At 39.7% G+C, this 217730-nt stretch overlaps 2 protein-coding genes across 4 annotated transcripts; one reads left to right on the top strand and one right to left on the bottom strand.

Moving 5' to 3' along the window:
- Positions 1–3693: 3693 nt before the first annotated feature.
- PDCD10 (programmed cell death 10) lies at positions 3694–40537 on the bottom strand. 3 transcript variants are annotated; one of them, XM_087725295.1, is made up of 9 exons: positions 40348–40537; positions 35341–35516; positions 19335–19546; positions 17929–17982; positions 15122–15239; positions 13108–13234; positions 10129–10207; positions 9626–9708; positions 3694–4198 (listed from the first exon to the last, which is right to left on the bottom strand). In XM_087725295.1, exons 3-9 carry the CDS (start codon positions 19428–19430, stop codon positions 4117–4119), a joined length of 639 nt encoding a protein of 212 aa, XP_087581421.1. In that variant the 5' UTR covers positions 19431–19546; positions 35341–35516; positions 40348–40537; the 3' UTR covers positions 3694–4116. The 3 variants fall into 3 exon arrangements, with proteins under 3 accessions (XP_087581421.1, XP_087581420.1, XP_087581422.1); XM_087725294.1 differs by lacking the exon at positions 35341–35516; XM_087725296.1 differs by lacking the exons at positions 35341–35516; positions 40348–40537 and adding an exon at positions 15430–15519 and having other exon boundaries at positions 19335–19419.
- A 293-nt stretch (positions 40538–40830) lies between these two features.
- On the top strand, positions 40831–185111 carry SERPINI1 (serpin family I member 1). Its single transcript, XM_087725293.1, has 9 exons — positions 40831–40967; positions 123910–124177; positions 129793–130023; positions 137043–137237; positions 141538–141742; positions 158444–158541; positions 177435–177521; positions 183621–183710; positions 184744–185111. Exons 2-9 carry the CDS (start codon positions 123928–123930, stop codon positions 184818–184820), a joined length of 1233 nt encoding a protein of 410 aa, XP_087581419.1. The 5' UTR covers positions 40831–40967; positions 123910–123927; the 3' UTR covers positions 184821–185111.
- Positions 185112–217730: the final 32619 nt, after the last annotated feature.

Genomic DNA, 217730 nt, shown 5'->3' with positions numbered 1-217730 from the left:
TCCATTGGGAATGTTCTATCTAACTCAAGAATCTTCTGTCTTCATTGTTACATAATCTGTTCGTGCTTGAAGAAAGCTCTAGTTCTCTGACAGGATACAGCACAGATCCCTTATTACTCCGGAATAAACATCAGTTGGAAAGTCAATGAAGCGTTGAATAAGCACAATTAGCTGATCCAAAATTTTGGCATTTGGAAAAATAAAGACACTCACACAAAGACCGAGCATGTACGAGGATCCAACTGCCTTTTGACAGCTACATTTCAAGTAAAACACAATGCTTTGATCTTTTCCTCTATTTTAGACATCTCACTTTCTATTAAGAATCATGGGGTCCCTTTGTAGCAGTCATTGTGCCTAGAAACTATTTTTGAGGATTAAGCTTTTTGTTTTGTTGTTTTTGCTCTGAAGTCAAGAGCTGTGGTCAATTGCTCCCCTGTTGCTAAGATTAATCCAAGGAGATACAGAAAAATGTCACGGCTTTACAATGAATGCCTGTGGGGCATCCCTGTGAAATAAAAAATTCCAATCAATTTTGGTAAAGAGCAATACAGAAGAAATTTGGAGTTTAGATAAAGCTTCCATCTGCTCCGTATCAAGGACCACCTGTAGTTACTATGTAGATGATAAGGCAGTCGGACACAGAGAGCTAGGTTTATACATACAAAGTGAACAACTATGGAATGGTTTAACATGATGAGGTTGAACCTAGTTAACATCAGGCAACTTCCCGTATTTATGACAGGAATTATATTGCAGTAATCCTCAACGTACAATCATTTGCTTAAGGACCATTTGAAGTTACAATGGCACTGAAAAAAGTGACAAGATAGTTTCTCATTGCAGCATCCCCATCGTCCCATGATCAAAATTCAGAAGCTTGGTAATGGACATGAATTTATGCCAGTTGCAGTGTCCCATATGATCACCCTTTGTGGCCTTTGATAAGCAAAGTCAATGGGGAAGCCAGATTCACTTAACCAGTTATCAACAACTGTAGTGACTCATTTAACTATTGTGGCAAGAAAGGTCATAAAATAGGGCAAAGCTCACTTAACTGGCTTGCTTAGCAATGGAAATTTGGGACTCAATTAAGTTGAGGCCTACCTGTTAATAGAATGCCTGAATAATATATACTGCCATGTCTGAATAATATATACTGCCATGCCTGAATAATTTAATGTACTTTTAGGCATTTTTTGCCAAATTATGTTCTATTGAACATCTACTCAGACATAACGTCTACGTAATACAAAGTTAAAACTACTGCAACTCTTTGAGCAAATTTGAATGTTATTATTAATGGACAGGTGTTTAAGGTAAGAAAAAAATGACAGATGACAGATGCTGAAGTTTAGTTACTCTTTCAGTCAGACTTTGTTACCCCTCATTTGGCAGGAACAAGGGCTTCTGAACATTTTCTGTAGTTGACTAACATTTGACTATCAGTGAAGAAATTGGAAGCCAAAAAGAGGCTAGATATTTTAGCAAGACAGAAGATAAATCTCCAAAACAACCATGGAGTCCTTGCAGGGGAAAAAAAAAGTTTTGGAGTAGCCTTCATACTCACCAGAGTTGAATATTACTGATCATCTGTGATTTTAAATATACAGGGCATGCATGAAGATCTCAGAATTTTTGAGCTGGAAAACTTCTAGGATAAAATATTCCACTGGCGGCAGTGAAATTGGAATAGAAACTATGGGGTGCCTTTAGAAGGTATTATTCATATTCAGCAGCCGAAATCGCGTTGCTGAATACTTGCCATTGTGCTGCTGAAATTTAACATCATAATTTCAGGAGCCCTGAACACTTTCTTCCTTATCATATACCTATTAACCAATACCCAGATAAGAGGAACTACCATTAGATTAGCAAGAATATGGTAATCAAGAACACATAATACTTACACAAGCCAAGACTAACAGGACACTTGTTACCCAGTCATTAAACTATACTTTGCATTACAATAACATGTCTGTGAAATGAAAACCAATCTGAGAGAGACAAGAGACTTGGCAAACTGAAGATGTCCCGGAAGAAGCAGGGATGACATTATGGCTAAAACTGCCAGCCAGATTTATTATTTATTAAAGCAATTTATATGAATGCCCAACCCACATTTGGGTGACTTACATTAAGAACCCACAACATAAAAACAACCATATAACACCACCTCCATGGCAACACAAATCAAATCCACACCTTGATCGGCTCTATTGCCACGCCCACTGACAAAACCAGGCCTTTGTGGCTTTTTGAAAAAGTAGCGGGGGGTGGGGGGTAGAATTGTATTTGGGAGGGAATTTATTCCACAGAGAAGGGGTCACCACCAAGAATGTCCCCTTTTGCAGGCAGAATCTCTCTGGCACACGATGTTTTTTGCTTTCAAAGAGGCTGGGTGAAAATGGACTCTTTTACTCAGCTTCTTTGAGAGCTGCCTGCCTCCTTTTTGGAAGTCAATTCTTTAGCTCCATTACAACATGCACAAACCCTTAACATTCCTGCCGGGGAAAGCCGCGATGTGGTCATAGTTAGGTCAAGTTGCATGTTTACTTCTTTTATCACTATCACTCTCACATTTTGGCCTCAATCACGGTCATAAGTTGAGAACTACCTATACATGATGCTGAAGATTTTTCTCTGTTACAAAAATATAACCCCCCCCTCCATAAAACCAATGTTTAACTAAGACATTGCAAAAAAACCCATTCTTATTGTTCTTGGAGAAGTAGTGGTGAAAGGAGAAAAAAAGTGACGCAATGCATGATGACAATATAGAAAAGCTGTTCAAAGACAGGTAAAAAGAAGATCCTAGCATAACAGCTCTACAACAAACAAATGAATTTCTGTTGGAGATCAGCTGTCCTGTCTTGACATCTTGCAGCAGCGAACATTCAGATTGTTATACTAATATTAAAAAACATAGATATTAAAACCATTTATTTAAACATACATATTAAATAGCACCATTGCACAAATGAGTAGACTTGATCTCTTGCATTGATATAACTGCAGTACTTTATTAAATATAATTTCTAGCACAGCGATATGGGTAACCTGCATGTTATCTTCGCCTCTCTTTCCTTCATTGGTTTTTGTTATCAAAATTAAATGCCAAACTCCTTTGTGCAAACTTCACTTTTGTTATACTGCCAAACGCTAGAGATATTCCCACCAGAATATTTACATCAGCAAAAGTAATTTCTTAATTTTCAGTGTAGCTAAATTAGTACACCAAGGTCATGTTAGCTAATGGAGGCTTTGCTGATTGTGAATAGTTCAGAAATACATCACATTCTTCCAATTCTGGTTGTATAGGCGAAACAAACATACCCCATACCCTGGCACTAGGTATCAAATTTACTAACAGTGATGCTGCGTATAATATATATATAAAATTGACAACTGCACACCTACTATCACTCCCCAAAGAGGTCCTGTCGTTCATGCCACCTCTAATGATGAGTTCTTTGGTAATATAATAATTTACTCTAAAAATAATTTGAAAAAAAAAATCAAGCTTTGAGGAAAAGACTCAGTAGTTAAGAGTGGATTTCTGTGCAGGAAACTTTGAAGAAGTTGTCTAAGATTCGATCTTCTTAAAAGGACATCATTCTTTGTATGAACTCTGAAGATGTATGTACATCTCCCCGCTGATTTTAGCTTCAAGGACATCATTATGGGATAAAATTATAGAGATAAACAGATGTAAACTATTTATTGAATATTTGCCACCAATATTGTTAAATACATAATTCTGTTGCAGTTTTTCGCTTTCAAGTTAAAATGTCAGAAACAGAACACCAAATATTTACAGTTCTTATAAGGAATGTTACATAATGACACATTAAGGCGTAAATTGTTTTGGCTTATAATTCTGAAAAGAATGATAATAGCAAAAAAGTGATGCAAAATCTTCATTGTGTGATTATGATTAAGCTATGTTTTTACAAAAATATGGTGTAAGATGGCAATAAATCCCATTCAAAATCCTGTATTAAGTCCCTTCAATTGGGATTGATAATTTACACAGTCAAAACTTTAAAGTTTACATATAAAGGTATCCTATCCGTCATTGAAAAGTACAGCTCTCAACATATACAGTTTTTTTTTTCAGGCCACAGTTTTGAAGGTCTGGAGTATCAAATTAGTTTGATGAATTAGTCGGTTGGCACTTATGAACACATTTATTGCCCTATTGGAAAGAAAAAGAGAAAGAAGATATATTTTAGCAACAAGATAAGCTTATACAAAATAGAAAGCCATCATATTGAATATAGTTAATTTTTACAATGAAATCCTATACACTCTTATTGGAGTGCAGTATTTAAATTTGCAACAGTAATTCACAAAGGAAGTTCAACAATATGAAATTCTGGTTGAAGGATATTTTAATACTCTAACTCTGAAAATAATTAGAGGTCTTTTCTTAAATGAGATAAAATACTGAATTCTTTATTAAACCCTAACAGCTAAATCACAATACAAAATTAAATGTTGTAGTTAAAGAACCAAATTACTGCATTGCAATCCTATACTTACTTACCCGGGTCAATGAATTCAATGGGCATTGTTTCTGAATACAAGTCTATCCTGTGGGATCCTTGGTGCTCTCTGAACTTGTTGCTTTCTTGCAGACATTTCATTACCCAGCTAGATAACATCATCCTTCTGAGCTCAGATTGCTCAAGGACCCCACAATTTAATCTTAAAACTAAAAAATTCTTTTCTATTGATAAATACCATTTACTTGTAAATTAATTGAGTTTCTGCTAAAGAGATTCTAGTTATGCAAAATAGCATATGGATTTAGATGTGAATTCCCCCTCGTTAATAAAAGCTAGTTATTCCAGAACCTTGCAATCTGGTAAAAACATCCATCCACATCACTGCTTTACAAACGTTCAGTGAGGAACGTAGACAAATCAGAAAAGGAATCCACACATACGTTTATCAGAAAATATTATTTCCAGATCATGAAAATAATAATAATAAAAAACCCAGAATCTTGTACCATAAGTTGGTGAAATTTGTGCAATATTGGCTGAAAATGCTCATGTTTTCTGGGCTGATGAGGAACATACACTTGAAAGAAATTTATCAGCTATAGTGAAGATGATTACTCCACCACTTTTTAATCATTTGCCTCATCTGTTACATTAAGGATTATAATGTTAGGACAGAGTTTGATAATTGTAACAAATCAGTAACAATTGTAGCAAGGTTTTGTAGGGGCTGGATAGGAGACATTTGAGGCATCAGCTTGATGTTTATATTACCTTTTCAGTCAAAAGAAGCATTATAGACAATTATAACATTTATACAAATCCAAATAAGTTAGATCCCAAAAGGTTTTTCATAACACATTTTGAATAAGATTACCTTCACTGGAAAAACTAATGGCAGAAATTAAAAGTTGATAAATAACATAGAAATAAAGTCTGATGGCCTAAAGGCAGAACTCTGAACAGTTATATTGATATTAGAATGAAATTAACACAAGGAAAAAGCCAGATTAGGGTATTGATTTTAAAATCTATCTGGAAAGAGATGTACATCATAAAAAAAGGAAAAGTACAATTGACTCAGAACTATACAGCGGGCACAGCTATAAACTACATACAGGAAATCAAAAACTCAGAATTAACTGAGATTAAGGTAAAAGGTACAAAGCTACTAAAAATAACACAAAAAATGGCTTCTTTAAATATGTTCAAAATAAAAGAAAAAAAATCAATAGAGCAGCTGCCCAGCGAAGGTAAAATGCTGTTAAGTAACAAAGAAAAGTTGTGTTTAGTTGTTTCCAAATAAATATCTAGGAAGAAATTAATTACATCCTGTTTTATTTAGGGACCTCTTTCTGAATTCAAGTATGATGTTTCAAAAATCCTATAGAAAAATAAAGCACCTTTTGATCCCTAATTACTCACTACTACTTTCAAAAAAGGTGAAAAGGAAAATCCAGCAAGATATAGAACCATTATTCTGATGTCAATAACTGTAGAAATCCTGAAACAAATCATAGGTATTCTTAAAAAAAACAACCCAATAATTGTTAGAAATTATTTCTCAACAATGAAACATTTTTTTGGTTAATTAGGTAAATTTCTTAACAGTTTGTTATAAACATAACATGACCAAAACATTTAATAAGAGCACCCCACAACATGTTACCTAAGTGTGGGTTAGACAGTATAATAATTAAGTAGATTAAGAAAATGATAATAAGAAATGCTCATCCTTGTTTTTGCAACAAATTGGACTGTGATATCAAGTGGTGTGTCATAAAGATCAAATGTGGCCCTTAATATTTTTATTAAGGATTTCAGTGAAGAAGTAGAAATGCCTATCAAATTTATATATGATACAAAACTGGGACAGCTAAAATACAGAACTAAAATTCAAAACAATATTGATAGGTGTAGAAATGCGTAGAATGCAATAGAATGGGATTTAACAGAGATAAATGCGAAGTTCTTAACTCAGAAAATATACACTGAATGGACAAATATAGGAGGGGAGATACTAGCTTGGTAACAGCACTTGTGAGAAAATATTTTGGTGCTGTAGTTGTAACTGCATCTGAATCAGCAATGCATGCTGTTATGAAGACAGCAAATGCTATTTTAGACAGCATCCATTTCCAAGTATTGGAGAATAATAGTCTACTCCATTCATCTGTGAGCAGATTCCTCTTTTAAGACTGGGCTAATAGTATAGTGGTAGTCATTGACTTATGACTGCAATTGGACTGGATTTCTGCTCATAAGTCATTACTTATGTCATAAGTCAAGATACCCAACATTTTTGCAATGGTTGTGAAGCAAATCACAGGGGTCCTTAAGTAAATCTGTGGTGGATAAGCAAATGCTGTAGCTGTTAAGGGCAAACCCATTATCCCAAATGAGTGGTCTTTGGCAAAAATAAAGTTCATAAATTGAGGATTATCTGTACTTGTAAACAGTTGAAACAATTGCAGAGACAACAACAACAACGATCAAAGGATTAGATCTTAACTCCATTGAAGAGAATTTGAAGAAGAATATTTTTAACATTTTAGCATTCATGAAAGATGAGTGTTAGTCTGTTAGTTCTTATTTAAGTCAGAAGAAGTTAAATTATATATTAAGACTAAGAATACTTTGACAGTGGACTCAGCTAACTAAAGAGAGATGACTCTGCCAAGTAGAGCAGGGGTGTCAAATACAAGGTCCGGGGGGTGGATCTGGCCCATGGGGTGCTTTGAGCTGGCCCATGGAGCTGCCTAGAAACTGCGAAGGACTGGCCAAGGTGCCTTGGCCAGTGAAAACGGAGCTCTGTTTCCACTGGCAGAGGGTTGCAGTAGGCCCTTGCAGCTGAAAATGGAGTTCAAGAGCCAGTTTTCTCTGACAGAGCGCTCAGGCCACCATAGGTGCCCCCAACACGAGTCACATCAAGCTGACTATGCTCACCATGGGCATGCCCACTCTGGCCCCGAGGTCAAACACAACCTGGATGCCGCCCTCAATGAAATCGAGTTTGATACCCCTGAAGTAGAGGTTAGATAGCCACTCATCTGGGATGTTTAATTTTGATTTCTGAACTGAAATTCATAACTAAATGAACTAAATACTCTCTCCCAACTCTATGATTCTATTTAAAACAAAAACAAAACAAACAAACAAACAGAAAACAAAACACCCCCCCCCAAACCTACTTCACTTTCTTTGTTTATATTTATCGATGAGTGAACAAAGTTAATTCCTTCGATACATATTAACAATTTAGAATAATGTCTTACTATAAATGCTAATATATGGAATAGTGGGGAAAAACCTGGAGACTTTTGGAATATTAGCATTGTTCGGCTAGCTACAATCACAAGCAAGGTCAAAGAACAGATGGGATTTTTCCTCCTCACTACACAGTATTAAAATTGTTCTTTAGTGGCTTCTAATATGGATTTTATTCTGTTGCTTTCAAAGCACTATTCATAGATTTTGTTATATATATACTTCCCCTTTCCATATTCACACAGAACTTGGGACCATACTGCTTGGAAGCAATTTACTACTGCCCTGTTCCCCTCCCCCACAATTCTAATTTGCCAACAGTCCTGGAATTCCAGGTGGTGTCATATTTATGTACAAACCAGACAAATATTCTGCTACTACATATACCATGTCAAGGGAGCCCAATATCCTGTAACCAATTATGGACAATCAGATGATTCTATGAAATCTGGAAAAAGAGACAAAATATAACAATCTTCCCCTCCAGATTTTTCCTCCAACAATTGTTATTCAGAAGCATGCAGTGACTCTGTATCTAAGCAACAGCTGTCGGATGCGAGTGGTGGTTCTCCCGTTTATCAGCCTTTGAAAATAAATTATTTTTCTGTTGTGGAAATCCCACTTAGCTTGTAGTCAGTAGGAGGCAGCAAGCATGTAGCCAACTTCCTCTATTCTCATAAAAATAACACAGGGTCAGAGTGCACTACTAGAGACCTCAGGGAACATAAGTCTAGGACTAGAGGTTAGACTGAGCCATTTTAAAAAAATCGCTAGGAGAAAACAATAGCAAACTCTACATTATTCTCAAGAAAATCACAGACTTGTCTAAAAATGTGAAGTGCTTTCAATTGGAAGGTAAAAAGGGGGGGAGGGGTAATGTCACACCTCTTGGTGACTCTTGAAAGCCCAGGAAAAGTAACAACTCCTTTAAGGATGTGCCAAGAGATGCATGCACATTCACTCTGAAACACTTTTTCTCCAGGTTTTGGATACAAAGAGTTGTATATTCCTTCACAAGAAATTTATATCAACTAGAGAATCTCGACTTTATAACCACAGAAATTTGTCATTCATTTTGATATGTAAAAATCTTGTTTCTAGAAAGGAAACAATTCCCATTATTTCCCCCCCCCCTTTTATTAGATTGCTAAAAATCTTTTGTCACAGCAATCATAAATATGAAATAATTGATAGCTGAGTCAGAGGCTTGATGCTTTTGTGACATTTCCCATTTTGAAAATTCCATAGATTTTATGTTATGACAGAATGAACAAGGTGTTATTCTATATATCGACATGGGGTCTTTTGTCTAATTTCATGAAATTTTAGTCTGCTTCCAAAGCCCTCTGTAAGAGGTTATTTCCAGCCTCTAGTATGTGATGTATGTTGTTTCCTTGCAGGAAAAGAGAATGAAAGGTATCAGAGAGATATGACAAAAACAGGGTGTTGAAAAGAACAAGAAACATCTTTAGACAATAGATATCCATGCCCACTTTAGTGCAAATCTCTTCTGACCACCCACTCCGCCCCATCTGTTAGGGGTCCCCATGGGAATATGTTCCCTGTTAAGTGTTTTTAGCAAGGATGAAAAGGAAGACATAATTACTATTAGAACAGTGATGCTGTAAGTTTCCCAAGGAGAATTAAAAATTAAGTAGACTCATTGATGACTAAGTTTAAAAAGCAAATGTTCCAATCTGGCCAATTTTTTTCATTCTTTGCTAAATTGGAACTGATGGGAGCAATTAAGATGTTAAGATTATTGCAAAGTATGTTCCTTGGACTACAAATTATTAACACAAAAAGAAAAAATAGTCATTAAGTCAATTAAAAAAGAAATATATACTTACTTTCCATCTTTAAAATAAGTTTTCAAAGTGTCACTGAAACTTTTGGAGTATTTTACAAATTCTTTCTTTTGGTGTTCAAGTGCCTGAAAAAGTTTATGTAAATAGTAATTAAAATTTTCATTTTTCTCAATCATTGTTTTAGCCAATGAACACAAAATAAGACGAGAACGGTATACAGTAAATGTTGGAAGTGACAAAATTCACTATTTCAATGATGAAAATGTTCTTCTACAAGCGACATTTGCTTAATGTTTGGAAAATATTAATTCTACAAACAATAAAAATTATATTAAACCTTAAAGCAGTCATTATTGATTAAAAATCCACATAGACTGAAAAATCTCTATTCATCATCCTGATTGTCTTTTTATTTGCCAGTTTGTATTAGTTGAAAAATTATGTTTACATTTCATATTATCTGAACATGAAGCTGTGTATATTTGTAATGCTTGTGCTTAATTATATTTCTGATGAGGCACTATAGTAGAAATTAATTTACATACCCTCCGGTTCTGATATTGGTATTTCTTGAAGACATTATTTACTGTATCGAGAAGTTCCTTTATTGCACTGGCAATGTCCCTGTTTGGTAATGAAAATATAATTGCAATTTTTAAAGTGAAGCTGCAGAATTTTAATCACTTTCAAAATTATGTTTGAAATTTATTTCTAAAAGATTTCCTGTCATATATAGTGAGTTTTAGATATGCACAGCAAGATGAAACAACAAGAGCTAATTAAATTATATGGCACTTCAAAATCTAAATTACATTTAATGCATTCTTTATACGTGGAAAACTAGCATCTGGAAATTACAGAACAATACTCTGAAGCAGCAGGAGCCTTGGCTTACCTTTACAATCAAAAGTCTTTCCCTGGAACAATTTTCAATATGTATAGTTATAAATTGTATAGATTTGACTTTTGATATTTTACACAGAATAAAGAAAGATTGCTCTGATCTATTTTGAACTATCTTGAAAGTACTGTTCTTATGAATTGAGGCTAAAATCTTGTCCCATCCATCTTTATTTAAATAAAAGTAAATGTTATTTAATTAAAGCTATACTAACTGGAAAAATAACCTGTCCATAGTATATATTCCTGAAATAATTAAATGGCAACTATCTTTGGTCCTAAGGTTAATGGATACAATCTTATCGAGATTTTAAGCTTACAATATAATGAAACCAAACCACTCTGTGTGGGAGTAAGAGAGAAAAATCATTTAAGAGAAAAAAATGCATTTTAATCTACAGAGAGGATAAAACTCAATTTATAATATTAACTTAAAAAAATATTTTGGAATCCAAGACCCACTGCTAAGTTGAAATCAGAGTTTGGAAAAAAATCACCACCATGATTTCTTGTATTTTGGGTCTCAGGGGTGTGTCAATTGTCAGCTGTCATCTGCCTAACCCTTTATTTGCTGATCATCCTCCAAAAGGGACTGGTGATCCTTTTGGGACATGTCTGTATTAATATCAGTATCTCTGTTTTATGTGTGAGGAAATTAAAACTAATATTTCCCCATGGATTTTTCAAACTGATCCAGGAAAGGAAAGCTCTGAGTCCCCAGCAATATATACATGAGCACTTTGCTCCAATCAGTAAACATTTGCATTTTGTTCCACAATTGGTAAGACAAATCTCTCAATGTATTATTATATGACAGAGAAGACTTTATGGAAGATATTTGTATCAAAATAACCTTATGAACAATTCAAATTTATATAGATTTGACTCTAATCTCAATAACTAGGCCAGTGTTTTTCAACCACTGTGCCGTGGCACACTAGTGTGCCGTGACATAGTGTAAGGTGTGCCGTGGGAAAAACACTTTATATATAGTCAATATAGGCACAGAGTTAAAAAATTTTAACATTTTCTAATGGTGGTGTGCCTCGTGATTTTTTTCATGAAAAAAGTGTGCCTTTGCACAAAAAAGGTTGAAAAACACTGAACTAGGCAAGGAGGTTAGGTAAACCCATATATTCAATTATTTGAATGAATAAGCTGTCTTTGGCCGATGCTTTAGGTTTTCAGTTGAAACAATTGTAGGTTTAATTTTTTTGCTGGTTCCTCTGAGTTGCATTGGTGAGTGGACAACCATATAACTAATCAAATAGACAATTAATTTTATAATTCTCTGTTAACTTGCATTGAACAGGATTGTTCTCATTACTGGACTGAAAAAATGACCTTTTAATTCCTATAGCAATGCATGTGGAATATGAAAATCTCACTAATGAGGTACCTGAGCTACTAATAACTGAAATCACTATAAAATTCTGTGTTTTACATTATAATTTTCCACACAGAGTTATAAAGAAGCAATGAACTCACACAGACATCTATCTCCCTTTTATTGAGTTGGATCCTAAAAAAATGAACTCCAAGAAAAGAAAATAGCCTTCCTGTTACAACTTTGGATAAACCCAGATGAGAGCATCATTTTTCTAGCATGTCTCTAATCTTCTGGCCATTATCATGGCTTGCTAAAATGTTATAGATAAGGAAAAAATGTATTCCTACTCTACGATAAAGTACATGCGTAATTTTATTTTCTAGTAGTCTTGCTGTCCACCAATCTTGAACAAAGGAATCAGAAATTTTCTATTAATTGACTCTACAAATGCAATTACGTTAAAATTAATCAGTCGGTTTTACATAATTATACACTATGAGCCCCTGCATTGAATAGCTATTTTAAGCATCAGCTTCATGGTTTTTGGTTTTGAAAACTCAATAAACTATGGACAGTGATACAATCCAAAATGTGAAAGAAGACCCACACAAATCTTTTTTGATGGCAATTCTGGATACATTCTGTGTACTAAAAGATCTATCTATTCAAATTATCAAGGAGCAACTGGACATATGAAAAACCTCCATAAGCAGTCATTAGAACAAGCAAAGTAGATAAGAAAAATATTTTAAGATAGATTATCTCAATTTCTTCCAAAAAGGAAGAAAACAGCTCCCAAATAAGCATAGGCAACTTAATATCCAGAGCATGTTAAATTTTTCTGAGCAATTCAGAAGATCCAAAAGCACTGCAATTTTAGGTAAGAGAAAACTGAAAAGTGCAACTTATAAAAGAGGGCCAATTCACCAGGATGACTTATAAGATTTCAGGTCTGATGCAATATTATTGCCACAGGATTATGTTGTTAGAAATAAAATGATTTAACTACAAAGGCACAGAATAGGGATCACTGACAGAATTGCTATAGCTATAATATCCACTGTTATTACTCCAGCAGCTAAAACCAACCCACAGCTTGGCCATTCAATAGCAAGCAAGCAAGATTCATTTTGAAGCAAAAATTCCATGAAACGAAAACAGCAATTTTATAAAATATCGGTAATGATCAGAATTATAGTGCAAGCCAAAAATGTATTTCTTCTATAAATATAGAGCCACAGCTGGTCGAAGAAGTCACATTTTACAATAGCTTTTTAGTTTGATTAGTATTTACTTGATTGTCTGAAGAAACCTCACTCTGTCATTGATCTCATCTGGAATCTTGCTGAGAATCTGTTTAAGTGCTCGTGCCTTTTCATTGAGGTCTTGGAATTCGGGCTCTGGCCTTTCAATCATGTACTCTGGGTGGAGGAGGCAGAAAATACAAATGAATTTCTCTTTCTAAGTTATAAATTAAACTTAAAAGGTTGGCAACATCCTCAACCATGTTAAAATTAAAACAAGCAACAAATAAGAAGACTAAATTAATCCCAACTCTTACTTTGTAAGGAAAAGACTATTGATTTCTAATGATGTAATTCAATATTATGTCAGCCAAAACTGAACTACTTAGAATAACCTTCTTAAAGCACAACTTATGACAAGTACTCCACAAATATGAGTGTCATTTCAGAGTCACGAAAGCTAATGCACGAGATTAAACTTTTTCTTTCTAAAGCTTCCTTGACATTCTGAAGGTTGGATCTTGTTTGAGTAAAGAAGACTGTAGTGGGAACTATAGGTAATTGGCTAAACATACATTTTGTTCCATTCCCATAAATTTCTTCCACCCATTTTTTTGTATTCAACCTCTTTAACTCTTACCCCAAGCTATTATCTACTTGATGGCCTTTAAAAAAAGTTAGAATGTCATGTCTTTTGCCCCCCCTCTCTCAAGTACGGTGTTTTCCCCAAAATACGACCTATGCCTATTTTTCGGAGTATGAGATACACCTTAGTTTTGGGGAGGAAAATAATAATAAGAAAAATTCTGCCTACCAGCATCCATGGTATTCAGCTGCCTAGCTTCCTCACTTGGAACACGTTAACAAGGTCAGCCAATGAATAGGCATAGCAACTAAGTCAGCCAATGAGGACTATTTGGACTCTGAAACAGTATTTGCCATATGAGCAACAAGGAGACAGGAAGGAGCCTTGCTTAGTTGAACTGAAAGTGAAACTGTTTGTGTTTTGCTTATATTTACTGCTACCTTGGAAAACCTGCTTTTGATATTGTATTGTATATTATTATTATTTTGAATCCTGCTAACTTGTGTGTGCTTTCTGAATGTGATTGCTGCTGCCAACTCTGACCAGCCCAGTCAGCTTCAGCACTTATTGAAGTCTGATTCAGCACAGCTGATTGGAGGGTGGATCCGACTGTCAACATACCCTCAATCAGCTGTCCCAGGCGGCAGGGATTGTCACAGACCATCGCTGCATCTATGCCTCAAGTTTTTGGCCTCTGGTGTGTGTGTTTGGGGGGGGGGAGTACATTTGGCATATAAGACAAAACCAAATTTTCACCCTCATTTTTTGGGGAAAAAGGTGCATCTTATACTCTGAAAAACATGGTACACAGAAAGTGAGTCCTAGCTTGATTTTTACACATGCACCCAATATAAGCCACACTCCCAAGATAAACCCTAATTAAGGTGCTGCCCACTCCTCGGTGCACAGGTAAAAATTAAACAAGGATAGGGATGGGTGGTGGTGGAGCTGCCCTACTACTTACCTTCAGATAGTTGTAGTCAGGTCTCTCACACTTCGGCCCGTTTCTTTTGCTGCAGCAGGCAAGGCATTCCTGATGGCCTCTGTAGCCGTTAACAGAGCTCCAGACGGAGCTCTGTTAGTGGCTGAAGAGGCCTTTCCTAAAGGCCTCCGATAGCGAAAAAGAGGCCGGGAGCAACATGCGCAAGTGAGGTGAGTCAGTGGATGACATCCCCTCCAAAAATAAGAACTGGTGCCTTTTTTGGTGGCAAAAAATATATAAGACAGGGTCTTATTTTTGGGGAAACACAGTAAGACTAGCACAGAACCACCAAGCTACAAGAATTATCAAAAGAAATATGAGCAAGGATATATAATTTACAATATATAACAATACATGTTATTTAAATTTATTTAAATGACTGAATTGACAATCTGGAAATTCAGCTGTGATTATGAACAAAACAGAAATAACATTTTTTTTAAAAAAAATAAACCCATCTAAACCGAATGAGGAAACAGCCATTGATAGGAAATACCTTCTACATCATCCGCTGCCATGCGCAAAAGAGATTCAGTAAAATTAACTTCAATGCTTTTCTTCTCCAAAATTTTTATGATAATATCTTGTGTGAGACCTGGGTTTTCCCTTTCTGCCTGTATTTCAAAGAAGAGATTTCAGATTTCTTCTGACATATTGAAAAGTAAAGAACAGCTTCCGAGAAAGTTACAATATGAATTTTTAAGACATCTGAGTAGAAATATATCATAAACATTGATTTTACACTGTCATTTTTTTTCTCCAAAGTAAAGACCATTTAGTCTTGAACTAAATCAATATTTTCACCTGTAATTTGGCCCAGTTAGTCTTTTCTTTAATTTCTTTGCAGTATTTATTTCTGTGAATCATTCCTTTTTCTTCTATCTTTCACATTAACTGAAATAGATAGTCCTCAGGTTACAACTCTAATATGTAGGGCCAGATATGCAGTTGCTAGGCAAAGTGGTTAAGAAAAATGTTACATGATCGCACTGCTAAGCAATGGGAGTTCTGGCAACCATTGAGGGCATTAAATGAGGACTGTGTGGCCATTAAGTGAGGTCCTCTTGCTTCTCCAGTCTCCTCCCTGATTCGGGCTAGCAAGTTCTCTTGGGCTCCACCCCCCTGCTTCGCTCACCATGCAGATCCTGAGACTGCAACCTCACCCAGCCCCTGGGTCAGCAATGGGAGAAAAATGATGATGAAGGTGAGCTGGTGGTAGCAGGAACGGGAATAGGGTTGTGGAATGCAGGGCAGTCAAAGGGGCACAAATGGGGGATGTATAGGCACATAGGAAGAGCTGAAGCAGAGGCAGTTTGAACAGGGCAGGAGAAATGACTATGGGACTATGGATCAGTTGTAAATGTGAGTCGGTTGTCAACCACCCAAATTTTGATCCTATGACTGTGGGGATGATACAATAGCTAGTATTCCAAGGGGTAGTCAGAAGCACTATCCATTCAGCAATATTGTAAATTTGAACAGTTGTGGGATGAATGCATATAATTCAAGGACTATCTGTAAAAAGTTTATATAACATTTTTCTTTGTTCCCTTATAACAAGGGTGTCAAAGTGGCAGCCTGCAGGCCGGATGCGTCATGCAAAGGCCATGCCCACCCCAGGTCCGCAAAGGGGAAAATGTCACGAAACATCATGTGACAGCAACATGACACTATGAGTAAGACAGCTGTGCCTAATGACATGAGCTAAATGAAATTAAGAAAGGCAGTAATCTTCACTGTTTTCACTTATTTTTCAAGCTACATCAGAATTTTAAAAAACTACCCACAAGTTAGATAGATAAATTGGATAAATAATAAATAGGCAAGATATCAGACATTGCATTGTCCCAAAATGCTGCAAAACCTCATTTTTCCAGAATTCCCTATTCTTTTTTAAAGAAACATCTCAGAATGTTTTTAGAGTACTCATTTTTCAGGCTTAAAAAGATTGTGAAATAGAGGCAATCCCCAGGTTAAGAACAAGTTGCATTCTTCAATCTCCCTTTAAATTGAATTTGTATCTAAGTTGGAACTCATACTTACAAACAAATTGGCAATTACTAAAAATGGTGGATGGCATTCTCTCCTTCCTTGAGCTGACAAACTTCTGAAGTCACAGTGTTTTTATAAACTACTAAAATCAGACTGTATATAAAAATGTGTATCAGAGGTTCATTCACAGACTCACTTATCGACTCGAGGGAGGAGAATATAGTCTAACATTTTTAGCGATAGGCAGCCTGTTTGTAAATCTGTAAATTGGACATTCTTAATTCGGGGACTGCCTGTACCAAAATTGAATCATACAATCGATGACAATGAACTATGGTCCAAGATTTTCTTAGGATAACTTTAGAAGACAAATTAAAATGATTTTAATTGTCTTAGTTATTAAATTAGAGAAACTCTATCTTCAACCAACATACTTCTGACTTGGTAAAGGATATCAAGATACTATCTAGCAATATGAGTTGGCTAATTGCAGGAAACTCAAGTCATCTAAGTAGTTGCTGTCTCTTGCATCACTGAAGCATAAGAGAAACATGAAGGTGAAAAGCCTTTAAATGTCCTTCTTTTAATACTGAGCTACAAAAACCACCAAATCATCCACAACATCAAGTTTTGGATAAGTATGTGCTTGAGAGCATCTGTGAAAAGAGCTTTGTGATCTCTTCAGCACTCTTTTGCTGCTGATGTATGTCCAAGGGAGGGGACTTTTTGCACTGTTTTTTTCCTAGACCTTTACTGCTAACAAGAGAAGTTCCATGAGAATACCAAGAGGACTTAGATGAAAAGGAGAATCTTTCTTATGTTTAAAAGGCTTCATAATACTTTACCGTATCTTTCTGTTACCTGATCTTAACTTAAAATAAACATGGATGCCAAGTGTAAGGTCTCTTAACGTTTAAGTTCAATGAAAATCTTTAGTGAAATGTAACATTAAAGTTGTTAGTATTGTTAGCTTACATATTTCCATGCATTATACCCATTGAAGTTTCATAAACATAAATGAATCATAATCAATGAGTTAATTATCTTAATTGCAGCTTACTCTTTAAATTTAATATTAAGCTATTATCCACTCTTAGTATATCTACTTCTGGAAAATAAGGTATATAAATAAACTGACTGACTACACAAGTTTTACTTAGAGCAGACAAACAGTTAATGTTATTTTAAGTTAGAATTAGTAAATTAGTAACTAAATCTACTTTGCAGAATTTTACAATATTTTAATTTGTATATCTTAATATAAAATATTCATATTTTGGTGTTGTATAAGTAAATATATATTATTCTCACCTTAATAAAAGCTGCTCTCAATGTTTGAGCTGCTGATAGATTTACTCGTTCTAGCTGAAAAAATTAGAAATACACAGTTATATCAAAATAAATAAGAGGTTAAAGTACATTATCATTACTGATAATATTTCTAAGGATTTTTGTTGAGCTGGGTAAGATTTTTGCAACTCAGGCACACTGGGCTGGTTCTTTCAGACAAGAATACTGCAAGCCTCTTATAAGCAGAAAATAATCATACCCAATAAAATGAATCTGTGAAATAGTCTTAAATCTGAAAAGGTTTTGTTGTCATGTTCTGCCATAACAACTCTTCACAACTTGTGACTCAGGATGTGTGGACTACAATTCCCAACCAGCATGACTATTCTTGAGAATTCTGGACAGATGAAATCCACACATTCAGAATATATAAATAGATACAACATTTAACAGATAAATGTTTGTATAACAGATGATGCTCTATGAAATCTGCCTATATACTACTGATATAGGTGTCAGGGAAAACAAACATGAATGGAGGGAGAAGATGACAAGCCAAAAATATAGTGTTTAAAAATTATTTTAGAGTGTCGGATCAAGATAATCCTTCAAAATAAATGAGTAACAATGACACCGTTTCTATGAATACAGAAAATATAATTATTTTCTTGATAAATTACCAAAGAAAGACCATCTTGTTTTCATTTGTTGAAAGTCTAAATACATTTATTGTTTTTCATCTAAACAAATAGACTCTGCGATGTTTAATATAAAACATTTATATAAAACTCAGTAGCTGCAAAAAGCACAAATCTTCCACCTTATAAAACATGTCTGCCTAATCTGAAATGTTAATTAAACAATGAAGTCTACATTCCAGTCTCTTGTATAATGCTGGAATGCATCTTGGGAGTTTATAAATGTAGAATATAATACTCAGAATTATGGAATTAAATGCCAACAAACCAAGCAGTCTGTCATGAAGCCAAGAAATATGGACAGAAAGGAAGCAAAACTCATAAGGAGAAAATGAGTACTAATATAACAGCAGTGGGATATGACCGGTACACCGCGGTAAGCCTGCTGGGAGCACCAGTACCATTCTGATACGGTGCTCCAGACTGTCCACCCGCCCGCCCGTCTCCGTACTACTATTTAAGTCGATCGGGGCATTTGCGCATGCGCACGGAGCGTATGGCATCTGCGTACCCACTGTCCGTGACGCTCCAGCTGCTGGGCGGAGCATCGTGGGTGGTGAGTATGCATGCGCACGCTGTGCACATACACATAGTGGGCACCCGGCCCTGTACCGGTTGCAATGGGATCCAGAACCCACCACTGTAATATAAGCAAGGTAGTAGCTGAGTTAAATAAAACTTTGCTTTCCAAGTACCTTAATGCAAAGAAAATAAAATTGAACCTATTACCTCATTAAAGACAGGATACATAACCGCATAAAGAGGCATGGAAACCATAGAAGTGGTCTCTGCTTCATTCCTCATCTCTTCCATTGTCATCCTCATTCAAAGACCCACTCTTGAAGAAAAAGGCTACTGAAGCAACAGATTCCTCATTCAACTTCTGCTATATTTTTCTCCTTATTGTAGCTAGATGTTTATAATATTTTAAATATGTTGCTCTGAAAAAAAGAAGATAGAGAGAAAAGTTCATTACTACATGTACCAATTTTGAAACAACCAGTACCAAAATATTTTTACCAGCAGTGTTGGCATACATTTAATTCTTCAGTAAAAACTATTAAATCTTTTTCATTTAGTTGGCAACTTGTAAGTGATTAACATAGTTGTTGCAGTAATTTCTCACTTGTGTTTCTTGAAAAGAGCAACAGAAATCTGAAATGTCTTTAAACTACTAAAGAACACAACTTCTATTTTTAACATTTCCGGCAATAATTGTTCACCAGTGTTAGTAAGCACAGTCATATGTCATAGCAACTTAGGTGGAAAGAGATATGAGAGACTTGAAAGAGCAAGTAATCTACCAGCATAAATGCCAAAGACTGGATATCCATGCTTATACAGTATTGGAAAAATATACTCAAACCGGTGGCTTTAAACCAAAGAGAAATTTGACATTCCATTTCTATCCAGGATATGCCAGCAATTAATGGCTCAATCATAGTAATGATTCATACGTAAAACATATCACACTGTTACCTAGCTCAGTGGTTCAAGAAATAGTTTGACACTCAGGTGGTTTGAGGTCTGGTAGCACTGCAGAAGAGAGTGAGCTCCTATCACTTACCTCTAGCTCCTGCCCTGCCCAATCAAGCCTTATTGAGAATAGATAAATGTGTACCACACAATATGGGTAAGGCTAGCTGCACGAGGAGAATGGGAGCTGGCACTGAACCTGCTTGGATGCTAAGTAAAATTGGCAAAAGAAGCCCAGAAGATGTCCTCAACCTGAACGCTGCTAGCTAGTTCCCTCCTGTGGCACACCATGGATAAGTGTGCAGGCGTGAAACCAAAGAAACTAGCAATTAGACTGTCAAGACTATTCTATAAAGTATAAATCTCCCTGACAAATGTATGCCATACAAAATAAATAAATACTGTTAGCTATTGAAGTAAGAAATGATATACAATATATATATGGAAGGAAGGAAGGAAGGAAGGAAGGAAGGAAGGAATTAAAAGATATTTGATTAAAATGGGTCAATCTGTATCAGAGGTGGGTTCCTACTAGTTCGCACCTATTCGGTAGAACCGGTTTGTCAAATCTACCGAACCGGTTAGAAGAGGTTCCACCAGTGGACCCGGAAAGCAGGCCACACCTATAGAAGAGGTTCCAAAAATTTTTGAAACCCACCACTGATCTGTATGTGCAATTATTTATTGGGGCTGTGGCCAGGTTAGTTTGCCCCAGAAAACTGATTTATCTATCTGGTTGGTTTCAAAAGGAAGCTTGGAATTTTCCCTGGGGATCTGGCAGACAATTTGGTTGAGGTCCTAAATGTTAATACTACTTTTATTGCAATGATATAGTAATGTAATTTTGCATTTTCCTCCTGCCTTTATCTTCATGAGAACTAAGGAGGGTCTTTTCTAAGGCCTATTCAGATTACAATTCTGGCCCAAACTCAGGTTTATTTTATCTGACCAGTCTTGGTTGCAACTCTTTTTCCTACTCTTCAAGGTAATCCCTTTTTCTCATTACGCTAAATCTTGTGCAAAGCGATTCTGCTAAAATCCTCTACAAGCCTAGATTGGAAGGCTGATTCAGGCTCAATTCTGACGAGACAGAATGGCTGAGAACATTTGGGCTCCCTAGGACTGAGGATTTTCCATCTTTGATTTTGGGTGACGTTGCAATTCCTTATTCAAGACAAGCGTGTAAACTAGTTGTATTCATAACTCCCGCTCAAACAGCAGGTGACAGCTGTGGCTAAAAGGGCCTCTGCACACATACACCTAATGACCAGCTGTGCCCATTCCTGAACTATGAGGTAATCCCTCATGTCTTATTCAATTCCTAAATTGAATTCCTAAAGAGCCAAGGTGGCGCAGTGGTTAAAATGCAGCACTGCAGGCTACTGCTAGATCAGCAGGTCAGCGGTTCAAATCTCACCGGCTCAGGGTTGACTCAGCCTTCCATCCTTCCGAGGTGGGTAAAATGAGGACCCAGATTGTTGGGGGCAATATGCTGACTCTCTGTAAACCGCTTAGAGAGGCCTGAAAGGCCTATGAAGCTGTATATAAGTCCACTGCTATTGCTATTGCTATTGCTATAAATGGTTTACTGTTCATACATACTACATGGACCTGTCCTTAATAACCACTCAGACGTTAGAGTAGGTCAGAGTGCAGCAGCAGGCATAACTTGTTATATCCATGTGACTCCACTGCTTCACAAGCTGCAAGGTTGGGGCCCCATGACATATGAAGCCCTTCATGATGTAGGGCAGGGCTGTCAAACTCCCAGCTGCAGGCTGGCTGTGTTACATGCTTGCCACGGCTATGCCTGGTTTAGTGTAGAAAAACAAAATCCCGATGTCACGTGATGCTGCGAGTTTGACACCACTGATATAGAGGTTTGATTTTTTTTGAGGGATTGCCTGTCTGGTTCTTTCTGAGCATCAGACTAGATCGGGCAGAGTGGCTGCAGTCCACGTCCCAATAATAATAAAGTAGTGTTATCTAGTGAAAGCAGAAACATGCCTTCTCAATTACAGGGCTTGCCCTCCAAGAGATCCAGGTGGCTCCCAACCTGATGACTTTCAAGAATCCATTGGCCTGGCTATTTTCCCAGGTTAATTAACAAGCCTCTATTGGATGTATTTTTTGTTTTGTTTTTACAGATCTCATTTAGCTACCACAATTGAGACCAGCAACTCGGTTAATATGTGAAGCAGTCACTAAATGAACCCAATTGTGCTTATGATCTTACTATCACTTTCCTTTGCTTTACAGATCTGCAAAGGTCATAAATATAAGAATTGGTTCTAAAGTTATTTTGCCATTATCAGAATAACTGGAAATGGTCATTAAACAAGATAGTCACTAAATGAGGATTGCCTGTATATTTGTCTTCAGACTTCTTAGGTTTTCTTTGCTCCCTCCCTCCCCCACCTTTTGTATTTTTCTTGTTTAATTGTAAGCCAGACAGTCAGGCAGCTTCTAAATTTGTATAAACAGGATACACATCAGAACCAATTTACTGAATCAAATGCACATTTCCCTACCTCTCTATTCTTGTAAACATTTTTGCTTCCACAATATGCACTTTAGAAATCCTTTTTTGTTCTTCTCTTTTTAAAGGTTTTCTCTTTAATTCCATCCATCTACAACTTTTTCAGTTCTCCTCTTAACTCATTCATTTTTCTTTCATATTTTTGATTTTCACTCATGACAAAATTAACTCATTTCTTCTGTCACAAGTCATTAGTTATGTATTCCACATTAATTCACCCTCCATTCATTCTTGATCCTATTACTTGTTTACAACACACACTTCTTATGTACTCCATTTCCACTGTTATTATAATTTTATGGTTCCCTTGGCATACCAAATAACTTCCATATAACAAGTCAGGAGGAAACACACTCTTATACAAAGCATTTTCTTTTTTAAATGAACTTTTACAATATATGTCATAATATAACACACACTACTTTTTTTCCAATATTTGCGCCTCTTAAAAGTTCTGCATCCTTTCTCCCTCTTCAGTAAATACTATACCAAGGAACATGAATTTATCTATACTTCTAGGCATATCTATCCATCTGACTATCTATCATTCCATTTTTTTTCTGTCAAACATCTTATTTTTGGATGCATTCATATTCATATCCGTTCCATATTTTTTAATCAATCTAAAATTTGCCAAAAGCACTCAGGTTCTCACCCAGCAATATAGTGGCATTTGCATTAAAAAAAATATTCATGTCCCTAACTGACATATCCCTGACCTCGCCTCAATCATCCATGTTTTGCTCCTTGCTCATCCCTACCATTTTACAGATAGTCCTCAGTTAACAATTACCCACTCAGTGACCATTGAACGTTACGTTGCTGTCAGGGTCTGGATGGGAGTGAACAAACTTGCACTCAATCCTGACAAGACCGAGTGGCTGTGGATGTTGCCCCCCCAAGGACAGTCCAGATATTCCATCCCTAAGCCTGGGGGATGAAACTTTACACCCCTCAGAGAGGGTCCGCAACTTGGGTGTCCTCCTGGACCTGCAGCTGACATTAGAACATCACTTGTCAGCTGTGACCAGGGGGGTCTTTGCCCAGGTCCGCCTGGTGCACCAGTTGCGGCCCTACCTGGATCGGGAGGCACTTCAAACGGTCACTCATGCCCTCATCACCTCAAGACTTGACTACTGTAACGCGCTCTACATGGGGCTGCCCCTGAAAAGTGTTCAGAGACTACAACTGGTCCAGAACGCAGCCGCGCGAGCAATATTGGGTATACCAAGATACACCCATGTTACACCTATCCTCCGCGAGCTGCACTGGCTTCCTATTGGTCTCCGAACGCGTTTCAAGGTGCTGGTTATTACCCTTAAAGCCCTACATGGCCTAGGACCCTGATATCTGTGAGACCGTCTTCTGCCGCATACCTCCCAACGGCCGATAAGATCACACAGGGTGGGCCTTCTCCGGGTGCCGTCGACCAGACAATGCCGTCTGGCGGCTCCCCGGGCGAGGGCCTTCTCTGTAGCCACTCCGACCCTATGGAATGATCTACCCCCAGAGATCCGGATCCTTCCCACTCTCACGGCCTTTCGAAAGGCTACCAAAGCCTGGCTATTCCAGCAGGCCTGGGGCTGTTGACCTCATGAATGAGGTCCAGCCCCGCCTAGATTGAGTGCATGAAGTGATCTTTTAATCTGTTTTAATCTGCTTTTTTCTGTATTTTTAATTCTTTATTTTTAAAAAAATGTATTTCTGTAAGCCGCCCGGAGTCCTTCGGGATTGGACGGCCTATAAATTTATTAAATACTTAAATACTTTTTTTTAATAAACATATTTTTATTTCCATTTTCATAACATACAATCACATGTATACTATACATTGCCAGTATCATATAGTATTAAATAATGATTACATCAGTTCCTCTTGTCCTCAACGCCCCCCCAAAATTAACACCTATTATTAGCTCTTCTACTCTCCATACACCTCTTTCTTCTACCTCTCTCTTACTTCCTATCTTCCCTCCATCTTCCTTTCCTACTCTAATACTTAAATACTTAAATACACTAAGTTACAGTGAACAAGGGTTCTTGTAGTTGCAGCTGTCAGAGTTTCCCTGCAGTCACATAATTGTGGTTGTGGAACTTGACAACCAGCTTGCAATTCTAATGCAGCATTTCTGCAATCACATGCTCACCATTTACAAGCTTCACTGATGGCTTCTGACAAGCAAAGTCAATGGGAAAGTCAGCAAAAGGTTGTAAATGACAATCATGTGATCCTGTGCCTAATGACTGTGGAGGACAGGGTGAATAAAAATTTATGAACTTTAAAAAATATGATTTAAATCAAGCCTTTTTACAGTGATTTAAATCACCTTGATTTAAACTAAATCCACCCTGGTGCATGATCCACTCAATTACAGGTACCAGGATTGCCACAACTATTTTTGTAAGCTACTTTTTGTAAGCTAGTGCGGGCAAGTCAACTTTCTGATTACAGAGTTGCTGATCCCAATTATAGACATTAAGCATTAAGGACTGTATTAAGCATTCAGTTTATTCTCATACATACTTTACATCCATCATATGCCAATCTCCTTTATTAGTACTCCATTTAGTAAATTTCACACCAAATATCGTATAATTCATTCTATATTACACAGTTTTCCTAAAGTACAATGATTTTTCTCATAATCATTAATGTTTAACTGATACCATATAATTGCACTGCAGTTCCAAAATTTTGCTCACCATCATTTATTCTGATTGTCACCTTCAATCAGAATTTTATCAAACATCTTCCCTGGCAAATTTAACAATTAATCCCCTGTATTTGCATTAATTTTCATACATAACTTGTAGTTTCTCTTCCTATAATCTTTCTACCTTCACGCTTAGCACATTTCACTTTCCTTCCACATCCACATTTTTTCCAGATATCTGCTCTTGATATAACCAACAAAATAGTCTGTCCCACATTCAAAATATTTTAGTTCCTTCATATCCTTCATTGATTATCTCAATATTTATCAAATCAATCATGCTTTAAAATATTCATTTCTTTACTGTGCATACATATAAATGGCTTAGACCACAGATTCAAAACTAAATAAATATTTTTAAACCAAATACTTTGCTATTCCCCCTTATTTCTCCAATGACTTCTTCTGTACCTTTTCATCTCATTCCCAACTATCCATTCATGTCACACAGCAAAATAATTTTTCTTTTGGATTGTACTCATTCTGAACGTTACCCATTTCTTCCCCAAAACTAATCTCTGATTATTGCATTCCCATCATTCACTTGAACATAAGATGCAAATATTATCAACCCATGCACTCCTACTTTCACACAAACCCACAACAATTTAATGACATCAGGTAATACTTTCTCATGTACAATTTAGCTTTCTGTTTATAATCAAACCCACAATATCCATTTCCATGATATATTTAATAATTTCATTTTACACTTTCATTCAGTTTTATTACACAATTCTTCTTTTCTTGGTTTAATAGAAGCACTTATTTATTTATTTATTAAATTATCTATTTTTTCCATTCTATTTATTAATTCATGCTCTTTATCATGCATTCTTTTTCTATTCCAAGTAGCAAAGTTTAATATGTAACCACAAATATTAACATCCACTATTCATCATGGTTTATTCACATCAAGTTTCCCCATAATGCTTTTTAGGAAGACAAAGATATAGATGAGAAATTATATTAGACCTTTGCCACGTGAAGCAGTTAAAAAGTATTAGAAATTACCAGATGAAGACTCACTGATGATAACTATGGATTCTTACAAAATGTTTAGGGTCAAGTTCAAAATGCTAATAGAATTTCAGTCACCTCTGTCTACAAGTCACCCAACACAAACCCACAATGTGAAACAAGGGTTTTATTAATCTACAGATAGCCACGTCTTGTGCATCCTGATTAGATGAAATTTCTTTCCATTATATAAATGTACTTTCAGAAAAAAAGTGCAGTGCTAGACAAAAAACATGATTCTCTTAAAAGGTTCTATCCATTTCAGCTATCAATCAAACCACCTCAAATCTCATTTCAAACAACCTATACAGGACCACAGGGACAGTTAGGAAAGAAAAAAAAGTGTTCCCTAGATCAGTGTTTTTCAACCTTTTTTGTGCAAAGGCACACTTTTTTCATGAAAAAAATCACGAGGCACACCACCATTAGAAAATGTTAAAAAAAATTAACTCTGTGCCTATATTGACTATATATAAAGTAATTCTCCCACGGCACACCTTACACTATGTCACGGCACACTAGTGTGCCGCGGCACAGTGGTTGAAAAACACTGCCCTAGATGAAAGCTTCAGCCAGATTTAAAATTCTGTCACAAAGAGCAAAAGTAAAAGAATAGAACTTAGTCTTGAACTTCCCTTCCCCCAAACTGCCTAAGTTTACTTACTTAGTAGCATTTGTATTCACAAATGTTCATAAATATCTGATACTGTAAGAAATGTTTTGGCTATAATAGTGCATGAACAGAAGATAGCAATAGCAATAGAAACAGCACTTAAGACTCAAATACCGCTCCACAGTGCTTTACATTATTCTCTGGACGATTTACAACGTCAGCATATTGCCTCAAACAATTTGAGACCTCATTTTATCAACCTTGGAAGGATGAAAGGTTGAGTTAACCTGGAGCCCCGTCAGGATCGAATCCCAGGCTATGGGCAGAGTTTTGCCTGCAATATTGCATTCTAACCACTGCACCATTAGGGCTCCTAAAGATAACTTAAAAATATATGAGCTCTCAACAAATGTTGATTGAGGTATAAGATACAGAGAGAGGAAGTATGGTTTTGAGAAGGTCACTGATGTCATGAAAAATAAACGTTTTGCTAAAAGAAAGTAACTTGAGCTACTCATAACAAATAAAATAGTTGCTAGACACTTCAGCTCCTATTTATTACTAGTTCCATTTCTAAAACTCAGTTACAAACATACCAGGCAATGATCTTTAAATGCTTAGGAAGAAGTTGCCAGTGGGAAAATCAGCAAGAAGTCTCCCGAACAACATCTTGACCATTCTTCCCTGGCCATATGTAACTATACAACAACAATAATTATATTTTTGCTAGATAACAAATTTCTACACAACGTAAAACATGCTTATTTTATTATTCCTCAGGAGAAACTTGGGCTGCAACCAGTCTAAAGGTATAAAAGAACACTACAATTAATCAGTAGCAATCAGTACCACCTCTGCCCCCTCCCAAGAGATTTTTGGTATGACCCTGGGGATCAGGGGTAAGGGTGGATAGGCATAGAGGAGCCCCCGGGGCCAAGGGCATTGGAGAGTGTCCACCCCCTCTGCCCCATGTCCGGTACCTGGAGTAAAACCTCGGGAGCTGGGCATTGAGAGGGGTGGCAAATAGGTCAACCTCTGGGCATCCGAAGCACTCTGCCAGCTCCTTGAAGATTGCTGTCTGCAGCTTCCACTCCGAATTGTCCACCTCGGTCCGGCTGAGGCAGTCGGCTCTGATGTTCTCCACCCCGCTATATGTTCTGCCCTCAGCGAATGCTGTCTAAGGTCATAGGCTATCTGAGGTGCTTCTGCAATTTCTCATAGTCAAATATCCAATTCTGAGTTTGTGGTGGGTTCTGGCACGGGGGACTGGCCTGTCTGACCCTTTTGCCATGGCTAGAAGGGTGCTATGGTTCTATGACTAGGATTAGCTCAAAAATTTTCTTGAATGTATTATGAATTCTTTGAGTTCAATTCACTTGTCGGCCTCTAGGGTTCGTTGCCAGACTTTGTAGATGTAGGCGCTGTTCACGTGTCAGCCACTAGAGTGCGTGTAAAGATGAAGTGAGGATGAAGAAAGGCTTGCCACAAAAGTAAAAAATAACAAAAAAGGCTTCTTTTAACATGTTAAAAACAAGAAAAAAGTTAAGGAAACAATTGGTCCATTGCTGGAAGAAAATGGCAAGAACAGGGAGAAAGCAGAACTATTTAACTAATGTTTTGCATCTGTCTTTACACAAAGGGATAAAACAGTCCAACCTATCAAAAACAGCTCCACAAAAATCAGATTAGGAACACAAGTTGAAATAGGGGAAAAAATGGTAAGTGAGCACCTGTCTACCCTAGACGAGTTCCAATCACCAGGACTGAAGAAACTGGCAGACGAGATCTCCGAACAACTGAACTATATCTTTCAGAGAACCTGGAGCACCGGGGAACTACCAGAGGATTGGAAAAGAGCTGATGTGGTTCCCATCTTCAAAAAAAAAAAACAGCAGCTCGCTGAGAGCCTTCTCGCCTCCTCTCCAGCTGCTTTCCTTTCTCTTCCTTAAAGGGGAAGTTTTTCCTTAAAGGGACAACCTTTAAAGAGAAGCTTCAGCAACGATCTGAGCCTCATTGCCCTGTTTGGGCTTCTCTGGCTAGGCACTCAGAAAAGGATTGTATAGGGCTTGCATAAATCGTGATAGCAAGGTTGCCGGATGACAAAGCCGAAGGGAATCCTCCCCTTCTGCAGCCCTGCCAGGTGAAGAGAAACCTGGTAATCTTTCCTCAGGATCCAGGCGGGGGGGGGGGCGCTCTTCCTGCTGCTGGCCTTGTGGCAATGCCTTTGCCTTTCATACTTGGAGCTAGGCTTGGGGGAAGGGATTGATCCACAGCCTGCCTCTTTAGTCCCCTTGATGGAGATATGCCTCCTTTTGGCCTTTGCTTGCCTTCCCCGCCCTTGGCTGATGCCTCTGAGATGGTCTCTAACCCTTTTAAGGGCTCCTCAGTGCTCCCGGTGGTTGCTGCTGCAGGTCTGAGAGCTCGGCTCCTGCAACCTCCTCTGAGCTGCTGGGGGCTGCCATCTTGGGCCACATGGTTTCAAAAATGGCCCCTGGCTCCAAATTTTAAAAGCTCCTCTTTGCTGGAGCACATGGAAACGGCTTGTGCCGTTGCACACTGCCACGTGGCTTCTGCTGCCGCTGGGGACTCTCTCTCACCTTCCCCTGCCTCCTGCAGCTCTTTCTGAGCTTCTCTGGCTCTCAGCTTGTTCTCTGGTGATTGCTGCCAGCGCAGGCACTCCGGGGCATTTTAAAATGCCGCGGTTCATCGCTCAACCCCTGAGGGGAGCGGGGGAACGCTCTGGTGCCCTTAGAGCCTCCTTGGGCGTTGCCCATGATGCAGGGGCCTCTGCGGAGCTCACTTGCCTGTCTTTGGTGAGAGTCCTCACTTAGCATCCTGGGTCTGCTCTGTGACCTGGGCTGTGTGCCGCCTTAGCGGTTGCTGCATGGGCTTTCTACCCCCACTGGGGGTTTCCTCAGCCTCTAGTGATTGATCAGGCAGTGTGGAGGCAATTTTGATCGCTTTTGCAGCAATTTAAAATTTTTCCTTTAAGTTTCTTCAGGATCTCAGGATGAACACAGCCATCCGTTGATAGACTGAGTCGATAACTGGGTGGAGCCTGGTGACCAAGGCGTGGCTAAAAGAGCTTATCAGTCCAATCAAGAGAGGACAAGGTCAACCCATCCTGGATACTCCTCTCACTATGAAGAATGACATTAACTAAATTGACAAGTGTTGCAGCCTGGCATATGGGATTTTTCTTATTGCTTTCTATACATAAATTTAAAGGAAGTACTAATATTAGTACATGACAGAGGATAAGGAAGACATGCTGCTAAACAAGTTTTCAAGTGATAACTTGAAAATACTGCTTGAAATAATCTATGTAAACTGCTGTACTTCTGTAGTGAAGTTATTCTGAAGAAAAAGAATTCAAGCCATACAACAATAAATTTAGTGTTCAGACAAAAACCTAAGGAAAGCTACAGCAAGGTAATTCACCTTGATGAATTTTCTATGCATTCTCAGCAGGAAAGCCAAAGAGAAAATCAAATAGAAACTGGCAGTTATATATTTGCCCAAGACATAAACAACTGCCAAGGCAAGTTGGCATGTAATAAGTTCTACACTTTATTTTGATAGGAATAATCATTTATAAGAAAGTTTTCAGTAGCTAGTTAGAATTTTTGGCAATAGCTAAACCTGGAACTCAAATATGTGTTTAAGTTTAAAATATATGTAAAAGAATTCTTAATAGTCATGACATTGGTATCAATAATAATAAAATAATAAATATTAATAAAATGCATTTTTCTATAGAATTGGCAAATTCTAATCAAATTGAACATATGACGTAAGCACTGTTAACAGCCATTGGCATTCAGACAAATCAGCCATCAATAAATACATAGAAATAAACTATATGTACTCACCATTCAAGAGACAACAAAAAGCTTAGAAGGAAACAAAAAGACCAGAACATATTCTCTCCAGCAGCCAACACCCAGATAAGCAGGGATTAAAACAGACAAACAATCAAGCTGAAAACAATATCCTAATCAAACAACCACCAAGGGGAGGAAACCACACCTCCACCAAAACTGGCAGGGCAAGCTACTGTATATAAACAGGGAGCAAATCTTATCCTTGTTGGCACTAATTATGTTACCTTATGGCTAATGAAACTTCTGCAAACTAACTAAACTCAGAAAACACCAAGGACTTCAACCATGAGCTACATATATATTTTTTTATTTTTTAATCCATTTATTTAGTAATGCAGATACTAAATATTTTCCAGACTGTGGATAAGATAGTTTAAGATACAGATGTAGAATTGTTTTAAGCCTGACCTGCAGGGTGACAAATGATAAAATTGTTTCAGACACAAGACAACATCACAACAAATTTCAAAGGTATCTGGATCTTTTCCAAAATTCCACTTCCAGATTATAGAATCAGCAACAAGTTTATAAGAATCAAATTCATTGATTCCAGCTTTTCATTCCTAATTCTCTAGATGCCAATATTCTTGGTACATAAACTGCTGTCCTTCACAACAAAGGAGAAACCACCGCCTATTCTGTGCTATCTTTCTTGTTCTTCAAGGATCATCAGGTGGCCTTAGTTTGCCTGCTCTTTTGAATTGTTCCTTCTCTAATACTTATGGAGTGCAAACCATCATACATGGCCACTCAAAAAACTCAAAACTCAAAAAATTAGAATATCATGCAAAAGTTCATTTATTTCAGTAATGCAACTTAAAAGGTGAAACTAATATATGAGATAGACTCATTACATCCAAAGCAAAATAGTTCAAGCCATGATTTGTCATAATTGTGATGATGGCTTACAGCTCATGAAAACCCCAAATCCACAATCTCAGAAAATTAGAATATTATATGCAATCAATAAAACAAGGATTATATATAGAATAATATCGGACCTCTGAAAAGTATAAGTATGCATATATACTCAGTACTTGGTTTGGGCCCCTTTTGCAGCAATTACTGCCTCAATGTGGCGTGGCATGGAAACTATCAGCCTGTGGCACTGCTGAGGTGTTATGGAAGACCAGGATGCTTCAATAGCAGCCTTCAGCTCTTCTGCATTGTTTGGTCTCATGTCTCTCATCTTTCTCTTGGCAATGCCCCATAGATTCTCTATGGGGTTCAGGTCAGGCAAGTTTGCTGGCTAAACAAGCACAGTAATCCCTCGGTCACTGAGCCAGGTTTTGGTGTTTTGGGCAGTGTGGGGAGGTGCCAAGTCCTGCTGGAAAATGAAGTCAGCATCCCAATAAAGCTTGTCTGTGGAAGGAAGCATGAAGTGCTCCAAAATTTCCTGGTAGACCACTGTGTTGACCCTGGATTTAATGAAGCACAGTGGACCAACACCAGCAGATGATATGGCTCCCCAAATCAACAGGTCTGTTTTTCTTTAGCCCAGGTAAGACGCTTCTGACGTTTATTGTTCAGGAGTGGCTTGACAAGAGGAATATGACATTTGAAGCCCATGTCCAGGATCCGTCTGTGTGGTGGCTCTTGATGCACTGACTCCAGCCTCACTTCACTCCTTGTGAAAGTCCCCAACACTTTTGAATGGCCTTTTCCTGACAAACCTCTCCAGGCTGTGGTCATCCCTGCTGCTTGTGCACCTTTTTCTTCCACACTTTTCCCTTCCACATAACTTTCTATTAATGTGCTTTGATTCAGCACTTTGGGAACATCCAACCTCTTTTGCAATTACCTTTTGAGGCTTTCTTTCCTTATAGAGGGTGTCAATGACGGTTTTCTGCACAACTGATAAGTCAGCAGTCTTTCCCATGATAGTGATTCCTACTGAACCAGACTGAGAGATAATTTAAAGGCTCAGGAACCCTTTGCATGTATTATGGCTCAATTAGCTGATTAGAGTGGGACACTTTGAGCCTAGAATATTGCACCTTTTCACAATATTCTAATTTTCTGAGATTGTGGATTTGGGGTTTTCATGAGCTGTAAGCCATAATCATCACAATTATGACAAATCACGTCTTGAACTATCTTGCTTTTCATGTAATGAGTCTATCTCATATTAGTTTCACCTTTTAAGTTGCATTACTGAAATAAATGAACTTTTGCATGTTATTCTAATTTTTTGAGTTTCACCTGTATTTGGTAGGTTTTTGAGGATGGTAGTTACTGGAGCAAATTTTATATTGAGGATGACAAAGTTCTCAAAAATATAACTATATTTATATAGCAATGTTATTGTCTCATGTATCTCTTTAGGATACATAAATATCAGCATTAAATTCCTAAGTATCCTCAGACTTGAAATTTGAAATAAAATGAATATAGTAATTTGTGAAAGAATACTGTACCATCTTATCCATAGTAAAAAACCATTTTTTAAACAATTGGAATCTCAAAAATAGGTATTAAGAATCACGTTATTCCATTATAGAAAAACCATGTGTACTGCATCACATCATTATTATCACTATGCCATGCAGAATGGGCACAACCTGTAGGCCTTAATTAAAGTTCTTGAAATTCCAGTTCAACAAAAAAAGATGGCAGATTTAAAGGAACCAACCTTCTGATTATTAGAAAAATATGAAATAATCATAACTATGGTGGAAATTAACTGTATTTCAAAATTAGCATAATCACTACCAGGCCAAATGAAAAATTACAAAGCAAACAATGTTGCTTAAACAATGGAATATCATTTAGTAATAGTTTAACATGGAAGATGAAAAGGAACTACAGGTTTTGCATCTATTATTAATTTATTAAAATTAATTATTCATCCTTAATTGGTTCTGGGAGGCGCAACAAGTACTAAAAAGGATGAATACCAAATGAACCATGTGACTAAGCATGTGAACCTTTGTTTCAGACAGGAAGGACTTCCTATTTGTCTCTTTTCCTATGTCAGCATCCTTCCCAGCATAGCCGACTTCCTGTCCCCTGCTTCCGTTTGCAATGTATCAAATACAAAACAAAGAATGTGTATTAGGACAACATTTTCATGTAAAAATGAGTCAAGTACCAAATTCGATGAGTTTTGAAGCAATCAAACATGGAGGTATCACTGTATCAATATTTCTTATTGTTCAAATTTGTATCTTACCACAATGATAAGATAGGAAAGTAAAACATATATAATAAAATACAGAAACAGGGATAAGATAAAGCCCAAGCACAGTTTATGGCCTCTTGTAGGAGGACTCTCCAAAAATACTCTCTTTAGATCTTCTGAAGGTGAACCATGTTGGAGACAGATAAATCTCCAATGGGTGACATTCCAGAAGGCTCACCTGTCCTTGAAAAACAACACTGCCGACCTCCGAAAGAACAGAGGCAATCTGCTGCTTCTCCTAACATCAAGGTTAAGCCTAATTCTAGTGGGGACGTGTGATTCTGCAAATAGCCAAGCATAAAATTATAAAAAGCTTTGTATATCTAAGTAACAGGTAACATTAAAAACAACTGTGAAGATTAGCAAACCATCCAAATATCCCTCAATGCTTTGAGCTGTGGGTTTTGATCTGCAGTCACCCAAGGCTCTGATTTGGATGTCATACATAAATTGTGATAAGGCAAATTAAATAATGAAAATAAAGGTTTTTTAAATTACTTTTTAAAAATAAAAATGATAAAATGCTCCATGATCTCAATAAAGCATAGGGTGCAAAATGTTGTATATTTAGGAAAGGAAATCCATCTGTACAAAAATGTCAGCTATTTCAAATGCAAGCATTACTTCATTTAAATTGCTATAACTGTATACATCATTATGATCAGGTCTATATGCAATTTTGAAATTTATTATAACTAATTTTATTTTTTCCAGATATTTCCTCTACGAGATAGAACTTTTTGTCAATAAGATACAAAACAAAATATAATTAGAACAGAGTTGAGAAGGGAATAATTATCCCAAATCAAAATTCATTTACAACTTTCCCAAAACATATAAAAACTTCAAATATTGTACAGAATGCTATTTATGCCAAAGCTAGAAAGCCTGGAACATCCAGATGGTTCATACTTCAATTCCCATTGGTATGGCTAATGGAACGCGACTGAAACCTACAATCCAAAACATCTGGAGGACATCACAAAGTGTTTAGGAGTAAACTAGCTTTTTTATGTACTATGCACGTATTATTTGTAGATAATAGTCTTATCTACAAATAATAAGGCTTAATAGCCTTAATATTAAAAAGTACTACATATTATTTAAAGCAGGGATCCCTAACCTCCGGTCCTTGGACCAGCACCGAGCTATGGCATGCCAGAAACCGGGCCGCGCAAACAAGCCCCATCCACAGGATGCAGGCAGTACGTAAAACCACATCCCCACCGGGCCGCAGAGAAACCTCTCTCCACAGAACCGGCCCCCAACCTTTTGAGAACCACTGATTTAAAGTATCTTTCTACTTACATTTTTTCGACTAGCTTAATTTGATGTGTTACAGTACAAAATGCCTCTACTGCTTTTATGCGAAGATTTTTCTAGAATAATCAGGTTCCACAGTCCTTTGTTATCAGAATTTCTTTTATTGGCTTGGAGTTATTTTTTGCCATGAGATGTCTTCTTGTATTTTAATACAAATCTTTCTTATTAGGAAAATGAATAAAGAACAACTTATCAGATTACAATAAATAAGGCAGTTACTTGAAAGCCAAATCAAATTATATGTAATATTTATCATTTTTAAAATTACATATGCTTAGAATGTAGATGTAGAAAAATTATAATGCATTGTATAAATTCGTTTATGTAAATAATTCTATTTGCCCTCAACTTACGACCACAAGAAGCTCAAAATTTCCATTGTAAGCAAGACAGCTATTAAGTGAATTGTGCCCCATTTTACTTTTTTGCCATTGTTGTTAAGCGGATCATGCAGCTATTAAGTGAATCATATGGTAAAGTAAATCTGGCTTTCCCCACTGATTTTGCTTGTCAGAAGCCTGCTGGAAAGGTTACAAATGATGATCGCCTAACACAGGGACACTACAACTGTCATAAATACATGACAGTTGTCAAACTCCTTAACCATGGGACCATGAGGATGCTGCAACATCCTAAATGCTAAAACCAGCCATAAGTCACTTTTTCCAATGCCATTATAACTTTGAAGGGTCACTAAATGAATGCTTGTAAGTCAAGGACTACCTGTACTTCACATTCCAATTCATTTAATAGTATCACCTTCTTTCAATCCTCTCTGTTTACCTATAAACAGAACAAAGGCCTTCTCGGAGCAGATTCTAAACCATGGATATTGATTTAGATTAATGATGATTATTATGTCAGAGATTGTAATATTAACACTACAATTATTCATAGATACTGTGCCCTTACCACACTGAGACCTATAGAATCAATAGAAAATATCAGCCTTTGCTTTTATCCATAATTCGCTAAGTATATCATCTCTGAAAAAGTATTAAGCAGGCAATGTATTAGCTATCAACTAATAATGTATTGTACTGTAGCAAGAAAAGCAAGGTTACAAAGCAAGATACGCTAGATCTGTGAAATATTTTCCAATAATAACATGTGACACAGTCTCCAAGCTATTTTTATTGAAAAATGGAATAAACATAGTTCAAGTAAATAACTGCATTCAATTTCTAAGTTTTCAGAGTCTAAAGTTGAAGAATTTTCACCAGTGTTTTAAATCATTTGGATTGCGTGGATGGCACTGAGTGAAGAGGAATAGTCTTGGGCCACATATAAAATATACAGTATAATATAGTTAATGTATATAAAAAACAAACTTCCTTTAAAAGTCTCGTGGGCTTCATTACTAAATGTCTAGGACCAAGTGTTGGACACACCTGTTTTGAACAGGTTTTAAATTTTCAGGCATTAAATAGTCTGAAAAATGCACGGCTGTATTTAAAATGGAACTAGCAATTTTATTCTTCTCAAAATATATTAAGCTACAGTTTATAAAAGGTTAAAATTCAGCATAAATTTTAAAGGAAAATAATTTAACAAACATTTGCTTAATATAATGCCCAAGGACACCTGCAAGTACATAATTTAGCAAGTATAATTTTAGAATGATGCACGTTTTTTACGTAAAATTGGATATCATTAAATTATTTTACTATAAAAATAATAAACATGCCTATGATTTTCATTACAGGAAAATTACAAGTGATATGTTTCCTGGAAAAATATACAGAAATATTTACTGCTGTCAAGTTTGTATGTCACAGACTTTCAAAATTATAAAGCAGACTAACTTACAACATTAAGTTTTTCCAAATACATTGAAATTTTAGCAATAATAATGTCAGTGATTCCCTCTTCCCATTTTAAGAGCTTCTTTAAAGCTATACTTGTTTAAAGTGTTGTAGAACAACTTTCTCCTCTTAATACAATGGAAAATTAAACATAATATTATTTGATTTATATAAACATTATTTAGCGAAGGGTAAGATACCATGTTTAGGGGTATTTGAACTGGATTAGCACAGTAATACTTTCAGAAAGTTATTTGTTTCACAAGAGAGACTATAGAATGACTGGTTATACCACACTGAGCCACAAACCAGATTACCACATTTATCCTAGTGAATTGTACCCACATGCATATCTTATTAGTTTGCCACACACCCCTTGTAATTAGACCATAGTCTGATTCTTATAACAGTCTAAAGTATTTCACTTTCTAGTTTTTAAATTTTTATTTACTTATATCCCACCCTTTATTATTAGAAATAACTCAAGGCAATGAACAAATCCAACACACCTTCCTCCTCCTGTTTTCCCCACAACCACCACTCTTGGAGTTTAGTTGGGCTGCAAGAGAATGACCGGTCCAAGGTCAGCCAGCTGGCTTTCATGGCTAAAGTGGAAATAGCACTCAAGGTTTCTAGCCTGATGCCTTAACTATGTGAGCTTTAAAGACACTACATTATTTTTTATCAAGACTTTACACCAACAAAATGTCACAATGAAGGCTCCAATGAAGGCTCCAACAATGTTCAGAAGGTATTTTTCAGCAATAAAGTGTTTTAAATTAATTTAGTTAAGATATGTACATTGCTTTTTAGATACAATATTATTATACACTTAATAGACTAGAGTAGTCATTCATTCATTCATTCATTCATTCATTCATTCATTCATTCATTCATTCATTCATTCATTCATTCATTCATTCAATGTATTGGTTGCTCAGCTTACCATAAGGTATTTCTGCATGGCTTACAATCATAAAAGTATACATATGCATATGTTGCCTATACATATACAATTTAAACATAAATTAAAATTTAAAAAAATAGTGAAGGGCAGCACAATGGGGGAAAGTGAGATCTGTTTTTACTATATCAACCACCTCCACTGTGCTATTCCCAACCAGCTGTCAGAAACATGTTTATACCTTTATGAAAGGATAGGAGGGTTGGGGCCAACCTCATATTGGGGAGGGAAGGAGATGTTCCAGAGGGCAGGAGCAACAGCAGTGGCAGTCTTCTTGCTGGACCCTGCTAGCTGGAAAAATCAGGCTGATAGGACCTGCAGCATGCTTCCTCTACTGGTATGTGTGATATGGGTAAAACCTAGTGGGGTGAGACAGTCCTTCAAGTAACCTGGACCATGAAGGGCTTTAAAGATGATCACCAACAATTTGAATTGCACCCAGAAGCAGACTGGCAACCAATGCAGCTTGCGGATCAGTGATATTACAGGGGCCATTCCTGGGGCCGTCAAAAGTTCCCATGTTACTGCACTCTGCACCAACTGTGGGCTTCTGAATGTTTCAGGGTAGCCCCGTGTAGAATGCAATGCAATAATCCAACCGCATACTGTAGTGTAAAAATAACTTTTATATGCACTGCAAAAAAAAATAATGCATGTGACTCAGTTTATTGCAATGTAGGAACTTCTGACCCAAATATTTATATCTTCTAACCAGCCACATTCACATTTTTATATTCATTATTCCCTTTAGTCTCCCAAGCGCAAAGATGACTGGATGCATTTGAAAGGATGAGAATACCAAAATGAAAATGTATACCAAAAACAAAGTCACATTTTCATGCTTTGGCCATCTATTACATTTGAATGCAGAATCTCCTAGGTTTTTTGAACAAGACAATGTCATTATGACAAGAAAAGTTCTCCCCCATGTTCGATTTTGATACTGTGTAAACATTGCATCAAAATATAATGGAATAGATATGACCAATGGTTGCAAACCCAAACACTTCTATATTTAAGATTATTAAAGTTTCACTCTGACCAACTGAAAACAACTGCAATACATCCAGGATACAGAACAAGGGTCTACGAATGAACATTATCAATGTTAATAGTACCAACATCAGCATTAGCCTGCATTTCAGGATGCAAGGAGGGGGGATACTATATTTAAACAAAAGCTATTTCAGTGTGTTTCCTTCAAACATATTTATTCCTGACCAAATGAGAGAAACCACATGAAACTGGACAGCAGGAATCACTCTTTTGAATTACATAATCCCCGACATCTGGTCATATGACAAGATACCTCACTATTACTAAGCAGAAACACCAAAGTTTTTCCTCCTGAGCATTTTTCCTCCCATTTTTCCCTTCCTCCAACAAGGAGGACATCCTTTCCAGGAATGGGCATGCATTTTGGGTGTGTGCAGAATGCCTCATAGAACATGCTCTGATTGAAGTACCTTTTTGTCTCCATGGAAGGCAGGTTGAAACAGTTTCTCAGGTGAAGGATATGCAACTATTTGCCCTTTACTAATAGCAGGGTTAATTCCATCACTTGAGGCCTGTCCAAAGGCATCCAGGAGAACCTCCACACACAATCAGGGTCCCAGAAAGACAAACTCCCCCACCCCTCAGCAAGATCAGAAGGGCTGAGTCTCCTTCCTGCAGATGCTCCCCGCTTTTATCCTCCTCCTTTCAACAAGACAGGTTGCTGTCGTTTCCCGCCCTCCATATAATGTATGTATGTATGTATGTATGTATGTATGTATGTATGTATGTATGTATGTATGTATGTATGTATGTATTCTCCTCACCGCTACGGAAGGGCAGACATCTTCATCCAAGCAACTCCCGACCCGTATTCACCTTTCGCCCTCCCCGTACCTAAATCCTCCTTACCAGAAGCTGCTTATTTCCCTTGCAAAGGTTTGGTCACCTGCAGGGAAAAAAAGGGTGTCCTTTCCCTCAGTCTATTGGGGGACAAGTCACTGTCCCCCTTTTTTTTCTCTCGCGGCGCCCATGAAAGGGCTAGGCCCGAATACACCGGGCCTTCCGATGCTGGAACCCCCCTTACGCACACAGGTCGACGTAACCCCTGTGGGGTGGGTCAGGCCTTACGCAAATCTACCAGTGGACCCACCCCCCCTCTCCGGGCATTGCCTTGGCGACACCCGAAGAGACAGAGATGAAGGGGGCCTTCTCCTTCCGCCACATTACCTCACTTCTCGCTTTCACCTGACCCGCGAAGCCTCTAGGACTCCCGAGCAGGTTCCCCGCGTCGCTCCTGCCGGAAGTACGTGCCGGAAAAAAACCGTCCTCCTATCTCTCTCTCTCTCTTTCTGACTCTCGCCGCTGCCGCTGCCACCGTTGTTACCACACACACCAGGCGTTGTCCGGAACTAGCCGGCGATCGCGTGAGCCCATGGGACCTGTAGTCCGCTTCTCAGAAAAACTACAGGTCCCGAAAAGCATTGCGAGGGCTCGGGCAAAAGGAAAACGGGGAGGAGAGGGGAAAAAAAGAGGCCTCGGCAAGGCGAGCGGGGAGGGGGGAGGAGCTGGCGAGAGAGAAGACCAATTAGAAGCCAGAGTCGGAATGATGGGCGAGGCTTTGACCGCATTAGGGAGAAAGGGGCGGGGCGAGAGGGGGGGAGGATGGGCGGGGGGAGAGTAAAACTCTTCGGGCTCCACAAAACGCGGCAGAAGCAATCCTGGAGGCGGCGGTCTTGCTTCTCTCATAGTTCCAACGCAGGGAGCGGGTTGAGAGGTTGGCGGGTTCGGCTGTTCCCCACCTGAAGCCCTTGGCGATTTCGTATCAGAGGGTTTTTTCTCTCGGACAGGTAAGCGCCGCCAGCCGCTCCTGCCACCAGCACAGCTCCTCTTGGGTGTCTTGGCTTGCGGTGAAGCAGCTCTGGTTGAGGAACGCCGGAGCGCCCACCTCGCGTTGTGCAGCCTTTAAAAAGGGGGATCCTTCAAAAAAAAAAAAATCCCATCGTTCGGTAAACGAAGTCCAACGTGTGTCCTTTAGGAGAGCTTTCCGCTTATTCACAAAAAACACTTACAATGCTTTTAATAAAAAATCTTAGTACCTTCTATTTCAGCAGAATAAACGGCTCCAAATATATTTAGGCAGAGAGAGAGAGAGAGAATAAATCAACATTGCAATATTTGGGGAATTCTCAAATCACTTGATCATGATAGTCTTTCGGGATTGATGCTTTTTTCTCCTTTGTTTCTGCCTTTCTGCTAGGTATCCAGGTCTTGCTAGATCTTTTCCCACCTATGTTGCATAAATTTCCCTGAGCTAGGCTTGATACTTTTTCCTGACATTTTTACCAATACCTGTTTTCACTTAGATGATGAGACACAATTTGGTTTTTAACTGAAGACCCTGTGAGTTTCATTCATTCTCTTTTTTTCCTCGCATGTGCCAGGGCATCCTAAACAATTGTAGCACCCGGAGCAGAACTTTAAAATGCATCCTTTTAGTACTGGGATTGGCCTTTGTGGGTTAATATAAAGATAAATGGTTGCTTATTGTATCCTGTAACATTAGCAGGAGTTGCAGTTAGTGCAATAAATCCCTTGAAAGTTTTATGTTGATTGTCTGACTGTTAACATGACCCTTTCTGAATTGTGTGTCTCCCTCTATGTTAGAACAAGCTCATTTTTATGTATTGAAGTCGTTGGAAATGTTGTCATTATTTTCATGTGTACTGAGATGTAAATTTTGTGTTTTAAAAAAGGGGGGGGGAATCACCTGTCAGTTATCAAAATGTGGATGAAGAAATAAATTTATGAGTTTTTCTGATTAGCACTGATTAGGTTAATCTTATGTGAATTGCATAGTACTGGTATCTCTGTAAATCTGTGCAACTACTCTGTACAATAAGATATTCCAGAAACATTTCTTGAGAAGATGATTCAGTCTCTTCACTTCAATTGACTATACTCACCTCAATGAGGAATGTAGAAATGCCCAATTGTCTTTTTAAACTGCAGGCTGAGATCTGTGTGAATAAGACTTCAGCGCTGTAAAGAACGAGGAAATTTATTTTCTTCTACCCATAGAGTGTTGTCAGATTGATCTGAATACCTGGTTCTTTTTTTTTTTTAACAAATGTTGTCTCCTTAACATGTTGCAATTCACATTTCCCTCTCCGCATTTAATAAAAATGCATCTTAATATTATGTTATGTAAATTTAATTTGTGGACTGTAATAGAAATATGTAAAAGGGGAAGGGGTTTTTCAGATTCTTAAATGTCGGTATGACATTTTATATCAGTTCATTTTAAATTCTTATCAGTTTTCTAGATGTTTAGAAAACCAGGTGCAGGAATGTTTGTATCCCTGATTATTTACTTCCAAATTGAAGTCCTGCCAAAATAAAATTACCATCTGGCTTATCTGTCTTTACATGACAATAAAAGCTTCAGTGGGATTTAGTTTCAGTGAGAATACCTATAACATAAACCATATAATCCTGAAAATATTTACTTATAAAGAAATATTTCTAAAGTCTATGATATGGCCACTTATGGGGTATATTTATTACTGCATAAAAAGAAAACACATTAAATTAATTATTTAGTGCAAATACAGAGTAATTTTAAAATAACTGATTTGTGAATTAAAACACATTCTAAGCATTTGGGCTTTCTGTGACTATATAATTGCTTATGTGATATGATGTGATCCATATTTCCATTCCAGGCTTTGCATATAATGTAAGTCTATAAATTTAATCTCATTCTTATATGTGGTTTGGATAATGCTTTTTATAGTTCATCTCATGGGTGTCATGCCATTGATCTTTCATTACCAAGAATTTGATGAAAAATATCTATGTAGGTGCTAAATAAATCACATTGTGGTTTGCCTGAAGAATGGACTGCTGATTTGATTTGGGAATCGTTAAACGATCACATCTGTTTTCAGGATCACATAGCTGTTTTAATAAGCCACAGGAAAATATTGTATTCACAATCCTAAGCATTCTGAAATAGTTTTTTTCTAAATAAATCTGAAGCTTTATACATTCATATTTTATCCAGATACATATTAAGCTAAATCTATCTCCTGAGTAAAACAATCTTTTTTTAGGTTTCTTTTAAATCTACCCTTTATTTCTTTATAAGTAACTTAAGATGAAGAACATACATCGTTCTCCTTCCTTCTCCTATTTTTCCTACAACAACAATGCTGTGAGGTGAGAGAGAGCGACTGGCCCCAAAATTATCCAGCTGGTTTTCATGCCTATCGTGGGACTAGAACTCACAGTCTCCTAATTTCTAGGCTGGTACTTTAACCTCTAGACCAAAGTGGCTCTTAGTTATATCTCAGCTAGGATATGTTTAGATATGCAACTATAATGAGAAGCATTCCTTTTCTTTTTATATTGTACATGGAGAAGCTTTGCTTGTGTATGTGACAAAAAGATTTGCAGCCTGAGTTTTAAGATCATCAGTTTTTCCTCTTTCTGTTATCTTTTCTTCCCTTGCTGAATGGAACGGGTAGGGAAAAGCAAGTACTTTACAAGAGATCTGAACAGATTATTTGTAGAGGTATTTTGAAATTAACCGGAGAGCCACATGCAACCTAAAACCATAGGTTGCTCTATATACCATTTTTAATGAAGTTCATGTGTTCTTTAGAAGTTGCAAAGGGGCAGTTTATCCTTCACAACAACAGGAAATGTTTTCTTTTAAATGGAAGCATCATTAATTTTATGGGGGGACGGGATGACCAAAGCCTTGTAACCATTCATTTAAAAAAACCCAACAAAGTTACTGTTATGAAAGTAAATTTTATAACAAACTTGTAAGCTAGACTTTGCAACTTCAGGTTAAACAATCTCTAGTTTCCCATAACTTATTTATTCTGTGTCTGCTTTCATGTAAGCTATTATTTAGTTATTACTATGGAATAGGCTGCAAGAGTTCACATATTATCCTGAACTTTGTACTTTTCACAATCCTAATTGTTTGGATTAATACGGAAAACTAAGACAAGCCACATTTTGGCTTTGTGACCAGTATGCGGGAAATTTAACCTCTCTGTCCTAGAATTTTCAAAATCATTTCTGGCTCAAGCTGATACCCATTTGAATCTTAGATTCATAGACTAACCAAATGCATTCAAATAGTGGCAGTCATTACACCTTATGATAATGAATTTCATAGGCTCTTTATGTGCTGTATTAAGGATATAATCCTTTTTCCCTGTTCTAAACCTTCAGCTTTATTGGAGGACCCATGCATTTAGCATTTTAAAAGTGAAGGGAAAAAACCCAAATAGTTCCAGTCCCCTAGTAATTCAAGTGGCACTTTGTCCAATTGTGATGTTGCTACCCATTACAGTTCTGTTTCCTATGTCCATCAAATTGTTTGTAGTTACATAGTATAGTAGTAGTAAAAGTAGTTTACATAGTAAAAGTAGTCACATAGAATAGAGAAAAGTTTCTGTGCACACTTTTGCAGCAGTGTGTTGCTTCACTAGATGGTTGATGTAGAAAGAAACATCTGGAAGTTGTGATGTACAATGAGATGTTCCTCAGACAGTTTTCTGCATTGCAGCTCCTATATAGTTTTACCTTTATCACAGGAAGAATCAAATTACAAGCATCATCTAAAGCATGTTACTCCACCCCCTTTTTTTGCAGATGTAAATATTTCTAGGTTAAATTAAAGCTTGTTCCATCCCAAAAGCTGAGAAGACTGTAGTCAAAAATGCAGAGATTGAAGATGATGTACTTACTGTAGATGGGCAAGCATGGAAACATAAGAAATTGGCATACGGTTTTATATTATTGTTGTGGTTTCTTGAATAAACCATAAATTAGACTGAGCTGGTTTAGTATAGATCACTCATAGCAGAGATTGCATGAGAAACTTTGCTTCTGAGATTTTAGCTCAGGATATTGTCTAACAAATCTCTTGGTCCAATTCAGTCAACAGGGGAGCTGGCCTAAATACAATGAGTTTTCCCAAGGTTTAAAATGTCTAATTTGTTCTCTGAATTTTCTCAGACTGAAAACTTGGTTTGAATGTTTGCCATACCAATGATACTACGAGGAGCAAATATAAGAGAATGAGGGGTATAGGCTACCCGTCTCTGATTCACTCCACTAAACCACTAAGCCAATAATTCCTTAATACTAAGAATACTTCTCCTTATATATATATTTTCCCTGCTGAAGAGTAGATTACAGTACCTAAACTCCTGAATTATTATCATTATTGGAACATACTTTAGATAATCCTGAATTTATCGTACTCTTTACAAACAGTTAATGGAGATCCATCTCAGTAATTACCATTATCTGCAAGGACTCTGGTGTAAAGAGTTAGTAAAACCTAGATTAGCAAATCAATGCCAAAAGGTCTTTAAATTATTGAGCACATTTCCTCTGCTCTTCAAACGAGTCTAATTTGACAATGATTATTTTTCATGTTTGCTAACTCCCCAGAAATTAGAAAGGGCTTGTTTTGTAGTGTGGTGTTCTGGTTTGATATCCATAAGATTGTTCATATGGGTGTCATGAAGATCATTATACTGTTAAAAATGCAAATGTAGTTTTGACTTATGTACTAAAACCTGGAATGTATCACTACATGCAGAATATTGGATTGCTTAAGCATGGAGGAGAGCAAAGATAGGCATTGTTCATCATTACAAGTATAGCACCACCCTAGATTAATAGTCTTGACTGATGTATATATATGATATTTGCTTTTGAGCTGCCTTTTTAGGGACATAACAGAAAGACTGATGAATATTACATTGCGTTATCAATTTTAATTGTTTTAAAATTGAGCTAAATGATTTGTTTATATATGATAAAATATGTTTTTGTGGGATTTTAATTGTCTTTAATTTCTTGCCTTCCTTCCATCATCTCTCCCTTCCTCCTGATTTTTTAAAAAAATCTTCTACAGAAAAATACAATGAACAAAGCTTAAGGAAACATGTCAAAGATCAAAATTTAATGGTACTCTGACCAATAGTGAATTGCCAGAATGTCAGATAACCTGCAGATTCAATGCAGAATACTGAATTTAGGACTTTTGGAATAGGATATTTTGTGGGGAGGGTTTCAAGGAAGAGCTGGTTATGGCCAACCCTGGTACTGTTTTTTTTTTTTGCGGGGGGGGGGGGCATAAATAGCAGCTAGAAAGCAACTTCAGTTGTATAGTTGTGGCAGCCAGATTATCTTTCTAGAATCCTCCCTTTCTTAGGTCCTCCATGGTCAAACTATATACCAGACTACACTAAAATGGGATTAATTCAGCATTCAGCATATTGGGAAGGCACAGCCCGAGATGAAAATATATAACATAATAGTGATAATATAATGCAGTATGGAAAGGGAGTTTGACAGCCATCAAAAATAAGTGGCTCTGAGCACATTTGAATTAGTTGCATATAAATATTTAAAGATGCATAATACCAATGACTTGGGTAAGAACAAAGCAACTGCATGGATTGGGGTCTATATTTTTTTTCAATGCCATAGGAGGGAATTTCAATGCAACATAGTATTAGAAAGCTAAAGTAGGTGTATAATCTGAGCAGCTGAAAGGTTCATCAATCAACAGAAACCGGAGAGTACAATTGCGTAGTCATGGATATAAAAAAGAGGGAGAGGAAACACCTACCTTGCTGGAGAGGAAAAGGATCAGAGGAGAATCAGTGATTATATGAAATGGACAGACAGGTTTTCTGGACAGCATTTCCCCTCCTGTTTTAAAACAATGTCAAACCTATTTTAGCACTTAACGTTAGGATTGCTGTGCCTTCCAACTCAAAAACGACAGGTGAACTATGGCACAAATTCCAATCATAGGGCAGAAAACAGGGACCCTGTAATTGATAAACCACATTCAGTCCTCACCACCCATTGTTTAACATCTCGTCCATCCCAAGAGTACATCTAGCTAACACTGGGGGATGTTTTTTGAATTTTTGGAGTGAATTGGATGCCCAATGTTTTACAGAGACTTCAGGTACCTTGTTCATCCCTGATAATCTCCCCTAAAAGTAATATGATTTTCCTAATTTTTGTTCTTTTTTTTTCATGCAACCTGCTCAGAGTTGCTTTGCTGCCAGGAAGGCAGCCTCTACTTTTCATAAAAAGCAATAGCACTTAGGTTTATATTCCGCTTCACAGTGATTTACAACCCTCTAAGTGGTTTACAGAGTCAACAATCTGGGTCCTCATTTTTCCAACCTTGGAAGGCTGGAAGGCTGAGTCAACCTTGAGCCTGGTGAGATTCGATCTGCCAAACTGCTGGCAGCCGGTGATCAGCAGAAGTAGCCTGCAGTACTGCACTCTAACCACTGCACCAGCGTGGCCCTAAATACCCAAAACATAGGGCTAAAAAAAAAAAAAACTCTGAAAAAAATCCCAATGTCAGGGTTCCAAATAGCATCCAAAAGTAAATCAGAGTCCAAGGCAAAGTATTGCTCAAAGTTCCAATTTATTAAGAGAGCCATGTTGGCACATCTGGGAAAATCTGAATCTGAAAATTTCCCGGTTTCCCCCACCCAGTTGAAAGTTCAAGAACTTGCCCCCCACCCACACGTCCATCACATGGTCCAATCTTCCACTGCCATGCTGCAGTTCCATCCATCCAGTTCCAGTCAGGTGCAGCGGTGCAAAGAAAAAGGATGACCTTGGCTTTCTAGAAAGAGTTTTGTTATGGCTACATAGCATCTAACTCCGTACAATCCTCCCTCCCATTTTCCCACAATAGAAAATGCATAGTAGAATAATAGAAAGTGTGGCAGGCCAAAGATAAAAAAAAAAAAGATGGCTTCAGCCCTGACACCAACTTTTTTTTTCTTTTGCTACTTGCAAGGATGTAATGCTGTTAGTGGTAATCTTGCTACTCTTTTCTTTTTTTAAAATGTGGTCCTTCTTCAGAAGAAAATTGTCCTCCTGGATGAATTTTTGGGGGAATATCTTCCTTTAGAAACAAATTATTTTGAATGAAGCGGGGCTTATACTTCTCAGTAAACTTTCTTGGGATTTGTGCTCTGGTGTTTACAGCAACCACTACCTCCCTTTGCAATATTCTCCACCTTTCCTTTCAGGATGTAAGAAAAAATATTAAGCCCACTGGCAGGTAATTTGGGAACCAAGTACCTATACTCATTTATCATCCTTGTCAGAATAAAAAAAACAAATTCAGAATTTGATTCAAGCCATTATTTCATCCAGATTGACTTCCAGACCTAACTTTATAATTTTCTGGTGGTCTCTTACCTGATTCTTTTAACTTTTTAAGTCACATGCTAGAATTAGATCTTTAGAAAACCGACATAATTAGATTTTCTCCTTGAGAAGTCACCTGCTGTAGGCAACATGGTTATCCCCACTGCATAAGATTTTGGAGAACAGCATTCTGTCTTCACTTTTCAACGCTGCCACCCCTCGAAAACTTTACGTAATTGTAGAAGGAATGCCATGCAGATTGACAAAAACACTGTCTTAAAATTAATCATAACTTGTCCTTAGTTGATATATCAATGTAGGCATCTATCTGTCTTTCTCATTGCCTGTTCAATCAGGTTTCTAGTAAGATGATTTCCTTCATATGTGGTAACAGTGAAAGTAACAGGTCATAAAATTTCATTCTTGCACAAAATCATTACCGAATCTTGTGGGATTTTTTCCAAAACCACTAAATTCACATATGATATCGATAATATGAGAGATACATTGCAGCAAAATGGCTGCCGAATAAATTTACTAAATAATAATAGTTTATTTAGCTCATTTTTTGAGCCAGCCACAGGTAAGAAACCAACATAAAAAACATGCTAGTGGCTTTAGTATGATATGTCAGCAACATACTGATTCTTGACATATAATTAAGTCTTGCAAATGCAACTGCATGTTTTCAAAAAATGTTGTAGTTTAGGAAGGGGTGAGTTGACACCAACAGAAATCAGGGTGCCAAATTTGTATTTGCAAAAATACTATATTATCTTAAGACTGGTTATTAAAGGAAGAAGCTAATGGTGTGAAAGAAGTTCATCAGTAACAGGGAAGAGGTAAGACTAAACTGGCACATTAAAAATCTAGCCCAGAGGAGTAAATTTAGGGTATAACCTGACTAATGTGCAGACTAGCAGATTACAGGTAGTCCTCATTTAATCACCACCTACTCAGCAATCTTTCAAAGTTATGATGTCCCTGTATGAGTTACAATTGATCCTTTGGTTTCTTAGCCTGCAGCAAAAGCCCCCAACTATAAAGTAACAGCAAACTGTGGTTAGTTGACCAGAATGTCCACAATGTTTCCTGCTGGCTTACCACAAGGAAAGTCAGTGGGGAAGCTGGCAAGAAGTCAGAGGTTGTAGTCAAATGAAGTCCTCGTATACCCTGCATGGTCCTTGCTTAAGGACAACAACCAGGACTTCCAGAACTGCCCTTGCTAAGTTGCAAGGGCAGTTACAAAGGCCTACCTTAGCAAGGGCTAAGTTGCACAGTCATGTGATGCTGTGCTTCATAAGTGCATCACTTAGCAATAGCTATTCCAAGGACGACCTGTATAATATAGTAGAGCTGAAACTAATGGGACACTGGGAACCAATAAACTCTCTGTTATATTTTATTAAGCCAGCAGGAATAACAGATGTTACTAAAAACTATAGGACAAAATTCGCAGAGCAGGCAAGTTGTTAGAAAGTGGACTCACAGATGTGTGCTGGATAGTTTTCCCCAAGCTGGACAGTCTTCAGAAGTATTGATTCAATCTCTAGAATGTTCAGTGATGGCTCTGCTGGCTGGAAATTTGTAGGAGATGATATTGACAGTCAGGGTTCCGAAGGATCAAGCTTCAAAAGAAATCCAGTTATTTATTAGGAGCAACATGTTGGTACGAACCCAAGTGAAGCCAACTCTGACCCCATGTAATTTACGGCCCAATTATGACCCTGTTTTTCCCCTCCCCCCAGGGTGTGTCATAAATCTCATTCTCCAAGGAGCACTTTCGCTGGCTGTAGTGATCACTCCCCTTCTGGCTGCTGTGGTTAACCTGGGAGACAGCCTTAAGAAAGATATGCCTGGAATGTGCTTCTGTGTGTGGCTGCTGTTCTGCTTCATCAGTTTCCCATCCCTCTTGCCTATGGCAACTCGAGAGCAGGCCAGGGATGCTTTGCGAGTTGACAGACACATCAGGAGGACATTCGGTTGGGAAAGCAGCTGTAAAGGCATTTTGAATAATGAGATGGGCAATGTATAAATTTAAATAAATAAATATTAGTTTGGGGTCAGTAAAGAAGTTAGAATAAAGTGAGATCATTAAAATACTGACCTGCTTTCAATGGAAGTTCTTTATGCCCCAGCCCGCAAATATCCGCTCACTTTTCCTAATGCTAATAGCGGGTCATATATTTCTTATATTCCTTATTCTAACAAATTCATCTTCAACTGTTCTCAAAAGCCTTAGCTGTAAGTTCTTGGAACACTGATTTTCATCTTTTTAGGAGGACCCTTTCCAAAGGACTTAAGAGAGCAGAGCAAATATTGTGGAAAAGATTTTTTGACACTGCATGATAATACATGCAAAGCACTTCCCCTTTCAGTTATTCAAGCGGCTGCATCTTTTTCCAAGCTGACATGCATTTTGTTTGAAAAAAAATAGTCAGAAATCATTTATGAAGTAGATATATAAGCCTGGAAAATAACATAGTTGTTCTAATGGTTCATAGTCTTTCAAAGGATATGAACAATTTACCTTGTTCTGCCTTTGCATTCTGCAAAGTCAGACATATGTGTAATTTGATCGCACCCACTTTGCAACCTTTAAACTCCTCAATAGTGACCATAGAATTGTCCAACTTTGCTAATGTGGGCATTATTCAAGTGTAACACAAAACCACGTTTCCTTTATTAGTTGATTAATTAAGTATAACACATAGGTGCACTATACTCATTTTCCCCCAACTACTCTTCCTAATTCTAGAGTTAAAGAATGATTTAACATATATTATTGACAATATTTCCTCTCTCTTTGAGTCAGTCAGATGAACTTAGGCTTTGATCCAGCTGGTGATCCTTTGACAAGTCATTGATCTTTCATCCATCTTCAATGTCTTCCATAATGAGAGGATTAGGCCCGATAAGAGTCTTCTTCCTCTTCAACACCGTTCTACCAGTAGTGTTCTACTTGAATGCTCTGTGGACTTCGTACCACTCACAAACGAACAAATATTCAGTAGTGCAAACACGTTCTAATCCATTTTAGAGTCACTTGCTCCCCTTTCTCTGGACTGAAATGAACAATTTATCTTCAGTAGGTACTAGAGCCTGTCTCACTCTGTTTTAGGCATTGTAGCTGCCAATCATTACCCCCAATTCCAAGTTTCTTCTTTCCAAAGAAAACTCTACCTCAGGGTTTCCTTTTAAAATTTATCCCTGTGCCAGCCCCATATCTCTTTCTCCTAAGAGAATTATTAGCTACCAGAATCCAAGCTATGCATACTTTTGCTTATTAGCAAAGTGATTGTTTTTATATCTTCATGGATCCATGGATACTTGAAAAGACACTGAGAAACTAGGGTTGAGAGCAGGCTCATCACACTATGATAAATAATATGACTGTCAAGCGCCAGGGAAATGAGGAGATCCAGACAGTTCAAATGGGTGTAAAGATTTATTGCAAGCTCAAACACTCTACAAGAATCTGAACTACTAACAGTCAAAGCAATTTGGCAGTAGATAAGAAATTCAAGGTGGGCTGAAGGTAGATCTCTTGTGGACATGAAGGGACTCATGACTGATGATGTATTTGACCCCTCCCTCAGGCTCACCCTGGTCATCTCTACACTGGCTTATCAATTGACACTGAAAGGCACTTCATGGCTTGAAGGTGAGGGAGAATTGTAAAATAAATGTCTGAATGATGCTGTGAGTTACATTTAATAGCATGCAGTCATGTAAGAAGATAGAGTTTAGAATGTCTAGAAGAGTACGTTAATCTTACCTTTCTGTGTGTCAAGTGAAAACTGTATGATGAAACCTCTTCTGCTTTAGAATTGTGAAATGCATCTTCCTTCATAGATAAAACATAAGCTATTAACTTCCCTATAAATCTAAATAATAAGGTTTACTATGCAGCTTGTATATCTATGCTATGGTTGACACATTCCAATGTTGCTTGGGTCAATACCTTGCAATGTTTTAAAGGTGAATTTTCTGTATCTTCAGGATAACCTTCCGCTTTCCATCCTAAAGATTTTTAAAAAATATTTTAGCACTCTGTGTTGCCCATAAAATTACAGTTTTCTGGATTGTAAATTTGGTGCAACAGATCAAGACCAAGGTCACAGCCTACACTATCCTGATATCAAGGCCATTGTGCAAAATTATACACTGTCATGGGAACCAAAAAAATGAAAATGAAATATTTCAAATTGCATCAAATTTCATATGATATCACCTGCTTTGGGTATACCAGCATCTGTCCCAAAAATCACCACATGACCAGGGAAAACAAGACTCACATGGAATGTTGTTAAATCAGGTTTATTGAAAATGACACGTTTAGTGTAAAAAAAAAAGATTACGTGGGGTGGGATAAAGATTCTTTGAAACTGAATGAACAAAACTTCAGCCCTTATTTGTTAGCGAATTCATTAAAGTGAGGTCTCTCTTAATTGCCTGAAATTATTCTTCTCAGATATCTTAGCTGAAGGGCTAATGGCTCTTTTTTAGCAGATAAGGTTGAACTATGAACTGCTCTTCATTTTTCATATTTTAAAGTATTCTCTTTTTGTTCTTAACCTCTGAAAGTTTTCTTGCAATCATGGGTTCATCTTAGGGGGTAAAAGGTGATCCTCTTACTTCCACAATCAGTGGTATCTCAGATCTAATCAAGGCAACTACCCTCATCAATGTTCCATTACCACCCAAGCCCATACTTGGCGCTCACCGGGAATAATCAAGAGCATAAAACATTTTACTCAGTGCCGATTGAATGGGATGGTCTGAGAAGACTAACATTAAAGGAGACTATTTGTAGCTCGGGATTGAAACAAGGGGGTCCTTGGTGCTCTCTGAGCTTGTTTGTTTTCTTGAAGCCGTTTTATTACCCTAACTAGGTAACATGATCTGTGCTAGTCAAGAGTGCTGTTTGCTGTCAGATGGCGTTACCTACTTAGGCTAACGAAACATCTGCAAGAAAACAAGCAAGCTCAGAAAGCACCACTAACAATGCTCTCACCTTCATTTCACTCATGAGGAAAATTCACCATTAAAAAGAATTTGGACATCCTTCATCCTTCAGTGTTCGTTTTTGATTTCTTACAGTTTCTGTTTTTTCTTTGTAAGCAATCAATGCCACAGTTTTCACTTTTAATGAAAAAATCTTTTAACCCAATATTTCTTCAAGAATTTGGAAGAAGATGAACTCCAACAGGTTCTTGTTCTTGAAAATCTCAGCCGGTCCTTTATAATGGTTTTCAATTCACCAATTAATATTTAAGATTGGGGTCTCCTATTTCCTCTTTATACTTTTCCCCCTTTGTTATGACCTTTAATATATTCATCTGTGGTTTATTATCATATTTTGAATCATCTGGCACAATGAAGGATCTTCGAGGAGAATCAAGACAGGGTATAGCTTCTCAGTTATTTTTTTCTGGAGTATCTTTTTTCCCCCTAAGGAATATGGTTGCTGAGCCTATATGTCCTTGTTTTTGCACAATATTCAAAAGTAATTTGATGACAGCAACAAAGTACACACAACAAGAGATCTCATTAGATCACTCTCAGATATTTTTCACGAGTTTATAATATGAACACTGTCAACACATTTATGGAAACTGTTTGGTTATAATTGCTTTTTGTCTCATATCCTGAAGAGACCATTATTTATGGCTTACTATAATACAAATGTCGTGTTGGGTGTATTTAATTAAAATAGAAGCATGTTTGCTCAGGATTATCCTGCCTCTTTGAAAAAAATGTAGCTTTCCAACCTGGGTGAATGGCATAGCGAGCCTAAAGAGAGCATACAAATTCATGTTAGGAATCTGAAACCAGCAAACCATTAGTATTGGGCTACATTTTAGTCATGCCTAGTCGAAAAGGGTTCAAGCAATTAACTTGCAAGAAAGCAGAAAAGGGACAGTGGTCATCCCATTATTTCTTCATCCATCTTGTTTGGGAGTCTGGTCCTGATTCTTCATACTGGTCATCAGGGCTTTGTGCTCGAGAACAAGCAATTGTCAAGCATGAAGATTCCGGATCACACATAAATTCCAGTTCAGAAGATTCATTGCTCAAGCCTATGCACAAGAATCTGGTCAACTAACAGTCAGCACTAAATTGGTGCTAGATAAGAGTTAATGAACTTGGAGCATTTGTGGTCACATAATGATTCTAGGCTGAATCATCTCTTGATTCTGTTCTCAAACTCTGCCTGCTCTTCTTCTACTGCAATAGGATTATTTTGGACTAATGGTATCACCATAGTTTTTCTGAGCCTATTTCCATCTCAGCTGGTCATTATCCTAACTTCAAAGCATTAATAACTCATGCCTGAGTTACCTTGTTTTTCTCCTCATCCTCTCTTCCTTTTATGTTGTGCCTTTAGACTTTAATCCAGGGGTGGTATTTACTTACCTTCCCTATCGGTTTGCAAATGTGCATGCACATGTACTAAGCCATTTGTGCATGCACTTTTGGCTAAAAGAGGGCCCAAATGGGATGCCATAGAGCCAAGGCGGTTGGACAGTTTCCATTACCGGTTCAGGCGAACAGGTCCGAATTGATAGAATACCACCTCTGCTTTAATCTGGGGAAAATGACACTTAAAATAATACTTAAAATACTTTGGCGCTCTAGCACTGATTCTTTTGGGTTTATGCAAGACCCTGAAGCTATGGATTTGCCAACAGACACGAACCAGGATTTTCTCCTTTATGTTTTATTCTATAAGCTTGTCCTTCGGCTGTTTTAATGGTGCACTCATTGCAATTGTAACTGAATTGATCCAGCTTGATACTGATTCTTCTCTTTTCTCTTCTCTTCTCTTCTCGTCTCTCTCCCTCTCCCTCTCTCTCTTCCTCTCCCTGCCAGAGAATTAGATTGTTTAGCTGTGGTGATTTTCTTTCAGAAGTTGCTGTATGAAGTCACTCTTGGCTATCCTTTTAATTAAGGATTAAAGCCTTTCTGGATTGTTGTTGTTGTTGATGATGATGATGATGATTTAAATTGGGAAGGGTGGAAATTCTTTAACTATTAAAGAAATGGAAATTGCTCCAGTCATTCAAAATTCTGGTTCTGTAATTCCTTTCCTAGATAACTGAGGGAGACCTGTTTCATGTTCCTGTAATGACAAAAACAATTCTGTGGATGTCAGCATATTCATGAGTCTCATGTCTAGCCAATTGTTCTGACAAGGAGAGTAAAATTGGCTTTCTGCCACCGAGCCAAGTCTATGTCATTTGTAAATATTTGCGGTCATTAATCTTTACACTTTTCATTTATGGATATCTTTGTCTAAAAAGGTTGCTCTGTGCGTAGTGGAGCTGTTTTTTATTTTGTTTTGTTATGTGTGCCTTCGACTGTCAAGGTCTACTCCAGCAAATATTTAAAATAATAGTGAAGTCATTCCTTCTGGCAGCCTCATTTTTATGAGCGAGGAACTGATGCTGCCTATTCTCTTTATTGCCATTTTCCCACCGACTCAACATGGTGCCTAACTATAGTTAATATATTAGAATGCTTAATTTAATTGGCTCTGTAAATCTTTTTTGGAATGATTTCCTCCTGCCTTTATTAAAGCAGTTTCAGAGCATTTAGTTAATGTGACCTTCACATAAGCATTTAGGATGCAGGCTAGCTTACATTTGAAGATGCTGGGGAGGAAGAAGGAGGAAATATCTATAACAGGAAAGTGTCAGAATTTTTTTAATGAGAAACCTTGAGTAACCTTACTTATTGTTTCTAAAAGATTGTCTACTGTATGCTATTTAGATAGTTCTCAACTTACAACAGCGTTGGCGAACCTTTTTTGGCTCACGTGCCATAAGTGGGAGTCACACATTGCATTATGGTTGCAGCACACCCATGCACGACCCCCCCAGTGTGCATGCGCACACTACAGGTGCTCCCCCCATTTTTTGCACGCTCTTTTCACCCTCCCCAGGCTCCAGAGGCTTTATAGGAGCCTGGGGAGAGCGAAAACAGCCTTCCCCGTCCCCCCGGAGGACCTCCTGAGGGCTTCCGGGGGGAGGGCAAAAACAGCCTCCCCCCCGGAAGCCCTCAGGAGGCTTCAGCGAGCGTAATTTTGAGCGCTCTGGAGGCTTCAGGGAAGCCTCCTGAAGGTCACTGAAGCCTCCGGAGCGCTAAAAATGATGCCCCGAGCAAACCGGAAGTCTTACAACAATAGCGGGTACCAGAATTTTGGTCACTAAACAGTGCAATTGTTAAGCAAGTCATCATGTGATCTGATGATTTTACAATCATTTTATCGTGGTTAAGTGAATTGCAGTGGAGGTTAAGTGAATGTCATGAATCATTAAGTGAATCTAGCATTTCCAATTGACTTGGCTTGTTGGAAACCAGCTGGGAAGGTAACACATTGTGATCACATAACTGCAAGATGTTGCCAACTGCATAAATGCAAACTATTTGCCAAATACCCAAATCATGTGATTGTGGGTCAGTGTAATGGGCATAACTTCGAGGATGTCCTCACTTTTTGTGAGGCTATTATAACTTTAAAAATGTTAAGCAGTCATAAGTTGAGGACTGCTTGTAAGGGAAAAGTTTTGCAAATATCCCCAGTAGGAATACTCACAATTCAGATATTTGAAATCTTTACCAATATTGTACATGTTCACTCATAAACCAATTGCATCCCATTTGTGCATTAATCTCCTTTTTTATTTGCTGAAATAAAATGCTTCATTGGATTTTGTAAGACTTTGATGCATTTTGTGATAACTTTGCACTTTTTAATGTACATTTGAATGTGTTCCTTTTTAACACTGAAAACTTTTTTTTTTTAAAAAAAGGATGAGTTGGGAAGAATGATCTGCGCAATAGTTTTGAAGTTGAAAATAGGAACAATTTGCTTGCCAAGGCAGAACTGATGAGTTGAAGTTCCCAAACTTTTCAAGCTGGTAGGCACATTTGGTCTTTCAAAGGCCCATTATGCACATTCTCAAAATAAATTAGTGAAAGCTCCCATGCGCAGGGGTTTGCAGATTCACAAAATGATTGTGATAGAGGATAAGCAATCGCTCAACACAGATTTGGCTGCCACAAAAGAAGAGGGGGGCGGGTGTCAGCTTATTTTCCAAAGCACCAGAAGGCAAGAAACAATGGATGGAAACTGATCAAAGAAAGAAGCAACTTGGAATTAAGGAGGAACCTCCTAACAGTCAGGGTAATTAACCAGTGGAACAGTTTGCCTTCACAAGTTGTATGTTGCTTCATCACTGGAGGTTTTGAAGAAGAGACTAGACAGTCACTTGTCTGAAATTGCATAGGGTCTCCTGCTTGAATGTAGAGTTAACTAAAAGACCTTCAAGGTCCCTTCCAGCTCTATTCTGATTGATTTAGTAAAATTCTGCTCACCCACCATTTTTTCCCTGGAATTTCTGACAGTGGCAATTTCTGCTTACCTTTGGTATTTCATCTAGTTAGTTATGCACAGTTCCAAACAAAGTACAGACTATCAAGATCTACTTTTTATTGTCTGAGAAAGTTATAGAATTCCTAATAAAACTGAGGCAGGGAGACCTGCACTTAAGGATGTTTTCGTAATTAAATCAGGTTGGTCAGAGACTGCTATCCACAGAAACTATTAATAGGTTTCTTCAGTTCCAAAATTGCTATGTTGAACAGAAATGATAAAAGAATCTTCTGGTACTTGAAAGAAAACCAAATTAAACTAAAATCTGGTTATGCTGTAAAAACTTGTGAACTTCATCACAGATTTAATCTTGAATTAGTTAATGTACATACATACATACATACATACATACATACATACATACATCATACATACATACATACATACATACAATATAGATATAGATATAGATGTAGAGAAGCAATAGCAATAGCAGTTAGACTTATATACCACTTCATAGGGCTTTCAGCCCTCTCTAAGCGGTTTACAGAGTCAGCATATCGCCCCCACAGTCTGGGTCCTCATTTTACCCACCTCGGAAGGATGGAAAGCTGAGTCAACCCTGAGCCGGTGAGATTTGAACAGCTGAACTGCAGATAACAGTCAGCTGAAGTGGCTGCAGTACAGCACTCTAACCACTCAGGTGACTGTTATCTGCACCACCTCAGCTCTTCAGGGAGAGGGAGGTATACAGAATAAAATGTAAGACACAAAGTCCAAACTGTATGTAAATATGACAATGACAATTCATAAAATAGTTTTCAAAAAAAGTCCTGGGACAGATAAATATTTACGTTAAGATTTGCAGAAGGATTTAAATCCCACACATTCTGTTGAAAAAATGGTTCCTTCACTCTATACTTACTAATTGGTACTTGATATATAATTTGATATATCTGTGAATATTCTTAAAGGTCACTGAGTTTTTAAAATCATAAGTGACTTAGATAAGAGAATAAAAGGGGAACTCTTCAAATTTGCAGATGACACTAAGCTGGCAGGAAGATGGATCACAAGAGACTTGAACATTGGGCTCTATCTAACAAAATGAAATTCAACATAGAGAAGTCAAGTCTTACACAGGCAAGAAAAACCAAAAGCACGTGTACCAATTAGGTGGAACCTGGCTTAATAGCACTAACTGTGAGAGTGATTTTAGCGTCCTAGTAGACAGTCAATTAGATATGAGCTAGCAGTGTGTGGCAACAGCCAAAAATGCAATCCTAAATTGCATTAACAGACGGATTGAATCAGGATCAGGTGAGGTACTAGCATTGCTCTCCAAAGCCTTATTAAGGCCACACCTAGAATACTGCATCCAGTTTTGATCAGCTTAAAATAAAATAAAAAAGCTGTTAAGACTCTAGAAAGTTTACAGAGAAGATCAACAAAGATGATTAGGGGCCTGGAAGCTAAAACATACAGTATGAAGGATGGTTACAAGAACTAGGCATGGCTAGTCTAGTGAAGGGAGAAGTGACACAGTGTTCCAATATTTGAGAGACTGTCACAAAGAAGAGAGAGATAACCTATTTTCCAAAGCACTCAAAGGCCAGACAAGGAACAGTGGATGGAAACTGATCAAGGAGAAATTTAACCTAGAAATGAGGAGAAATTTTCTGACAGTGAGAACAACCAATGACACAGCTGTGTCTTCAGCTGTGGGTGCTTCATCACTGGAGGCTTTCGAGAAGAAATTGGACAGCTACTTGTAAGAAATGGTATCGGATCTCTTGCTTGAGCAGGGGGTTGCACTAGATCAGTGTTTCTCAACCTTGGCAACTTTAAGTCCTATGGACTTCAACTCCCAGGGAGTTGAAGTCCACAGGACTTAAAGTTGCCAAGGTTGAGAAACACTGCACTAGATGATCCACAAGCCCTCTTCCAACTCTGTTATTCTAAGTCTAAATTTCCACCCATAATTATGGCCTTTTTTCTGTACCCAAAGTCAGTTGGATAAGTCAAACATATTTTCCTAGATGTTAATAAATTCTTTTGAAAATTTGAAATTTGCAAGAACTGGCAAAGGGAGACTATCCATTATATAGTAGATACGAAGCAGCATACATAGTACCTACTTAGAGATGAGAAATATAATCTGACAAGCCATTCAGCCATTACCAATGGCAATGTCTTTGTCCCAATGCGAGGTGTAGTATTTTATGTTGTATCTCAAAGAGATGTAATCTGTCCCTCAACAGCTTTGCCCATGCTTACTGTAGGTTTCACTGTCTATTTGAGAGAATTAAACATCACATTAAAAAAGCAGCACACACACACACACACACACACACAAACACATTAACCTAGTGCCTGCTTAGATTTAGTTCAGTTTCATTTCACGTTGATCTTCTGCCTATTAAATAGAAGAGATGAGATATGATGAAGCAAAGGAAATCAGAAGAGAAGAATATCATGTGTCATGCCTATCTATGAAAAAATCAATCAACATTTCATTTTTCTCATAGGAGAATAAGCAGCAATTTCATGAGTACATGGCTTCAATCTTGTCCATTGGAGAAAGTTACTAGGAGGTTATTGTATAAGCTTTTGCAAAGGATACCTACTTATCTTATGTATTTATTTTAGAAGCTTGTCTTCTATTTTTAGTCCCCTACCCCTGAAAAACAATGTAATTAATGGGATAAGGAGAAGATAAATCACATTATTTTCGCCAATCTGGACTTTGTCCTCCAGTGGACTTCAGTTCCATGCTGATTAGGAATTCTGAAATTATGAAACTCAGTTAGAGAGAAATGTGGGCTGTAAAAGACATCCCTCCTACTGAAATCTTTGAAACCAACTGTGACAATAAAACAGTTCACATGCTGCACTAAAGATCCAGTTATTTAACCATGGTTAATTGAATTAATCACAGTTGGAAAAGTTCATTTATAACAAACCCTGGTTTATTTACCATAACAGTTGAGACCAGATGGCACTGTATGCCAGAAGCAAACAAATCTTATTGAACTCATTAAAAAGACAAGTACAGAAGGAAAATATCCAAAGAAAGCTTCCTGAAATTTAATTTTGTTTGGAAGCTCTGAACTCATCTCAACTTAAGGTGGAAAGTATATTGGGAAGCATTTGCACTGAATGCTAAAATTCCATTTGTTCTCACAATTTGAAAAGATTGTATAGTTAAAAAGATCCCAAAGGCTATGTAAATACATTAGTTTTTTACTACTTTTGTAAAAAAAAAAGTAGTAAAAATTGTTTGATTTGTGATTTCCCTTATTTAGAGCTTAACCCGTTCATATCTTCATACTCAATTTATCCTTTTATGAAGGAAAATGTTTCTTAATTTTCTTTTTGTGTATGCTTGCACTGGATGTAAACAAAGTAACTTACATTTCTCAATGCCTCCAGATGTTGTAATCCAATATATTGATCCAAAATACATTTGTTCAAAACAAACCAGATTGAATTCAGGATTGTTTTCAGACCAAATATGAATTTGATAGGATTGATGTCTAAAGCATTTTTTCTAAGCATATTTAGAATTGGTCCATAGAATAATTGGAAATAAGAAATGTTAGATTTGGATCTAAAAACCATTTGCAGCATGATTTCAGCTGGTGGTTTTATTGTTTAATTTGCCTTTAACCCCCAACTATACAATTATAACTTAGCTCTTTCGAGGATTTAATACAATATACATGCTATCTAAAACTGCTTATTGTAAAATAAATGGGGCTTCATTCTTCAGTTTTACTTAGCTAATTTGCAGGAGACTGAAATTCGCTGTCACTCAAGGAAAAACTCATTATTTTGAATGCAGTCAGAGCAATGCTAAGGGAATTAGCATCTTGTAGCTTAGAAGTCAGCAATTGCAGTCTTGTAATGTAGCAGAAATGATATGAGACAAAACTGGATAACATTTGAATTGCTTCATCAAGCTTTAATAGACAGAGCTGAAGTTGCTTTGCCAAGTAAAAATATATTTAAAGAAAGAGTAATCTGAACAGCTTTTCTTAAGTAATCTATAGCAGCTATCCTTAAGGCTGCAATGTTCTCAAAACAAAAGACTGATTCATAATTGGGCAGTGTGATCACCATGGGTGGGAAGAAGGGGAGACTAATGTTTTAAACTATGTAGCATTGCGCAGGAAAACCTTAATTCTTCAGTGCCAAAATGGTGCCAAAATGGTTATAATTTGTGATTTTAAAATGCTCGAGACTGCCTACTTTTCTTGGGTTCGCTAGACAGACAGTTGACACTAGGCTATCGGGACTGCATTGGATCTAGAACAGTGGTTCTCAACCTGTGGGTTGGGACCCCTTTGGGGGTCGAACGACCCTTTCACGGGGGTCGCCAAAGAGCATTGGAAAACACATATTTTCGGTGGTCTTAGGAACTGAGACACCAATTTTATGGTTGGAGGTCACCACAACATGAGGAACTGGGTTAAAGGGTCGCAGCATTGGGAAGGTTGAGAACCATTGGTCTAGAACAGTGTTTCTCAACCTTGGCGACTTTAAGTCCTGGGGACTTCAACTCCCAGAATTCCCCAGCCAGCTGTGCTGGCTGGGGGATTCTGGGAGTTGAAGTCCCCAGGACTTAAAGTCGCCAAGGTTGAGAAACACTGGTCTAGAACATACAGATTTCCCTGACATTATATGTCATACACTCAATAATCCATTTAAACATTAGTATTTAAAAACTAAACACTAATACTAGAATAGAACAGAATAGAATAGCATAGAATAACAAGAGTTGAAAGGGATCTTAGGGATCTTGTAGTCCAACCCCCTGCTTAGGCAGGAAACCCTATACCATTTCAGACAAATGATTATCCAATCTCTTCTTAAAAACTTCAAGTTTTGGAGCATTTACAATTTCTGGAAGCAAGTTGTTCCACCGATTAATTGTCCTAACTGTCAGGAAATTTCACCTTAGTTCCAGGTTGCTTCTTGATTAGTTTCCATCCATTGCTTCTTGCCCTCAGGTGCTTTGGAGAATAGCTTGACTTCCTCTTCTTCTAAGCTAAACTAACTAAACCAGTGGTAGTCAACCTGGTCCCTACCGCCCACTAGTGGGTGTTCCAGCTTTCATGGTGGGCGGTAGGGGTTTGCTGTAACTCTGCTTTATAAATTTTATAAACTTCCCTAATTTATAAATCACTGTTACTGTGGAACCGGTGGGCGGTTAGAAAATTTTACTACTAACAGAGATACAAAAGTGGGCAGTAGGTATAAAAAGTTTGACTACCCCTGAACTAAACTAAACTACTACATGGCCTTAAAACCTGCTTACTTTGCTTACAAGCAACATAGTGAGTGGTTCAGGAGTTGGCTTTGAATTTTGGCAGGTTCAGATTTATGTTTTTATGGGATCCTGGAGTTCCCTGGGTTATTTTGAGTAAAGTCCAATCTATATTAAAAGGTTGTTTTTATGGACATTGAACCAAAAAAGATATCCCACCATAATCCTTCAAGATGTTAGGAAAAAGCTGGCATAGAAAATGCAAAAAAGCTATTTCATATACAGTAGGTAGTCTTTACCTTATGACCACAATTGATTTCTGTTGCTAAGTGAGACATTTGTTGAGTAAATTTTGGGTTCCACCACAAAACCGCGGTAGACTAAAGCGCGCTCGATGAAAGCACGTACCTGACGTCATCACAGCGCGACGAAAACATCACGCTGTGAGCGGTAAAGTTAAAATTAACGCAAAAACCTTACCCTAACCCCCCCAAACCTAACCCTAAACCTAACCCTAAACCTAACCCTTAACCTAACCCTTAACCTAACCCTAACCCTAACCCTAAACCTAACCCTTACCTTTACGTGAATCGGCTTGCTTTAAAAGCGCTTTTTAAAGCGCCCTTTTTTCTCCGTGGTCGTATTTGTCGCGCTGCTGATGACGTCAGGTACGCGCTTTAATCGGGCGTGCTTTAGTGGACCGCGGTTTTGTCGTGCCACGAAATTTTGCCCCCATTTTACAACAGTTGTTACCACATTTGTTAAGTGAATCACTATATTTATCAAGTTAATAACACAATTATGAAGTGAATCTGGCTTCCCTGTTGACTTTGCTTGTCAGAAGATGGCAAAGGGGAATCATGACATGAGGACATTGCAACTGTCACAGATATGAGTCATTTGCTGAGCATTTTAATTTTGATCACGTGATCATGGGGATTCTGCAAATCATACATGTGAGAAACGTTCATTTGTCACTTTTTTCAGTGCTGTTGCAAGCAGTCACTAAATGAACCATTGTAGTTCTGACAGATCCCCTAATTAAATCATGAGCCTCGAGCAAAGCTTAAAAAAAAAAAAATCCAGTTATTTATTAGGACCTTCAAGTCAGCACATTCCCAAGTAAAACCAGCTCTGACCCCATGTAATTTATAGCCCCAATCATGACCCTGTTTCCCCCCTCCCCCTAGGTTGTGTCATCAATCATATTCGCCAATGGGACAATTTCCCGGTGGTAGAGATTCCTCCCCTCCAGCCGCTGTAAGAAACCCTGGGATATAGCCTTGAGAGAAATAAGTATGGAATGTGCATCTGTCTTTTGCTGCAGTGCAAATTTATCGGTTTCCCATCCCCCCTTTCCTATGACAACTCAAGAGCAGGCTAGGGATGCTTTGCGAGTTGACAATAAGTCAAGGACTAACTATACTTGAGAGAAAATATTAGAATCAAGTACATTATTTTATTGCTTATTTATTTTATTTAAAAAAAAATCTCCATAAATATGCTTGGAAAGCCTAGCATCAATTTTGATCCTAGGTTGGTTCACTCATCATTTCTGCTGAGAAAGCATTCCATTAGAGGTTTCTTCTCTGAGGAAATCTAACCCAAACTGTTGCTGAGGGAAAATTCATAATCATCTTATGAATGATGTTTACATGTATAAACCTATATTCCCAGAATTCCCTTGACATCTCTAGTTGGCACCAAATTAAGAAAGACTGACTTTAGAAGAAAGAGCTAGTGTTTGAGCTTCATTTTTTCCTCTTTCTTCCACATTTGCTTCCCTTTCACACAATTTCTCATTACATTTGGCCCCTATATACTCCAGGTTTCATCTGGAAACCAAGTAGAGGCAAGTTGACAGGGCATGTTTCAGTCTTTCCCATTTCCAGAGATAAGGGAAACTAAGGCTCATATGCTGGCATTCTTGGTCTTCTCTCTGTGCCAGTCAGGGACGTGCTGTCAGGGGAGGCAGAGCCTCACCACTATCATCATGAAAAGAAAAAAAATGTAAAAGGAAAAAGGCAAGAGCTGAGGTCAGGCTGAGCTAGTTGCTTCCAGAGTCACTATGGATGACTCTGCTTAGTGCTTAACTGTTTAAAAAAGCCTCTAAAAAGCGCCCTCTACAGGAGGCAGCAGGAGAACGACGTGCCTCATCTAGTCTGACTTTTTATGATCACTCGAGCAGAGTTAAGCAAGGGTTAGAAGTAGAAAAATTCATGACGTAGATGAGGCACGTCATTCTCCTGCCTCCTCCTGTAGAGGGTGCTTTCTTAGAGGCTTTTTTAAACAGTTAAGCAGAGACATCCACGGTAATTCTGGCAGCAACTAGCCCAGCCTGACCTCAGCAGCTCTTGCCTTTTTCCTTTTACATTTTTCTTTTCTTTTCATGATGACAGGCAAGAGCAGAGTTGAAATCCTCTCTGAAACAGCTGGAAAAGGTACGTGTTGGTCGGAGGAAGGGGGAGGAATTCAAACTTCATCCTCCTGGTGCAACTTTGTGTCTGTGTGTTTGAGAGAGGGAGGAGAGAGGGAGGAAGGAGGGGAAGGGAGAAGAAAAAGAAAGAAGGAAACTTGTTTAGCAAAAGAGAAAAACAAATGCTGTCGCTTTAAATTGGAACTGAGCATGCCTGGCTGTGGAATTCTGGGAGTTGAAGTCCACAAGTCTAAAAAAAAATTGCTGCCTCACCAGCCACAAATCTCACCGCACGTCACTGGTGCCAATTTACTCTTCAATGTCAAGGTGGCCTCTTCCCTATTGTCATTTAGGAAGAAAATGCCCTTCCACACATTGTATTGATTTTATTTAAAAGATTTGTATGACCACTTACCTTAGATCACAACTGTTAAGATCAGATATTGTTTGGAGAAGATTCATAACATCTGCAGGAAACTGCTGATAGATAGGCCAATGTGATGAGAACAGTGTTTTATTACCAGGGTTTCATGTGTCTCTTAATCTAGTATGATTGCAGGTTTATAATCTATGGAGGTGGCTGTATACAAATATCTACAAATAAATAGATCTTTTTTTTAAATGTATATTTGAGAAGGGGATAATCTGACTTATTACTGCCTTTTCAGCTCTGGGTGCATTTTCCGAAAGAATAGTGGCAAATCATAAGCAACTATTCAAATTTTAGACACTGCTTTAATCACACAAACCTGTGGATTTGTACTTTTAATCTTGGAATTTAAGAAGTTGCCATCTCTTGTTCATCTCTTGTAATCGGCCTAGCTCATACTTGGCAATACTAATTGGCGACAGTCATCCAGGATTTTGATATAGTTTTTCCATCCCTACTTTGAGACTATCAAAAACTTTCGTATTTTCAAGCAAACGAGCTTAATTGGCTGATGTTGGAGATAAACAGGAAACAGCTTTTGCTCTCCTACCTTGAAATTCTTCTTCAAAAATGTCTATGTGCGTGGCTAGTGTTCAGGAATATAACTCAAATTCTGATCCACTTGGATTTGACCTGTAGTGTTAATAAAGGGACTCCTCGATTTACAACCATAACCGAGCCCAGAATTTCTGTTACTAAGTGAGACATTTTAAAGTGAGTTTTGCCCCATTTTACAATCTTTCTTGCCACCTTGGTTAAGTGAATCACTGTAGTTGTTAAGTTAGTATCATGGTTGTTAAATGAATCTGACTTCGCCATTGGCTATGTTTGTCCGAAGGGTAATCACCTGACCCTGGGACATGGCAACTGTGACAAAATGAGTCAGTTGCTAAGAGTCTGAATTTTGATTACATGACCATGGGAATGCGGTAGTGGTCGTAAATGTGAAACTGTCATAAATCATTTTTAATGCCATTGTAACTTTAAATGGTCACTAGTGAACTATTGTAAGCCAACTGCTACCTGTACATATTTAGAAAGCCAGTTTGGGCGAACTCTCCTTAAATACTTTAAGTGGATTGGGGTTCAAAGTTAGCCTTAAAAATGGGAAGCAAGCCCCCTATCCGAAATTGTTTAGTTGATGAAGTTTTGATACGAGTCTCCAGATTTGCACGAAGCATAATGAATGGAGGGAGTTCATACTTTTCCCCTTTCAGAGTCAAAGTAGAATGTTCATTTGGCCGACTTGCATGAATAATCCATCACTGTGAATCATTAACTTACAAGACAAGTTATAGTAATTGATGTCTTTATCCAAGCTATAGAAGCATTAGGGGAAATAATTTATTTTCCGATGCTGGCCAATGTTTTAATGCATTTGTTTGTTTTATCATGCTCCACACGCTGAAAAGAATCGTGCTGTAATCTTAATCAAACTCGCTTCAGGGTCAATGCTTTCGAAAAATGAAAAACGCTTGTTCCCGTCTAAACGTATTAACCTCAGATTTCCTTAGAATAAAGAAGAAGGAAAAAAGAAACAATTCAGGGCACTTTAATTTTATTTTTTTGCACTGCCCTTCTGTTTGAGTAAATTTTGCATGCACAAAAGTTTAATACTTTTCATATATCTGTAAACTGTTATGAGCCTCACTTTGAGCAGAAGAGCTAGGATACAAATCAGAGGTGGTATTCACCTGAACCGGTAGTGGAAATCAGGGGTGGGCCTGCCCACCCGCCCCGCCTCTATGCCGTCCTATTTAGGCATGTTTTCAAGCTGCGCACATCCATGCAAACTACGCATGTGAGCAAAGCACATGTGCAGAAGGCTGAGAACATGTGTGGACGGGGCATGTGTGAGTGAAGCAACTGTGCGTGCCCATTCACATTTGCGAACTGGTAGGGAGAGTAAGTGCATACCACACTTGATATAAATATTATACACAAATGTTTTAATTCTTCATATGCCATTAGTAAAACACCACCTGTGAGTGTTGTGACTTTTGTAGTACAGCTTCGAATTATATTTTACATGTGAACGCTTCACAACCTACAATACGGTAGCGTAGTGGTGGTTCTTCTCTGGCACATGAGCTGGGTGTTGGAAGTTGACCCAAATGCCTTTGGAAGCTGCCATTATGCTAACAATTAGCTCAGTATGGAAGGACAATCTGTGATGTGGATAAAGAAATAAATGCAATTTTGCTCTGTATTTTGACTGAGATGGAAACACAGGTGATCATGGGCAAGACCTGGAGGAGAAATATATTGATCTGGAAGAGAGAGAAAGATTGTAGATCCAGTTTGGTGGTATTGATGTTGGCTTAGAAACCAAGAGAATGTGAGCTCTAGTTCCTCTATATCCATGGAAGCCAACTGGATGGGCCAATCACCAGAAGATCATGAGTTTACCTCTTTAAGCATGAAAGTTTACCAAGTGACTTTTGGAAAGTTACTCTTATCCCATTCTATCTGACAAGGTTCTTGTTGTGGGGAAAATGGGAGGTGGAAGGAGTATTAGGTATGTTCACCATATTAAGTTACTTATAAAGTACTAAAGGCAGTCTTAAAAAAAATCTAAAAAATAGAATAATTTGCCCATGTTAGCTGGGAATCCAATATACTCTGGAGGTTCTTAAACATTCTTATTTTAGTAAGAAATTGAAAAAATATTTCTATCCACAGATTTATATTGAGCTGGTATATGTATGTCTAGTTTATACTTGGGGAAAACCTGTGACTTAACAACGGCAGCATCAGAAGAATTATTATTCTTTTGCTTGTTAATTAGTAAATTAAAATGGAATAATTGGAAGATCCTGGCTGTATTTCTGTCCATTGAGCTGGCTGATTGTGTTATGGCTTAAACTTTTATATTTATTAATGAAACCAATTGTTATGATTTATAGAATTTTTTTTGTTCCTTGTTGGATCCTGTTGCTTAGGGTGTATTTTTATTACTGTTATTTATATATTTTCTTGGAAGAAGTTTTGCATTTTTCATTTCAGAAGATTTCATTCCTATTCTTCGCTACAGAATTTCATAATAGCTTGGTTCAGTATTACATTAAGTTATAATGAGTTTAACCATAATTACCCCAGTCCTAGCCAACATGCTAAGCCATGTCCTTTTATTTGCAAACCACAGAAGGCAGCGGTCATGTATCATGTGAAACCAATTAAACCACACTGCAACTTAATGTGGTGTGTGAACTAAGCCCAAATGTCTGTTATGGAAACAATGAACTGAGGTTTTTTTGCGGTGTGGCTACATTTATTTGCAATATTTATTGAAGCGAAACAGAATATGCTTGTGACTGAATAGCTACTGCATGTTTTTTTAGGAGGAGAAAAATGTGTAGACTCTTTGGATTTTGGGAGAGGGGGGTAGGGTTAGGATTGGGGAGAGGGAGTAAAGTTCATTTGAAGATCCTTAAATCAGTACTGTTCCATGGACAGTGACAAAAGCTTGACTTACTGTAGGTTTCAACGTACAACCACAATTGGGACCAGAAGTTTTTTTTTGGCTAAACAAGATGGTTAAATAAAAGCCCTTCAGGTATTGGAATACTGATATCATATCTCCCCTTTACCTTCTCTTCTTCAGGCTAAATATGCCTAGCTCTTTTAACAGTTCTTTCCAAAAAGTTTATCAACATCCTCCTTGTGTTTGGTGATCAAAACTGGACATGGTATTCCAGGGGCGGTCTCAACATTATATTTACGTTGATGCATCCCAAGATTGCATTGGCTTTTTTTGAGAATCGCAACACACTCTTGGCTCATATTTAATCAGGGTACCCCGTCCCTTCTCACAAGGTACTGCAGTTTAGACAGGTACCACTTGTCTATTTATGTATTTGGTTATCATATCATATTTATATAAACTCATAGAACATGACTCTGGGCAGCATACAATAAAACCATTGAAATATGATTCTACCAATGTTACTATTTTAAAAGGCTAAGCAAGAGTATCACATATTACGAACAGTGGAGCCACTTCAAGAGATCATTATTCCCTTGAGATCCTTAAGCCTGTTGACACATTCAGGTTTTGAAAGACTTCCAGAAGGATGCAAAGGAGCCAATGTCACATTGCAAAAGAGATGAAGTTTCCAGATGTTCTTCAAAGGCAGCCCCACATAGAGTACATTATGGAAGTCTACCTGGGAGATGACCAGGGCGTAAGTGACCATGAGCAGAGTCTCCTGATTCAGGAATGGATGCAAACGGTGTAGAAAATGAACTTGTGTAAAAAGCCCTCCTAGTCCTGACTACCACCTGCTCTCCCAACAAGAAGGAACCCCAAGAAGCATGCAGGGTCTGTTTGGGTCAGTACCAAAGATGGTATAGCCTCAAAGCAGCAGGCCCAAAGACATGTAGCTTCTTAGTCTTTCTAGAATTCCAGTGAGGATATTGTTCCTCATCCAAATCATCTCAGCCTCCAGGCGCTTGGATAAGATATCAGTGGCATCAACTGTCTGATATTTTTTTCCCAATCCAAATGCAGACACCGCCCTGTTTCACAAGTGATTGGCATTTTGTGGGAAATGGCCCAACGTTTGAGTCTGTAAGATCCTTTAAAATCTTGAGTCAGCCTTCTGGAATCTTTGAAACCTCCTTTGTGTTATCTGCAAACAGATAACACAACATCCTCCAATCCCCTTATCTAAGTCAGTTATCAAAAATGCTGAACAGCACTGGATCTAGAAGACAACCTTAAGGCATCCCATTGTATACTTCTCTCCATGTAGACATAGGATAACAATGTGTATCACTGAGGACCAGATGTTGAGTACGGTTGTTCAACCAAATGCGAATTCCTCTGGAAATGTACCCTCTAACCCACAATGTTCCATTTAATCAAGTAGGAGACTATTATCAGCTTTATGGAGCACTTTGGTGAACTCTAGGATATAGTACATTCAAGGCATTCCCTTGGTCTACTAATTTAGTCCTTTTGTCAAAAAAAATCTATATCATTTGTCTGGACAATTTATTTTTAAATACCAAGTTATTACTATCCAAGTTATTACTATCTAGCTGACTTGTCTATATTTTGACTTGTCCACTTTTTCCCATTGTAAAGACTGAAACAATATTTTTAGTATTTAGTATTTAGTATTTTATTAGGATTTATAGGCCGCCCTTTTCCCTGAGGGGACTCAGGGCGGCTTACAATCCTTAGGGAGGGGGTGCAATTCAAAATAAACAATATGTGAGCAAAATAAAACAATAAAAACACAACTTGCATTCAACATTCAACACTCGGGTGGGGCAAATTAGAGGCTTATCCCCAGGCCTGTTGGGATAGCCATGTCTTGAGGGCTGCGCGGAAGGCCTGGACGGTGGTGAGGGTGCGTATCTCGACGGGGAGATCGTTCCACAGGGTCGGAGCTGCAACAGAAAAGGCTCTCCTCCGTGTAGTCGCCAGTCGACATTGACTGGCGGATGGAATTCGGAGGAGGCCCAGTCTGTGCGATCTTATCGGTCGGAGGGAGGTAATCGGCAGAAGGCGGTCTCTCAAGTACTCAGATCCACTACCATGAAGGGCTTTAAAGATGGTCAACAGCACCCTGAAGCGCACCCGGAGATCAACAGGTAGCCAGTGCAGCTCGCGGAGGATGGGTGTTATGTGGGCGAACCGAGGTGCACCCACTATCACTCGCGCGGCCGCATTCTGAACTAACTGCAGTCGCCGGATGCACTTCAGGGGCAGCCCCATGTAGAGCACATTGCAGTATTCCAGCCTAGAGATCACAAGGGCTCGAGTGACTGTTGTGAGAGCCTCCCGATTCAGGTAGGGTCGTAACTGGCGGACCAGGCGAACCTGGGCAAATGCCCCCCTGGTCACAGCCGACAGATGATGGTCGAGAGTCAGCTGTGGATCCAGGAGGACTCCTAAGTTACGAACCCTATCTGAGGGGTATAAAATTTGACCCCCCAGCCTGATAGATGGAACATTAGCCAAATTGTTGGGAGGGAAACACAACAGCCACTCGGTCTTGATATTAGCTCTTCTCCAATCTCCTCCTCTTTCCCCTGTACTCAAAGTTCTCAAAGAATATAGGTAATGATTCTGAGATTGCATCTTTCAGTTCTTTTAGCACCTTGGGATGTAATCCATCTGCCCTTTGAATTTGAACTCATCCAAAGCAGCTAAGTGTTCTCTCACATTTCCTTGCCTATTTGACCCGCGTTTCTCTTCTGCTCCCTATGGTGCACCTTCTGACAGGTTGCACCACATTTACCTTTTGTGTAACGACAGATGCAAAAATAAGACTTAATCAGTTCAGCTTTCTCCCTGTGGTCTCTCGCCATCTTGCCACTTTCTCGCCCAGCAGATTTCCCATCTTCTTGAAGTTTCTCTCGTTCTGCAATACACAAAGAAGTGTTTTGTTTTTGCTTTTGCATTCATTACAAGCCTCGGCTCATTCTGCATCTTAGACCTTCTGACCCCATCCTTACAGAGTCAGGCTGTGAGGAGGACCAAGGCTCAGTGTGAAGTTTTTAAACAAAATGTACTGATGGAGCACATCGGTTTGATTTATTTGCAAACTTGAATGAGCTGATTCACAAGGCATTATACTTTAAGATTTAAGATACATTTTTTAAAAAGTGTTCCTTTGCAAGGTGTAAGCTTTAATTTATGAAATCCATGCTATAAAATATCCTGATAGCCATATAGCTTTAAAAAGGGGTTAGGAAAGCAATGGAAGTGCAGCTTCATCAAAAGGTATTAAATATTAAACCTAGGGGGAACCTTAAGGACAATGTGTTATTGATGCTTTAGAATGTTCTGGGAAACAAGATTAGAAAATAAAGTTTTCCTGCATATTCTTTTATGGAATTCTGGCTTCAGTGAGCAAATTAACAAATAATTTATGCACTTCATGAAAATTTGTAGTTGGAATCTGTGGGAACACGCTGAACTGGAAAGAATTTTGATCTGCTTCAACCTGCATCTCTCTAGTTCAATCTTTTCTGCTCTTGTATGAGATTTTAATTCCTTGATTCCCTGGAATTTCTGATGTTAGCTGTCTTTCAAATCACCTCTCCATTCTTCTCCCACACAGACATACACCTGAAAATAGATTGCTAAGGAGCTGTCAGTCAGAAGTCAGAAACCTCTTGATAAGCAGACATGGTCTAATTTTAAACCAGACACTGATACCAAGAAAAACATGAATGGCATGGAATGGAGATTTAAAAGGAAGAGCCAAGGGTGAAATATAAAATGACTTGAACATCTATAGATTATTATCACTACAAAAGATATAGTGATGGAGAATATTACTACTTCAAGTAGTGTGTACACGTATTTTGTGGCTTGAGGGCAGCTGGTGTACAGGTGGGTACAGTGACATGGTATGAGTGCAGCTATGCATGCGGGTGGATGTTGTGGCACAAATACAGGTGTGTGGAGGGTGAGTACTCTGGTGTGAATATGACCTAGTGCATCATTGCGTGCCACAGCACAAATGTGGAAAGGGATGGGTGTGCTATGGTACAGCACTTGGGGTTCACACACACCCTACTGCAAGGGAAAAAGCAGCAGGAGCAACTTACTAGACTAATTTAGGACCTCCTTCCAACTTGCCCATTAACTTTGCTTATGGGAAGTCAGATGTGAAGGTTGCAAATGGTGATCATATGACTGCAGAACAATTCATAAGTGTAAGCTGTTTGCCAAACACCTATATTGCAATTATGACTGTGAGGACACTACTCCAGTCATAACTTTAAGGAACGGTTTTAAGTCTCCATTGTTCAGTGTTGTTGTAACTTTGAATAGTTGCTGAATGAGAGATCTACTAAGGGCTACTCATATGTTTATGGGTATTGGGGTAGGGATTGTATTTTATATGTCTGTGCTTGAATTACACTGTGACAATTGGGTTAACCCAGTATACTATGACATGCAGTATCATGTTATGGGAACATAACATAGATCTTAATATACCAGCAGCATGAAGGAGATGATGATGAAGTTGATGAATGATGATGAGATGATGATTTGGATTCTAATAAATCTGAAGTACATGTTGTGCCTATGTTATGTTATGGTTTACAGCAGGGGTGTCTAACTTTTGTCATCACATCATCATGTGACACATCGTGACTTACCTCCCCTTCACTAAAATGGGAGTGGGCGTGGCCAGATTGTGACGCATGCAGCCCTCAGTCCACGAGTTTGAGAACCCTGATTTACAGTGTCCTGAACTGTGCAACTCCAACCAGTTATAGTTTCTTCAACAAACCTTTAAAACTGAAATTAAAAAAACAAAAAATCACAACCAGTATTCATTCCTTGCATAGAGGAATTCCTGTTCTTTCTTGTTCTTCTTTTTTTTTCTGAGGTAAATTTAGTTTGTTCTATCACATTACTTTTGGTACTATTAAAGGGATACCCTCATTGGTATGGAGCAGATGAGACAGAATCAGTGAACTTTGCCCTGTTATATTCCCAGCTTTATTTAGCAACTCTACACCTCTACTTCTGTAATTCCCTTATTATCTCTAATGGCAAATGTGGTGGTGGAAACATGTTTATGTACTATTAAACCATCAAGATGTGGCTACTGAATAGATGGCCAAGTTCTAAACAACCACCATCCGTCTGTCAACAGTTATTTAGTGCATGTTCCCAATATTTTTATGTGTTTCAATTACATGATTCTGAGGCAGTGAAATTTTTATTTCAGCTGGTCATAGATTATAATAATGAGGATATTTATTTAGAAGTATGGCACCACTCTGAGCATCCTTTTGCATAGCCATTACTATGCATGTCAGTACACACCAGATTTTTTTTTTTTTGCTCAGCACGGCTGTTTCTGACTCATTAAAACAAATCCAAATCTGCTTAAGGCAATAAATATAAATAAAAGCAGGAGATTTAAGTGGAAGACAAAGTACCTATTCTTGCACAGCCCATTGAAAGCCAAGGTTCGTAAGCTTATTGCAAAAAAAAACAAAAAACTATTAATCCTCTTACCTGACTTAGTCTAAGGATGGATCCTGAAAGCCTCTTACTATTCGCTCACCTTTCAATAGTCCTGAATCTCCAAAAAGTATCAAAACAATTCCGATGATGACTGACAACGAAAATTATATACATTGTTGAGAAGATATCTATCACATTGATAAATGGTTGCTGACATCTTTCAGGACACCATTTACCATTCGTACTGCCAAATAAATGTGTCATAAATCCCTTTGGAATCTGGAATATTTATTGATGCCTGTTTATTAGTATGCCACGGTAACAAAGCCGAATGGGAGTTAAAGAAAAATTTCTCCCTCTTACCAAACAATACATATGTCCATTTGTTTTTTTAGTGGAACAAACAGATTGAGGTAGCGGTTATGGCACCAGGCTAGAAACTGGGAGACCATGAATTCTAGTCCCACCTTAAGTGTCAGCCTCTGTTTTGCTTGCTACGCTTGCTTGCTATCGGCTGCCATAGGAACGGGGGGGGGCATAGTATTAGGGTAGTGAATTATATTGGACTGGAGGAGTCTTGTTTTCACCATCTTCTGCGCATGCAAGAGCCGAGGTGGCGCAGTGGTTAGGGTGCAGTACTGTGGGCCACTTCAGCTGGCTGTAATCTGCAGTTCAGCGGTTCTAATCTCACCGGCTCAAGGTTGACTCAGCCTTCCATCCTTCCGAGGTGGGTGAAATGAGGACCCAGACTGTGGGGGCGATATGCTGACTCTGTAACCTGCTTAGAGAGGGCTGAAAGCCCTATGAAGCGGTATATAAGTCTAACTGCTATTGCTATTGCTATGCTGGTGACTGATATTTGGACTTGGTCAAGGCCAAACGTTCCGCATATCAACCTGATGAGGCTGTTTGAAGATACACCCCACATGACACCTTAGGGAGTTGCAGATTGGACAATAGGTTGGGGAATTGGGGGGAGGGTGCTTGCTTTCTTTTAGTTGTTTTCACTTCATATCTAGTAAAAGTACTTTATCTCTATTAAAATGGAGTTGAGGTTTTCCTTTCTTGGATATTGAAGAAGGCATGCTTGACATTAAGCATGAAGCCAACTGGTTGACCTTGGGCCAGTTGCTCTCTCTTAGTCCTAGGAAGAAGAGGAAGTGGCAGACCAGTTTGGAAAATATTGACTCAGGAACACACATCCCTAGAATCAGAACTGTCTTTTGCATCAGTTGTCACTGCTTTTGTAATTTAGTGAGTTTCATTATTTTCAGAAAGAAACTCAGACACTTCACCTTTCCCCTTTTTAATCTCATTAACTAAAGACCCATGGTGCTGGAGTGGTTAGAATCGGGGCGGGCTGCTCTGGGTTCACCCAGGTTCGGGTGATCCCCTAGTGAACATTCTGCATGGTTTGGCAAAGGAACATGGAGGAAGAATGGAAGGTCCCTCCCGCCCGTGACGACGGCTCCAGCCATGGATGAGCAGGCTGGCCCCAACAACAAAAATGCGCTGCTCTTGCCACCACCTCTGGTTGGGAAGCAACCACGCCTGTGTGGTACCTGTGCTGCGGTGGGAAGCGAGTCCGCGAGGCGTGGTTGCTTCCCACCCGGAGGTGGCGGCAAGAGCAGCACGTTGTTGTTGTTGTTGTTGTTGAAGAAGACGCCGGGGTCAGCCTGCTCGTCCATGGCTGGAGCCGTCGTCGCGGACGGGAGGGACCTTCCGTTCTTCCTCTGCACCTCGCCCGAGCGGTCGTTACAGTCACTGCCGACGTCCGACGTCTGCCACCGCCGCTTCCCTCGTCCGTCTCGATCCCTGGAAGCAGTAACAAACTCCGCCGTCAGCACCCTGACAGCCACCCCCACCGGCGGCTACAGGGCCTCGCTGGAGTCAATTGCAAAACCGCGTTCAGCGCTTTGAGGACCTGAGCATCTTGGGAAATGCAGTTACCTATCGGAAAGAATGGAGTAGCTGCGAATTTGTAACAACAACAGGAGATAATAACTTGGTGCTTCGCAGGTTACGAAAATCTCAAGTTTGATTTGCACACTGTTTTTTAAAAGTTAGATAAAGAAATTATGCTGTGAAAGCGACTAGAAAGCCGCCCCCCCTCCCCTTCCTATGTGCGAGAAAGGGAAGGAGAGGAAGGAAGGAGGGAGGGGGGAAGGAAAAGAAGAAGGGAGGGGGGAGAAGATGGAAGGAGAAAAGATGGATGGAAGGAGAAAGTATGGAAGGAGAAGGAGGAAGATGGAAGAAGAAAGGAAGAAAAAGAAGAAGGGAGGGAGAAAAGAGGGAAGGAGGTAGGAAGAAAAGGGGTAGAGAGGGAAGAGAGGGAAAGAGCAGAAAGACAAAGAGGATGAAGTTGATAGGCAAGAGGAAGGAGGAAGGAAGGAAGAAAGAAAAAGGGAGGGAGAGAGGAAAAAAGAAAAGATGGAACTAGAAAGGAAAGAAGGGAGGGAGGGAGGAAAGGGGAAGACAGGGAAAGAGCAGAAAGACAGAGAAGGTGAAGGTAGATAGGCAGAAGGAAGGAGGAAGGAAGAAATAGGAAAGGATGGAAGGAGGAAGGAACAGAAGCGAAGAGGAAGAGAGAAATGGAAAGAGCAGAAAGACAGAGAAGGTAGATAGGCAAAAGAAATGAAGCTGAAAGAATGGAAGGAGGAAGGAAGAGAAAAGGAGAAAGGGAATGAGTGAGGAAAGAAGAGAGGATGGAAGGAGAAAGGAAGGAAGAGAGGGAAAGAGCAGAAGATGGATAAGGTGAAGGTAGATAAGCAAGAGGAATGAAGGAAGAAGTGAGGTGTCTCGAGGAGGGGGAAAACATTTAGTGACCAAAGTTACAATGACATTGAAAAAAGTGACTGATGACCATTTTTCACACTTAGCGACCGTTGCGACCATTTTTCACACTTAGCGACCGTTGCAGCATCCTCATGGTCACGTGATCAAAATTTTGTTTGGCAACAGATTCGTATTTATGCTGGTTTCAGTGTCCTGGGGTGACCTTTTGGCAAAATATAAAATTTTTAATCAAGCCCCCCCCCCCCTCCCGGTCAATGGTGTCCTCTTTACCAATCTGAAAATCTGGTCACCTTAGCCAAAAAGGAAAAAAAAAAAAGTATCTATCCTACATACATCTTAAAGTGTAATCAGTGTGGTTCCCTCCTAGGCCCATAACTGAAACCTGCCTGATAGAGGCACAAATCATCTTCATCCAGAATCCTTTAAAACTGCTGTGAAGTCGTCATCTCCACAATCTTGCCTAGAGGGAAATTTGTCCAGGATGGTGAGATTCTGAACAGTAGTACCCCAGTAAATAAGAAGAACCATCACTAACATTAGCATTCCTTGGAGGAAATAAGAATGCCTTTTTTCTCCAATTGATTTGTCTATAATTATAAACACTTTTGTTTCTTTCTTCTTTAAGTAGCTTGCTTGAGACCACTCTGCGTTTTTATTTCATCATGCAATCAATTCCTGCCAACTTCGCTGTATGAAAACGTTACATTCATTCTGAATGTTTGTTTCATAATTTCTGTTATTATTTTTAAAAATAAATAAATGGAGAACTAGGATCCATGTGTATAATTCATTTATTCACAGAGAAGATAACTTTAATTTTGATTTAGTTCCAAAATGCTTTTAAAAAAAGAACACAGAATGCCTCTCTATTTCTTTTTCTTTTGGAATAATGATGGATTCCTTCGGAAATTGACCATCTCATTATATTGATAATTCTTAGCTTTTCAAGAAACCGAAACGTGGCTTTGAATTCAGTTTCCCTAATTTGGTTGCTAGTAGAGTAGATGGTTTTAGAACTCCCAGTAGAAGATCTTCATTAGCTGAATGGGTTTATGGTCAGAGCCCACTGCCAGCATAATTCCCTTACCGTGATTCAGAACCTTTGCCAATGTATAGAGACTGCCAAGAATTGCTGGGTCTTTGTTGGCCTTGCGAGGATTCATTTTGGAATGAACGTTGATGCAGCATTATTGGTAGGCTGTCAATGCTTTGGCTGATGGGACTGTTAATTCATAATTACTTCCAAGAGTAATTACAGGCTGACTGGGAGATCACCAGTGATGGCTGCTCTTATTTTTTTTGTCTTGCAATCTATAATTAATTGGCCATAAAGCTGAAAAACATTGGAGAAGCAACAGCTGTGGATTTAAAATAAATACTTGGTCATGATAAATTGGCATTTCTAACCCACAGAACTGTATCATCTACTACTACCCCTAAAGGCTTATTCTATAATGCTATTTCCTCATGGTGGCATCTTTATGTGACTAGCAGAGATTTATGTTCCTAGGATGCGGAGGTCTGCTTCTAAATTTAATCTTTGTCGTATATTAAATATAAGTTTATTGAATAAATATAGGAAATGCTTTGGATATAGACAGGTCCTTGGAAACAAAATAGCCGTCCTCATTTAGGAACAGGTAAATTTATAGTTGTACTTTCCCAACTAGTATCTTTTGGCACTTACATAGGTCAATATATTTTGGCATTTACATAAGTGAAAATTGTATGGAAGTTTTAATTAACATTTTATTAAACATGAGAAATCTACACTCAGCTAATAAAAGCAATACATTATTGCCTGCCAAATTATTGTTCATGTTTGCTTTCTGCCAACAGAGTAATATTCAAAACGTCCCTTTGCTCGAATAAGGTAAACTTTCTCCAAATTGTAGAAATGAAACGATCAGTTCTACTCATTAATATGGATATTCATAAATCTGAGTTAATGAGCAGGACCCTGAATCTATTTCCCAGTGACCCGAACATCTGCCACATAGTCAGGCCACCAAAATTCCCATTTCTGTATATATTAAACAATTGGATGAGTTCAATCAAAGAGAAAGTTGCAAGAAGCCACTGCAGATGAAGGGTTCTTACTAGGCACAGCCTGGTTTCCCTGAAAATAAGACCTCCCCAAATAAAAAACTCTCCTTGAAAATATTGCAACACAGCAGCAGCCATGATGTGACCATGATCACCGCCTCCTGCGCCTGAAAAATAATAAGACCTTCCTGAAAATAGGGCCAAGTGCTTATTTTGGGGTCAAAAGAAAATAAGACCCTGTCTTATTTTCGGGGAAACACAGTAGCAGAGGAACAACAGAACATAAGGACAGATTAAACTTTTCATAAGTCTTACTTGCATTGTAAGATGTTAAACAAGAATTTGGGGAATAATCTCACACAACATAAAACTGACTCACTTGAGCAGTCACCAGCTGGAGTGTCAATCAGATATCATCTGAGATGCTTCGATGAAGGTAGAGCGGTGATGAATTAAGTTCATATTAGCACCCATCTTATTCATTAGTTTTCTTTTTTAAAAAATGCTCTTAATGTACATATAAATTTAATTATTGTTTCTTCCAGGTATTTTTTTTTCCGATTTTATTTTGTTTTGTTTTTTAAATTATTTGTACATATGAAGCGTGACCCGACAAAAGGGCGAACGTCAAAACCGCGCCCGACTAAACTGCGTCGCTGATATCATCAACGCGGCGACAACAGCCAGCGCGGAGAAAAAAGGGCGCTTTACAATAGCGCGTCGAAAGAAAGCCAATTTAACTTAAGGTAAGGGTTAGGTTTAGGGTTAGGTTTAGGGTTAGGGTTAGGGTTTAAGTTTAGATTTAGGGTTACTTTTACAGCACGCTTCTGTCTCTGCGCTGTGGTTGCCCTGTTGATGATGTCAGCGACGTGGTTTAGTCGGGCGCGGTTTTGTCGGTGAACCCATATGAAGCCTCTCATAATTGTTTGGGTTTGGCAGCATAGAAATTGAACATATATTTATAATTCAAATTTCTAGGCCACATAACTCCAGGGACTCTGGTTGCTTCACATATACAACCAATTTTTAAAAAATCTAAGCAAATCACAAAAGAGAATGTCATAATAATATATAATAACAATGGAAGACATATTTATTACAGTTATTGGTGTCACTGGCAAAGCGGTATGTAATATTTCATATTTTTATCTTCTTTTGTTTCTTATATTTAATAAAATGAATTCGTATTAAAAGCCTTAGCCTCCCATTAACATGACCATTTCTAGACACATTGTGAGTATATGAACAAGCAAAAGCAAATAGGCCTGTAGATTCAAGAAAAACATATCTCCCCTTTTTTCAGCCAGTTTCAAACAGGGTTGATTTTTTTTTTCCTGGATGCAAACTGCAAAAAAAAATGTTTCAAAGAAAAAGCATTAGTAGAAACCATACATTTCTGCTAGTCCCAGTACCCTTATATGGTGCCTCAGAATCAGTCCGAACTGGCTGAATACCACCTCTGGGTGGATGATAAGTATATTTTCCTTGCCAACACCCGGTTGCAAAGAGATTTCTAGTCCTAGCATTTTGACAGATTTGAGTTCTCTGGTTTCCCTCATTCTCCGTATTAAGCACTAGTGATTCATTCTGCTTCCAAAGGTCATAACAACTATTTCAAAGTTAACAGGGGTTTCATTCTACCAGTAGAATGAGGCTGGTGGTAATTAAAGTGCTTTTTGCCTGCTCTTGTGAGAGCATTCTGAACAACTTCTCTCTAACACAACAGCAGGAGTTAGTATTAAATGGTATGGTGCACACCCTATAAAGAGTCCTAACAGGATTTAGTCACTCTGGGGAAGAGTAATAAATGCTGCACAGTAATTATTTAATGATTCAGTCATTTGAATAAGATCCAAATCAGACTGAAAATTCTGTGGAAGCCAAAAGGCTGGATTAAATCTGAGACAACCCATTTGATGTAGGTGGTCATGAATTTCAAGCATCTATGATGAATTTCTATATTCCAATATCCAAACAATGAATGAAAATCAGAAGTTTGTTATAGTGAACATGTAACTCACAGAGATATTACATACACCAGAGTAACATCAATGAGAGATTATTTTTCTTTGATAATTTCTTTGATATCAATTACTTGGGTTCCCCCAAATAGTTTTGGATCTGCTGGCAAATTTTAGCACCAACTATGAGTGTTAGAACTATCTTTATTGTAAGGCTACAGAAGCAGAATCTTGGAATTTCTCCTTAGTTCTAAGTTCTTTCTTTGATTACTTTCCATCCATTGTTTCTTTAAAAAAATCATTTAAAGTTTTTAAAATTTTTATAACATATACAAATTTCATTTTCAGTTAAACAGTGTGTTATCTGGGTACAAATAGTTTTACGAAATAATAATCAAAATATTTACAACAGAATTAATTACAATAGTATTGATTATAATAATATTAATAATAAAAATGATGTTTACTTACCCGTTTTAACATACTTCCCTTATATCATTGATCCTTTCCGTATATTTCGCTGTTTCTAACTCTTGTTTTTGTCAACTGTCAGGGTTCCAAAAAAGCATCCTCAAATAAATAACACTCCAAGGCTAGAAATTCCTCGAAGTTCCAATTTATTAAATGAGCCATGTTGGCACCTGGGAATCTGAAAGCTTCCAAGTTTTCCCACCCAGTTGAAAGTTCAAGACCCTGCCCCAACACCCACAAGTCTGTCACATGGTTGAATCATTCATTGCCACAAAGAAAGATTCCTCCCATCCACATCCACCCAGGTGCAGGGACAAAAGCAACCTTGACTTTCTGAGAAAGAACGTTATTATGGCTACACATCTCCCAGGGTCCATATAATCTCACTTCTTATAGTATACTATGTTTGAATATGTGGCAGGCTTGAGGCCCTATACAAAGATAGCTTCCAAGCCTGACACTAACTTGATAAAATAAGTCCCAAGTCAATAAGTATTCAGTTTCTTTCTCCTTAATTGTAAATGTTAGCCTATCCATTTCTGCACATTCTAGTATTTTTTTAATCACATTTTTATCTGTTGGGATTTCTTCGCTTTTCCATTGTTGTGCAAATACAATTCTAGTTGTAGTCAGTACATGTAAAATCAGATACGTATTCCCTTTATAGTACTTATCCGGTAACTTGCCCAACAAGAATATTTCTGGTTTCAAATAAATGTTGTTTTACCATTTTTTCCAACCATGTATGTATGCTTGTTCCACATGTTTTTGCTTTTGGGCATGTCCACCACATATGATAATACGAACCAGGTGTCTGATGACATTTCCAACATTTTGCAGACATATCCTTAAACATCTTTGCTAAACTTGAGGCTGGGAAATGCCATCTATAAAACATTTTGTAAAGATTTTCTGTATATGCAGTTGACATTGTTAATTTATAATTTCTCTCCCATAGTTTCTGCCATTTATTTAACTCAATCAGATAACGAAAAATTTTAGGCCATACTATCGTTGCCTCTTTTACTTCTTCATCTTCCACCTTAATACTTAACAAATAGCTATATATTTTCTTTATTCGTTTTTCATCTGTTCCTATTAATATCTTTAATTACTATCCATTGCTTCTTGTCTTGCCTTCTGGTGCTTTGGAAAATAGGTTGACTCCCTCTTCTTTGTGCAGCCCCTCAAATATTGGAAGACTGCTATCACGTCACCCCTATCATTCCTACATACCATTATACTCTGCCCCTTTAAGACATGAAGTCAGTACAATGCATATAGAAAACTGCGGAATTTGCAGCCTATTGGTGGAATATTGATTTCTTCAGTTTAGTTCATGGAGGCTGCTGGTTCACACATACTGGGCCATTGAAGAAAGCACAATGGCTGGCCTTTCACACAATACTAAGCCCTAAAACATAGTGCGCTATGCGTTATATTTAGCCACCATATTTAGTCCCAAACAAACAAGCTAAACAGTTCATTGTGTTTTGTGGACCAGGCCTGTGTACGAGCGTATTTCAGCATGTGAAAGCCTTGTTAAACTGCAGCTTCATTCATTTGAATGCCAGTGATATGTTTCCCCTTGAAAATGGTTGTGTGTAAGAGAGAAGACAACCCTCGTTCTGGTCTCAGGAGCGCCACAAACTTGTGAAGGCAGATCAACTGGCAACACGGTATTGATACTGGTTTTTATGCAAGAAAATGACAGCACCAGTTAAATCGGATATAGGGCCCACCCAACCAGCCGGCTTGGCTTTGTCTGCTTTGACTATTTCAAACTTTCCTCCCTCTTCTCTCACCCTCTATCATATCTGTAGTATTTTAGTCTCCTTTTAATCAAATGCTCTTAAATCATGTTTAGGATCAAAGGACTATAATGTGCAGATTAGAACATTGGCTCTTTCATGAAGAGTTCAATGTATTATCAATCCAACTGTGATTTTAGACTAGAAGGGGAGAATCATCACAGGTCAGCGTTTCAAGCCATATTCCCTCGGGCTTTTGATTTGCTGTTCAAAATGCAGATTGTAGTCTGTGTTTCCATAGACTATGTTGAGTTGAAATTTCTGCTCTGCTGGTGCATAATTCAGAACAGAACCAAGGGTGGGATTCTATTTTATTGCAAGACTTTGTAGATATTTCAAAGATCTTTAATTGTTTTTTTTTCTTACTCTGTGGTTTAAGTATTTAAACTTTTACCCCTGTTTTAAATACACTAGTATAAAAAAGCCATGACAGATTTTATAGCCCAGTCATACCCTACTATCATGAGATATAATAGCAATTTCCACACCACAGGTGACAGCTTTCATCACTTGTAAAAGTATGCTTCAAAACATGTGCTAATGTCACCCTTAGACTTAAAACTGCAGTTATTGCAGATGGAGTCACATATGGTGAATTTCAGATACTGCCCTTTTAATTAAATTACAACTGAGAAATAGCTTCTGGGAATAAACAGCAAAATCCTGGATTTCATAGTCAACTACAAAAGAAGCAATTCTCGGTGTTTTTAAAGTGAGGATAATTTAGATACAAAGAGAGCAGTTACAACAAGCATCATAAACAAACCATATTCACAGCCATATTCACCATATAAATCGTATGCGTCTTTACTGAAGTATAAACCCCATGGAGTTAATGTGCCTTATTTCCACAAAGGTAGTTACTATCTTGCAGCCTCAAGGTACTAGAATACACTTTGGATCATCGTCTTTCCAAAATGATTAGATGTAAAGGTGCAATCTGCATGACTCAGTGAGTGCAACATATAGCTGTTACTACTACTATTTCTTAAAACTATCTAAACAAGTTCCATATGTCCATCTTTTCTTGGATCATGTCCCAAGTTTACAACTCTTAAACAAGAGACACAACTCTTAAAATCCCAACCCTTAACCATTTCTTCTCAAACAGAAAGAACCTGCTACTTGTTGATGGGAAGACGGACATATGGAGACGGACATCTGGTTCAGTTTTAGAGATTATGTAAAAAAAAAACATCTTTAAAGTTTGTCTTTCTGTACCTTATGTTTAAAATGCGTTCAGTAGATCATTGCTCCTCAATGTTGTATTCACAACGTAGTAGGCTGTCACTCCAGAATTCCCAGCAAGCATGCGCCAACAAAACCTAAAGCTATATAGTAGGTTTTTTAAAAGATAATTTTATTAAGCAATGCAATTAAAAAGATAAAACTAATACACCCTAAGAAAATTAGAAGAATCTTAAAAAGTGCAGAAAAGAAAAACAGAAAAGAAAAATTAATCTAGTAAAGAGAGAGAGAGAGAGTGTGTGTGTATATATATATAGGGATGTGTGTCAGTGTGTAATTTCCCCCTTCATCATGTATAAATAAGTTTATCACCTCTTAAAATGTAAGAAATGGTCTCTTCTACCTGTATCCTACACCTAGAGCAGTGATGGTGAACCTTTTTGGCACCAAGTGCCTAAACCAGAACGCATGTGCATGTGTGTGTGTGCGCACGCCGGAGTGCCAAAAACCCAAAGACCAGCTGTCTGGCGCGCACATGCCTGTTTTCTGACCGTTTTTGGGCCCGGACAGTTTTTGCCCCAAAAATGGCCTGAAAATGACCCAAATACAGACTTTAAAAAGGCCTGAAAATGGCCCCAAAAAACTGTTTTTCAGGCTACTTTCTGAGCTATTTTTAGGCTGTTTGGGGCCTGGAAAATGGCCTGGAAACAGCCTCCCAAATGGCCATTTTCAGGCACTCCAGCGCCCGTGAAGACCAACTGGTCAGTGCACATGTGCGCACCGGAAACCAGAAGAGCAGCTGGTGACAGCACGTGTGCCCACAGAGAGGACTCTTGCGTGCCACCTCAGCAATGCATGCCATAGGTTCGCCCTCACAGACCTAGAAAGTTCTAACTTGGGAAAAAAGGGTAAAACCTGGAAATAGCTATATTAACAGTAAAGATTAAAAATACACATTTGCTTATCAGTGTTAACTGTTACCTGTGTGTTATGATAATCCCTCATTATCTGTGACATAAAAGGGAAAGGGGGGGTGCTTTGAAAGTAAATTGTTAGACACTGTTCAGAGCCACTTCTTGTGAGATAAATCGTCATATGTATATGTGACTAATAAATAATTTACAGGGGGCTTTTAAAGGCGAGTATGCTTTACAAATGGGCTTCAAAGTATCTGAGAAATCTCCGAGTGCCTTCTGTATAACTTATTCATATATGTGCATTCTTGTGAGCTTTCTACAAGGTCAACTGCTTTTTTTGCATTGCTGTGCTGGCCAGAGGAAGAAGGGCTGGCTTCTAAGATGACCTGACGATGCTGGCTTCCAGTCTTTACAGCATGAAAGCAGAGAGAAAGCTATCCAAGTAGCTGAAGTAAGCATGGGACAAACCATCCCTTTCTTTCTCTACCCAACAATCTCTTGCATTATTATCTTGGATATATGTATTGCTATCATTGAAGCTATACATACGTACGTACATACATACATACATGCATGCATGCATACATACATACATACATACATACATACATACATACATACAGGGACTCAGTGGCTAAGACACTGAGCTTGTCGATCAGAAAGGTCGGCAGTTTGAATCCCTAGCACCGCGTAACGGAGTGAGCTCCCGTTACTTCTCCCAGATTCTGCCAACCTAGCAGTTCGACAGCACATAAAAATGCAAGTAGAAAAATATGGACCCCTTTGGTGGGAAGGTAACAGCATTCTGTGTGCCTTCGGCATTTAGTCATGCTGGCCACATGACCATGGAGACATTTTCAGACAGCTCTGACTCTTTGGCTTTGTAATGAAGAAAAGCACCACCCCCTAGAGTCGGGAACGAGTAGCACATGTGCAAGGGGAAACTTTACCTATCACCGAAACTAAATGAAATCTACAGATAGTATTGGAGGATCTACTTCTCCATCCTATTCCTCCTTCACCAGACATCTTCTTCATAGCAATCCTTGGACAATCAAATACTTTCTTTAGATTTCATTTAGTTTCGGTGATAGATAAAGGTAAAGGTTCCCCTCGCACATATGTGCTACTTGTTCCCGACTCTAAGGGGTGGCTAGCTTAAACTCAGAAGTCTAGCCATCTGTTAGACTCCAGTGCAAATCACTTACTGGTTGGTGATCATAAAATAGACGGAGGACAGCTAAGCCAGAGGGTTTAACCAGTGGCTTTTCTTTAGATACCCTACAGCAGTGTTTTTCAACCTTTTTTGTGCAAAGGCACACTTTTTTCATGAAAAAAATCACAAGGCACACCCTAAATCACACCACTATCTGGACATCAAGCCAAAATAGAAACTAGAGGCAGAGAAGAGATCAACAGTTGGAAGGTGGAGAACGCTTCTAATTAGAGTTATGTGAAAGGTTTAGTAAGATCATATGTTTGGTAGATAATTTGAGTATCCTATGTTGCTTATGTCAGGCCTGGAAACCATCTTTTGCATTGGATCTCCCGGCCCACCACATTTACTGTTGTGGGAAAATGGAAGGGGGGATTATACAGAGTATGGGAGATATATAGTCATAATAACATTCATTTCTCAAAGAGTCTCAGAGAGTCAAGGGCATCTTGCCCTGCATCTGGAAGGGGCTGACTAGAAGACATATCCAGTTGGGACGGTTCCTGGTTGGGCCATGGGATGGACATGTGGGTGCTGGGCAGGGATTTGGACTTTCATTTGAGTGGGGAAAACCTGGAAGCTTTCAGATTCGGCTTTTCCCAGATGTGCCAATATGACATCTCTAATAAAATGGAACTTTGAGGAACATCAAGCCTCGGAGTCTTTTTTCGTTGGGGGTGTTACTTGGAACCCTGACACCTTATGTGAAATCTATACAACTGTTAGCCCACCAAATTGAATTCCTTTTATCAAGTAATGTGCTCCAGCATCTATGGTTTACTTGATTTATATTCAAAGGGTCAAGGGAGTGTACAAGGGAGTCTCTCCTTTATCTTTACAACAAAAATATATGGTGACTGACTGAAAGTTGTTTTAGCCTCTGCTGCCTTGCTGTAACACTCACCTGCACCATTACATATTGAGGCCACAGATATGCTAGACTAAGCCTCAGTCCTACTGAATAGTAATTACAATTCTCAAGTTAGATTACTTTTCATAGTTTTGCCTTCTGTAATATGTACTGTAGGTCTCAGAGGTAGATACTTCAATTAATCAAGCATATCCTCCTGTGATTTTGTTCACAAATATAATACTTCTCCAGAACATCTCATGAGCCCTGGGCATACTACAAAGTAGAATTATAGATCACCAGTTTATCCTAGATTGTCCTTAACAAAAATGTTTCATTTCAAACAATATTTAATTTAAAGCATTAAAGCAAAAGAAAAAATATGTAAATTTAAAAATGGATGAAGAAACATTAATAGTCTGCAATATTCTGATTACAGAAAATGTAAATGATCTGCAAGATTGAGTAATAAACGTCCAGGAGCACAATGAAAAAGTGGGACTAAAAGTGACTATAAAGAAGACCAAACTAGTGACAATTGGTTCAGTAAGCAGCTTCAACATTAAAAATGAAAGCTTTGGAGTAGCAAATAACGTCTGCCTGATAGGATTGACTATCAAGAGAAAAGGAATCAGTAGTCAGAAAAGACACCGCAAACTAGCACTTGCAACAAAGACTTTGAGAAAGATATTTGGATGCTGTGATGTGTTTATACCTATAAAGAAGAATTGTGCAACTAATGTTTTCCTATAACATTCTTTGGAACTGAAGGTTGGACTTTGAAGAAGTGTGATCAAAAGAGTAATAATGTTATTGAATGTTGATGTTGGAGACAATTCCTAAGAATACTTAGACAGCCAAGAAAACAAATGAATGTTTCATAGAACAAATCAATTTAAGAGTTTTTATTCGAGTCACAGATGACTAGGCTATGATGCCTCAGACACATTATGCAAAAATCTAGCTCCCTTGAAAAGTCGATAACGCTGGGAAAGGAGAAAGAAAACAGCCAGTAGCAAGACGGATGAACTTGATTGCAACAGTGACGAATGCACCATTGAGAGACCTAAAATGCTAGACTGAAGACAGATCATCTTGGAAAGTGTTTGTCTAGGTGGTTGCTAAGATTCAAGAACAACTTGATGGCACTTAACCAATCAGAGACATGCTGTTTCTTCCCAGCTAAAATCAACAAGCCAAGTTATTTTATTTCTCCTTAGAAATTGAAAGACATGCAGAAAACAAGTAACTAGGTGTGTCAACAGCAGGTGTCAAAAATGCAGTTTTATTGCTAGCATTCATGTATGAAGAAATATGACTGTATTAACCACACATCACCAAGGGAAAGAGAACAAATGTAAAAATATCTGACCTTGTGGATGGAGTTTCAAACCTGTCAGTTGAGCTAATGTTGCTAGCTTCTCCTAAGTACACCAAACCCAAAAATTCTTGCAGGGTGTCATCACAAAGAACAACAATCTACATTACTATGCCTTTCACTTAATTGTAAAATCATGTATCCATTGATCTATCCAAGCCACAGTCAGTATATCATTTCCATCTTAGCTGGACATTATCATAACCACCATATGTATTCAACAAGAAAATAACTTTAAATGTGATATAATATAATACAATACAATAGCAGAGTTGGAAGGGACCTTGGAGGTCTTCTAGTCCAACCCCCTGCCTAGGCAGGAAACCCTATACCGTTTCAGACAGATGGCTATCCTACATCTTTTTAAAGACTTCCAGTGTTTTGGGCATTCACAACTTCTGGAGGCAACTTCTGTTCCACTGATTAATTGTTCTAACTGTCAGGAAATTTCTCCTCTAAGTTGCTTCTCTCCTTGATTAGTTTCCACCCATTGCTTCTTGTTCTACCCTCAGGTGCCTTGGAGAATAGTTTGACTCCCTCTTCTTTGTGGCAACCCCAAAATATTACAACACTGCTATCATGTCCTTCTTTCTATTAAACTAGACATGCACCAGTTCCTGCAACCGCTCTTCATATATTTTAGTCTCCAGTCTCCTAATCATCTTTGTAGTTCCTCTCCCTGAAGGAAGATCACATAGAAAGAAAAATTATTTAAAACACATCAGTTATTTTAACTACCTGAGTTTCTTGCCTACAGGTTGAAAAGTATTTGGTTTAAGAGACCTGGTTCTCTTTTTTTTTTTTCAGATTAATGGCTATTACACATTTCAGGAATATATAACAAGGAAGGTTCGACATCTAGCTTCCCCTTGCAAAGGTGTCAGTGGTGATGCCAAAGTTCCTCAAATTATCACACTTCTGGATCAAATTATGTGTATGTGTGGACCTTAGAGTCAGTGTTGAATCCTGATGGACCCTGGATTAAATGAAACAAATGAAATGTTTAAAAATTAGGATATTTTTGTAGTTACTTACCAAACACATCTAAATTATATTAAAGTAACCAAAATATCTTTACAATTTCCAAGGCATGCCACCACTTTTTAGCACCCCCAAGGTTTGGAAGTGCTATGGTTTTCCCAGTTGCAATGTATGGCTGTGAAAGTTGGACCATAAGAAAGGCTGAGCACCAAAGAATTGAGGCCTTTGAACTATGGTGCTAGAGAAGACTCCTGCGAGTCCCTTGGATGGCAAGGTATCAATCCGGTCAGTCCTAGAGGAGATCAACCCTGACTGCTCTTTAGAAGGCCAGATCCTGAAGATGAAACTTAAATACTTTTGGCACCTAATGAGAGGGAAGGACTCACTGGAGAAGAGCCTAATGCTGGGAAAGATTGAGGGCAAAAGAAGAAGGGGACGACGGAGAATGTGGTGGCTGAATGGAGTTACTGGAGCAGTAGGCGTGAGCTTAAATGGACTCTGGAAGATGGTAGATGACAGGAAGGCCTGGAGGAATGTCGGCCATGGGTTGGGATCAGACATGACTTCCCAATTAACAACAACAAAGGTTTGGAAATTGAAGGTTGAAAAATTTGACACATCCTACAAGTGGGCTGATTGGCAAATTCAGAAGTTTGCCATTTCCTCCTTCCCGGAGCTGAAAGAGAGTGTCTCTAGTCGAAGGTCACCCAGAGGGCTTCACACCTATGATGGGAATCTAAGTCACAATCTCTGGTTTTCAAGCTTGATGCCTTAAACCACAACACAATTTGATAGAGCAAATAGACCCAACAGACCAAATAATATATACCTGAGGTCACTTGGATGTACATTTAACTTACTCTTTAAATTTTGATTTGAAATCACATTAAGGAAGAAAACGCTCCGAGATTTATCTTATATTTTTAAACTGGTATAGTAGAATTCCAGGAACAAAAGACTTAGAATTATCCGCACAACGTAATATTTTCTGTACATATTTTGCAGCATTAACTATAGGCATTTGAATAGGTAAAGGTAAAGGTTCCCCTCGCACATATGTGCTAGTTGTTCCTGACTCTAGGGGGTGGTGCTCATCTCCATTTCAAAGCTAAAGAGCCAGCGTTGTCCATAGACGTCTCCGTGGTCATGTGACCGGCATGACTAAAGGCTGAAGACGCACAGAACATTATTACTTTCCCACCAAAGGTGGTCCCTATTTTTCTACTTGCACTTTTACATCCTTGCGAACTGCTAGGTTGGCAAAAGCTGGGACAAGTAACGGAAGCTCACTTCGTTACGCGGTGCTAGGGATTCGAACTGTTGAACTGCTCTTTCTGATTGACAAACTCAGCGTCTTAGCCACTGAGCCATGGCATCCCTAAAGATTTAAATAGATCTACCCACAAATAGAGATTCCAGTATTTCCAGTCAGATATAATACTAGCTCTTAACTTAAATTAAAAGAGTTTTCTGGAGTTCCTTATTATAGTGTGTAAACAGAGGTGGGTTGCTCCCGGTTCGGCCAAACAGGTAGTGGCAGCGGTGGGAAGCTCCGCCCACCTGCCCAGATGCTTCTGCGCACGAGCATGCAAGCACGAGCAAACCAGTAGTAAACCAGTAAGCAACCCACCACTGTGCGTAAACAATATAAAAGAAATGCCCAGCAATGAACAATGTTTTCTAACATGTAATTGCAATTTCTGCCGTGAAAATCTCATAAGATACTCCTACGAAAAATGTATTACTATCCTGGAAACTGCTTTAAAATAGCATGATGAAATAAATATTGAAAGACCTTTTCAATTGTAAAACAACAACAAATTCATCTCAATTACCTTTATCTTACTCCAGTTACCAAGCTACGTATCTCTAAATGTTATTTGCATTTGTCTCAAAACAGAAGATATGCTAACATTTCCCTGTTGAGATAAATAAAGGTCAAAGCACAATCCTTGTGATAATTATTGATATACCATGAAATCTAATTTATTCCAATGTATGGATGAAGGAGGCAGGATAATACACTCAGATATTTATGAAGTCAGAATAGGAACAAACATTTGGGTTTTTTATAAATTCATCATAGAACATATAGCCAGTATTTGCACTGGTTGCTTCCAAGCATACAAAAGTCCCTTTTTCTAAAGTTGGTTTCAAAATTTCAGAGCTACAGCAATAGCTATTATATTCAAAACATGCCTACCCCAACTTTTTTCCTCCAGAACTGTTTATGTATATAATCTTGCTGGTGACAGATATCAGCAGTGGCTGCAAGAATAATGAGAACATCGTTTTGATGGTTGGTTTTTTTGTTGTTCAAAAGTTAAGACAAATCTCATGCGCCTTGCAAAAAATCTGAGCATTATAGAAGTGATTTGCTTCATCTGCATTGTAAGAGGAAAGGGATAGGGAGGGGAATAATCTTTTCAAGTTGTGCTCGCTGGAAACGTTTTCATCTTTTGAAAAAGTTGATGGTTTTGATGGCATGGAATAATTCTGGCAGTTTTGCATTGCTTGTCAGGCTTTTACTTGCTCAGCTCCAAATATGAAAAGATTTGAGTATTTTGTCTCTGTTTGAGAGCTCCTATATTTCATATTCTGTATGTGTACACCATAGGTATATAACAAATAGGAAGTGGGGAAAAGCTTTTCTGCCTGACACGTAAAAAATGTAGCTAGCAGGGGTTTGACCTTTCTAGCCCTCTGGCATGTCCTGAACACTGGTCTTAATTTTGAAATTATGACAATTTCCAGATTGCAAAGCAGGGATGGGTTTCAACCAGTTCGCGGCGGTCCCTGCGAACCGGTTGGTCACCGAACCCGGAAGTAAGTAACTTCCGGGAACGGCGAAGGGCGCGCCTGCCCGCCCACAGTCCTTACCCGGTTTTGACGAGTTCTGCGCTTCCACGTATGCGCAGGACGCATACAGCGCCTGCGCGATCATCCAGGAGCAGCTGGAGCGTCGCGCAGATGCTAGTACGCATGCATGCACCGTACACGTGCATGAGAACGCCGCCGGCCCCGTTCCAACCGAACCGGTTGGAACGAGGCGAGAAACCCATCCCTGTTGCAAAGTATGGATTCTAAATCAGTGGTGGATTTCTATTTCTTTTTTACTACCAGTTCGTTTGTGCATACACAGGCAGAAGCGTCAGGGCGGGTGGGCGGAGCCTCCCATCATCGCTACTACCGGTTTTCCTGATCCGGGTTGAACCAAGAGCAACCCACTTCTGTTCTAAGAGATACCTTTTATACTTTCTTGTCCACCCAAACGTCATGTTAGCTGCTTTATGTATTTAAGAAAAAAAATTGCAATTCTCTGCACAAGAAACTGGGAGAAGGTGGGTTTTGCTAATTGTGAGGATTCTTTGCTTTTCAAGGACTGGACACATTATAGCATAGCAAAACTGTACTCCCCATTTTATTGCAGCACACACACAAATTAATGGCTATTACACATTTCAGAAATATATAATAAGGAGGATTTCAACATCTAGTTTCCCATTGCAAGGGTGTCAGTGCCCAACACTAGGCTCTTGTTCTAGGACTTGGAAAATGATGTTGCCACGTAAATATGTCTTTAATGTTCAGTTCTTTATGGTCAGTCTTTTAATACACAGTTTAAGCAAAAGTCTCCAGGCCTATAAACTAGTGTACAATGCAGAGGAATTTGTGGAACACTTGACGGACAAAGTTCCTGGATCTGTTTCATGCTGGATTCCATGTGTGATGCAGGTGTGATAGACATGCCTGGGGAAAGGTTTTATCTGGGAACAGTTTGATCCTGTTGGACCAGATGAAGTGGGCAAGGTCCTCGATGCTGCCTAACCTGTCAATTAGATCTGTGTCCCTCCTGGCTGGTGAAATCCTTCAGGATGGTGACTGCGAGGTGGGTTCAGACAATAATAACTTTCCACTGGAGGAGGAGGTGTTTTCAGGATCTTTCAATAAAACCCTGATCCATACCAGCAGGAAGGGCATGCTGCGGATCGTGTCAGTCAAGGAATTCCAGCCAGTCAAGAAAATCCAGGAGAAGAGCCTTTTCTGCCATGCCTCCTATCTTCTGGAACATTGTGCCCCCAAGGTGAAATCCGAACCCAATCTTTTGGCCTTCCATTCCTGCTATGTCAAGTGGTATAGGGCCCCCATGGGAGCGTGTCTGAAAGTAGTTAATGGACTAAGATAAGACCCCACTTCCTTCCCATCTGCATCTTCTTCCTTTCCTTCCCATCTTGTCAATGTTAAATCAATTAACATTTCATGTTTTATCTTATTTTCATGATTGTAAGCTGCCTAGAGTTGCCATATAAGTTTAATAAATAAATAAGTGCATAAAATGTTGAAAAATTATCTTCCAGCAAATAAACAAAGGAGAAGATAATTTGGAAGCGCAGGCCTAGCCTTCTATGCATTCGATGGATTATGAGTACCGAATCTTCATTTTCTACATCCAAAATGCATAAAACGTTGTAGGAGCAGCAAAGAGATAATCAGCAAGTCTAATGGATATGCTAATTACAACACCCCACATTTTAAGTTGGGTAGCAGCAATGCTGGGTTAGTCTATAGCTCTTATCATTTGAAGCAACTTGCCTACTGGCTACACTAAATGGGGATAATGGGAGTTCAATAGTGTTTTTGAGTATCCAACTGTGAACTAACAGGAGTCAGTCTAGGGTTAATTCCCCAGAAACAAATAGTATGTGATCAGTTGACCTAAATGCCAACTTCAATTTGTGTTTCTAAATTTATGCTGTAAGCTCTTAGAGAATACTCATATATTGAAATAATAAATAGCAATACACCAATAAAATTAGTGTGAGATATTTTTGTTCTTCTCTTGGTTGAGATGGAGACCTGCGGCATCAACAACTAAATTACAGCAAAATGCCATTCAAAATAAATGGTTTTCTATAGCTTAATAGATAGTTGACTTGAGTGGCAGAATAAATTGAGGCATTTCTTTTAATTGAATGCACTTGTGAAAGAATTCTAACTGCATTACAAGAAGAACTATCATTCTGGAAAAACCATATTTAATGCCAAGAAAGATAAAATAGAAAGTTATTTCTCTAATTAAAGCAATCAAACCTCTTCAAACCAAGGAGTGGATGGGATCTAAGACAAAGTCAAAATGTTTGGCCATTAACTCGTGTGTGACTGTAAAAGAAAACTAAATACATTTAGGGAAATTATGATTAAAGTCATTATTGGGTATTATGAGGTTCTAATGTGCAGAAGCAAAACTTTAATGAAGGTCAGTTACTGCAAATCAAAAACTACTATGTTCAATTCAGGTTTTGGAGATTGCTGGAAACAACTTGTTGGTGCCTTCTGCTTCCATCAAAGAGTTCGCCAGAAGATAGGCTAAAGATACAGAAGGATCTTGACAAACGTGAACATTGGGCACTATCTAATAAAATGAAATTCAATGGTGAAAAAAGTAAAGTTCTATATTTAGGCAAAAAAAACAAAATGCATAGGTACAGTATATGTGGTACCTTGCTCAATAGTAGTAACTGTGAAAGGGATCTTGGAGTCCGAGTGGACAACCATTTAAATATGAGCCAGCAGTGTGCAGCAGCTGCCAAAAAAGCCAACACAGTTCTAAGCTACATAAACAGAGGGATCGAATCAAGATCATGTGAAGTGTTAATACCACTTTATAATGTCTTGGTAAGGCCACACTTGGAATACTGCATTCAGTTTTGATCACCACGATGTAGAAAAGATGTGGAGACTCTAGAAAGAGTGCAGAGAAGAGCAACAAAGAGGACTAGGGGACTGGAGACTAAAACATATGAAGAACGGTTGTAGAAACTGGGTATGTCTAGTTTAATAGAAAGAAGGACTAGGGGAGACATGATAGCAGTGTTCTGATATCTCAGGGGTTGCCATAAAGAAGAGGGAGTTAAACTATTTTCCAAGACATCTGAGTGTAGAACAAGAAGCAATGGGTGGAAACTAACCAAGGAGAGAAGCAACCTAGAACTGAGGAGAAATTTCCTGACAGTTAGAACAACTAATCAGTGGAACAGCTTGCCTCCAGACCTTGTGAATGCCCCAACACTGGAAGTCCTTAAGAAGATATTGGATAGCCATTTGTCTGAAACGGTATAGTGTTTCCTGCCTAGTCAGGGGGTTAGACTAGAAGACCTCCAATGTCCCTTCCAACTTTGCTATTGTATTGCATTGTTAAAGGCTTTAATTCATATATTTCTTGCTTTCTGATCCAAAACAGGTTCATTGTGCATAATGATCTATCAAAGCAGAGGGGTAGGAATCTCTGATTCTCTTAAATGTTGCTCAACTATAATTGTCAGCATTGTGTGCCATTGGCTGTTGTCTGGGTCTTCTAGGATTTATAGTGCAAAATATCCTTGCGGGCTACTTCATTAATCATTCAATGAATGCAATTAATGCATTAAGATCTCTCATCTGAGTTCTAAGATGAACTTTTGGACTGCTACTTTTTTATTTTGGAGGGTGTTTTAACGGACAAAATTTACAGAGCTTTAAGTCACTCACAGAACCCATTTCAACATTCTTAAACTCCCCTTCCCTGTACTTGTTGCTCTTCTCTGCACTCTTTCTAGAGTCTCAACATCTTTTTTACATCTTGGTGACCAAAACTGGAATACTGCATCCAGTTTTGGTCACCACAATGTAAAATAGATGTTGAGATTCTAGAAAGAGTGCAAAGAAGAGGAACAAAGATTATTAGGGGACTGGAGACTAAAACATATGAAGAACGGTTGCAGGAACTGGGAATGTCTAGTTTAATGAAAAGAAGGACTAGGGGAGACATGATAGCAGTGTTCCAATATCTCAGGGGCTTCCACAAAGAAGAGGGAGTCAAACTATTCTCCAAGGCACCTGAGGATAGAACAAGAAGCAATGGGTGGAAACTTTGCTATTCCGTTCTATTCCCCCAAAATGTCAGACTTACTCATTTTTCATGTTATTAAATGCCAAATTGGATATCTAAGCTGGTGCAAGCTTTATAGTAACAATTATGCTCCTTCAGACATACGTATGTTCCCGCCCCCCCCCCCCAACAACAACAAAAACAATCCAAAAATGTTGTCTCCACCAATTCTGGAAACATCAAAACACTCCCAAGAGTGGGTCATGTGAGGAGAAGGGAAGTGCAGTCTCCAGACCAAAAAGATTGTCTGTCTTCCCTTCCCTAGACTAGAACTAATCTAATTTAATTTAATTTTGCAAAGCTTGTTCTCCAGTAACATTGTACTGCTAACTAAGGCATACAAAACCTTTGCTGGATCAATTCTCGAATACAACTCCTCTACCTGGAATCAACACTGTATATGGGACATTAATATAATGGAGCGGGTCTAGAAGTATTTCACGAGAAAAGTACTCCACTCCTCTGCTCACAATAGAATCCCTTATGCCATCAGGTTCAAAGTTTTGGGCTTGGACAACCTGGAACTACACTGCCTATGGTCTGACCTAAGTGTAGTACATAAAATTGTCTGCTGCCACATCCTACCTGTCAACGACTACTTCAGCTTCAACCACAATAATGCATGAGCAATCAATGCAAATTGAAGGTAAACGACTCCAAAGTCGATTGCAGAAAATACGACTTCAGCAACAGAGTGGTCAGTGCCTGGAATGCTCTAGCTGACTCCATTGTTACATCCTCAAACCCCCACAGGTTCAACCTTAAATTGTCTACCGCGGACCTCACCCGTTTTCTAAGAGATCCGTAAAGGGGGCATGCCTAAACACATCAGCCTGTCTTCCATCCCTGTCCTACTGTCTACATTTCTTTGTACTCATTTTCCTTGTTCATGTCCATGTTTAGACTCATACCTGTTATCTTGTGTATGTTTTATAAACTATAACTAACTAACTAACTAACTAACTAACTAACTAACTAACTAACTAACTAACTAAATAAATAAATAAATAAATAAATAAATAAATAAATAAATGTGTTGTATGTTAGGTTATTCCATAGATGTGTTCATGAAGTTTCCCAACAATTTGGCAGTGACTCATTTTTACTTTCTTCCAGGGTGCATAAATCTTGTTTATCTTGCAGACCTCAGATTCCCTGGTAGATTCTTATCCAAAGGCTAAGCAGGCCAAAATTGAATTATTAGCAATTAGCTGCTTTTAGATACTTATCTCTGCTGTCTGAAGTGGCTGTCTCACTCTGCCTAATTGTAGGTTTGCCCTTGCAAATTAATCCTATTCATTGCCTTCAAAACCTCATTCATCTCTGGCTTTTTTTTAAAAATTATTATTATTTCTCATGGCTTGAACTGTGTTAACTTAAACAAACAGGAGGATTAAAAACAGGAAACCTGACAAAATATAAAGCATTTAAGAAAGTAATCTTTTTTTTTTCCCCTCTAAAAAGCTAACAAGAAGGAATAGAAGATTTGCCTTATCGGAAAAGAATAATGGAGATTCTCCCAGGAATTGTATCATAAGGATTAGATTATGAAAAGTGAAGACTGTGAAATTAAAAGATTATGGATAGACTTTGGCCAAACGAAAATGTCTTGGTTTTTTCCCCCCCTGACTTTTAAATACCCTGTTTGAAGACATGTTGAATAAGGCTGGGCTTGTCCATCCCAAATTGTTGTCAGCCCCTTCTTTTTTAAACTTTATCTTAAAATGTTATAATCTTGGAAGCTTGCCAGAATGGCACTAAGCAGGAACATGAGCAGTCAAAAATTATATCCTTCATTCCAAACAAAACCAAGGTGGGGTTATTTTGAGCCTTTCTCGTATTCTCTATACTCTCAGGATCACTGAGTAGTCATTTTGTCTCCTCTCTGCCATTTTTGTAACAACATTTGCATTCCTTTGTCAACATTATCCACACTAAGAGTCGAGGTGGCTCAGTGGTTAGGGTGCAGTACTGCAGGCCACTTCAGCTGACTGTTATCTGCAGTTCAGCGGTTCAAATCTCACCGGCTCAAAGGTTGACTCAGCCTTCCATCCTTCCGAGGTGGGTGAAATGAGGACCCAGACTGTGGGGGCAATATGCTGACTCTGTAAACTGCTTAGAGAGGTCTGAAAGCCCTATGAAGCGGCATATAAGTCTAACTGCTATTGCTATTGCTATTATCTCTATTGTTCTCTACACCATGGACATTCAGTGATTGGCTTTCATTCGATTATCTTTTCTCAGCCCATCTATCTTACAGGGAAGAATTGCATAGCACCCATGTCAGAAGCACTTCTGGGTTGACAGGATTAGCCAGTGACAGGGGTGGGTTCCTGCCAGTTCTAACCTCTTCTATAGAAGAGGTTCCACAAATCTACAGTGCCATTTAGAACCGGTTCTAGCTCCCTCCCCCCACCCATCTGCACATCATCAAGATGAAGAACGAGAAGAGGAATTCTGGGAATTGAAGTCCACAAGTCTTAAAACTGTCAAGTTTGAACACCCCTGAGGTTTTTTTTTCTAAAGGGTTAGGGATGCAAGGATCTTGTAACTTGACAGCTTTAAGACTTGCGTGCTTCAAATGCCAGAGTTTCTGAGCCAACATTTTGGTTGCTAAGCAAGAGCATTTTTAAGTGAGTTTCACCACATTTTACAAGTTGGCCATGCCCACCCAGTCACATTGCTGGCAAGCCACTTCCACTCGGTCACATGGCCAGCAAGCCACTCCCACAAAGCAGGCCACACCTACAGAAGAGGTTCTAAAAAAAATTGAAACCCACCACTAACCAGTGATATCACCATTGTCCCAAGGTATGCCCAGTTGGGGGCTCCTTTCATGTCCCTAGTATGGGAGCCCAACCCTGCCCCATGGCAGTACTTGGGTCTCGAACGCGGGCTTGCTAACCTCCAAGCCAGCATCCTAACCCCACGAGTCTCCATGCTCCTCACCTTACAGGATGATTGTGAAGTTGAAATGAAATGAATGTCCCATTTAGGATACCTTAACCTCTTGAAGGAAAGGCAAATGATAAATCTAAGAAACAATATGAGTTTTAATAGCTCAAAACTTTGCAACTATTATAACATTTTGGCTAATCTAAATATATAACCTAATGTATTTATAACCTAAATATATTGGGATATTTTTCTTATCAGGGCGAACTCCTTCTCTACCTTTTCAAGTTGCTTGGGGAGAAGTGATTCATATTTAAACATCTGGAATGACAAACATATACATCACACATTATCCAGGGGAAGCAGGAGAGCGGGATTTGGGGACGGGAGAGAAGAAGCAACAAAAAACGGGATAATAGATTTCTGTAAGGGCTTACAATGAAGGTAGAGATTGAAGAAATTGTAATTGTATATTTGAAGGATAGATTTGCATAAATTTACATTAGCTCAGGAACAGTCTCTTCTGAATCAGACTAAAGGTCAAATCTAATTATTTTTAATTTTAATCACAGAGCAGCAGCATAGTAATATCAGCAATCTGTAGAGACATCTAACAAAGCTTTCTGCTCCAGTCAACAAAAGAGGAGGGCTTGCAGCGTACTTGAATTACATTTTTTATCCTTTTTAGAAGAAGAAGAAGGAAAAGGCAAAAGGATTAAAATGAAAGGCACTAAGCAGAAAGCAAAACTGATGTCCTTTACAAGGGAAATTATGGGGTTCAAAGAATTGCATTTTGGTGTAAAAGCAGCTTGAGAAGCAGAAGTACAAATGGGCTATTAACCTATCGACAGTAAAAAAAAAAGAAATTTGTTTATTTTAATCCCACTTTTATAATTTTTATTTATTCATTTCTTCACATTTTTTGAAATACCAGATTCTTCCAAAAAAAGGTTTCTGGATGGTCTACAGTAAAAATGTATAAATAAGTCACAATAGTAAACATACTTAATGCTCCTTTCTCCTCCAGAAGTGTAACCCTTAGAGGGGAGTTGGGCTAAGAGAGAGAGAGTTTACTGACCCAAAGTCACCCAGCTGTCTTTCTTGACTAAAGTGGGACTAGAACTCTCAGTCTTCTGATTTCTACCCTGATGCCTTAGCTGGGGGATTGGATCAATGTGTGACCTGACAAAAGGGCGAACGACAAATCCGCTCCCGACTAAACCGCGTCGCTAAAACCACGACGTCATCAACGCGGCGACAACAGTGCGGTGACAACAGCGCGGAGACAGAAAGCCGATTTAACTTAAGGTAAGGGTTAGGGTTAGGGTTGGTGTTACATTTAGGGTTAGGGTTAGTGTTACGTTTAGGGTTAGGGTTGGCGTTACATTTAGAGTTAGGTTTAGGGTTAGGTTTAGTTTTACAGCGTGCTTCTGTTGCCACGCTGTTGTCGGCGCGATTCAGCACTCATTCGTCAGAGCGCTTTAGAACATGCGGTTTTGTCACCACGGTTTAGTCAGGCGTGGTTTTGTCGTTCGCCCTTTTGTCAGTGAACCGGATCAGTGGTGGGGTTCCTACCAGTTCGCACCTATTTGGTAGAATCAGTTCATCAAATCTACCGAACCAATTAGAAGAGGTTCCACCAGTGGACTCGGAAAGCAGGCCACACCTACAGAAGAGGTTCCAAAAATTTTTGAAACCCACCACTGGCAAGGATCTTGTAACTTGACAGCTTTAAGACTTGCATGCTTCAGTGCTAGAGTTTCTGAATAGCTACTTGGACTGACCTAACTACTAATTCATAATTTCATATCCGGTCACATGGGCGGCAAGCCACTCCCATCTAGTCACATGGGTGGCAAGCCACTCCCACAAAGGAGGCCACACCCACAGAGTAGGTTCCAACAATTTTTGAAACCCACCACTGGATTGGATAGTTTTCCCAAGGAGCCACATGAGTATCTGGGGCTGTGGAGGCCTGCCACCTCACCACCCCTGATGTTACCCCTTTCCTACTAATAGTGATCCTCTGAACCCACCAATGCCATCCCACCTACCAAACACCACTACCCTACAGGCTGGATAGGGATGGCCAAAGGGATTTGGATGTGGCCCTCAGAGCCACTTATATCTTCCTTTTTTTTTTTTTTGCAAAAGGACTTTGGTTAACAGTCTACTTCTCCTTTCCTCAATAATCTCCATATTTATATGCCCTACTCAGAGTAGCACTACTTCATATTGGAAAGCATTTCGTCTCCATAGAACCTGCTTCCCAGGTTACTGGATCTCATCTGAAGTGAGATAAATGGACAGGGCCTTTCTGGTGTTGATAAGCGATTTTTGAACTTCCTGTCAAGCAGAGTCTTGCTTAGCATTCACTTCTTGCTTTAAGCCTGGTAACATTTCTGAATTATTTAAACTCCATTTTACTTTCTAATTTTTGTACGCTGCATTCTTCTGTTTCGCTGAAATGTTGTGAGACAGTTATGAGACAGTTCTTCTTCATTGCCCTGGGAACTATTATGTTGAAATAAACTCTTATTTAAATAAATAAGTAAGCCTAGTTTGGTTTTTTAATTATGGGTTAAAGCCCTCTCACTGCTTTCACTTTGTTCTTTTTTAAATGCGACTGATCTCCCTTCTCTCCAATTTATTTTGAGCTTAGAAGCTTCAGCACAAATTTAATAATTTTAAACAGTTGTATGCATGATATAAGGGATGTGGTAGCTCAGTGTTTTAGCTCGTTGATCAGAGAGATCGGCAGTTGAGCAGTTCAAATCCCTAGCCACACGTAAAGGCGTGAGCTCCAGTTACTTGTCCCAGCTTCTGCCAACCTAGCAGTTCGAAAGCATGTAAAAATACAAGTAGAAAAATAGCAACCACCTTTGGTGGGAAGGTAACAGTGTTCCGTGCTCCTTCGGTATTTAATCTTGCCAGCCACATGACCACGGGACGTCTTCAGATAGTGCTGGCTCTTCAGCTTTGAAACGGAGATGAGCACCGCTCCCTAGAGTCGGGAATGACTAGCACATATGTGCAAGGGGAACCTTTACCATTACCTTATGCATGATATGTGTTGCCTTTAATATATGATGGACAAAGAGCAAGGAACTAATCCTTCCTGCATGTATCTTGATTCCTCAAAGGGAATCAAGGAATACATAAGATTGTGAGCTTTTATTTATTTATTTATTACATTGTTGCTGCCATGTTGTCTGTGAGTTTCTTGTTCTCTTCTCACCTTCCTGACTTGGTGATGCTTTGGGGGCAATTCTAGGAGTTGGTTCTCAATCCAGACAATGATGGCTGGGATGAATATCAGTTTTCAGCCACCATTCCTAACATCAGAAGTATCTAAGCTACCATATCTGGATTGCAGAAGTTCAGATGACTATCAGGCTATAGTGGTAAATTAGTATACTGTAGATGCTTCTATCTAGTGATCACCCGGATTGTTGCAGTCCAGATAAAATCGTCTGAACGGTATTTCTGTCATAAAAATGCATTTCTGGCATGGGCCCAGACAATAGCAAAGGTGTAGTATAGTTACTCCCCTTATATGTCATTCTACAATAGTTCCTAGTACAAAACCAAAGAATTCCACCTTTCAGTTCAAAAAATAATATGCTTCTGTTATATGACAGCATCTCATAAAGGTTTAAGATAACGATATGCATGCACACTAGAAGAATATAATTCAGTTTTAGGAGAATATAATTCAGTTTGTGGGCTGTACTTGTGAGTTAATTTGCAAAAGAGCTGCTGGTCTACACCGTAGAAATCTCTCCCTCTCATTAACCTTTCATAAGGATTAACTTGTGAAAATTATTGACAGCTTTAAAACAAAAAAAAAGACTATTAGATGCTCCAAAATGTCTGTAAACTTTCAATAGGTCATTCAGTATTAACAGGGACGGTATTCACTTTACCTTCCCTACCGATTCATAAATGTGAGTGTGTGCCACCTCCACGCATGCGCTCAGCCTTCCACGCATGCACTTTTGGCAAAAAGGGGCCTAAATGGGATGCCATAGAGCCAGGGCAGGTGGGCGGGACCACCTGCAATTTTTGATACCAGTTCGGGCGAACCAGTCCAAACCGGTAGAATACCACCTCTGAGTATTACTGCCACAGAGTTTTGCTAAGTTCACCTTATGAGAGAACTCTTTGGAGTGATATGCGAAGGGAGTACTTCTGTACGTAGGGCTAACCATGCACCCCATTTGGAAAAGTGGTGACTTTCATTTCTTTTTTTGGGGTTGTAAAGAACAAAAGAACACATCCAATATGGGGGAAAACTAAATATCTCCTTAACATCCTTGTTTCCACCAGAGGCGCCCATAAAATCAAAGGCTTGTTCAGGATGAAGAAATGTGTGTTCTGATGCCAGGATGCAAACTCTCCTTGTTATATATGTGTGTGTGCAGCAGAGGGGGTTTCTCGCCCCATTCCAACCGGTTCGGTTGGAACGGGGCCGGCGGCGTCCTCGTGCACGCACGCGGTGCACGCATGCGTACTAGCGTCTGCACGATGCTCCAGCTGCTCCTGGACGATCGCGCAGGCGCTGTATGCATCCTGTGCATGCGTGGAAGCGCAGAACTCTTTAAAACCGGGTAAGGACCGCGGGCGGGCGGGCGCGCCCTTCGCCGTTCCCGGAAATTGCTTACTTCCGGGTTCGGCGACCAACCGGTTCGCAGGGACTGCCACGAACCGGTTGAAACCCACCCCTGGTGTGCAGTCTTCTAATACTCATGCAAAATGATGCACTGCAATCTTTCAACACACGTTTTGCCATTTTCCCAAAGATACTCATTGGACAGGAAGAAACCAAAATAAGGATAGTGTTGTTGTTGTTGCTGCTGCTGCTGTGGTTGTTGTTATTTCTTAAAACAGTCTCCCCAGATTAATAATGCAAATGCTCCATTTCTAGAAAATTAAAACCACTCCCCCCATTTTTTTCATTAAACAAGTGGGCTGCCAGCTCAAATTATTTGAAGTTTTGTTCAAGAATAATTGATGCAGTCCTGCCAAACAAAGATAAGACTGGAACACAAGTAGCCACAGGAGAGAAACTTGGATGGTGAACTACTAGTCTGCCAGCCATCTGTGTAGAGCTGGAGTGTTAAAAGTACTGCGGGGAAGAAGCCATTTTGCTGCAATGCAATAATTTTCTATCTCACTCTTAAAGGAATTCTGCCTTTGGGAGACTCCCAGGATGGGGCTTGGGAGATGAGGCAGATGGGGACAAGGGTCAACATTCACTTTTATGTATAACCATTGGGAGTGACTTGGGGCTCTTTGGGGAAGGAATTGGTTCCATTTGTTTGGTTTTATTCATTGTGGCTTGGTATTATAGGTTATCAAAGAGGAGGAAAGACTAGGAAACAAAGCATTGTCTGGGAGTAAATCGTTATGTCATAATTGGGAGGGGAGGAGATATATTGGTGCCTCCAACCTACATGTTGGAGAGAAGGCAGTTATGTAGCAAAAGTGGGTCTTTCAAATTGTAAGTTTTATTTCATATTGTCAGATCAGTGTCTGGTAAAAAAAAAAAAGTTCTTTTTAAAATCCATCTGAAATTCTAATCAATGAATCAAAGAGAACCTACTTCTCCGCTCTCATTGCACAAATCAACAATACCTTTCTATGCTGTATGGTTTACCCTGTGGATATATTGCGGCTGAGCACTTTTCATTATTTTTTTCCAAGCAGTCAAATTGCCTTTGATCTGTGGAGCATTGAGGCAGTTCATAGGGAGATAATATTAGCAATTGTTTGTGCTGTTCTAATGGATTATTTTTGTTGTTGATCACAGAATCCAGAGGATCAAAAGGATTGTTGATTGTCACTCCTCTGCCTACCATACTTAGCTTATCAAATTGACCAAAATGTTGTCCCCATGGAAAATGGAGATGATCAATGCTTCAAAAGTATATTGGATATCTTTGCACTTATTTCAAAGAGGCATATATAAGACTTTACTGAGGGGGAAATCTGGACTCTGTAAATATGGTCCTGTCTCAAATATTTTATTCTTGGACAAGACAATCAAGAAAAGGGTGTCTTCACAATTCCAAATGCAACTGATTATCTTGACCTATTTCAACCAAAGTTTGATGGCTTTGGTAATCACCAAGGTCAAACATTACATGGTGACAGTTGCAATTCTGTTAATTTTTCTGGACCTCTTGGCCATGTTCAATACAATCAACCAGAGTACTCTTCTTGGCCATTTAATGATCTTGGTAGAAATGTTTTGCAAAGGTTCCAGTCCTTCCAAATGGATTGCCTATGGAAAATGGTGCTGGAGAAATGCCATTTTCATATAGCCCCTATGTGTCACAGGGGAAGGGGTGGGCTTCAAAATTTTTTGCAAGGGGTTATCTGCCCGGTTGCTCAGTAGATGTGGCCATGGTGGGCGTGGCCTAGTTGGCCTCCTGCACCATGGCAGGGGAGGGAAATTTTTGCCCTCCCAGAGCTCTGGAGGCTTTCCCCGAGCCTCTGGGAGTGCGTAAATAGCTTCTCCAGGCTCCGGCTGGAAACAGATGCTTACCTACCCCCCCCCCCAGGTGGGGACTCAAGGGAGGGGAGGGGCAGGGTGGGCAGGGCCAGGCAGGAGTGGGATTTGGGGATTCTCCAAAAAGTACAGAATCTTATCTAGAGGTTTTCCCGAAACCCTGTGAACACCAAGTAGCCAATCCCTCCATAGGAGTATTGTCCCACCTTATCCCCTATGCTACCCAGATTATCTGCCATTGATGCTCTGCCATGTTACATAAACATGAAATTATGGAGGAGATTATTTGGAGCTTTGGAAAGGGGTGTCCTTAATGACGCCCTAGTCGTCACTTATAAAGCCCTACATGGTATTGGACCTGGGTACTTGAGAGACCGCCTTCTGCCAATCACCTCCCATAGACCCATTAGATCCCACAGATTAGGCCTTCTCCGAATTCCATCTGCCGGCCAATGCCGGCTGTCGACCACTCAGAGGAGGGTCTTCTCTGTGGCTGCTCCGGCTCTCTGGAATGATCTCCCCATGGAGATTCGGACCCTTGCCACCCTTCAGGCTTTCCGTAAAGCCGTTAAGATCTGGCTGTCCCAGCAGGCCTGGGGCTGTTGAATTCCACCCCTACTCAAATTGGTTGTGCTTGTTGTGACTTTTAAATTGTTTTGTATTGTTGTTCTGTTTTTGTTTTACTTTTTGTATTTGTTCCCCTCCCTTCTGGTTTGTCAGCCGCCCTGAGTCCCTTTGGGAATAGGGCGGCATACAAGTCGAATAAGCCACTAATGTATTGATAGCACTTTTATCAGCTCTATGGCAGGAAGATTTCATGGCACTCTTTATTTGCAGACACTTTACCCTTGTTAATCCAGAGAAATAGAGTTTCGCTCAGGTCCTCATACAATGCCCTTTCTATAATGCCCCAATAATTTACCAAATTTCCAAAAGCAAGGTCTGCACAGATAAATTATATGTTTATTATTTTTAAGGGATACTAAGTTAACCCCACACTCATACCAAATATCTTCATTGTTATGCAACTGCGGAAAACTTTTAATTAGATATATTGTTTTATTGCTGTAATATTTTTCTTCCCCCAATAACTAATTGCTGTGATCTCTCTTTTCATTGCACTATTTATATTGTAAAAGCTGCTGAAAGACAGTAAGAAAGATATTTGATTTGAATATATTGATAGCATCCAACAATACTGCTCCCTGCTAAACCAGCAGTCGGTACCCCTGGACATTGCCTAACATCTTTGGAAGATATTGCCATTGCCTAGGGTTGGCTATATGACAGTGATGGTGAACGTTTTTCTGCTGGGGTGTCAAAAGAGAACACATGCGTGAGGTAGCACACATGTGCATGCCCACACCCATAATGCAATGCCCTCCCCCCATGCATGTGTGCACGGTTCCACCACAAAACTGCGCTCGACTAAACCGCGTCTGACTAAACCGTGTAGCTGACGTCATCAACAGGGTGACAACAGCGTGGAGACAGAAACACGCTGTAAACCCTAAACCTAAAATTAACCCCTAAACCTAAACCTAACCCCCCTAAACCTAATCCTAAACCTAACCCTAAACCTAACCCTTAACCTAACCTTAAACCTAACCCTAACCCTAATCCTAACCCTTAACCTAAGCCTAAACCTAACCCTAACCCTTAACCTAACCCTTAACCTAACCCTAAACCTAACCCTTACCTCAAGTTGAATCGGCTTGCTTTCAAAGCGCTATTTAAAATGCCCTTCTTTCTCCGCGCTGGCTGTTGTCGCCCTGTTGATGACGTCAGCGATGCGGTTTAATCGGGCGCGGCTTAGTCGAGCGCGGTTTTGACGGGTCACGTGTGTGCACAACACCCCACGCTCCCTCCGAATGCATGCACATAGGACTCACTGAAGCTCCAGATTTCCGGTAGGCTCCATTTTTTGCCCTCCCAGGCTTCAGGAAAGCCTCTGGAACCTGGGGAGGGTGAAAAACGGCCCAACGAGCAAACCAGAGGTTCCTTTCCGAACTTCCCATAGGCCTGTTGGACCTGTTTTTCATCCTCCATAGGCTACGGAGGCTTTTCTGAAGCCTGGGGAGGGTGAAAATGGGCTCCCCCTGCCCTCCGGAAGGCCAAAAATCAGTTGGCCAGCATGCGCATGTGCGCTGGAGCTGACTTAGGGCAACACCTCTTATGCCCTCAGATATGGCTACGCGTGCCACAGGTTCTCCATCACAGCTATATAATGTATAAGAGAAGGCTATTCTTGTGTCCTTCTGGAAATGGCATATATTCCCCAGGGTGGAATTTTTTGACACCTGTCCAATGTTCCTGGCACAATTCAGGAAAGCAGCCAAATCAAATCTTTACCCTCTTTTCACTGTTAATTGATTTTAATGACTTGAATTGCATTGATTGTACTGTCATCTTAAATAATTTGTATTCTCTTTTATGATTGCAAACCATCTAAGGTTTATATAAGCAGATAAGGCAAGATATAGACTAAATAAAGAAATGAAAGCATTTTAGAGATCTGTAACCATGAATTCTTGGTGATACACTACAGAGTGAGCAGGTCTTTTGCCTTGTCAAAATTAAGCAATTTTTATTGTGGTTTATTTTTATTTTATGGACATTTGTGTATGGTTTTTTTTTTACTCAGTTAATATAAGCTATTTAAAGAAACATGAGCACATATTCATACTGTTATGCTAATATATGGCCTATTATTTTATTTTAGTTCTTACGCATGTATTGAAGCAAAATGCTTGTAATTGTGGTTAATATGACAGGACATACAGTATGTGTTGAGATAAGTGAGGCATTTTATATTTTATTCATTTATTTTCTAAACAGTATTAAAATAACACAAGCTTCATTTGAGTCGAGACTCATTACTAAGAATTATTTGATATGGAAGATAGTTCACTCTTATTCTTTCGTTATACAGCCTGAAAAGAATAGCTTTCCAATGGCTACTGAATGATCTGACAAGATCATTCAATAGCCGCAGTGGCGCAGTGGCTAGAGTGCAGTACTGCAGGCTACTTCTGCTGATCACCGGCTGCCAGCAGCTTGGCAGATCGAATTTCACCAGGCTCAAGGTTGACTCAGCCTTCCATCCTTCTGAGATGGGTAAAATGAGGAGCCTGATTGTTGGGGAAAATATGCTGACTGTGTAAGTGGGCATTTGTGTATAGTTTTACACATGTTTTATAGCTTAGAGAGGGCTGTAAAGCACTATGAAGCGGTATATACCATATTTTTCAGACCATAAGATGCACCTTTTTTCCTCAAAAAAGAGGCTGAAAATCTGGGTGTGTCTTATACACTGAATACAGCATTTTTTGCCTTCTGAAGCCCCACCCCCTTCACCAAAATGGCCATGCATACCCTTATGGAGGCTTTCAGAGAGCTCCTGGGGGCTGGGGAGGGCAGAAATGAGCTATTAATGGATGTTTTTTGCCCCCCCCCCAAACTCTCAGCAGCACTCTATAAGCCTCCATAAGGCTATGCATGCAATCTTCTTGACAAAATCAGGCTCATTCGTGAACAACGGGCCATTTTTTGCTTGTTTTCCCCACCCCCACCCCACCCCCCAGGAGCAACACCCCCCCCAAGGCTATTCATGATTTTTTTAAAAAAAAAACGGGCCTGTTTTTGCAAAAAATGGGCCGTTTTGGGAGGTTTGCAGAGTACAAAAACGTTTTTTTCCATTTTGGAAAGCTCTTTAACTGATTGATGAGAATTACATTGATCAAGTGCTGTGCCAACAGAAACAAAGTCTTAGGTGCTGCAGATTGTGGGCGATTTCCTTCTCCAGCACATGGATAAATACACCTGGAAACATCTACCTACCTATCTACTCTCTCTCTCTCCCTACCTACCTATTTCTCTCTCTCTCTCTGTCTTTCTCTCTCTATCTACCTACGTACCTCCCTACTCTCTCTCTCTCCCTATCTACTGTATCTCTCTCTCTCTCTCTCTCTCCCTCTACATACCAACATATCTACACTCACTCACTCTCCCCCTACCTACCTACTGTATTTCTCTATCTCTCTATTTCTCTCTCTCTCTATCCCTTTATCTACCTACCTAACTAGTCTCTCTCTCTCTCTCTCTCTCTCTCTCTCTCTCTCTCTCTCTCTCTCTCTCTCTCTCTCTCTCTCTCTCTCTCTCTCTCTCTCTCTCTCTCTCTCTCTGTCTCTCTCTCTCTCCCTCCCTACCTACCTACCTACCTACCTACTGTACTTCTCTTTCTATCTCTCTCTATTCCTCTATCTAACCTATCTACTTTTTAAAAATTTGCTCTTCAAAACCTTGGTGCGTCTTATACTCCGAAAAATATGGTAAGTCTAAGTGTTATTGCTATTGCTATCTGATTGCACAACTAGAATGGGATTCAGATGTTCTGGTCAGAGTTATTTTATTTTCTTCAAATTATAACCGGCACAATTTATTTTATTTATTTTTATTTTACTTATTAGATTTGTTTGCTGCCCATCTCTCTTCAAGGTGATAATCATGAATGAATGAATGTGGATATCTATTTAAATTTCAATGATTTACTCTTATAAGCCTTGAAAAAAGTAATGATGGTTGGACCTCAGTTGTTTCTCTACATCTTCCCAAGAAAAATCTGAAATGACTTTTATGGCTATTCTACATAACAGAATAACAAAGTTGAAAGGGACCTTGGAGTTCTTCTAGCCCAACCCCCTCCTTAGGCAGGAAACCCTACACCATTTCAGACAAATGGTTCTCCAATTTCTTCATTAAAACTTGCAGTGTTGGAGCATTCACAACTTCTGGAGGCAATTCGTTCCATTGATTAATGGTTCTAATTATCAGGAAATGTCTCCTTAGTTCTAGGTTGGTTCTCTCCTTGATTCCAAAGGTGCTTTTTCAAACGGCAACTTGACTTTCTTTGTTTTTCTTTGAAAACATTTCTCTTCTCATCTAAAACCTTCTTCAGTTCTTCAGCAGAGCAAAATGTCTTGAAGGAAAAACGAAGAAGTCCAGTTGCCTTTTGAAACAGCACCTTTTGGAAAACCATGACCTGATTGATGGGTAATCTCCATAGACATTCTTTCCCTGATTAGTTTCCATCCATTGCTTCTTGTCCTGCCCTCAGGTGTTTCGGAGAATAGGTAATTAAGCCTTGAGCATCTTTCAATGTGAGGGAGGACATTTTTGTTTTCATCCAGATGTAGCAAATAGCAAGCAAAAAACCATATTTGGCAGTACAGTTACTTGGACATCCTTAGCTGTTGTAAGAAATCATGCATCCTCTAGAAAGGATGGGATATATTAGGGGGTTAATAGGTTAGGAATTCTGAAGTTTTACAGAGAAAGTAACTGGATCAGTTCCCCAGGTTGTGACCAAGTCAAGAAAGCATAGAGAAGACTCCCTTATTTATTGCCACGATAGGAGGGTTGAAGGAAAAGTAATACCTCTAATGTTATAAGTCATCAAACTATGGAAATTTGCAATTTAATACACCACTTTCATGCAAAAGGTGCTCTGATGAGTTTTTTGATACCTGTTTAGTTGGTAAAAAGTGGTTGTGAGAAACAGTTCTCTTGCTATAATTCATGAAATGAAACCCTGTGATATGTATCAAGGCACTTTAAGCAACATGCCATGATTGAATATTTGACTACTGAAGGAACTCTTCCAATTGAAATTCACCACTGAATGCAGGGCATTTGTAGTGTTGATTGGCTTGGGATGAGTACTGGGTATTGCTGGGCCAAGTAAATAAATAAATAATGAATAAATAAATAAATAAATAAGGGTAGTGAATGGGGCAGAGCTGATTTGCGTGATCAAGAACAAAGTGGATGGCTTGTGACAGCAACTGATTAATTTCACACGAGAAAAGTTGATGAAGTGATTAAGGACAATCAGTGGATCACTCAAAGGGAAATTGCTGTCAAGCTTGGCATCTCGCAGGAATGTGTGGGTCACATAATTGATGTTCTTCAATACTAAAAAGTTTGTTCAAGATGAGTTCCTTTCATGCAGAAGAGATGAAAGCTTCAAGAGTTGAAACTTGCCAGCAACTGTCATGCTAGGAAAATGAAGGGGAGGAATTTCTTCACAACATTGTGACAGACAACAAAATATGGACTCATTGTTATGACCAGTGGTGGGTTACCAATATTGTTACTACTGGTCCGGGCGCACTCTCCCATGCACAAGCGTCCAGGTGGGTGGGCGGAGCCTCTTGCCACCACTACTACCAGTTCAGCTGATCTGGGCCAAACCAGAAGCAACCCACCTCTGATTACGACCCAGAAATGAAATGAAATGCCAGTCCATGGAATGTTTCGATACTTGGATGAGTGACAAAAGGTCTCAGTTTTAATAAAATAGCAATAGCAATAGCAGTAGACTTATATACCGCTTCATAGGCCTTTCAGGCCTCTCTAAGCGGTTTACAGAGAGTCAGCATATTGCCCCCAACAATCTGGGTCCTCATTTTACCCACCTCGGAAGGATGGAAGGCTGAGTCAACCCTGAGCCGGTGAGATTTGAACCGCTGACCTGCTGATCTAGCAGTAGCCTGCAGTGCTGCATTTTAACCACTGCGCCACCTTGGCTCTTAGAACTTGATCCAGTTGCCATGATTTAACCGTTTTAGATGCAGTCCATAGAATATTATCACACAGCTTTGCCTGTAAGGCGGCGGGGAGGGATCAAAATACAAAATTCCATGGTTGCATTCTTTGGGATGCAACTGATATTATTCACATGGATTTCCTTGAAACTGGCAGTGTTATCAATTCAGAGTGCTAGAGAGCATGTCTCAGAACACTGAAACAAAGATTCGTCAGATATTTTGAAGCAAAAGAGGGGAAATGCTGCAACATGACAATGCTTAGATGTCATCTGACAAACCACTCAGGAAGCAATTGAGCAGTTGGCTTTCACTGCCTTACCCAATTGTACCATACAATCCAGATCTGGTTTTGTGTGACTTCCATGTTTTCCCAAAATTAAAGGGAAACAGTAGGCATCTGCTTGACTTAAATAAACAGACAGCAAGGTGAATCAGATCTGGTTGAACAGACAGTGTGGTGGGTTCTTTTGCTTAGGTTTTTGCTGTTGTTTTTCTGACAGCTTTAAAAAACTTGTCCATTATAGCAGAAATATGTACGGAATAGTGGTAATGTCAGATCCCTAAAAGTGATACTGCCATTCAATTGGGAGGAGGGGAGCCTCGGAGTTAAATTATTAGTTACATCTGAAACAACTGAGTTTTACAACTTTACAACTGGTTTCCTGTCACCGGGAGACTGAAGGTTCCAACATCTCTGGTGGGATGTTTATGATAGCCATGTGGGATATATAGCTTTGATGTCTAACTAGAGATAGCCATGGGAACGTGTGCTTTATTGACTCCCAGGGCAGAAGAGTTAAGGAAGCATCTTCACACTTGTGTATTGGTCAGAATCTGCATTCGGACAAAGGGGAGGGGTCATTATCAGCTTAATCCCATTTGCATAGCCTAAAGGTTTTCAGATGCTGCTTTGCTTCTAATGGTTTCCATCCTGCTTGATTAAAGGTTCTTTTTGAAATAATCCGTTTCTCAAGTTAGGAGAGGAGCCATTACAGGTAATTGAGAACCAAATATAGGTAGCAGAAGAGCCCCTTTCAAGGATTGTTTTCCCGTTAAATTCCCCCATTTAAATGAAAATTAAGGAGCTGACAGTATTTTTCATTCAGACTTCATGCCATATGGCTTGGAAGTAATATATTGATTTATTAAATAACAAGTAGGTAGTCCTTGATAATATTTGACATAGTAATTGAAGATGCAACCTTGGTAATTCAACACAATTTTGAAAAACAGCTTTGGTTGTCCTGCAGAGATTACATTTTTAGTTGATGTGAGTATAACAACATTACTCGATTTAATGACTTCTACATGCCAACTCTATAATGTAAACCTCTTGAGTAAAAGGGAAACACATTTTCTGTACAATATTGAAAGGAATGTTTAAGAGCTCATGCATTTTTCTGACTCGGTTGCAATGTAAATTTTATCAGATAGTAGATATCATTGAGATTAAATGAGTACTTTTACATTCTGCATTTCCAGGTATCATTTTCTAAATGAACCCTAATTCTTATAAATCAAGGGTGAGAAGAAGCTGGCATCTCCCCACCCAACCCCAAAGTATGGCCTATTGGATTGCAAATTGTTTTACCACCCATCTTAAATACATCTCTGTTTGCAATCTCTTTTCCTGACTGCCTCTTTTCAGTGGGACTTGAACTCAGAGGTTCTAGTTCAGAGCCCATCTCACTGAACAATGGCGTATGGTCTTTGATGGCATTCTGTGCCAGGTGCCATAAATAATGTAGCTATCAGTACCTTAAAAAGTAAAGATTTGACTCTAGGCTATAGTGCTTATATTTGTTTCTTGACTGAGGGAGCCAAAGTTGTCTGAATTTCCTTAGTCACTTGGCCAGCATGCCTATATGCCAAAGGGACAAGCTGTTACCTTCCCACTGAAGTGGTACCTATTGATCTACTTGCATTTTCATGCTTTCAAACTGCTATGCGAGCAGGAGCTGGGGCAAATATCAGGAATCACCCTGGTGTGCAGAGCTTGGGTTTCAAACCCAGGTAGTCAGCTCTCCAGCTGACATGCTCCGTCTTTAACCGCTAACCATTATGCCCAAAAAAAGAACTCTAGCAACCAATAAAGTTTGACAATTACCTTAAAGCCTAAAACTGTGAACATTTTAATGTATCTAGATGTCCACAGGCCATTTTTCCCACAAAGAAAACTTGGTTGAAAACAAGAATATTTGGGAAGCATCTAAAAATGGGTTAATTGTGGTATCTTTCAGATATGGAAACAGAACATTTTAAAGGTAGGTGTCTTCCAAAAGAAAAGCAATGTCTGTTGCTGGTATATATGGTGGTCTACAATGTAGGTATTTCAAACAAATGTGGAAGAACAATGTTCCTTTTGATGATCGCACCATGGCTAGGAAATGCTGCTCCTGGCTCAAGGGACATAGTTTTAGGCATTTGGGTATTGTTGTTAGTTGAGAAGTTTTGTTCCCATGGACAACGTTCCTCCAGGCCTTCCTGTCCTCTACTATCCCCCGGTGACCATTTAAGGTCATGTCTACTGCTTCTGTGACTCCCATCAGCCACCTCATTCTCTGTCGTCCCCTTCTTCTTTTGCCCTCAATCTTTCCCACCATTAGGCTCTTCTCAAGGGAGTCCTTCCTTCTCATTAGGTCGCCAAAGTATTTGAGTTTCATCTTCAGGATCTGGCCTTCTAAAGAGCAGTCAAAGCAGTTGATCTCCTCTAGGACTGCCTAGTTTGATCGCCTTGCAGTCCAAGGGACTCGCAGGAGTCTTCTCCAGCACCACAGTTCAAGGGCCTCAATTCTTTGGCGCTCAGCCTTTCTTATGGTCCAACCTTCACAGCCATACATTGCAACTGGGGAAACCATAGCCTTGACTATACACACTTTTATTGGCAGGTGATGCCTCTGCTTTTTAGTATGCTGTCTAGATTTGCGATAGGTTTCCTCCCCAGGAGCAAGTGTCTTTTAATTTCTTGGCTGAAATCCCCATTTGTGGTGATTTTGGAGCTCAGGAAAATAAAATCTATCACTACCTCCATTTCTTCCCCATCTATTTGCCAGGAATTGAGAGGACCGGATGCCGTGAGTTTTCTTAATGTTGAGTTTCAAGCCAACATTTGCACTCTCCTCCTTCACCCACATCAAGAGGCTCTGTAGTGTCATATAAAGTATCATATAAAGTTTTTTTTTTATTATTATTCTCTCTGAGGTTTTAAAATAGCAGTGTTTTTAGCCACTAAATACTTTGTCTATTTGTTTGGTGCTTGCTTTTATTTTCTCTGCTGGGAATATCTATTGTACAAACTGTTGCATGGCATTGGCTGGGTGACATTAAGCCCTACAAGTAGTCCTTGACTTACAAGTTCATTTAGTGACCGTTCGAAGTTACAACGGCACTTTAAAAAGTTACTTATTACCGTTTTTCACAGTTATGATCTTTGCAGCATTCCCATGTCGTGTGCTCAGATGCTTGGCCACTGGTTAATATTTATGACGGCTGTAGCATCCCGGCGTCCTGTGATCCTCTTTTGTGACCTTCTGACAAGTAAAGATAATGGGGAACCCGGATTCACTTAACAACCAGGTTACTAACTTATCAACTACGGTGATTCACTTAACAACTTTGGCAAGAAATGTCACAAACCAGGGCAAAACCCGCTTAACAAAGGTCTCGCTTAATAACAGAAATGTTGGTTGTAAGTCAAGGACTACCTGTACATAGGTTAACTATGGCTTATTGGATGAAACAGAAATGTCTGGCTTTCTGCAGCCTGCTAAATTAGAAACCATGATCTCCAAACTAGAAAAAAACAGATTCATGCATATGATGCTAACAACAAAATCCACTTCATTATTTATTGCAGCCAAAGTGCTTTTTTATTATATTATATTATTATTTTCCATTGTAAACCATCAGCGGAATGGTATTGCTGAATGACATCTACGTATTATATATGAATAATGAAGGTTTTGTTAAGCCTAATTCACAAAGATTGGTACCGCTGAGGTAAAACCGTTCTCTCGACTGTGCAGCTCTAACAGGAAAATTTATTTTCAAATTGGCAAAGAAAAGCTCCCCACGAAGGTAAATCAGCTGTTAGGGGAGATGAGTCTTAGTATAGTTTCCATAATATGGTAGTTTCAACCATCCATTTATCCTGTCTGCAGCTTGAACTCGGATATGATTTAGGAATAGAATTCTGTTCTATTGTTTTTTTTTCTTTTTACTTCTTTTTTTTTTAAAAAGAAAACCTTTGGAAAAAGTGTTTAGTGTTATTGCTAAAATACACAGAACAGCCTATTTACTTGATGCTTCTTCACCTATAAAATGGGTTTAATAGCATTTAATTATACACTGCTCTGAGCTGCCACAATATTTAATTAGGTGATGTTTGTGGAACAGCCAGCTAATAAGATACACCATATAAATGTTAAGTATCATGATTGCAATAGGTCACTGGAGAGAAGAATACACATGTCCTGGTAAATAGGCATAAATGAACCATACCCCAAATTGAAGATACAGCAATCTCGGCACTTTCAGAACTACAATTTGGCCCAGATGTTTGGGGTATTGGAAACCTGTTGTGGCCCAGCAGGAGCCATTGGAGCTGCTGACAGACTCTGATAGTGAGGGGCTCTATGAGTTGGCTTTGGAAGATGTGGAGGACCCTGGGCAGGGTGCAGACTCCGAGCAGGGACCAGAGAGGCTGGTTGGCCACCAGGGGGCGCCTGAGGCATGGAGCACCAGTGAAAGCCAAAGGGAGTTTGTCCCTGATGTCAGGCCCTGGAGCAGTGGGGAGGAGCAAAGGGAGTTGGTCCTGGACGCCAGGCAGAGAAGGGCGGAGAAGCGCAGGCAGCAATTACGGAGACATAGAAGATAATCAGACCCAGGTGGTTGTGATTTGGCTCCTCCCAAAAGAGTATATAAGAAGAGACTTTGGGAGGAGACTTTTTGCAGGACACAACCATTATACTAAGCTGGAGAAGCTCTTATGTGTATCTCTTATCTGTGGGAGTCTGGGTTGCTGCCAAAGTCTTGTCTGTGAGTAATTACTGTGAATAAAGCATGGCTAACAGTAACCTTGTGTCGGTGTGACTCACCATATGGAGGGGGGTCAGAACAGAAACCTATCCATGAATTCTCCCCGTCCTCATTCTGCTATAGAGGAAAGAATGTGACTTTTAAGAACTTTTTGTGATGGGTAAGTATATCTTTGCAAAGAAATAAAATCCATTTGGTAGTGTCATGGAATAAATATCTTTCTAATATGTTTTGGTGCAGCCCCATCTTTCCATCTTTTCTGCTTTCTATTAGGATACATGCCCACAAAGATAGGCTAAAACTGGCAGAGATGCAAGTTTCGAGCTGCTACTGCCTGAATACCACATTAACTTAATAATTTATATATTTGTTATATTTCTGTTCTGCCTTTTGTTCAAGAGTTTAATGCAGTGTATATATGGCTCCTTCTTATTGGGTTCCCCCAAAAAACCCTACGTCAGTGATGGTGAACCTTTTCGGCAGTGAGTACCCAAATCAGAACGTCTGTACATGCATGCTGGTCTTCATGGATTCCTGAGCACCAGAAAACAGCTTTACAAATGGTAAAAATAATGGACTGTTATGGGGCCAAAAACGGCTGAAAAACAACCTGAAAATGGTCTGGAAAACAGTCTGAAAATTGTCTGAAAAACAGTCTGAAAATGGCCAAAAAAATGGCCAAAAAACAGGATGTTTTTCTGGCACCCACAAAGACAAGCTGGCAGGCGTGCATGTGCCAGAAGAGCAGCTGGCAAAGGCGCACTTGCCCACAGAGAGGGCTCTGCATTCCACCTCTGACATATTTGCCATAGATTTGCCATCACAGCCTTACCTGGTAGATTCCCCATAACAGCAATTTTGTGAGAGATACTGTCTGGTCCAACACTATCAAATGAACTTCCAGAATTGTGAGTGGACAAGACTCTGTATCTCCTTGCTTCTAGTACTGTGCCTTAGCCACCACACCACAATGTGGGAAGTCCTTGACCTACGACCGTTTGCTTAGTGACCACTTGAAGTTATGACTGACCCAATTTATGATCTGAATCTGAAGTTCATCTGAATCCAGCCAGTCACGTAGCAACTCAGCAACGTGTCTGCATTTACGATTGTTTGCAGCACCTGTGATCATGGGACCATGTTTTACAAGAGTTGTGCCGGAAATAGGCATCTCCAGTTTGGTTCATTTTATGACTGCAGCATTCACTTTTTTGACCATGGCATTTGGTTTACGACCGCCACAGAAAAGGTTGCAAAGTTCAGATCAGTCATGTGACTGTAGCTCTCTTATTCAGCTAGACCAGAGGTGTGAGACTCGCAGCCCGCGGGCCAGATATGACACACTCTGACCACGCCCACCTCCGTTTTAGCAAAGAGAAAAAAGTTGCAATACGTCACATTAACGACAACGCGACACCACGAGTTTGGCACCCCGATATAGACCTAGTTTGTATTTTATTCACTTAGACCCAATTTTGGGGGGCTCTTTCCATTAATTATCCTTCTTTCAGTCGGTTCTAATATCCCATTTTATTTTATGTATTATTATTATATCCCACTAAACTAACCAAGGACGTTGATACCATAGGCTTTTCTTTTAAATTTGATGGACGAACAGACAGAAAAAAATTGAACTTTTTTCCTTCTTATACAATATCTCTGTCAAGGTTTCAAATGCCACCCAAAGGTAAATCAAAGTCCAAGGCAAAGTATTGCTCAAAGTTCCAATTTAAGAGAGACATGTTGGCACATCTGGGAAAACCCGAATCTGAAAGCTTCCCGGTTTTCCCCACCCAGTTGAAATTTCAAGATCTTGCCCCCACACCCATAAGTCCATCACATGGTCCAATCTTCCACTACCATGCTGGCAGTTCTACCTCTCCAGTTCTGGTCAGGTGCAGAAGTGCAGAGACAAAGGATGACTTTGGCTTTCTAGAAAGAATTTTGTTATGGCTACATAGCATCTAACTCTCCCCCCCCCTCCCATTTTCCCACAATAGAAAATGCATAGTAGAATAATAGAAAGTTGGCAGGCCAAAGATCCAAAAGAAAAGATAGTTTCAAGCCTTACAATGTCAACAGCAGTAAATCTTCTTTAGGTGCACAAATGGAAGAATAGCTGCTGAGATTAATGGAGTTGGCAGAGAATTGAATGCTTTGATTAAAGAAAAGATTTTCTCTAACTTTGTTTCTATTTGGAAACCACTTATGGGTTTTTTGCTTGAAACTGAGAGAAATGCAACTTTAACCTTGGCATTTGATGATTAGATTTATTTATGATTATAGCAGTACTGTGTGTTATGACTTATTCTAATTCAAAAGATCATTGCATTTTATGCTTGTATCTGTACCGAAGCAATTCAAAAGTTATTCTTTTCTGTATAGCTTTTATTTCCTCCTTGTTTTCATCCCGTTTTCCTTTTTTTTCATGGTCCCTCCCCCCGTTTCCCTCTATCTTTTTTTTCTTTGCTATTTTGTATTTTACGAGGTTTTGGGAGGGAAATTTAATAAAGTTGCATATAAAAATAGTACAAGAGATACCTATTTCTATAAAATGAAAAGTCCTGGAATAGAATGATTTTAAAATGTCAGTAATAAAAAGTGCATATGACATAAGGACTATTCACAGAGGCTCTCTCTAGCATTCTTCCAACCATTTTATGAGACTATTCATTTCTTTTGGAAAAAATAATGCAGAAAATAGTTGTCTTGTATTTTGAAGACCTAAGGTGTGTGGTGTTTTTTTTTTAAGAACTACAAATTTAGTGGCTTGGAATCAACTCTGTTGATTTTCAAATGCTGCCCTGTGTGATGAGGAGCAGAAGTTAGAATTCCTACAAAATGTCATTCTGATCACCAAAGATGGACTTGATAGAGAAGAATGTCATTTCTTGCCGGAAGGCATTGCACAGAATTCTTTCCCGTCCAGTGAAGAAAATCTTTTTTTCAATCATATATGGAATATGATTCCCTGGGTGAACTTGTGAGACTAAGAGAATGAACTTTTCTCTCTTTCTGCTTATTCTGAAATAGTCTCTGTTCCCCATAGGCTGCTTTGGTATAGCCTATAACTCAACCAAGGAGAATTACCTTGCTGAAGGGGAATTCCATATTTTACTGTGCATGGTGGACCTGAGAAGCCCTGAGTGTTGTGGCCCACCAGTGGAGCTAGCAGAGAGATTCGGACAGTGAGGAGGTTGGGGAGGAACATGGGCCAGTCCTGGAGTCTGGGGAAGGCTCTGATGAGGAAATAAAAGAGGAGCAAAAGGGGAGTGGAGTTTGCAGGAGACAATTAGTTCACTAATTGGTTAGTGACTCCTTGCCAAATTCTGTAGATATCAGCCTGTCAGCTCTCCAAGCCAGATAAGGTCTGTGACCATAAATCCTCCTTTGAAAGACTTTGCTGGCTGTGAATGAGCAGAATTCGCTGTAAATTAATAAAAGGTTTTTTTGCCAGGACACGGAGTTTATTTTATACTCTTGGGAATCCTCAGTCAGAACACTGAGTCACCAATGAATTTTGTTCTCCTTGGGGTCCTGGGCCATCATGGTAGACCTTATTAGAATAACCCATATTATTCCTCTCCTCCCATCCTTTTCCCAGTGTACCATAACATCCATTCAGTGTTCCAGCTGCCATTGTAATGATGAAAAAAAGGGGAAATCTTATAACTATGTTCTCATCAAGCCCGGAGGACTTGAGTGCTGCCTTCTTAGCCCAGAAAAAGCAGGACAATCCCAGAAATTAGAGGAATTGCACTGCTGGTGCAACCTCGTCCTGGGCCCCACACTTGGAATCATCCAGTGCATGTGCAGTCAGCTGGGAGAGAGCGAGCAATCCAAGGTGGTACCACCCAGTGTCTAACCCTTTGGAAGTTTGATGGATGCCCACTGCTTCTGGAAGCTCCTCTGGCTAATGGGTTGGCTTTCACCTGGAATGTTTTCTCTGATTCAGGTCTCTCAAGATTTGATTTTGATTTTGTGCCCCTAAGGTACAGGTTATCTTTGCTGTGTTGATCAGCCAAGTTTTTTATTTGCAGCATTTGCCTCTATCCTGGCACTAGAATAGAATAGAATAGAATAGAATAGAATAGAATAGAATAGAATAGAATAGAATAGAATAGAATAACAGAGTCTGGAGGTCTTCTAGTCCAACCCCATGCCTAGACAGGAAACTCTATACCATTTCAGATTAATGGTTATCCAACATTTTCTTAAAAACTTCAAATGTTGGGGCATTCACAACTTCTGGAGGCAAGCTGTTCCACTGATTAATTGTTCTAGCTGTCAGGAAATTTCTCCTCAGTTCTAGGTTGCTTCTCTCCTTGATTAGTTTCAACCCATTGCTTCTTGTTCTACCTTCAGGTGCCTTGGAAAATAGTTTGACTCCCTCTTCTTTGTGGAAACCCCTGAGATATTGGAAGACTGCTATCATGTCTCCCCTAGTCCTTCCTTTCATTAAACTAAACATACCCAGTTCCTGCAACCGTTCTTTATATGTTTTAGCCTCCAGTCCCCTAAATATCTTTGTTGCTCTTCTCTGCACTCTTTCTAAAGTCCCCACATCGTTTTTTTACATCATGGCGACCAAAACTGAAAACAGTATTCCAAGTGTGGCCTTACCAAGGCATTATAAAGTGACATTAACACTTCACGTGATCTTGATTCTATCCCTTTGTTTATGCAGCCTAGAACCATGTAGGCTTTTTTGACAGCTGCTGCACCCTGCTGGCTCATATTTAAATGGTTGTCCACTAGGATTCCACGATCCCAACATATGCAGCTCTCATTGCCTCTTACTTTTATTATGTTGTGTATTATATTATTCCATGTTCTTTGGTTCTAACTCCTCCCCAAAAAGTTGGGGGGGAAGTCACCATGTTTCCCCCTGAAGACAAGCAGAAAGCTAAAAACAAAGACAAGTGGGACAGCAAAAGTCTTAAGTCTTGCTTTGTAGCTAGAAGAGATGATGCTAATCTTTTCTTTAAGCTCTGTGGGTGATGGAAAAGTATTGTCCACTTTGGGGCAATATCCATTTTTTTATGACAAAATGGTAAGGAGAAACCAGGAGAGAAGCAACTTAGAACGAAGGAGAAATTTCCTGACAGTTAGAACAATTAATCAGTGGAACAGCTTGCCTCCAGAAGTTGTGAATGCTCCAACACTGGAAGTCTTTAAGAAGATGTTGGATAGCCATCTGTCTGAAACAGTATAGGGTTTCCTGCCTAGGCAGCGGGTTGGACTAGAAGTCCCTTCCAGCTCTGTTATTCTATTCTATTCCATTCTATTCTATTTTATTCTATTCTATTCTAACCTTTTTGGAGCCACTAGTTTGAACACAGTTTCTTTTTTTCTGAGTTCCATTTTTTGAGTGACTTTTTTTCCCTCAGTGGGGAGCTTTTTTTAAAATCCAGAAAAACATCCTTCCTTCACACTAGGCACATATTGATTTAATGATCCCACCAATCCATCATGTGTGCACAATGTAAGATTCATTTTCTTTCCTCCTTCTTTGCCTTGCAGATCTGAAACTCTTCGACCATGTTTGTTCTTGGACTCCTGTTGCTTCTTGTTTTGCACAGCGAAGCCTTCAGCACCAGTTTTCCTGATGAAACCATTGCAGATTTTTCTGTGAATGTTTACAATCAGCTGCGAGCTACAGGAGAAGATGAAAATATTATTTTCTCCCCGCTGGGAATAGCAATAACGATGGGGATGGTGGAGCTCGGTGCTCACGGTTCCACACTGAAAGAAATTCAGCACTCCATGGGCTATGAAGATTTGAAAAATGGTAACGTGCTTCAATAATACTTTTCAAGTCAATTAAAAAATAAGTCTAGGTACTTAATGTTTATGATGCATCTAATAGAAAGACAATATTTAGCTCAGGGTTGAACTATGGAATTCTTGGTGTTTTTTGAATTTGCTGAGGTTTCATTATCCAACTAGTAATACCATCAGTTCACTACTCTCTTTTCATGATTCTTTAATCCCTAAATTCCGACTGGATGGAGCTGAGCATTTACTGGCCAGATGCCCTTCCTGACGCCGCAGAAAGTTCACAGCAATTTTTTTTTCTTTGTGCCCTAGGAGAGAAACATCTGTCACTACCTAGGATTAAACACTCAACTTTCCGAATATCAGATGAACATCTTCACCACTACACTGCTCTATACCCCACACTGCTCTTTTGATGATATATATATCTATATCTATATCTATATCTATATCTATATCTATATCTATATCTATATCTATATCTATATCTATATCTATATCTATATCTATATCTATATATATATATATATATATATATATATATATATATATATATATATATATATATATAGATGATATTACCTACTAGGGTAATGAAATATCTGCAAGTACCGTATTTTTCTAAGACACACCTTTTCCCTCCAAAAAGAGACTGAAAATCTGGGTGTGTCAGATTTTACCAGCTGTGTATCTTATAACTGGTATTGCCCAGGTATTTATGGCCTTGATTGTATTTCCACCATTCAATTTAGATTTCAAAATTTTCCTAACTCTGTTGGTGTACTCTCCCCTGACAATAGTTTTTACTTCTCCATGCTTGATGTTATCCAACTGCAGAATGCCTAAATATTTCTAGGCTTCATTTTCCTTGCATTTAATTAGTTGGCCATTGGGCATTTCAATTATTATTGTTATTGTTATTATTAACAACAGAATTGTATCACAGCGGCCAGTTGTTTCGCTGCATTGATTACTAGTCGGGCCCCACCCAGTGGCCTAGGATGTCGTAATGTATTTTCGTAATATGCATGCAGATCCAAGCAGTGCGGCCTTTTGCATTTGACTGATGGTGATTTTGTCAATTTTTAACTGTTTTAAATGTAATTCCATTGCTTTTGGAATAGCACCCAGTGTGCCAATTACCACTGGAATTACCACTGCTGGTTTGTGCCATAATTGTTGAATTTCGATTTTTAAGTCCTGGTATTTTGCTATTTTTTCATATTCCTTCTGGTCGACCCTGCTATCACCTGGTATTGCGATGTCTATGATTGTAACCTTTTTTTTCTTTTCTTTTCTTCTTCTTCTTATTATTATTATTATTCTGAACAGGAGTGATGATCTGTTTAGGTGAATCTTCATATTGCTAGAAATGTGATCTTTTGCATAGGAAGATGTGACCCTAATATTAAAAGAGAAAATGATATTTAGTTTAATGTATGTTCTGTGACAATCTTTTGTTTGTCTATGTTGCATCTGTTGACATAAGCTGTTAGCTTGGACACAGAGCACATCTGACCCAGCAAATTACAGACATCCTAAATTCATATTCATAAACAGGTCTTGTTCACATACTTAGGAGGTCAGACACAATTTCTCTTTTTCCATTGAAAATAGAGAAGAAGTTTACTCATATGATGTCCTGAGGCAAAGCCAAGAAAAAAACACGGGGAGAAAAATAGAGGTACTAGATCTTAAAAAAGGAAAAGAACTGACATAATTCTCTTGAGTATCTGATTGATGGTTGGAATCGACAACTGGAAAATTCCAGGGAATCAAGAAAGGACTTTTCTTCTGAAAAGGAAATGCAAACAAATTTAATAAGAAAACTGTGCTATTATTTTGATCATCATTTGTCCTACATTCATGTTCAGAAAATAGCCTTCAGTGGAGAGGGAAATAATAATTGACAGTGCCATATAAAATTGTAAGTTTTATTTTAAACACACACACACACACACACACACCTTTATGCAAAAAAAAACGTAGCTCAGGTATATCTGTGTCACACACCAGGAATAGAGGTAGTTAATATTATAAAAATCCAGTGTTTACAGCTAGAGTAAACATCATTAGTATAACTTTTCAAGAAAACCTTAAAGGAGCAAAGTAGAAATTTATAGAATAATATAGCAAATTTTAAACAGCTGGAAGATCTGAATAAATATTTATCATAAGTAGTTGGAGAGTTCCAATTAAAAGCAGGAAACCTAAAGGCAGATAAGTATGTTTATAAAAACTGATGATTGTCAGATCAAGCATGTTGCTTCTATTAGCTAGTCATGTTTTCCCTTGTAGACAGATACTTTGCCTATATATTTCTGTTTTAAAAAAAAGGAGACAAGAAGAAAGCAAATACAGAAATAGGTATCACAATGAGAAAATGTGATACCCGACTTGTAATAATATAAAAGCATCCCAAATTACAACTATTATTTCTACTAAATTCATTTTGTATTATTTTTTGAAAGTATTGCTTTACTTAAATAGATTTAAGATTAGGGATGGGAGGAAATTAGCAATCATGAACATTTTTAAAAGCAAAAGCCAACACAGTTCTAGGCTGCATAAACAGAGGGATAGAATCAAGATCACATGAAGTGTTAATACCACTTTATAATGCCTTGGTAAGGCCACACTTGGAATACTGCATCCAGTTTTGGTTGCCACGAAGTAGAAAAGATGTGGAGACTCTAGAAAGAGTGCAGAGAAAAGCAACAAAGATGATTAGGGGACTGGAGGCTAAAACATAAGGAACGGTTGCAGGAACTGGGTATGTCTAGTTTAATAGAAAGAAGGACTAGGGGAGACATGATAGCAGTGTTCCAATATCTCAGGGGTTGCCACAAAGAAGAGGGAGTCAAACTATTCTCCAAGGCACCTGAGGGTAGAACAAGAAGCAATGGGTGGAAACTAATCAAGGAGAGAAGCAACTTAGAACTAAGGAGAAATTTCCTGACAGTTAGAACAATTAATCAGTGAAACAGCTTGCCTCCAGAAGTTGTGAATGCCCCAACACTGGAAGTCCTTAAGAAGATGTTGGATAGCCATTTGTCTGAAACGGTATAGGGTTTCCTGCTTAGGCAGGGGGTTGAATTAGAAGACCTCCAAGGTCCCTTCCAACTCTCCTATTGTATTGTATTGTATTGTATTGTATATAAATAAAAGGCATCTAGAGAGGGGTTTTTTTCCAAGTCATATTACCCAGTAAAAAAAAAAAAAGACTAACAATTGAAACAGTTAACAATTAAAAAAAATTAAGAAAAAAATGTGGCTATATGTTGTTGTTTTTAAAAAGGACAAGACATCTCTTAAGTAAGATGGCTATCAGTTGTTAACATCTCAGTAGCAGTTGCATCCTATTGTATTCCAGGCCTCTGTGAATGACCAATGGGTAAAAGCTTATTCCTTCTAATTTAATATACACCAAATGAAAAGGATATAGATATTGAACCAGGGATGAAATGCTACCGGTTCAAACCGGTAGTAAAAAAAAAAATGCTACCGGTTCGGGCGAACTAGTATTTCCGATTATCAGCAGCTGTGACATGCAGTTTATATTATCTAGAATCATCGGATTTCCTGATTTCTAGCTAATTTACAGCTGATCATCGGAAATCGAAGGTCCTACGCATGCGCGGAGGTGGCACAGGCACTCTCACATCACCCGAACCAGTAGCAAAGATAAGTTGACTTCACCCCCTGCATTGAACTAACCAACATGAGAACATAATGGTGGCCTAGATAAAGTTTGGGGTCTGGTACGCTAACATTTCAGTGACTGAGTAATGACACATTAAACTCAATGGTTTGTAGTGAGATCCTAGCTGTATTTACAACAGACTAAGTCGGTATTTTCTAAACATAACTTGAGACCTGTATGTGTACAGAAGGTCACATTTAGAGAGAAACATTCTGCAGGGATAACTCACTTCTGTGAGAAAAAGTAAGCACCTCCGTCCTTTTATTTCTACTCAGGTGAATGCCTTTACTTCTTTAATGCGTCTTAACTTTGAATGACCAACTCTTAAGAGCTGAAGGAATTCATTGAAAGTCAAGAAGTATTTCTTTCATCTTTCCTGACAAGAAAATAATTTGATTCAGGCTGGGAGGAATTGTGTGATAACAATTTGCCCAATTTTAGGAAGACATGAGTTCAGTTTTAGGAAGTCAGAATTCAGTTTGATTCCCTCAAATTTTGGTGCACGTACACTTTGGGCTGATTAAAGATACACCAGGAGTGGGTCACAGACAACCATGAAACTCTTTTTTGCATCTCTAAAATGTGCAGCTTCTGGCCATTTTAAGATAGAAAGCAGATGAAAACAGGTTCGTATCACATATGTGTTATGTGGGCCCAATAACTTCTTGACTGTCAGCTTCCCTAAGATGTTATCTGCTATCCTTGTTCCATGGTGACCCTTACCATAGCGCATTTCAAACTAAATAGCCAATATCCAGGATCCAAATCTTGGCTTCGAAGAAGGAAGGAGTTGAGAGTGGAGAACACTGATTGCATGAAAAATAAACTGAACCAAACCCAGTCTAATAACATTCAGTTTGCCTGCTGAGAATTACCGTATTTTTCAGAGTATAAGACGCTCCGAAGTATAAGACACACTTGCTTTTGGGGAGGAAAACAAGGGAAAAAAATCTGCTTCTGCCTCCCAGCGATTTGTCTCCTTGCAACAAACAGCAAACAGTACAGATGATATACACTGTTTGTGGTGTTACATTTCACTTTCAGTTTAAGCGCGCCTCCCGATCATCATCTGTTTCAGGTTGCAGGGATTGCTATAGCCTATTGCAGCCTCCCCAAGCCCCATTTTCCCTGTTTGCTGCAAGGAGGTAAATTGCTGGGAGGCAGAGGCCAAAGGGTTGGGGGCGGTGGGTGGGTGGGTCTACATTCAGTGTATAAGACACACTCAAATTTTCACCCTCTTTTAGGGGGGAATAAGGTGCATTTTATACTCCGAAAAATACGGTACATAGATCTCTGTAGTGGTTTATATCACCTGGAATTTGTATTGGAGGAAAGGGTAAATGAGACAAATGAAAAAAACTCTGACAAAGGGATGATGACATGGCCAGTTGATGCCACCATCATGTCTTCTTGAATGCAAAGAATATTAATAATCAGGATGTTGACGCAAGAGCTGTAATCTGGAGTGCTATTTCCAGATTAGGCAGGCTCCAGAATGTACCCTGTGTGGAATTACATATTGTAAGCCTTAGAAAATTTAAGCTGACTTATTGGTGGAGAATTTGAATCTTTGGTCTATCCAACAACCAAGTGGTAGAAAACTGCTTTTAGTTTTAAAGGTCTTGGAAAGGAAGGAGGAAAATCATGGTGCACTTAATGATCACTTCCTGGCAATCCGATCAAAGAAGTCCATACTGAAGTGGAGTTTTGCCCGTAAAGCTCTTTGGAGTTTTTGTCTTCCTTGTTTCATCTCATTTTTCTCAAAGAAAGGTTAATTATATGAAGTATTTCTTAGTACCGGACTTCACTGAAATATCAGTGCTCATTAATCCTTTTTCCCTAGGAAGGCAGTGAGATGTGTTAAGCTCTCAATATATTTGCCAGTTCTGTCAGACCAATTTTAATCTCTTTTTCTTATTTTTCAGGTGAAGAATTTGCCTTCCTGAAAGATCTTTCTGACATGGCTGTTACTGAGGATAGCCATTACGTGATGAAGCTTGCCAGTTCCCTTTATGTGCAGAATGGATATCACGTTAGTGATAAATTTTTGCAGCTGCTGAAAAAGTACTTTAAAGCAGAAGTCGAAGTTGTGGATTTTAGTCAAAATATAGCTGTTGCGAGCTACATCAATAAATGGGTGGAGAACCGTACCAACAGTAGGTTCCTAATTATTTTCCAATTCTCAATGTCATGGGTTGTCATTGTATGCCATTTATTCCCAGACAGTGTTTACGCGCGCGCACACACACACACACACTCACACACACACTGAATTAAGAAAGTATTCAGACCCCCATCACTTGTGTCAATTTTGTTATGCTTCAGCCTGATACATACACACACACATCTTTACTGTATGTGTATATTTGTGTGTGTGTGTGTGTGTGTGTGTGTGTGTGTGTGTGTGTGTATCAGGCTGAAGCATAACAAAATCAACACAAGCGATGGGGACGAATACTTTCCTAAGTGGTGTGTGTGTGTGTAAATGGGTGGGTTGCTGCCGATTTTACTACCGGTTCACAACCCACGGACAATGCATGCATGTGCTGTTCAATGTAAATTGTTCTGCTCACGCACAGTCGCTAAAATCCAATATGGCAGCAACATCAGTGTCAGCGAAGGAACTGGTTTTGTGGCGTAGCAGGCCTAGATCACTGCCGTTTCTGTGACCCAGGCCTGAATTCCACTAACGGTTCTGCACTGTATTGTATGTATTCATCATCCTCATTTTAACCATTATCTGTCCACTACAGAATGAAGGCCTCTTCTGCATGTTTCTAAGCAATACGGTCCTGAACGTTCTTTTGCTAGTTGGGCCCACAATACTTGCTGATGTCGTCGATCCATTTTGTTTTCGGTCTCTTTTGTGGAAGCATGTGTCTTTTTGCGCCACTCTTAGCTTTTGTATCAATTGTGAGATTGATATATATGTATGTATGTATGTGTGTGTGTGTGTGTGTGTGTGTGTGTGTGTGTGTGTATATATATATATATATATTTAGTGTCACAACCCCTGGTAAGCCCCAGGGGTTCCGTCATCTGTCAATCGGCTCGTCACAAGAGTCCATCACGACAGAAACCCAATATTTTTACTGTTGCCTTTGTTATATTTGTGTTTTTTTATTTGTGCTGATAAATTTATTTATCAGCACAAATAAAAAACATATGTATGTATGTATGTATGTATGTATGTATGTAGTATTTGTGCTGATAAATAAATAAAGGGAGACTAGTATAGATCTATTTCAAGCTATTTAGCTCTCATCAGCTAGCCATACCCTAACTGTAACTGTAATGTATATGTATATGTATACATACACACACACACACACACACACACACACACACAGGGTTACTCCAAACATTTTAATTTTGTAAAATCCAGGGTTTGGGGCTCATTAATGAAAGAACATTGGAAGATGAGCACAATCTCCAGGACACCAGTGGCTTCTCTTCCTGTAATGAAAGAAGCAGCACTATGCTTGAAATGTACATCTGCCCATATGCACAATATGGATCCCGTGAAATCTGATATAGTTATTTAATTCATTGCTGTCAGTGCAGAATTCCAAACTCAGAATTATTATACTAAAAAGCATGCAAGCCATTCCCCTTGGAAACCCCGGGTCACAGACAATGCATTCTGATTGGAAGGATTTATTTCCAAATGTGTGCACAGCACCTGCTATGTTAGGTTAACAAGCCTCTCAAGGCTCTAACAGATGCAAGATGTCTCTTTCTCTTCCTTGAACAAATGTTGGCAGATTGAGTGCTAAAAGGCATGCTTTCTTTATTAGTACTTTACCAACCTTAAAGCCTAGAAAACGATGCCAAGCTATTGATAAAACTTTAAAACAATATTACTGAAAGATGGTTCAGTGGAACAATGCCATTAAGAGGAGATAGCAGTAGGTCTGTGGAAAAACACATGGTTTATATGCACAAGATTTCACATTCAGTTCCCAGCATTACAAAGGTTCCTGAATTCTTGGGAAATGATTACCTCTATATCTTAAATAGACCCTACATATCCATTGTTTATAAACCTTGGAATGTATTGTACTGCCTATAATCAATATTATAGCCAATGATGCGCTACCAGAAAGAGTGGAAACGTGGGTTTTAGAAACCACACAATTAGTGCAAACAGTGTTCAGCCAAGTAAATGAACTGTAGAATAGTTTGTGTAAGCAGAATCAGGCCTTAGCTGTGACATCCCCTGAAAAATAATCAAATTCAAGTTTCTGCAAGGGAAAGAATTTTGCATTTTTTAAAATAAGTCCCTTATACTGTATAGCTCAGTGGCCTGTTCAGAAATAGTAGCATTGGTAACTCTTCAAAAACAAAAGATGGACTGATGTTTAAAATATAAACAGCTGCAAAGTTGTCATTTTATCTTTAGATTGTAGGCTTTTTTATTTTTTTAAAGAAGCTATTTGTTTACTTGTTTTGCTGCAATTGTTTTTGTTTTTTTTAACAATCTGCAATGGAGCTTGGGAGCTCATAACTCCCATTCATGTTGTCAGTAACATAATCTGTTTAGGTGCATACTTATTTAAAAACCTATCCTCTGATTCCGTGCAGATGAGTTCTCAGCAGGTGTACATGCTGTTTACACCTCACCTTTCATCTGAGTCATTGACTCTCAGTCTAAGTACTTCCACCTTGCCGTATTAAAGTTTGCTAAGATTAGGGGACGTGAGGTGATTCTGAACACTTTTTAAATTAGGTTTTATCATAGTTATTAGTTCCTGGGATACAAAGCAATTGCTATCTCACTGGCAGCAAACTATATGATTATTTTGTTTAGCCATATATAAAATGTGATACAGTGACAAAAGAATAACTGTATCAGCACCCAGATTAGAATAGATAGTCTGTGCAGTCAGTCAAAGTTAGAACAGACCCATCCCTCTCCCCCCTCCCCCAAAAAGGCCACTTAATGATCCAGTTTTGATTGGGACCCCCCATGGCCTTGTTACCACTTTTAGGGCTTTGGGTAATTAGCCCACACTTGTGGCAATTGTAGTGTGCCCCCCACCCCAGTCAAGGGACCGCGATTTACAATATTTTTTCTAGAAACTGGCATTTCCTTCCCGCAAAACCCAACTCATAACAATAACAATAGCAATTAGACTTATATACTACTTCACGGTGCTTTACAGCCCTCTCTAAGTGGTTTACAGAGTCAGCCTCCTCTCCCCAACAATCTGGGTCCTCATTTTACCCACCTCAGAAGTATGGAAGGCTGAGTCAACCTTGAGCCTGGTGGGATTTGAACTGCCAAATTGCAAGCAGCCGGCAGGCAGCAGAAGTAGCCTGCGATACTGCACTCTAACCACTCATAGATTCACCTAACCAAGGTGCATAGCAAACAATGGGTTTGCTTAACAACTCTTGCTTTTGTTTAATGACCGCTATGAAAAAGGTCATAAAGTCAGGTCTGGTCACATGGTGTCCTCGTTTTATGGACCATCACAACTTAATGATCGTAACTCCTAGGCTCAATCACAATCATAACATGATGCCTGCCTGTATGATGTAACTTCAGGCCATGTAGTCAGTATATTCGTTCTGCTAAGGAAATTTCATAGTAAACTACTACTGTGAGGTTTTGAAGGGTCCTTGGTGATCTCTGAGCTATATTGTTTTCTTGCAGACATTTCATTACCTAAACTAGGTAACATCATCAGTGCTAGATTCCACATTTCAACTGAGCTACAGATATTCTCCTCTATTGGAATGAGGTTTTCATATGCAGGTGTTTATTCTTTTCCTGCAGTTATAGGCTGACGATATAGGAAATTTCTCTTAGTGGTGGGAGTGGATTTGAAGCTTCGAACCCACATACCTCATCTCCTTCGATACAAGGACCGGCGATACAAGGACAGGGGACCTATGATCAGGAAATTCAGGAGTTTCCAATATTTCACTGTTCAGGTATAGGAGAGCTGGCAGGTTCGACCTGCAAAAATCTTGACAACTATTAGAAAGTCAAAAAAAATACAAAAAAAACCCCTATCTTTTTGCAAACCCTACCTATGGAGTTGTAAATAACACTACAATTCTTAAATCTGTGCTTCGGTACAACTACAGATGTGCTCATGAGAATTGGAAGGAATAACTGGAAAGTAACTCCAGATTCAGCTTTTCTTCTTGTTGTGAAGAGACCCTAGAGAAAAAAACAACACATGACTTTCAAAAGCCATCTCTTTCTCTTTCAAATATAGAACTGCCTCTTGTTATTCTGCACACTGCATTCGTTAATCTTTCCCCACTGAACAGCAACTTCACATGAGGAAAAAATACAACTGTGTCTTAAGAGCGAAAGGGACTTCGAGATCCATCCTACTGTCACAGCTTGATGGAGGTCAAGTGCAAAAGAAAAATGACCAAACAAGCTAACAATCAAGTTCTGGACTGATGGACAAAGCTCCAAAAGGAGATCTCAAAGGCTCTTGACAGCTTCCTCCATTGAATTTCTAAACAAACCTTTTCTCCTATAAGCAATGCTCAGAATGAGAAGCGTCACCATTGGCATTCATTTGTTAAGGCCAGCAAGAGCCTTTCAGATTCTCCTGTGTCACCTGATTCCTTCTGGGCTCATGGTTGATCATTGGAAAGGGAATACAGGAAGGTTACAAAGTCCGTCCCATGTTCCATCTTTCAGTTAGCCTAGCAGTTAATCCACTTTGTATTCACTGACACTTTGCTTCTCCAGAGCTGCAATTAGATTTAGTTGATTAAGTTAGTACAACTTTCATGCCAGTGTTTTGGGACGGAAAGCCAGTGTACTGTAGTGATTGATTGAGTACTCAATCATTATTGAATCCATATGGGTACTGAGTAGTCAGTCAAGAATAAACAAGTTCCTATCTATATTTAGGCAGCTAGGTAGCAACAGTGGTATTCTATTGTTGTTGTTGTTTGTTTGTTGGATTTATATCCCGCCCTTCTCCCAAAGGACTCAGGGCGGCGTACAACATAAAAAAAACACATATTACAAAAGTTAAAAAGGAAATTAAATAAAGTATCCAAAAACAAACCCAATTAATATTAACAATAAAATTTAAAAAATTAGATTAAAATTATCAATTAAATTAATCATTTATTTTATTCTGTTCAGGCCAGGCTGACTTGCTGGGAAAGCCAACTTTTTAGGGCGTGTTGGAAGGACTGGAGGTTGGGAATTATGCGAAGATCCGGGGGGCAGCTCATTCCAGAGGGAAGGCGCTCCCACAGAGAAGGCTCTCCCCCTGGAGGTCGCTAGCTGACACTGGCACCCTGAGGAGGCCAACTCTGTGGGATCGCACTGAACAGTGGGAGGCTACTGGTGGCAGTAGGTAATCTCGCAGGTCCCCTGGGCCTCTATAATCTTCACGACCAGTTTGGTAGTGGGAGCACGCACAGAAGGTCTGTGATTAGGGTGGGTGGGCGGAGCCTTGCACCACCACCACTACCGGTTTGCCAGAACCAGTGTGAACTGGCAGCATACCACCTCTAGTAGATAGGTATGTGGGTAGATAGGGGAGGGAGGGAGAAGGAAGGAAGGAAGGAAGGAAGGAAGGAAGGAAGGAAGGAAGGAAGGAAGGAAGGAAATTGGTTTGCAAATTATAATATATAAGGAAAGAAGGATTGATAATGGCCAATCACTACCTCCGCTCAACCAATTTCACAAAGATATGGCTGAATAATTAAAACTGGAATATGGATGCATGTCATTTGAGCTCTGGAGGAAAAGTGTGATAGAAATTTAGAATTAAATGGTGTAGGTTAGTTGTGCGCAAAACCTGTTGACTTCCTTGTCCAAGTAGTAGTTTAAAATGGCCATAATATTTTTTTTAATCTAGAAATTATTTTAATTATTTGCATGCTTAAAAGTCGGTAGAGATTCTCAGTCATCAAGGTCACGGTTGCACCTTTGGGACCACCGTGATCTGGATGATTGAGAATCTCTACAGACTTTTAACTACACAATTTTGAATGAACACCCTTTGAATGGTGTGGGAGTAGGAAGGGATTTCCAGAGGGGAACAAATTGCAACTACAGGAGCACCACTCAGGTGATCCTGAGGACACAGATTAACCTCCAAGCGGGTTCAATGACCTTCTAAAACAGGAGTGTCAAATTCCATTTCATTGAGAAACACATCAGGGTTGTGTTTGACCTTCGGAGGGCAGGTGGAGGCATGGCCAGCTCCATGGCACAACAAAACCGCGCTCGACTAAAGCGCGCCCGATTAAACCGTGTTGCTGACGTCATCAGCAGGGCGACAACAGCGACCGCGGAGAAAGAATGGCGCTTTAAATAGCGCTTTGAAAGCAAGCCGATTCAAGTTAAGGTAAGGGTTAGGTTTAGGGTTAGCTTTAGGGTTAGGTTTAGGGTTAGGTTAAGGGTTAGGGTTAGGTTAAGGGTTAGGGTTAGGTTAAGGGTTAGGTTAAGGGTTAGGATTAGGTTTAGGGTTAGGTTAAGGGTTAGGGTTAGGGTTAGGATTAGGTTTAGGGGGGTTAGGTTTAGGTTTAGGGGTTAATTTTAGGTTTAGCGTTTACAGCGTGCTTCTGTCTCCGCGCTGTTGTCGCCCTGTGATGACGTCAGCTATGCGGTTTCGTCGAGCGCGCTTTAGTCGAACGCGGTTTTGTGGTGGAACCGGCCAGCTCGACATCACTCATGTCGGGGACGCCTGTGGTGGCCCGAGCACTCTGCCAGCAAAAATGGGTTCCCGAGCTGTGTTTTTGACTGTGACATCCTTCTTCAATCTTCTGCCATTGAAAACGGAGTTCGGGAGGGTCGCATGCAGCTCTCCCGAGCTCTGTTTTCGCTGGCAGAGGCACTGCAGGCCAGTCTGTCCAGGATGGCCACATAGGCCAGATTCAGCCCCCGGACCTTATGTTTGACACCCCTGGTCTAAAAGGATGCAAATGACCAACTGCCTGCAGGGAATATAAATCCTTCCATTCCCCACTATCCCGTCAGTGCTGAAGAAGCTTCTTGGATGAGAAGTGAAATGTCTTCAAAAGGGAAAAAACAAGAAAGTCCAGTTGCCTCCTGAAAAAGCACCTTTGGGATATTTGATTGTTTGGTTTACTTTCATTGAGCAAGTTGGTGAACTTTTTGTTCTAAATGCTCATTTGGATCTGCTGATTGATGTGCTTCTTCTCCCTTTTTATCTGACAGATATGATCAAAGATTTTGTCTCGGCAAGGGATTTCAGTACTCTCACTCAGTTGGCTATTGTCAATGCAATCTACTTTAAGGGAAATTGGAAGTCTCAGTTCAGACCAGAGAACACAAGAACCTTCTCCTTTACGAAGGATGATGAAAGCGAAGTACAAATTCCCATGATGTATCAGCAAGGAGAATTTTATTACGGTAAGGAACAAAAATGCTCATTTTCTTTCTAGCCTTATTGCAAACAAGATCTTTTTTTATAAATTCTATACAGCATCTTTTGTTTCTTCAGCCCTGGTGCCAAATAATACTCTGTCAACAATATCTCTTATCATGCCCCAAATAAACTTCCATGAAGTTCAGTAATTGCTGACTCTGATATCTGTTTTTATCTATGGACTAGCCAGTAACTCAGCATTGCACAGTTTTTATTTATAGGGGGAAAATGTCCAGACCAAATGTAATTTTTAGTGTTGGATTTTCCCCCTTACCAGAAGGAGCCCCCTGGTGGAGTACTGTGAAGCCGTTACCATAGCAACTCACTGTGCTGTATAATAGATGCCATCTTATGGCAGTACAGTAGAAGCCATTTTAAGGCAAAACAGGTTGTATCTTAACACAGCACACACACCTCAAGGGCTGTTAGAGGTGTCTTACCCCACAGTATTTGTTTCCAGAGGGTAAGTCATCTGTGTACCAAGTTTGGTTAAAATTGCTCAAGGCATTCCATGTTCCAGTATGCTGGAACATACACATACACAGCTGTTTTTATAGGGAATGGAATGGAATGGAATGGAATGGAATGGAATGGAATGGAATGGAATGGAATGGAATGGAAGGAAGGAAGGAAGGAAGGAAGGAAGGAAGGAAGGAAGGAAGGAAGGAAGGAAGGAAGGAAGGAAGGAAGGAAAGTAGACAATAGCTAGATAGATAGATAGATAGATAGATAGATAGATAGATAGATAGATAGATAGATAGATAGATAGATAGATAGATAGATAGATATTGATAGATTGATAGATTGATAGATTGATAGATTGATAGATTGATAGATTGATAGATTGATTATAGTATGGGTAGTTCTCAATTTATGACTCAAATTGAGCCCAGAAATATGATTGTCACAGTGGTTGTTAAACAGGACATCTTGTTACTATGTCCAATTTTACCATCTTTTTGCAGTGGTTATTAAATGAACACTGTGGTCATTAAGTGTCATTAGTCATTTTCCCCAGTGGGTGATTTTTTTCCAGAAACCAGAAACAAATGCTGAAAACAACCCTAAAATTCTCAAAATCAAAGTCACATAACCACAGGACTCAGCAAATGGATGGAAATCCAGGTCAGTTGACAATCACCCAAATTACGACCACACAAGATGGGTGCAGCCATTGAAACTTCTAAATCAGATCATAAGTAGTTCTGGGAAGGGTAATCATAATTAACAGCCACTAAGCAATCAGTCATTAAACGAGGACTACCTGTAATTTGATTCTCACTTTTCCTACAAGACAAATAGTAGCTTTCTATTTTAATTATTCACTTATAATAGGCTAGAACAGTGCTATCTTGGTACTCATCATTAATTGGTTCCGGGAGATGCGATGAGCACCAAACAGACTTTTCCCATAAGGAATAATATAGTGAGTCATAAGGTAATGGACACTGACAAATTCTAGTCTTGCTTTGAGCACGAAACAAATGATGGGTACCAGCACAAAATGTTCACATCAAAAAGGCATTAAGTACTAAATTGATGAGTTTCAAAGCAGTTGAGTCCTAATAGCATCAAATTTTTCATGTTTATGAAGACTTAAAACCCTACAAAAATATTGCTTACTGCAAGTAAACTCTGTGACATTCAATGTCTGTTGGAGCTGAAATCCTTGTAGTGAATAAGAATTCCCTATTCCCTGCACCCTCTTGCATCAATTATATCATACCCCTTTTCACTCTAAAATTCTAGTGCTTTGGGCTATTACTCCTTGTTACAAGACAGGAGGAAAAACAACTTAAAGCGGTGTTGAATATTTCACAGCTGCAAAAGGCTTGACAGTTGAAAGGTAGCTCCAAACTCACTTTTGATGATATACCATATGGATCCCATATATACAACCCTAAATTAATAGCTGGTAATAAGGAGGCTCTTGACTGTCCAGTGGCTCCTTTCCAATTCAACCTTGCAGATTATTCACATTATTTTGGATGTCTGTTTATAATCCCGCCAATGTATAGTAATAATTCTAAGCAATCTCTCATCCTGGACTAGCGATAACCAAATTCGTTTGGTTCCAAAAATGGACTTCTATTTTTCATCTATATATCATTTTTAAAATTCAAATGCTTTGAGGCACAAAAGGAAACATTTTAGCTGGATTTAGACACGAGATGCTTCTCCATTGTGGTGGAGAGAGAATCCAGGATGGGTTGACCTCATCTGCTACCTGATTGGACTGAGTATGTTAGAGCTGTGAGGACACGCCTAATGCCCCCTCCCCCCCCCAGCTTCTGACTCAGTCCCTCAGCTAGGACAGACATGTCAAAAATTCCTCTATTATTGACAGAGTGTTTCTGGATTCTTTTACATTGACCAGGACATTCTTAAACTCCATACAGTGAGTTATTCCAACCAGCTGACTCCCGGTCTCACTGGGCTTCTTTCAGTGGTAAGAGCTTTGGCTCGAGCCATTGAAGTCCAATTTTGGCATACTGAGCACCTTTGTGGTCGAGGGGTAGCATCAGGGGTGGGTTTCAACCAGTTTGCGGCAGTCCCCGCAAACCAGTTGGTCGGCGAACCCGGAAGTAAGTAACTTCCGGGAACGGCAAAGGGCCCATCCACCCGCCCGCGCTCCTTACCGGTCTTTGAAGGCTTCTGCGCTTCCACGCAGGCGCATGGCATATACAGCGCCTGTGCGAGTCTCCGCGAGCAGCTGGAGCATCGCGCAGGCACTGACGCATGCGTGAACTGCGCGCGTGCACGAGGATGCTGCCGGCCCCGTTCCAACCGAACCAGTTGGAACGGAATTAGCAACCCACCCCTGGGTAGCATGAATGAGCCTGACTCCACGCAGCTAACCCCAGGAACTTTAAACTGTGATAGGAGCTTTTGCGCTCATTAATTTGACAGCCAACCCAGCAGAGCTTTAAGCGATCATAGGAGATTTTGCTTCATGATCTGTAGCCAAACTTGTTATAAACTGGTTGACTTGTTATGATTTGAAACAGCCGTTTGAAGGCACGTAGCAAAACGTTGTTTGCAAAAAGTGTTATTTTATTAATGTCTGAATGTTTAGATTATGGGGATCAATTCACCAAAGTTATACAGTTCAGTTTATAAAGAAACAAAAATTGGCCAAACCCACCCACCCCCATGCTTTCTCTCCTGTGCATTTGAAACTTCAAACCACTGTGCACATTCATGATTTTGCATTCAGTTTAGATCCAATTGTCATGTTTAAAGAGATATCAGGCTCGAAACCAAGAATGATATAGGGCAATTCTTCCAAACTGAGTTCTTGATTGTTTAACACCTATAGACAAATGTTGTCAGGGAGTAGTGCACTGTCTGCATCTACAATACACTTGGTAAACTGTTAGTGAGGGCCATCTTCAACCCCTTTCTCCCACACAAAATATCTGGACTCAGTTGCTTCTTACTCCTCTGGAGATGCTGGGAATCATTGCACAGACACAAGCAGCATAGGATTGACCTCCTCTAAGGTACACAAAGCCTTATCTAATTGTTCTCAGGAGAAGGCAAGCAGCCTGTGGAGAGTCTTGCAATATAGATAGATAATTTGCTTACGCTAGCTGTTTACAAGCTGTTTACAACTTGTAATACACCTTCTCCTTCCTAAGAATCACCTTCTTACTGCATTCCATGACATCTATAATGGCAAACTGTCTATTACAGTGGTGTCAAACTCTATTTCACTGAGGGCGCATCAGGGTTGTGTTTGATCTCATGGGGCTAGGGTGGGCATGGCCAGGTTGGGCATGGCCAATTTCAGGTCACTCGTATCGGAGGCGCCTATGGTGTCCGAGCACTCTGCCAGCAAAAACAGGCTCTGTTTTCAGCCATGACGGCGCCAGATCTGGCTCGCAGGATGCTTAGATCTGATCTATGGGGCTCCCCTGGACAACAAAGGAACAGCCCATGATGCCTCTGCCAGCAAAACTGGAGCTCAGGTCGGCCACGTGCAACCTCCCCCTGTGCCCCATGACAGCCTCCTGCAACCCTCCCTGAGCTCCATTTTCACTGGTAGAGGCACCATGGGCTGTTCCTTTCCTGTCCAAGGCAGCCCCACAGGTCAGATCTAAGCACCCTGTGGGCCAGATCTGGCCTGCAGGCCTTGAGTTTGACACCCCAGGTCTATTAGGTACATCCCCAAAGCAAAACTAACTAAAATTATGACAATATTCTATTTATCTTTTTTATTTTCCACAAAAATATGGGATGAAAAAGTCCAACTAACTCTTTTGGGTTGTTGTTCTTTTTTAGGGGAATTCAGTGATGGATCCAATGAAGCAGGAGGCATCTATCAAGTCTTGGAAATACCCTACGAGGGAGATGAGTTCAGCATGATGATCGTTCTCTCCAGGCAGGAAGTACCACTAGCCACCCTGGAGCCTTTGGTCAAAGCCCAGCTGATCGAGGAATGGGCAACCTCTGTGAAGAAACAAAAGGTTGAGGTGTATCTGCCAAGGTGGGAATCCCCTTCTTCTTATGGTAGAAAGAGGAGAATCAGTTAATTCAGGCTATTAGAGAGGGAGTAACAGAGAGTAAAGAAAAAGAAAATGAGATAGAAATGTTTGATCCATTAAGGGAACAATCTTTTGAAAGCTAGGGCTGTAGGAGATATTTGGTAAGAATCACATTGAGTGAGGTGATGGCTTTTATTGTAGATGTATCTGAGGACAAGATTTCCTAGGTTTCTTGGAATTCAGTGATGGATTCAGTGAATTAGATGAACTGGAGAAGGGTGTGAGAGAATCTTTTGCTAAACTTTCAAGACATATAATACAGTTTGATTATTTTTTTTCTGCCATTAAAAGGAATGAACATACTGTTCCAGTGTGGTCAGTATTTACAGTTCTGAATTATTGTGGCTCTTCAGCCTTCATAAGATAGATTTAACCCAGTTCCTCATGTGTAAAATGGAAATGTTATTCAGTGGAGAGCAGATGTGAGTATATATGAGAACATTGTCGTGAGAAACATTTGGGTGATATTTATTTGATTTAAGAAATGTTTATATCGTTCTTTTCTACTAAAAAGTACTTGAAGGAGCTAATAAAAATAATGAATGCATGAGTAAAGAAACTTAACCGTTTGCATGTAATAACTCACTGGACAAGAAACACATTAATGAAATGTGTTCACAGAATGGAAGGCATTCTGTACTTAAAGATTGATTAATTTCCCCCCCATCTCCTCCTCTGAGTTCCCCAACTGTTTTCCATAGTTGAGACAGAATCTGACAGGGATCTGCAATACTGCTCAGTGGAAGCTTTCAAGTTCTCTGTCCACATTCTTTGATTTGATAGGGTGGAAACAATAGAGTTAAAAAAATAAGAGGCTTAACAGAACAGTCCAACATAATCTGTTTTCAAAAGTGCATGGTTTGGGGAAGCCCTAAACAATTCAACAAGAACGATCCAAAGACAGGATAAGACTTCCATTGGTTTAAATGTGGTTGGTGGGATGGATCAACTTAAGACTCACATCTCTACCATACATCAGGCTGAATGGCTCCTTTAAAGGCATTTTGAGGGTTGTATAAAGAAAAGAAGGAGCTTTGTTTAGGGCGGGGCTGTCTGACTCGCGGACCACGGGTAGGAAGTATCACACGCTGGCCACTCCCATGCCCGGTTTGGCGAAGAAGAAAAAAGTCCCGATATGTCATATGATGCTGCCATGACGACATGAGTTTGACACCCCTGCATTAAGGGTAGGAAACACTCTGCTTCCCTGTTTCCCTGAAAATAAGACCTCCCCGGATAATAAGCCCAATCGGGCTTTTGAGTGCATGTGCTAAAATAAGCCCTCCCCCCAAAATAAGCCCTCCTTGAAAATATTGCAACACAGCAGCAGCCATGAGGTGACTATGCTTGCCGTCTCTTGCACCTCAAAAATAATAAGATCTCCCCCCAAAATAAGGCCAACCACTTATTTCCAGGATAAAAAGAAAATAAGACCGTGTCTTATTTATAGGGAAACATGGTATAGAGAACTGATGACTGCCTATGCTTTTTTTAAATTATAGACAATGTGTAAAGGAGTAAGTGGTGTCCTACACCAATTTTATTTTTCTGTATACCTGCTAAGTTGCTTCGTTTCATTTAAGGCTTAATGCCAATTTGGGGAAACCTTCATTCTGCAAATGACAAATAGGTCCTACAAGAGAATACCATAGTTGAAAAGAACCTTTAAGGTCTTCTAATTCAACCCCCTGCTCAAACAGGAGAACAAATGGTTGTCCAATCACTTCTTAACAACCTCCAATGATGGAGCACCTACAACCTATGAAGGCAAGTCGTTCCACTAACATATTCTACTATCGCTTGTATGTATATTCCACTATCTTTGGAATATGCAAAGTATGATATCAGATGAGTTTAATTTTCTTCATTATGAGCTATTCTAATGAAACCTTGCTTGAAAAAGCATTGCATTTTGAAGGTTATTGAATGCTAACATATTTCATTTAAATTCAAATTAGAATGCCTTCTTGCTTCTAATTTATTAAGTTTTTGAAACAATGCCTATCTCTTCGAAATAAACACCCTCATGTTTTAGAATCCATGGTTACATAGTATGATTGAGTTAATGGTGCTTAAGATACAAATACAATAGCAGAGTTGGAAGGGACCTTGGAGGTCTTCTAGTCCAACCCCCTGCCTAGGCAGGAAACCCTATACCATTTCAGACAAATGGCTATCCAACCTCTTCTTAAAGACTTCCAATGTTGGGGCATTCATAACTTCTGGAGGCCAGCTGTTCCACTGATTAATTGTTCTAACTGTCAGGAAATTTCTCCTCAGTTCAAAGTTGCTTCTTTCCTTGATTAGTTTCCATCCATTGCTTCGTGTCCTGCCCTCGGGTGCCTTGGAGAATAGTTTGACTCCCTCTTCTTTGTAGCAACTCCTGAGATATTGGAACACTGCTATCACGTCTCCTCTAGTCCTTCTTTTCATTAAACTAGGCCTACCCCGTTCCTGCAACCCTTCCTCATATGCTTTAGCCTCCAGTCCCCTAATCATCTTTGTTGCTCTTCTCTGCACTCTTTCTAGAGTCTCCACATCTTTTCTAGATCGTGATGACCAAAACTGAATGCAGTATTCTAAATGTAGCCTTACCAAGGCATTATAAAGTGGCATTAACACTTCACGTGATCTTGATTCTATCACTCTGTTTATGTAGAGGCAAGGATATTTTTATGAACATTCACCAGATAGTTGTTTCACTTGGTTGCCAACTTGGTATGCCTTTATTCTGTTTTTCTGGGCTACAAACCCTTTAGATTCAATGAAAGTAATCTGATTTGGAGCATGCTTAGGCCCAGATGTAGCTCCAACTGTAGAAGTCTTTTAAAGCAGCTGCTGCTTTCTTCCTAGGCTCACATCTGCCTTTTGTCCCTGCGCTTCAAATCTGATTTCTCCCTTCTAATCCAAAATGGTGCAGAGCCTTAGCTGAACCAATCTGACCTGGTTTTTTTTTATTATTATTATTATCACTGCATTAAAGGAGAATGACAAGATTTCCAAATGATGATTTTGTTTAGTATTCATCATTTAGGGTAGGAGCAAGTAAGTTTTGTACTATTGCAGTGATGGGTAACCTTTTTATCATTGCATGCCGAAAGCATGTACGTGCACACCAGTGGTGGGTTCAGGATCCTGGGGAAACCGGTATGGTGCAACGGGGATAGGCATCCACTACATGAATGTGCGCAGCGCGTGTGCACACACATGCGTACTTACCGTCCATGATTATCCACGACACTCCAGTTGCTCGGTGGAGCATCGCGCAGGCGCCGTATGCTCCGCGCGTGGAAGCCCTGAAAACTTCAAATACCGGTAGGGGATGCGGGCGGGGTGCTGGGCCCTCTGGAGCACCGTACCGGAACGGTATCTGGTGCTCCCGGCAGGCCGTACCGGGGCGTACCGGTCATAACACACCACTGGTGCACACCCATAATACAATGTGCGTGCGACACCTATCCACCCTGCGTGCCCCACCCCTGCGTATGCACATATGACCCCCTCACATGCACCCGCATTCACATGTGACCCACGCACATGAGCCCCACCCCCTCACCTCCGTGCACATTTTCCACATGCGCCCTACCCTCCATCCATGCATGGCAGAAACCTGGAAACCAGCTGGCTGGTGGGAGGCGTGCGCACATGCCATGTGGAGCTGAGCTGGGGTGATGGCTCGCGTGCCCACAGAGAGGGCTCTGTGTGCCCCTGTGGTGGCACATATGCCTTAGGTTCTCCATCACGGTACTGTTGCATGACAAATAGCCCTCTTTTCCTCCATTGTGATTCTTCTGAGAGATTCAAATATATTTGGACAGCTGACAAATATTTTCTACTTAACTGAGTCTACTATTTGTACAATAGCACGCAAACCTTACAATATGCTCCTTTTATTTAGGGTGCTTCATTATATTCCCTCTTTATTGGCATTTTTCTATAACCCACCTGGGAAGATGTGAACAGTGAGCATTCTTATTAGGCTATTTTCCATTAACAGCTTCCCTTGGGCTTATTCTCTAAATATTTTTGAACTTCTACAAACATTTGTCAGTGCTGTGCTATGCCCTTATGCTGTGCTTTCCATAGTGGTTGCTACTGTGGCATAAATGATGACCTTTTGGAATTGTTTCAGTAATCCATTTAATTCAGAAATATAATCTAGTTTTAACCTCTGAAGGCTTCAAATCAGATTGCTTGGCTATAGTTAGCACCACAGAAAACAGTTTTTTGGGGGAGTAGATTTTACCCATCTTCTCTTTGTTTTATTTAATATTTCATTTCCCCCTCACCCATTTCCTGTGCCAACCACAAAGATGAAATGTTAAGAAAATCCCACATTTATAGGATTTTAGGACTTTGTCTCATCTTGGGAAAAGTAAAAGGTGATTAAACACATAGTTAGCAGGAATATAGATTTCAAAATCAACGTATCATAATGTATGTCTAGTTTAATGAAAAGAAGGACTAGGGGAGACATGATACCAGTGTTCTGATATCTCAGGGGCTGCCACAAAGAAGAGAGAGTCAAACTATTCTCCAAGGCACCTGAGGGTAGAACAAGAAGCAATGGGTGGAAACTAATCAAGGAGAGAAGAAACTTAGAACTGAGGAGGAATTTCCTGACAGTTAGAACAATTAATCAGTGGAACAGTTTACCTCCAGAAGTTATGAATGCCCCAATACTGGAAGTTTTTAAGATGTTGGATAGCCATTTGTCTGAAATGGTGTAGGGTTTCCTGCCTAGGCAGGGGGTTGGACCCTTCCAACTCTACTATTGTATTGTATTGTATTGTATTGTATTGTACTGTACTGTACTGTACTGTATTGTATTGTATTGTAGTATAAATTAAATTAATGTATCATAAACTAAGACAATCCACTCAATTTGGACTTTAATATCTTCCGAATTCGTCAAATGTACTTGGCTGAAGTTAATTCCTTGACTTTATTATGCATTAAGTCAGAGGCCTCTAAAATCCCCAAGTACTTGTAGTCTTCTTCTGGTTTTACTGCCTTTATTATTTCTTCATTCTCGAGTTCTATTCCATCATCTTCTATGACCTTGCCTGCTTTGGTTGCCATTGTTGCACATTTGTCAATTCCAAACTGCATACCAATGTCTTGGCTAAATTCTTTTGTGCTTTCAATTAATAAATTCAGTTCAGCTTTTGTTTTACCAAATAGCTTCAAATCATTCATGTACACCAAGTGTGAAATTTTCAGTCCTTTCTTTGCAAGTTCGTATCCATAGTTCGTCTTCTTCAAAATGATTGTCAGTGGTAGCATTGAGAGTATAAAAAGTAGGGGTGAAAGGGAATCGCCCTGGAAAATGCCTCATTTAATTTCAACTTCACCCAGTACTTCTTCATTAGATATAAGCTTCATTTTTCCAGAGGTTCATTGAAGTTTCCATGAATTTTTGTATGTTGCTGCTGATTCCAAAGATTTTCAGGCATTTCTTAATCCAGGTATGAGGAATTGAATCAAACGCTTTCTTATAGTCTATCCAAGCCATGAACAGGTTAGTTCGTCTTTTCTTTGAATTCTTTAGGATTAATTTGTCAATCAGCAGTTGGTCCTTTGTTCCTCTTGAATTTTTGCAGCATCCTTTCTGTTCTACAGGAAGCAAGTTATTCCTTTCCAAGTATCCATAAATTTGGTTTGCAATGATACCAGTAAGGAGCTTGTATGTTGTTGGCAAACAGGTGATTGGCCTATAGTTTCCAGGATCCTTTCCTTTCCCTTTATCTTTTTGGATCAGAAATGTCCTTCCAATTGTCATCCATTCATCATTTTCAGGTTTTTTTAAGATCTGGTTCATTTGGGCTGCCAATATTTTGTGCACACTTGTAAGTGCCTTTAACCAGAAGCCATGTAACTCATCTGGTCCAGGTGCACTCCAGTTCTTCACTTTTCTTGACTGTCTTTGCACCATTTCTTTTGTTATTTTCACATCTTCCATTTTATGCACTTTAATAGAATCCTTAATCTGTTTGATCCATTTTGCATTTCTGTTGTGCTTCTTGTTGTTTTCCCTCAAATTTTTCCAGAATTTCAGAGCTTTCTCTTCATCAGGCTTTTCATTTGTTGTTACTCCATCTCCACTTTCTAAGCTCTTATAAAACTGGTGCTGATTTGCTCTGAACTGTGAGTTTTCCTTGAATTGAGTTACTTGGTTTTCATATCTTTTAATCTTTTCGGCAACTGCAACAACCCTCTGCTTCAGCTCTTCAATTAATATCCCAATCTCTTTATTCTCCAAATCGTATCTTGCTTCCAGGCTGCTTTTGACCTGCTTGTTCTTTAGCTGACCTTGCCTTAGGTTCTTCAAGTTGCTCAAGTCTCCACGAAATGTTTTGATCTTCAATTCCAACCAAATTTTCCATTTAGGCTTCCTCTTCTTGCCTCTTTGGTTCTTTTATATTTTCAAACCCAATTCTTTGGTGGTTATGAAGGCTGCTGCATACATCAGCTGGTTTATTTCAGCTAATGTAGTGGTTTGAATGGTTTGCATATTATTATTATTATTATTATTATTATTATTATTATTATTATTATTATTATTGTTGTTGTTGTTGTTGTTGTTGTTGTACAATTGTATCACAGCAGCCAGTTGTTTCGCCGGATTTGGCATTGGTTACTAGTCGGGCCCCACCCAGGGGCCTAGGACGTCGTAACGTATTTTCGTAATATGCATGCAGATCCAAGCAGTGCGGCTTTTTGCATTTGACTGATGGTGATTTTGTCAATTTTTAACTGTTTTAAATGTAATTCCAGTGCTTTTGGAATAGCACCCAGTGTGCCAATTACCACTGGAATTACCACTGCTGGTTTGTGCCATAGTCGTTGAATTTCGATTTTATTATTATTATTATTATTATTATTATTATTATTATTATTATTATTATTATTATTATTATTATTATTATTATTATTATTATTATTATACAATTGTATCACAGCGGCCAGTTGTTTCGCCGGATTTGGCATTGGTTACTAGTCGGGCCCCACCCAGGGGCCTAGGACGTCGTAACGTATTTTCGTAATATGCGTGCAGATCCAAGCAGTGCGGCTTTTTGCATTTGACTGATGGTGATTTTGTCAATTTTTAACTGTTTTAAATGTAATTCCAGTGCTTTTGGAATAGCACCCAGTGTGCCAATTACCACTGGAATTACCACTGCTGGTTTGTGCCATAGTCGTTGAATTTCGATTTTTAAGTCCTGGTATCTTGCGATTTTTTCATGTTCCTTCTCGGCGACCCTGCTATCACCTGGTATTGCGATGTCTATGATTGTGACCTTATTTTTCTCAACCAGTGTGATGTCTGGTGTATTATGCGCCAGTATTTTGTCAGTTTGTATACGGAAATCCCACAAGATCTTGACCATCTGATTTTCGGTGACTTTTTCAGGCTGATGTTCCCACCAGTTTGTTGCTGTTTTAATATTATAATTTTTGCACAAATTCCAATGGATCATTTGTGCTACTGAATTGTGCCGCAATTTATAATCAGTCTGCGCGATTTTTTTACAGCAGCTGAGTATGTGATCAACAGTTTCATCAGCTTCTTTGCAAAGTCTGCATTTGGCATCATCAGAGGATTTTTCAATTTTGGCCTTAATGGCATTTGTGCGGATAGCTTGTTCTTGCGCAGCCAGGATTAGTGACTCTGTTTCTTTCTTTAATGTACCTGTTTTTAACCATAACCAAGTTTGTTCAATGTCCACTTTATCTTTTATTTTTTCAGAAATTGACCATGCAGTGCTTTGTTCTGCCAACTCTCCATTCTTGATTTTATCACATCTTTTCTGTATTCTTGTTTTGTCTGTTGGGCCTTCAGTAGATTTTTGTTCTTTACTTCGATTAATAGATGTTCTTGAGTGTCTTTTAAATAATCAGCCAGTGCATGTTTTTCTTCTTCAACTGTTTGCTTCACTTGTAATAATCCTCTGCCACCTGATTTTCGGGGCAGATACAGTCTATCAGTATCACCACGTGGATGTAAACTGTAGTGCATTGTCATTAGTTTCCTGGTTTTTCGGTCCAAAAGGTCCAAATCAGCTTGTGTCCAGTTAACTATGCCAGCTGTGTATCTTATAACTGGTATTGCCCAGGTATTTATGGCCTTGATTGTATTTCCACCATTCAATTTAGATTTCAAAATTTTCCTAACTCTGTTGGTGTACTCTCGCCTGACAATAGTTTTTACTTCTCCATGCTTGATGTTATCCAACTGCAGAATGCCTAAGTATTTGTAGGCTTCATTTTCTTTGCATTTAATTAGTTGGCCATTGGGCATTTCAATTCCCTCAGATGCAGTGATTTTGCCCCTTTTTATGGATACAGTGGCGCATTTTTCCATGCCAAACTGCATTGAAATATCGGTGCTGAATACTCGGACTGTATTTGTCAATGATTGGATTTCTATTTCTGACTTTCCATAGAGTTTCAAATCATCCATATATAGTAAATGCGAAATTTTTTCAGCTTTTTTGGCTGTTTGGTAGCCTAATTTCATTTTTTTTAAGATTACTGATAGTGGGATCATTGCGATGATGAAGAGAAGAGGTGAAAGTGAATCACCCTGGAAAATTCCTCGCTTGATATTAACCATTCCGTAGCTCTCATTCCCTACTGCCATTATTATTATTATTATTATTATTATTATTATTATTATTATTATTATTATTATTATTTCTCACTTCTTTTCTCCATTATGCAAATTCATTTATTTACATAATATTGCTTGTCCTAAAAAGGAATAACCTAATTGTTGCCTGCATTTCAGTGAAGTAGGTAGGAGGATAAAATTGTGTTTGAAATACCTAGAAAATGCAGTGACTTTTAAGTATTTGCTTGAGGGAAAGATTAGCAGCTCTTGTTACCACTAACAAGGAAACAACGGCATGTCTCTATTTGTAAGATGCCAAAACAGCAGTAGAGGGAAAGGGTTCATGGAGAAATTTGGTTACTGTTATTAGTTGGCATGCCTTTTATATTCTTCTGCTGAAACTGTGTTTGGAAGACATTTTTGCAAATTAGTTTCATGGTCTGTTTCCTTGCTATGCCAAAATAGATTTAAAATGTTGATTGCTTTGGCATAGAAATAATGATTCAAGAACAAAACCAAGTATAATTTAGCAATTCTGTGGTCTTTTACTGTTTTCTCACTTTGCTATTAAGACAAGCAAACTGCAGTTTCGGTTGGACACATAGTGTAGACGGAAAATTGGAAATGCTGTGATTAACTCAGTTTGGCTTAGCCATTCCAAGCCCTTTTACAAATGTAGAAGTTCTAAAAACACTTATTCTATAATTGAATGGTGTTTTTCAGGGAATGAAAGTTTTAACCTTTTTTCCCCTATGTTGGACCTGCAAGCCACAAATGCAATTTTCCTAATTTGTCTCCCTCACACTTACAGTACACACACACACTTTTTAACAATATACACAGAGATCTTAAAATATTTACAAAGTATTTTATGCAACCCGTTGATAACATTCAGCAGATCTGCTTTGCAGTCCCCAGAGAAATTCAAGGTTACAGGCCTGTAATTAATCTCTGGAATTTAATAAGGGAGCGACCATATTGGAGGACTGCTCTCCAAGCTTATTACATTAGCTGCCTCTTTTGTCCCTATTATGAAAGTAACATTGGTGAGAAATGGCATCAGGTTTATCTGTTCTCAGCTCTGCTTTGCTCATTAATATTTATCGAAGGCTTTAACAAAGTCTGGTAGGGAAAACGAATTGTCTGGGCATAAAAGGCAGCTCCCAATCTTATATCCTGCTGTAGCATCGCAGTCGACTCTGACCGATAGACAAATCCTTGAATGAGGCAAAGCACATATAAAAAGAACCAATTCCCCAGTGAGGGCAGACACTGAGGTTGGGATGAAACAACAAGTATATGAAGACTCCAGGTTCTCTTTGTAGGCGATGGGGTCTTTTCCATCCAGAATAGCTGCCAATCCCTGTTAGATTTTCCTGTGATTTTGAGGCAAGTGACCCCAAAACTTCAGGGTAGCCTTCCAGCTAGTTAGTTTAATTAACTATCTTTAGTTTTTTCTAACTAAACTAAAGTTAAAAAGAAAAAAAACACCTCCTCACCGCCCCCACACAAGGAGGGATGTGATGGCTCAGTGGCTAAGACACTGAGCTTGATCAGAAAGGTCAGCAGTTCGGCGGTTCGAATCCCTAGCGCTGCATAACGGAGTGAGCTCCTGTTACTTTCACTTTACAGTTTTTGCCAGTCTAGCAGTTCAAAAGCATGTAAAAATGCAAGTAGAAAAATAGGGACCACTGTTGGTGGGAAGGTAATAGCGTTCCATGTGCCTTCAGCGTTTAGTCATGCCGGCCACATGACCATGGAGATGTTTTCGGACAGCGCTTCGGCTTTGAAACGGAGATGAGCACCACCCCCTAGAATCTGGAACGACTAGCACATATGTGCAAGGGGAACCTTTACCTTTACCTTAACCACAAACTTCAGGCTAGCTTCCCAGCTAGTTAGTTGAATTAACTATCTTTAGTTCTTTTTAAGTAAGAAACTAGTTTTTTTCTTTAACTGGTTAAGGAAAAAACAACACACCCCCACACCCATTCTAGGAAAATGCAGCTCATCCTTGTAGAGTGCTGTACTGCAGCCACTTCAGCTGACTGTTATCTGCAGTTCGGCTGTTCAAATCTCACCAGCTCAGAGTTGACTCAGCCTTCCATCCTTCCGAGGTGGGTAAAATGAGGACCCAGACTGTGGGGGCGATATGCTGACTCTGTAAACCGCTTAGAGAGGGCTGAAAGCCCTATGAAGCGCTATATAAGTCTAACTGCTATTGCTATTGTATTTTCTTTGACTTACAACAATCGGGAACAGAATTTCATTTGCTAAGCAAGCAGTTACTAAAGGAGTCTTGTCTGATTTTTTTTTGCCATGGTTGTTAAGTGAATCACTGCAGTTGTTAAGTGAAAGCAGTTAGTAAGCGAATCTAGCTTTCCCCATGGATTTCACTTGTTGAAAGCTGGCTGGATAGGTTATATGACTCCAGGATGCTGAAACTGTCTTAGATACATGCCGGTTGCCAGGCAGCCAAATTTTGATCACATGACTGTGGGAATGCTATGACTGTTGTGTGAGGACCAATCACAAGTCCTTTTCTTCAGGGTCGTTGTAATGTCAAATGATCGTTATGGTTTTAAGTAAAAGACTAGTTATGCAAACAATTCTGGGGCCACTTACGTGTGTGAAATAACTATATCCATACATGCCAAAGATAGAAGCCATCTTTGTATAGGGTCTCAAGCCTGCCACATATTCAAACATATTCTACTCTGAGAAACTGGGAGGGAGGATTGTGTGGAGCATGGAAGATATGTAGCCAAAATAACATTCCTTCTCAGAAAGTCAAGGTCATCCTGTCCGTGCACCTGGATGGATGTAGATAGGAGGAATCTTCCTTTGTGGCAATGACTTATTGGACCATGTGATGGACTTCTGGGTGTTGGGGCAGGGTCTTGAACTTTCAACTGGGTGGGGAAAACCTGGAAGCTTTCAGATTCGGCTTTTCCCAGATGTGCCAACATGGCTCTTCTAATAAATTGGAACTTTGAGGAATCCCTCGCCTATTGGATTGAGGATGCTATTTGAAACCCTGCCACACCACTGGTTACAGCTCTTTGCTTCTCCAAAAAATTGTAGTATGTCCCACCTCCTGGCTACTCAAATGCCCCCCGGTTTAAAATAGGGGATTTTTACAGGTCTTCATACTATAGAACCAGAGACCCTGGTTTAGAGGCAGACCTCTAGTAATACAAAATTTGCTCACTTTGTTCAGAATTTTTGCATCAGAATATTATTATAGCTACTGATCTGTAAAGTCGCTATTGTGTAATATTTTCTTTTTTAAAAAATTTCTGACAAAAGTTCACTGACACATTCCTGGGAGATTTTTTTTTCCTCCCTCAAGTTAAGTGGCAGAATCAACTTTTCAACCAGAAAATTGGAGGTGACAATAAGAAGGATTTCTATTTGGATCAAATAAATCTCCTGTATATTGTCTTTTCCTCGATGCTGTAACTGGCAGGCTCCAAGGACATGCCAGCCAGTGCCAAAAGTTATTATCTCTCTCCTGGGCACACAACAAAATCACAAGCTGTCATAGAAATCTAAAATGCTTTGTTTTACTGTCATAGCAATTTAGCATGTGTCACAGTTTCACTTGTGCCTTGCAAAGCAATAGAAGGGGAAATGAGATGGGACAATACTGAACTTTGTTCAATGTGAGTAGAAAATGGTTGATTTCTCAGGAGGCACCACTCAGTTCTGGAGATGAAGTGTTGCCAAACTGTAGTGCAAGAATGTGGGCAACTAGAAAAATGTGTGTGTAGGTAGTCCCAGGGATGGGATTGAAAATTTTTAGCAACCGGTTCTCTGCCCAGTTGCTGGGTGGGTGTGGCCATGGCTGTGACCTACTCTACCTCCTCAGGGCAGGAGGGGGGAATTTTCATCCTCCCCAGGCTCCATAGGCTTTCCCCGAGCCTCCGGAAAGATGGAAACAGCCTCCCCCGGGGCCTGGAGGCCCTCCGGAAGCCAGAAATGGTTCTGTAGACTTCCAGTAGGCCCGTTTTTCACCCTCCCAGAACCTCTATGCGGGTCCTGTATTTACCTAGCATGATGAACGAGACAGGAGGGGTGGGGCGGGATGGCCAGGACCAGCGGGTCTTTGCAACAACCGGTTCAGCGAACCAGATGCAAAATTAGCATCCAGTTCGCTCAAACCGGTGCAAACCAGCTGAGTCCCACCCTTGGGTAGCCTCAACTTACAACCACAATTGGTATTCAAATTTCCATTGCTAAGCAAGGCAGTTGTTACGTAAGTCGCACCTGATTTTACCACAATTTTTTTTGCCTCCGTTGTTAAGCAAATCACTGCAGTTACACTATATTGCCAAAAGTATTTGCTCACAACTGAGTCTGATTATGTGGATGGGTGAGCGAATACTTTTGCCAATATAGTGTATGTGAAACGTGCAATCATTAAGTGAATCTGGCTTCCTCCATTTATTTGATTGTCAGAAGCCAGCTGGGGAAGTCACAAATGGTGATCACGTGATTCCAGGACACGGCAACTGCGTAAATACATGCCAGTTGCTATAAGCAGCTAAATTTTGATCAGATGACAGTGAGGATGGTCATAAATACAGGAACAGATTGTAGGTCACATTTTTCAGTGTTGTCGTAACTTCAAATGGCCAATAAGCAAATGGTTGTAGGTCAAGGATGCAATTTCCACTCCCTGTTATGTTGCTCACAGAGGTCTGCTTCACAATTGCACTCCCAAAATTGGGCAGCATGAGGGGTTTTTATCCATGTTGCTTGTTGGGGTAACAAGCAAGATAAGCATGTAAGCTTTTAATGTATTTGCTCAAATCATGTAACATACATGCACAGAACACCGAAGAAAAGGCCATAATGACCGCCTTGTTGTCGATGATGTTGTCACTATATACACCTTTGATTCTTAAAAACCAGGTCTCTTGTCCCAAGAAGTTTGTTCCAAGGGAAACTTGAAATTTTCTGTCCCGCTTAGTTCTTTCCTATCAAGGGTCCTTTAGTTAGTTGATGTAGAGAGTAAGGAAGATGATTTCAATGGAGATATGCAAACTGCGTTGTCAAGACAAAAAAAGGGGCAAAATAAATTATCAGTTGAGAACATTGAAATAATGGTCTGAAGTAGCTTAGACATTTTTCCAGTTCACTGAACTTTATTATAAGAAGGGGAGGAGACACAACACAGTCATTTATATGGAGTAGAATGGAATGGAATAGAATAGCAGAGTTGGAAGGGACCTTGGAGGTCTTCTAGTTCAACCCATGCTTAGGCAGGAAACCCTATACAATTTCAGACAAATGGTTGTCCAACAACCAATGTTCTTAAAAACTTCCAGTGTTGGGGCATTCACAATTTCTGGAGGCAAGTGGTTCCACTGGTTAATTGTTCTAACTGTCAGGAAATTTCTCCTTAGTCCTCAGTTGCTTCTCCTAGGCTTTCAATATTCTGTCCTAGCCAATTTCAATAAAATTGTTGTTAACCTTCCTGTGGAGTTGATTTCTTAATCTGGTCTCCCTAGTGAGAGTTACCTAGTTTCCATACATTTATTTGTGCATGTAATCCCTTTAGTCTATCCAAGGGCACCAACTAAGGCGAACATATATTAGAATAACATGTCAGCTAGTAATGACATTAAAATTATAGGAATGGGATGCATGCCTCAAATGTAGTTGTTACCAGTGTGCTGTTATGAGCAAATTTAGAATGGGGAAAGCAGACTAGCTGAAATCAGGATTCCTAAAGCAGAAATAAGCCTGTAATTCCACAAATCCTGTTGAAATGCTAAATTCATCCCTTTTAAATATTTTGTACTGCTGGGAGACTTGAATGAAGTGTTGTCCTCTACCATGTGTTTAGGATTGAGACACGTTCTGTCCTAGCTAGCTTCTTTTGAAAGACTATACAACAGAGGTGGTATTCAGTAGGTTCTGACCAGTTCTGGAGCGAACATTTTGGGTAGTTCGGAGAACCGGTAAACACCACTTTTGACCAGCTCCGCCCCCATCTATTCTCTGCCTCCCGAGTCCCAGCTGATCAGGAGGGAATGGGGATTTTGCAGTAACCTTCCCCTGGAGTGAGGAGGGAATGGAGATTTTACAGTATCCTCCCTCTGCCACACCCATCAAGCCACGCCCACAGAACCTGTAGTGAAAAATTTTGAATCCCACCACTGCTACACAAGATAATTTGGAGGGTGGAATACCAAGGAACAGGAGAAGCAAATTTTCTGAATTCAACTCTGCTATTAATAAGAACCTGGGAGGGCTAAGAGTAATGTCAGAAGCCTACAAGTCGACTTCTGCTAAGGAGCTGATGAATTTCTCTTTGACTGCCTGAAATGAAAGAGTTGGTTTGCTATGGTTGGTTTGCTGAGCATTAGCATACAAGTACTAAGTGAATGAGCTTTTGTTTGTATGTAGATGGGGAGCTTCAGAGACCATGTAAAATATTATGTACGCTTTCATAGAGAAAAAAAAATGAAACATCTCCTTTGCCAATCTTTCTGCAAAGTTGGCTGGTACCAGAGGTGGTATATCAGAGGTGGTATTCAGCCAGTTCTGATAGGTTCTGGACAGGGGTGGGTTTCTCGCCCCGTTCCAACCGGTTCGGTTGGAACGAGGCCGTCGGCGTCCTCGCGCACGTGCACGCGCGCGGTGCACGCATGCGTACTAGCGTCTGTGCGATGCTCCAGCTGCTCCTGGAGGATCGCGCAGACGCTGTATGCGTCCTGCGCATGCGTGGAAGCGCAGAATTTGTCAAAACCGGGTAAGGGGCGGGCGCGGGGGGGGGGGCCTTCGCCGTTCCCGGAAGTTACTTACTTCCGGGTTCGGCGACCAATCGGATCGCAGGGACCGCCGCGAACCGGTTGAAACCCACCCCTGGTTCTGGAGAACCAGTAGCAGAAACTTTGAGTAGTTCAGAGAACCGGCAAATCTGTGGCCCCTGCCCCCACTGCCTCCCATCCTCCCAGCTAATCTTCTGTTGTTGCCCTGAACAGAGCTGGAAAGCAGGTTAGTGGGGTGACGAGGGAATGGGGATTTTTCAGTATTCTTCTGCCACACCCACCAAGCCACACCCACAGAACCAGTAGTAAAAAAAAAATTGAGCCACTGGCTGGTTCGTACTGGTTAGCATGGATTGCCACGCCATTTACTCTTGCTGAATCTGATATGAAAAACAAGAGAACGAGGAGCACATAAAGAATTGCCATTAATAGAACATTTAAAATGTGTTTTTTTTTTTTTGTTGCAACAGAACATTTTTGCTGTTTTGAATTCTGTGAGATTCTGTGAGAGCAACCAAGGTTCAGTTTTGAGACCATATTCTGAGTGATGGACATTGTTCCAAATTTACAGTTAGTTGGCAATCAGTTTCAGAAAGCTTGGTATATTAACCTTAAAATTTGCAAACCAATCGTCTTCCTTCCTTCCTTCCTTCCTTCTTTCCTTCCCTCCCTTCCTCCAGGTTAGGGAGTTGAAAACAGTAAGAGATTGTGCCAAGTGTGGCTATTTGCTGCATGCAATAGTAATGCAGTTTTTAAAAACAAAGCTCTTGTTTATTTATCTTTTCTGTTTCATTGTTCTGCTTGTAACTGCTTTGTTGTATTTTTCCCCATGTTCTGTTATAGTGCAGGTTCGTGATGCTATTTAAAACTGACTGCATTTCGTTTTGCTTTGTATACACAGGCTCCCTTGCCCACATTTCTATTGACTCAAAGTCCTTTGCAAGGGTGATGTTGTATGACTGCAAAACAATTAGTCTCAGGGTATTACTGCAAACAAGACAATAAACCAGGAATAAGCTAGTGATGAATGTCAGTTCAATGCATTGTCTCTCTGAGTTTCTCTCTCGCGCTCTTTGTAATGTGTTTTCTCCTGCTGAGCTACCTGAATGCCTTGTAGGCAGTTATTATATTATATTCTTTCCTTTCCCCCTGTTTTTCCAGCAACAATTTGCATCTTCACTTCTTTCCTAGAGCAAAGGGAGTTAAGACTTTCATTCTTTTCTCTCTCTCTCTCTCCCCCCGTCTAGGTTCACAATAGAACAGGAAATTGATCTGAAGGATGCTTTGAAAGGGGTTGGAATTACAGAAGTATTCAGCCAAAGTGCTGATCTCACTGCAATGTCTGGTAAGCGGCTTTTTTGTGATTTAGGTTATTATTGCAGCACTGCATTCATTTTCTTCTGCAATAATTTGAAAACTTGGCCCAGAAAATCCCGGCCCCACAAATGTGTTAATTCATTAATTAAATTTCTAAACCAGTATTCTCAAATAGACACAAAGTGGGGGGGGAAGGCAATTTTTGGTCTGACCTAGGCTCTTCCTGCAAGATGTCTACCAGCTTTTCCTACTCAGGTGGTCCCTAGACTGTTGGATGCTAACTTCCAGAACTTGGAAATTGATGGGAATTTGTAAGTGGAGGTGGGAGCATCTGGAATGCAGCAATCATCTAGTCCCAATTTAACAAACCATTTGGAGGTGGCCAATTTTTTGGAAATGTCCGTTAAACTGTTGATATCGTTCAGGGAGTCTACCTTATTTTGTTGGATTAGAAGACCTCCATGGTCCCTTCCAACTCTTATTATTCTGTTATTCAGTTGTTTCGCCCTTTTTCTCTAGTCCTTTTATGTCACAATTCAGGTTTGGTACAGGTTTTAAACAAGATGTGTATTTTCTTGGAATAGGTTTTATTATTTAAAAATGTTATTTTTCATTACAAAAACAGAAAGGCTGCTCTCTAATTTGCAACCATGGTCTCTACCTGACATTTTTTTTTTTAATTTATGAAAGCTACTTTAATCTTCCAAGCTCTATTCTGTTTTCTTGATCTCCAGTCTAACTTCTATTTGACTTGTCTTCATAAGCCCTACCTGCCTTCTTTACTAGCTTCAGGCTGTCTTTCTGTTTGTCCGTCCATGCATGCATGCATCCATCCATCCATCCTAGTCCCAATCCTATATACAACCAACTACTTCTCCTTTGGCACCTTATTTATTAAGAAAATTTGTATGGCTGCCCAACTCACTCATGGTGACCCCAGGCTTCGTGCAGAAGTAAATGCTGTAGAAGTCTCCATGGTCATCACCTGCTTCAGCTGAACTTGACCATTGGAACTGCTCTGGTGCTGCTTGAGGTCACCATGAAAGTGTAGTGTTGACTCTTGCTTCATCTCTAGCTGTTACTCTCTGACTGTGGCTTTATGTGAACTGTTTTGACCTCTGGGGAAATTGGCCAATCTAATCCCCTCTGGATTGACCTGGCTTGGTTTGGCACTTTCCTGTAATACAACAATTTCTCTTTAAATTCCCATTGCTACTGTAAGACAGCTTCTTCAGGCCTTGCATGTCTTGGTGTTGCTGCTTCCCTTTCCCGGTTGTCTGTTTTTCATCTACTTTTCTTGAGTTGTACTGTCTCGTTCTCTCTTTAGCTGGGTTAGCTGCTGATTGGATGGGTTTCATCTAGTACCGTGATGGCGAACCTCTGGCACGTGTGCCAGAGGTGGCAGCAGCGCCTTCTCTGTGGGCACACGAGCCATCACCCCAGCTCAGTTCCATGGTGCATGCGTGCACATCTCCCACAGGCCAGCTGGTTTACGTGTTTCTGCTGTGCATGTGCAGGGGGCGATGCGCGCATGCACGGGGGCGGGGTGATGCAGGGGCGCATGTGCATTGCATTTTGGGGGTTTGGCACACATGCATTTGCACCTGCACACACGCACTTTGGGCACTCGGTCCAGAAAAGGTTAGATATTACTGATCTAGTATGACTGGCTGTAGGCTCTGATTGACTTTGATTCCAATGCCATCAGCCCAGACTTCAGACACTTCTTGAGAATACAGTTACTGTATTTTTTTTAATAAAATTTTTATTTTCAAACAAACACAAACACACAAAACATATAACATAAAAACCTCTTCAACTGCATACAGTGTGTCGATTGGTTACAAGGTCTTTCTGCGTGCTTTCCATAGCCATCACTTGAGCTTTATCAAAAATCACATATTGTCAATCAAATATCTTTATATACGTTATTATTAGACTTAGTTTGTTTGATTATCACTATTGTTTCTCCATTTTAAACAAGGTATTCTAAATATGTATCCATTTATATTATGATTCATTATATCATCATCAATATATCCAATAATAAATAATTTTTTATATCCTATTCTAAGTCATTCTATTATTTTAGCATTAATAACATTCTCTAATGATTTTCAGTTCCATGTTTTTTCCATTATTAGTATCATGAATCTAATATACATGTATACAAATTGTTATAATTGTTAAACATTCATTAAGCATCGCTATTATTACATCCGTTTTATATGAAACATATTAAATTTGAAATAAATTTATATTATGGCATTTCATTACATCATCCTGAAATCATCCAATGATATTGCAAGAGCCGAGATGGCGCAGTGGTTAGGGTGCAGTACTGCAGGCCACTTCAGCTGACTGTTATCTGCAGTTCGGCGGTTCTAATCTCACCGGCTCAAGGTTGACTCAGCCTTCCATCCTACCAAGGTGGGTGAAATGAGGACCCAGACTGTGGGGATGATATGCTAACTCTGTAAAGCGCTTAGAGAGGGCTGAAAGCCCTATGAAGCGGTATATAAGTCTAACTGCTATTGCTATTGCTATATTACATCTTTATATTCTATTTTATATAGAATTATTTATCTTTTATAAAAAGGTTTTTCCACATCATCTCCATCATCCTCACTTACAGTTTGTATAAAATTTCATATTATCAATCTAGTATATATAAATGCTTTATTATCATTATTGATCATTTATTTGACTACAGCTATTATTACTTTGTCTTATACATAGTACTCAAAATTTAACTACATTTAAATAAATTTTGTGACATTTCATTTCATCATCCTGTATCCTTCCAGAAATAGTGCAGTCCAATATCTCTTACCATTTGTAGAATCTGTATTCTAAGTGTTTTCTTGATAAGTCTTATGTGGACTTCTCTTGACAACTTGTTATTCATTGCATATCTTATAAAGATTCGAAACCCTCTATCTGTTCCTTTCATCAGCTTGACTTTTGTTATAGCTGGTGCTTCTGCCGAAATTACTCTCATTGTTTCTGAAAAAAAATTTCCCCTTTCTTCATCTATATTTTGACATCTGAGATAGAGTTCCAGTTCATCAATCTCTCCTTTCCGTATTTCACACTTATCATTTCCCTCCACTCTCAATTTGCTGTCAGTGTCAACAATTTTCTTATCACTTTCATATGTCTCTGGTTTTTTGAGGTCTGTCCTCAAATTTCATCGTTGTTTTATAAGTATTCTCAACTCTTTCCTCCGTACTTTCTGTATTTTGATCTATAATTTCAAGTCTCTTTTCAATTCTCTCTGTGATTATTAAGACTTTTTGAATTTCTAGCATAATTATTTGCAATGTTAGTCCCTTTCTTCTTCATATTGGGCCATTTTTCCAGGTTATAAACACTGCCACTAAAACATCCAAGGCTTTTGCTAGGTTTCAAACAAATTCAGTAAAGTTTTTCAGGTCAAAGCTTTCTCTTTCCTTCAAAGAAACACCTGTATAAACAAGACGTTTTCCACTGATCCTTTCAGTAAACAAAGCCAGTAGCTTTGTATTATCAGATGTTGCCAAGCCTCTAGCCTCTAGATGGCAGTGTTACATCCTTTCCCTGTTTTTGCCTCTCTTTCTAAGCTCCGAACTCCGGAAGTGAAGAAAAAAATGTTTAAAGATTACGATCCTGCCGAGCCTTGCAAGGAAAGAAATTTTTAATCCACAAATACAAAAAATGGAAAAAGTATAGAGGAAGAAGGGAAAAAAGAGACCAGTCCAGTTTAAAAGTAAGAGGCATTTGTAAAAAGCCATCCATAGAAAACAAACAAAATTATAGTGAAAAAGATAACACAATAGTTTTAAACCAGGGTTAATTCATCGCTTACTTCCCTCAGTCTTCAATTTTATTTTAACTAAGTCTTTTGAGTTTTCTCTTCTCTAATAATAAGGATTTTTCTCATCATTTTGACAAAATGTCTCTCCTGTTCTGCTTCCATTTCAGGGGACTGTCCCAACCTTCTGCAGCCATTTTGACTGCTTCTCTTGTAGCCGGCAAAAAGAGCTTTCTCCTGGATCGATCAGGGACTTTGCGATGTCCCTGAGATCAGCAGGACATGCTCTTCTTTATCACCGTTCCTTCAGAATGGTTTAGATCCAAAAAGGACCGTCCAGCACAGAGATATCAACAGCAATCCTGGAGCTCCAAGATTGCATGTCGTGTTGTTGCAACATCAAGCCCCGCCTCCACAGTTACTGTATTCTTTAAATACAGTAATTCTTTAAATACTGTATTCTTTAGATACAGTAACTACCTTCCTGTGAAAGAGAACAACTTAAGCTTTCAGGGGAACAGAAGGGAGTGGAAACTGTGGCATGTTGTTTTGTTTTCCCCTTTTGCCCATACCCTCTCACAGTCAGAACTCTTGCTATACCTAAGAGTCCCAGTGGCACAGTGGTTAGGGTGCAGTACTGCAGGCTACTTCTGCTGACTGCAAGCTGCCTACAATTTGGCAGTTCGAATCTCATCCGGCTCAAGGTTTACTCAGCCTTCCATCCTTCCGACGTGGGTAAAATGAGGACCCAGATTGTTGGGGGCAATATGCTGATTCTGTAAACTGCTTAGAGAGGCCTGTAAAGCAGTATATAAATCTAAGTGCTATTGCTAAAGTATATGAATATTTGCTGATTATCATACTGAGGGAGTCAGCTCAGGGCTAATGGATTGGTTCTTCTTGCTATCTGTAGAACTCTTACTAAATATCTCCAGATCCATAATTCAGTAACGTCTGTCTCTTTTCTCTACTTTTTTTTCTCAATGTGCAGATTTACCAATGGAGAAAAAATGATTTAAGAATTCTGACCTTTGTTTTTGATTTTGTCTTAAGTGCAAAGTCTTTTCTTCCTTTCTAGGATTAGTCTTCTTATTCTTCCTGCAGCACACAGTCCATTTTTAACTGCAGATGAGCCCAAGAAAATTAAAACTATCTGCACTTTAACTTTTTCTCTTTAGATTGTGAATTCAATAAGCATGCTGATTGATACTTCCTTGCCTTCTTAATATTTAACCTTAACCCAGATTTTTCATTTTCCATTTTTACTTTCATAATGAGCTTTTCTAAGTCTTCATTATTTGAGCTAATGAAATGGAAGTGTCTGCATAACTTAAAGTATTAGTGTTAATTTTGTAAGTGCTTTTAATTCTTAGTATTAATTTTGATTCCAGCTGTCATCCCTTCAAATCCTACCACACTTTTAATATATTTCATGCAGAAGTTAAATAGTTATGAGGAGACAGAATGCATTTTTATCTCATTCTTTTTCCAGTTCTGAACAATTCTTTCTCCAGATTTTACAGTAACAATTGATATCTGCTGTGTTAAAACTATTTGCAACCATGACACATGCCTATTTATTATATGGGGTTCAGTTAAGCCTTCACAATCACATGGCTGCATTAGAAAGGTATCATAGAGTCCAAATTCCTACAAAATGTCCTTGAACGGCTGGGTGGATTAGACATTTATGAGTCCATGTATTTGCCATACACTAAATAAATAAATCCTACCAAAATATATTTCAAGGTAATTGCTTTGTTTCAGGAAATAAATGTCACCAAAATTGAGCAAGCTCTGGCTAAGCATCTTTCCATAATGGCTAAGGATATTCTTTGACCAAGTTGAATTGGCGTCCTTAATGCTAACTCATCCTTTTAATTCTAGCTGGAAAAAAATAAATTGCATTTTGATGGCTTTCCAGTGAAACAATATTAATTCTGGGATATGAGAAGACCAAACACACATTTAGACAACTAGTACTATATGTAGAAGCCCAAAACATAGAGTCCTCCCTTCCTAGAGAACGACTTGCAAATACTTGTTTTATAAAATTAAACACCACATCAAACTACAGTTCCAATATTCAGACGAGTGTAATCCTTAACTCATTTGAATGTCCTTCACAGAAAGGAAAGTCTGTCATAGAAGGGGAAATCAAGAAAAATTATATGTTTTATTTTGTTTCCCTTCAACTTATTTTTATATCCCGCCTTTATTATTTTTATAACCAACTTAAGGTGGCAATTATATCCAACATACTTTCCTCCTCTTTTCCCCACAATAACAACCCTATGAGGTAAGTTGGCCTGAGAGAGAGTGACAGGCCTAAAGTCACCCAGCTGGCTTTCACAGTTAAGGCAGGACAAGAATTTATAGTCTCCTGATGATTGGCCCAAAGTCACCCAGTCAGCTTTCATGGCAGGTTCCAGTGTTTTACTCCACTCTATGACCATAACAAACTTAACAATATTGCTTCATTTGTTAATGTTCTTATTGAAATACCTTCCCTTGCCCTTTCTGGTTTGATGTTGAAAGTCTGTTTTTAATTATCGTACACTCTTATTATTTCCCCAAATGTTTCTTCTCCATTATGATTTCTTGTCTTGGATCTTTTCTTCTTCAAAAATTTGGACATAATCTTTTCCTGATGATTTTTGTGATAGCTCTTTCCTGAGATTCTGTGTTTATAATTTGCATACCCAGTCTGTTCAGAAAACCAATCTTACATTCTGATGGCATGTCGTACAGATCAAATGTTTCTGGCACATCTACTTTTCTTAATTTTCTCATTCTAACCAATATAATTTATGCTAATAATTCATACCTGCTTCCATACTTGTGCCTAGAAATGTACCAGCTTATTAGTTTTCAGTTGTCTGTCTTTTGTATCCATTATATAAAAGCCATTATTATATGTGATCTATGTCTCTGAAGATTTGATGAAAGTCTATGTTTAGACTGGTGGGAGAAAGGGGGTGGAAGTAGAACAGAACAGTTCACTCCTGTGAGAAACAAGGGGAAGGCGTCTGAGAGATTTTCCTCTTGCCTCCTGTATGAGAAAGGGACAATTGGAAGGGTGAAGGTATAGAAGAAGATGGTGTGCTGGATGCTATAGCTATTCCATTATATTGTTTTATTATGTGATAGAGCTCTTTGAGGGGGTGTGGAGGGAGGACGACAGATTCTGTAAGAGGAGGCAAGAACATCATGGCGATGATGGAGATAGAAGATATGGTAGGGGGCAGGGACTGGCTCTTCTTGGGGAAGGTTGCCCTGGTATTTAGCATCAGTATCACATTCCATACTCTTGGTTCTCCATCAAGGGCTTAGTCATCAAAACATCACCATCCCTGAGTTTTGGTTGTACTTCTAAATGCCAGATCAGTCTGTAATACGACATTCCTCATCCACATTTTTTAGCTGAGAGTGTCAGCCCTGGAAGCCATCTTTACCATTAGCGCTTCAGGGCTGCCACATTTAGCACATAGGGAAATTGGGGGTGGGGGGTGTTGCATGAAGTGGTGGAGGATTAGCCTTAACAACATTCCTCTCTCTGGGACTCAAGAATATTCGGCCTGCACCTGGATAGGAGTGACTGGGGATTGTCTCCAGTTGGGACGGTGAATTGATTGGACCATGTTATGGACTTGTGGGTGCAGGGGATGGATCTTTGACTTTCTTTTGGGTGTGGAAAACCTGGGACTCTCAGATTTTCCCAGATGCAATATGACATCTTGAATAAAATGGAACTTTGAGGAACTTCAAGCCTTGGAGTGGTTTAGTGGTTTATTAGCATTTGTAGGCCGCCCTTTTCCCTGAGGGGACTCAGGGCGGCTCACACAAAACCGGGAAGGGGGGGAATACAAACATTAAGATAACAACATATAGTAAAATAATAACCAACATACATTCATCATTCGGGCGGGGTAACTATCCTATCCCCAGGCCTGACGGGCGAGCCAGTTCTTCAAGGCTATGCGGAAGGCTTGGACGGTGGAGAGGGTACGAATCTCCACGGGGAGCTCGTTCCAAAGGGTCGGGGCTACTGCTGAGAAGGCCCTCCTCCTTGTAGTTGCCAGCCGACACTGGCTGGCCGATGGAATGCGGAGGAGGCCTAGTCTATGGGATCTTATAGGTCGCAGGGAGGTAATTGGCAGAAGGCGGTCTCTCAGGTATCCAGATCCACTGCCATGTAGGGCTTTATGGGTGATTAATAGCACCTTGAAGCGCATCCGGAGACCGACAGGTAGCCAGCGCAGCTCGCGGAGGATAGGTGTTATGCGGGTGAATCGAGGTGCACCCGCAATCACTCGCGCGGCCGCGTTCTGCACTAGCTGAAGTCGCCGGATGCTCCTCAAGGGCAGCCTTCTTTCGTTGGGGTGTTACTTGTAACGCTGACAGAGAGTTCTTCTCTAGGGAATGTGGTTGACTGTAGAGACAGAGATAGGCAAGATCCATCACCAAAGTACAAGAGAAAAACTGAAATTTTAAGTCCATAACAAGCAGAAAATATGCAGAAGCAGCTCAGGCACACACCTACTTAATTTACATAAATATAAGAGGGAGAGAAGAGACAGTGTAATGAGACGTGCAAGATGGGTTTTAGCTCCACCATGTAGGCCAGACAGGAACTAATTGGCTAAAATTACTTTTTATTCAGAGCGGCTATAATCACAAAATCTTGGTGTGATTCCAAAGGGAACTTAGGATAATTCCTGAAATTCTTATGCATGTTTTGGCTGAGAAAGAGAAAAAGCAACTCCAACTGAGTACATTTAAGAGCCTCCCTGCTGTTATTTAACATCAGGGATGAGATTCTACCAGTTTGGACTGGTTCAGGTGAACCAGTAGCTCCGACTATCAGCTGGGAGCAAAACAGTTCCCTCCGACTTTCAGCTGGGCCTGCCGACTCGCCCTTGCGCTATACTCACTTATATTCCCTTTTCTGAAGCCCAGCTGATAGGCGCAGCAGAGAGGATTATCATGCCTCATCTGTTTTCCTCCCCACTTTTCCTTCCGTAATGCGGAAGGTGATTTCTCTGTAAACTGTGCACATACCTGCAGTGCATGTCAGGCATGTGCGTGAGTGAAGCGAGCGCTCAGTGAACTGGTTGTTAAACTGGTAAGATCCCACCCAGTGGTGGGATTCAAATAATTTCAACAACTGGTTCTCTGCCCTAATGACCATCTGGGTAGGTGGGGCTCGGTGGTCATGTGACTGGGTGGGCGTGGCCAACTCAAGGTCACTCAGGTCAATGGGCACGTCTCCTTAGCTGTTACAATGTAATAAGGATTAACCTGAGAGGAAGTTTCTATAAGCAGGTCAATAAAGATTAGGCTAGAAACAATACTAGAATGTTTCTTTCCTGCCTTCCTTACAGGATTAGCCCTGTAAAGTGGGAAAAAACAAAAGGAGATTTCTTCCAATAATCGGTTCTCTGAACTACTTAGAAAGTTACCAACCGGTTCTCCCGAATAGGTGCGAACTGGCTGAATCCCACCACTGATCCCACCCCTATTTAACGTCTATATGAAGTTATTGGATGAGATTATCTGCCAACATGGGATTAAATTGTACCAATATACCAATGACACTTAGTTGAATATCTGTGCCCGGGGACATTATTCTGTCAATCTGCTTTCTCAGCATCTGGAGGCAATGTGGTTCTGAATGGGGAAGGACAGTTTCAGCTCAACCCTGAGAAGATTGACTGACTATGGGTTTTATAGCTTCTAAATTTGATAACCAAACAAAGAAATGAATATGATTCTAGTATTGTTTGGCAGGTGATATCCAGGTGTCAAAACAGCACATATTTCACTTGAAGGAGTGGTTGGCATTGAAAAAGAATTATTTTCACTTGATTAACCTGCCTCCTGAATTATTATACACTGCACAGCACCTACAGTCTCATTATTTTTAGTTTCTTCATTTCTCTACCATGACATTTCAATCTGTTACCAGTCAGTGTACTATTTTCTTTTTGATCTTGCTCTCCTTTGCCTTTGAATTCGTCAGTATATTCCCCCTCTGTGATTGTAGTAGTCAGTACATGACCTTGTCTTCTGATTCTGATGGAAGTGATACTGCCATGAATTGGGTTACAGCCAAACATATACTTAACAATGACCTTTGTGAATATCATCAGCACATCATTGCTTCGTACAATTTAATACCTTAAATAGTGCATCTGATTTTAAATGCTGGTCCACCTAAGTTCACATTCCTAAAATATTTTATTTAATGCATTCTATTTTCACTTTGACAATGTCAACATTCTGTCTAGGTCATCTTTAGAACTTACAGATCTTCTCCAATAGATAGAGGGATGGCTTCCAATCTGGGCAAGTTAAGGGCAGGAATCTTATCATCTGGCATCCAACCTTTTCTGTATGTTTGAGGTCTGTCCACACAGTTGTCTTGAAAACAATGCAGAAATAGAACATAGAATAACAGGTCAGAAGGGACCTTGGAGGTCTTCTAGTCCAACCCACAGCTTTAGCAGGAGACCTTATACCATTTCAGATGAATAGTGATCCAGTTTCTTTTTGAATCCTCCAGTGATGGAGCAACCGCAACATCTGAAGCTGTTTCCTTGGTTGATTGCTCTCACCGTTAGGAAATTTCTCCTTGATTCTAGGTTGCTTGGTTCAACATGACCTTCTTTGAGACTTATCATTGATGGTTGATTATGCTTTCATTTATGATGGCTCTTCTGAACTAGCATGAGTGCTGTTATTAACGTAAAACCTAATGTAAGTAGTTGTCCTCCATAAGTAGGCCTAACATTTGAAGAAATAGATGGGGGAGGGGGAAATCAAACCTTCAGAAGTATCACTGTCCTAGTGACATTGACTGTAATGCCCACAAAATGGGATAATCTGACATTCATTAAGAACAATGGGGTCACACCCTCTTCTAAGAGCTTTTAGTAAGAGCCCTTGGGATTAATGGGTATCTGCCCACATGGTCTGGGTTTTTAACAAGGCATTAGTCATGCTTGCCACTTTGAACCTTTCAATTTCCCATCTCAAATGAAGCCTGGCCGAAATCTTATGGCTCTGTTATACATTTTCTCTTTTTTCCCCCTATTCTCACCTGAGGTCTGTGCCATATGAATTTGTAGTAGAGCCAGTCTCTGCAGCTTGGATTGTAATAATGGGCTTCCTCCTCATAGGGAAGCACAATGTCAACTAGAGGGATCTACTGGAGAAGCCAAAAAAAAGGCCAGATTTTCATCTATTCTCTCAAAGTCTTTGCCCTATACAGATTTAAGTCAATCTTACATTGCCTATTTCCACAGTATTTTCTAAAAATGATGTATTAAAAATAGGAAATTGTGTAATGAGGAACACAAGCCATTCTACACTGAGTGGAGTTTCAACTGGATTAATTGATATTATGGTAGGATCGGTTTGGTATCAGTCAATCAGTCCCTAAACCCTGTTTAACCAACACTCTTTGACCTCACTACTTTCCAGAGCTATTAGGTTTTTCCATTCCCAGAATTGCCGTTTAATAATGAGAGTCTTCTGTACCTACAGGACATAGAAATAGGACAAAGGATGGAGGAGATGTAGTCTTTTTGTAGAAAATGTTATCTGCATTCCCATTCAGCTTAATGAAAACAAATTTTAAAGGATGTGTGATGCTGTTACAACTGATTACTTGTAAAGTACTCCGGGAACCTATGGGACTGTTGAATGAAAAATAGAGCAATCCATCTTACTTTTTGCATCTGCACAGAACCCTGTTTGAAACTTTCTAAAGCTTGCAGAATTGATCAGCAGAAGCCCATCCATCACATGTGCTATACAGCTAGGCATGCTCCTGCCTAAACTTTCTTAGCACAATAATAGAATAATGGAGTTGGAAGGAATCTTGGAGGTCTTCTAGTTCAAACCCCAGCTCAACTAGGAGACCCTATACCATTTCAGACAAATAGTTGTCCCATATCTTCTTAAAAAGAAGTGATGTAACACTCACAACTTCTGAAGGCAAGCCGTCCTACTGATTAATTGCTCTCCCTGTCAGGAAATTTCTCCTTATTTCTAGGTTCTAGTAATAGTAACTTAATTCTAGATTAGTTTCCACCCATTACTTATTGTCCTGCTTTCAGGTGTTTGTGAGAATAGGTTAACCCCTTCCTTTTGTGGCAGCTCCTCAAATATCAGACATTTATTCAGGTGTTTGTGAGAATAGGTTAACCCCTTCCTTTTGTGGCAGCTCCTCAAATATCAGACATTTATTCGCACCCCTTCAAATATTCTTAATTTGTTTTTAAATATCACAGTTCAAAGAGCAAAAGCAGAATGTCATACTGTGCGCATAGTTCTTAAATCTGATTGGGCAGTTTCAAAGTCTGTTTCTCCTGCAGAACAATAAACAATGTCTAACCTTCTCGATATGAGGGCGATCTGGCTGCGACATCTGTCACCTCATTGATCGCCAGGATTGATTCGGCTGATCTGGCTGGCTAGGCAGGTGTCTCCTTCATCCCTCACCGCTCCATGGGTGTCCCTTCCAAAGCAGTGTGCGCGTTGGAAGAGGACGATCATCCCAGATAGAAGGAGTGTACCCATCTTTGGTCAAGGGTATACAATAGCTACGCAACCCCTGCTAGAACCTCCAAACAAGCTCTAACCTTTTATAGTAGTATAGTATAGTCCTCCAGTCCCTCAGTGATTTTCTTAGGCTTTTTTGATCCTTTCCCCATTAACCAGTGGTGGGATTCAAAAATTTTTTACTATTGGTTGTGTGGGTGTGGCTTTGTGGGCGTGGCAGGGAAGGATACTGCAAAAATCCCATTCCCTCCCCACTCCTGGGGGAAGGTTACTGCAAAATCCCCATTTCCTCCCCACCCCACTAACCTGCTTTCCAGCTCCGTTCTCCTGTTCAGGGCAATGAAAGAAGATCAGCTGGGAGGCTGGGAGGCAGCGGGAGTAAGGCCCTATTTGCCAGTTCTCCGAACTAGTCAAAATTTCCGCTACCGGTTCTCCAGAACCTGTCAGAACTGGCTGTATACCACCTCTGCCATTGACCAAGGGCCTGTCATAGATCAATAGAGATTTAAATAACTGAATTCACATCAAACCTTTTGATATTAGCAACTATGCTTTGCCCTGTTGGTTAATTTCTCCCATTGTCAATATCTCTGTTTTCCAAATTATCTTGATCTCCTTTCCATCCATCATGGAGATCTTCTATTCAGATCTTGGTTCTCTTTACCGTTGAGTTTTTTGAGAATTTGATTCCACAACCCCTCCAGGACAAATATAACAGGATATATACTGGCAACGTTGGAAGCTTTCCATAAGGACTTTTTCAGGCAGCTAAATGGAAATCCTTTGAGAACTTCACACAGAAACCGTAATTGAATCCTGTGCAATATCAGATCCATTTTTATTCAGGTGAAGAAGACTTGGCTCTCTCTCCAGTTGCATTAAAAAGCGCGGCTGGTATCCATGGATAGTGGCATTTACCTGGGCAGAATTAATAAGAGAGTCGGAGCCGCCTGCAATTTTGGCTGCTGTTATGAAGCAAATTGCAGGCTAGCATCACACTTTAGTAATGATCAATGCTGAAGTGTGGCCTTAAGATCAGAACTCCTGTTCCATTATAGAAATGGGTAATTGGTGAATCGGGTTATTGATCGCTACACTTCCACCAGCCGCAGTCATCATGGCCAATAGTAAAGGGATGCTGGAAGTCACAGTTTAGCTCCTGTTTGTACTAGTTTAAGAAGCAGCAATTGTAGAGAATCCAGGAAGGATGTCTGCTTGTCAGCTTTCTAACAATGTTGGACTGGTGGCTATTGTCAGAAAAGATTAAACTTTGCCTCGATTCAGCTGAGCAGTTCTTAGGTTTTACTTCATAGCCTTTTTGATTTAGCTCTTGGGAAGTTGGTGCACCCAGGCAGGGGAGTGGGTTATAAAGCACGCAAACCAGTCTTGGTATTGGACTTGCACTTCCTTCCAGAGAGGATTATTTTCCCAAAGATTTATATCACCTAACTCCCTTACCTCACAAAAAGCAAGGGAAAACAACTCGTTTTAGTCAAACAAATTAACTCCTCTGCAGTTTAAAGATCAAATTATTTATGCAGGAATGTGGAGCATTAAGCACAGAAAAAGATTAATGGGCTCTAGGGTGGCACTGTTAATTTTTCTTCATGAGCAAAACAGACAAATCCGGGTATGGAAAAGGTTACTTATATTTTGCTTGATGAGACAAAACGTCGAGCAACGCTTTGGAAGACACATTGTTAAAATTCCTGTAGCTCTGGTTTAATGCAGTACACCCGCTTCCTTTATTTTCATTTTTTCATAAAAGCATCTTTCCTTGTTTAATTACTAGAGGAGAAAGGAGACAAATAGAAAAGTAACAGTGTTACGCTTTCCCTGCCCTGTTTTTTAATTGGATTGGTCTAATCAAGAAAGCCAGTCTCCCTCTCTCTCCCCCCTCTGTCTGTCTCACTCCCCCTCTTCATCTCTCTCCCCATCTTCCTCTCCCTCCCTTTGTCCTTCTCCATCTCTTTCTCCCTCTTGCTCTCCCTCTTCCTCTCGCTCTCCCTCTTCATCTCTCTCCCCATCTTCCTCTCCCTCCCTTTGTCTTTCTCCCTCTCGCTCTCCCTCTTCATCTCTCTCCCCATCTTCCTCTCCCTCCCTTTGTCCTCCATCTCTTTCTCCCTCTCGCTCCCGCTCTTCCTCTCTCTCCCCCTCTTCCTTTTCCTCCCTTTGTCATTCTCTCTCTCTGTCTCTCTCTCTCCCTCTTCCTCTCTCTCCCTTTGTCTTTCTCCCTCTCTGTCTCCCTCTCTCTCCCTCACTCTCTCTCCCTCTTATTCTCTCTCCCCTCTTACTCTCCCTCCCTTTGTCCGTCTCTCTCTTTCTTTCTCTCTCTTTCTTGTTCACCCTCTTCCTCTCTCTCCCCTCTTCCTCTCCTTCCCTTTGTTCTTCTGTCTCTCTGTCTCCCTCCCTCTCTCTCGCTCTCCCTCTTCTTCTCTCTCCCCTCTTCCTCTCCCTCCCCTCTTCCTCCCCTCCCTTTGTCCTTCTCTCTCTTTCTCCCTCTCACCCTCTCGCTCTCCCTCTTCCTCTCTCTCCCCTCTTCCTCTCCTTCCCTTTGTTCTTCTGTCTCTCCCTCCCTCTCTCTCGCTCTCCCTCTTCCTCTCCCTCCCTTTGTCATTCTCTCTCTGTCTCCATCTCTCTCCCTCTTTCTCTCTCACTTTCCCTCTTCCTCTCCCCCACTTCCTCTCCCTCCCTTTGTTCTTCTGTCTCTGTGTCTCTCTCCCTCTCTCTTGCTCTTCCTCTTCCTCTTCCTCTCCCTCCCTTTGTCCTTCTGTCTCTCTGTCTCCCTCTCTCTCTGTTGCTCCCTCTATTCCTCTCCCTCCCTTTGTCCTTCTCCCTCTCTCTCTCCCCTCTCTATCTCCTTCTTTCTCTCTCTTTCCCTCTTCCTCTCCCTCCCTTTGTCCTTCTCCCTCTCTCTCTCTCCCCTCTCTATCTCCTTCTTTCTCTCTCTTCCCCTCTTCCTCCCCCTCTCTATGTGCTTCTCGCTCTGTCTCCCTCTCTCCCCCTCTCTCTCTTTCTCTATCTCTCACCCCTTCTACCCTCTCCCCTTCCCTTTCTCTCTTCCTCCCCCCCCCCTTTGCGTGTGTATAAAAATAAACAGGTATCCTCAACTTATGACTGGTCACTTAAGGTGTTCAGAGTTACAATGGATTCCCCCCAAAGTCTTTACAACCTAGTCCAAAAGTTCCAACAACCATTTACCCTGTGGTTCATGACTACATTTCAAGCACTCTGCAACTGGTCTGTATTAAGGGCCATTTTGAGCATCTCACAGTTACATGTCTGCAATTTACAACGTTTTTGCCAAAAGCTGACATTTGCTTCCAGCTTTCAGCAAAAATTCCCTATATCAAACAATGGTTTCACTTAACAACTGTGGCATTCACTTCACTACCACCACAAAAAGCGTCATAAATTTGTGTTGGTCACACCATTTTTGTTATTATGATTCAATCACAATAACCCCCAAAGAGTCACCATTTTTATTATACTGAAGATTATTATGTTTTTTGTATTTTGGGGGGGGGGGTCTTTTCATTGTGCACTACTCAGAATCCTAGTAAATAGTGCAATATACAAAAATAAATTACTGTTCTTGGATTCAATCATCTGTTCTCCTGAGGTACATCCAGACTTCAGCCTTTCAATGATGATAAATTTTTGTCTTCTTACATCTCTTATTAGATATGGAGGGACCACAGTCTATGCCCAGCTATGTGGCAGTACCAAAATGCCTTTGGCTTATCTTGAAAAATTAAACAATGTTAGACCTAATTAATACGTACTTGGGAGATTATAAAGAAATCCTTTAAGGCTAGACGGGAAAGTTGAAAAATGTCCCGGAAAAAGAAATAATCAATTATTTTCATATCGTTGCCACAGATAGGTTTATGTTGTCCCCAGTAGTTGAATGGTGTGTGTGTGTGCTTCTTGGTGCTTTCTGATCGTGGTTCTTCTCTTGGAGACATTTTTCTTTCACTGATGATGTTACCTAGTTACCTATTCAACAACCAAGCTCAGAGATCGCCAAGGATCTCACAGTTCAACACTGAGCTGCAAATATTCTCTTCTATGAATTCAGCGTGAAAGAGACTCAGACTTTACTATATCTAGTTGAATAAAATAAATTTTCAGCCACAGGGCTCCAAATAGCATCCAAAAATAAATCAGAGTCCAAGGCAAAGTATTGCTGAAAGTTCCAATTTTTTTTATGTTATAAATTTTTATTTTAAACATATAAGCACGTCAACAAAAACAAACACATAACTTAAAAACAACATAGGAACAATAAGTTCCATCGTATATCATACCGCAGTTCCGAATCGGTTTCTTTGCAGTTAGTGTTTTCCCTACTATACATTTCTATCTTTCGTTCATAATCTCCTTATTCGTTATCCATTTTTATGTACATTTCTTTATTTATTTAAACTTAGCTACTTATGACCAAATATTATTTACCTATATTATGCTTTATATTTTTACTGTCATTTATTCTCTTACATACAGTTATAAATATACATTCACATAATTATTCTTTTTCTTTGCCATTCTTATATTATTATTATTCCATTTGAAAGGTTATAAGGTATAGTTTAAAATGCTTTGTTTACCATCCTTCGCACCTGCTAAGACACCACCTTGTTTTCTCTTTCTTTTCTCCCTCCCTTCCTTCTCTACTTCCTTCCTTCCTCTTCTCCATCCTCTTCTTCCTTCCCTTACCTCTTCCCTACTCCTACCCTTTTTCTTCTCCTTCCTACCTTCCCTCCTACTCTTTCTTTCCCTTCCTCCCTCCTCTTCTTCTTTTTCTCTCCCTTCCACCCACCTTCCCTTACCTCTTTCTTCTTCCCTTACCTCTCCTCCACACTTCTTCTTCCTCTCCTACTATTTCTCCTTCTCTTCCTCTCTCTTCTACCCTCCACTCCTTTCCTTTCCTTCATCCCTCCATTCTCTATTTCCTTCCTCCCCTCCTTTTCTTCCTTCTTCCCTTCCTTTCTTTTTCTATTGTTATAGGTGTCTCTTTCAGATCCCAGTTCATGTTTTCTTGGGGGTGGTATTTCCACACACCCATTTTTGTTTCATATCCTTTCCTTTTTTCTTTAGGATTCTACAGTCTATCTTCCAGCTATCGTCCAATTTATTAATAGAGCCATGTTGGCACATCTGGGGAAACCCGAATCTGAAAGCTTCCCGGTTTTCCACACCTAGTTGAAAGTTCAAGATCTTGCCCCCACACCCACAAGTCCATCACATGGTCCAATCTCCCACTGCCATGTTGGCAGTTCCACTCATCCAATTTCGGTCAGGTGCAGAGGTGCAAAGACAAAGGATGACCTTGGCTTTCTAGAAAGAATTTTATTGTGGTACATAGCATGTGACTCCTTACAATCCCCCCCTCCCATTTTCCCACAATAGAAAATGTATAGCAGAACAATAGAATTGTGGCAGGCCAAAGACCCAAAAGAAAGCATGGCTGCAGGCCTGACAGTTACCTATTCAAACATTTGCAAAAAAAACAACCAAGCTCAGAGAGACCAAGGACCTCACAGTTCAACACTGCAAATATTCTGTTCTATGAATTCAGTGTGAAGGAGACTCAGACTTTATTATATCCAGTTGAATATAATAGACTTTCAGCCATAGGAAGCACAGCTTGAGATGCTACAGAGTTGGAGTAGTCCAATGATGGACAGAAGAGATTGCTGAGTGTTTTTTAGCACATCACCATGAGTTTCATTATTTACTCCAGTTGACTAACAAGGCGAAGAACTGACTATGTTTGGTTTGCCAAAAAAAATGCATGGGGGGAAAAAGAAAAAACAAAGAGGGATTTTCACAAAAAAGGTTTTACGACCTTGTTTCTGATTCTGAAAGTGACAAATTCCTGGGCTGTTCATTTGCTCAGGGCATCTGTTCTTTCATTCTTCCCCTCTGCCTGATTAATGGAGACTAGTAGGTCTCTTAGGGTTCTAGGGAAAATAGTAAAAAGTCAATAAGCCTGAAATCTCTGCATTCATGGGCAACATTGAGCTTAGAGCTGGGGTTGATAAGCTTTTGATTTATTAATATTATGGATTGCCCTTTGCTTTTATTTGGGGTGGGGGGCGGGCTTGGTTAGAGCTTCTACTAGACGTTTGATCCTTAATTTATATTTTGACTCAGTATGGTATAAAATTGCACCATCCATTTTTTGGCAGTTGAATCACTGAATTACTTGACAGTTTGCTGTTTCAAGAATGGAAAAAAAATGGGGAGAGATTCCAAGAACAATAGGTTATCTACATCTGGCTCAGATAGACCAGTACTTTGATAGCTTCACATTTATGTATACTTATATAAGGTCTCTTAACAGAAGAATATATTGGGACTTGCAAAACAGAGAAGAGAAAAGAAATGAAGTATCTATAGTTTAGATTACAGAGGGTGTCATCTGTATTTTTGAATGGTAATCATTCGACGTTCCAGTAAACTACCCTCAAAGCTTATTTTTCTCTGATGTTGGAAGACATTTATAGGTCTTTTCTGAAAATGCTGAATTGCTAATGCTCTGTTTTTTCCTCCAGACAACAAAGAGCTTTACCTGTCAAAAGCTGTTCACAAATCTATCCTTGAAGTTAATGAAGAAGGTTCGGAAGCTGCTGCTGCTTCAGGTAAACTTCCTAGAAGTGTGGACTAAATGTCATGCTCAGCTTTTTAGCAAAAAGGATGTATTCCAGAGGTGGGTTCCTACCAGTTCGCACCTATTCGGTAGAACCGGTTCATCAAATCTACCGAACCGGTTAGAAGAGGTTCCACCAGTGGACCCGGAAAGCAGACCACACCTACAGAAGAGGTTCCAAAAAATTTTGAAACCCACCACTGATGTATTCCCACAGAATAAACTGGGTGGGGATGAAGCAAGCAGTAGGTGGGACCTCCTCCTGCTCTTGTCAAAGATTGGCAACAATGCCAAGATTTGGAATTTTGCTAGGACAACTTGTAGTATAGTTAACAGCCTTCTAGAGCAGGGGTGTCAAACGCAAGGCCCGGGGGCCGGATCCGGCCCATGGGGTACTTAGATCTAGTCCACGGGGCCATCCTGGAAACAGTGAAGGACCAGGCCACAGTGCTTCTGCCAGTAAAAATGGGCTCCTGAGCTCCATTTTTGGCTGCCACGACCTCCTGCAACCCTCTGCCAGTGAAATTGGAGTTCGGGAGCCCATTTTCGTTGGCAGAGTGCCACAGGTGCCCCCAATAGTTGTGATGTCAAGCTGGCCACACCCACGCTGGCCACACCAGTTTTGATGAGTTTTGAAGTCCAAACAGTCGTCAATGGACAGCCAGTGGTAAGCTTCACAGCTGAATTTTCCTCTCTTTAGTTCAAATCCAACAATCCTAACAAGATGCATTTTGTGTGTGTCTTGTACGAGGAGGTGGAGGAGAGGCACACTCCTAGTGGAGTAACCCCAGCCATGGAAGATTGTTAACCTGGTAAGCATATGAAGCAGGACCGTGACATTTATCCTCTCATTTTCATCAGCCAAAATAATTAATGGCTTAGCTCCCAAGACAGCTGTGCAGATAAATACTTCATAGTACAGTGCAACACACCTTGAAAGGGCAATTTCAGAAGAGCTGTTTTGGAGGACATTTCCCCACGTTTTCTAGCCATTTGTTTACCTTTTTGGTAAGGTCAATGAGTGGGCAGAAGTCTCATTTAAAACTTGTCTTCAAGGCTTGAAAAGTTGGGAGGGAGGCTTTGTCTGCATTTAATTACAGTCTTAGCATTATCATGAGGAGGAGGAAGTTATCCAGTGGTATCAGGTCAAGTCCAGTGGTGGGATTCAGCCAGTTTGCACCACTTCAGGAGAACCAGTTGTTAACTTTGTGAGAAGTTTTGTGAACTGATTGTTGGAAGAAATCATTAGGGCAGAGAACCAGTTGTTAAATTATTTCAATTCCACCACTGGTCAAGTCCAGTACAATGGTACCGGGGGTGGGGTAGGGGAGGAAGCAAGCCCTAGTTTTCAACTTACTCTAGTCTCTGTCTTTAGATGAAACAGAAGTAGACAGAAAGTAGACAGGTACTGTATATGTCAAAAGAATTGGAGATTATTTAGATGGTGCCTTTTAAAAAGGCAATAGAAACTTGGCGATTTGGAATTGCAGTATGCGGGCATAATATATTTGAATTCTGAGCCGAGGAAATTCTGCAGCCGATTCTTTTCCATGATTTATTCTTCTCCTGCCGCAGCCTTTGATTAAATGTCTTTGTAATACCAGAAGGAGGGAGGCTGGACTGCAGCCCCAGTGTGAAGAGATAAAAAATACCCCTCTGCTCTTATCAGAAGCATCAAGTTGCAGCTATATAACATTACCTCAGTTTGCAAGATGTTTCTGTTTGCAAATGAGCGGGTGATCAGGCAGAAATAAGAAAAAGCCGTAGACAGGAATGGGCAATCTGCAGCTCTAAGCCTTTGTTTTGTGACTACCGCGGCTGAATATTGAGAAGCTAATTTCTCATCATTTGAGCTAGGAAACACTTGAAGTGGAAGCCTCAACTTTATCATTGAAAGTATTTTTTAAAAGGGTTAAAAACATTCCCAAATTTCATCTCCCCAATCCCCCCCCCGCCCCCCAGTCCTGATAAGGCAATGTTTCTCAACCATGGCAACTTTAAGATATGTGGACTTCAATTCCCAGAATTCAGTATGCCGCATGGTGGCATGGCTGGCTAGGGAATTCTGGGAGTTGAAGTCCACACCAGAGGTGGGTTCCTACCAGTTCGCACCTATTCGGTTAGAACCGGTTCGTCAAATCTACTGAACCGGTTAGAAGAGGTTCCACCAGTGGACCCGGAAAGCAGGCCACACCTACAGAAGAGGTTCCCAAAAATTTTGGAACCCACCACTGGTCCTTGGATATGATTATTCTACACTATCATGCTCATATTTATAAAACTCAGTGCCTCTGTGAAAGGTAAGGATGACTACTGCGTTTGTGATGCAGTCAGAACATTGCGTGTGTTGAAGTTGTTTTAACGCAAACCAAAGATGCCTTTTAAAAAACAAGTTTACATCATATTCTTATGCATGCCAGTGCTGTGTGTGAGGTAATTTAAGGTGGTTCTGACAAGTGTCGTCGGCATCTTCATATCCGGTCACATGGGCGGCAAGCCACTCCCATCCGGTCACATGGGCAGCAAGCCACTCCCACAAAGGAGGCCACACCCACAGAGTAGGTTCGAACAATTTTTGAAACCCACCACTGGTCCACACACCTTAAAGTTCCTAAGGTTGAGAAAGACTGTGCTAAGATATGAGATGTGGTCCCACCCATATTGCATCATTGTCCTGCCTATTTCACAGCTCAGTTCCTTCCCCCAACAAAGTGATCCATATAAATATATTTGAATAACACAGATCAGATGGCAAAACTATTTGCTTATCACATACAAATATTTAATTTCCCTTCCCCCCTCTGATTTTTAAATAATTTTAAACATTCTCTTATTAGTTTCAAATCATATATCAATTTCCTTTTTTAAAAATAAGTAGAAAAGCACAATATTTGGAGAAGGCCCCATTTCTATTGCGCGTAGATTCCTCAAAACTATACAGGGATTCATTTCATGACTGGGAATGTGTGAAAGTTTTATTTATTTATTCCATGACTATCTCTTTTTATGTGTCAGTATAATAAAGATAAAAGTTAATAAAATGCTTGCAAACTGTAAAGCTCTAGAGGAGAGTCATTAAAGACTTACAAATTTAATTACCGTAAGACTAAATTTTGCCGTAACACTAATGTATTTGAACTACAGTATTTCCTATTTGTACTGATACTGCAAATTAAATCTGCATATTTTGGATGTCTCGGCTTCAATGTCAGAAAAACGCAAAGCTTCCTGGATGCTAATTCAATTAGATAGCCAAACCTGTAAGAGATGACCAAGTTGAGCCTGAGGGTGGAGTTAAATACATCATTAATCTGGAGTTCCTACATCCCATGAAAGAGAGCCCCACTGGGAATCCATTGATTCTTATCTGCTGTCAATGTGCCTTGACGGTCAGTTGATCAGATTCTTGTATAGGTTTTTACGGAATAAACTCAAAGTGCTTTTGAACTCTACCTGACTCCTGGTTTCTTGACCCTGAAAATCCCTCCCAAACAGTATAGCTATAGGAAATTCTGGGTTTGGGATAATCATCATTATAGTCCCATGTATCTCGTGCTCATCAAGTTGGAGAACTCCTTACAAGAGTTAATGACTGGTCCCCTGCTGTTGGCAGTTGTGATTGGAAACAAGTGTCCTATACTGACTGTATTCTCACAACAAGCCAAACTCGGTATTTTTGGCTTGCTATAATGTCAAAACCCATTAAATTATGGGTTAGAAGGAGTATTTTAAGTCAAGTTCTTTTGTCATTGTTTGATTGAGCCACAGTGGTGCAGAGGTTAGAGAGCAGTACTGCAGGCGACTTCTGCTGACTGCAGTTTGGCAGTTCAAATCTCACCTGGCTCAAGGTTGACTCAGCTTTCCATCCTTCTGAGGTGGATCAAATGAGGACCCAAAATTGTTGTGGGCAATATGCTGACTCTGTAAACTGCTTAGAGAGGGCTGTAAAGCGGTATATAAGTCTTAATTGCTACTGCTATTTACATTTGTTTGTATTTACTATGTTAATCATGATTCAGGATGTACTCTGTCATTTGTATTTCAGCTAAGGGTTAATGTAGAGTTAAGCAACATTAGTCTTTCAGCCAGAAAATGTAAGAAAAATGGCCTTGTAGCAGTTTGACTGTCTTCTCACCCCTGCTGACTATGAGCTCTTTTACAATGGCCGAGGATGACAGGAAGAATAAGCTTTCCTTCATTCTGCAGATGGTGACTTAGTCAGGGGCTTGATCTAAGTTAGGCTGTCATGTAAGAAAATAAATTCCAGAACGCCAGATCAAGAGGCAAAGCTCTAGCATAATCTTGGCAACTTTGAGATGGGTGGATTTCAACTGTTAGAATACTCCAGCCACGAGATTCTGACTCGGGATGTGGAGAGCTGAAATCCATTCATATTAAATATGCCAAGGTTGGGAAACATTGCTCTAGCAATAATAAATTGAATGTGTTTTGGGTGAATTTTTTTTACCCTTAATTTCACACATTTAGTATCTCTCATAAGTCTAGGTCCCATGGAAAACCTTGACACAGATGTTCATTGGCGACCATAGACTTTTTTTTCATTGTTGTAATTAGGAAAATAACAACAGGGCAACAGACTACTAACCAATCAGGAAGTATTGCTGAGATAATAAGCAAGACAGAGTGAGACTAATGTACTGTGGCTTGCTGTGTCATTTTGAGATAATTTATTAGATTAATGTAATGAACCATGATAATGACTGAGCCACTGTCCCACTAAATCCATCCTTACCGGAGCAAAATTCTTCCCTTCTCGAAATCTCATTTCTGTCTTGCTCTTAAGTGGGGCCTTCCATCATTCCTGTCATTAAGGCAAACCAAGTTTCCTTTAAACAGCCTCTCAAGGTAGAATTTGAAAGAGATCTCAAATCTCGGAATAAAGGAAATTCTGATTTTCCCAAACCAAAGTAAACGATTAAGGGAGGATCTGGTTATAAGGATCACAGGAGATTTATCTAATTGGAAACCAGATCAATTCACAGTGAATAAGTCAATATAAACATGAATTTAAGAGTGCTGAACCGTATCCTCTATATAAGACAGGGAGTCAGTTAGGGGTGGGCTTCAAAAATTTCAGCAATGGAGTCTCTTCCCAGCTGCTGGGTGGGCGTGGCCTTGGTGGGTGTGGCCTAGTCGGCCTCCTGCACCACAGGGGGGCAGTTTTTGCCTTCCCCAGATTCCAGAGGCTTTCCTTGAATCTCTGGGAAGGAGAAAACTGCCTCCCCTGGGCTCTGGAGGGCATCTGGGAAGCCCATTTTTCTCCCTCCCCAAGCCTCCACATGGGCTCTGCACTTACCTTGCATCCAAAACTGGCTGTGTGGAAACTCCTGGGGGGGAGGGGGGGCAGCCAGGGGTGGGATTTGGAGGTTCTCCAAACCGCCATAATGTTAGCTACGGGTTCCATCGAACCAGGGCAAACCTATAGCAGCCAACCGCCCGAGTCAGTGCTATCATCTCAAAAAGGAATATTATCTCTGGTTGAAAATACTCTAGCAGTGTCCCTGTTGTGAAAGCGAAGGTGATCAAAAAATATCATTTGAAAGTTTTGCCAGCATTAAATCGGAATTTGCATCCATTTGCAGTGGAAATTCTGAGGATCAGAATAAAGATTTCAAAGTAAGAGTGCCAATTATTGTGGCCAATTAGGATTAAGCTAGCATATGTTTTGTTGAATGCATCTGTTCTGTATTTAGCAATAACCCAAGTGGGTGGTGGGGTTATCCAACTGTAATGACTTTCCCTCAGAAGGGAATGGATGTAATAAGTCTCCCAAGTCAGCTTGTTTGTAAGTTATAAACTGTTCCCAAAGCGGTGAAAATAAATTGTGCCGCTACCAGTTGTTAATCATTCACAGAACATCTCTAGACTTATCCATTTCTTTCCAAATCTTTCTTGGTTTTAGATTAGGTCTGGACTTCCTGACAATTAGGATGATGGGTTTTTAATCCTTGTTTGTGCATTTTAGGTGTGCTACAAATGGACAGGCAGAAAAAAAAGCAGAAATTGTGGGGCACAAATATATCCAAAAATGTTAGACTTTCTTCTTCTCTCTTTTTCTCCCATTCCCCAGGAATGATTGCAATTAGTAGAATGGCTGTGCTGTACCCCCAAATTATAGTGGACCATCCATTCTTATTTCTGGTCCGGAACAGAATAAAAGGTGAGTGCATCACAATATTTATAAAACAAAGGATTGAAAATATATATAAATGAAATACATACTCAAATATTTATACCATAAGACAGTATCAGAAAACATTCTTTGTCACTCATTTGATTCCTTCCCTCATTTAGGACTCTCATTAATTATGAAAATAAACTACTAAGGATCACCAGATATTCTAAACGCTACACTGAGTTTGCTTCTTTGTTCTTTCACCCGTAGCTCTTTTATGGACGGATAATCCAAACTGAGAACCAATATGGACTTGGTTCACGAGAGGCATCACATCAGTCTCTTAATATCTTTTTCATTCATTGCAAGTTGCCTCAAGTACTTCTAGAGAGTAGGGCTGGTTTTAACTATTGTTCCATAGACAATATTGGAACCAGTAAATGATGTTTTCAGGGAAATTGCTTAACAATGAGACCTGTCCAGCAGGAGAGACACAGTCTTTAAAGAATTGAATTGAATTGAATATTTTTATTGGCCAAGTGTGATTGGACACATAAGAAATTTGTTTTTGATGCATATGCTCTCAGCGTACATAAAAGATAAATTCGTCACGACTCATAAGGTACAACACTTAATGATAGTCATAGGGTACAAATAAGCAATCAAATCATACTAGGAAATAATCAATATAAATTGTAAGGATACAAGCAACAAAGTTATTGTCATACAGTCATAAGTGGGAGGAGATGGGTGATAGGAACGATGAGAAGACAAATAGTAATAGTAATGCAGACTTAGTGAATAGTTGACAGTGGTGAGGGAATTATTTGTTTAGCAGAGTGATGGTGTTTGGGTGGAAAACTTTTTCTTGTGTCTAGTTGTTCTGGTGTGCAGTGCTCTAAAGTGTCTTTTGGAGGGTAGGAGATGAAGATGTTTTAACCCCTCCTTTCTTCAACCTACCCAGTAAACAGAAGCCATTTCCTTTATAGATAATTGTTCCACTGTTGAACTTCTTTTAAGGAATTAGAATTGTTGTTTGGAATCTGCATTCCTTTAGCTCTTCTTTTCTTTCTTTAAGGTACCATCATTTTCATGGGGAGAGTAATGCACCCAGAAGCGATGAATCCAAGTGTGCATGATTTCGAAGAACTTTAATATCTTCACAGGTTTAACCACATTCTCACAAAAGAAAACAAGCACACTGAGTTTGCAATTGATGTATTTAAGGTTTTCCATGTGGTGGTTTACTTTTTTTTTTTTTTAGTTCTCTCTTTTTGGCAATGTTACCTTTGAGATACTATTTAAAAAGACAAACCGTTTCCAGGTCTAACTTCAGCTATGAAATTGCAGACCACAGTTGTGGAAGGGAAGCTTTCGGTATTAAAATATATGTTGTTGTCTCTGTGATTTATTGTGTTGGTCCTTTAAAATAAAAATTTAAAAATATCCATGCTAGTGACCATCTTCTTGTCTTGGGAATTAATACCTAATTGCCTCTCACATGAAGCCAGTCCAAATTTCTATAGTAGAACATACTTATGTGCCATTGGGAATTAATTAGTTAATTAATTGTTAAGGCTCTTTGAAGCCTAGATAATAACCCCAAGGTGCTCAGATTTTTGAAGATACAAGGTATTGAGAACACATTCCAGAAGTGGGAAGAGCTTAGATCAGTGTTTTTCAATCTCAGCAACTTTAAGATGGATGGATTTCAATTCCTAGAACTCTTCAGGAACCATACAAACTGAGGAATTCTGGGAGTTGAAGTCCACGCAGCATAAAGTTGCTAGGGTTGAGAAACAATGGCCTGGATAAACATTAGAGCGGCTGAGACCATAACTAATTTGGATATGTTTTAATTTAAATGTAAAAAAATTGAATTAACTCAATATGACCATTCCCCATATATTGTGTGCATTTCCCAAAATGTCACAATAAAATGTACAATTCAGCATTGTACATTGCAGAGCATTTAGCTAAAATTCTAGACTTCTGTTACCTAAAGCCACTATTTTCCAACTTGGACAACCTTCAGGAACATGGACTCTGATTTCCAGAATTTCTCAGCAATTGCTGAGAACTCTGGAAATTGAATGCCATACAACTATAAGATGCCCAGGTTGGTAAATGCTAATTAATCTAACTCATGGTGGAAATAATCCATTACATCTCTGTATGGTCCACCACTCTGTTTTATCTTCTTCTATAATGTGTCATCTACCACTGACTCAGTGGTGGGATCCTACCACTTTTAACAACCCATTTGGTGATCACGCGCTTTGCTGCGTGTGCGCAGTTTTGAGAAAACTTGCCTTCTGCATTACTGCTGGGGAGCAAAATAGCTGAGACTCAGCAGTCCACTCTGCCTTGTGACTAATCTGTGATATAGGTCAGTATAACGCAGGGGCGGGTGGACAGGCCAACTTGATTGTGGGAGCAAACCGGTTCACTCCCAGCTGATTGTTGGAGCTACCAGCTTGCCCGAACCGGTCGGAACCAGTAGAATCTCACCCCTGCACTGACTCCTATGCAAATGCCAGGGAAGTGAGGAAGACTCCTTCAGGAAAAACAGGCAAGGTTCCCAGGATTAAGCATGGAAAATACAGCACTGGAGGGTTTTCAGAAAGAATTATTCCAGAACCAAACTCTGTCTTGCGTCAGAAAAGGCAAGAGTTTCAGAATATGTCGAAAACCTACAGTGATGTCTGATCCTAATGCATTTATAGAAGATCAGTGACAGAGGTCATATGATCTCTTGAAAGTAGGGAAGTGTCACAGTACTGAGTGCATGAAGACATACTGCAGCTTTAAGTAACATAATGCATATGAAGCATTCTAGCTTTGTGTTTCCTAAAAGTTGTCCCACTGCACCCCCTTTTTAAAATCAGCAGTTGAGATGTTGGGCTTGTCAACCAAACGTTTGGCAGTTTGAGACCCAAGAACCACATGATGGGATGAGTTCCTGTGTCTGTTCCAGGTCCTGCCCACCTATCATGCAAATGCATGCAGACAAATAGGTACCACTTTTGTGGGAAGGTAACAGCGTTCCACATACTCATTGTATTGTTATGCCAGCCTCATGACCCTAGAAGCATTTTGGGGACTACGTTGGCTCCCTTGACTATGAAACAGATGAGCACTATCCCAAAGTTAATTCCACATTTTTGCCAAGAAGACAATATGGGCCATTATGCAATCGCAAAGCCAATTTTCCAGTGAATAAGATTGATATGTGCCAATATAAAAAAAAATTGCACTACTTTAAAAAAAGGCCGGTTTTAAATGTGTTTCTGTAAATTGCTGCTGTAATGTAAAAGAAAAAAAAGTAATGTCCATTTGAAACTGAGTAGCTGTCACTCACTGTAAATCGCTGTACTTTATAGTCAGTGGGGATTGGGGAGTTAATAATTTATCAAGATTTCTTCCAGCAGGAAGATTAACAGGAAATCATGCAATTCTCTGTGCAGCTCCTTGAATTGTTCGTGAAAAACAGCAAATGTTTTTGTGGCTATCTCCTGTAGATAAGAACCATATCATCTGAGTCCAGTTAAAGAGAATAATGGTGAAATCCCATTCAAAGCACTGAGGCACCAATAAAGGCTTTCTTGTTCCTTTGATTTCCATGTGGGTTTGATTGTAGTCCCTGTCAAATCTTTTTTGGCAAGATGTCCAACACAAAATCTGCATGTCCTTCCACCCTGGTAGCTTTCCCCTATGTACCTCCCATCCCTCCCTGCCTCAAAAAAAAAAAGCTTTATACTCATAAAAATGCAATTGTATTGATGCTTCTACATATTAAAAGCACTTTATTAATAAAGCATGGGGAAAAAACAGCATAGATGGCAATCCTGTGCGTGCTTCATTAAGGAACATTGTCAAGATGTGACTCTGTAATTGAATTCCTTTCTCATCCACTAATAATTAATTCACTAATTCTATTGCTTTGACCCCATTAAGGAAAAAGCAAAAGCTACTCCCAGGCATTAAGTTGGTGCTTAGCTAAAGTGGAATCAATAATTTTAAAAAATAAAGTGTGCTATCTTTACTTTTTTTCTCCCATTTAATGTTTTACCTTTGGCAATATCCAGGTCTGTATAGATGGCTTGTTGGAATGATGGCGCCAATTGCTATTCATAGTAAGTTCCCGCTTGAGTCCTGATAAAATGGTTATTGTTTTCAGATGATAATGTATACATCTGCAACGCTATCAGCTCAAAACAAAAACAAGAAAGTGAACAAGAACAGTGTGAGAAATTACCTGAATGTATTTATTTAATTCCTCCTTCCCATCTATATTCATGGTGGAGATGAGAAATTATGGCAGATTGAGAGAGCTAAATGGTCTTCAGTTTCTACTGCTAGTTTATTAGATTTATATTCTGCTTTTCCTCCAAGAACAAAATACGGCCTTCAACCCTTCAGTTTATACCCCAAACAGTAAAGCTATATGGTTTGGCTGGGTTGAGGGAGAAAGAGAACAGTTCACAGCCTTCAATAGGATTCCATGGCTAAGGGGGGTCTTGAACGTGAGCCTCCCCTGACCTATTGCAACACTAAAACATGCCGGCAACAGTTTTCATCTTCACCATCAAGTCTTTCTGCATTTGGTTGCAGGAATTGGGTATAGTTAATGGAAAAGAAGGACCAGGGATGACATGATAGCAGTGTTCCAATATCTAAGGGCCTGACACAAAGAGGAGTGACAACCTATTCTTCAAAGCACCTGAAGGCAGTACAGGTAGCAATAGATCAGTGGGAGTCAACCTGGTCCCTACCGCCCACTTGTGGGCGTTCCAGCTTTCATGGTGGGCGGTAGGGGTTTTGTCCGATACTGAAGCACTTTCCTTTTTTTAATTTAATTGACTTCCCTACTTTATAAATCACCATTACTGTGGAACCGATGGGCGGTTAGAAAATTTTACTACTAACAGAGATACAAAAGTGGGCTGTAGGTATAAAAAGGTTGACTACCCCTGCAATAGATGGAAACTAATCAAGGAGAGCTCCAACCTAGAACTAAGGAAAAATTTCCTAACAGTGAGAACAATTGCTGCTTGAGTGGAACAACTTGCCTCCAGAAGCTGTGGATGCACCAACACTGAAGGTTTTAAAGAAGAGTTGGGCAAGCATTTGTCTGAAATGATACTGTATATGATTTCCTGCTTGAGCAAGGGGATGGACTAGCGGTTCTCAACCTGTGGGTCAGGACCCTTTTGGGGGTCGAACAACTCTTTCACAGGAGTCGCGTAAGACCATCAGAAAACATATATTTTCAAAAAAATACGAAAAACAAAGTAATTTTATGGTTGGGAGTCACCACAACATGAAGAACTGTATTAAAGGGTTGCGGCATTAGGAAGAGACCCACTGGACTAGAAGACCTTCAAAGTCCCTTCCAACCCCTGTTATTATGTTGTCTGATAGGTAAAGTCAAGGGAGACTCCAATAACCATGAGGAAATAATTGCAACCTCAAAGGATTCATGCCTGAATTATGAGATATATTACTGCTACAACTACAGACCTAAATTGTCGCTGCTTCTGCCTTGTCTATCCACTCACTTTTGTTTGGAGAAAGTGGCATGTCCTTGCAGAAGGAGATGAATAGACTCATTTTAGTCTGGTGCTCGGAGCTGGTTGATGGGATGAAACACGAAGTGGAGACTAAGAATTATTGTTCATGTAGAACCATTATTATTATTTATTTATTATTTATTAGTATTTATAGGCCGCCCTTTTCCCTGAGGGGACTCAGGGCGGCTTACATAAAATAAGGAAGGGAGGGTACAGACAATAGACACAAACAATACATAGAAGTAAAATAGTAAGCAACATTTTCCATAAGATACTTAAGTCTAGCAAGGAAGCAAGAATACTTAAGTCTAGCAAGGAAGCTGCTTTAAATCTTGTAAAAACTGAGATTACAAATGTTGAATTTTTCTGAAATACTAATAATGAACTAAGTTTATATATATAACTATTTTAAATATATGTTCTTCTTTTACATTTTGATATCAATATTTGATATCAATATTAAATATAATAATGCATGGTGCTTTTAAATTAAACATCTAAAATAATAAGGCACATAGCATTCAACCATTCTTGGTCAGCTTGATGGAGGTGCACACCCCTAAAAGAATAGATTTGTACTGGGGTGTTACTCAATTTCTGGCTCTGTCTAGTGAGATCTGCATCCAGCTTTTTTGGGGGGAGGGGGGTACATCAGTTGTGACCGTACTGAAGCAGGAGATCTTATCCACAATGGTTCATGTTCTGATCCACCCTTCTCTTGGATTAATGCAATCAGCTTTACGAGGGGCTGAGGTTGAAGACTGAAAAATAAAATTGGGCAAAATGCAACATCTTGCATAAAGTTGTATTGAAGGCACCAGAGTCACATAAACCCTGTTCACAGTCACTGTATTGGTTACCTGTAAGTTTCAAGGCGCAGTTCAAAATGCTGTTTTTGATGTATAAAAAAACCCTTTATGGCATTGCAACTAGGACTGCCTTCTTGTCTAGTATCTATATCTCATTTCTCCAGCCCTGAAGGAGAAAGGACAACATGGGTTATATTTAAATTAGTATGGCCTTCCTGTGATGGAATACTTTCCTTTGGAAGTTATGCTAGCACCCTAACTATTAATCTTCCGGACGACTTAAGCTGCTCTGGAGTGCACAAGACAATTGAAATGTCACGGTTGCACTTATTTGCCTAGTATTTGGTTATTAATTAATAATTAATTCAACTTGCCTGACTGAACCAAATGCCCAATGTTATTTTAATTATCCATTAATTATGTAGCTTAGAAGTAACTTGAAAGCACTGCCTTTATTCAGGGGATTTTTCTCTCTCATTTTACAGCAGACTTTAGCCTCAGATGTAATGAAACTGACTTTACTGATTTCTCCGTTACAAAATAATGACTATAGTTGTCCATAATGATGAAGTATTTCCTGCCTACAATTGAAACTCCCAAGTTTACATCCTCTGGACTGTCTGCAGAAGGGAAGATGGGGTCAAGGATGGACTTCAAAAATTTTGGCAACAGGTTCTCTGCCTGCTTGCTGGGTGGGCATGGCCATGGTGGGCATGGCCTGGTCAGCCTCCTGCACCACAGTTGAGGGGCGGCATTTTCGCCTTCCCCAAGCTCCGGAGGCTTTCCTCGAGCCTCAGGGAGGGCAAAAACTTGCCCAAGCTCCAGAGGCCTTCTGAGATTCCTGTTTTTCCCTCTCTCCAAGCCTCCACACAGACCCTGCACTTATCTTGCATCCAAAATGGGCCACGTGGAGACTCCTTGGGGGGGGGGGCAGGGGACCCCAGCTGAGTGGGGGATTTGGAGGTTCTCCGAACTGGCCATAATGCTAGCTACAGGTTCTCCCGAACCTGGGCAAACCCATAGCAGCCCACCCCTGGATGGGGCCAATGGCATGCCTGGTATCCTGACTATACCAGTGCAAATTCTAGAACAATAGAAGCATCTGTGCTAGTCTGCTTGTATTTGCAGATACATTTTTTGCACACAAAGAATCCTTTCAGGTATGGAAGAATCTATTGTAATCAGAAGTAGCATCCCCTCCCCCCCCCAAAAAAGGATATGAGAACCCTTAATGTAATCAGATAAGCATGCACAGGAGTTCATTGCTCTATTCATGGATCCAGATTACCTGGCATTCTATTATTGGCTGCTTCTGCTAACAAGTTAAAATCCACATTGTGCTGTTATTGTTGTTTGTAAACGCATTGACATAACAAGTTCAAAAGCCCCTATCTTCTTCATTTATAGATTTGCCTTTCTAACAAGCACACAGATCTCAGTGGATGAAGGAAGTTTAATTTAAACCAGGTGAACTTCAAAGGCTTAGTTAGAAAATATTCAGGGACTCGTATTTCATTATTCCTTCTCTACAGCTACATTCTACAACATACGTAACTGGGTCAGTTCCAAAGCCTTCTCAAACCATAAAGCATGGAGGCTGCAAACAGGCAATACCAAAAAGCGAGGGGACTCCAAAAACAACAAGCCTAAATCCAGATGTTTCTGCCTTGTGGGCAGTATTAGGGCAACATACCAGCAGCTTGTTTGCCCCTGTAGCCCATCTTGGCAAAGAGGCACTAGTAGCAGTTCGGACGGGTTTGGCCGAACCAGTAGTGGTTTGGGGCCTGGGTCACTGGAACTGGCAGCAACCCAGTTATGAGCCGAGGTGGCGCAGTGGTTAGGGTGCAGTACTGCAGGCCACTTCAGCTGACTGTGATCTGCAGTTCAGTGGTTCAAATCTCACCGGCTCAAGGTCGACTCAGCCTTCCATCCTTCCGAGGTGGGTGAAATGAGGACCCAGACTGTGGGGGCAAGTTGCTGACTCAATTTGCTAAAAAATCTGTAAAACCGCTTAGAGAGGGCTGAAAGCCCTATGAAGCGGTATATAAGTCTAATTAATAAATAAATAAACCCAGGCCTGCCATGCTCCCGAACCGGTTCTCCGAGCTGCTCCATAAACACCGCCATCTTGCTTTTTGCTTCTGCGCTTGCGCAGAACAATTTTTATTGCACTGTGCATGTGGTCCAGCGCGCACACAAACAAACCAGCAGTAGTGTCTGCCGGAACATATCCCTGGCTAGTACCCAGTATGCTCAATAGCGAAAACCTTGCCCAGTAGTACAATATCTTTGTAGATTACTCCTTCGGAACCTCTGGCCTTGTGGATGATGGAGAACTTGAAACCCAGGTAAGCAAATCTCTGAGATATGTTAAAGAAGAAAACCACCTATGCTACACACTTGGAGATTTATTTATTTTTAAAAACAACAGCCATCTACACATTTGGAATAATAGCTTGGATCTTCTACCTATATCAACAAAAGCAGAGCAGAGCACTTTATGCATGCATGAAGTTCCACCGGTCATTGTCAAGAACAGGATATATTCTTGATACATATGCAGCACACTTTTCAGGTTTTTTAATAGATTTCCTGTTCCAAATTGTGGAACAAATTACTTGTGACTCAAAATGCTTACAATTTCTGAACCACCTAGTTTGATTGGTGGGCTAATATCAAAACTAAATCAGATTGGATTGGCATGCTGGATATTTAATTACTTTTGGTGTAGCCTATTGGATAAACCCAACTGCAAATAATGGCTTATGGATGAATATATTATGTGAATCTAGCCAATAGAGTTATATTCAACAAACCATAGTTAAATAACTTGTGGCAGGTTGAACCTTTCAGCTCCTAAATATTGTACTGATCTAAATTTTCAATAGTGCAGTTGGTCAGCCAGTTATGAATCAAACTAGTGGTGATGCTGTCTAACCCACATTTTTCTATTTTATCTAAGAGTAGATTATGGTCTACTTTATCAAATGCCTTACTGAAGTCCAAGTAGATTATATTGACAGTATTCCTCTGGTCTTCTAATTTTGTCACAAATGTTCTCTCATATACATATGGTTGGCAGCTACATATATTCAGTTTTTTCTGAAATGAAAAAAAACCTTCCTCAAGAGTTTTATCTTTGCATTGAACCATGTACGGATCTTGGAAAAACAGTGCCTCCGATTTGGAGTCATGGCAAGAATTTATAACCACCTTCAAGGCACTTTAAGAACTGTGATGATGCTTATGCTCTCTGCATTTTGGCTGGTCTTTAAAATCAGTAAATCCCGTAGTACGAACTACTATTGGGAAATGACTGAAACAGGCAACTTTCATCCCATGCCACTTTGAAAATGAACAATAGAGAAACTGCAAAAGGCAATTAAGAACAAGGGTTGACAAACATGGCAGAATTTGCACTGGTTCTAGAAAATAAATGTTTGCCTTGGTGGGGAAAAATGCTTGTAAGACCAAGAGTCATAAACTGACAGAAATGATTAAGTGATCATTTAGTTCAAACATGTTGCGCTCATATTTCTCCAGATGTTCCCCTGCCAGTATTTATCATGGTGACATATTTGGCATGTTATGCTAACTCTGCTGAAACTGGATCAAAAGGATGGTTATTCTTTGTTAGAATACTGGTAGCAAAATCAAATGTGTAGAATCCATTTCAGCCACAACAGAACCCATAATTCTATAGGTTTACAAGGTTGAACCTGGAGGATCAGCCAGCTAAGTACAGTTAGTTTTCACTTCAGACTGGATTTCTGTCACTAAGCAACATGGTGGTAAAACATGATGTCATAGGACCACATTGTTTAGTGACAGCAATTCTAGCACTCTTTGTTCCCTTTCTTATGCTGATTCTCTGACATTTGTAAACACAATGTCACATGTTCGCCATTTCTGCCCTCCTGCTGGCTTCCTCACTGACCTTGTCTCAAGTCAGCGGTATGAAGATTGCAAATGACAATTATTGCAGGATGCTGAAATGTTGTGATAACCCGGGACAAGGCACAAAGATCACACAGCCATCTGAGTTCAAACTTCCTTTTAATGCTCCAAATTTTCCTCAAACGCTCCCATGTTCTTGGTAAGTCCCAGAGCAAAGCATGTTCACACACACAAACCAGAGGTGGGTTCCTACCAGTTCACACCTATTCGGTAGAACCAGTTCATCAAATCTAATGAACCAGTTAGAAGAGGTTCCACCAGTGGACCCGGAAAGCAGGCCACACCTACAGAAGAGGTTCCAAAAATTTTTGAAACCCACCACTGGTCCTTGGATATGATTATTCTACACTACCATGCTCATATTTATAAAACTCAGTGCCTCTGTGAAAGGTAAGGATGACTACTGCGTTTGTGGTGCAATCAGAACATTGTGTGTGTTGAAGTTGTTTTAACGCAAACCAAAGATGCCTTTTAAAAAACAAGTTTGCATCATATTCTTATGCGTGCCAGTGCTGTGTGTGAGGTAATTTAAGGTGATTCTGACAAGTGTCGTCGGCATCTTCATATCCGGTCACATGGGCGGCAAGCCACTCCCATCCAGTCACATGGGTGGCAAGCCACTCCCACAAAGGAGGCCACACCCACAGAGTAGGTTCGAACAATTTTTGAAACCCACCACTGACACACACACATCGCAGCCGCAGACTGTGCCCAGTCCAGCAAAACAAGGGGACAAGGGAATGAAACCAGGAACCAACAATGAGTCCACAAAGTAGGGAACAAGCTACTGAGTCCATGTAGTCAGGAAGAAGGTGCTGAGTCCACAAAACCAGGAAGAAGCAAGCAGTTGTGCAAACTCCACTTGTCTGTACTGGCACACCATACTCTACCAATTCAGTGTTTGTTCCTGACAAACGGCCCTCTACACAGCATCTCCTTAAATCTCAGTCCCCAAGAGTGCCTTACGAAGAGGGGTGGGGTGCTCTCCTTCTCAGTCATCAGATCAGCCTCCGCTCTTCCTGCTGTCTCTCCGCTCTCCATGGTTCAATAAACCTCCAATAACATTACACCTTTATAACATATTCTGAATAAAAATAAATTAATAAGACATCTAAGCATTTCCCCTCCTTTCCCCACCCCCCCAACCCACTATTTAAAGCTTGTATCCAATTTGCTTTTACCAATACAACACATCTATATATCATTAAACATTATCCATTAGCATTTCCTTGTTATTGATGGAGTTAGCTAAACATTATTTACTATTTATATCACATCTCCTCTCATCAGACCCAAAAGAAATTACACCTTTATAACAAGATCTAAACAAAAATTTATTAATAAAATTTATAGGTCTTTTCCCCAAGTCCCAATTTACAATTTATATCCAAGTTACTTTTACTAGTTAAGGTTATCATTTCATTATTGTTATCGTAGTTAATTATATGTTAACAAATAAACATTTAATAACAATCTAAAACAATCTACAAAATACTAAAATTCCTACTTATTAATCACCCGAAATTAACTAACTTTTTCTCATCAACTTTATCATCCGCTCTCCATGTTTGAGGATCTAGAGGGGGCTGTCCTTGCTCATCACCTGAGCTCCGTTGCTCCTCAAGTCCACTGCTTGCCCTCTCTGAATTATCCTGCCCCTGTTCCTCCCTGCTAACAACCCGTCCCAATCATGAGGGGCCCTGGGCTGCTTCAGCCTGCTCCTGCCCACATTCCTCCAAAGCCAATGAATAGCAATAGCAATAGCAGTTAGACTTATATACCACTTCATAGGGCTTTCAGCCCTCTCTAAGCGGTTTACAGAGTCAGCATATCGCCCCACAGTCTGGGTCCTCATTTCACCCACCTCGGAAGGATGGAAGGCTGAGTCAACCTTGAGCCGGTGAGATTAGAACTGCTGAACTATAGTTAACAGTCAGCTGAAGTGGCCTGCAGTACTGCACCCTAACCACTGCACCACCTCCCTCAATTTTCATCGGCTCCAGATCAGAGGTGGGTTCGTACCAGTTCAGCCCAGTTCGGGCAAACCGGTAGAGGCATGGCGGCGTGGGTCACTGGAACTAGTAGCGATCCAGGTTTGCCACGCCCCCAAACTGGTTCTTCGGTCAGTGCCATTGGCGCCCCCATCTTATTTTTAAGTTGTGTGCATGCGCAGAACAATTTGCAGATGCGCGTGCAGCATGCATCCATCACGCATGCACGAACCGGCAGTAAATCAGGCTGGGACCCATCCCTGCTCCAGATCCTCCACAGATTCGGGCTTCAATGGAGGCATGACAAATGTCCTAACCTGTGACCTGATCCTTGAGCACCTGGAGCATGATCCCATGAAACTGGTGACGCTGCAACCATCATAAATATGAGGAGTGGTCATCATTCAGCACCATCGTAAGTTCTAACCATTGTTGATCTAGTGATTGTTAACCAAGAGCCACCTCTAAGCACATTGGAACCCTTTTCCTTTTGCTAGGCTGGTATAAACAAATAAGATGTGTTGTCTGATTTTAAGGCTCGGTGGCCAAACACATGATTTGCATGAAGAATGTTCCTGTTCTGGTTGGAGAAATAAGTAGCAGGTGATGAAAAAGGCCACTGCTTGAGGTGCTACTGTGTTTGCCAAAAGCAGATGTTTAATTGGTTGTGGAATATAAGTTCAAACACCTGAGCAGAAGGCAACTGCATCCTTCAGCAACTGCAGCTTTCTAAGTTAACGTTGAGGGCATCTCTCCCCTGCCTGCGTTCCAGTAATTAATTTCCTATATTACCAGGACATGACTGACTATTGCAAAGCTCAAGTAAGGCATACATGTGGGGATATCAACTGATAGCACAGGAACTACGGTTTACAGCTGCCCATTTAGCATCCAACAGCAACAACAAATTGAGAACACTCTCAAACTCCCAAGCAATTAACGGGGCTGGGAAAGAGCCACTATTGGAAGTCCTGAGGAATATAGAAACTATTGTCCATCTGTAATTGCAGTATTAAGGCATGGCAGAGGGCTGTATACATAGCTGTGTTCAAAGGTATTTAAATTATTGTACATCAGTTGCAGAAGAGTTACAGCAGGACAAAGCTCCCTTGTAGATTGTTTCAAAGTACAACTGGAATCAGAGTATTCTTTGAGAACACCTGGGATACATAATTGGCCTACCAGAAGCATTACTTCAACTCCCATAGTAGTTGAATAGTTGAACCATATGGTATGAGAGTTGTAGTACAAACATCTGGACCAGTGGTGGGTTTCAAAAATTGTTTGAACCTACTCTGTGGGTGTGGCCTCCTTTGTGGGAGTGGCTTGCTGCCCAAGTGACCAGATGGGAGTGGCTTGCCGCCCATGTGACTGGATATGAAGATGCCGACGACACTTGTCAGAACCACCTTAAATTACCTCACACACAGCACTGGCATGCATAAGAATAGGATGTCAACTTGTTTTTTAAAAGGCATCTTTGGTTTGCGTTAAAACAACTTCAACACACGCAATGTTCTGATTGCACCACAAACACAGTAGTCATCCTTACCTTTCACAGAGGCACTGAGTTTTATAAATATGAGCATGATAGTGTAGAATAATCATATCCAAGGACCAGTGGTGGGTTTCAAAAATTTTTGGAACCTCTTCTGTAGGTGTGGCCTGCTTTCCGGGTCCACTGGTGGAACCTCTTCTAACTGGTTAGGTAGATTTGACGAACCGGTTCTACCGAATAGGTGCGAACTGGTAGGAACCCAGCTCTGATCTGGACTCAACATGGAAACTGAAATCCTCTCTTCTCCGCTACTTGGTTACAACAACAAAGGGAGTCCTTGATTTAAAACAGTTTATTTAATGACCATACAAAGTTACAACGGCACTGAAAAAAAAGTGACTTATGATCGTTTTTTACAGTTACAACTTTTGAAGCCTCCCCAGGATCATGTGATCAAAATTCAAACGCTCAGCAACTGGTTCATACTTATGGCCATTGCTCTGTCCCAAGGCCATGTGATTCCCTTTTTTCAACCTTCTGACAAGCAAAGTCAATGGGGAAGCCAGATTCACTTAACAACCAGGTTCCTAACTTATTAACTGGAGTGATTCACTCAACAGTGGCAAGGAAGGTCGTAAAATGGGGGCAAACTCAACAAATGTCTCACGTAACCACATAAATTTTGGGCTCAATTGTGGTCGTAAGTCGAGGACTACCTGTAGTCTCACTTTCCAGGAATATCTATAGGGAGTTGTCCAAAAAAAATCAATATGACATGCAAAAAAGAAGTTGGAACTTTTTACAGTCACGGCTGTGATCTTGACTTTTTTTTTCTTTTTTGAGATCTTTTTCTCCCCTTTCAAGTGATTAAAGGAAAAGATTAATTGAAATATTTGTTTACTAGCTATATAGAAAGAAATCCTACATCTCTTATAGCAATTGTCAGTGGAAATATAAACAGATACGTCCACTGGTGCTAAGAAAGAGGGGTGATTTTTTTCCATCTCCTTTAAAAAAAATCATTGCTATGGGAATTGGGGAAAAAATGATCCTATAAATTTCAATTAGTAGTATGAAGTTTGCTTTTACTAATTTCAGGAAAAGAACAAAAAGGCAGCTATGTATAACCTATCACAGTGATGGCGAACCTTTTGTGGCTCGTGTGCCAAAAGCGGGGGGAGCGCAGGGGGGGTCGTGCATGGGCGTGTCACACCCATAATGCTATGCGCACCACCCCGGCACATATGCGTGCACAACCAGCGCTCCCCCCATTTTTGGTGTGCTTTTTCCACCCTCCCCAGGTTTTAGCCCTCCGGAGCCTTCGGGGGCCTTCAGGAGTCTTCCCTGGAGGCTCCAGAGGGCAAAAAATGACTCTACGAGCAAACTGGAAGTCCGGTTTGTCTGTATGGCTGTTTTTCATCCTCCAGAGCCTTCAGGGGCCTTCCAGAGGCTTCCCTGAACGCTCCGGAGGGCTGAAGCTGGCCATATGAGCAACCCGGAACTTCCGAGTTTGCCATAGGGCCGGTTTTTCGAGCTCCGGAAGCTTCAGGGAAGTTCCTGAAGCATCTGGGGGGTGAAAAATGGCCTCAAAAGAAGGCCAAAGTCAGCTAGCCAGAGCACGCATGCGTGCTGGCCAGCTGACAGGGCAACGCCTTGTGTGCCTGGACAAATGGCTCCATGTGCCACCTGTGGCATGCATGCTATAGTTTCGCCATCATGGGCCTATCATTTGAGCTGTGTTCATATATCATGCTTAACTTGGTTACTGAAATAACTCATCTTCTGGATTTGCACAATACAGCTCAGATTCATACAACAAAGTCTGAATCATAAATCTACCAACCAAGATCTGCACACTGTACAAATGTAGATGTGAGATTTTTAAATGACCCATTCATTCTTTTTGCATGAACATATCTTTTGTGTGAAAGGGACGCTGAGTGGCTAAGACGATGACCTTGTCTATCAGAAAGGTCGGCAGTTTGGTGGTTTGAATCCCTAGCACTGCATAACAGAGCGAGCTCCCATTACTTGTCCCAGCTTCTGCCAACCTAGCAATTCAAAAGCATGTGAAAATGCAAGTAGAAAAATAGCAAGCACCTTTGGTGGGAAGGTAACAGCATACCGTGCGCCTTCAGCATTTAGTCCTGCTGGCCATATGAGCATGGAGACATCTTTGGACAGCGCTGGCTCTTCAGCTTTGAAACGGAGATGACGTCCTGACTCTAACGTCCCTTAGAGTCAGGAATGACTAGCACATATGTGTGAGGGGAACCTTTACCTTTACTTTTTGTGTAGCTTTAAATCTTATAGCACGTGGGTGTCAAATTCGTGATGACAAACTGAAGGGATGTTTGTAGGATGAAAATCATCCCATTGCTTGCCCCAATATTCCTTCTCTGAAGAAAATATAGGTAGAGCTCTGTCCTTCTGAACAGCATCAGAAGTAATAATAGCATTTCTAAGTTAATTATTTAGTGGGTTTGGGTTTGGGTTTGGGTTTGGTGCCTTTAAATCATTCTTGCTACTTGGCAATTGCATGGACAAATTCCTGCAGTTTTATTGGCAAGATTTCAGAGATAATTTGCATTACCTCCTTCTTCCACGGGCTGAAAGTGAGTGGCCAAAGGATATCCGGTTAGCTTTGTGACTAAAGCATGACTAGAACTCCCAGTCTCCTGGTCACTTTATCCGCTACACCAAAATCATTTTGAAAAATGTATTCAATTCTGAGCATTTGGGGAAGGATTTTATAGACTAGAAAAGATTCAAAGAATGGAAACAAGAATGTTCAAGGATCTTTTAAAAGAGGATGAGGAGTTGAGCATGATTAGTCTGAATAAAATAAGTCTACTAAGCATGGTCATTCAGTAAGACAAGTTGGTGGGAAGGGAAAATGATGAAATACCTGTGGTTATGTTATCACACAAATACTATAACTTACCTAATTGAGTCACAGATGAGGATAAAGGAGTAAAATGGAGATGACATCATTCATGGGTTTTTTTCATAGGCTTGCTTCAAACATTTTTTTCAGAGAATAAAAATTAACTGCAAGTTAACAAAAGCAGACAATATTCAGATTGAAGTGAAATTTTCTTTTGCTTCTATAAAATTTCTGCATTTACTTATTTTCCTTATTTGAAAGGAAACAATCTCCAAATTAGTGGTGGGATTCAAAAAAAATACTGCTGGTTCTGTGTGCATGGCTTGGTGAGCATGGTAGGGGAAGGATACTGTAAAATCTCCATTCCTTCCTGATCAGCTGGGACTCAGGAGGCAGAGAATAGATGGGGGCAGGGCCAGTCAGAGGTGGCATTTACCGGGTCTCTGAAGTACTCAAAATTTCCACTACTGGTTCTCCAGAACTTGTCAGAACCTGCTGAATAACACCTCTGCTCCAAATAAGGTTTTTCTGGCGAGGGATTTTGATGTCTTTCTGAGAGATTATACAAAATATTTCCAAATTTCTCTTCTCTTTGAACAAAAACATTTAACCCTCTTAAATAATGCAGATGAGCTGGATGGTTGTAAGCGCACACGTAATATTTGGAAGGCAATTTATAATAAGGACCTGGCAGAAGCTTTTACAAATGTCACTGTACTCTTCCACTTTTATCTAACTTTGCCCTTTTCAAACTGTGAAGAAGAAAGTGGTTTTCTCCAAACTGTCCCTGATTAAAATTAAAATTTGATCTACAATGACTGTCATCATGTATTCTCTCTGTAGAATGAGATCTTTGGAGAGAAATGTCACTGGGTGATCTCATCTCTGAATGTGCTGCCAATAAAACAAGAAAAAGGAAGATATAGATTCTTAAATAATCTGAATCAGAGGACTGTGTGAAGCAAGGTTTTGACAAAATAATTTGAACTATGGAGGAACATGATTCATTCACAGAAGTGAAGAAGTCACTGACTGACTCAATAAAACAATTCGGGTAGCCTTAAGTTGTTTTAGGTCAGTGCTGCAGAAAACTCTTCAAACTTTCCCAAAACATTGTTGAAGTTCTGTGGACAAAGACAATGAGGGTCTTCTAAGCCAGAGATCTCCAACCTTGGCAACTTTAAGCCTGAAGAACTTCAATTCCCAGAGCAGGCTGGGGAATTCTGGGAGTTGAAGTCCTCTAGGCTTAAAGTTGCCAAGGTTGGAGACCCTTGTTCTAAGCAGAGTCAGGTTACATGAAATATCATGACCCCTTTGCTTCACGTTTTAGGTTCAAGGGATTTATTTTTCACATCACTTTCTAGAATTGTTCTTCAAGCAGTCCACTGAAATGAGAGAGAAGACAAAATGTCAGAATTTAGGCTGAGGGTAATGTAACATCTGCCTGGATCTGGCCTGGGCAATAAGCCAGGAAGATTGCACTGCTATAGCAATAGCAGTAGACTTATATACCGCTTCATAGGCCTTTCAGGCCTCTCTAAGAGGTTTACAGAGAGTCAGCATATTGCCCCCAACAATCTGGGTCCTCATTTTACCCACCTCGGAAGGATGGAAGGCTGAGTCAACCCTGAGCCGGTGAGATTTGAACCGCTGAACTGCTGATCTAGCAGTAGCTTGCAGTGCTGCATTTAACCACTGCACCACCTTGGCTCTGATGTCTATGGATGTCTATGATGTCTATGGAGCTTTTCAGTCATCCAGATCATGGTTGTCGTAAAGGTGCTTTTTCAAAAGGCAACTGGACTACATTTTTTCCTCGAGGAAGACATTTCACTTCTCATCCAAAAAGCTTTCATCCCCCACCGGCCAGTCAAAACTGAAGAAGCTTCTTGGATGAGAAGGGAATCAATGGCCTCCTCAAGAAAAAAACACAGTCCAGTTGCCTTTTTGAAAATTACTCATGGAAAAAACATAGTCCAGTGCCTTTGAAAAAGCACTTTTGAAAGATGTCTTTTCTTTGTTTATATTTGTTCATGAAATCTGGCTAAGATGTCTGTTTGAGATTTCTTGGGACAATTGGGATTTTTTTTTTTGAATTATTCTTCCATATAAAACAATTATATTGACACAAGTTGTAATGAGAACAAAGCAGCAAATGAAAATTATGCCCTCAGAGTTTTTTACATTTAATAGAGATTCTTATTTTTTTCAAAATACATCTTTAAGGGTTTTTCTTGAAAGATGACACATGCCGCCCCCTCAATTAATGTGGTACTTTAAACTGATCATTATTCAATGTGGTACAAGTTGACTTTCCTTTTTCTCCTTTCTTCTCTCTATTTGTCCTGATAGATGATGCCACCATGTTGATGAACCCATAGATTTTGGAGTTCGAATCTTCTTTGGTAAACAAGCTGATTGTGTGGCACAATTTCTCTGCTTAACTTGTCACAGGCAGAGGTTTTATATCCTAAACATTAACAGGCACTAAATATATTTATGTATTTCAAACATAAGCTTAACAAAGTAAAGACTAGCTCACTCTTTGGTGAGGGAGAATGGCCTGGTAAATTAATAATGGAGACCTTATGCATGCATAATTTGTTTAGAATAATAAATGCTATAGGAAAATTAAGCACCATGTTTCTATGAGGTAAACAAAGTTGGGTGAACATGTTTTTTTTTAATTTAAAAGAAGCAATGCAGAAGACATGGCAACTTTGAGAAATGCATTAAGCAATCATGTCTAATAAAATTACTTCTGATGTAAAATATACAAATCTGCTATTAATTTTGATTTAAAATTCTAATGAAGAGATGAAATTCCATAGCAAAAAAAGACAGAAAAAGCATAATAGGCAACCATTTCTAATATACATACCGTAGATTATACATGTCTGAGGTAAAATATGACTTCAATTTCAAATTAGATTCTGATTCAGTAATCCAAGTAATGCTTTGCTCCAAACAATGAAGGTGGGTTAATGAAACAAAGAAATGAAACATATAAACCAGGTAGACTGTTTTTGCTTTAGCTTTTTTTTTTTGAAGACTGAAATGTAATGAGTGTTTTTTTAAGAGCAAGAGAAAACCAATAAACCCAAGGTCATGGATGAAGGCACACTAAAGTTCAGGCAGGGGCCATATAAGCTAATTTAGTCTAAAGACAAAATGGTTAAGCAGAATTTGTTATTATAAGGCATCCTATTCAACAGAGCAAAATAACCAAGAAGCAATCACACTGTTGTAAATTAAACTTTCAAGGCTAAACCCTGGCAAGTAGCCTTGATTTTATCTCCTGAAAGAGGGTGAGATTTGGGTTAGAGTGTGATCTCTGTTATTCATAAGGCACCAAGGAGTTTCTTGCCACATTTAACTGCAAATTAATACCTGCAACAGTAGTTACTCTTATTTGTTTTTGCTTTTTGTAATTTAATTTCTTCATAGACTAACATTTTTATTTAGCGATTGTAATAAACAAATATCTTGGCATATGTGTGTGTGTGTGTGTGTTTGTGTGTGTGTGTGTGTATGTATGTATGTACACACACAAACACACACACACACACACCAGTGGTGCAATTCAAATAATTTAACAACCGGTTCTCTGCCCTAATGATTTCTTCCAACAACCAGTTCACCAAACTGCTCAGAAAGTTTACAACCGGTACTCCCGAAGTGGTGCGAACTGGTTGAATCCCACCCTGATACATACATACTGGTTTTCCTCTTTTAAAAATGGCTTTTTGCCAGGACGAACGGAGCAAAAATAGAACCCAATAACTGGTCTCACAGCTTGTGATAACTGATTCAAATTCCCAAGTCCAGCGAGATGGATCGGAGGTAATGGAGGGTTATTAGAGATAAAAGGGAAGTAAATCTTTTAACAAACCTTTATGGTTCAACAATAAATATTGTGATACATACCTGTATCATTCACTGTAGAAAAACAGTCAGAGGAACCTTTCCAAAGTCCATTCTTTTGAATATTTATCATATTGATTGATTATATCCCATCAAGTTGTTTCTGACTCCTAGTGACCACACAGGTAGATTCTCTCCCTATAATGTATCCCCAACCTGTTCTTTCAAGTCTCCCAGTAAAATAATTTGAGCCTGGTCATGTATGCCTCAAGTGGGAATCTTGATTTGATTTTTTCAATGACATATTGGTTTTTTTTTTTCATGGCTGTCCATGTATACTCATCACCAAAGTTCAAAAGTATTAATACTCTTCATAGGTGGTATAGACTTACCTTCCCTACTGGTTCGCAAATGTGAGTGCACTTGCATGCACCTCTGTGCATGCGCTAAGCCTTTTGTGCATGCACTTTTGGCTAAAAAGGGACCTAAATGGGATGCCATAGAGCCGAGGTGGGGGAATGGGGCCACCTGCAATTTCGCTACCGGTTCAGGCGAACCGGTCCAAACTGGTACAATACCACCTCTGATACTTTTCCTAGCTAGAAAGAAGTCACACTTCTGTTTCCATAGAGTATCATAGGGAATACCATGATTTGCACAGTTATAATCTTTATTTTCATATAATGTTCCATAAAATTCCTAATCCTAACTATCCAAAGCAAATATGGTAATAGCACAGTCTTAAGGTAACTCATTTCATGAAAATTATAGGGTTTATTATTATGGTGATTATGGTTCCTTGCACAGTCAACCAAACGGTTAGAGTGGATTTGCCATTTTTTATCCACCTCTCTAGTCCTCCCTAAGAACCTGGCATAGGTAGATATTGTTGCCTTAAAGAATGTATGATATAAGCTGTTCTGAGTAAAGCTGCCTTTTGCAGTCAACTGATGCTGATTTTATTATTTCTGATGCTGGTGCTCCAGATGTTTTGGATTTGTCCCCGGCTGGCATTGTTTTTGCTTTCTTTGCCATAGACATTCTACTTCTATCTGCAGGTCCAATTCTTTCTCCTCTATTCTGCTGTCTCTAGGTACTGTAAAATCCCCCTATCCATGTTTATTTTTCTATTTCTTATTAACAATTGTTAAATGAGGTGTTACATGGCAGATGTATATCTGTTTGAATTCTAAACTCATGGAGTACTTTAGTTTCTTCATTTTCAACTACTTTGTCTATTTGTTGGTTCCACCAATTCTTGACTGCAGTAAAATAATATTTCTTGCAGATACTCCAATCCATTTTGCTACTTTTTCATGCCGTTGTTTGTAGTCAGTCCATGCCTCTTATAGCAGCTAACTAGGTGATCCACTCACTCTTCAGTTTCTTTGTAGAGGGGGCATTTGCTATCTGTGGTTGTCTTCTCAATTTTGGCTTTGTATGCATTTGTTCTTAAGGCTTGGTCTTGGACAGTCATAATTAACCCCTTTGTGTGTTTCTTTCACTTTTCTGCTCTTAGCCTTTGTCAGGGTTGTCTGCTCTTAGCCTATTATTCTTGTGTCTGTGTCCTGGTCATGTAATACTTTTCTCTGCCCATGCCTCTTTCCTATTCTTCATTTGATCTTTCTCAGTGGTGGGATTTAGCCAGTTGGCACCCATTCAGTAGAACCTGTTGTTAACTTTCTAAGCAGTTCGGAGAACCGGTTGTTGGAAGAAATCTTGTTTTATTTTTTCCCACTTTACAAGGCTAATCCTATAAAGAAGGCAGGAAGGAATATTCTGGTGTTGTTTCTAGCCTAATCTTTATTGCCCTGCTTATAGAAACTGCCTCTCCGGTTAACCCTTATTACATTGTAACAGCTAAGGTGAAGCGTCCATCGATGTGAGTGATGTTGAGTTGGCCACGCCCACCCAGTCACATGACTACTAAGCACCACCCACCCAGCTGGTCATAAGGGCAGAGAACCAGTGGTTAAATTATTTGAATTCCACCACTGGTCTTTCTGGTAGGCCAGAAACTTTGTTTTCCTGGTATCAGTAAACCTTAATGGTATACTAGCTTCAGTGCATCTTTTTCACTGTTCCTCAGATATTGTCCCAATGCCCTTTTCAGTCCTTAAACTGTCTGGTTTATTTGCAACATTCCATGTCCACCTATGCTCCTCGGTAAGTAGAGTCTGTCAACATTGCTGCATGGATGAAAGGCATGATTCATTGTCATAATTTTTCTGGTCTTCCTATCCAGAGCTCTTCGTTCTGCTTGAGTCCAGTCCATTATTCCAACTCTGTATTAATGACTGAAATTGCCCAGGTGCCCATTTTTCTTCTTGACTTCAGTGTGTTTGATGCTGTCAGCTTGAAGAATGTCCAGATATTTGTGGTGAACCTTTTCATTGAGCCTCTTATTATTCTTACTATCAGCAGCAGCACCATCATTTTCAGAAAAGAACAGAACTAAATAACAGAGTTGGAGGCCTTGTAATCCAACCCCCTACTCAAGAAGGAGACAGTATACTTGTTCTGACCCAGGCTTCCTTAGAAAGCAAGAAGCAAAGTCTTGGTCCTGACAAAACCTCTTTTATTTACCCGACTGTGAATTCCTTTCATTCACAGTCAGCAAGACTTAGCAACAGTATTTCAGAGGAATGTTTATCCACACGCACCTTATCTTTCCACTCTTGACATGATCGAATGAACAAATTGTTTCCTGCAAAAGCCCACTCCCCATTCGTTCCTCTTTTGTTTCCAATCACTTCCAAAGTGTGGCTTTACTCTTAAGTTGATCCTGCTTTCTTAGTTGTTCTTGTCTTTTGGAAGCTCTGTGCATGCGCACACTGGGAACAGGCTCCAGCTGTTCTTCTGCCTCACAGCTTTCTAATGCCTTCTCTGCCTCTGATGCAGAGTCCTTGTCTCAGCATTGGGAGAGGTCAACCCCCAGAACTGGCCCATGTTCCTCCTGAATCTCCTTACTGTCCAATTCTACTGCCAACTCTGCTGGCCGCTGGTGGGCCACAACAATACCCTTTCAGACAAGTGTTTGTCCAGTCTCTTCTTAAAGGCTTCCAGCTTCCATCTATAACTTCTGAAGGCAAGTCATTCCACTGGTCAATTGTCTTCACTGTTAGGAAATTTCTTCTTAGTTCTAGGTTGCCTAGATTATTGCCTAGATTAATTCATGATTAAACTGGGATTATAATGCAAGACTTTCTAACTGGAAAAACTCTTGCAGTTAAAAGCAGTCATTCAACCTTAAACAAGTTTCAGAAATCCGCTGTTACTGTGGAATTTGAATGCAGCTGTTTCAAAATAAAATCATTTTGGAATAGGAAATAGATATTCAATCCATTGGAGATTCTAACACCAGGAAGATGGAAATAAATTGTATGATGTATCTTGCTGCCTCAGCATAAGTCCATATTTTTACAAAGAGAGCAATATGCTGATGCATTTTACTGACTTCCTTTTGTGTATTTTAGGGGAACTGAGTGGCAACAAGTGTCCCATTCAAAATCTCTAACTGCTTCCCTCTCCAGGTCCTCCTGTAAGTCACAATACTTGCAATGAAAGCAAACTAAAAAAAATCTAACTATAGCACTGAACAGTACACCCCTCTGTAGTGTCTCAGCAGATAAGCGCATTCCTTCAAACCTGCAGAGTTACTCCTCTGCAATTTAGGGCAGGAGCTCACCATTGACTTCCAAATTGACCTTGATAAAAAGCCCCCTCCAAAGTGTACAGTCATATTGCAATATTTATTTATATGCAAATGATTTATGTGTAATAAACATGCATCTCATCATCTCCTTTCTACTGCTTAGGAAGAGCAATGCGCTATTTGCATTGCCCTTCCTTCAGACTGAAGGAAGATTTACAGCGCATTTGCAGAGATGTAATGCTATCAAATGAAACGGATCCCCAAATAGAATGAATGGAGAACTTGTGCCCTGTGGCTGTCGGAGTTCGATCAGTTTTTTTTTGTAAGTTTTATCTATGGGCCAAATGTTAGCTTGAAAAGAATGAGTTTTGGTGGTCCCCGATTTCCAACCAAAATTAGGGCCAGAGTTTCCATTGCTAAGCAAAAATGATGTTAGGTGAGTCTCAGCCAATTTTATGACCTTTTGGGCTTAGCTGTTAAGTGAATCACATGGTCATTAAGTGTATCTGGTTTTCCCTGTTGTCTTTGCTGGTCAGCAGCCATCTGGGGAGTGGCAACCACCTGAATCCAGTTGCAAATATATGCCGAGTGCGAGGGCCTGAATCAGGGGTGGGTTGCTGCCGGTTTCACTACTAATTCACAACTTGTGCACCAGACGTGTACTGCATGTGCCTGCATTGCTCAATGTAAATTGTTCTTCATGCATGCGCAAAATAATTTACAGTGAACTGCGCACACACAGTTGCTAAAATCCAAAATGGCGGTGGCTCAGCAGCAGTGAAGGAACCAATTCTGGGGGCATGGCAGGCCTGGGTCGCTGCCAGTTCTGCAACCCAGGCCTGAATTCCGCTACCGGTTCGGTCAAACCGGGCCAAACCGGGAGCAACTCACCTCTGGCCTGAATTTGATCACTTGCCCATGGGGATGATGTGTGTAAGGACTGGTTGTAAGCCGCTTTTTTTTAATGCCATTGTAACTTCGAAGGGTCACTGAACAAATAGTTGTAAATCGAGGACAACCCGTATAGAGGAGTGATGCAAGTGAGTAGATTCGTAGTAAAAAAAGATGGTAAAGATTATGAAGAAGGCAAGGCTTTCACCGTGCTTTCACAAATAATCCTCAATAAGATGTCACCTTTAGATCGAAAATGCCCAGTTCTGAGCTGAATCAACCAAAGAGTGATTGAGTGAATCACTTATAAATCAGAATCGTTAGCACTTCAGAATCTTTATTGTTCAGGCGGTGGACCATAATCATTCTGAGTGGCTGAATGAAACCAGTGGAATGACTTGCCTTCAGTCATTGTGATTGTTTCATCACTGGAGGTTTTTAAGAAGAGACTAGACATCCACTTCTCTGAAATGGGATAGGACAGGGGTCCCTAACCAGAGTTGGATTGCCAATATTTTTACTACTGGTTCAGGCATGCTACCCGTGTGCGTGATGCTTCTGTGCATTCGCAGAAGCATCCAGGTGGGTGGGTGGAGCCTCCCATCGCCGCTACTACCAGTTCAGCCAATGAACCAGCAGCAACCCACCCCTGTCCCCAACCCTCGGACCGTGGCCCACCCCTGGGCCTTGAGCCATTTAGAACCGGGTTGCAGAAGCACGTGCCCATGTGCATCCCCACTTACATGAGCAGTGGGCAAGAGCAGGCACATGCACTCCATTTGCATGAGAGGCAGATGTGCACGTCCACCACGCATTCAAATGGAGCTGTGTGCCTTGCCTGCCGCTTGCATGGAAACATTCCCTCTACCCCTACTGGTCCACAGAGCCAGAAAGGTTGGGAAACTCTGGTACAGGGTCTCCTGCTTGGGCAAGGGTTTGGACTAGAAGACCTCCAAGGTCCCTTCCAACTCTTATTAGTATTCTGTATTCAGTGCTGTATGCCTGCCTTCCAAATTACTTAATCCACATGAACCATTCCAGCGGCTTTAAGAGGTTTAATACTGCAATCGTGTGCAAGTCACTGAACAATAAATTCAGAGTGAATGACTCCCTAGTACTTTTGCATAAAATTGCAGCCTGCATCAGGATTGGATCTTCTCAGCATTATGACGAGTAGTTAAAGGCCACAGTGGCAGGAAGGCAGAACGAGCGATTGCATCCATGCTGCTGCACACATGGGTACCTTTCTCCATTTCTTCTAAATGCTTGCACCTAAATGCAGAATGGTTTATGGGGGAGCTCAGTTGAAGAGACTTTATACAGAATTAGAAAAGGTCATAAATGATACGATAAAGCTGAGACCCCATAATCAAGGGTATTATCATTCTGAAGTATTCAGTAACAAAAATGGGACTGAACTATCACAAAATAGTTTTATGGGCTTTTTCACTGACCAGCATAACTTTTCTTACATTTTCTCAGTGGGCAAATAATGATTTTTGATTGAGGGAGGGGTCAAATGCTGGTGGAGAAAAGAATACAGTTGCATAATTTTAGACTGTAAAATAAAATAAAAATTGTAAAAGAAGTGAGGCTTCCAGTTCTGGGTTGCAAAAATGCGCTCAAACATTAAATGATAACAAAGAGTTATAGTCACCTCTAATTCTTTGTTGCCATCTAGTGTCATCTGGATTTTTACAGCCAAGATAGAATAGAATAACTTGGAATAACTTAAACTTTATTGTCACTTTGAAAGTACACTCATTGGCATTACATTAAAATGAAATTTCATTGCATACAGCTCTCAAAGGGTCACCACCTCCAATATACGCTACATAAATGGTGTAAATTACATAAACACGGTGGCTTAGTGGCTAAGATGCTGAGCTTGTCGATCAGAAAGGTCAGCAGTTCCGCGGTTCAAATCCATTAGTAATGGAATGAGCTCCTGTTACTCGCCCCAGCTTCTGCCAACCTAGCAGTTCGAAAGCATGTAAAAATGCAAGTAGAAAAATAGGAACCACCTTTGATGGGAAGGTTCCATTCCATCCACCTTCGGCATTTAGTCATGCCATCCACATGACCACGGAGATGTCTTCAGACAGTGCTGGCTCTTTGGATTTGAAACGGAGATGAGCACCGTCCCCAAGAGTTGGGAACAACCAGCATATAAATATAAAATAAATAAATAAATAAATACAAAATTATGCATCTACTCATATACGTTATATGACACAGAGAAACAATACAGTCTAGTTTGGATGCATACATGTACATGGCGAGAAAGACAAATCTTGCGAGTTTACCAGACGGATGGCATAGGGAGCAGAATCTGGTAGTCCTGATAGAAATACTTGAAAACCTCCTTGCAGAGAGAAGCAATAGAAACAGACTGTAAAAGATCTGGTAGCCCTAAATATGAGCATCCTTATTTATATAGATGTCCACAACCACCGAATCATTATCCAGGGAGCAGAATCACTACATAACATTCGAAGGTTGTGGGTATTTGGACTTGGCTCCTAAGACTAATCAGTGCTGTACTGTTAGAGAAAATTAAACATAACTTCATCCTATACCCAGAATTGTTCCCATAATTTGACTGCTTTAGTTTAAAAAAGAAACAACTGATTACCTGATTTCACGTGCCTCGTGCAGTTGAGCTTTAAGAAATCCTTAATTGAGAAACACTAATTACTTGCAAAGAGCCATTATAGCTTCTTATTCATCAATTGTCTAGGTCTGTTATTGAATCTAGTCATATCCTAATAATTTACCTTGACTGAATTCAGATTAAATTCCCACAGCCTAAAGGTCCCATTGAGCTGTTCACTCAAGATTTTTATTGTATCCTTTGAGGGCCTTTTAGATTCAATTTTTAACTAAATTTCCTGTTTAACATGCAAAGTATGAACAACACATACTTTAATCAGGATATTTCTACTCTACTCATCTGGAAGAGAACCTATACAACCAAATCCAGACATTGGATAGGGATATTCATGTCTAACAAAATATTTCAATTAAAACTACAGTGCTATAAACTAAGGATTGTACTCCTCAGTAGTTTTTCTGGTTTTCTCCTATTCAACTAGACCTAAAAGGAAAGTATAGGAGAAAATGGCAGCTATGACATTGGAATTTGTCTTCCATTTTTGGCACGATAGGAGTGAAGATCAGTGACTTTGCTCAAGCGATTATGAAGCAAATCTAATTACCCACTGGGGGGAATAACATTCTTCTGTATTAAATACAGAATATTTCATACAAACAAGATAATTCTGTCATTTGAGAAAGCACCTGAGTACACAGCCATCTATCCTGAATCTTATTACTAGAATCAGATATAAATTCAAACAAGCAAAATGCCTCTAAGGTGAATGAATCCTAAGTAAGCAAGTAATCAAATCAATGGGTAAAACTGGTGCTAGGACGTGTGGAGATCCCAATTTATCCTTGGTCATTTCAGATACATATTTGTTTGAGCAGCCATTCTTGGCAGATCCATCTTCTGGATGAATTGCTCCTAGAGGGAAAATTCTATTGATCTCTCTCCTAATTGTGATGCACAACCCAGGAGCTGCTGGCTGGACTGATAAAAAATGCTTTGCTTTGCATGAAGAACATAACAGGAGAACTAAGGACAGTAGTGTTCTTTGATTCTCAATGGCTAAATATCTCAGTACTATGATGGCTATTGCCAGTTAGGAATACTCTACTTGTTTTAGCTGTGATAAAGAGAAGAAAAATATTGACATGAATTAATAGATATAATAAAATCTCCATATTTTCTTCCCGGACAGCTGTTGTATTGTATAAATCAAGACTCCTTCAAGTCAACCTCAGTTCCTATTTTCATGGGCTTATCCGTGTATTTTTAATAGCAAAAATATGAAAGTGCCTTCTAACATGCTGGGTTTTTTTTTGTCAGTCTGTGGATTACCATGGAGGTCTCCCATTGAGGGAATAATCAAGGCCAGCCCTGATTAGCTTGCGAACTCAGACAATAAGAGAAGTTGCAATCTCTATGACTTGAATATTATAAATCTATGAAGTCAATGAACTTAAAAGATCATGGTTCAAATTTTGATTCAGCTATGGTTACAGGAACTGGGCATGGCTAGTCTAGTGAAGAGAAGGACCAGGAGAGACATAATAGCAGTGTTCCAATATGTGAGGGGATGACACAGAGAGGAAGGGATCAAGCTATTTTCCAAAATATCTGAAGGCCTAGAAATAAGGAGGAACTTTCTGACAGTGAGAACTATCATGCAACAGAACAACTTGCCCTCGGAAGTTGTGGGAGCTTTATCACTTGAGACTTTCAAGAAGAGATTGGACTGCCATTTGTCAGAAATGGTGTAGGGTCTCCTGTTTGAGTGGGAGTTTAGACTAGACTACTGCAATGCACTCTACATGGGGCAGCCCTTGAAGAGTATTCGGAGACTTCAACTCGTCCAGAACGCAGCCGCGCGAGTGATTGTGGGTGCACCTCGGTACACCCACGTTACACCTATCCTCCGCGAGCTGCACTGGTTACCGATCAGTCTCCGGATACGCTTCAAGGTGCTAGTCATAACTTATAAAGCCCTTCATGGTATTGGATCTGGGTACTTGAGAGACCGCCTGCTGCCAATTACCTCCCACAGACCTATTAGATCTCACAGGATTGGCCTCCTCCGGGTTCCATCTACTAGCCAATGCCATCTGGCTACTACCCGGGGGAGGGCCTTCTCTGTGGCAGCTCCGGCCCTCTGGAATGAACTCCCCGCAGGGATTTGGACCCTCACCTCTCTCCAGGCCTTCCGAAAAGCTGTCAAAACCTGGCTTTGCCGGCAGGCCTGGGGTTGATGAGTTCCCTCCCCTCTCGACTTGTATGGTTGTGTGACTCTTGCTTATTTTAATTATCTGTATTTTGTTTTATGTTCCCCTTTTTCCCCTTTTGAATTGTTCGCTGCCCTGAGTCCTCCCGGAGAAGGGTGGCATACAAATAATAAAATTCTATTCTATTCTATTCTATTCTAGATGATCTATAAAGTCCCTTCCAACTCTGTTAAGGATTTATACAACAGACCTGTCCATTCCAGCATTCATTCCAGCATACTAAAAACACCTAAGTCCACTTGAATCTGATTACCGTATATGGATGTGTGCAGACAGCAATGGACTTCCTGGGAGTCCATAAACACTTAGCCCTGATATTAATATATTTTAGCCCCAAGACAGTGCCATTCCTTCAGTTATTACCATCATTTTATATCCACTTGTCAGAAAAACTGAAAAATCTAGTTTAGGCATCTACCAGGAGTCAACACAAACTCAAAAACATCTCCCCCACCCCCCAGTCCCCAAATCCAGTTGTAGTATTCATACATTCTTAACAATCTTCATTCACAGATAAAAAAGTTGCCTATTCTTTCAAACCTAAAGCTAAGCACAAACCAAATAGTTGTCTAGCGTTTATAGAATGTGGAGTCTGCCTGATTTCTTCAGAACCTTTAATTATGTATTCTAATTATTTTATCCTCAGTAATGAATCAAGAGAGGCAAAAGCAGGGCTGGGCTGCAAAACTCCGGAGGACTGCCATGAATAGCAATGAAATTCTAACTCATTGCCATTATCCAGTAGTCACCTGGACGTCTATGTTCCAGTTCCAGTATCCTTAGGCAAAAGCATAGCCTCAAAGTTTAATGTCAAGGAATTACTTGTGACCAGAGTGATAGACAAAAGTAGTACATAAATCCAGAAATCGAAGCCAACACTGAGGCTCCGGAAGGCAAATGCAAGGTAACTATAAAGAATCAATATGCTAGGGAGATTAGAAAACAGTCACGCCATAAAGATAACCAATCACAGGGTTATTTAAAAAAAAGATATTACTTCAAACAATGTGGCTAAGGTAATGACTTGGACTGGAAGATTCAGATACAAGTCTATTCTCATCCATGGAAACTTACTCTGCAACTTTGACCGGGCAGTATCTCTCTCTGCCCAGCAATACAGCCAGAGGATCCAACCCTTTTATTGACCTGATAAAAACACATCTCACTATCAATTCTACTTTCATGTAACTGTTGTGGCCTGCCAGTGGCAGCAGATTCAGACAGTGAAGAGGTTGGGGAGGAACATGGGCCAGTCCTGGAGTCTGGGGAAGGCTGTGATGAGGGCTCTGTGTCGGAGGCAGAGAGGGGGCTAGAGCCATATGCTAGTTATCAGCTGCCTTCAGAGGCAGACATCAGTGAGGCAGGCAAACAGCTGGAGCCTGTTCCCAGTGTGTGCATGTGCAGAATTGCCAGACGAAGGGAACAGCTAAAGAACTCGGGTTGACTTGGGAGTAAGGCCACAGGTGGACAATGAATGGCCCTTCCCAGAGGAAATAAAAGAGGAGCAAAAGGGGAGTGGAGACAATTAGTTCATTTAATTGATTTATGACTCTCCGAGACTCCTTGCCAAGTTTTGAAGATATCGGCCTGTCAGCTCTCCAAGCCAGAGAGCTCTGTGGCTGTAAATTCTCCCTCGAAAGACTTTGTTGGATGTGAATGAGCAGAATTCACAGTAAATTAATAAAAGGGGCTTTTATCGGGACAAGGAGTTTTCTACATGCTCTCGGGAAGCCTCAGTCAGAACAGTAACATAACTTTGGACATACAGAAGGGCAGAGTTTATGGCACAACAGTGTGACCCTGCTTTTATCATGATCCACCCACAACTCTGAATATAAGTAATCAACTTGTCATGGAGATAACTAGGATGTTCAAAATTCTAGAACCTGGTAGGAATTTTTTCCTCTCTGGGTCTGAAGAAATGAACTCATCAGAAGAGTGAAATGTGAAAAAAAAAAGCTCAAGAAAAGCTGTACTGAGCCCAAAGGTCTGTTTGCATGTTGTGAGAGAATCAATTTGCTAGCACCATTATGTTTTTGTCATCCCAGCCTTGAAGTCATCCCCATTCAGTCAAGCAGGACTTGGAGCCAATCATAGAATGCTACACTAGGCCATAATGTGTTTGGTTTAGTGCAATGTCTGAAGGCAGATGCTGATTTATAAACCATGCTTTTTGCCTTTATGTGTTGTGTGACTCCGACTAATGGTGGATTATTCAGCAAAGAGTGTGTGAACCTTGCTCCAGCGTGCCTGTGCAATGACTTTTAAAAGTTTTAGTATGCTTCTTTTATAAGGTGAAAAATGAATGCATATATAAATGAAATGGTATCTCTGGAAGATAAAAATTAATAAATCATGACAGATCATTCATTCATATCACAGCACACTATAATTTAACATTTATTTCCTTATTTTTCTCTCTCTTTTCACTTGGCATAGTGTCTTCCTTATCTCTAGCATTTAAATGAATATTTTCTATTATTTTGATGCTTTTGGAAACAGCAAAACAACCATCATTACATCATTTTGCAGAATGTAAATTGCTTATTTGTTCAATAAATGAAGCTCAGCTAATACAGATGTTTAACACATTAGTACAATCTAATGGATTAGTTACAGAGTAGGTAGCCTAGAGAAACAAAACATGAAATTCTTACAGTGGATGAGAATAAATTTGTTTGCTTACCCATAGTTGGTTGAATAAGACATGCAGGCACACTATGGTTCAATGATTCATACCAAGGCCAAACAGTCTTCTTTAAAGGTTTTGTGTGCTTTATAATTTGACTCAGTAATGTAATGTACAGTGTAACCCTCATGCCATCACTCGGCTGAACATCTAATCTCTACCATTCATAACAGTTCTCCAAGGTAGGCTAGGCTAAGAAATAATGAATTCTTAATCGATACATTGGCAACTAAATAGAAACTTAAACATTCTGCTATTATCTAGAATTTGATTGCAGGTTTATTCTTGGCAACTTCAATTAAAACTTGCAAATAGCAGAATTATGCCAGATGAGTAGTCATTATCAGCCAGAACAGGCAACAGGTAATACCAGATTAAACTGGCAAATAGTTTAGCCTGTTACAAGGTGGTTTTCTATGTTTCTACCAGTGGTATATTCTACTGGTTTTGACCGGTTCATCCGAACCAGTAGCAGAAATTGCAGGTTGCCCGACCCCGTGGCACGACAAAACCGCGCTCCACTAAAGCGCACCCGATTAAAGCGCGTCGCTGACGTCATCAACAGGGCGACAACAGCAAGCGCGGAGAAAGAAGGGCGCTTTAAATAGTGCTTTGAAAGCAAGCCGATTCAACTTAAGGTAAGGGTTAGGTTTAGGGTTAGGGTTAGGTTTAGGGTTAGGTTTAGGGTTAGGTTAAGGGTTAGGGTTAGGGTTAGGGTTAGGGTTAGGGTTAGGGTAAGGGTAAGGGTAAGGGTAAGGGTTAGGGTTAGGGTTAGGGTTAGGGTTAGGGTTAGGGTTAGGGTTAGGGTTAGGGTTAGGGTTAGGGTTAGGGTTAGGGTTAGAGTTAGGTTAAGAGTTAGGGTTAGGTTTAGGGTTAGGTTAAGGGGTAGGTTTAGGGTTAGGTTTAGGGTTAGGTTTAGGGTTAGGTTTAGGATTAGGTTTAGGGGGGTTAGGTTTAGGTTTAGGGGTTAATTTTAGGTTTAGCGTTTACAGCGTGCTTCTGTCTCCACGCTGTTGTCGCCCTGTGATGGCGTCAGCTACGCGGTTTCGTCGAGCGCGCTTTAGTCGAACGTGGTTTTGTGGTGGAACCGCCCGACCCACCCATCCCAGCTCTACGGAATCCCATTTAGGCCCTTTTTAAAGGCAAAGCACATGCGCGGAAGGTGGAGTACATGCATAGATGTGCTTACATTTGCAAACTGGTAGGGAAGGTAAGTGATTACCACTCTTGGTTTCTACCCACTGTACCCCGCAATAGTTCATTTACACACATTTGTCAGGTACATGGCACATCAAAACAGGCCTTACCACTTAATGAGGGGGTCATTGGTGGCCATGTTCCCTCTCTCTCGCCTAAAGATCACCACC

The sequence above is a fragment of the Thamnophis sirtalis genome, unplaced genomic scaffold (genome assembly GCF_051295495.1).
Source record: "Thamnophis sirtalis isolate CommonGarterSnake01/CBP01778 unplaced genomic scaffold, rThaSir2_p1.2 scaffold_11, whole genome shotgun sequence".
NCBI lineage: Eukaryota > Metazoa > Chordata > Lepidosauria > Squamata > Natricidae > Thamnophis > Thamnophis sirtalis.
Note: the sequence above shows the minus strand (reverse complement) of the source record. Positions and strands in the feature narration are given on the sequence as shown.

Bases quoted from the DNA above. Each gene is read 5' to 3' on its own strand.
- SERPINI1 (XM_087725293.1), top strand. From the start codon at position 123,928: ATGTTTGTTCTTGGACTCCTGTTGCTTCTTGTTTTGCACAGCGAAGCC. The intron at 130,024-137,042 runs GTAGGTTCCTAA...TTTATCTGACAG, and splicing joins GGTGGAGAACCGTACCAACA to ATATGATCAAAGATTTTGTC. The intron at 141,743-158,443 runs GTGGGAATCCCC...CCCCCCGTCTAG, and splicing joins GTTGAGGTGTATCTGCCAAG to GTTCACAATAGAACAGGAAA.
- PDCD10 (XM_087725295.1), bottom strand. From the start codon at position 19,430: ATGAGGATGACAATGGAAGAGATGAGGAATGAAGCAGAGACCACTTCT. The intron at 15,240-17,928 runs GTGAGAATAATA...TTTGAAATACAG, and splicing joins TGAGAGCAGCTTTTATTAAG to GCAGAAAGGGAAAACCCAGG. The intron at 13,235-15,121 runs GTATTTCCTATC...TCCTCCACCCAG, and splicing joins GGCAGCGGATGATGTAGAAG to AGTACATGATTGAAAGGCCA.